At 39.7% G+C, this 288,358-nt stretch overlaps 2 protein-coding genes and 1 pseudogene across 13 annotated transcripts in view; 2 read left to right on the forward strand and 1 right to left on the reverse strand.

Annotated features, from left to right (window-relative positions):
• Window positions 1-94,946: 94,946 nt before the first annotated feature.
• On the reverse strand, window positions 94,947-204,773 carry Scn3a (sodium voltage-gated channel alpha subunit 3). Of its 11 annotated transcripts, none has more exons than XM_028894685.2 (28): window positions 204,518-204,773; window positions 184,738-184,931; window positions 174,510-174,823; window positions 169,227-169,345; window positions 167,872-167,961; window positions 165,438-165,566; window positions 164,634-164,725; window positions 163,542-163,814; window positions 163,119-163,182; window positions 160,753-160,894; window positions 159,813-160,019; window positions 154,894-155,184; window positions 148,735-148,935; window positions 147,462-147,594; window positions 146,048-146,286; window positions 139,245-139,418; window positions 137,848-138,204; window positions 136,204-136,674; window positions 125,477-125,597; window positions 124,165-124,319; window positions 122,929-123,102; window positions 109,637-109,759; window positions 105,724-105,996; window positions 104,830-104,883; window positions 103,870-104,007; window positions 102,698-102,802; window positions 100,374-100,644; window positions 94,947-98,359 (listed from the first exon to the last, which is right to left on the reverse strand). In XM_028894685.2, exons 3-28 carry the CDS (start codon window positions 174,771-174,773, stop codon window positions 97,164-97,166), a joined length of 5,856 nt encoding a protein of 1,951 aa, XP_028750518.1. In that variant the 5' UTR covers window positions 174,774-174,823; window positions 184,738-184,931; window positions 204,518-204,773; the 3' UTR covers window positions 94,947-97,163. The 11 variants fall into 11 exon arrangements, with proteins under 11 accessions (XP_028750518.1, XP_028749121.1, XP_028748376.1 ...); XM_028893288.2 differs by having other exon boundaries at window positions 148,726-148,935; XM_028892543.2 differs by having other exon boundaries at window positions 148,639-148,935.
• A 44,214-nt stretch (window positions 204,774-248,987) lies between these two features.
• The window catches only part of LOC114704757 (sodium channel protein type 2 subunit alpha), a 135,639-nt gene continuing 96,268 nt past the window's right edge, over window positions 248,988-288,358 (forward strand). The window contains exon 1 of one of the 2 annotated variants that reach the window (XM_028886564.2): window positions 248,988-249,229. The gene's annotated coding sequence lies outside the window, so the exon portion shown is untranslated. The remainder of the gene's footprint in view (window positions 249,230-288,358) is intronic. The other variant, XM_028888833.2, reaches the window with a different exon arrangement.
• On the forward strand, window positions 264,608-265,165 carry LOC114706986 (annotated as a pseudogene).

A 288,358-nucleotide genomic window follows, 5' to 3' on the forward strand; every position in this document is an offset into this window, starting at 1 on the left:
ATAGAACCTTTGAGAATGGGAAGCACTGATTTGATGAGTTAAAATTAATATTCTGTACTAAGTGGCTTTGTTGTCATGTGTGCCTAATTCATCCACACTGAAAGCCATATAAGAAAAGGAAGAAAAAGGGGGCCAACAAGATGACTCAGAAGTAAAGGTGCTTGCTGCCAAGCCCATTGACCTGAGTTCGATCCCCACATGGTGGAAGGAGAAAACAGTTTCCAGCAAGTTGTCCTCTGACATCCGCACATATATTGTGACAAGGTTGTGCATGTGTGCACACATACATTAAGAAAAATGAAGGGAAAAAGTGAAAGCTAGAAAAAAAAGCATTGCTTTTTTTCCATGATATTTTCTCTTTTTTGGTATTGATTTTCCATTTTACCTTATTTTTTTCCCCTTATCTGAGTTCCTGTATCACAGCTGCTGCAAACTATTTCCTGCTGGTCAGAGACTTCAAGGTGTTTCTAAGACAGAATCACAGGAATCACTTGACACATAGCTAGCCAGGAGCTCAACTGGACCCGAAGAAGAAGCAGCGTGGCCAGAAAACTGTATGGGCAGAAAAGACGACACTTAGATTTCTAATAAACGCTGCTACTTCCCTTAATTCCTATCCTGTTTTATAAGCAGCATTTGACTCCATTAAAAGGATTTGCAATTCCCTACGGGCTTGAGAAGGAACAGGCCAGATTTCAGCCACATTCCCATGACCTTCCTTCCCAGCGGCCTGTCCAGATGTGGTGGGAAGTACAGGGTGGAAAAATCTCTCTCCATGCTTGATGCTGGCCTGGCTTCAAATGACTGCACTACAAAGGAAGAAAACACCACATTTGATTATCATGAAATATGTAAAAACCTAATGAAACAAAATATAAATTTCTAGAGAAGTTATTGAAGTTAAAGATTGGACATCTTGAATACTAAGAGGAAAACAAAATAAAGCATAAGAAGACAAGTGTTTTAACATTTAATTATGAAATTCTGTTAGTTTTGGGGCATAAGAGGGGTTGTACTAAAGAGCCTATGTTGTGCCCAGATCGTGACCCCCAGAGAGACCACCAAAGATGAGCATGCCGGAATGCAAAAGCAAGGTTTAATTCTGGATATCCAAAAGCAATACAAGCCTAGGCAGGGACTTCGTCCAATACATCCAACGCAGTGGAGGCTGGAGGAAGCGCTCACCTGTCTGCAAGCTCAGTTTTTAAAGGGAAAAGTCACAAGGTTACATCATTTAGGGGTGCTAGTACAGGTACAATTCTGATTGGCTCGCTTCTAGGGACTTCTAGAAATTACTTCTAAGGGAGTGGTTGCCCGCCACCATTTTTCATTGGCTGCCCCCAGATGGGGGGCATCTGGTGATTACACAGTCACTATGGAAACTAGGGTTGGGACATTCTATGGTCAAGCAGTTGCCTAGGGGGCCAGGGAGAGGACATTCCATAGTCCGGCAGCCATTACCTCCTGACTACCTTGTGACTCTGTACTTTTACACTTCCTGGTTTCTGGAATCTGAACTGACTGGTCTCAGTAACTTCTGGCCTGTTCTCAAAAGGAGAAATCTTAGGCCTTAATTTTAGGGTGAAAGCATTTTGGTCTTATTTCTAAGATGCCTAATTTTGGTCTCACACCTATGCATTTTATCTTTGGGTAGCTTTGGGGATAATGCAAGAGCAATTTGATAAATTCAATGCTTACTTTTCCTTCTCCCTCACATAGCATTTTATATTTTGGTAGGCAGTGAAAACAAATTAGGTTTCTTTTCCCCTTTGAAATTTGATAGCCAGTGGCTATCAGGCATTTTAACTCCACATTGATACAGTCAGAGGGACAAACAATTACATGCCTTTCCCATTTGCCCTTTTTAGTTATTTTATCTGTAAGGACGTTTTGCCTGAATGCATGTTTGTACAGAGGAGGTCAGAAGAGGGTGGCAGATCCTCCGGAACTGGAACTATAGATAGTTGTGAGTCACCAAGGGGGTTCTGGGAACCCGAGTCTTTTGCAAAAGCAACAAGTGCTCTTGACCACTAAGCCATCTCTCCAGCCCCTCATCTGCCCTTTCTGATGCGCCCTACTCAGAAGTGTTTCCTTCCCTCTTAGACATTTCTTTTGCAATGATTTCCTATTTCACAACAAGCTCTAAAATTATTTTCCCACCATCCATTCATGACAGATTCTCTTCCCTCACTTGATCTGGGTTCACTTTTTCTTGTACACTGAGACAGACAGACTCTTCAGTGTCTAACATGTCACCTGACGTAACTTAAGCAAAGCCACTCACCTCCCTTGCCGAGTTCATGGTAAGAAAACTGCACACAGTCGGGAATCTGATCTTGATTAACCGTGAGGTTTCTAATACATTTTTGACTATTGGCGCTCTGGTCATCCAAACAGTGGGAGGTCCAGGCCCCGGGATTAATTTTGCAATGACATTGGACCACATGCCTGGGCCATTGACTACCCAGCATTCCTGGACAGTGGTGATCCGGGTATTTCTTTCTGTTCTTTTGTTTGTTACATTCTCAGCCAGCCCAAATACTGTTTATCTTAGACAAGAACCTAAGAACTCCATTTCCTGTTTTATTCTTCTTTTGCACCCTCCCCTGCACTAGTTTTCTTGGCCTGTTCTTCATTTCTCTTTCTTCTCAGAGGCTTGATGCCTGTTTTGGGTGGGGCAGTGTCCAATCCCTTTCCTCTCAGGAGAATTTTCACTATAAACAGTGGAAGAAAAGGCTGACACTTTTTTTGAGACAGGGTCTTGCTTTGTAGCCCTGCCTGGCCTAGGACTCACAGAGATTCCCCCTTCCTCTTCCCACTGAGTGCCACCATACTTGGCCCCTTCTTAACATTATTAACTCTCTCTCTCTCTCTCTCTCTCTCTCTCTCTCTCTCTCTCTCTCTCTCTCTCTCTCTCTCTCTCTCTCACACACACACACACACACACACACACCACTTTTTAATTGCCCTACTCAAGACTTTTCTCAAATTTGATCCTGTTCTAAACTACTCAATACTCTGTAAAAGGGTTGTTTTTCCAGGCTGTCCTGACCCAAGATCTCTTTTATAAGCAGCACTTGACCCCATTTAGAGTACAAACACACAAGCAGGAGGACTCTGCACCTTGTTGTGCACATAAATATCACCATCTGTCCAGTACAACCCAGGATGCACAGACTGGCAACTTAATTCTAAAAGTAGAATTTGTGCCATCCTATAAATTTATCAAAGTAAATTGGGACCAGACCATATGAACACATGAGTATATTAAAAATCATATAAAGAAAACTGGGCCTAAGAATTTATTGAACAATCTTGACCAAGGAAAGCATGTAGTACTCTCACTTGGATGCCTCACACTGGGGTGCCTGTAGTCCTCAAAAACCTTCCGTCTGACCACCTAGTGTATGTATTAAGGGACCCATAGACAGAGAAGCACCAATTGCCCTAGAAACTCAGTTTAGCTTGGCCCCCATTATTGGTGTGGCTACCCAGAATGCTATTCATCCATCTGAACCTGTGATTTGTCCATCTATATATTTGTCTGTTTGGGCCAGCTATTCATTCATCTGCCCATTTTCCTAGCTGGACCCAATGCTACTCTCTGTCTCTATGGTCTCTATGCTCCACTTCTGTAGCTTGGCACACTCTCAGGCTAGACTCAATTCTGAATCTGCAGCTTGACTCTGCCACTGTGTCTCAAGCAGACCTCTAACAGGGTGAACTATGCAATTCCCACGATCCCTTACATCATTAGTAGTTAGGTCTGTTTGGAACTTCTGGAGCTCTGCTGTGGCCTCCTTAGCCCTTTGACCTGTTTTTTGACCTATGAATACGCATATGCCTGTGCATATAGATGTTTTTCTGTGTGATGTGAAGGTTATTATTAGTGGTTAAGAGTCGAATGAAAGAGCTTGTGTTAGACTTAGCCAGGTATCAAAAGAAGTCAGGATTAATTGCAAAGTTCCAGCCAGCAAAACCTGCAGAGCTTATGAGTTTGTTGTTAGTGAATGAATTCTAATGTTAAAAGACACCAATTTGTCTATCTTCGTTTCTAACAAAGTATGCTTATGACACTATTTAAAATGTTCACAATTGTCTCTACCACACACATTCTTCACAGAACGGAGTATAGGCATGACTCTCTTTGTGAAATGACTCTGTCCCCAATCCTAATTGACTAAGGTGGTGGAAACTTTTGGATTTTCTTCTAGTCAAGCTGATCAGAAGTAGAGATGAGAAAGGTGAGTTGGATGGTCATGGCTCCTTATTAGTAGGGAAGATCCGTTGGCATACAAACATACTATAATTGAGACTCAATATTTCTGTGATCTCACCTCCTCCCTTAAGATGTACTCATGGGAAAACATTTTGAATGACAATTTTGACCGTCCCCAACACCTGGATAATAGGCTTGTAGGACCTCACATTAGTAATTACACCCCCCAGGGAGACAGGCTGAAGCTTGTGGACCAGGAAGACAATGGGGGATCAGTAGCTTTGTCTCTTCCTTGACCTCCCACCGAGTTCCATCAAACTTGGATTTTGGAAACCCTGGCATGTGAGAGTCTTCTTTTGGGTTCTCTTTCAGGTTCATACATGACTGATGCCATTGTAGACAGATGTCTTCAAAGACGAAAGTTTTCTCTTTTCCTTGTAAGTTGATTCTATGGATTCTGAAATACCATCAGCCCTCATTCATTGTCACTCAACTCAAATTCCAACTCAGATTCATTTTACCAAGATTGGTCAACCTCTTAGAAGAGCCTGGAAAACTCATCTCAACTGTATCTTCTATTGCTTTTAGAAATGGTACACCTACTCATCACCCCCCTGCCCATGAGGATACAGACTTTTCTATTGCTTTATAGGCAGTCTTTCTCCACCTCTGAGCACAAGCTACCACTAACTGGCCACCTGCCATGGGGAATTAGTTTCTCCTGTTACACATCTTCACGAACATGAAATCATATGGTAAATGATCATTTATGTTTTGCTTCATTAATTTAATTATTTTATGATTCACTCACGTGGATTATAATTTTATTATTTACTTTTGTTATTGAACAATTTACCATAATTAATATGTCCTAATCCTGTGGATTATAATTTTTATTATTTACTTTTGTTATTGAACAATATAGCATAATTAATATGTCCTAATTACTTATTAACTCACTCATATGTGTGAGTTTTCAGCCACGATATAAAAAGGTGCTGTGAACATTTATTTTTCTCCTGGTGAACACCTAATGGTGCTCTTGAGAAATTGGATAGATGCCTGTTTAACTCTACAAAGCACTACATCGCTTCCCCAACTCTCTAGCACTACACAAGGGGTTCTGTCTACTGTATGTCTTTCCCAGGATTGGTTGTTGACAGATGTAAAATATCAGAAACTCTGATATACAGTGATGTGGAATTCTGATTTTATTTTGTATTTTGCTAATGGGTTATGATAAGAACAGCCTAAATCCACACTTGGAAAGTGTCTTTTAGACACAGTACCTAACACACAGAAGACCCTCAACAAATGTTTATTGGACTGATACAAATTAACACAGAAGATGCAGTTCATTATAGAGTTGGGTTTAAATTATTCCCTGAGATCCACAACAAAGCACCAAGGTGAGCTCCGGGAGTCCAGTCTAAAAGAGGGAAGAGGGATTATATGAGTAAGGGGGGTAAAAACCATGATGGGGAAGTCTACAGAGAAAACTGAACCAAGCTCATAGAAACTCTCAAAATGTAGACCGACAGCTGTGGAACCTGCATGGGACTGGACTAGGCCCTCTGCATATGGGAGAGAGCTGTGTAGCTTGGTCTGTTTGAGGGGCTCCTGGCAGTGTGATCTGGATGTATCCCTGGTGCATGAGCTGGCTTTCTGGATCCCATTACCAATGGTGAGATGCCTTGCTCACCTTTGATGCAGAAGGGAGGGGTTTGGTCCTGCCTCAACTGAATGTACCAGGTTTTGCAGTCTCTCCCATGGGAGAACTTACTCACTTGGAGGAGGGGATGGGGTGAGTTGGAGCGGGGGGTAGGGGTGGGGAACGCGGGGGGTGCGGTGGGAGGAGGGATGGGAGGGTGATCTGCGGTTGGTATGTAAAATGAATAAAAATATTTTTAAAATAAATAAATATATTATTCCTTGGCACTTATAAAGTACTGAGCAAGTTATCAACGGGTAGAATTAAAGACAATTCTTAAAAATAAGAGAACTGTGTATGTTCACTTCTGTCTACCAAATGCACTTCAGACAATTTGCCTAAAGGAACACAGGAAGTAGAACACGATAAGAACCCACATATCCTCATTCCTAATTGAATTCTCCTTATACTTAACTCTAGGCAAATTTAAAACATTGATTTCTTGATGTCATTTTATTGAATTTGTGTTTTGTGTGATTGCATTTTGCCATGATTATCTCTTCCTATTCAGCAGAACAAACTTAGCTCTGTGAAAAAAAATCTAACCATTCTCTAAAACTTATGTCCCTTCATGAAAACAAGTTACAATTTCCAAATATCTGATTGACAAGTGAATCTTAGGCATTTCAGAAGTCTTACATATCAGGTAGCATCTTTTGCTGCCTACATTATTATTATTTGATAATCAATGAGAGGTTGACCAATTCAGAGATGATTTGCCTTCTTAAAAAGTGCAATTCGAATTGGCTCTGAGTCCTGTGGTTGCACTTCACTGTGACTCAATAAGTTGTGCACGTGTAACTAATTGATGGACTGGGGCACTCGATAGCTAAGACTGGGGCATCAGTGCCATTTAAAATTTTTTTTTTGAAACAAGGAGCTAGCAAAGCACAATTTTTGAAGGTTCCTGGTTTTGCAAAGTTCAGATAAAGTTTGCTTGCAGCAACATTCTATTTAGACAAAGAAATACAGGAACCAGGCATTTTATTGTGGCACAGATGTTTGAAAACAGGAAACCTCTGTAAACATCCTTCCATCTGGCCATTTTCATTAACTTTTTAATAAACCAAACTAAAACAAAACATAAACACCTTTTCCTGTTATTTAAATGGGATAAAAAGGAAAACAAATGTCCTTTTTAGCCCCTGAGGCACGTTTAGGTCATTATTCATTTCTAACACAGTAACAAAGTGCATTACATCAGCAGTGCATTTGAAAGTCTGGAGTCTTCTTTGTATAACCTGTTTTTCATTAAATTACAGCATGTGATGAGCTCTGGCCTCTTCAATCACTGGGTAGACTCTGTGAAAATCACTGTAGTTTGTAGTCAATGTTCATTATTCCTCCAAGATTCTTTATTTTGGTAGTTTAATCACAGTTCTTGACAACTGTCTTGAAATTTAGAGATAAAAGTAATGTCTAAATGGGGTATCCCTAGTCACAAAAACAGCCAAGGAATGAACTGTCATTGAAAAAGATGGGTGGGCGTGGCCAAAGAGACTATATTACTGTTGGGATAATCTTTTTGTACACTGTGTAAAGTTGTGTCTCTATTTAACCTCACCTGCCTAAGGCACCTTCTGATTAATTTAATAAAAAGCTGAATGGCCAATAGCTAGGCAGGATAGGATAACCAGGACTTCTAGGTAGAAATAGGAGGTCTGGGAAAGAATCTGGGGCAGGAGATTCACCAGCCAGATGCGGAGGATGAACTGAGTACTGAGGAGAGGTAACAAGTCACATGGCAGAACATAGACATAACATAAATGAGTTAATTTAAGTTTTAAGAGCTAGTTAGGAACAAGCCTAAGCTAAGTCCGCACTTTCATAATTAATAAAAGTCTCCATATAGTTATTTGGGAGCTGGCCGTCCAAAGAAACACCTGCTACATATTACTTGAAAGAAATGCCTTAAAATGTTCCTGTTTTTCTCATTTATGAGTAGTTTGGTTGAAGGAATCAGGAAGTAAGGATTAATTCACTGGATACTTGATACCTGGTTGGCCCTATATCTGACAGTGTGTGTAGTGAGCTGTATGTGGTTGACACAGTTTATACTAAGAGTTATTGAATAGCCTCATTTATCCTTTACTATGGTCCTACAAAGGTTACAGTTGCATGCCGAAGATGAAGCCCTTTAGTTTGAATAGTTATATAGTAGCATAGGCCTACTTGAGTCAGGGAACTCAGAGCTGGACTGTTCCCAATGCCATGCAAGAGTGACACTAACATTTGGACAATTGATATGAATTTATGATTAAATTTTTATGAAACTTCTCAAATTCAACAAGCAGAGTAGATTTTTAGTTATCCTATATTTTTCAAAAGACTTAAACAGTTTTCAAATATTTGTCCCATTTTTGAACAGTTCAGAATAGGCTACTAAAATCTATTTGGAAAAATTTATTTGACTTAAGTCAATGACCTTATACTAACATATGCTTATTATCAGTGATACTTTAACATTTTTGCTTGTATATAAACTGCTTGTATTCTGAGCTGATGCTTCCACATAAAAAGCCTCATCTATATTAAAGATGCCAAAGAGTGGCATCTTGGGCTATTGTTTCCTCCTTAATAGCTGTTCATTGTCTGTGTGTTTGGTCTAACAGCTTTGCTACTATCAGATAAATTCTTTTTTTTTAAGAATAAATTTGTTTCTTTATTTTATATCCTGGCTGCAGTTCCCCTACCCTTCTCTTCTTCTAGTCCCTCCCTCCCCCTCTCTGTTCTTGCCCTCCAAACCACTCCTCCCCCATTTCTGTTCAGGAAAGGGCAGGTCTCCCATGGATATCAATAAAACATGCATATCAAGTTGCAATAAGACTAAGTACCTTCCCTTGTATTAAGGCTGGGCAAGGTGACCTAGTATGGGGAGTAGGGCCCCAAAAGCCAGTAAAAGAGTCAGAGACAGCCCCTATTCCCACTGTTAGGAGTCCCATAAGAGAACCAAGCTACACAACTGTAACATATGCAGAGTGCCTAGGTCAGTCCCATGCAGGCTCCCTGGTTGTTGGTTCAGACCTCTGTGAGCCCCTGTGAGCCCAGGTTAGTTGATTTTGGAATTTTCTTGTGTTGTCCTTGACCCCTCTGGCTCCTACAATCCTTTCTCCCTGTCTTCTGCAGGATCCCCTGAACTCTGCCTAATGTTTGGCTGTGGATCTACATCTGTTTCCATCAGTTGCTAGATAAAGCCTCTCTGATAACAATTGGGCTAGGCACCAATCTGGGCACAGGAGACAGCGAGTTCAGGCTAAGTATCCTTTATTGCTAGGACTTGTAACTGGGGTTATCCTTGTAGATTCCTGGGAGATTCACTTGCACGAGGTTTTTACCTGATCCTCCCCCTTTCCAGTAGTCTCTTTCAGTATTCTTCCCCCTCTGTTCCCTACAACCTGATTGCTTATGTTCCCATCCACACCCTCCTTCAGTCCACTCACAAAATCTCTTCTGTTTCCCCTTCCCAGGGAGATCTAGGTGGTCCCCCATAAACCCTCCTTGTTACTTAGTTTTTCTATGGATTGTAGCATGGTTATCCTTTATTTTACAGCTAATATCCACTTATGAGTAAGTGCATGCCATATTTGTCTTTCTCAATATGCGTTACCTCACTCAGGATGATTTGTTCTAGTTCCATTATTTGCCTTCAGATTTCCTGGTGTCCTTGTTTTTAACATCTGAGTAATGCTCCATTGTATAAATGTACTACATTTCTTTATCCATTCCTCAGTTGAGGGACATATAGGTTGTTTCCAGGTTCTGGCTGTTACAAATAAAGCTGCTATGAACATAGTTGAGCAAGTGTCCTTGTGGTAGGATGGAGTGTCCTTTGGATATATGCCCAAGAGCAGTATAGCTGGGTTTTGAGGTAGGTCGATTCCCAGGTTTTTGAGAAACGACCACACTGGCTTCCAACGTTTGCATTCCCACCAGCAGTGGAGGAGTGTTCCCCTTGCTCCACATCCTCAACAGCATGAGCTTAGCCATTCTGACAAGGTTAAGGTGAAATATGAATCATTTCGATAGGCAAATCCTATTGTAATGTATTACTAAGCCACCAGTTTCCACCAATATTCAGACTGATATTGTCATTAGATAGCATCTGAGGCCTACATCATAGATTTTCCCACTGCATTGTAACCCTAATGTTTCTACCAATATATTTGAAAAGTGCTTTGATTTATGGTTTTCTTATTTTGTAACTGTAAAAACATCATGAAACTGTTACCACATTGAAACATGGTACTTGAGGTTATCTGATCCATGGACACTGATATTTGACTGCAGAAGAAACTTCTTCTCTTAGAGATGAATGTTGTGCTGTGATGATGGCAGCTCTTGGTGCTCATTTTGGGGCCCTTGTGACAATCCACTTTGACCAAAGTCATCCAGATGGGTACCAAGTACCAGCACCGGCACCTTGTCCTCACTTTTCTGATGCTTGTCTCCTGGGTAGATGTTGGTGAGTTCTTTCTGAAGGTTGGTTTTTTTTTCTACAGTCCACTGTTTCATTCTGAACTGGCTGTTTGGGTGTGATTTTTGTTATTTATCCTATTTTGCTTGTATTCTGAGCCTTTGGGTTCAGAGCCTTTGATTCATTTGTATTTTCAAAATTTTGTTTCTGACATTCAGTCCTTTATCCCAACACCCCTCCAGTATCTACTTCTGCATTTGTCTGTGACTGCTTCTGCTTTCTGCCGCGTTGCCACCTTAAGTTTGATTTCAAAGATGCTGAAAAGAAGGGTCCTTCTTCCCTTCATCCCAACATGGCTGAGGTTTCAAGGAGAACATTCCACAGACCCTCCTCCCCCATTATACTGTACTCCTAGGTTGGAAGGAACTTCATTGGCGCACCTGGGGACACACACGGAACAGTTGGTCACCCAGGGTTGTGAGCACCCCCAGGTTCTTGTAAATGTTTAGAATAAGCTGATGACACAGTTTGGAGGAACCAATGTCAGCATGAGCACTGAGGGAGCTACTTCCAGAGGCAACACACCAATGTGATCCAAAACTCATATATCCCTGTGCGTAGCGTGAAGAATCTTGCAAGTTTTAGGAGAAAATGGGAAACAGAGATACAAGAAAGGCTGGCATATTTGGAAATAAATCACAGTTTGGAACTCTGGCTGTTTTTAAGCTTGGTAACTATGCCAGTTCAACAAATATTTGGAAATCAAATGGGAAAATCTAACTGAAGATATTTTGGCATATGTCTGTCAGTGGGGGAACACTCTTTGAGAGCAAAGAATGACATTTTCTTCACACACTGTCTTAGGGTTTCTATTGTTGTGAAGAGACATGCAACATTTATGAAGAAAACATTTAATCGAGGGGGCTCATTTACAGTTTCAAAGGTTCAGCCCATTATTATCACGGCTGGGAGCATGGTAGCATGCAGGAAGATGTGGTGCTGGAGGAGTAGCTGAGAGTCCTACACCTTCCAGGCAACAAGAAATGAACTGAGACACTGAGCAGCATCCTGAGCATCGGAAGCCTCAAAGCCTGCCCTACAGTGACACACTTCCTCCAACAACGCCATACCCCACTCCAACAAAGCCACACCTCGTAATTGTGCCACTGCCTGTGAGATTATGGGAACCAATTACATTCAAACTACCACACACACCGTCAACATTTGCACTCATGAGAGGAGAGTTGTGCTGCCTCCCAGAGCCTCACCTTGTAGGGGAAGGCTTTGCCTATTTCCCATGGGCCTGAAGCATTCGAGTCCTTGGCATGCCCATGCCCATGTTGAACACATACTAAACTCAGGACTTCACTTACTCCCTATATCGCCACCTTTATTACTTATTTGATATTCAGGATGGATCCTCAGTTCACTGCAATGCTGAACACCAGTCTGTAAGGATGCTAAGAGGGAAGATCCCAGCAGCCTCTGTGCCCAACCAGAAACATCATTAACACGCCTTTAATCCCAGCACTTGGGAGGCAGAGCCTGGCGGATCTCTGTGAGTTCGAGGCCAGCCTGGTCTCCAAAGCAAGTTCCAGGAAAGGTGCAAAGCTACACAGAGAAACCCTGTCTCGAAAAACCAAAAAGAAAAAAAAAAAATTAACAAGTTTAAGCAGTTAAAGCCTTGAATACGGCAAGGATTGTCTCTGTTGTATTAGTAGGAGACCAGGCTGATGGCAAGCCTTTTGCTCTTCAAGGATATGCCAAAGTAAATGGGCCACATCCATGTCATCTTTACTGTGGGTCCAAGCACCCAGAAGGCGGGTCTCAAATATATCTGATGTCATAAGGCACTCAGATGTGTTGGTAGTCTGTGCGACATATTAATCCTGTCTAAATTGCAGGGCTCTAGTTTAACACTTTAATCGATCTCACCAGGACTCTAACCAATTTGAACAGTACCCCACCTTCACCCCTAACGGAGGGAGTCATTAGTATAAACAAGTATGGAAAGATGTGGCCAAGCCACTGTATGGAAAATCACAGAACCAGCAGGCCTCTTCCCTGACAGGGATTATCTGCATGAATACAATTATCAGACACACCAGAAATATAGCCTCTGGGTTATTTGGGTCGGGTTGTTAAAGTAAACCAGGTAGCATCTAATGCAGCTAAGATTTCTTTCCCTTCGGCTACATCCGCCTCTATCAGACTTATCCCGCTTCAAGTGCTGTTGGCCACCTTCTCCCCACTGGCCACTGGAGCCACCAAGGTGCAGCCAGCCCCAGTGGCGCCAAGACAGTGCGTGCTCCGGCAGGATTGGCTGGCTACCAGTGCACTCTGCTGGACACGGCCAGCTCACCAGGTGTCCGTACCCTGTCGGCAGGCCGGTCACTTGCCCATTCCACTCCATTGTCACCTGTGCCCCGCTCATTTTTAGTCAAATGTAACATGAAAGCAACGAAGCCGAGAGCAAAGCCGGGGATGCACCGGAGCCCCTCACCCCTTGATTTATCTATATTCAACTTATGATGTTCCCTGAAAATCAAGGGCATCCCTCCAGAACACAGCCCAAGAGCTCACGGGGCAAGGCCTCCATTGGTTTCCCAAATTCTCCCCAAAGCACTGACTGATGTAACCGCCCATCTCTAGACTCCACTTGTCCACGATTTACATCCGGTGCTTAGAATCTCGCTCCTTTCCTTTAACTGTACCATGTGTTCAACTTTGATTTGCGTGCTTCTCCCAGGAGCTCATCCTCCTCTGCTCAACGCAGGTTCCCTACCCACCGTCCGGGGCCACTTGGCTGCCTCCTGGTACTCCTCCTAGGATTATCCTAAGCGGGGCCCTCGAGAGGAAGAAGAAATGATAGACACACGACCCGGAAAATGTGGGGTCACATGGTCTGGACTCTGATGGGAAAAGCCAAATACAGGTGTCTTCCTCTGCTGGCTCGTTTTTAAACAGGGGAAGATCTCAACCACGGTCTACACACCGAGCTTGGCTGTGTGACTTCAATGGGCCTTTCTTACGTGTCACATACACAGGAAAACCGTTCTACTCTGTTTGTACTGGAAGCACACCCTGACTGACGGCAATCCGATTATATTTTCAAGTGGTCATTGTTTCCACTCAGCTGTTTTCTGTGTTTTAGTTTGAGTCTAAAACATGGGGGGAAACTCAACCTCCTCCTAAGATTCCTGCAGATAACAGAATTGTAAAATCTGTGGTCACTTCTTTCCTCATTTTTCATCGATGGAACTGGATTTGTTTTTCCAGTAACATCCAATTTAAGGTGTGTGTGCGTGCGTGCGTGAGTGCGCGTGTGTATTCACATTCTAGTGTGACCTCTAAACATACAGTTATGACGTTTGATATAGAAACTACTTCCTGGCTGCGTGTGCTCTTGTTAAGCTGCGCAGAACACATCACAAAACAGAGACCACCGCTCACAGACGCAAACAGCAAGAGTGTTGTTTATTCCAGCATGCTGGGGTCCGTGAGCCAGACAATGAAATGGCTGTGACCCGGAATGGAGTGTGCAGGCTCCTTTTATAGGCAGCCAGGAGGGGGAATGAGGTCATCCTGAACATGATTGGCTGGGGCGTCTCTTCCCGCTTTAAGTGGGTACAGAAAACAAAACAGAAACTGAGTCCTAACAGGCTGCAGAAACAGAAACTGAAACTAAGTTAAACTCAGGCCTAGCGGAGGCCGTGGTCTGGAGAAGCCTAGCTTGGTGCTGCTGGGGCCCCTCACTCTCTTCCTCTACCTCTGTATTGCTGTCTCTTTACAAAAACAGATTTTTCAAGGTCCTTGCCTTGGCCAAACGTTTGTAGACTAGAAATCTGAAAAACAGTCATTTTTTTAAAATATATATTTTATTTTACAATACCATTCAGTTCTACATATCAGCCATGGGTTCCCCTATCTCCCCCCTCCCACCCCCTCCCCTTAACCCCAGCCTACCCTCCATTCCCACCTCCTCCAGTCAGTCCAGGCAGGTCCAGTCTCTTCCTCCCAGACTGAGCCAAGTGTCCCTGCATAAGCTCCAGGTTTCAAACAGCCAACTCATGCAATGAGCACAGGACTTGGTCCCACTGCCTAGTTGCCTCCCAAACTGATCAAGCCAATCAACTGTCTCACCTTGTCCTTCAACCTCTGCTCCTGAATCTTCCAAACATGGTATTGATGGGCACAGATTGCTTGGCAGTTTCCAATCAAGTTTCTATCTCTCCTTCACATTGTTGGAAATTCTTTCAGTTTTACCGTCTGTCTGGTGCTCAGTCTCAAGACCACAGCCCCAAGTGTAATAGGCAGAAGGCAGTACCCACAATAGAAGAGAAAGATGGAAGAAAGACCACTACTCCCTGGCAATCATATTTTATCCCAACGCTAAGTTTATATGTTTCTTACTGAGTAAAAATTTTACTTGCCAAATATCTACCATCATAGCTGCCTTAGTTGGGGTTTTTTATTGCTGCAAAGACATACCATGAGCATGGAAACTCTTATAAAGAACTATTTAATTGGGGGGGGGGCTTGCTTACAGTTTCAGAGGTTCAGTCCATTGTCATCATGGCGGGGTGTGCAGGCAGATGCACTGCTGGAGCTGAGAGCCGTACATCTTGACTCAGAGGAAACAGGAAGTCGACTGACTGTCATACTGAGTGAAGCTTGAGAAAAGAGACCTCAAAGCCTGCCCTCCACAGTGGCACACTTCCTCCAACAAGGCCACGCCTCCTAATAGTGCCACTCCCATTGGGGGCCATTTTCTTTCAAACCACCAAAATAGCAATAGGAAAATTCCTATTCAAAAAGATTATTCTGGTTTGATGAGATGACTCATCAGGTCAAGGGCTATAACACAAGCCTGGCAACCTGAACTCAATCCCCCAAATCCACATCAAATTAGAAAGAGAGGGGCTGGTGAGATGGCTCAGCAATTAAGAGCATTTCTGGTCTTACAGAGGACCTGGGTGTAACCACATTGTGGCTCACAATCATCACACCTTCAGTTCTGGGAGATCCAAGGCCTCTTCTAGTTTTTGAAGGTACCAATCACACATTTGGTGCAGATACATACATGCAAACAAAAACACTCATACACATTAAAAATAACTTTTTTTCTTTGGTTTTTTGGAGACAAGATCTCTCTGTGTAGCTTTGTGCCTCTCCTGGAACTCTCACAAATATCCACCTGGCTCTGCCTCCCCAGTGCTGGGATTAAAGGCGTGTGCCACCACCGCCCAACAAAAACTTTTTTAAAATGTAGAAATAGAAAACACAGATCCTCTGATTCCTATTTGTGCATTAAAACATTCATGTACCCACCCACATCATTCACACACACAATAATTATAAATAAAAATTTTAAAAAGAATTATTCTTACTTGTGGCATTTCCACTAAATTACATAGTAATGGTGAAACTTACTTTAGTAGGCAAATCTTTAAATCCGTTGGTATAATTTAGCCTATTGTACTAAATTTTTGTTGTGACTGTGACCTTCAGTTCTCTAGATGGTTTATTAAATTAACAAATGACACCAATTGTCAAATTTGCTAGAGTGTTAGGATTTGTTAATGCAAGTCTTACCCACTAGTTCCTATAATTAAAGATCTTTACCTTTTGGAAAACATAATCTACTCATAAAATCAGTAATGAATACCCACTAAAAAACAGACTTTAGAAGCCATCTATAATAAAGGGAGACACCCTTATATTATTATAATGAATTTTTTAAAACTCATAGATAACTAAAAATAAGAATTAGATGCAGAGTTTTTCAACAATGAAAGGAGATGAATAACTAGAAAAACAGGAGTTCAAACCAGGTGACTTCATCACTTGGGCAAAAGACGCATATCAGACTCCTTCCAGCCTTGAGAGAAAGGACTGTGTGAGGTCTTTCAGGTTTCCCTCGCCTACAACTGCAGGGAAATAAGTTCCATTGTTCATGTTGCTCATTTCAACTTTGTGCCTACTTCTGAAAACCACATCGGACTTCACGCAAAGTTCCCTGTTGACTTCTGAAAAGCCGGGTGAAACTCATCTTCAGCTGTTTTGACGAGTGAGTGCCTCAAGTAACCCTCGGAACCCACTCAACAACATTTCTACCAATTCTCACTTTATTGCATTTCTTAATTCTTTTCAATTTAGATACTGCAAACACTGCCTGGGGTTATTTGAAGTTTCCTTTGGCATATTCATAAGTGATGGAAATAATACTAATTTCAGTTTTGGTAAAACTACAAATGAGTATGATTGTGTTCTAATGTTGATTTTATGCCGTTATGACTGTTTGCTCACACTCCGCCTACCCCACTTGAAACAGGATTTTATGTTTACAAGGGTCAAAATTTTTTATGGCTTCCATAAAAATGATCCTCATTATTCAATATTATTTGGTTCAAGAAAAAGTCCACTGTTTAAATTGGCAAAAAACTTAAAGTAAGTTTTTCAAAAGGAGCTCCATTTGGAACATATCCATCTTAAATACAAACTCTTAGAGCCAAAGCACAGAGACTTTTTCTTACTAAGACCAAGGGGAAGAATGTTGACTTGGGACAGCCGGTTGCACTCGGTTCTATTACTTACATTAAAAGTGCTAATAGGCAGCGAAGGCTGTGGAAAGCCCTTTGGCATGCTCAGGCTTCTGATTACTTTATAAAGTAACTTTAACTCCACTGGATCTTGTTAATGATACCTGATGATTTAGGCCAAAACTTTTTCTCCACATCGAGAGGCATGGATCTCCAACAACAGCATTCATGGTGTTTTGATTAAATGAGTCCTTAAGGTGTCCTATAATATGGTTAGGTGAGGCTTAAAGGATTCCTCAGTATTTATATTTTACCAATGAAAAGTTCATGAGTAATATTGCAAAGCTGCACCTGTTAAGGGTTCCATTTCCTCTTCTGGTTGTGGAATAATGTAGAAGTTAGCTGTGCTCTCCTCCATGCCAGACTTCCATCCCTGCCAACAGTACTCATACATGGGAAAGTAGTGTTTTAAAATGATAGTTGATTATTACCTGATTTCTGTAATACCAAAATAATAGGACAAATGGAATTATTAGTCACAAATAATGGCTATAATAATTCAGATATTAAAGACAACCTTTTGTAAAACTATGGTTCACCATTCCACATGAGATAACATCCATGATATCTACAATATCAAAGCAACCAAAAGGAAAGCTAGAATTAAAAGATAATAATTTATTTAAAATACTGCAAATATTTAACAAATGTTCTATAAAGTACAAACAGCTCTGAGCACAGGACAAAACAAGAGAGTCAACTTACTTCAAGTATGATTTTTGATAGGTTAAAATTTCTCGTTCCAGTCGGGAGGTGGTGGCGCATGCCTTTAATCCCAGCACTCGGGAGGCAGAGGCAGGCCAAAAAAAAAATTTTTTTTTTTCTCATTCCCTCAGACATAGTGGTGCACACCAATTCCAGGGAGGCAGAGGCAGGCAGATCTCTTTGAGTTCAGGCCATCGTAGTCTCTATAGTTAGTTCCAAGGACAGCCAGTGATATGTAGTGATACCTGAAAAAACAAACAAACAAACAAACAAAAAACAAAAACAAAAACAAAAAAAAACCCACCTTATTTGCTGTTTTCCCTTTTTTTTCCCCCCTGGTTTTTGAGACAAGGTTTGAGACAGGGTTTCTCTGTGTATCTTTGGAGCCTGTCCTGGAACTCGCTCTGTAGCCCAGGCTGGCCTCAAACTCACAGAGATCCACCTGCCTCTGCCTCCCAAGTGCTGGCATTAAAGGTGTGCGCCACCACCGCCTGGCTTTGTGTTTGCTTCTTTAGACCATACTGTGCTCTTGTTTAACTTGAGCCATACTCCTCTTGCATTTATATGTCACATGTAAATGCTATGTTGGATACGGAGTGCAGAAAAATAAGGAGAATAAATCATACCGGCGTGTCTGGATTGTAATGACTGGCGTGGTGGTTCGAATGGGAAAATGTCTCTCACAGGCTCACATATTCGAATACCGAGTACTAAGTCGGTGGCGCTGTTTGGGGAGGTTGTACCACCTTTAGAAGGTGGGGTGGAGCCTCCTGGAGGAAGTACGTCACGGGGTGGGGGGGAGGGCTTTAAGGCTTCATAACCTTGCTCTCCATCCAGGTGACTCTCCCTGCTTTTTGTGTGAGGATGGGCTTTCCCAGCTTTCTGCTTGAACGGTGACATTTTGGTATCTTAAGACACTTGTCTTTTAAAGTGTCACTAAAATTGGAGCTGGGAGGGCTGAGAATCACAAAGTTAAAAAAGGAATTGCTTAAAAGGGGTCAGGATCCATCCTCTAACAAGCAGGAATGGGGGCGGGGCAGGGGAGTCCTGTCTGGAAGGCAGCAAGTCATAAATACCTTGCGATACAATGATCTTTCTTAACAGTGATAATAAACCCACCCCATCCCGCTTCACCATCTTATCTCATTTACTTTCAAAACCTTATTAGATTTTTTTTTTTCCCCCGTAAAAGTCACTTTAGCCATGTGATGATACTGGGAATTTTTATTTTTTCCGTGAAAAAAGTTACCTTAAGTACTAATTCTTTCTTACTCCACCTTTTGATTTGGTAAAACTTCAAACTCAGGTAGACATGGTGGTTCATGCCTATCATGCTAGCACTTGAGAATCGGGAGTTCAAGGTCATCCTTGACTACACAATGATGACTGATGCCAGCTGAGGGTACATGAGACTCCCTCTCAAACACAAACGACCTTTCAAAAGTGCAGAAAGAGAGTAAGAATAGTGTGAGGAATACACAATTACCTCTCTACTTAGTGTCGTCGCTTGTTACATTTCTCTGTATTTCTCTCTCATTCTCTGTATACACATATATACTTACATACAATCATGTAGGCATACATGTTTACAAGCTGACATGTATGTGCAGGTATTTACATGAGCACAAGTACATCAATATTACCTTTGTGACTAAACTGTTTGTGAGAAAGTTTAGACCTCATCACACTTTTGACATAATTCTTCCATCAGTATTTTATAAAGCATGCGAACACTCTCTGTGTCAGGAAAACTATAACATTCAACATTTAACTGTGACGAAATTATACTCAGTGTATGGCTCATCTAAATATTTCCATTGTCCTGGCAATACCCTTTCTCTATGGCTTCCCCCCTCACATCCTTAATCCAATCAAACACGAAGCCTTGTATTCAGTTTGTGGAGACAACCCCTCCTTGGGAGCCCAGGTCTGCTCTACTCCACCAGGGAATGATGTCATCTGCCAGAGCCTGCTGGTCTGGTCGGATTCACAGACTGCAGGAAGTGTGGCATTGGCTGGAACTATTGTTCCCCAGCAACAGCTAATGGGATGACAAGGTCACCATTGGCCCTGGGGACTGAGGCAGAGCTCTGTGGCCGGCCCCATACAAGCCATAGCCTGGCTGACTTTTGCTCTTAGCCAGACCTGCTCATTTCCAGGCCTGCTTCTCCAGGGAATGCCTGGAAGACGTGGCTCGGTGCCACAGGGTTCACTTTTAGGAAAGCCAGGCTCAGAAACTGGCCCAGCCTCTTTGGTGCCTTTTTGGCTATTCCTTTTTATGAACTGTTTTTAGTTACAGTTTTTTGTTTTCATGATTAGAGTTCCTTAGGAAACTTGGCAAGAAGACTATAGTGTGAACTATGTATTTCTTTTATTTATTTGTTTATTTTATTTTTGAGAGAATCTTATTTTGTACCCGGGCTGGTCTAGAACTCATAATTCTCCTGCCTCAGCTTCCTGAGTTCTGGGATGAGAACTATGCACTAATGTTATGAGGTGCCCACCCGAGGAGACTACTTGGGCAGGGGTTTAAGCCAATAGAAAGTCTTTGTTAGCCCCCTGGTGACTACACTGGCTGTTCAGGGTCCCAGTACAGCCCCAAGGTGAGCTTGTAAATGCAAAGTCCACATCCTTGGCTGACACACCCCAGTTAGTAAGAACAGTTAGCCACAATCAGAACTACAGAGACTAAAGAGCAATGCTAGTACATTTTGGAGCTTTCCTAGAACTATGGTCTTTGATAGAATAGGTCCTTGTTCTCATCTTGGCCAGTGGGGCTGCCTGTGTGCGGGGGTTCCATGGCCTGAGAGGTACCTCCATCATAGTGCCAGTTGTGCCAGTGTGTCTGGGTGCCTGGTACACTAATGTTCTCTATTTCTGCCTCCTCTTTCCCCTCCTCCTTTTCTTCTTTGGAAGCCCTTTTAGAAAAGTTTACTAGATGCTCAAGACATAAAAATGATCTTCCAAAAGATATTGGTGGTGTCTGACCTCTTTTAGTTTACATAATATTTATAAGATTTGATTTAGGACAGAATTATCTAGGACATGTTCCCTGGAGTTTGCATTCTACAGAATAAAAAGATTTTTATAGTTAATTTAAAAATATTTGATAATTACATACACATAGACACACACAACACACACACACACACACACACACACACACACACACACACACCATTCATGGTTTTGTAGTTGAGGATACAAACTTTGAATTTGTATTCAAATTCAAATGACCACCATGCCTGCCACTTGCAGCGACACCTCCCATCCCACAATGGACTCTAATCCCTCTGGAACTGTAATCCCAAGTAAACTCTCCCTTCTGTAAATTGCCTTGGTGTTTTATCCCCGCAATAGAAAAGTGACTCGTATAAAGAGGGACTAGGCGTGAAGGGGAAAAAGCCAGCAGGAGAGAGAGAGCAAGGAGAGAGGAACCGGCATGGTTGTGATAACAGTGCATTGTACGGAATTACTACAGGTAGGTAACTTTGTACTTAAACCTTTAGCATAATGGGGCTGTAAGATGGCTCTGTGAGCAAAGACATTTCCTGTGATACAAGCCTGACTACCTGAGTTCTAACTTCTAGTCAAACATGAATTTGTGAGGAAGATGAACAAGGCATACTGAATAAAACTGTGCTTTTGGAATATTTTACCTCTTTTCATACTACACGGATTATTTGTGATTGACATTTTTAAACTGAACTTTTTACTTTTGCAGTTATATGAAAACAACTGGACCCCGCTTCCTGTGTTCTTCCAGCATGCGTGGTTCTTGGCTGACACTAACTCCTTAACTCTGTAACTGAAACTGCTTAAGATTTTTGTTTGGAATGTCTGCCAGTTTCCTTATATACATTTCTTGTAATGAGCAGTAGTGGAGTTTATCTTTTGATATAACCTAATTGTAGGAGTCTTGCTAGGGTAAGGCGTGTGCACTTACCATGCTGGGCGACACCTGCTCATGTGCTCCTGACCCCTGATGTTGCTCCAAGCCTTCATGTGTATGCTATGCTCTCCTGGGACAGTTACTGATCTTGAGCAGATTGCAGCAGAAAAGACGCTTCAAACAGTGTCACAGTAGCATCACTTATGGCAGCAAAAAGGTGGGAGCAACTGCCTGTGACAGATGAATGTGTAAGTGAGATACGCACTCAATGTGTTTACTACGCCAAACAGATTCAATATGAAGGAGGAGTGAGGAGCTAGAGAGATGGCTCAGCAGGTAAGAACACTGACTGCCTTTGCAGAGGACCCAGGTTTGATTCCCAGCACCCACATGGCAGCTCACAACTGTATGTAACTCCAGTTCCAAAGGATCTAATGCCCTCTTCTGGCTTCTCTGGGCTCCAGGCATGCAAATGGTGTACAGACAGACAGACAGGCAAAACGCTTATACACATAAAAATAAAATAACTTTAAAAGGAATGGAAGAAATTAATAACTGAGAGGGGATAGGATAAAATTATTCCCAAGAACGGAAATGCTTATCTTTCTAGTTCAAAGGGACGAGCCCCATGAGATCACTAAAATGTGCTTCATAGATTCTTCCAAAATGAGGTACCCAGAGGGAGAGTTAGGTGCCTAGTCTATAAATGACAAGCTTAGACATTCTACGGGCAACAACAAGAACAAAAGAATCCAGACTGAGGTGAGAGGGAAAACTTCGGAAATCAGTTGAGTAGTCACCGGTATAAAACTGATAATCAGAGAGGAGTTGGACTTTTGACATCCATTGTGTCTTCAATAGGATACAAATGACCATCGGGATAGACAGCAAAATCAACAGACCAAGGGGAAAGTAGTGGAGATACGGAGACTGCGGACAGACTTGCGAGTCTTGCAGCAGAAGGAGGTGTTTCCGGCAGAGGCCGACAGCATTGGTGAGGGACACAGCCAGGGATATTTGTCTGCTACAAGCACTAATCTTGCAAGCCGTGTGCTCCATGAAGTTCACAGCAACACAGTAGATGTTTTCTACATTATAAGATCATCTTCTTGGCAAAAGACAGTCTTCCTGATAGGAGTTGTTGTTTAGTGGAATCCATACATTCTGCCCAAAGTGTATGTTGTTTGGTTTCTTAATGACCAGAGTTTAGCTTTGGGAAGAAAGGTTCTTGTTTTAGAAATGGGGAGTGGAGGAGGTCAGAAATGTCAGATGTCGAAAGAGGCCAAAGAAAGTCAAAATGGAAAAATATAATATGCAGCAAAAAAGCTACTGGAACTCTGTAAGATGCAGGGATGAGTATTCTGATGTAGGACAAGGACATTAGTAGATGCTAAGAAAGGGGAATGAGCTCAAACATTTCTTCTACCTCTAGAGAAGTTTGGAAATTAGAACATTTTGTGTGTGTGTGTGTGTGTGTGTGTGTGTGTGTGTGTGTGTGTGTATGCATGAGTGTGTATGTGTGTGTGCATGTGTGTTTGTATGTGTGCTCACATTTGACTGGGTGTGTGTATATGTTTGTGCATGCATGAGTGTGCATGTGCATTTGTGCAGGCATGCCATTCTGTATTTTTTCCTCCTGTGTCCTACTTCTTCCAATGCCTAATGTTCTTTAGAGAAATGGAATTCTGCTGACAGTCTTGTCTTCCCGCTGTCACTGTGCCCAAGCAGACAGCAGGAGTCTCTTTTTATTTATGCCACGGTGCTGACAGTGAGAGGTAGATGCATGAGAATTCTCCTGCAGTCTGTCACACTATGATGAAACCAAGCTATCCATAAAAAGGCTGTTCAGAAAATAACATTGTCAGTGCAGAGCTTGGAAATGGGGCTGAGGAGCATGAAGCGCCAGTCAACCAGCAGTGAAAGAAACAAGTGGAAACTTGTCTGGAAAAGCTTAGAGCCCCGTAAAAACACCTGTTGCTGAAGGACATTCCCACCTTGCTGGGCTAGGGCAGACCAGAGTCGTTCCAAGGATGAAGCACCCAGCACTGTCATCACAGGGATGGAGAGATGTCTTAGAGGTGAAGAGCACTGGCTGTTGGTCCAGAGGATCCAGGATGGACTCCCAGCACATACATGATGACTCACAACTGTCTGGATTTCCACTTCCAGGGCAACTGATGCACTCTCTGGCTTCCCTGAGCATCAGGCACATAGATGTGGTGAACAGACAGACAGACAGACAAGATGTCCTTACACACAAAATAAAATAAACACTAATAACAATCTCATTATATCACAAATGCCAGTATCATTAGATCACAGGGAGAATTTTTGAAGTGCCTGACCCATGAACGGGGCCATGCACAGAAACAGAAGAGCCAGGGATCAGTTTAGTTCTGTGTTGCCATCTAAGGCCATTCTTTAGAGTCCATACTAAGATTCCAGGAGCAACCTGATATCAGTTTTGGATGTCAATCCATGGACAAGGATTTCAGCCACCCGCCTCAGTCTTCTCATATTTATTCTCTGTGCTTTCGTGTGTAAGTGCCAGTGAAGGCTTCCTGACGTTTCCTGTTTAAGTGTTAATTGGACCTTGGGGCCAATGCAACAAGCCTTGGAGGCATATGCGCTCAAGGTGGAGAGCAGTTTTTGTTTAAGTAAGAGAGAAAGGAACATTTCTTTCTACATGCACCTGTCCATTCTCTTCTTCCATCCCCACTCATTTATTTGCTCCTTCACACATGGACTGAGCATGGTCTATGGGCCATGCCCATCCCACAGAGCTGGAAAGGATTGCACAGATTATTTGTCAAAGGAAAAAGACGTGTATGGATGTCAAATCAAGCACAGGTGTAGAATCAAGTCTTGCCGGGGTTCAGAGCAAGAGGAGAGCACATCTGCTTGGAGACAGTGTAGCAATCACCCAGACTATCTGCAAGCCCCCAGACCTTAGCACAAGTGATAACATGACAGAAGCCCCTCCAGGCCTCGGAACCCAGAATGCGGGCAGCAACTCGGCCAAGACAGGAACAAAGGCTAAGTTCCAGGATGTGGCTGGGAAAACCCTCTGCTTCTTGCTAACTGAAATGTGCCAACCAGGCTATGGCTTTGGTGCAGAAAGGCCAAGATCTGTAAGGCTTGGGGCTGCATGGTTTGGGCACGTTCCCTCTGCAGCTCCCCCAGTCAGCAACACAGTCTTTTGATTCAGCTCTAAGAGTGTCCCTGTGTTCTCGGGTGAACTTACAACATTTTGGATTTACCAGTGAGATTCTCAGAGAATAAGATGCCTGGACACCCAGGGCCTTGGATCGCCTCTGGGCTGATAGCACTAGGAACAGAGTGTTCCTAGGGGATGCACATTTTGAGATGTTCCAGGGCCCCAGGAACTTCTCCTGCCTCCCAAAGCCTCTGGCCTAAATGGGAAACTACAGAAAGTTGCCTGGATCTGTCCCCTCTGAAGGTGTGTCGGTGTATGGTGCCCTCAGCATAGGATACTTAGATAAAGCTAGATGTGGCTCTAACTCCAGTGCCTGGATCCCCACGAGATGCCACCTCATCTCCCGATTTTAGTTCTTGCAGTGGCCACCCCTGGTTATCTTTACCGTGTGTCTCTCCATGTGTTTCAGTCAGTTCTGTCAGTTGGAGAAACTGCTCTAAAATGGAAAGGGGAGTGAGCAGTTCCAAGACCTCAGCTGGCCCAGCCGATCTGAGGTAGCAGAGGACATCCAGGGCTACACAGGGAAGCCTTGTTTTGAAAAACAAACAAACAAACAAACAAACAAACAAACAAGCAAGCAAACAAACAGAAACATCTTAACCTAGTGTGACTTAGAATTTACTTGCTTCGTGTAACTGTGTTCTGTTTGCAGACCCTGGAAAACTGCATTACCGCTCACGGCCGTGGCTTTGGTGACCTCTGGGTATTAAGATCTCACAGTGGTGTTTGCGTCAGTTTTGTACATCAGCCACTAGATGGCAGCATTTTCCTTCTTTTGAGATTGAATCTTGCAAGATGCTGGCCTATTGTCGACAGGCCTTTGTGGAATTGTGAAACCCACCATTCTTTGATCTTCAGTGAGGGGAAGGAAGTGTTCAATGTGATTAGCTTCCCATGTTCTGGGCAGAAAACCAGCTAGCGTTTCAAAGTTGTTAGTCTTTGAGGCTGGGAAGTTGTCAGAACAGTGAAAATCGAGAAGAAATTTTAGACTCCTGGAGCCACTGAAGTTCTGCTTTAGTACATTCTAGGCACACACCTTCTCTGGACTGTCTGGAGTCGCGACACGGCACTTTGCCTTGGGTCCTTCTCTGTTGCTGTGAAGAGACATCGTGACCAAAGCGGCTGTCACAAAGGAAAGCATTTGGAGGCTTGCTTAAAATCGTTAGTCCATGGTCATCATTATGGGGAGCAGACAGGCGTGTCCCTGGAGCAGTAGCTGGGAGCTTTCCTGATCTGCAGGCAGCAGGGAGAGAGAGAGAGAGAGAAAGAGAGAGAGAGAGAGAGAGAGAGAGAGAGAGAGAGAGAGAGAGAGAGAGAGAGAGAGACAGAGAGAGAGACAGAGAGACAGAGAGAGAAACAGAGACAGAGAATGAATTCAAACATATGAACCTGTGGGGACCATCCTCATTCAAACCACCATATTCCCCGTCTTAACAATATTACATACAAAAATGCAAACAGATCACAACGCTCTTGGTGAGGACACCAGTGAAGCCTCCCCCGCCCCGCCCCTCGTCGCTGCGATCAGCCTGCAGACCCTGCTCTACCAGCTGCTTCTATCTGCCCGGCCTGTTCCGCTATTTCCCTTTACTGTTTGTTTCTGTAGCTTTTCTCTTGACGTGGTTTTGCGTGTTTGCTGTCTATGTTTATCTCCTCAGTGTGCTCGTGAGCACATTGAGGGTGGGGGCAATGTTTTACATTTCTCCGTTTCCTATGGCATTCAAGAGAAGGGACAGGAAAATGCGCAATGAAAACTTCTAAATCCAATGAAGTCGGAAACAACACCACAGAGACAGGCCAGTTGCAACGTTAGTTGGTGAATTTCCTGAAGGCCTCCGTGGGCTATAATTTCGTATGCAGACATCCTGTTTCTCTCTCCAGGGTCCACCGCCACCCTGTCGCTAGTCCAGTTTTCCTGCTTTATGTCTTGGTTCATCAGGGCCTAAATTAGGGAATTAATGAAAACTAGTGTCCTGAAACAGATCCACTTGTCTCCCTATTTATGTCTAAGGCAGCGTCCACATAATCTATAGAACGAATGCTACTTATCCCAGTACCCAGTTTCACAGCATCTTCTTAGAAATTCATAATGCATGTACCGATTTAATACCCGCTTCCCTCATAGGTCTTGCCCCTGAACGCAAAAACCCGACCTGTTTTGGTTTACTTTTCTTTCTCTATTATGATAACATCTCTCTATGCAGCCCACACTGACCTAGAACTCACAGTCCTAAGTGCTGGGACTACAGGTGTGCGGCACCTTGTCTGGTTGAAATATCTACATTGTTCACTGTATTAAATAACCTGCTCATAATTGAGCCATGCTCCAGACTGCAACCTATGTAAGCATAAATGCATACTTAGGTTCCTTGCCTTAGTTTCCTTATTTAATTTGAATGGAACTTGGCCTTCTGTTCAGTTGAAAATTAATTGTCTTAGAACAATTCCAACTCTCCAGTCTAGGAAATGCTAACGCCATCCATATTTAGTTTCTTTGCTTTGGCCAATTACAGTTTCCAAATCCACTGAGACTTTTACATTATACAGTTATGAGCTGAGAGCATGGTCTCTTCTGGTGATGTGTATTTAACTGAAAAGTTTAGAACCAATTTGTGCAAGATTTCTAATCATCCCATAAAGATATTTTAGTTATAATATTTACATTTAAATTTAATGCTGAGTTCAGCTTTTTAAACCAACACTTTCTGTGTCATAAGAGCAAAAACTTTTGTTTAGTAAGATCACTGTAGTCCACAAAGCACCATATATTCTGGAAAAGTTGGCATAAAGTAGCTATTCTATGTGTGACAGAATTAGCTCTGAGTTAGCATGTCCCAAAGGAATGAGCACATTTACATCTTTAACAAGGACACATCAGCAATGGACGAAGAGCGAGCATTTCAGCTCAGCAGGGAGCAAAGGGCGTGTTTCCTGCTTTATCCAGACACACGATGAAACCAGTTGTGCAGGCCAATTGCAGAGACAGGAAGAGTTCCTCTGTGCTTCAGACACTTGTTGAGGTTTTAAAACTGAAAATATTGGAAATTCGTTAGTCCTTTAGATAGAAAAGATATACAGAGGTATGTTTTTGTAGATCACAAACGCAGAATAAAGAAAACCGTGGATGGGGAATTTGTGGTAAATTCAGAGGTGACAGATTAATTTCAGAGGGAAAAAACATTAGAAATTTTAATAGGGAAATAAACCAGATGAAAAGAATATGGAATTATTGGGCTGGGGATGTAGCTCGGTGGTGTGATGCTTGTCTATCACGCACAAGGCCCTGGGCTCAATAGTTAGTACAAAAAGAATGGGGAATTATTGAAATCTTAATTTAAGATCCATGAGGTTCTATTGTTTTCTGTTTTTGAAGGGGCATTAAAATTTTTCAGAGACATCTCAATCCCAATTACCTTTTACTATTCTGTTTCTAGTCAGATATTTAAATGTTTGGCATGTCTGCAACTCACTTATTTTGTTGTTGAGAGGGAACAGACTAGTTACTGACATTAAATGAACTCTGTCAGTTTTTACCATGTCATGTTGGCATATTTGTGTCACACATCGAAGCTCTCTTTTCATTCCACATATGGTATCTATACCTATTTTATTATTTCTGTTTTTATGTCCACATCATTAACAAAGGTGAAAGTACTCTGTGTGAGCAACTGCCAGCTTTCAAGGGGGTTGGAGTTTAAGGTGTTTTTACATTTATATAATTCTGACAATATAGTCTATATTAGTAAGATTCTGACTATGTTCAGTAAGAATATTATATAAACATGCTCTTAATTGTACAATGATGAGCTCAGATTTTTTTCTGAAGGCTTTCTATTTTAATTAAGACTCAGAGGTGCTTGTATTTAAAACAACAAAAACATGCTACACATAGCAAAAGGTTGAGACTCGCTGAGATGAAAACCAGATCTAGTTGCCTGGAAAAGAAAAACATGTAGGAAGAGTGTATAATTTCCCTACTATCTTGGGGCTTGGAGAAATGCCCAGGTTAGAGACAAAGGAAACTTTGGGGAAAGACTAAATCTACCACACTGTAAGAGAGAAAATGGGTACTGAGATGGGCAGCTTTATTTAAAAGCATCAGCCAGAGAGAGTCTTGGAGAGTTCAAGGCACAATAGCAGGATTTCTATTGATATTTTTTGTCTAATTGAAATATTACTATGATTTACCAGTTTAAATTATTCTGCAGTAAGTAAGCAGCAATGCAGCTGTGAGGCATTAGCTACAGTCAGTCACCACGAGCTGCTTTTTGGTCTGTTTTTCTCGTCCTGAAGTCATTCAGGCTTAAAACCTATCGCCCTCTTGGACATTTACCCATTTTATAAGATTTTATTTTTAATTATGCATATTATGTATATTTGTGTGTGTGTCTCTGTGTGTGTGTTGTAGAGAGGGGAGGGAGAGAGAGAGAGAGAGAGAGAGAGAGAGAGAGAGAGAGAGAGAGAGAGAGAAGAGAGAGAGAGAGAATTTGTAGGTATTCTAAAAGGCCAGAGGAGGGCGTCAGGTCGCCTCCAGCTGGAGCTACAGTCAACTGTGAGCTGCTAGATGTGGGAGTAAGGAACTGAACTTGTGTCCTCCCCAAGAAGAGCAAGAAGCATTTTCATCACCGACTGTCATCTCTCCATACCCTTTTATCCCCTTTTGAAACACAATTTCTCTCAGATTCCTCCTTTCCACTGTTCCCTTTTCAGATGCTATCTTGAATCTAGAGAACTGTTTCTCATTCTTGAATGTGCTCACCCGGGCTCTGGAGAATTGCGTGCTCAGGCTTGAGGTGGGGACTTCTCACGGGCTCCTAGCAGTGATGATGCTCTTGTCCTGTGGGTACCATCTGAAGCACAGGACAACAGCTTCTAAAGTCATGCACCAAGAGATTCCTATAACACTGCTCTCCTAAGAATTTTCCTTGGCAGGACACCATCTGGAAGCTCAGAGGCCTAGTTTAAAGCCCAAATCAAGTCATACACTATCCTTTATCTGAAATAATTTTCTCATATTCATTCTGAAATAACTTTCTGACCTTGTTTTTTATGACTCCCTTTTAATAATGCTGTATTTTAAAGTAAAAATCAGTCAGATTTCTTTTCTCTGTGGAAGGGTGTTTTCCCAGAGTGAGGGCAGCAGGCTGCTGGCTTCTCCCCTATTGCGTTTCACAGGCACTAGAGAAGAAAGGAGAGAAAATGGAAGAAATGCGGACACTTAGAGGGGGTGGCTGAGTGAGGAGGCGCTGCTGCTTCCAGTCTGTGTGAATAAGGTGGTGGCCGTGGTCTGGAGGAAAGGCAGCCAAGCTTCCTTGTTGGAATCGACATCGAAGCCTTGTCTCTCTGATCCCTGTGGACACTGTCGGTACCAGGCCTCATCACCACAACGCTGTGAATTGCCGAGCTCAAGCGTCCCTAGCACAGTGCGCCCTGCCTCCTGTTTGGAAACTGACCTTGGGTTTTCAGGCTGAAGTTCCTCCATGTTCCAGAAATGGGGTGTTCGGCCTCTTCCATTTCTGCGGGGAGCAGTAATGAATTGATTCTCTTATATCATCCTCATCAGATTTAGCTACCTGTGTCATACTTACTTTGTAAGAAAATCTAGAAGTCTTCCTTAGCCTCCATACTCTGAAATAATTCACACAGAACTGGGGTTTTCTGATATTGGAGGTCATGCGAAGTCAACCGGCTAGTGACTTACAGATGAGGTAACTTCCTTCTGTGGAAATTAGTTGACTTAAACTAATTACATTTAATGGATTAAATCTGACCAATTAAATTTACAAGGAAATTACTATCATTTCATCTCTACATTGTTTTACAAGGTTGTATAAAATTATCTCTTAAAATAGTCTCTAAAACATATTTTAGTAGTTATTTCTTATTGTGCGTGTTTAGGCAAGTTATCTCTAAGTAAATTAGTGATTCCCCCGAAACAAAGCATTTTAATTTATTTTTCTATTTCCTCTATGATTCCTTTCCTCCCTCCCATCCTCTTTCTCCCTCCTCCTCTCCCTTCCACCTTCCTTTCCTGTTGCTTACCTTGTTTCCTTTCCCTACGATTTTGGGTTGGCAAATAGTTCCTGAGTTTTTATAGCTATTGATATAAATGCTTATGGGTATGCATTTTCCTGTCAATCAAAGTAGGCTTTTATTCACTCAACCCTCTGTTATAGACAGTCATCTTTTGTGAGTCCACCTGCCTTCCCTGGAGCCACTTGTCTGAGAGTAGGCTGTGTCTTGTGCTGTGGAACAATCTTTTTGTGTGCTGTGAAGTGTCTTTGCCAAGGTGCCTTATGATTGGTTTAATAAAGAACTGAATGGCCAATAGCTGGGCAGGAAGAGGTTAAGAAGGCCTTCCAGGCAGAGAGACAAGAAGAGAAGCTGAATCTAGACATGGGAGAGATGCCAGAGGAGATGGAGAGGAAGCAGGATGGGCAGGAGGAGAGGTAACAGCCACGAGCTGTGTGTCAGCCTGTAGATTAATAGAAATGGGTTAATTTAAGTTGTAAGAGCTAGTTGGAAGCAGGCTTAAGCTAAGACTGAGTTTCATAATTAGTAATAAGTGTCTATGTCATGATAGACATGGGGCTGGCAGTCCAAGGAAGCCTGGTACAGTCTTGTTGGAAGCTTGAGACGTTGGAGAGCTGAGGTTCGTGATAGGTAGGGAAGCCTCTGTGGCAGTGGGTGGGTTGGAGTTCAGATCAAACTTGACCCAATTCCACTGCCTCAAGCAGTAGCTACTCAACCCTGTCTTAAAGTGATAAATCCACGGGAGTCTGTTTAAAAGTATTAGGGAAATTTATTAAGGGAGATTGAGGAAATACACTCACGAATACAGGATGGAGTAGAGAGCTGAAGTCATCCTCTGATCTGAACAGGAGCGAATCCACCTCACAGGCAGGAGCAGGAAGAAGGGGGATGTGACCCTTCTCCCTCTCCTTTTAAGAGGTCATGTACAACAGCAGGAAGCACCACCTGCTTCGGCCCTATAGCTCAAGGTCACAGGTGGAGCAAATACCACTACGTTTCCCCTTTTTGTCTAAATAGGAAGGTTCTAAACTTAATGCAAACTATATACAATAAGAATGATTATCAAGTATTGTCCAGGGAAAACAAAGGGTAATAACATAAAAAAAATGGAACTACAACCAATAAGAATAACAGCAAACAAGAAAGACATGCTAAATGTCCAGAACATAGGTAAATGGCAAATTATCGAGATTACTTCAATAGCTGCCCTATCCTGAAGATTGTAACTCTAGTACAATCTTCTAAGGTATGAGAAGATTGTAATTGTAACTATATCCCCCTTAGTATAGTGGTGAGTATCCGTGCCTTTCACATAGGAGACTGGGGTTCAATTCCCCAACGAGGAACCAGGTAAAGCAAAAAATCCACAGCAGTCTGTTTAAGAAGTATTAGGGAAATTTATTAAGGTAAATTTAGGAAATACACTCACAAATACAGAACGGAATAGATGGCTGAAGTCGTTCTGTGATCTGACCAGGAGTGAATCCACCTCCCTGCAGGCAGGAGCAGGGAGAAGGGGCATGTGATCCTATAGTCCAACACCACGGGCAGAGCAAATACCACCACACTGTCTCCATGGTGGAACTCAGCAAAGCCAGGCAGCAGTCTTTGCAAGGAGGATGCCCTTCATGTCCTAACCTGTCAGGATCTCTCTAGGTCAGGATGGCTAGCAAGGAAGACTCTAGACAAGTTTCAGAGTCTCACTCTCACAGCAGAGCAGCCTGTACACAGGGGTAACGGGTTCCTCTGGCGTTAGTCAGGCCACCTGGTTAGGTCCTCACAGGCTGCAAGCATCTGAAACCATTCTGCCCGGCTGAGAGTCCCATGAGGTCAAGGGTCTGAAATGTACATGGGTGTGATCCCTGAGAAATTCAGCACCAGGATGGCACGATGCTCCGGATAAGATGTACACACACCTCCAACTCAGTGAGGCCGACAACTCGGCCAGACTTGGGCAGGATCTCAGTCACCACCCTCTGAGATGCCAGCATCGCTTGAAGAGCTGGTCCTTCTGCAGCTGCAGTTGGGCACCTGTCAGGATGATGGATGTCACTGTGATCACAGCTTTGAGTCCATTGTATGCAAATTCTTACCCCTGGCAACAGCGCTGAGGGTCACTGGTCAGTGCAGAGGACCTTGAGCCACCATATCCTAATGATGAAGGCAGTAGCCATGCTTCCTAGAGACAAGCCTGCTCCTGTCGTTCATTTCCATTTCTATGTTGGCCATTTGTCTGTCTGGCGCTCGCTTGTGGCTTACAGTGTTCATTTCTGTATGGTTTGGGGTTGATATTGTAATTCCTTTGTTTTTGACCTTCCCTTTATATTGATGTAAATGCTCACAGCTTTGAGTTTCCCTGTGAACACAGCATTCTCACACGTGGAGAGAAATTTTCATAGAAATGTTGAACTTCCGTGTAGGGTTTCCCTTTTCATCAGGTGTTTAGCAGGGGTTTTTCACATTTTCAGCTGGAAAAGACACTTTTTAATCTTCCTTATTACTTTCTACTTATCCAGTCAGAGAATATCGTTTGCAATATTTCTACTTTACAGATACTATTGAGAATATCTATTTAATATAATGTGGAGTCAGTTTATGTAAATATACTCTATTCATTAAATATTTTTTATCACCTTTTATTTTTATCAATTTACTCTTTCTCTTTCTCTCTTTGTGGTGTGTGTGTGTGTGTGTGTGTGTGTGTGTGTGTGTGCACATCACAGTACATATGTGTGGGCGTTGGTTCTCTCCTTCTACCGTGCTGGACTTAGGAATCCAACTCAAGCTGTCAGACTTGGCAGCAAGTGCCTGTACCCGGTGAGCCATCTCGCCAGCCCGAGGATGTGTAAGCTTTGATAACACATTTCCAGCATGCTCGCAGGCCCTTCCTTATTCGCTACGGAGTATGTGTTTAATATCCTTCCTCAGTTTTCTTTGCTTGCCTTTCTCAGCCTGGGGCTGCTATTCCAGGGACCATATTATCAGTGACTTTCTGACCATCTCTTTTGGCATTTCCTGGAGTTTCTGTGGTAATTCTGTTCATGCTATTTAAAAACACCATTTCTATTATTTATTATATCCACCACCTTTTTTATTGTTTCACTAAATGCCTCTTGACTTGATTTACAGCTAGTCCAATTTCAAAAATGTCTACCCCGTCTCTTTATCCTGGGCAAGCATTGGCCATCTACTTCATTTTTATCACTCCCAAGTTTAAGTATACTTCCGTATGTCAACTAGGGTTGGATCTTTTTTTAAGCATGAAGCGTGTCTGTATATTGCCGAGCATCATGTGGGTGACTTCCCCGGTGACATGTTATTTTATATGTATTGGATATATTCTCATAGCTGCACTTTCTCGTCTTGTCTCTTTCCTTACTCTTTGAACTGAGGGGCTGCATTTTTTTTTGTGTGCATGTATGGATGTTTGTAATTTTTCCAGTGATCACCTTTGAAGCAATACCTCTACTCCTTACGTAGTCTACCATTTAGTCTGTCAATTTAAAGTCATGGCCTCTGTCACTGCCATATTCAGTGAGTGTATTTCATTGTTTTTTCTTTTTTCTTTTACATTCCAATTGGTTAGTTGTATATTTTTAATTTTGTCAGAATTATATCAGCTTCTTATTAGTTGTTCATCTTCTCCCCTTTAGTTTCAGATCTACAATTATGTATCTATATAATGAAATATATACATATATGTGTATAACTACATGTAATGAATTCATTGAAAAGATATGTATTTATTGTTCAGCACCTGGCCTGAAATGTCTCCATTCCTCTCTGACAGAAAAAGTTACTTCCTATACATCATTGAGGACTGTTGTGTAATATTTTGTTTGTGTTCTGACAAATAAAGCTTGCCTGGAGACCAGAGAAGCAGAGCAGCCAGCTACTAGAGACTTCTTGCTTCTACAAAGTCTCAGACTGAATGGAGGGGTGGATGGATTGGAGGAACTCCTAGCTACCAATCCTTAGACTGAATGGGCATCGAGACCCTGTCTTCACCCACCTTATATTCCTGTCTCCACCTCCCTAGTGCTAGGATTAAAGGCATGAGCCTTCCAAGTGCTGGGATTAAAGGGGTGTACTACCACTGCCCCGTCTGTTTCTCTTTTAGACTAATTCAATCTCTTGTAGCCAGAGTGACCTTGAACTCCTGATCTTCCTGCTTCTTCCTCCCAAATGCTGGGATCAAAGGTGTGTACTACTACTGCCTGGCCTCTATGGTTAAGTAGTGGCTAGCTCCACCCTCTGATCTCCAGGCAAGCTTTGTCAGAACACAAACAAAATACCATACAACAGAGAACAAGCCCGTTTGTCCCACACTTCAGGGCTGTTGTAGGTCTGAAGCAATCTTCCATGAGTCCATTTGCCCAGGTGGCATCTGGGTGGTTGTCAGGGTTATGGAATGTCTCATTGAAGTCCAGCTGTTAAAACGGATAGTGCTCTTGGAAGGGGGGCTGGTTTATTTTCTGGTTCTAATTTTTTTCTTTTCCTTTCTAAATTTCTAACCTGTCTTCTTTTCTGCTGATGTATGGCCTGGCTCCAGCTGCTGTTGCCCATCCCCTTTCCCCAGCCTGCTGCCCGTTCCCAGCACTGGCCCTCAGCTTCTCCAGGAGTGGGTGCTCTGAGTCACTAAGCCTCATCAATGCTCTCAGAACTGGTCCACTCCTGGTGGAGGTTTTCCTTTCTAGGAGTGATATACACTCCTCCATTCCCACGTTTATTCATTTTACTTTAAACTTATTTAGTTGTTGACTCAGTGGCATAACCTTCCTGCCATTGATAATATATTAGTGAACTTAAATACATAAATTGTTCTATTCCTTTGGGTAAAATTCTGAAAGATAAAATTATATGAATCCATGTTAATATAGAAAATAATGTGGTAAAGATTTTTTTTAGCCTAACAATGTATGAAGTTAGGTTGTTTTTATTATAGTTAAAGAAAAGAATAAGTTGCGTAATTATATTTTAATTGAAAAAAATCACCTAGGTTAAGCATTCTTCTTGAAGCCACTTGGAAGGATGTCTCATAAGAAGAAGAAAAAAACTTGAAAAACTCCAGAGGCTCATGCCAATGACTTGGAGCAGAGCTGGCAGAGTAAAGGGTGTAGCTGATCAAGGGAGACTTGCCAAATCATTTCGATGTTTACAGTAGATGCTTTACTTGTGCTTAACTGTGCAGCTATGCAGTAACACAAAACCAGAGTAACTCAGGAAAGATGAGTCAGCACCTCTTCTAGGAAGTGCGGCTTGCAGTGGCCACCATCTTTTCATAGAGCAATGCTTTCTGTGGGGATGGGCACATTCCATGTCTGCACTTTCTAGGGAAAGCCATCAGCCAAACATGGTGAATGGACTGAGGAACCACATTTAAACTTAATTAACTTAATAATTAATTTAAATTATATAGTCAGTGTGATTTATGGCTACTGTGTTAGACACAAGAGAAACATCTGTGCGGTCTAGTTTAGGAGAGAGAAAAGGGAGAGGTGAAAGAAGCTATCATCTATCATCTACCTCTCTATCATCTATCTATCTATCTGTCTGTCTATCCATCCATCCATCTATCTATCCATCCATCTATTCATCTATCTATCTATCTATCTATCTATCTATCTGTCATATGTCTATATCTATCTATCATCTCTCTATATCCATCTATCATCTATCTATCTATCTATCTATCTATCTATCATTCATCCATCCATCCATCTATTCATCTATCTATCCATCCATCAATCTATTCATCTATCTATATCTATCTATCTATCTATCCATCATCTATCTATTTATATATCTATCTATCATCTATCAATCTGTCTATCGTCTACCTGTTGATCTGCCTATCTATCTATCTATCTATCTATCTATCATCTATCTATCCATCCATCCATCTATCTATTCATCTATCTATCTATCTATCTATCTATCTATCTATCTATTCATCCATTTATCTATTCATCTATCTATCATCTATCATCTATCTATCTATCTATCTATCCATCTTCTATAAAAACAAAAAAGAAAGAAGTGACTACTCTACCACTGGGAAAAGGAATGAAGGACTTCTGACTCTTTGGCAAGCCCAGGGCTAGTTGTTACCAACTACAAATGACCTTCATTTGTTGCCTCTTACTTCATATGGAAATATGATATATAAATCTGCCTTCATCTCTCTTCCCTGATAAACACTTCACACTAGTTAAACTTATTCATGGAACATCCATCCCTTGGTGAAATCAATATTTTGAATACCTAGAAACACACATTGGCCTCATTGTCACAATAGTGCATCTTCATATTTGTCAAAGCTATGCATCACCCTCACCCCTGCCCCCTGTGGTTTGTGAGTGAGCTGCCCCTCTCACTTGCCAGCTGCAGCGCTGGGCAAAGTGGACCTTGCACCTAGCCTGGGCAGCACAGTAGAGCTGACTCTATCGATGCGGAACAGGTGAACCACCCTGAGAATGTGAACATGGGAGACCTGGCCCCACCCCTCATCTGCCTTATGGTAGTATGGGCAAGGAAGAGACACCCTCCCCCCATTAGTGTCTGAGGCAGGTGGTAGAGCTGTTCCCCACCAGCTGCAACACTTGGGATAGGCCCTGCATCTTGCCTGGGCACCACAATAGAGCCATCCCTGTTGGCAGAGATGTAGGTTAGCCAGTCCCGAAGCTGTGAGCATGGGAGAGCTGTCCCTGTTATTCATTTGTCATTTGGCATGGGTGGGGAAGAGATGACTCCCCCCCTACCCATCAATGCCTGAGGAAGGTGGGAGAGCTGGCCCTAAGGTCATAAGGGCATGAGAGAGTTGTTCCTGCCCCTCATCAGCTGCAGCACTTGGGAGAATGGCTCCTACTCCAAGCCTGGGCAACACAGTAGAGCCCTGAAGGTGTAGGTGTGGGAGAACCGACCCTGAGGATGTGAAAGCAGGAGAACGGGCCCCGCCCTTTGATCATTGTTGCAAGGGGTGAACTAGTCAGGGCAATGCAGGAGAGCTCCCCCTGGTGGTGAGGACAAGGGAGAGCTGGCGGGCTGACCAACTCTGGAACTACCCAGGATTATGTGTTGGTCCCCAAACACCCACCCCATGTATGATCTGCTTCATTATGTGAAGAGGATGGTCCTGCAGATCCAAAGGTGCAGGATCTCCATGACACAGGACAATAGTAAGATAACTAAAAGGAGTTGTAATGAGGGCTCAGCATCAATAGTGTAGCAGAAACCAGAAGACTTGAGCCAGACCAATGACTCTGCAATGAACACTTGCAAGTAAAGATATATGGATAATAGCTTTTACTGTGTGACTCACTGTGTCACACTACAGCTTCCATGACGAGATTGATTTTTCTTTTTTTCCTTTTCTCTCTCTTAAATTTTATTTTATTTAATTTTTGCGGGGAGGTTGCAAGGGCAGAGGGCGGATACAAAGGGACAGGGAAATGAATGGGCTGGATATGCATGGTGTGAAAGACACAAAGAATAAATAAAAAAGAAAGGTAAAATATATATATTAGGCTATTAAATGAAATAATGTGATCTGGAGGTGTAGCTCAGTGGTACACTTGCTTAGGATGGATAAGGCTCTGATTCTGGATTCAGTCATGCACACATACACACACACACAAGAAATATATATATATATATATATATATAATATATATTGTATATATATATATATATATATATATAGAGAGAGAGAGAGAGAGAGAGAGACAGACAGACAGACACACACACACATACACACACACACACACATGGCGTGGTGGGGGGGGCAGTGGAAGAAAGAGCCAGGGTTTTATTTGAAAACACAGATTGAAGATCCCTCTCCTAACAATCTTGAAATTTACAAAACTTTTAGAATGCTTGCATAATATCACAAGTAGAAAATTCCTTAATATGAAAATTTATTTCCTATGAAAATTATTTAAACTACAGTGTGAAATTGTCTCTAGACTATGGCAGCACATGTGTATGAAACATAAGAGAATCTTGCATTTAAGCTTGAGTCCCATTCCTGAAATAGCTCATTATGTACATTCAAATATTGTAACTTTAACTCCCACACCAAATCCAAAGTCTAAATATATTTCTGATCCCAGGTATTTCAGATAAGGGATGCTCAGCCTAGTAAAAAGTCATCAGCCATTTCAGGATAATAGAATTATTTGTCCAAATCAAATCAGAGAGGAGGAAAGCTTTCTTTGGTTCTGGTATATCAAAAATAGGGTTGAATTGAATGGTTTGCTCGCAACACATCAAAGACGTTCCCAATCTCTGTAAACAACAGTTGGAATATTTAGCCTTGTTTTCAGGCCTTCAGGAAAGTTTTTAGCAAAGGACAAGATCCTGCGTGGCAGTGGAAGTAGACGGTGAGATTCATTCATGCTAACAGCTGGTCCTCCGCTGCCCAGCAAGCCCAGCTTAGGCTGCCTTGGCCCAAGTCAAGAAGACAATGGAGGAAGCAATGTGTTCCCTTCAGAGCAACGGGATCCAGCAGGTTCCTATCTCCCCAGGCACTGCAAAGCCAACAGGAACTCCATCTTCACTGGCATTTATGGCACAGAGGAGGTTGTGAACCTGGAACACAGATCCACCAGTGCTAGCTACAGGAGCTGCTAACAGAACAAAGAAAAGATTCACAGTGCTGACCACTGGTGGGGAGTGGGAAGGGAAGAAATCACCATGGCTTCCTCTTGCCTGACGGTTCTACTCTAACCAAGAATATAGCAGTGATTTGAGACACTGCTGTGCTGCTACAGTGGAAATCCCAGTGCTTACATCTAGCGACAAACTCCTAAAAACTCCTAAAAGGGGAGACGAGCTACCTAAGTCTATACAATTATCAACTTTGTTGAGGTAGATGATGATGGTGATGATTATGATGATGATGGCATTTTCTTTGGGTATCTGGTCAGTTCACAATAAATCCTATTGTTCTCAGAAAACAAAACAAAATAAAAGCTGTGCATAGACTTGTTAGTTATATCTGTGGTTCACTGATTTGGTAGGTTGCCTAGAGGTAGGTTAAGATCTAAGACCCAGACTGCCAAGTTTGATTCCCACATTCTGTGATGATATTTTACTTGTACTCTAATAAATAAAACTTATCTGGGAATCAGAGGACAGAGCCAGCCACTTGATTAGACAAAGAGGCCAGACAGTGGTAGCACACACCCTTAATCCTATCACTAGGGAGGCAGAGATCTGTGTGGATCTACAGAGCCAGGTGTGGTGGCATACACCTTTAATCCCAGAACTTGAGATCTCATGTGTTTGCTTGGGAAGGACACACGCCTTTAATCCCAGGAAGTGATGCAGGAAGCAGAAAGGTATATAAGCTAGTGAGGACTAAGAACTAGAGGCTTTTAGACAGTTCAATTAAGACAATCCAGAGGCTGAGGATTCATGGAGTTGGTGAGGTAATAGCTGGTGGCTGGCTTGTTCTGTTTCTCTGATGTTTCAGCATTCACCCCAATATCTGGCTTCAGGTTTTTTTTTTTTTAATTTTTATTAAGACCATTTAGCAATTCTTGTTACAACATCCTCCACTTACCAGGTGTGGAGCTCTTGGGTAGATACTTGTAGATTAGTTTCCCATTAGTGTTGCTATAAAGTTTAAATGACCTCATGTTTTCCCAGTTCACACCACGGTGCTTTGTGCTGTCTGTTGATATGTTAGATGAAAATTAAGAGTTTAAAAGCTCCTTGTTAATACCAACATTAATGCCACTTTCTCACACAGAATGCATTTCAATACCTATCCAATGATGGACAGCAGAAAGGCACCAGGCAGGTGCTGGTCCGTTGGTCTCATACCTGAGGGTGTCTGTCTCAGGGGCCTTGATATGATTGGACAGATTTTTTTTTTTTTTTTTTTTTTTTTTTTTTTGCCTTCTGCCACCACTGAGGCTTTTAGTGAGACCTCTTTGAATAACTGCAAACAGGAGAACCATGTCTGGCTCCAGTTTCACAGTCTTGAGATGGATCTGTTTTCAGACTGTGAAGAGGTGCCCAGGTTAGGCTGGGGATATTCAATATTCTGTTGCTAAGGATCTAAGCCTATTCATGGCATCCTATTTTTAGAGTGCTCAAGAGTGAATCAGAGACCTATGATTAATTATTAATGATTATGAAATAACACTCTTGGATGGTAGAAAGTAGCAACTTCTAATACCAGCTGCTTTGAGGATTACTTTTAAGGAGCACATGAAAGCTTTTCTGAAGTTATATTTACCTCTTCGAACACTGCTTGTTTTGAAATACTTTTTCCGAAGTGTCTTTAGTACAATCCTGTGTCAGAGAGAAAAGACTAGAAATGACAAGCTTTGGAATGACACTTGCTGCCTTTTATTTATTACCCTGCAGACTAACTTTCCCAAATGAGGGTATGCTTGCTTGGCGGCCTGTCATACTAGAGGAAAACTTTAGACCATTTGCCTTCACAGTACTATAATGATCTGTAATATTGATCATTTTGTAAGTTCAGGTTCTGCTTTCTGAGTCAGGTGGCTAAGACAACTCAAGGGTAGGAAGATTAAATACCAAGCTGGCCCCGGCTGGAACATACTTGGAGGGAGCAGGGTCCTGAGTTTGAGGACAGCCTGGGCTACACAGTAAGGTCCAGCCTTAATAAACCACTTTGTGTTCAGTGTTATAAAGGGGACCCAAGGTGTGTGTGTGTGTGTGGGGGGTTAAATGAAACGTCCTTGTAGAATATTTTCCTCTTACTTCTATAGTAAATATAAGGAAAAGACTATGTATTCCAAGACCATAATACACTGGTAATCATTTCCACAAAATGCCTATCATCTACAATCATTCTTAAAGATGTTTGAAGTGTTTAAAGAGAATTCTGTGGGAACATCTTACAGAAAAGGGACTGTCTCAGCACAATGCCTTTGCTCAAGGAATGTCTTCAAGATTTTTTCCCCCCTTTTCTCTATCACTATTAGGACATAGTCTATATATTCTCACGTGTGTATTTTATAAAAGGTACCCAGCTATGACAGCATGTAAAAACGTGATGACTGTAATCTGAACTTTTGGCTAAAGCAATGGGAAGTTCAAGTATGAGCTGCTGTTTGGAAAGAGACAGGTGGGACTTCCAGGGCTACCCTCTGCACAAAGAGTCATAAGTGGAACTCAACGAGAAACTAAGACACTAACTGAATCTTGATTATACATTCTATGCCATGACATAGAGACAACAGTTTGGAGAACCCAGGGTGTGTGATAAAGTTTAGTGGGCAAGGAAGAAGGGTGAAGACATTTGGTTGAATGCACTGCCAGGGCCTCCATTTCTGCCTGTTTCTAGCTCATTTCCTTCCTTCCTCTCCTCCCTCCCTCCTCCCTCCCTCCCTCCCTCCTCCCTCCTTCCTTCCTTCCTTCCTTCCTTTCTTTTTTTGGATTTTTGAGAAAGGGTCCTGACCTGTAGTACAGGCTGACATGAAGCTCATATGTAGCCCAGCCTAGCCTCCTGTCTCAGACTGCTGCCAACCCGTCTGCCACAACCTCCTGAGTACTGGGATTACAGGCATAGGCAACCATGAGATTAGAGTTCGCACCTTCTAACTCTTATTTTTTATCTCCCCTTCCTTCTCCTCTTCTTGTTTGTGAGACAGACTTGCGTCCTATTCTGTAGCCAAGGATGGTCTTGAACGGAGGAAAGAAATTCTGTTCCAGTCTCTTCACGGTTCGTCTTCCGGCATAGGCCACCACGCCCGGCTTCTGACTCATGTCTTCCTTCTCTCCCTTCTTCGGTGTTCCTCTTTGTAGTGACTGCGGATGCTCACATAGAGCAGTAACGCATGTTTTTGAAGTCTTTCTGGAGGAGATCTAATTTAGCACCGTGTGCTAGATGTCACAGAGTAGGACAGTGGTCCAGAGGCAGAGACCAGACAGAAGGGAAGACAAGGGTCTAATCCCAGAACGCCGGAAGTCGCGAGAGTAAAGACTTAACGCACAGTCAGCACAGGCCATTTCACCAGGATGCTCTGAGCCCCAAAGGCTGGAACTCCCAGCTTCTGAGCCTCCCCCCTCTCACAACAGAAGCCCCCCATGAACACCAACCTCTCCTGTGTTCTCTCAATGGCAACATTTCTCCCTTTCTCAAGAACTTTACATATGCGCTGCCTTCTCTCATCCCTCCGTCTCTCCTTTGGGCCATGTCAAGCAACAAAATTTCCTCTGCCTAAGTGGCCAGTCCCCTTTTGCCTTTACTGATAGACATTTTGAAAGAGGAATCTAGGATTTCTGTTGACATTTCTTCAAGGATGCAAGGTTAGCTATTTAAACAAGGCGAGCAGTGGTTCTGGTGTGGGGTCTGCTTCTTCTTGTTCCTTATCGTTCATTTTTGCTGAGGTTCAGTGCTCCTCAGGTCTGTGAGTCATATGACTGTTTGTCCTGAATGGTTTGTGCTATAAACAGCCTCTGGCACAGCTTTGGTGTCCACATACCATATTCTCCTCACTCGTAAGTCCCAACCCCCTTTCTTCTTATTCCACTGTTTCCTTAGACTTCTAAGTTGGCTTCTCCTTGAACTCCCACTTCGCCATCTCTATAGGCAGAGGTTCCAGGAGTTGAACCTACAGCTAGTTCACTTTGCTTTAGCTCTGGGCAAGTCTATGCCAGTGTCTCATAGGCCTTCAAATGCTATACATTTAAACTAAACGTGTCCTTTTCCTCAAAAACTGCTTCCTCTCAGGCATTTCAACAAATTGAGGCATCAGATGGCCCTTGTTTCCCATTAAGCACCTGAGCAATCATAGGCGTTCTTTGGTGCTTTCCTGCTGTATTCCTGTCACCTCCTCAATCACTGGATGAAGCTGATTTTCTTCCTGCCTTAAATCTCCCCGCTCTCCTTCCTGTCTGCTGCTGTGACCTTATTCTCTTATTTGAGCGATTATTGCAGTAGCTCCTTCCTCCTGATCTAATATCTGAACAGCATCTTCCACCCACAGTCTATTTCCCACCTGACAGCTGGGGTGCCACCCTAACGGCACGAACGCCATCAGTCATTAGGAGATTCAGCTATAACATGATTTGGGATTGGTTGCTCTTCTCCAATTGGCCTCTGATCTCAAGTGAGGGTAAGCTAAAGTTCTTTTGTTAAAGGGACCCAAAATGGGCAAATAACTCCTTTCTCTGTTCAGATGGGAAAGATTAAGTTCTTTCACAGTGTTCTCCAGTCCTCAACGATAGCCAAAACACACCTCTTGAGATCTTACCGTGCTCAGAACCATCCCACTGTGCAAGAATGGCCTGTGGGTAACCCTGATCGGCAGTGCTGGACTGAAGCTACACCCTAGACCCCACTTACAGGAGTTGGATAGCTCTTCAAGGTAACACAACATAGCTCACAGCCTGCTGCCCCAGCAGGTTTATCCGGTGACTTCATTAACATCATTAGTTCAAAGTGCTACATAAGGACAATGAAACTTTTGGACCACACTGTGACATGAAAAAGTTTTACTGTGTGTTCTAAACACATACTGTGCGTGTGTGTCTCTCACTTCACTGGTTGAACCCTGCTACTCTTATCTTTGCTCTTCAGACACAATTTCTAATCAGGTTGGCTGTAAAATGCAGTTCCAATCTCAAAACCCTAGGAGAACAGGCAGTTGGCCTGAATGCATAACCAATCCACTTGCTCAAGGGTCTGCAGCGTTTTATTTCTTCTGAAAGTCAAAGAAGTGGCTCCAGGCTAAGCACAGGAGCTCCTTTTCCAGAGGACCTGAGTTCAGTTCCCAGCACCCAAACTGGGCAACTCAATAGTTACCTATAACCCCAATACCAGGTGATCCGATGCCCTCCCTTGACTTCCACAAGCACATGGCACACACACACACACACACACACACACACACACACACACACACACAAGCAAAATATTACAGCCTTTAAACAGATGAAACAGGGTATACTTCATAAATATGGAAACAGGAAGGAGGGATTGAGACTGCTCCACTTCTTCTCTTCGTGGTCCTGCACCCCGCTCTTCCCTGCCCATGCAATAGCTTCCTGAAAATGCGTAGCTTCTCCTACACAAGAGTTAGGAGCAGAGATTCCCCGTGTCTGACATGCTTTTGCTTCTTGACCTGATTGCCACCTGTTCCCGTGCCGTACGTAGGTTCTATTCCCTGCTAAAGCACACACATCCACTTAGCTTTTGTTCATCTTCTTGATTGTCGGGTATAGATCCTTTCCTCTCCATCAGCGTGCCCACCCTTTCTATCCACCCGTTCGTCACTTCTCCCATTCCATTAAATGTTCATCAAGCACCAGCTTTTCCCCAGGAAGCTCCAACAGCTCATAAGCCCCGAGTTTCTAAAATGAACTAGCTGGTGAATGGATGCAAGGACAGGAGCAAAGAGGTGAAAAATAATATTTGGGTACTAAGTTAGAGACAATGATGAGGCCATCCTCCATGACAGAAAGGTCGGGGTGGAGGAAAGTTTGCAGGCAGAGGGCAATCTTTCTTACTCTGAGATTATTCTGGGTTGTTCAAAGGCCAGTACCTCACGTGGGAGACAGCTGGCTAAGCATTGGCGGAAGTGTTATCTCAGAATGAGGAGAAGACCACTTAAAAGCCCAAGTCATAGGATAGAATGAAAAAAAAAAAAAATAGGAAAGTAAAGATTAGCATATTCGAAGGGCACACTGAGAAAACTGTCTCTGAACCAATTTTTTTTTCACGTTTTGTATGTAATACAACTTGGAGAGGAAAGGGACCTATTTCTTCAATTCATATGTTGTTCCCATGTAGGAGGAAGGGGTTCCTGATACCCACAATGCCACAGGTGAAGAAAGGTCGACACAGCTAACATGGAAAGACAAGTGCATACTGTACGGTTCTGTCCTTGCCTGAACAATTACTGCTCTCTAAACTATCCAACTTGGAACCTTAATTAGCCAATTAAATTATGCTTCCTTGTCTTTTTCATTTCTAAAAATATTCCTGAGCTGTCTTTGGAGGTTGAACAAGCTCTCCTCTATTTGTAACAAGACGTGAAAATGTTATTTTATGGAAACTCGTCTGCATGGTGATTGAGTCACAGCACAGCCGGTTTCAGAATCTGTAGGAAAGGCTAGAGCTCATCATCACCCCTCCATTTTCAATGGGTTAGCAGACAGGTTTTTCTGCCGTGTTATACTCCCTCTTTGCACAAGAGGGCAGCAGAGAGGCAGAGAAAGACCCGAGAAACACATCAGAGGAGCCTAAAGCTTTAATTTTGGGCGTAGTGTTTTCAAAAACATCCTTCGAACATCAAATCATATCGTATCCTTTTAAAATAAGCCCGGTCAGCTCATTTGCCTATTGTACTTCAAAAGAAAACCCAGACCTACACCTAAGAATAGGTAAATGCGTTTCAACACGGAGCCCGCCAGGGCTGTCTGCTTTGGGCTGATCATGTTTCCTGATTTTCCATGGGAGGTCACAGTTTGACAAATGATAACTTAGGAATCACTCTATCACGTTTCCTAGCGCCTTAAAAACAATTACTTCCGGCATAGTCCAAGTAGCCATGCTCGGATTTGATCCATAGGAAGAAATCAAGCTTTTATTCAATACAATTTGAATAAAAGATTGGTGAAATAACATTCAATTCTGCATTACATTTGTGAACAGTCTTTGTCTATATCTTAGGATGTAATCAAAATTACCGAGTTAATTTGAACACTGTGAACAAAATGAATTATGGGTCTGCAAAGGCTGGAGGCTATGTGATTCTCAGGCTGCAGGCTTTCCTGTCTCTGGAGGGGCCTTTTGTTCTGCCTCTCTCTCCAGTCTTTTCCCCATCAGGCTCCTGCTCACTTTGCAGCCACACCTACTGAAGAATATCTGAAGCCATTCTTGATCTCAGACAGGATGAAGCACCTCCACGCTGGCTTCCACAGTGCTTGTAGGTTTTTCCGGCCATTCCACGACTCTTTTATTTACTGTCATAGTTCTCTTTAGGCTTCTATGGACGTGATGCTCTTGGTTTTACCTGCAGTACCTCATTCTACCTACTCAGTGAAGATCCAAACAACACAAAAAGAATCGGTACTTAGAATCTTTATCAAAGTGAAAGAGTAGGGATTAGGGAAATAATTTATTATTTTTTTTATTTTTATTTGCTACTCTTTGACTGTTTTAGGGCGGGGTGGGAGTTAAATATTTGAGGTCAAAGCAAAGATGATCTCTTAGGATACATATCACATCTCAGAAACTTGGGAAAGATTGGTAGATCTTGGGTCTGCGGTTAGTAGGGGGGTCAGCAATGGGACTCAACACAGATTCGAGCCAGAGGCTTAAAACACAGAAAAAGCATGTTGAAACTGTTTTGTATAGTGCTAAGTGTACAGGGCACGAGCACAGCATTATCTGTTGCAAAACAAATAGAACCTAGACCTTGCCGGGATCTTAGCAGAACTCTTCAGTCGAGGCTTTCTGGTTGTTAAGGTGATTCTCTCAAGGGCATCTGTGCGTGCTGGAGGTCATTGCAGCACGGTGGGGAGAGGGGGAGCTGTTGCTAGAGAAGACTCAGCTTGCTGCTAGCCTTCTTAGCATCTTGTTGCTAGGCAACAGCTCCTCTGAAAAAGCTCATCTCTCTCTTTAAAGATGGAGTGAGGTCTTGCTGGGGGAAATATAGTTTGTATAAAATTGAACCATATGCAAACACCATTTAGTTCCAGTCCTCAAAGCTGCTTTCTCTTACAAGGAAGACAGAGAATTTCTGCTTAAAACCCATCACTTAGCAACCATGTACTATAACTAACCCCCCATTCTCTGTAAAGCAATATACTTCCTTTTTAATCTTATTGATTTATTTTTACCTCCCCGCCCATATGCCTTTCCAAATTGATTTAATGAGATTCAGGAGGGCATTGTTTGCGATAGTATTTCCCTAGACTGCTGAATTAATTTCCATTTGAAAAATTACATAGGATCTGCAGCTTCCAGCCAGCACCTAGTCTGTGGCTCTTAGATCACATTACATAATGGAAAAAAAAATGCAGTGTGATGTCAACGTGAAAGAGCAACATGTAAAGAATGCAAATTTAAAACACAAGTTGCAGGCAACTTTCACTCCTTGTATAGATTTGAAAAATCTAGACAGGACTTGCTAGACTTGAAAATTTCAAAAATCAATATAGACTAGTTATTGATTTCAGGACTGCCAATTATCCTTAGATTCTAAGTGTTTTTCACATCAGCATTCTACCATTTAAATTGTTGGTCAGTTCAGAGCCAAATTTGCAATTTTCCTTGATTTTCTTGTCTTCTCACAGACGTTTTGGAAGCCAATGGCCAAGTTAACACAGCCGCTTTCTTTTTTCTTTCAAGCTCTAAAAGACTAGAATTATTAGTAGTGTATCTTGAGATTATTTTTCTAAGAAGCCTTAAATTATCTACCAATTATTATTTTGTGTTTGACATTGCAAAACCTTGTGCTCATGACAAAGCATTTTTTTTTAATTGAATGTGATTCTGCAAGCCTGACACATGATTGACAGCTAACACCGATTGGATCATCTCATTAGAAATCTCTGAAGTTCTGAGTGCTTGCGTAAGTTTAGTGGTGTTAAAAGGGACTTCGGTTCAAAAAGAAAAAGAAAAAGAAAAAGGGTGTTCCTTCTGAAAAGAGTCTTAAGGGAGAAGGGAGAAGAGTGGGGCTGGAAACATTTTAGCTGGAAGGCAGGATGGAGGAGAGGAGGGGGCAAAGAGAGAGTCAACCCAAACTAACAACAAATGAAAAAAAAAAAAAGACAGTAGAAAATCTGATACTGGGTAAGCTAATAAAAAAGGCAGTTTCAGCCGAGGTACTCTATGTACTAGATAAATCTGCTCGCAGATGGTGCAGTTTATTATAATAATCCCAATGCCAGGAGTGGGCAATCACCTTATGAATTGAGATCCTAAGACCCTACAGGCAACTGGCACTGCTGTTGGCTGTCCACCGGAACAAGTTGGTAAGGTCCTCTGGTCTTAGGACACAGAGAAATCAAGATGGCACTGCAGCTTCCTGCCCGCTGGCTAGCCCTCATGGTGCCAGGAGGGGCTAGGCAGACTGAGAGAGAACATGTCATCAATAGCAATACTCAGTGCATGGATACTGACTGGTCAGGCAGGATGTGGTCACCGTTGCAACAATGGTTGGTATGTTAGGAGGGTAACCAAATGCTTTCAGGGTGGGTTTGGAGGCTGACTTTACAGGAAGGAATTCGCATCCTGTACTGTAAACCTGGCCAAAGGCCCATGGCTGGGGAGGTCTTGTAAGCCCTAGTGGGGGAGGCTATCTATATTGTTTTGCTAAAAGGATGTGATGTGCTGGTTAAATTATCTTCTAGGTAACTATGTTTGTAGCCATAGACGACTGCAGCTTTGGTCTGAGCAGCTTCTTTATACTGGCCTATTATACTTTATACTACAGTAACTGGAGAAACTCTGGCCCAAGTGCTGAGAAAAAGTGATTGAAATGCTCAACCATACTGATGACTTCAGGGCCTGCTGTGGCTGTTGCCCTCTTGGACTCAGAGAACAAACAAGGTTACCTGCACAAGAGTGTGCTCCACAGCATCTTGTCACTGTGTGGAAGGCACTCACAGAGCCCCACTACTCTTGGAGGATTTGTATGCAGCCATTGGCTGATGGAAGAAAGAGACATTTTCTTCCATGTTGCAGCCACTGGTAAGTTGCCCATGGTCTTGTAAACAAACCCTTGTCCATGTTCCTGCAATCAGCCCTAATGAAAATCATGGCTCATATAGGATGATGTCTATAGAAGAAGAGATCATTAGGAAAAGGAGATCAGGCGTGAGACGGGGGACAAGAAGAGTAATGATATAGGTATGGTAAATACACATTATATACGTGAACGTAAACATCACAAGGCAACTCACTGTGTATAATTGATATCTGCTAATAAAAATTTTAAATAAAGGATTTCCTGAGTTATTCAATGTTTTGAGTTTCCATTGTTTTTGTTTTCATAGGTTGCTTTCTTTCTCTATTAAGCTATTTGGGTAGTGACGGAACTCTAACTTGAGTTACCTTAAGCAAGAATGCGTTTGTCCGTAGCACTGGCCTAACCCAACCAGCATCTAGAGTGCCACTAGATGCTCCTCTTCTTTAGCCACGATGGTCCATCTTCTGAAACTGTCATGTTTATTGGTTATTGTTACTTAAACCCAGGGTCTTGTGAATGCCCATACAAGCTTCACCACTGACCTCTTTATCCCCATAAACTATCATTGCTGCAGTTTTACCCAGGACTTCCAGGAGCCTCCTGGATCATATCTTTCTAATTTAAGTAGAGGGAAAGCCTCCCATCTTCCATGTGGCTGTTCTAGGAAAGGAACGGGAAGGCAGTCTGGAGCCATTTACCTACAGGAATAGCAAATAGCAAGGGCAGGAGAGCAGGAGAATGAAAAGAAATGAGAGCTGTGAGTATTAGAGGGTGGAGAGTGCAGAAGAACAGTCATTTAATGAATGGAGGGAAGTAGGTGATAGATAGAATGAGAGAGCACCCGTTGCTTGCCAAGAACCTTGACAAAAACTAAAAGAAGGAAAAGAAAGAGTGAAGGACACCTGAGGGTCTCCTGGCTTCACAGAAACAGTCTGCCTTCCCTGGCAACCACAGACCCATCAACTGATTCTTTAGTACAGCTTGTGTCTGTACAGCTCTAGGGTCTTAGGAAAGGGTGAGATAACTTCCCTAGGATTATGAAGATGTGAGAAAATGTACAGAGTAGTACATAGGACTGGGTTTGCAAGAAAGTGTGTGCAGTGATACATGCTGGCACAGAATATTCAATAATATGCATCATCAACCAAAGGATCCAGACAAACAGATCCTTGACTGTGGTGCATCCTGGGATGAGGGAAGGTCGGAGTCAGTTAAGGGATAGATGCTGAGACCTGCTGATAGACACTGGAAAAGACACACAGGAGGGGTGTCATAAAAGACACTTTGGGCTGTGACAATCAGTTTCAATTTATGTTGAATGTGAAAAGGCATCTTGAGAAACTTCAAGTCAAATATGAAAATCTAGTGGAGCTTTTGTGTTGGTAAGTAACCACCATTGTAGGTCAAGAATTAAACTGAAAACACGAAATGTTCTAGAACTTTTGGGGTCCACTTACATGTCATATATTTCTGGGATCACTTGGGAGGAGTGGGCTTAGTCTAAACACATGAAGAATTATTGACATAGTGCTCTTGCTGTTTTCAAGACACTCAAAAGTACTTTGAGAAAGTAGTGTTTGTACAGGAAGAACAATGGGTCCAGGAAGTCCTTTACAGCACAGAGGTCCTGGCCAGAGCATCCCTTCTGTAGGGCATGAACTGGCAGAGGTGTCTATTGTGTGCTCAGACCACAGCCCATTTGTTGAAGTTAATTGTGGATTCCAGCCTACAGATCTGAATCAGCAGGGGCACACGAGTCTCTCTCTCTCTGCAGAGTCGTCCTCATTTGGACAGACAGTGAAGGCAGAGGTTTTGGGGTAACAGTGGAATAAGCAGGGAAATGCTTGATTCCTTAAAATTCTTTTACTAATTTCATGTTGTATACTTCTTAGCAACAAGGGAATTTTTGCAAACAACAATTTATTGTGCTTGGGTGAATTATGTTTTAAAATGATAATTTTATTACTACTCAAGTGTGACAAAGACCCCAGATTGGATGCTAGTTGGCATCAAAATGACTGTTTATCACTCACAGTTCCCACAAGAAGAGGGTGCCAGGGTTAGCAAGGAAGCTATCATGAGGGGAACATGAAGGAAGTAACTTCTTTTGTTCTCTGTTTGGGAAAGAACAGGTAAGGCAGAGCAAGCTGGCTTAGAAATGGCAATGTGCACACACACACACACACACACACACACACACACACACACACACACGGTCCCTGAGTTCCATAGCGTCAAGGATCGATTTAGTTACGGGTGTCTGGTGCCGTGACACATGGAAGAGTACCGACGGATGAAAGCCCACCTGAAGGAGGCAGCTGGGGGTAGGGCTGGTCTCTGAATCTATGCAAGGCTTGTGTCTGGTGAGGCGATTGCTCTCCTGGTGTCAGCACGACCTCAGATGTCCAACTACTGGGAACTCAGAAAATTAAAAAGCCATGATTAATCCAAAATTCATTACTCCTGTGCTCTTGCCAACATTTTTATACAATATGTATGAACAGTATAGAAGTTAGTTCACAACATAAAGGCGAAACATGAAATTCAGACAGATACATTCTCGATAACAGGTATTGAAAACATGCATGTCGTACTGGGAAAATGATGTTTGCAATGTTTTGATGAGACTTCGACAAACTGTAAAATATCTTCTCTTTTATTGTCTAGTAGGGGAAATACCCGTGATTTGCTGATAAAATGAACTACTTAAGCACAAAATATTATGCCTGACTCTTGATAATGCAACAGCTGTTTCATGATATGAATAATATATATTCTGCCTAAACCACAATGTATAATTCAAAATAGCAGTACACAATTCAAAAACGCGTTGAACGCACGTTGTGATTTTCCTGGCAGTTCTCTTCTCCCTAGGATTTTTTTCCAAGGTGAGTTTAAAGTGAGTTTTTATTCCTTAAGTACCCACCTGCTGGGCAGCAGCTAGTCATACAGGATGAGGTAGTTTGTCTGAAAGTTACAAATGTCTTCCATTTCATCTCCACAGACTTGAAAACATATTTTTTTTTTAACTTTCTTCATATTTATTCTTTGTGTCTTTCACACCATGCATCTTGATCCCACCCATCTCGCTCTTTCCCCAAATAAAACAAAATAAAATTTAAGAGAAAAAAGAAAAAAGGGAGAAAGGAAGAATCTCATCATGGAAGCTGCAGTGTGGCACAGTTAATCACGCAGTAAACCCCGTTATCCGTACATTTTTGCATGCAGGTGTTCATCAACAAGAATCATTGGTCTGGTTCAAGGCCCCTGGTCTTGCTACACCATCAAAGCTGGGTTCTCACTGGGACTCTCCCTGGACATACTGCTGCTGCCCTGTGTCACAGAGATCCTGCAGTCCTGAGTCCACAGGACCGACCCCATCATCCCCCACCTCTGTGCTCCAACAGATCACAGATGAGGTGGATGTTAGGGTGGGCCAACTCATAACCCTGGTTCTGGGCCTGGGTAATTGCAGGGTTGGTCAGCCTACCAAACTCTCCCCTGTCTTCACCCCCAGGGCGAGCTGTTCAGTACTGCCCTGACTAGTTCACTCCTTTCAGAAATGAGCAAGGGGCGGGGCCAGTTCTCCAGCTTTCACATCCTCAGGGTCGGTTCTCCCACACCTACACCTTCAGGGCCAGCTCTACTATGTCGTCCAGGAGAAGTGTACAGGCCACTCTCCCGAGTGGTGCAAACTAATGAGGGGCAGGGATAGCTCTCCTGCTTTTATGACCTCAGGGTCAGCTCTTCCACCTGCCTCAGACATTGATGGGGGCGCATCTCTCCCCTGCCTAGGCTCCCACATGACAGATGAGTCATGGGGACAGCTCTCCCATGCTCGCAACTTCAGGGCTGTCTTGCCCACACTTCCACCAACAAGGTCAGCTCTACTGTGCTGCCCAGGTGAGGTGCAGGGTCAACTTTCTTGAGTAGTGCAGCTGGTAAGGGGGAGAGTCAGCTTGCAGTAAGGGGGTGCGTCTCTCCCTCACTCACATCCTGGCATGACAAACAAGGAGTGGAGACAACTTCGGGTCTGGTTCACCCACGTCTTCGTCAATAGGTTCGGCTCTATTGTGCTGCTCAGGTGAGGTGCAGGACCTGCTTTCCCGTGTTAAAACATATTCTTTAAAAAGACAAGTGGAAGATGTAAATTTTTACACAGAGCCAACAGTACATATTCATAATTAAAGTAAAATGTGTGAATAAGAGAAATGGCGGCATTAATGTAACGAGAGCTGTTTTTATTGTCTTACTCTCCCTAATTAATTCCTAGTTTATATAAGCTCTCTCTTCAATGACTTTACTTTCCATTTTGACATTACTTGTGTCTTTCAGTTTTTCTAAATAAAACATCACGAGACTTATCAGCTAGAGATACAGTCAGAGAAGTGCTGGGAACAAATACGTTTTTGAACTAAACTCAAAGACAACCACCACATCTATGCTGCTTAAAATGCTGTTTAGTGTCGTACTGTACACATAAAACTCGTCAGTTTTCTAAAGTGTAGCTAGAAAAATCCAGAACTTATAATGTTCACAATAATTTCACTTACAAAAGACCTTCAGTAAATAAATACATTACAAAAGAAATTGGGCTTTTTACTCTGCTTGTTCATATGAAAGATCACTGCTCTGGCTGACCACAATGCATCAGTGCCTTTCTGGTACCCCTTTTCTTTTTTTCCTTTATACCAATCAGTGCAATTAAGAGAAAAAATAGTTAAGTTCTTTTTTTTCTTTCTTTCTTTCTTCCATGGATATATGTCATGATATTGGCAGGGGCACTGGCAAAGCATTTAATTGAAATTTAATGTTCACAAAAATGAGAGTGGGAGACAATGTCATGCCTTGTCCTTGTGTGGGGATCTCACATGTCAATGGATTTGGGAATTATAGGTCTTTAAATAGTGTGCCTTGCCATTCAAAGTCACATGTCTGAATGTGATTCTTAGGAGGAGTTTCTGTTAAAGAACCATTAGAAATACAGTCCTGCAGATGCAGGTAAGATTGTCAAGTAAATAACAGTAGTTTATAGTACTGAACCTCCAATTATGACAACCCAGGAGGAGATTTGTTTTTGAATCCAAATATGTAACATTGCTAATGCAAATGCTTGATTTGTCATGGTGGCGATGGAAATGTCACGACAATGCATCTCCTACTGATGCAAATAAAGTCTGCAGCAGTCTGCATAGGACGACTTTGTCGGTAGTGCTTTGATCTTGCTTGATCAAAGTTGATAGTGACGGGGGAAATGTGTTTTAATACAGAGGGTAGTTCGATTTGACTGTCCTATTAAAAACACCAGGGGAACCAAGTCCTGTTGCTAAGATTTTCAGATAACCCAATTTCATGCGAGGTGACTCAGCAGAGGTGCCAAAACCGAGCACAGATCTGAACTGGATGACAGCGTTCCTGTTCCTGCACAGCCCTCAAAGTGCTGTGTGAATATTTGGAGCTATTTAGGCTGATATGCAAATTTTCTCACCGAGCCTGTTCAGAGTCACTGTGCAGCAACATCAGAGATCAAAAGCAGTGCGAGCTGTTATTCTATTGAACTTCAAAGACCTCAGAAATCATGAAGTGAAGTGAAGTGAAAAGTATTTTACATTCAATTTCAGGAGCGCTTTAACCATGTCAGCCATGTAGCCTTGATTGATCTAGTGGATTCTTGCCTAAAAGGTCTCCAACCAGTGTTCACTGCAGCCTCTGCCGGCTTCTCTGTTCATACGAACAGACAAAGAAAGGGGAATTGTCACAATACAAGGCTGACATTTAACCTAGTGCTAAAATCTGAGAGGAATTATCCTTACCTCAAAGGACCATGGGAAGAGCTTCTAAGTATAGGGAATAGACTCTCTTAACCTTATGATATTTTATGTGCTTGAAAGGAACAGAGAAATGGTGTTCTTTCTATGTCATGCCTCCTTGTCACCCTTATTCTGCAGACATGCACAATCCAGAGAGATTTAACTAACAGACACGTGGGGCAAACTGGTGTGCTGTTTTGACATCTTTTCCTTAACACCTGCTGTGAAGTGGGCGTATGTACACACACACACACACACACACACACACACACACACACACAAACACAGGAGAGGGAGGGATAGAGAGAGGGAGGAGGAAAGAGGGGAGGAGGAGAGAGGGGGAGGGAGGAGAGAGAGAGGGAAGAGAGAGAGGGGGGAGAGAGAGAGAAGGAGAGAGGAGAGAGAGATAGAAGGAGAGAGAGAGTTGTAGCATTTGGGAGGATATCAGGTAGAAGGAGGGTGGTGGTCTATTTATTGGTAGTGGCACGATGAAATCTGGAAACTATGGCACTCACTTCAAGAGCATAGAGATTCCCATAGTTGAGGGTATCAGAATTTTCTGTGGCTTCCATTGTTCCCGACTCCAGCATAAAAAAATTGTACTGAAGAGCCAGAGAGAAGGTGATAGTAGAAGGTCTCTTTTGAGTGCAGAGGAAACTTGTGGGTTAAAAGCTACTAGTTATTTAGAGTGGAGCTAAGGGTGTATTTACTAGCTACAGCACTGTAGATTATTCACTGTAGAGATTGATTGAGGGCAAGAAGTAAAATAAATTTATTCATTTACTAAATGCCTATATCAACCAGAGTTCACAACCTGGACAAGAATTCATCATGGTGACTATGAAATATTGAGGAGAGGTAGTCCTAAGAACACTACTTTATGAAATAAATGATGGCATCTAATATAATGCCCAAGGACTGGATTTCAGAGAGGGGAGGGGGCAGGGAGATGTAGCTGCCAAATTGACAAGAGGGTAAAATAGAAAAGGAGATTCATAGACTAAAAGGGGATTGCAGGGACAAAAATTTCATTATCTGGATCAGAACTCACATGGGATACTGTAAAAGAAGACTTAATACTACCAAAGTGGAATGTGAATGTGAATAATGAGTAGCTTTCTTCGAATACAAAGCAAAGGGCACAGTTAAAAAAAAAAAAAAAACAGGAGCAGACAACGATCATAAATAGGAGATGTCAAAACAGAAAGTCAAAACCGCATACTCCGGGGAACAGACAAGGACATTGTCCAGAGCTCTAATCCCAGATGCGCTTGATGAAAACATTCTGGGCTACTGTTGGCCAGTGAGAGAGTTTTCTATGTTCAGACAAGACTTGCAAGGAAACTTCTCAGGCATGCCTGAGCAATTTTGTTTCAATTCTAGTAGAGTATCACTCCATTTCAGAAGCACTGAGGCCAACAGAAGCAGCCAATTAATAACAGGTTAAGAGCTATGATGACTACCTCATCACTAATGAATGTGTGCAGGATGACAATGAGTCAACCAATATTTAATAATCATAAACTTTCAAGAGAAAGATTGAAAGTAAAGGATTTTACATAAACCACAGTTTTATGTCACAAGTAAAGAGAGCACAAAGTAGTTTTTACACAAGCAAAATTTACACAAGACAAATATTGCTTATATATTGTTGAAAACTAACATGACAATGCACAACAGCAAACCAAATGCTAAATCAAATTCAAAACTGAGAGTATCGGACTAGAGGGTGACTCAGCAGGTAACAGCACTCGATACCAAGCCTGATGGAAGGTGAGCACTCGTGCCCAAAAGTTGTCCTTTGACCTCCACATGCAGAGTCTCTCTCTCTCTCTCTCTGCCTGTCTGTCTCTCTCTCACACACACACTCACACTCTTTCAAATGTACAAAAAAATAAGTGTGTAAAAAGGATGATATCTTATAAAATATGTTTACATATGAGTTTTACATATGGAAAACTATTTTGTGAGCTAATTTTAAACATAATTTTATTTTTTATTTTTTTAATTTGAAGGGAATTGCCCTGCATGGTTGGGTAACATTCTTCCCAGAAGATACAGGTTTCTCAAATAAAAATCCTAGTGTCAGGTGTGGGATACTTCCCAATTAGTTATTGGCCAGGGTAGCTTGAGAGACTCCTAAATAAATACAGGCCATTGCCATGCTACTATTTGCCCATCAGAAGAAGACAGCAAAACTCTTTTGCTAAAGAAACTGTACATGTTAGATGCAGGACATAGAGAAAACAAGCTCGAACAGAGCCAAAGGCTCTCATAGCATCTGAAGGTCCTATTCGGGCTGCTGGGGGAGAAACATCATCTTTGGCTTTCCCCAGCTGAGAACCCTGTGAGTCACTGTGTCAATCTGCCAGGCTGCTAGACAATGGATTTAAGGTCTGTTCCATGGGAGAAATCTATGTCTGGTCAGAGAGGCTAGGAAGGTCACAGAGCCTCCAGAGGAACCTAATACTGTCGCTTTGCTTTGTTAAAGGTACATGGTATCAAATTGCCTTCTAAATATGTCTGCTAATACCCGTGCGTTAGTACTGCTTTCAGCCTGGGTCAGAGAATGGCCTTTTTGCAGCTGGTGATGATTAATGCAGAGATCCATAACTGGTCCAAATACTTAGACTAAATGACTGTTCAGTGTTTAGCCCTAAGTGGGACATCTTCTATCTACCTCCTTCAAGGCTCAGGGAACATCATGGAAGAGTAGGTGGAAAGAATATTAAGAGCCAGCAGATGGAAGGAATGCTGTGAGATGTTGTCTTTTGGGCTGTGCTATGGTTATACTACCCATGCATTACTTGCAGTAATGGCTACCTGTACAAGTTGTAGGCAGTTGTTGCCTGTAGACTGAAAGTCATATTTCTAAAAATGGTGTAGCTACTGGTAAGTTGTCCTTGCCCGAAGAAATACCCCTCCACCCATGTAAATGCAGACAAACCCTAATTAAATGCAGTGGGCTAAGCTTATTTCTATGGAATTTGCAGCATTTGATGGCACCTTATTTAGAAGGGCTCCCTTAGCAACACAGGTTCTGAAGCAGTCTTTCTTTGTTAAATCTGTTTGAGAATTTGTTTCCATGAGAAAGATGCCTCATCTATCTGTGTTTTCATTTAGTGAGATATAAAGAGAGGGAAATGGTAGTACCTATTTCATAGGATAAGGATTCAAAAAGCAAATACACATAGGTCTCAGCTATTGTCCTTTCCAGACTCTAAAATGACACAGTATGTTATGTATCATTAGTGTGCATAAATCATAGAAAAGAATAAGACAACAGAAACTTCTCTCGTGGAAACAGAATATAGTAACTGTTGAACAACACAAACTAGATGGGGGGAATTCTATTTCTGTTCCCTTTCTTATGATATGAATTGGGAAAAGTTATGGAATCTCTTTACTTTATAAAATGAGAAAACATACCCTATTTAATATATAAGTAGAATGATCCCTTGTCCTGGTTTATCCTACACATTTAAAGTTTTCATGTTGAAACCCTATGCATCAACAACTCCTCAGAGACTTACAGATTTTCCTAGAACAGAGTTCAGAAGAGCTCACAAGTGCCTGACGCATGACCCAAAAATGTGTTCTAATAAACATGTTGTTTGTATTTTGGTGATAAGCCTTAAAAAAAAAAAAACAGTATGTAAACTAACGAGACATTTCAGTTTTGATAATCACATTTCAAGTTCCAAAGACCCGCTGATGGCTCTTGGGTGGGAGGTGGGGGCAGATCTAGAGTCATGCAGGCAGAAGTGGAAAACTGAAGATCTACTGATAGCTCTTGTCCACTTTCTTGGGCAGGGGGCAGATCAGATTCGTGTAGGCCGAAGTGGAAAGCAATTGAGAGTGGAGTCTCCTTCTAATTCTTGTTCTCACCCTAAACAGTGACTGATTTTCATCTTCCTTGTTACAGACTCATTCAATATTCCCAAATCCAGGAATTCTTGTGTGAGGTCAGATGATGGTGTAAAAATATGTTATTTTATTTCCTGTTTTAGATCAGTGGTTCACAACCTGAGGTTTGAAACTCTTTTGGGGATCTCCTAAGACCACCAGAGAACACACATATTTACATTAAGATTTATAACAGTAGCAAAACTACATTTATGAAGTGCCAATGAAAATAATTTTGTGGTTGAGGGTCACCACAGCATGAGGAACTGTACTAAAGGGTCACAGCATTAGGAAGATTGAGAACCACTGTTTTAGATTATCAACTACAATGATAAGAAACTTGATCTATGCAGTTTTGCTCAATTGCCTTCCTAAGAGAAATCAGGCAATAATGCACAGTGGTAGGAAACCTATAGTTTAAGTCATTTTATTACTCACTTATTTTTTTAAGTAGCTGAAAGTTAGACATGTTCACAAGTTATCCTGAGCTTGAGAGCTACCTTGAACTTCTGGTCATTCTTTATTAGACAATAATATTTACCCAAGTGGTTATTAAAAACAGCTTGAAATACAAAACCATGGCAACCAAAATTTAGTGCTTTTAGATGTTACAGTCAGTTATCTATACTCTACATGGCTCTGACTAGGTCATGAGAGATGTTTGTTGGGGAGTCTTAATGGCATCAGAAACTTGTCCACCTCCTCCTGAGTCGTTGCTAAATATTAGGCATCAGAATTTTAATTTATGGACTCATGATTGATTATGTAGTTAATAATAATTTAACTAAAGAAGGAAACTAATGAAGTCTTATCTTTTTTAAATGCTTAATCCAGGTTTGAATATGAAAAGAAAATAGATTTTTTACTTGAAAAAAAATTTTATTCCCTCTAATTACATCCATTTAATGAAAACAGGAAAACTACCTCAAGATAGATGGTATTTCCTACATATTTGTGCACTTATTGTATGTTCTATAGCAATATAAAATTTGGTTTCTGATTATTTTGGTTTATTTTAGATGAAAGGTACAGGAGGCAGACAATCTGGCTTAGCGTGGCAAGTTCCATCTGGAATGCCAATGCTAATTGATTATTAGTGTCTGTGGGGATGTGTTCTACCAAGGAGAACTGTGAGCTCTGGAGCAGTTCTCCGGGAAGAATCAACTGCAGATGTCAGTAGGAGCCACAGAAAGTGTGGGTGCCTCTGAGCATCCTAACCTCTCATTAGCAGCAGGCCCCACAAAAGTGAGCGAGGCACAGTCATTATTTCCACAGACTGTCTGGAGCTTCAGGCAGCACTTTAAAGAACAACAGCAACAACAACAACAACAACAAACAACAACAGCTCAATCGGGTCTCAGCCTAGAGGAACCAAATTCTGCAAAACATGGTGAAAGCCTGGTCTATAAGCTTACAGGTGCCATTCTTGGGGATGAACTTTGCCTGGACATACTGGAAACACCATGCTATTTAGGTGCTTGTTGAATGTGGAATGACGGTGTTAGGCAAGGTCAGTTTTGAAAATAAGAAATCGCATAAACTATCACAATTATGTATAAGAGAGTATGACAATATTAAAAGTTCAATTTTACCAGCATTTTAGGGGTAAGTTAGGTTTGAATCATCTCACAAATAGACAATATTTGAAACATACAACTATAGGCGAGAGGTGACATCCAACTCAATCTTTTTATTTATTAAGTAGATGGGGCTGGAGACACAGTTGGCCTAGGATGCACAAGGCAGGGTTCTACCCAAGTTCTGAGATGGGCAAGCCAATAAAAATAGCAACCGACAACAAAAAGCCAAGTAAACATGCTGTGGGATGGTCTGTATGTCAAATTGCTCTGATTGGTCAATAAATAAAACACTGATGGCCAGTGACCAGGTAGGAAGTAGGTTGCCAGGCAGGAAGTAGGTGGGACAAGGAGAGAGGAGAATTCTGGGAGGCAGAAGGCTGAGGAGGGAGACACTGAAGCCACCGCCAGGACAAGCAGCATGTAAAGACGCCGGTAAGCCACCAGCCATGTGGCAAGGTATAGATTTATAAAAATGGGTTAATTTAAGATAAAAGAACAGTTAGCAAGAAGCCTGCCACAGCCATACAGTTTATAAGTGATATAAGCGTCTGAGTGATTATTTTATAAGTGGATTGTGGGACTGCGGGGCTTGGGGAACCTGGAGAGAAGCCCTCCAGCAACATAAACAAGTCTAAAGAAGAGGAGTTAAGTTCAAGGTGTGAGTGTATGTGCATGGTGGGACTGTGTGCAGAATCAGGGTCTGCTATCCCCACCAGGCTGTTTAAGTTCTGTGATTGAGCAGGTTCAGCCTCTTAGAGGCCCGCTAAGAGAAAGTAGGGGGTATTTGTTTTCTTACACCTTTTGGTGGAGAGCTTTCCTAAAACTGTTTTGGATAGATAATTTCCTATTGACTTTAAAGAGCCCTACAACATCCCACCGGATGGTTGAGCTGGAACAGGGATAGAGTGAGAGAGCAATGAAAGAGCTATCTTGATAGAGGGAGACATCATGGGGATAGGGAGAAACATGGTGCTAGGGAAGTTCCTAGGAATCCACAAGGATGACCCCAGCTTAGACTACCAGCAATAGTGGAGAGGGTGCCTGAGCTGGCCTACCCCAGCAACCAGATCAATGAATACCCCAACTGTCATCATAGAGCCTTCATCCAGTAACTGATGGAAGCAGATGCAGAGATCCACATCCAAGCACCAGGCTGAGATCCAGGAGTCTGGTCAGAGAGAGGGAAGAGGGATTCTTTTTTTTTTGTTGTTGTTGTTTTGAGACAGGGTTTCTCTGTGTAGCTTTGCGCCTTTCCTGGAACTCACTTGGTAGCCCAGGCTGGCCTCGAACTCACAGAGATCCGCCTGCCTCTGCCTCTCAAGTGCTGGGATTAAAGGCATGCGCCACCACCCGGCCGGGAAGAGGGATTCTCTAAGCAAGGGGCATCAAGATCATGATGGGGAAATCTACAGATACAACTGAACCAAGCTAATGGGAACTCGTGAACTTTAGACCAACAGCTGTGGAGCCTGCATGGGACTAGACCAGGCCCTCTGCATAAGTGAGACAATTGTATAGCTTGGTCTGTTTAAGGAGCCCCTGGCAGTGGGATCAGAATCTATCACGGTTTCGTGAGCTGGCTTTTTGGAGCTCATTATCTATGGTGGGACACCTTGCACAGCCTTGATGCAGGGGGAGGGGCTTGGCCCAGCTGCTACTGAATGTGCTGGCCTTCGCTGACTCCCCATGGGAGGCCTTACCTTTTCAGAGGAGGGAATGGGTAGTGGTTTGGGAGAGGAAGGGTAAGGGGAAGCGGGAGGAGGGATAAGAGGGGGATCTGTGGTTGAAATGTAAAATGAATAAAAAAATTTCTTAATAAAAAAGGAGCCCTACAACATCCTGTTGTTGCTATTGCTTATATTTGAAAGAAATAATTATCTTCTTCTCTCACTTCTGTTTTATTGATTCCCTTTCTTGAAGTTCTGTATTTGTTTCTGAAATTGTGACATCATACCTGAGAAAAACAATGTAAGTCAGGGAAGCTTGTTTCGGTTCATGGTTAAGACCTTTCAGCTTCTTGGCAGGATCCATTGTCTACAAGCCTGTGGAAGGGCAAGAGCATCATGGGCGAAAAGTGTGGTGAGTTCATGGAAACCAGGAAACAGCCAGAGAGCAACTATAAATAAGGTAAATCTTTCAAGGGTAGATACCCATGACCCAATTCCTCTAACTAGACCCACTTCCTAAATTCAACCCCTAATAATGCCATTGATTTGTGAATTCATCAATTAATTTTGTCAGACAATCCATGATCCAAGAACTTCCTCAAAGCATCACATTTTAAAATTAAACATTACATTTGGGGACCAAAGCCTTAGCACATGAATTTGCTTTTTTAATTAGTTTTTTCAATAGGGAATGTTATTTTATATGCAAACTATAGCAATTTTATCTATAGAGTCAAACCATTATTATCTTTCATATATTACTTCATCTTTTTATATATAAACAATTTCAGCATAGTCATATTTTGGATAAAGAAGATCTTTAATCAGTTAAAATGACCTCTTTGTACTATGTAATTTAGTATTCATTTTGTTCTATTGTTTTTTACAGTCCTGTGATTGGACGACTCATTGGGGATGAGACTACACAAAATTACACACAAAATGTCGATCAGTTTTGAGAGTGTTGAAAATATAATTTTAGTCAGAAAGTGATAAGATTTTTTTCTTCATTAAGCATTTTAATTCTGGCAGTATGGATATGGACAGTGCAGAATGAACTGGAGAGTAAAAAATGAATGAATGCTGTAATAGTTATGCAAGTTATATAAGTAATACGGACAAAGTACTATCGGAATGTGAGACTACCTCATGAATAGAGTGAGTTTTGAGGTCCCCAAGAGAGTCAGGTTAGGACTGAGAAAGAGCACAAGGAAAGCCACAAGCTATAAGGCAAATACATGTAATGTTTGTCTTTCTAGGTCTAGATTACCTCACTGAGGATGATTTTTTATAGTTCCATCCATTTACCTGCAAATTTCATTTTTTAAATGGATGAGTACTATTCCATTGTGTAAACATACCACATTTCCTTTATTCATTCTTCTATCGAGAGGCATCTAGGTTGTTTCTAATTTCTGGCTATTATGAATAGAGAAGTAATAAATAGGTCGAGCAAGTGTCTCTGTGGTAGGATAAAGTGACCTTTGTGTATATGCCCAAGAGTGGTATAGTTGGATCTTGAGGTAGCTTGATTCTCAATTTTCTGAGGAACTTCCATATTGATTTCCATAGTGGCTGTACAAGTTTGCACTCCTACCAGCAATGGAAGCATGTTACCCTTGCTCCACATTCTCATCAGCATTAATTGTTCTTAGAGATCTTAGCCATTCTGGCAGGTGTTAGATGAAATCTCAAAGTTGTTTGATTTGTATTTTCCTGATGACTATGAATGTTGAATATTCTTTAAGTGTTTCTCAGCCATTTGAGTCCCCTCTTTTGAGAACTCTGTATTTAGATCTGTACCCCTTTTTAAATTGAGTTGTTTTGTTGATATCTAGTTTCTTGAATATATACGATACTGGCCCTTTATCATATGTGTGGTTGCTAAAAATATTTTCCCAACAATAGGCTGCCACTTTGTCCAAATCATGGTGTCCTTTGCCATATAGAAGCTTTTCAGTTCACGAGGTTCCATTTATTAATTGTTGATCTTAGTGTGTAGAGAGTTACGTGCAGCCGCACCTCAAAGATGGCACTGGCTTCCGCCTTCCACCCTCCCGACAGTGAGTGCTCTCTGTGATAAACAACTCCTTATTTGGCTAAGGCTGAGGATTTGGCTTGCTTCCGTGCACCTGGACCTATCCGCAGTACCCACGTGGCAGATTGGGGTTGGCTGCCCAGAAGCTATTTAGGTTGTGGGTTGGCTTTCCCCGGGGTCAGAAGTCAGAAGATTGTTTCAAGGTTCCTGAATAAACTGCTTGGAGAAGAGCCTGGTCTTGCGTCTTTCTTGCTGGTCGAGGCGGACGTGACATTAGTGTTCTGTTCAGAAAGTTGTCTCCTGTGCCAATGATTTCAAGGCTATTCCCCGTGTTCTCTTCTGTCAGATCCAGTGATTCTGGTTTTATGTTCAAGTCTTTGATCCACTTGGAGTTGAGATTTGTGCAAGGTGATAAGTATATGGATCTATTTGGATTCTTCTGCATGCAGATATCCAGTTTGACCAGCACCATTTGTTGAAGATGCTGTCTTTCTCAGTGTGTGTTTCTGAATTCCTTATAAAAAAAATCAGGTGTCTATAGGTGTGTGAACTTATGTCTGGGTCTTCATTTCAATTCTACTGATTAGTGTGACTGTTTTTGCACCATCATCATGATGCTTTTATTACTAAAGCTCTGTAATATGACTTCAAATTAGGATGGTGATATCTCTAACGGTTCTTTTATTAGTCAAGAATATTTTAGCATCCTGACTTTTTGTGTTTCCATATGAAGCTGAAGATTGTTCTGTCAAGATCTATAAAGAGTTGTGCTGGAATTTTGATGGGGAATGCATTGAATCTATAGACTGCTTTTGGTAGGATGGCCATTTTTACTATATTAACCCTGCCCAATCTGGGGGCATGGGAGACTTTTCCATTTTTTTAATATATTCTTCAATTTCTATCTTCAGTGTGTGAAAGTTTTTATAATAGAAGTCTTTCGTTTGCTTGGTTAGAGTTAGTGCAAGATATTTTAGATAATTTGAGGTTATTGTGAAAGCTGCTATTTTCCTGACTTTTTCCTCAGTTTTTGTCAGTTGTATATAGGAAGGCTACTAATTTTGTGAGTTAATTTTGTATCCAGTTACCTTGCTGAAAGTGTTTATCAGTTGTAGGAGTTCCCTAGTGGAATTTTTAGGGTCACTTATGTATCCTATCATATTGTCTGCAAATAAAGATACTTTGACTTCTTCCTTTCCAATTTATAGCCTCTTGATCTCTTTCAGTTGTCTTACTACTCTAGCTAAGACTTCAAAAACTATATTGAATAGTTATGGAGGTAGTAGACAACCTTGTCTTATTCCTGATTTTATTGTAATTGCTTTGGTTTTCTTCCCCCATTTAAGTTGATATTGGTATGGGCTTGCTATAAACTGCTTTTATTATGTCGAGGTATATCTCTTATATCCCCAACCTCTCCAGGACTTTTATCATTAAAGGGTGTTGAATTTTGTTAATAGACTTTTCTGCATTTAATGAGATGATCATGTGGCTTTTTTTTTCTATGAGTTTGTTTCTTTATTTACATATGTCGAAACATCCTTGCATCTCTGGGTTGAAGTCTACTTGATCATGGTGGGTTATCTTATTGAAGTGTTCTTGGATGCAGTTTGCATGTGTTTTGCTAATATTTTTGTATCTATGTTCATAAGGGAAATTGGCCCATAATTTACTTTCTTTGTTGGGTCTTTATATGGTTTGAGTATCAGGGTAACTGTGGTCTCATAAAATGAATTGAGCAATGTTCCTTCTGTTTCCATTTTGTGGAATAATTTGAGGAGGATTGATATTAACACTTCTTTGGAAAAATTCTGTGCTGGCCCTGGGGTTTTTGTTTTTTCTTTTGGTTGGAAGAATTTTAATGGCTGCTTCTATTTCATTATTGTGGTAAAGGGTATTTATTGAGAAAATTGCACATTTCTTCTAGACTTGTCAATTTGGTGGAGTGTGAGTTTTCAAAGTATGTCCTTGGGATTCTCTGGATTTCTGTGGTGTCACTTGTTATTGTCCCCCTTTTTCATTTTTAATTTTGTTAATTTGGACATTTTCTCTCTGCCTTTTAGTTAATTTGCATAATGGTTTGTCAATGTTACTGATTTTCTCAAATAACCAACTCTTTGTTTCATTGATTCTTTTTTCTTTGTGGTTTTGTTTGCTTGTTTACTTCTGTTGTATTGATTTCAGCTCTGAGTTTGATTATTTCTTCTTTGTTACTCCTTTTGGGTTTGATTTCTTTTTTTTTGTTCAAGGGCATTCAAGTAAGTTATTGGCATGAGGTCTCTAGCATTGTTTTATGTAGGCACTTATTGTTATGAACTTGCCTCTTAGAATAGCCTTCATTGAGTCCCACAAGTGTGGGTGTGTTGTGTATTTATTCTCATTCAATTCCTGAAAGTCTTTAATTTCTTTCTTGACTCATTTTTTTATTCAGTAGTGAGTTGTTCGGTTTTCATGAGTTAGTAAACTTCCTCTTGTTCTGTTCTTACAGATATCCAGCTTTAATCTGTGGTGGCCAGATAAGACACAGAATGTTATTTCAATTTTCTTGTATCTGTCAAGACTTGCTTTATATCTGAGTATGTTGGCAATTTTGAAGAAAGTTCCATGAGGTCTTAAGAAGAAGGTATATTCTTTTGTGTTTGGCTAAACTGTTCTATAAATATCTGTTTGATCTATTTGGTTTATAACATCAGTTAGCTCCAGTATTTCTGTTTAGTTTTTGTCTGGATGATCTGTCTTTTGAAGAGAGTTGGGTATTGACATCTCCCACTAACAGTGTATGAGGGTTGATATGTGGTTTAAGCTGTAGTAGTGGTTTTTTTATGAACTTGTGTGGTGATATATTGTGTCCCCCAAAATATTGTGCACCCTAATAAACTTATCTGGGGTCAGAGAACAGAACAGCCACTAGATAGACATAGAGGCCAGAAAATGGTGGCACACACACCTTTAATCCTATCACTTGGGAGGCAGAGATCCATCCAGATCTCTGTGAGTTCAAGGCCACACTGGAAACAGCCAGGCATGGTGACTCACGCATTTAATCCCAGGAAGTGATGGCAGAAAGCAGAAATGTATATAAGATGTGAAAACCAGGAACTAGAGCTGGTTAAGCTTTTAGGCTTTTGAGCAGCAGTTCAGCTGAGAATCATTCTGGATGAGGACTCAGAGGCTTCCAATCTGAGGAAACAGGATCAGCTGAGGAATTGGCAAGGTGAGGTGGCTGTGGCTTGTTCTGCTTCTCTGATCTTCCAGCATTCACTCCAATACCAGGCCCTGGGTTTGTTTTTATTAATAAGACCTTTTAAGATTTGTGCTATAAACTTGAGTGTCCTTGAATTCGGTGCATAGACGTTAATAATTGAAATTTTATCTTGGTGGATTTTTCCTTTGATGAATATGTGGTGCCCTTCTCTATCTCTTCTAATTAGTTTTAGTTTGAAATATATATTGTCAGGTATTAAAATGGCTACACCAGCTTACTTTTTAGGTCCATTTTCATGGAATATCTTTTTCTATCCGTTTACCCCGAGATAATGTGTATCCCTGAAGTTAAGGTGTGTTTCTTAGATGCAGCAGGATGGATCCTGTTTTCACACCCATTCTGTTAGTCTGTATCTTTTTACTGAGGAATTGCACCAATTGATATTGAGAGATATCAATGTCCAATGACTATTGGTTCTCTTATTTTCTCATTATTGTTGTTGTGGTGGTGGAGGTGGTAATGGTGTGTGTGTGTGTGTGTGTGTGTGTGTGTGTGTGTGTGTGTGTGTGTGTTTCCTCCTCTTTTGATTTCCTGATCTGGGATTATTTATTCCTTATGTTTTCTTGGGTGTGGTTAACTTCTTTAGGTTGAAGTTTTCCTTCTAGCACCTTCTGTAAGGCTGGATTTGTATATAGGTATTGCCTAAATTTGGTTTTATCATGTAATGAGTGCCTTATTTTCTACATCTATCGTGATTGAGAGTTTTGCAGGGTATAGTAGTCTGGATTGGCATTGCTGTCACCTAAATCTTCAGAACATGTGTCTAGGACCTCCTGGGTTTTAGTCTCCATTGAGAGGTCAAGTGTTATTGTACTAGATCTGCCTTTGTATGTTACTTGGTCATTTTCCTTTGCAGCTTGTTCTATTTGTTTGTTTGGTGTTTTAACTATTATGTGCCCAGGGGAATGAATATGTTTTCTGGTCCAGTCTATATGGTGTTCTGTATGCTTCTTGTACCTTGAAAGGCATCTCCTCTTTATGTTAGGGAAATTTTCTTTTAGGATTTTGTTGAAAATATCTTCTGTCCCTTTGATCTGAGTTTTTCTCCTTCCTCTATTCTTATTATTCTTAGATTTTATCATTTTATAGTGTCCCAGATTTTCTAGTTGCATCAGGAATTTTTGTTTTGTTTTAGATTTAACATTTTCTTTGATCAAAATATCCGTGTCTTCTATTGTGTCTTCAATGCTGGAGATTCTTTCTTCCACCTCCTGTACTCTTTTAGTGAGGATTGCCTCTGAGGCTCCTGTTTGGGTTCTTGAATTTTTCATTCCAGATTTCCCTCAGTTTGGTTTTTCTTTATTCATTCTGTTTCTACTTTCCAACAGGTCTTGAACTGTGTTATTCCTTTCCTTCCACTGTTCATTTGTGCTTTCATAGATTTCCTTAAGGGAATTAGTCAATTCCTCTTTAAGGACCTCTATCGTACTCAAAAGGCTATTTAAGGTCTTTTTCTTGGGCATCAGCTATGCTAGGTACCTCAGGGACTGCTGTGGCGGGGTTGCTGGGCTGGACTAGAGACACATTGTCCTGGCTGTTATGGACTGTGTATTTACACTGGCATCTAGGCTTCTGGGGGTGGGAACATTGCAATTCTAGGTACTGATATCTGGTTTTGTCTTGGTTTGGGTGGATATTTTGTTCCTTGGTTTCTGTTGCTTTCTATGGTTCTTAGGAGAGTGTGGTGGTTATGTGTTGCCTGGTAGGAAATTTGTCTGGGATGCTGAAAGGTGTGGCTGCTGGGGGTTCTGGGTAAAATACGTTTCCAGGTATTGAGAGCTGACACTTAGGAATGGTGATGGGCTAGGTAGGGGCAGGAATTAGGAAGTCTACAGGAGGGACAAAGGCAGAATGTTCCATCAGGACCTACTTAGTCCCCTGAGGATGGTAGCAGAGAGTGAGGGGAGGCTACAACAGGTATTCTGCTATAGAGCTGTGGAAGAGACTGGGGGTTTGGACACAGAGAAGAGGAGAGAGAGTGAATATCTGGAGCTCCCCAACCTGTACCAGTGGCCTCCTTGCTTCTTTGTCAGCCTTGACTGGCAAGTTCCTAGAGAAAGCTTGCTGGAGTAAGGGCTGGGACTACAGGATGAGTGAGGAGGAAGGCTGGGGAAGAAGATCTGTGTGATCCACTGGGGATGAGGACAGAGAGGAGGGGGAGGCCACAGCAGGTCATCTGCTACAGAGATGGAGGTGACACCGAGGAACTGGACTTGGAGGAGAGACAGGAGTGCAGTTATGTTGTCCTGCTTCCTTGGCTGGAGTGCCCTGTTGATCCCAGTTCTTCAGCACCGCACAAGGCTTTCACGATCTGGCCTCTTCCTGTTCTGGCCCTGAGACTCTAGGCTTAACCTCTCCTTTCATCTGTCTCAAGGCTATGGAATGCTGTTCTTCCTTCTATGATACTTATATCACATTTTTTTTTTTGGCCTGAGGAAATGAGCACATTTAGCATTTTCTACTTGAACTGTTCTTATCGTCCCTCTTTGCCTCACCAATGAGTAGTTGTTTGTTTGTTTTCCAGTTGAAATTAATAGTTACTTCCTTGTTGGATGATTCCTTGAGGGATTTTCTCGAAATACTAACGTGTAATTGGTAAGTCTTTTGATGCCTTTTCTACTTTACCAGCTTGCACAGAACGTTCTGACACTGTGAAAGGTAGCCAGCTCAGCTCAAGCTTGATTTCTCTATAACTTGCAACCAAGGTGTATGGCATCTTCCTCAATGGAATCTTAACATCTACTTCCAACAAAGAGGAATGGCAACTGTCTGTATTGTTTGGCAGGTCTTGGAGGCTTCCATGACTAATAACTTATAAGGATGTATTCCATGTCAGGCATTGGGATTTTTCTTTAATAACCTATAGATTTTAGGAATAGCATTAGTCAGACAACTCTGATGTGTCCACTGGTGCAATAATGGCAGGGCTATTATGTGTACAACCAACTTCTCTCTGATTGAATTTGAGAGAATTACCTGTGGGAGGGAATTTATGCCTTGAACTATAAAACCCACTCTAAAAAAAACAAAAACAAAAACAAAAACATGTCTAAAGAGAGGTCTGAGGCCCTGGGGTATAGACACACACTATTGCTATTCACTAAATTGGTACTGCATCAAATGTTTATAAGCATAGACAAATGTCACTCTCCTCCTTACTTAGAGAGCTTCTCCTTGCAAAAGGGTTGATAACGAATGCAGAAGCACATGGTTGTTCAAGATCTGAGAAGAAGGGATGGGTTGACTGCTCAGCCATAAACAAAACATTTGTACTACCACTTCTAAGGTGCAGAGAACATTATGGAAGAGAGGGCATAAAAATGTAAGAGCCAGAATATAGGAAGAAGTGCTGGGAAATGCTGTCTTCTGAGCAAGACACAGAAAGAGCAATTATGATTTTACAGCTGCAACCACCTGCACTGGGCCTGCACAAGACGGGGCCTCCAAATAGTTAATCACATAGCAGAGAGGGGTCTAGTTGAACTACCACTCTCGATTGAACTATTAGCTACCGATCGATTCTGGGGGAAAGAAAGCCATTGTCTTTAGTTACATATCCACTGATGAGCTCACCAGGTTCTCAATGACTGTTTCCAACCCATGGTCACTTAGAGGCCCTGCTTAAACTCAGCAGGTCACAAAACAAAAATATGTAAATGTGGGAAAGGGACTTATGGGAAGAAGAGGGTGATGGCGGGGTGGGAAGGAGAAAAGAAGAGGGTGGGTGGAGAGTAATCAAAATGCATTATATATGAGTGTAAAATTGCCAAGGGACAGATTTAATTAACCCATTGATACATATCCACAGCATCATAGTCTTCTTATATCTCTTTATAATACTCTCCTTTATTATGAGGTCATAAAAGAAGAAAATCCTTGATTAGACTTTTGAAACAATTATTTACACAGTTGTTTGCTTGCTGTAACTTTTCTTCAGCAGAAAATACATTGGGTGATACTGTGTTGTTCACTGGTTTAGGTATTTAGGAAATACCTTGAATAAATTAACATGGTTACCTGTGTATGAGAACGACTGACCAGGCAAAAACACGGTCTCAAGTTGCTGGAACTGTACTCAATGACTCCCTGAGAGTCTAGGCTAGAATGTTGTCATGTGACATTTCAATTGAGTTTGTTAATAGGAAGATAATCACTTATGTCCATGCCTAATAACTTGAGTTTGATCCTACAAGTCATACATAGAAGTAGGGAACCATTTTTGCAAGCTGTCCTCTGACTTCCACATGAGCCCCTCCTCCACAATGACAGAAAATGAAATAATGTACTAAAATGTGCATCAAAGGAAAAAGAAAATTACTATGTAATCAGGCCACATAACTGTCATTTCTTTAATTATCTATTCTAGACTCCTTTACCTTTAAATTGCAAAGGAGATACTGATGCGTGTGGAGGTGAATTTTGAACTCTGTGTGCTTCTATTTTTAATTTCTGCACAAACTATCTGTTTCTAGTGGCTGGACCACTCATCCTCCCATCAACAGTGTGCAGCTTTGCACATTTTTAATGGATTTTTCTACCTTGAACCCTTTCTAATGGCAAAGACTTTATTTACTCCTGTGTCTTTGTTACCTGATGCGTAGTTTGCATTTCTCCAAAATGTGTGATTCTGAAACTGCTAGAAGAATGGTTAAGTTCATAGATAATGGCCTAATAATAGAGATAATGACAGATAGAAGGTCAGGAAGGATTTCCAAGTCTGTGGCCTTACCTGGATTGCTCTGTCTAAAGTTCACAGTTTGCACTGAGGTAAGAGCTCAGACGGAATGATCAGGGGTGAAGTAGATACTAGAAGCAGCTGTGACTAGCCCCTGATGACTCTCTGATTACTCAGCAGCCCAGTATACTCTGGATCATTGTTCCCTGGCCTTTATTCCTCTGCTTCACAACCGAGAACTCATAGTTACAGTAGGCCAGCTGTGGAAGGCCAAGCTCAAAGGACCTGAAAAGATGACGTCATAAAGCAGTTAATGAGTTGAAGATAAGAAAGGATTCAAGGATTAGTATGTTAATAAAATGCCCTCAAACTTTAAAAAAATCGCATGAGCCTATCTCAATGCTGGTGATTCATAGTCTGTCATCCCTGGCAGATAGAGATTAGTTTCTCATAGGAGAACACTCCCCAAGCTTGGGAGAGTTAATTGTGTTTAGTTGTTTTAGATTGTGAGATGAATGCACACGGAATGGCAAGCTGTCCATACCACAGTCTTTTGTTGAAACTTCAAGGCAAAGAGCTTATTCCCACGTTTGTTTAAATTTTAATTGTATTGTTGAAGAAGCCCCAGAAGTTTCTAGCCAAGCTTCACAGATATGAGAATCTAGGTCATTCTACTAGCACATGAATTCCACCTGTAGGATCGCTCACCAGTAGTTTATAAGAAATGATTTAAATAACTCTCCTCTATGGCTTAGCAAGCCAGTTAAAATATTTAAGAGAATTATGCCAGGCAAGGACATGGATTAATCCAGCTCATTCTGTTCTGTGGATTCTTTATGGTGTGTACTGGGGTGCGGGCAGTTTAAAAAGCATGTGTCATCAATAACTGCTGTAGCTGTTATAGACTCTACTAAACTCATTTCTTCATATTACCCTGCAGAAGGCTGCCACCTCTAGCTTTATGTCAGACCAGCCCACTTTGTTGGTTGCCTCCTCCTCCTCCTCCTCCTCCTCCTCCTCCTCCTCCTCCTCCTCCTTCTTTCTCATACTTATCTAAAGAGTAAGGAATTAATAAAATAAAGTAAGTTGCTTTCTGTTTTAGATTGTGTTACACTGAATTTGACATGGCATATTATTGTAATCAATTTTTTTACTCTTATTTAATATCATCTGAGTGACAAATCAAATAGGGGTATCAGTTTTTCTCCAATTATTAGGGGACTCCATTTTTCAATTTGTTATTTGAGCTTTTCAGAGAGAATTTCAGTCAGTAGAGGCACAAGCGCCTCTCTGTCCATCCATCCATCCATCCATCCATCCATCCATCCATCCATCCATCCATCCATCCATCATCCACCTCTCTATCTCCCTTCCACTCTCTTTCTTCTGTGTCTGTGTATAAAATTTAACATTAAGACAATAACCCAGTGAAGTTTATAGAGCAAATACTCAGCATTAGCTAATGTTAATTTTGATGACTCTGTTGCTTAATCAAGAAATAGTGTGACAAGTCAGTGGTGCAATTTATTCCCCATGCTGTGAAACAGAAAGATCGTCAGTTCATCTGTAGTGTTGAGGAACAAGGCATCTCTCTGAACTCCCAGATGGAAAACTTTACATGTCCACAAGATAAATAAGAAATTGCTAAATCTTTTCTCCTGTATTAAAATAATGAATAGCCGAGGATAAAGTAGCAGGATCTAGGACAGGATGCATCAAAATATTTACAAAAGCTTAGTGATATTTAAGACCAAACTAAGAAAAGGAGACAACGAAGAACACAGACACATACATGCACACACACACACACACACACACACACACACACACACACACACACACTTGAGAATGCAAGTTCTTTTTTTCTTCCCTGAGATGCAGTCTCACTATGCAGGTCTAGCAGGCTTGGAACTCTTGTGCAGAGCAGGTTGGTCTTGAACTTCACCTACCTTTGCCTCCTTCATGCTGGGAATAAAGGTGTGTGCACCCATACCAGGCTAAAAATATATTTGGCGAGCTCTAGAAAGAAACTCTTTCTGATTTATGTTAGTAATTTAATATAAAAAAAAGTTAAGCTCACACTATGTGGTGGCCAAGTGTAGCATCAGGATCAGCATTGTGAGTAGCATATACACTGAAGAGAGGAAAGAGAGTCTTTAGTTCCAGTTTTAGAGGAGTGATGAACCAGTAACTCCATTTTAATTTCTTTGCTGTATGGATATGTATGTGTGAGTTTGTATATGTGTATGTATATGCTGTACATGTATATGTGTTTGTGTATTTATGTATATGCATGTGTATATATGATGTACATGTATATTTGTGTATTTATATATGTATATGTATATGATGTACATGTGTATGTATGTGTATATGTGTATGTATGTATGTGTTTGTATATGTGTATTTATGTATGTATAAATATGTGTCTGTATATCTGTTTACATATGATGTGTATGTTTTAAGAAGCTTATAGTAGTAATTACATATGGCATTTTTCTCTTAAAAATTTTGAGACTTATTTTTATTTTATATTTCTGGGTGTTTTGCCTGAATGTAAATTGGTGCACCATGTGCATCTATCTGATGCTCAAAGTGGCCAGAGAGGGCATCCGATCCTCTGGAACTGGAGTTACAGATGCTTGTGGGGCTGCCATGTGGCTGCTGGAAATCGAACTGAGTCCTCTGGAATAGCAGTTAGTGCTCTTAACTGCTAAGCCTTCTCCAGTTTCACGATATGGCATTTTCAAAAGGACTTTGGTGTTGGTTACCACTCTTGATATTTCCTTCTCACCCTGTTCTCCAGCCCCGCCGATTTAATTCTCCTTGGTTCGTTATTCTTTTTTTCCTCCTCTATATCACTATATTCTCTGTGCCCTCCATTGAAATAGTCTCTCTCTTCACCCATGGCCCCTAACCATTCTCCTGACTTCTAGGAGTATTCCAAATGAAGCACGCATATGTAATGATTCACAGCTAACATCCACATAAGTAACACGCAATGTTTATCCTTTTGGGTCTAAGCTCCCCAGGATGATTGTCTCCAGTTCCATTCATTTACCTGAGAACTTTTAAACTTCATTTTTAAACAGCTGAGTAATTGCATTGTGTAACTATACCTCGTTTTCATCTCCATTCTATCAGTTGACAGATATCTAGGTTTCTCCATTTCCTGGCTATTATGAATACAGCTGCAGTGAACACAAAAAACGCAAGCATCTCTGCAGGACCCCAGGAGCATAGGCGTTAAGGCCAGTGATTGACAAATGAGATCACATGAAACTAAAAAAGCTTCTGGAGAGCAAAGGACACCATCACTTGAGTGAAGAGGTAGTCTACAGAATGGGAACAAAATCTTCACCAGCTACACATCTGACAGAAGTTTTTGTGTCTAGAATATGAAAAGAACACGAAACATCAAGAAAATAAACAACCCAATTAAAAAACTGGGGCACAGAACTAAACAAAGAGTTCTCAAAAGATGAAAGACAAATGACCGAGAAATATTGTTCTAAATGCTCAGCATCAGGGAAATACAACTTAAAGTTACTTTGAGATTTTATCTTACCCCAGTTGGAATGGCTAAGATACAAAACCAAATGGCAACAGTTGCTGGTATGGCTGTCGGGTAAGGGGAACACAGCCCTTCATGCCTGGTGGGAGTGTGAACTGGTTCAGATACTGTAGAAATCAGTGTGGTGGTTCCTCAAAAAGTGGTAATAGATCTACCATATGACCCAGCTAGTCCACCACTGAGCATATTCTCCAAGGACTCTACATCTTACTACAGATATCTGTCGTGAGGGCTTGATCACAGTCTGGTTTCTCAGGGAGAATGGGAGTGCTAGACTTGAGCCACCTCTAAGTCCTCACACAGAGAAGGGAAGTACCAACTCTCTAGTCACCCTGTTCCCCCTAAGAGGGAAGACTAGAACCTGAGAAGTACTGATGATGTTTACAGTCCAAGGGAAAACTCTCACACAAAGGCTGTGACCTGATCCGATACCTGTATTGCTTCCCATCATCTCCTGCTATGACTCATTCTACATCACCGAAGGACTGGAGGGCATTTTCCACAGTCCAAATACCTCTCATCCCTTCTCCCCGTGCCTCATTATTTCGTTACTGATGGCCAGTTTACCAAGGCTCCTCATACTCAGCCAATCGTGTCTGCCCTTCAACCAAAAATTACAAGCTTTACTGAAATGTTAAAAAACCAATCCGATGTGAAGAGACTGAAGAAACAGCACAAGCAGACGGCAGGATGTAGGAATCATTCCGGGGACGTTAGTTAAGGACACCTAGATTAGCTATGCTGGTGGCTTTATGGGGAAAATAGACACACAAGAGAACAACAGGATAATGTAATCAGAGAAATGGACATTCTGAGATAGAATTTAAAAAAATACCAGAAAAAAAGCCACTGTATGAAAAATAAAAGCATTTGGTAAGCTGATTGGTGGACTGTGTATGGTTGCAGACTACACAAGCTTGAGGACATTACAATAAAAACTCCCAAAATTAAGAGAAGAAGACAGTAGAAGAAGAGAACCAAATGATACTCCCTTTATTGAGAAACTCAAGCTCAGAAATCTTAAGCACATCTCAGTGTCTCTCCCCTTTAACACAAATTCTTAAACCTATATTAAAACATTTTCTTAAGGAAGCCCAACTTCACTCCATTAAAAAAAGGAACAAATGGTCAGGGTATGTGAAAGAACTATGAAAAATGAAATATATGTGTACAATCAGAATATTATATAGGGATTGGAGAAATACAGAAGATATATCTGAAACAGTGCATGGCTGGGAAATTCCTTCATATTAAAAAATATGAAGCAAGAAACAAATGCAAATTACTAAACAAAACATGGTAATCTGAAGTGTGTCTGGCAAATACAAAACTGTAGAGATGCTAAAATGGTCAGTGTCAAGAGTAATAACTAAGCTGACCACAGAGAGCTGTCAGAGCTACGGAGTTACCATGGAAACATGGCATGTGCTTCTATCTAAAGCCATAGAATGTCCAGGAGCAAGAATGGACCTTAATGTTACCTGGGGAATCAGGGTGCAAGCTGGAGGTTAAGGACTTGCCATGGCCTCCTTCACTGGGACAAGTATACACTCCATTAGGAGTGCAATCTGTATTTTCTGTTCATTTTTCTTCTGAACTCTTAACTGTTCATATATTTCCCTTTAAATTCTCTGGGGGTAAAAATGGATACTGTTCCTACAGCCAGGAAAAAAAAAAAGTGATTTGCATCATTTCCTGTATCCTCTCAGACATGGAAGAAAGCCTTTTGTAATTAACAGCCCTGAGTTTGTATTGGTGGAGCCACATGTATATCCTCCAAGTGTGGCGTGTGTCCTGGGATTCACACAGAACTAGACATTGTATCCACTTGCCATGGCAACCTTGTCTTGATGAAATGTGGGGCCTTATCCAAGTGAGTCATGCTTCTGGTAACCACATGAGTCTCTTCCCTGACCTCTGCAGCATCTGATTTGTGTGTGAGGAAAAGAGGGAATGTTTCACGAGTGTGTGGGTTGTAGACAGAACAAAGGGGTTATCTGCAACTCGAGCTAAAAATAAATCGTAGTTAGCAACAGCATTCTCAGGAAGGCTTAGTTCCAGAGAGGCTTCAGAGAAAAATTGGTTAGAAATTTTTCTAAAGATGAATTCAAGCATAACAGAAAATTAATGCCTTTCCTAATGTCTTTGCTTATTTCATATTTTTTTTCCAGGCAGCCCATGAACTGTAGACTTCCTATACCCCCTCATGCAGTAATATGATTGTAACATTTCCTAAGATCTTGTTACAGAATATTAACTGCCCCTCAAGGAATTAAATCCACTTTCCAGCCAGGAACTAACAGTAACACTCAGTGCTGTCAGCCCAAGGTTATTGCTGTCCATCTGAAGCAGGGATTTATTATTTAGTTCTCTTGCTTATCTAATACAGAACACAGTGTAAAAGAAAAACAATTCTGTGTTAACATTTGGTAATAACTCCATGATGCAATATTGGGAATGTTTCTTTTGTCAATATACACGGAGAAGTCTTTGTATAGTTGGTGTAAAAATGCATAGAATTTTTAAATGGGAAAACAGAAGCATTATTACAATTATTTCTCTAACAGACAGCCAGTGGGCCACAGGATGCTGAGTACAGATGGAATTTCATGCATGATGTCTGTAAAAGGTTGTATGTGGATTTACTTCTGCCTCTGAGCACTCTCCTTTATACGTGTGTGTGTGTGTGTGTGTGTGTGTGTGTGTGTGTGTGTGTGTGTGTGTTGGTGGACTATATGATACCTTACCTCACAATGAAAGTATACACACCCACTCTGTGTGCATGGAGCATGTAGACTGATGTTTTGTTTCTCAGCAACCTTAAAGGTTTTTCAGGATTCCTCTATATTCTCAAAAAAAAAAAAAAAAAAATCAAAACTCCCATGTGTTTGTGCTTACATTTATTGCTGTTTGCTTAATTAGAAATTAAAACTCATAAAAAATAAAGTAAATGCATTTGTTAATTTAATTTAAAATAATAACACCTCTAAATAGTAATACAGGTGACAGTGTTTGTGTCTGAAAAAGAACTCCACTTCCCAAAACAAAGAAAATGTAGTAAGGAGAGCTGTTTGATATTTTCATAGCATCACTTAAATACATGATTTAATAGGAAAAAGCTGTATTCCTATATCTCCTTCTAGTCTACCAATATATTGATTTGATTAAACATTATGAAGAAGGGGGAGAAAAGGGAGGAATTTTTTTTGAGGGGGTAGGATTTGAGACAGGGTTTCTCTGTGTAACAGCCCTGGCGGTCCTGGGACTCCCTTTGTAAACCAGGTTGGCCTTGAACTCATAGAGATCCACCTGCCTCTGCCTCCCCAGAGCTGGTATTAAAGGTGTGCACCACCACCAAGCCTGGTGGGAGAAACAAATGTTAGTAATTTCCCAGATTCCTGTCAATACTGTTCTTTGAAGCTCCCCTAAGATGTGATAAGCAGGCCAGCTTTGAAAGCTGTTCTTATCAAACTTTGATGTCTCCATCACATATATAAACTATTGAAAATTTTTTTGCAAACTGTTTTTGAGGCAGTTTTGCTGGCTTTGAGCACCCACTAGCTCAGTCAAGCTCACACTAGCATTGACCTTGGATCTTCATGCTTCGGCTGCCCACGTGCAGGGATTATAGACGTGTACCGGTCCCCCAGCCTTTGCTTTGCAGTTCGAATGCTTCATAACCCACAATCTTGCGTTGGTCAACTGGAAGACAGTGTCACTTACTTCTGTAGATTTTCCAACAATAATGCGTTTTATTATGTAATACCAATTTCACCTTTGCCAGATTCATCACTAAATTCATCAGAAAAGTTGCCTGGGAAGCTGTCAAGCTCATGGCAGCAAATAGGAGTATCTACAATTTTTATTTTTGCTTGAGACTTTGAATTTTATCATCAGTTAAAAAAAAAGTGTCATCTGTTTCCCTTGAAGTGACACCTTATTTCATTCACTTAAAAAAAAGAGAAAAAAGCCTGTCAAGTTCCAGAGTCTGAATTAGCTGGGCTTACCTGTCAGTTCTTTCAAGTAAAATGGTGTTCCATGGCAAATGGAGCTGGCTTATTTTGCAGCTCAGACACTGTCTGCGTTTCTTGAGGTTACACAGACAGCAGAAGGCTTTTCCTGTACTAACCATTTTTTCCAATTTCAAATGGGGGTAGAACCTTGATCAAATCAGTGGTCGAATTCATGCAACAAATTTTTGTGGCTGCATCTGGCACGGTTTTTTTAAAAAAAATAGGAATTAAAAATGAAATGTTACGGTACACACAGGACTCACCGTGGAACTTGGTGTCTCTGGCTTGACAAACCGGGACCTCAGCAGTTCTGCACACCAACGTTTTATGCAAATACCAACAGCAGTGAAGGCGAATAGTTTTGACTCCAGAGGCCCCTTGGAAAAGTGTTAGGGATCTCTAGGGATCCAAGCTACAGCATCCGAGAGTGGCTGCTACTGGTGTATCCCCTGTGGTGGCTGTGATCAACAGACCGAAGGTTTCACGTTGTCTTATTCCTTCTCATACTTGTGTGAGGTGACAGTTCTCAGAAGGGAAGGGTGTGCAGCGAGAGGCTGGGGACACAGTCACTGACGGTCATCCTGACTCTTCCCTCTCATATCTACCTGCAGTGTGACAGGACAACAGCCCCTACGCAACTCTAGCACCCTTTGTCCCGTGCCCTGCCCACTTGGCTGGCTTGGACTTTCTTCACGCACAGTGGTCTTTGGATGGTTAATTTTCACATCAGGAGGCTGCTCTCCTCAGAGTGCTCTCACATTCAGAATTCCTCAAGATGTTCAGCTGTTGGAATCTCTTGATTAGAGGAGCCAGAGAACACAAATGCATCCCATGGGGACTGTGTTTTTACTCCTTATTGGGAGGAGTTGAAATAGCTTTTGACCATCTGACCCAACACAGATAATGTAACCTGGAGCAGGCCCCTTCTTAGATGTCCCTGAATTTTAGAGTTGTTTTCTTTGTCTGTAAGGTAGGAATCATAGTAGATTTTACTTTTATTATTTAAAATACCATTTTTTTGGTAGTCACATATTAACCAGTATCACCCATGTTTTCAATTCAGTATATACTTTCAAATTTTTAAAAATTTTTGTTCATTTTCTGTATATATTTACATACACACACACACACACACACACACACACACACACACACAAGCGCGCGCGTGTGCGCGCGTGTGTATGAGAGAGAGAGAGAGGTCATGATGTGTATGTGTGAGAAGGTGTGCCATGGTGTATGTGTGGAGATTGGAGGACGTTGTGGAGTTTGTCCTCTCCTCCCACCTTTATGTGAATTCTGGGAATCCGACTCAGGTTACCAGGATTGCAGGGCAAGGCCTGCTAAGTCAGCCCACAGGCCAGGGAATTCTTCTAGACTGTCAGCTTCAGAATCTTTGAATCCATCTTTTCTTCATTTGCTTGGCTTTCATTTTTCTCTTTCAGTTCCTTCGATGGAAAATTCAGAGGAAAGCGACTAGTGTGCCTCGTCCCATCAGTGCTGGTTTAATAGCACGTGCATCTCAACCCAGAAATCGCTGATGGGTCTGGATGTCATAGTCAGTCAGGACAAGCTCCATAGACTCTGTCAGGAAACAATTCAAGACTTACTATAGGGCAATAATAACCAACACAGTGTGATAACATAAAAATAGAAGATGATTATTAAAGTTAACCAGTTAACTATTTAGCAATCCTATTCTTCCAACTCTAGCCTTGATAGATGTGGTTTTGTGCTGGCTAGTTTTCAAGTTGACATATGTTAGAGTCATTTGAGCAGAGGGAACCTCAACTGAGAAAATGCCCTCACTAGATTGCTCTATGGGGAAGATTATGAGACATTTTCTTGATTCCTCTTTGAGGTAGGAAGGCCTAACTCACTGTAGGTGGTGCCACCCTTGGGATGGCAGTCCTGGATAGTATAAGAAGGCAAATTGAGCAAGCCATGAAGAACAAGCCAGGAATTAGTACTTCTCCATGGTCTCTGCATTGGTCCATGCTTTAAGTTCCTGGCCTAACTTCTCTGGAAGATGGACTATAAGCCATAAGATGAAATGAACTCTCTCCTCCCCAAGTTGCTTTTGGTCATGGTATTTTATCACAGCACCAGAGACATAACTAATGAGTGTGGTTTGAATGAGAATATCTCCTATAGGCTCATGTATTTGAACATTTGGTCCAAAGTGGGTGGCACTGTTTGGGAAGGTCTAGGAGGTGTGGCTTTGTTAGATGATGTGTGTCACCGGAGGTGGGATTTGAGAGTTTAAAGATTCATGCCATTTTCAGTTTGATCTCTGCTTCACACTTTTTGCTTACGGTTGAGATGGGAGCACTCAGCTTCCTGTTCCTGCCATGGTGCCTGCTGCCTGCTGCTGCAACCCTGCCATTATGGACTCTAATCCTTTGGAAGTGTGAGCCAAAATAAACCCTGCCTTTAAAATTAGCCTTGCTCATGATGTTCTAGCACAGCAACAGAAAATTAACTAACACAGCAGGATTCAAGATTATCTTCCCATTCATACTTTCAGCTGTCCGTTCGTTCATTCAGTTTATATGCTAAGTCACTAAATATTATTTGTAAACTAGCAGGGCTCTGTTCCAGGGCCCCTGGCCTTAGTTTGTTCCCGTAATTAGCTTCTTTTTCGCTACTCCAGCACCATGCACCTTCACAGCTTTACATAGCTCGATGTTGCTGTTTGCCTCCATGTGCTCCTCATAAGTCAGTAACTCGTGTGAGAGCAGAGGAGGCTGTTCTTGGTCAGTGTTTTCTCAGCATTAAGTGGTATCAGGCACTGAAGGCACCAAATGCCTGTGTCAGCTGTGACTGTGGACTAACTTGTTTGTATTTGGCCTTGGCCTCTCTCTCACTGTCTCAAATACTTCGTTTCCATTTTGACTGTGTGTTCAATTATTTTCTCTGTATGTGTCAATGACCTTTGACTCTAATCGGGTAAGACAATTACTCCACTGAATCCGTCTTTCCCCATGTCCAGAACAGAATAGCAAATGTAATCAGGTTTTATATATAGATTAAATTGTTCTGAAATTAAGTTATTTTAGGCTCAAGGGCAGGAACGGTAGGCATTTACTTTTCATTCCATCACATCTGCATAAAAAGATATCTGATGGGTATGGAATAACGTTAAATGTGAAGTCACAGAAAATAGTGACTAAAATGCTATTTTAATAGCTAATATGTCTGATAATTTTAGAGGCTATACCCAACATGGCTTGACTTTGGGTAGATTTTGGTAGAGTCTGGATTTGAATGTTGCCTTTCCCAGTGTCTTTGTGATACTGAAATTCCATTTTTGAATATTTAAAATAGGGTTGATAAGACTTATCTCAGTGAGACTATATGAGAGATAGATAAGATAAAATTTTATGAACATTGGGCATAGAGTATTGTGGTCTTTAATAGCTGTTTACAATTTTCCTATTTACAAATTTATCATCATTGGTAAACTAAATGAGAAATCTCTACATTTATATGTTACTTCTGCAGAGCCCTTGGGGTCTATTTTTTCTACAAAACCACACATGGGGAAACTTCTGATTTTCACAGTTCTGGAGCAAATAACAATGCATGCCATTAGCAAATGAACATGTTGCAGCATCCTGAAGTAGAAAAATCTGGAAACCTCTGCACAGAGTCTGTTTCCAGCTGGCAGGCCACAAAGAAACTCAATTCCATGATGAGTTCCAGAAAACAAGTTGAGCAGGATTGATCTTTTAAAACTGGCCTATGGTATCCATCATTTTATTTTATAGATTATTGTCCCTGTCATATACTGTCCAAAGCAGAGTACTTCCAGTTGAAAGTGAATTTCTTTCTTTCCTTCTTCTTTCTTTCTTTCTTTCTTTCTTTCTTTCTTTCTTTCTTTCTTTCTTTCTTTCTTTCTTTCTTTCTTTCTTTCTTTCTTTCTTTCTCTTTCTTTCTTTCTTCCTTCCTTCCTTCCTTCCTCCCTCCCTCCCTCCCTCCCTCCTTCTTCTCTCTCTCTCTCTCTCTCTCTCTCTCTCTCTCTCTCTCTCTCTCTCTCTCTCTCTCCCCTCCCTCTCTCCCTCTCTCTCTTAAAGAAGAATTGCAATCATACTACTTGGAATGAAGAATAAAGTAGAAGAATAGAACTCAATGGTTCCACAGCTATACTATATAAATGTAGAGAATAAATAAAGTTGGAAATGTGCTACCCTAAAATCTACTGCAATCTTGAAATCTATGGCAATCCATGCATGCAAATATGAATTATATCTGAAAATAATTTTGCATCTAGTATACACAAAAATGAATCCTAATTCCAGTGTTCAGATGTGTATGACATTCTCTGTTTTGGAATTACTTAAAAATAGTATCTGGGGAAGCTGAAAAAAATTCTGCTCTTTTATCTCTCATATGAAAACTACAAATTAAGAGATCATTGACTATTTAAAGTTAAACCAGAGTCCTGGAGTAAAATTTGAAAGTAGGAGAGGGGAAATGTAGGCAAACCTATTGTGATTAGGGGAAGTCAAACTTCCTGGAAGATGCTCAGACCAACTGAGTCACTTGGAAAGGACATTCTCCAAGTTGTTGGGCTGCCTGCAGGTTGTGTGGTGTGCTCGAGTTGCCCACTTTCATGGGCTACTAGACATGCTGGTGGGGAGATTTTTGAAGCTGTTTTCGAATCTTTCCTGCTCCTGAAAGTAACCCCCCATCAGTATTCTGTAAGTAGCCATAATAAAACTCACTGTTTCACCATGTTGGTCTTTGGTTGTACCTTTACTTTGGTCTGTCATTGGTTCCCTATCTGGGGTCAGCAGGTGGTTGTTCCCGTCTCCCCAGGAATATAAACATAACAAATATAGATGTTGCATTTAGAGCTGAGCACTCCACAGTCTCTTATTGTTTGCATGCTGACCAACTGTGAGTTCCAATTGCCATCCCGTGAAAAATCAAGCTTGTCTGAGGAGGGCTGAAAGATGTGCTAATCAATGGGCATAAAGATAAGAATTAGGAGACAGTTTATTACTATGCCCAATACTAGAATACTAATAGTATTAATTTATCTCAGGGTTTATGACCTAGTCAACCACTGACTCTTGCTCAGTTAACAGCTCCCGGTAGGAGTTCTGTCTTGAGGATCAGGCTTTAATTCCAATAAGAAAATAGTTGATATTTCCAAAACATCCATGCTGCTAAATCATCAGTCGGCACGTCTTGCCAAACCAGTCATTATTTATAGTTCACTGTATTCACTGACAGGTGGGGGTGTTATAAACTTTCTCTCCTGGGAGTGTGCATAGTACTTTGCAACATGATGAAAACTAGCCAATAGAAATAAAGCTTCCAGGTTGGTACCAGCTTTGATTTCTCTATGCAGTATGATCCAAGTATGTGATGTCTTTGGCAATAGCATCTTACCATCAAGTTCTGCAGGGTAGCAAAGTAGTGACAATAGCTTGTAGTGTGTGGGTAGGGGTGTCTATATAACTTCAGTAGCCAGCAACCCCCAAAGAGGTAACTGAAACCTAGCACTAGGATTTTTATCTGGTAGCCTTGGTGTCTGGGGGAGGCATTATTAACCTGTTATAAGATACACCCTTTACAATCCCTTGTAGCTGAGTATATGTATATATTTTAGGAAGCTTCTAGAGTGGTAGGTTTCTATATACCATTTGCGGAGGTCTTTAGTGTTAGTTATATCTGCCTACACTCCCACCTCTAACCTGCCCTACAATCCACCTTTCATTAAACTCTCCGGTTCCTACCCCTCCCCTTCATATCATCTGCCTTCTATCTTACTTTGAAATACCATTTGAGGACCCTGTTGATAGTTTCAATAAAATGGCCCCCATAACCTAATAAGGAGTGGCAGTATTAGGAGGTATGGCCTTGTTACAGTTGGTGTGGCCTTGTCAGAAGAAGTGAGTCACTGGAAGTGGGCCCATTCTCTGTCTGTCTGTCTGTCTGTCTCTCTCTCTCTCTCTCTCTCTCCCTCTTTTATCTCCTCCCTCTCCTGCCTGTCAATCCAGATATATAACTCTTGGCTCCTTCTCCAGCACCATGTCTGCCTGCACACCACCATGCTCCCCACCATAATAATAATAGACTAAACCTCTGAACCTGTAAGCCAGACCCAATGAAATGTTTTCCTTTGTAAGAGTTGCCATGGTCATAGTGTCTTTTCACACAATAGAAACCTTGACTAACACAGACCCCTACTAGTGTCCGAAACTCAGTGGCTACTCCAATTTAAACACACATATCAAATAATTAAAGCTAATAGCGATATGGGAGAGAACATGTGACATTTGTCTTCCTGGCTCCGAGTTACCTCATTCAGAAGGATTATTTCTATCTCCATCCATTTACTTATGAGTCTTAAAAGGGGCGTTAGTGTCCAGAGGGCCAGTCAGGCTGCCCTCCTGGTGCAGGAAGTTTCCATTCTTTGTAGGTGGACCTAATCAGGGGAAGACAGGTCTCCTACTTGCTGTGGGATACAGTTGATTGAATATTTTATAAACTAACACATTCACAATACTTTTATGTAAAGACTCCAAAAGATATCCAGAAAAAGGATTTTGTGTATTTTTTTTTTTTTTTTGTGGAATTAGTTTCAAGAGAAGCAGCTGTCCAATTAGCTTACAAGGAAATAATTGTTCAGTTGGAACCTCCAGCTCACCCCTGCATGATCTGGAAAGCCCCATTCCTCTCTCTCTCTCTCTCTCTGTCTCTCTGTCTCTGTCTCTCTGTGTCTCTGTCTCTGTCTCTCTCTGTCTCTCTGTCTCTCTCTGTCTCTCTCTGTCTCTGTCTCTGTCTCTCTGTCTCTCTGTCTCTCTCTCTCTCTCTCTCTCTCTCTCTCTCTCCCTCTCTCTCCCCCTCCCCCTCCCCCCTCTCTCCAAACCTTGCCCTCTCAGAATATCCCCGACAAATAAAAGGCAACAAAAAGCCAGTTCCACATTCCTGGTGGTTATTGCAACTTCTCCTGTTGTGACCAGCAGTCCACGTCCCTGCCTAAGCATTCCTGCATAAACCCAGAATGTGGTGGACACATCATCACCCCTCACCTACAGGATATATATATATATATATATATATATATATATATATATATATAACATCTCCCTGCTTTAGTTCATGCACGTATCTTCTCCATTTCTCCAGCCTCGATTTCTAGGACTGGAGAGCTTGCCCGGGAATTGCATTGCTCACATAAACCTGTTGTTATACTTATTCAGTTCAGCTTGATCTGGCTTACTGCATTGGTGGGAAAACCTGTTATCAGGGCACAGAAAACCTACTAATAATTTTGGCATTTTTATACTCTTTTTTCTATTTGTATTTTCTCTGAAGGATACAGGGCATCATAATAAACATTGAAGATGTCACAACAAACTTTCTAACTAAAGTGTGTTTAGAATTTAACAGGACTATAGGAAAAAAGGAGGACTAATATTTGTACTGATCTAAACAGTTATCAGACTATGGTCTTTATACCGGCTTGTATTTTTTGCTTTTAATTACTTTTTCAGCTCTAGTTGAATCAATTTGTTTTACTTAGTAGTATAAATAGGCATGTTGATGAAAAAGAAGAGGTTCTTCTTTTTTAAAAATGTTGGATTATGTATTTCTATTTATGTTTTGAGCATTCTCAAGTTTGGGCTTGTGCTTATCTTGCTCTGTGCATTACTGGATTTATCGACTGAAAAAAAGGTAACAATAAATACACCGATATGCAGCTTTCTTAAAGAATTTAAACAATCCTTTTATAACATGTTTTTAAAAATTACTGACAGCCTTGTTTTTTTAAAAGAGAAATTAAATTATTTCAGATAGGTAATATCTTTTCCCTTTATTGGAGCTTAGAAGAAATAAATGGCTTTCCTAAAGACAGTATTTGCTCTATTTTAGATTTATTTGCTCTTTATTTGATCTATAGATAGTATTTAATTTAAATTTTAGCTAAGTACATAGGTGGTTATAGAGTTTCCTTCATGTTCCTAATGCCATTGTATTTGTGTGTGTGTGTGTGTGTGTGTGTGTGTGTGTGTGTGTCTATGTGAGTGTGTCTGTGTGCATGTGTGTGTGTATGTATATATATATATATTATATATATATATATTATATGTGCGTATATATGCTTCTGTTGTGTTTGTGTGTGCATGTGTTGGGTGTGTTCGTGTGTTCTTTTTCTGTTCTCTTTCAGTGTACTAGATTACAGCTTGGTGTTCACCGCCAGCACCAGGAAGGCTGACTGTAGTGTTCCCACATTGCTCCCAAACCAGTTCTGCTGGTTTCACCTCTGAGGGTAGAGGAGGAGGGTCCTCCTTGTCGCCTTGACAACCATGTGTACTCTAGGGAAGCTGCTTGGAGTGACACATCTTTGAAGAGCTCAGGAAAGGCCATTTGGGGAAAGATATCACCTCAATTCCTTGCTCTTAAAGCAATTTGAAAAACTTTGTATGCTTTTACATAATGCTATGTGTTTTTACATAATTCTATTATCCCAAATCCATGCATGTATAACCCTTATTTCACCAACAAGAAAGCTACATCCCAAGACTCTTTTCCTAGCATCTGGTGTATATTTTTACACCCCTCCCCCTTCTGTGCTAAGTTTAACTGTGTTTCTGGTTCTCTAATGCACTGAGTTGATTCAAATATTAATGGCCCTTGGGAAGCCAAATACTCCCTTAGTCCAGTAAGATGGCTGTGATGCAGCATGAATATTTAAAAGGGAAAAAAAGTGCCCATATTTTCTGCTTAAACAAAATTTTGTGAACAATTTGAAATTACAGCATAAAAAAAGTCTGTTTCTGGGTGTTAACTCAGCAGTTGGGAGGTTGAAGTAGGGGGATTGTCGGGAGTCTGAGGCTAGTGTAAACTATCTACTAAGTTCCATCTGGGTTAGCCTGGGCTACAGAGTAAGACCCTGTGTCAACAAAGAAAACTAACAAGAAAATAAAATCAGATAAAGGTATGTTTTTTTGTGGCATCTGGTTCAATGTCGCTCACCAGCTGAGAGCCATGAATACCAGCATAAAGCTTCTTCCTTGCTGGCCAGCAGGTGCAGTGCAACCTGTTGGAAGAAATCATGGTCAACAGTCTTCTGGTGGATCCTGTGTGCAATACCAACTAGTCAGGCCGGAGGAGCTAGCCTACTGGTATAACGGTAGTGAGACTTCTTGGGGGTAACCAACTGCTTTCTGATTGGATGTGAAGCTTCATAGGAGTAAATTTGCTTCTGGTACCAAAAGTCAGTCAAAAGTTTGTAGATCTTAGGCCCTAGTAGGGAAGCTACTGATGTTGATCTGCTAAAGGGACATGATGTGCCTGTCTAGTTGCTTTCTAGATATTTATGTCCACTTTGCTAATACACACACACACACACACACACACACCCAAATTTCCTAAACGTACCAAGTTAATTTGTTAGGGGGCTAAGCAATTGACCTACATTTACCACGCATTCTGAACATCTTATACATCATATATATATATATATATATATATATATATATATATATATATATATAAGTTTTGTTACCAGAAAATAATTGTTTCTAGTTTTTGCCTGGTTGTGCCAGATAATGATAGTGGATTGACATGATGGCTTCCTGCCACTTGCCATGGCTTCTCGTTCTTTACAGTGGCCTCTGTGCTACTCTCAGGTAACTGTGTTTAGTTGGGACTTTCAGTTCTATGTTAGAGGCATTGTCTGACAGCTACTTCACAGTTTTCAGGAGAGGAAACTAGAAATGCAGTTTTAAGTCACCACATATATTCCAAAATATTTACTACCTGTGAAAGCCTCACTCACTTGTGTTTAGATAAGAGAACATGGTGTGGTCTGTATGATGCCAATTCTTGAAAAGTCTTTGACATTTGCAAGACATTTGACACTTGACCTAACATATAACACATTTAAAACGGGGACCTGTACATCTTCAAACTCACTAGGCTTTCGAAAATGTGGCTGTGTTCTTTAGGTGTCCCATACCTAAAGGTGTGCCATATCTCCTCTTGGGATAGCTCTAAAGGTGTTAATTGCAATGTTCAAGAGCTACGTACATTTTTAGTTTTTTCTGTCTACTTGAGTTATTAATTATTCAGGAAAATATTTGATTGTATAATATACTTGTCTGTTACTTCTTATGACTTATTAGATTTTTTTTCATATTGTCTTAGTTAGCTTTCATTGGCAATTTGACACAGTCTGGAGTTGTCTTAGAGAAAAATCATTGATTGAGGAGTGGTGTAGATAAGATTAGTCTGTGGAATATTGTTTTGAATATTGACTTAGGACGGCTCAGTCCAATGTAGGCAGTACCACTCCCTGTGCAGATATCTGTGTTGATTTAGAAAATTAGCTAAACATGAGCCAGTGACTGAGGCAGCAGGCAACATTCCTCCGTGATTCCTGCTTCAAGTTCCTGCTTGAGTTCCTACCCTGACTTCTCTCAATGATAGACTGTGACCTATAATGTAAAATAAACTCTTCCCTCTCCTAAGTTGCTTTTGGCTAGTGTTTTATCACAGCAACAGAGATAAAATTAGAGTAGAAATAGGTATTAGAGCCATGAGGTATTTCTATGATGTACTTGTGGTGATATCTGTGTACCCCAATAAAGTTTAACTGAGGATCAGAGGAAAAAGCCAGCCACTATAGTAAACATAGAGGTCAGGCAATGGTAGCACATGCCTTTAATCCCATCACTCAGAAAGCAGAGATCCGTCTGGATCTCTGTGATTTCAAGACCACACTGGGACAGAGCCAGAGATGGTGGTACATACCTTCAATCTCAACACTAACCTAAAGTCTGGAGGTCTGTACAGACACACAGGAAGAGGAAGCGGTGTAGCTGGGTGAAAAGGGGAAATGAGATGGCAGAACAGAAAGGCATAAAGGCATGGGTATGCAGGAAGTAGGTCTTTTTGCTGAAGATCTCCAAGTGATAAGAACATGGCTGGCTTCTTTCTGCTTTTCTGATCTCTCGGTTTTAACCCCAATATGTGGCTCTGGGTTTTAATAAGACCATTTAGCACTTTGTTCTACAATGTACCTGACCATGCAGTCCTTTATGTCTTTCACAAATTCTGTTGGAGGATTATAAAAAAACATTTAGAAATTTGGGCTGTAAAAGTCACTGAGTGTTCTAAGCTTCATGAGCTGTTCTTGTGGGAACTTGGAAGATAGAAATGCTGAGCGAAATATGGCCTCTGGAAGCCGGGCTTGTGAGATTTAAGAGGAAAGAAAACACTGTATTGGGGCTGGTTATGTGAAAATTTGTATTGTGAATCTGTGTGTGTTGATGATCTGGGGCTAAAGGATCAGCTGTGATTAACTAGAGACTAGCTTTGGGCTTCACTGTGCTGATAGACTACTGGTCAAGCTTGGACTGGAAAACCAACCGTCATAGGCGTTCAGCACCATTGAGCTGAATCCTGTGCTTCACCGGGGTAACAGAAAGTGTTTCCTTGGGAGTTAATTCCCAGAAGCTAAGAAGGAAGCCAGGACTACACCTTATGCTGGCAGCCAAACTTGCCAATCTAAGAGTCATCCACATGGTATTGGTTTTGGAAGCATAGAAGATACAAGAGTGGGGGAGCCATGTTAAGCATCTTAGGTTTGGCACCTTGTGACAGGTTTGGAATCCCTACAGAGAAGCCCTTCGCGGCCATTGAAGGTGAAGCCTCCGTTTCATTAGAGAACCCAGAGCTCTAGGGCATCTAAGAAGGACAGCAGCAGATGTGATTTCCAGCCTAACCCTGGAGGACAAGCTGTGTGGGCTACAGATGACAGAGCTGCCACGGTGAGGCTGCCCAAACCCCTGGGAGCTCAGTAGACTGCATGTGTCCATTTTACAGTTTAATAGGTAACATGTAGAACTCTCTGGAGTCTTGAAACTATTTTTATTTTAATAATACAAATACACCAGTTTTAATTTTGTTAGTATTTTCTGGTATTTTCCCATTATATTAATTGTCATTTCACGGCTTTGCCAAAATTACCCACGAGACAATTTAATTGAAGGAAGAAAAGACTTGTCTCGTGGTTTCAGATGGTTCATCTGCTAGGTTAAAACACCCAGGATCTAGCAGTCAGCTGAAATGCCATCACTCCTGGCATGCTTTAGTAATCCCTGAGGTATTTTAGCTCAATAAATTAGCTCAATAAAAATAATCACCACAGCAGGCAATACAAAGCAAGCTGGGTCTCTAGAACAAAGACCACAGAGCAAGTCAGACTTCAGAGGCCGCTCACTTTTTCCCTCAGTCTGAGAGAGTTTCTCTGGCTTGATTGTGAGTTCATCCATGCATTACAACAGTCTGTGTGAACGCTTTTCATCTCTCCTCTTAGACATTTGATGACCTGAAGGCTTTAGGGTAGTTGTCTCATTGCATGCTAAAAACATATGTTCACTATGCTCAATCCTGAAATTATGCTTGTGTTACCAGTGTACCTCTAGATTATTGAAATGGATCCACATGATTAAGTGTTGAAATGAAACATCAGTTGTCATTTTATTCACATAACATACTTCTAATTGAAGACAACTAAATGAAACTACTTTTTCACTAACAGAACTACTTTAACCAAGTTCTTTGGTGCCGTAGCTCCTCTTGGGGATAGCTCTAATTTCTAATCCATAGTCACAAAGTACACCGTATTTTCCTTTCTTTTTCTTTTTTCTTTCTATTTTTTCACCCAATTATAAAGATGGGTTGTGTGAATGTAGATAATCATTAATTGAAGAGTTGTTTTCATTAAATATTTAAAAACTACTGTTTTGATTTATATTCCTGAAATAATCATTTCTACTACTTGCGTATCTAACCAGTGACAGTAATATACTTTGCTAGCCATAATTTATGAAGGAGATAGAGGTGAGAAGATTAATGAGATGTATTCCATATCTGGTGTAAACTATAATTCTTAGAAAGTCAAGTGAACAAGGAAGGCATGATAACACAGTACCATAAATGGCAGCTCACATGCACAGTAGGGCCACCGGGGAGAACATAAAATTGAAGGCATGATTATGACATCCAGGAAAATAGAGCCTGGAAACTGAAATATAACAAAATCAACAACAATAACAACAATATAATGAGCTAGCTTGCAGAGAAGGCTGGAGTTCATCCCTACCTGGACTTCGTGTAATGAACAGAACAGGCTGAGAAAGTCCTATATGCAAACTTGGAAGAGGTAGATGCTCTGTAAATGTGCGATAAAGCGCCACACATCTTATGGCCCAATGTCTGGGCTTTGTCTCTGAGCAGTCCAGCCCACTTCTATTCTCAGGGGTATTTTCCATTTCTTAATAAACTGTCTCTATTTCAAATCACACGTTCCTGATGCAATCCTTTGTCCTGGGAAAGGGGACCTGGAGTGAGGTACCCTCTGACCTGTGGCATGTTTTTACTTTTTCTTTTCTTTATTTTTTTTCCTAAATAGTAGCCCAAAGCTAGGGCATGCTTTCTCTGACACGCTTGGCTCTTACTGTTTCTCTGATTTCCATACACATCTTTCTGTCTTTCCTGCTCTGTCTCCTTCCTCCAGCAGCCATTTAGAATTATGGATTGCCCAGTCCACTGTTTTTCTCTCAAACTTTACTAAAATTGTCCTCAACCTTCCTTCTGAACACACACACACACACACACACACACACACACACACACACACACACACACACCTGTGCCTTATGGGAAACTTGGTCTGTCTGGTAACAATGTATAGACACACCACCACCACCACCAAACCCCTAATTCAAGGTCACCATACTTTTTTAATAGAGGGAGAGTGTGAGGGGGGACTGGAATTTCACACATTTAATCTGATGCCAAAAATGAAACTGAACCTATGTGTCAGAATTGCTGGCCCAGTTCATTTTATGTTTTCTTAAAATGTCAATACTGACTTCCTGCACGAGTACTCTGAGTAGATGGAATGCACAGAATGGGTTTCATGGTATTTATTGTACCCTACATAATTGAAGTATCAATAAGATGTACCACTTTACATAGTTCAGTATCCTTGCCTACAACTTGAAAATGAGAATGTCCACTTCCCCCACACTTTTCAAAACCAAAAGAACATCCATTTACATCAATATTCTTTGCTATTAAAATTAAGTTTTCTTCATTTTGTGGTATTATTGCCTCTAGGAGGAGGAATTTTATTGAGTCATTGTTATTTCTCAAACAAAATTCCAATATAAAAGTTTTTGCCGAAAGGATTTTATTATGCACAGAAGCAATTATTTTAAAAGTTCACCAAATTATATCCATACTTCTATGCTTGCATAACAACCTTTAGCTAGAAAGGCATCTTCTAGAGGTGTTCTCTTTCCAGCTGAAGCCTGTATAAAATACTTTGGAAGGTAGTGGCATTGATATAATGCATATTAATTGGCTGCTACAGAGCCTTGCTTATTGATTACACATCAAGATGCTTTAAAAGACGTAGGATTTTGCAAATCAATATTTGAGTCCTCTGGTATTGGTCAAACCTATAAATTGACTTGAGTAGGAAGAAGCCAATGAATCCCATTAGTCACTTTATGTAATTTATTTTGGGGAAATTATGAAATATATATCCAGATCTGAGTAGTCTTAAAAATATTCATTAAACCTGAGTTTTCCATGGAGATAAAGGCTTGGTTAGAAATTGACAAAAAAGCAAGGGACCCTGGAAAAGTAACATCAATTCTTAATCCCTGTGTCATTAATACTTTATAAGTTATAGAGTGCATTTAGGAAATAAAGCACATGAGTGACATGTTAGTCACCAAGATATCAGGACATGACACCATTTACATTTAGAGGCATTGATATTAGAATCCTGTTCAGTCAATAAACTAACTGAAATTGATAACCATTGTTGAGGGCTGCTGCAAATAATGTCAAGCCTGAAGGTTGGGTCATATGGGCCGGCCCTTTGATGAAGGAACAGTTCACAAAACTGCTTTTAACTAGTCTTTATTTTGACAGTCTTCTGGGTAGATCATGTAACAGGGTGTTACAAAACTCAAGAGAACTCTTATGAATACAAATGTCAAATCAAATACAGGTTTTCATTAGTTGTGTAAATTTTTACCTGCCAATAATAATAAGAATAATAAAAAACTCAGTCCAACAAATGAGATACAGTAAAAAATGAAGAATTTATTCTTTTGGCTCAGTAATGAAGTAGCTCACCATTCTTTTAGTAATAGCAATTCCCTGCATGCAGTTCATCAATACACTACAGTAAATAGTTTTGTAAAAGGAATGAACATTAAACTTTTGGTTTGTGCAAAAAAAAAAATTATATCATGTTAGGTAATTGCACAACTTTGCCCCTTTGTTCCTGGCTAAAAAGGACAGAGCTCATGTTATATCCATGATCGATTAAGTGCAGCAGGATTTAAAAAAATAAGCCTAGTCTGCGTATGCAAATACTACAAAAGTTGAGTTAAAAAAAACAAACTTCCATGAGTGAAGGATTACCTGCAGGCAACCAGAGTCGGTAGAAAATGGTCAGGGTTTGTGATTTTGACCAACATATCTTTTATTAGAATGGTAGAAAATATATTATAACAAAGAAATCCACAAAACCCATTGTCTAACTTTTATTTTAGGAAATTATCTGCTGAAAAGTCTTTTGGATGCAAAAGTTTGGAATTTTGATTAAAAATAAAAAGCAAAAGGATAAGGTAAAATAAATTGCCATGTCATCAACCTGAAAATAATTTTCTTATGTACAAATGCTGACAAAGAAAACTGATTATATTTTACATTATTTATATTTAAACAAATTTTGGACATTTTTTTTAGCAAACTCTGAAGTCTAGGTTTTAGTGATAGGCCCTATACAGTGTGTCTCCTTTAAATTAATAAAGACACATTGTGATACTCAAGTTGATTTAACAATGCAAAAATAAAGGTGTTTTAAAATAATATCAGTGAGATTTTCTTGACAGGTGGACAGAGAGCAGGACTGAATTCATTCTACCACCAACAGTGTCTCTTCTTACCAAAACTTGTGATAAATGGATTGATTAAAATAGAGTAGCTTAGGCAATATTAACATGCATTAATGATAGCCTCCCAACTATTTCTGTGTGATGAATGGTACAGGCTACCTCTCTGTTGGAAGCTTGCAAAAGACACATACACTGTGGTACATATTTGATTTAATAGAAGTTGTGTATTAGGCTATATATACGTTTATATATATATTTGCCCAAACATGCACCACAGGATAAAATAACTATTTACATAACAGAGGGTATTTAATTGACATAAACTGTCAGTTTTGCTGAGAGCAGAAAATGGCAACAAAATACTGCCACAGAAAGTGGAACACTATTCTAAAGTGATACTTTGGATAGATTTTTCTAGAACAGAAATATTAGATAACTTTTTTTGGGGTGGGGGGCATTTAACCAAACTTAAATATAGAACTCTGAAACTTAGAATAAAATTTGCACTTATTGAAACAAAATATTTTGCATAAAAATAATCCTTTTAAATATTAGTGGAAACTTTCCAGGCACATAACTGCTCAGGTTATAAACAAACATAACAGACTAAAATACTTGTAGATAACACCATCCAGAAAGTAGAAGTATTTGAAACTGTAACATCAGAATTTTTTGTGTTTAGTTTTGAGCAATAATTTTTTTATCTCTCAGGCAAAATATTATTTTTCTTTTGATTACTGGAGAAACTTGTGGACTTCGGAACACAGGATTCTTATATATATATATATTTTTTCCCTTAACATAAAGCACACTTACAAAAATAGTGACTAGTATGAACAGACTATGAATCAGGGACCAGGAAGATCCACTGGGACAGATTTTTGTAAAAACATGGCAAACGTGAATGTTAAAAATCGAATGGATGGGAGTGTGGTCCGAATGGCGTTTGGTGGTGTTATCATGGTCACTTTCACAATGGAGTTCTCCTCAGCAGTGTCAGCTGGTAATGGAAGCAACAACCTCTTGTCAACGTTGATACCCTGTCTCACAGAGCGGCAGTGACAGAGAGGCCACTGTCTGGTATAGGCACTGACCTTCAGTATTTGTTGAAACAGTCAGTTTGGCATGGACCTCTCCTCGGAGTCTAGTTGACACATAAACTTTCCCTTCAGGGGCTGTAAACAATTGATCACAAAGATATTTCTTTGTTGCATTTTACTTTTGATTTTCTCTGACCTCCTTTCCTTTGCTTTCTTTTTCTGGTTTGTCTTTCTCAAACTTTTCTTTATCTGGTTTTGTCACGCTATCATAGGAAGGAGGAGAGGTGGTAGAGGAACTTCCATCTGTCTTTTCTGGGGTGGAATTCCCATTCAGTTTGTCAATAACCATATCTCCTTTTATAGGCAAGTCAATCCTCCCCTTGATTGCCTCTTTGTCATATTTACTTGATATGTTTTTTAACCTTTGCTTTAAAAGATAACATCTGTAGTTGCGCTGAATAATAGCAGCAGACACCTCCTCTTGTTTGCGTTTCAACGTGGTGGTAATCGGCTCATAGGAGACTTTGGAGGGGTTGGAAGCCATGAACCGATCTTCCATCTGGATTCGAAGGGCGTCCATCTCTCCGCTCTCACCCAAAACCCGCTTTGTAAAAGCAAATAAGATGTCCAGGCAGTGGATGCGGTCTCCGCTCACCATGGGCAGATCCATGGCAATGAGCTGGACTTTGTTGGGCTTCGCGATGAGAAGGGGAGGATCCAGGGCAGCCGCAAAGTCAGAGAGTTTGCAGAACTCAATGAACTGAGTGGCATCAGGGTCGAACTTCTCCCAGACCTCATAGAACATCTCAAAGTCGTCCTCACTCAGGGGCTCTGCACTTTCCTCAGTGGCGACACTGAAGTTCTCCAGGATGACGGCGATGTACATGTTCACCACAACCAGGAAGGATATGATGATGTAGCTGACAAAAAAGAAAATCCCCACCGATGGGTTCCCACAATCCCCCTTCACCGAGCTTCCGGGGTGAATTGCATCGGGGTCACAGTCGGGAGGTGCACTGTTGAGGATGGGAGCCAGCAGTCCGTCCCAGCCTGCAGAGGTGGTGATTTGAAACAGGCAGATCATGCTGTTGCCGAAAGTCTCAAAGTTGAACATGTCATCAATTCCAGCTTCCTTTTTAACGTAGGCAAAGTTGGACATCCCAAAGATGGCATAGATGAACATGACCAGGAAAAGCAGGAGGCCGATGTTAAACAGCGCAGGAAGGGACATCATCAGAGCAAAGAGCAGCGTGCGGATCCCCTTGGCGCCTTTGATCAAGCGTAGGATTCTGCCAATCCTGGCCAAGCGGATGACTCGGAACAGAGTAGGGGACACAAAATACTTCTCTATCAGTTCGGCCAGAAACATTCCTATGGAAAAGTATACAGAAGAGAGAGGTGAACAGTGAGTGTATCAATTTTTATAGGAAAGATGTATGTGTGTGCGTCCTTTTTTTTTTTTTTTTTTTTTGACACAGTTTCTCTGTATAGCCCGGGTTGTCCTGGAACTCACTCTGTAGGCTGGCCTCAAACTCCAAGATCTGTCTGCCTCTGCCTCCCAGTTGCTGGGATTAAAGGTGTGTGCCACCACCACCTGGGCTTTTTGCATATGTCTAACTAAAAAAATAATCTTACAAAAACTTACCTTAACTATACCTTTGAATCCACTCTAATATTAACATTTAAATGTTTTTGAGTTTTATTCAATGGTACTATAATACAACGTTATAAAGCAATACAGATTTTTCTAAAATCCAAAATAATCTAAAATACTACTATGCTAATTCATGGTTATAGTTTCCGGTTATTATGCTTCACTGCTATACATGAAATATAGCAATTAGAAATAAAGGTTATCTCTGAAATAACTCATTGTTCTCAGTGAGAGTGACATTCTTTAGTTTGAGAAAGTGGACCACATCTGACCTATAGTTTCTACATTTGGGGTTTATAATATCATTTCCTCCTTCTGCCTGTTCAAAGCCCACCATTCTGGCAAGAGTCATGTCAAATATCATTTCTCTTTCTTCTGAAAGACTGTTAAATGTTTTGGTGGCTATTTCTTCTTGATTTTTTTTTTTTTGAATTATATATAGTACTGTTTGAATGAAAATGCTTCCCATAGGCTCGTATGTTTGACTGTTTGGTCCCCAGTTAGTGGAAATGTTTGGGAAGAATTAGGAAGTGTGGTATTGTTGGAGTAGTATGGCCTGGTTGGAGTAGGTGTGGCTTTGTTGGAGTAGATATGGCCTTGTTGGAGTAAATGTGACCTTGTTGGAGTAGGTGTAGCCTTTTTTGGAGTAGGTGTGGCTTTTTTGGAGTGGGTGTGGCCTTGTAGGAGTGGATTGCAAACTTTCTAGAGTGGGTGTGTAAATTTGTTGGTGTGGGTGTGGCTTTGTTGGAGTGGGTGTGTCACTGGGAGTGGGCTTTGAGGTTTTTAAAGCCCATGCCAGATCCAATCTCTCTCTCTCTCTCTCTCTCTCTCTCTCTCTCTCTCTCTCTCTGCCTGCTGCCTGAGGATGAGGATGTAAAGCTCTCAGTTACTGCTCTAGTGCCATGCCTGTCTGCTTCCTGCCATGATGGTTACAGACTAATCCTTTAAAACTGTAAGCAAGCCCTTAATCAAATGCTGTCTCTTATAAGAGTTGGCATGGTGTCTTCACAGCAGTAAGACAGCGACCAAGTTGTACACTCACACTACAGTGTTATGAGGACAGATTTTTAAAGACGCGTGCCTTACCCTTAAGCCTGACTATTTACTGCCAGCAGACTGTTGTGCTTTGAGGGTCAGCCATTTGCCATAGGCTCAAGCATTTGGACCTTTGCCATGCTGCTGTTGGTGGTGTTTTGGAAAGTTGTGGAACCTTCAGGAAGTGAAACCTTATTAGGAGAAATGGATCACTAGGGGGGTGGGGGTGGGGGCAGGGCTTGAGGCTTTATAACACAGCTCAATTTCTTGTTCTCACTCTCTTTCCCAAATGTAGGTTCACTTGAATCAGCTGCACCTTGTGCCCCATGCCAGGCTTTCCACACCAGGATGGAGTGTATTCCTACAACTTCGAGCCACAGTATACCCTTCCTTTGTTAAATTGCTTGTTGGTTATTCTGTCCCAACAAGGAGAAAGGTAACTGATACAAAGCGGACATGCTAATATTGCTTCCTGTTTTCTTCACCTATTCCCAGACTCCAGTACTAATACTTTAATTTCTAACCAATTAACTTGTGAATAAACTCGTTTCAAAATGGTATTCAAATATGTTAGCATTGAAATCTTCACTCTGCACACTCCATTATTCTCCAACTGCATTTCCGTGGCAGCTGTTGGCAGGATTTGGGGAAAATGTTCTCTAGAAGTACATGTCTCTGGGATTGAACTGTCCTTACCTACAATTGAAAGAATCACTACCACAAAGTCAAAGATGTTCCAACCGATAGTGAAGTAGTAGTATCTGAGAGAGATGAGCTTTAGCACAAACTCCCCCGTGAACAGGACGATGAACACAAGGTTGATTCGGGACAAAACCAGGGTCATGTATTTGCTCTGGTCGTCAGTTTCCACCATCATGGTGACCATGTTGAGGCAGATGAGGATCATGATGCTGATGTCAAAGACTTGTCTGGTTACAAAGTCAAAGACCATTCCTTGAAATTTGTTCTAGCAAAAAAGGGGACATGAGGTTAGTGTATACATTGCGCAAATAGTGATCGGGAACATTGCAAATCCACACATGGCCCTCAGGTATGCACCCTCCTTACAGTATCCTAAATAATCTTTAAACTCCATTTTACTTTCTATCATTTTTTTTTAAATGAGAGGTACCATACCACATGCCAGTAGCAAACATACTTGTTTCATTTGGGTCTCATAGGAAGACAGAACTGAATAAACCAGAGAATAATATTGAATAATTTATTTATTATAAGAAATATGATTATTTTCAATCATTAATGAAGACTTCAGAAAAGGCAAATACAGACTTTTAGATGAATAATCTACTTCACTTATCAATAGTTTAAGAATTTCCTGTTATTCCTTATTTTCTTCCCTCAAATGATATTAGTTATATTTATTCAATTCTATTTGTTTATTTGTTCATTTATCGATTTTCTCCACCACAGTTTCCTATTTATGTTTCAACAAATGCATGAAAGGACTAGAAAGATGCCTCAGTAGCTAAGAGCCTTTTCCGGTCTTCCAGAGGTCCTCGCCCTCACATGGTGGCTGGTAACTCTTAACTTTAGCTAAAGGGTATCTGATTCTCTCTCCTGAATTCCATGGAGCAGAGAAGGCGCATGGTACACAGAGACATGCAGAAGCAAAATGCTCTCCACACATAGCTTTTTATAAATGCATGAGACATGATGGTCTAATTAATACCTATTCCAGGAAACATATGCTTTTAGAGTCCGGTGTAAATCCAAATGTAAATGTAGTTTTATTAGATAACTAAAAATATTTATAATAAATACACAAAATCCCATGGCTTATGGAAAAAAGAATCCAAGGTCACAAACCAAGCATGTTTCCATATATCAGTGACTTTTGGTGAAGCAGGTTGGTTTATTCCTTTCCGTGTGCAGTGTCTTTCCATCCTTCCTCCTCATCTTACAACTCCCAATTTCAATTGCTTTTAAATGCACAGTAAGAGGATGTCACTGATAAGGTTCACGAAACTTTTCAATTGTGAGTTTTGCTGATCACAGGCTTTGTGGTTAGGGGTACAGTTACTTTATGGGCCTCAGTTACCTTATTTCTTTTTAACCTATCTCAGAGAGTAGATGAGTTAGGGTACAGTTCTGTGAGCATGACCCAGCATCATTATGCCATCCCATGTTAGGAGGTGTTACAGAATATGCATTTCAATGATCTTTAGTCTCTTTCTGGTGAAACAAAAATTTTGAGACAGTTTTTCTTTCTAGGCAAATTGGGGATATTTTCTAGTCTCAAGAGTGAGGGAACCCCAAAAGACTAATGGTTTTCTCATGTGCAGAACTTAAGTTTAATATATATCAAGTTATAGATAATATGGAGAGAGATCATGAATCTAGGTAGATGGGGAGCATGAGAAAGGAATGGATGGGAGGGGTTGGGGAGAGAGCTTTGGAGTGAGGGTGATGTGAAAACAGAGTAGGTTACTATTTACAGGGGGGAAGGCAACCGGAATGAAAGGTGCAGAGGAAGTGAGGAGGGCAGGAGAGGGAGGCTATAATGAAGTCTAATGGTACGTATGAAAATGCTGTAAAAGTATCGTTTACTTTCTGTGCTGCCTTAAAAGCTAGTAACAGAAAGAAACGCTGAAGTGAGATTTATACTAGGGAGGGGAAAAAGAAGGGAGGAAAAAAGAGCACAGAGAAAGGGAATGGTGGATGAGTGGGCCATCTGGGAGCCTCCATCTACTTAAAAACACAGATGTCAGCAAGGTCAGAGGAGCAGCAGTCAGACATATTGGGAGCCCAAGAGTCAATCTTGGTTTGGGGCAAGTTCCTGGGAACTCTTGGTGATCTCAACTCACCAACTCTCAAGAACATCCCAGAATTTTAGGAACTTGACCCTTGCTATCGAGTTTGCATCTGTAGACTGTGCTGCACAACGTGAGATTTGTGATTAGTGCTATGGATTGGTGATACCACCCTAGATGTTCTGATGCAGACACTCCAATGAAAACCCCGCCTTAGAACCTTAATGAATACAAGATATTCTGTCTTACTGAAGGCCGAGGGATGGGCTTCTGGGGTTTTTTGGAGCCAAGTTTCTTCATTGCATTGTAGTATTTTTTCTGTTCTTCTGTCATAAAGATGTCTTGACCTCCAAAGTAAACACACAGAATAACCTGGTTACAATCCCAACCTGTGTTACAACAGTATTTTAACCAAAGTATTTCTGAGTCTTCCTTTAATCTCTTCTCAATTTTAAATGGATTTTTACCTTGCTAAATATAGATTCATTATTCTGCTTTTCCCATTTATGTGAAATACTGCAGACTTTAATATTATGCAAAGCCCATAAGCATATAAAATTCTGATTAGTACAGCATCCTAATTGGATCATGTTATGTTCACAATGAGTTTTAAGGTCCTCAAATATATTTTCATGAAGCGAGCCAAATATCTTTTTTTTTCCTCTTTTACTGTCGAGAGTTTTATTGCTTTATTCGACAATTTTTAGCATTGTTGTGTGTGTCAAACAATGTGATTGGTATGAGAATTGCATAGGTACATAACGCGACGTCATGTTCCTTAAGTGGGTAGGTCATTAAAAAGGAAGTATGAAAAGGGGGGAAAGGAAGGAAAAAAGAGCAATCAAATGAACAGGAAGAAGAAAGAAAAGTTATTGTAGACACAACAACAAATCGAGAGAGTCAGGCTTAAGCTTAAGGCTTTAAAGGATAATAAAGAGTTTGCTGGGTAACACATCTCAGGAAGAGAAAATATCACATATAAGGCCACGGAGATACCAGTGCATGTCTGAGTTCAGAAAAGGTCAGGAAGATTCATGCAGCTTCCCTCTAACAAGTTCTGTAGATGACGTGAGTGTACGAGGGAATGAGTAGGCAATAGGATAGTGGATAAAACGAGATGTGGGAGAAGATGAGGCTGAGATATTGGTGAGGGTAATTCCTGAAAGACTCCAGAAGCCATAGTAAGTGCTGGATAATCATTGGCTGTCCTGAAATAATGGTTATATTTCTGGGTCAGGGAGATAGCTGCCCAGTGGATGAAAGGAGAGAAGCTAAGTAGAGGCTATAGCTTCACTGGCCCCAGAGTAAGAGTGCAAATAATATCAACACGATCTAAGTATGTCATGACTTCAAATATCGGGTTGGCTGTGTAGCACAGAGGTGCTTTGAGCAGGGAAGGGTGGGGTGTGGGTGACACTCATCTTTTTCTTCTGCTGGTTGAAGTTGTCTATGATGACACCGATGAAGAGATTTAGAGTGAAGAACGAGCCAAAGATGATGAAGATGACAAAGTATAAATACATATACAGATTTTCTTCATATACAGGTTGAAGTTTGACCTAGACAATAGTGAAAATATTGAATACTATTAGCCACATAGACACTTGGACTAAATAATGCAGTGAGCGCTGTTACTTCATATGAACTTTTCTCATCATGTCTTCAGATACTATTTTAAAAAATAATTATTTTCTCAAACTAGTATGACATTTGAGAATTTTACATTTGAAATCCAACATGTTTTTCCATTGTAGCCTACCTGCCAACTATTCCTCAGCACAAATAACACTGTTATAAATGCAGCTAACAGTTTGGGCCTGGTATTTTGTTATTATCATCTCAACATTATTATTATTCCAACATCTTTTGCAATATCTTCAGTTTGTATTTGGAAAAGTTTTGATAGCAGAAAATCAACTGAGAGGAAAATATAGAGTAAGCAGATGTGTTTTAACCAATTTTTTATATTTGTACTTTTGAGACTGAGTTTCCTTGAAGTCTGCTCGCTTATCTGGCTATACTATCCTTGGAAGCTGTTTCACAGCCTGGCTGATCATGTTCTCCAAAGGAGTAGAAAAACGAGTGCTTCCTGCATTGAGCTACCTTCCGACTCGGAATAGTTCTCTTTGCAGGGCTAATCTCATCCTCCATGTAATCTGACAACTTTTCAGAGTAGACATATTATCTATTACATATCATACCTACAGTAACCAAATAACTATCCCCACAGAAGCATCCTGTCTTAAAACAATAATTTCTACTTGCATTGGTAAATACTTTGACTTTATGTAATATAGAATTCTGGGTCTCTCAGTTCAATTCTCCCCAGTGTTTGCCTTGGATAATCTAGTAGCTGCAAATAGTGTCTGAGAGCTACTTACATCCCGTGAATCAACAGCTGCATACATAATATCCATCCAGCCTTTGAATGTGGCCTGTACACAATACAATAAGAGTTATTTATGAATGTCTCACCTAAATGTATTGCATTTACCAGACATAAATACAACAACATTGTTCTAAGTATCTTTTCATATAGTACTATGACATTCTCTACTCAGGTTGAAATGGGTCAATTGAGGTGTTATTAAGTACCTCCCTACTACTGAATATCAAAATGTGTGTTCAGAGTTTAGAATTTGTTTTCTTTTCTTCTGTTGGGGGCAATTCTGTTTTTTTTTTTTTTTTTTCCTATAACAAAACTGAAAATCCCATCTTAATCTCATCTGAATTCCTTCCAACAAGAAGATAAAATCTGGGGTTAAAACCTAGAGTTGTATTTAAACACAACTTATTTTCACTAATAATTGATAAGCAACTGTGCTGTCATGAAGTTAAAAAAATAAGCATTACATATTTTGAAAAGTATCCCTTGAGATTTTACATTTCAGCATGTATAATAGTATCATATTATGTTAGACATTGCTATAGAAAGTATCTGGCTAAAAATTCATATATTTAATTCATAAACAGAATATGTAACCAATATTTCAATATACACAATTTTTACAGAAAATTAAACAAAACTGAAATAATGGTTAGCGATACAACAAGAAAAACACAGAAGAAGAAATAAGAAATCCTGTGAAAACATTGAAGACTGCACTCCCAGGGAAGATTAAAAACGACAGTGTCTCCTTCACAGCCAAATAACTGACTTGAGGTGTCTGTAACTACCTACCTACTTTTAAACAGGAATTGTTCAGAGAACCCCCCTGAGGGGTCTTAGGCGGCACCCTTCCCAGTGTTCTCAGGTTCTCACGGCGACCACTTACCACTTGTAGCAATGCCAGATAGCCTGCCCCCACGTTGTCAAAGTTCACTTTCACATTCTTCCACCGGGCTTGCTTGCCAAGAGCCTGGCAGTCACTGAAGTTGTTGACTTCATTCACGTCAAACATGTTGCCTGTTGTCATGTTAACACAGTGATAGAACTTTCCAGCAAACAGGTTCACACCCATGATACTAAAGATCAACCAGAAGATGAGACACACCAGGAGTACATTCATGATGGAGGGGATCGCGCCAACCAGAGCGTTCACGACCACCTGTTGGGGGACAGGAGAGCTGTGACTTGCTAACGTGGAAGCCATCACCGACGGAGATGCATTCGGCACTAAGACACCTTTGGAAGGGGTTAAATGGGTATCTAGGTAGATTTCTAGCCCTAGAAAGCTTCTTCTAGTGTTTTCTACTGCATATTGGCAAGGGGAGGCAAATGACAATACAGCTAAAAAGCTAAGCTAGGAAGGAGAACAAAATACCACAAAACTGAAAAGAAATGAACAAAACCTGAGATAGTAAGATAGAGTCGGAAATTCATGCTGAGGAAAAAATGGTGAGTGAGAAATATGCATTAAAAGCCAACGGCAGTATCATTGGCAGTGACATATTAACTTTTGTGAACATGAGCGAATTAATGATGATCTGAAAGAATAGTACACAACTCCTTCACAAATAAGGCATGTAAAGGGCATAAAATCTGTCTCCTCAGGTCAGGAACATTTATATGACCATGAAGGCAAGGATTAAGGGCTTAAAATCTTGTTTAATTTTTTTAACTTTTGTATTAGAAAATCTGTCTCTTAAACATAGAATAAATTATAGGCAGAGGTAAGATTTATCTTTAGATGTAAGACGATCAAATATATCCCATTATTATTACTTGCCAACGCCTACATGTTCCCCTTAAGTTTATGTTCATCTTTTTTTTTTTTGGCTAGGCTGATGTGTTTAGTGAAGAAAAGACTGACCCCCTTTGTTTCTCTGAATCCAGGAACAATTAAGATGCATTTTAAGGTCTCATGGATAGCAAAAGTAGTTTTTCTAACTTTGCTTATCTTACTCCGTAGTGGATGACTCTGTTAAGGATTCCTACCCAATAAAACTATTGTTTTATTTAAAAATATAGTAAACATTATTTTAAAAAATTGTAAACCAGCATTAAAAAATTGAAATCCAAAATTGTAGTGTTTTCCTATATTAATTGAATTTTATTTCCTTTAGAAACTAAATCATACAAATTGTACTTGTTAGTTTTTTTTTCAGATTAAAATTATGTACAGTGGCCTCATTCATACCTCTACAAATTTTCTTATCTTCAGACAGATGTTGCTACATTTAGCTGAAATCTTAGGTATTCCATATGAATCAAAATACTAACCATAGAATATTTTTCAGATAAGAGGAAAATTGTAAGTTTGCAGACTTGCTCAATTGCTATTTCCTCTCTGATATAAGCTATAACTATGGTTTTTGGCCAAAGGGGTCCCATGTACACCCTCAAACAATCCAGGCTATTGCCAGGACTATAGGTTTCTCTCTTTGCAACTGATGGCAAGGCCCAATGGCCGAAGACAACCCCCACACAACTCATTGAACATGGAGAAGTAAAGCACTGAGCCTTCACACCAATGTGGTAGCGTCGTTGACACAGGAAGGTACTGTGCAGGACACCAAAGCAGAAATGTACAAACCCAGCTACAAACCTTTTCATCCACAGTCATATCCTGCCTCCAAGGTATGCTAGTGCAAAAGTGACACAGATTGTGTGGGAGTAACCAATCAAAATCTGACTTGACTTAAGGCCCGCCCACTCCACTAGATGGAATCCGTATCTGGCACTGCATGGGTGACCAAGAACCTGAGAGACCTTGGGTAAAACCAAACAATCCTGTTCTAAACAGACAAACAAAAACAGCAATGAAATGACATTCTGCTACACTGATAGGTTAGTGCTATCATCAGAGAAGCTCCTTCCTTCAGCATACGGGAGCACAGATAGACTCTTAGCCAGACATCACCCAGACAGTCAGAGATACTGGAACACTCACTCAGCCCTAAATAATATGTCACCATCCAATCCCCCTCCCTAGGGTTCAGGGAACTCTGCATTAGAGGATGTAGCAAGACTGTAAGAGCTGGAGGGAATGGAGGACATCAAGTAAATAAGACCCTCTAAATCAACAGGATCGAACTCACAGAGACGGAGGCAGCGTGACAGGGCCTGTATTAGGTCTGCACTAGGTGGGGCCTTAGAGCTGAAGGAAGTGGACACATGCCCTACTTCCTAACCTAGAAGCAGTCTCCAACTGATAACCACCTGCGAATGAAAATCTACTTTTCTGCAAGGAGTCTCACTGGGAAACAAGCTACTCTTAAGGGTAGGCGGCATGCCCAGCAGTAGACGGCCAAGAGAAAACAAATTCAAGAGCATCTTTGGAGCTTCCTTGTCTTATAATGTTGTATCAGGACTTTTTTGTTTTATATATATATATATATTTTTTTATATATATATATATATTATATATATATTCTCTCTTTTTACTCTACAGGTCCTTTGTGACTATATCATGGTTTCCTGTTTAGAGTTTTTATGGATCCCTGAGTGGGTCGGTCTCTGCCTCTATATCTGTTTCTTCAACTCTTTTCCTTTTATTTGTTTTATCTTCTTCTGATGTTTTAGGTTCTTTTCTGTCTTATTTTATTATTGTCCTTTATTAGTCTATTTGTTTTCTAATGAGAGACAGAAAGGGGGTGTATTCAGGTAGAGGTAGGGAGGAGCTGGGTGGAGGAGAGGGAGGGGGAACTGTGATCAGGACGTATTATATGAGAAAAAAAAATCTATCTTCAATAAAAAATAAAATAAAATAAACCATCAGCAAGAAGCCACGAAGCATGATGAAGGCTGAGATGATGTCAGCAGTAGAAGAAGATTGTTATTTAGAACAGATTTTTATGAATTTGTTAACATAAGCAATGAGACAGAATTTGCGACAAGCAAGCCAAGCGTGTGTCTCGGCTCACAGTGCTGCAAGAGCAGCTGGAGGGTGGTTTCATTTTCCACAATGAGTAAATTTTGCAGTCAAGGCTGAAGGGGTTTATTGCCCCAAACAAACCACCTCCTAACATAAAAACCCCATGGCCTTGAAGAAATTCAATATCCGTGTGCATTTGCAAAGCAGATTAAACAAAGCTGGCCTTTGTGCAAAGCAGTTCTGAAGGCGTGGCAGCCATGCATTTTCTGTTGTGAGACAAGATATACTTGCTAAGGGGGAGAGCAGGGGAGGACAAGGCTGGTACTGTGGAAAAACTGAACCTCACCCAGAACGTGTGCTTAAAAGATCTGTGGAGCAAAGTCGGATTGTTAGAAATAGGCAGCTAATTATCCTAGCAACTCACTTTGGATGTGAGGGATGTACCAGGTTTGCTGGGTGCTGTGATTTACATGAATTCAAGAAATAAAGCATTGCCCTTTAAAAATTTTTTTATTACTGATATGGTTTGAGGACTCAAACTTATCTACTGAAGGCCCTGGCAGGATGAATGATGTCAGCCGTTGTTCGAAAGTGCTTGAACAATGAGAATAAGAGCACCACATGCAGGTTGTAGTGTGTGTGTGTGTGTGTGTGTGTGTGTGTGTGTGTGTGTGTGTGTGTGTGTGTGTGTTGGGGGCAGGGGAATGGGGCAGGCCTGAACTGTGAACTCAAGCCCCAGATGCTGGTATTTGCTCTGTCTCAATTCCTGAGTGTGTGTTTAAATAAACTGCAATTTCCAGAAGAAAAGCTTGCTGTTCTCTATGGCTTTAGCCCTGAATTATCTAATTCTGTGGAGACTACCGTGTCTCTGAGTCACTGGCTGCATGGAACTCTGCCTGGAGCTTAAGAGAGCATCATTGAGTTTTCTTACCCTCATGCCTTCAAAGCGGGATAAGGCTCGCAGAGGCCGCAGAGCCCTCAGTGTCCGGAGGGATTTGATGGCACCAAGTTCTGAGTAACCAAGAGCAGTGGCTACCAGGCTAACCAAAGAAACCTGTAGATGGAAAATAAGCTGTTAATCTACCACAAAACCAACTGTTAGATCAAGGCACAGCGTGTACTGTCCATTCTTTAGTGACAGCCAATTTAAGTGTGACTTGACTATAACCCTTCTGTCTTTATCTCCCACAGCATCCGACGCTGGCTGCCTCATCCCTCCCTGTCCTTTCCCTACCAATAAAATGTGATACTTGTTTATACTCATTAACACTTACAGGGATGTCGTGCCACAGGATTGTTTGCAAAGTATGCGTATTTTTATCACTGATAATTCAGGGCTTAGTTCAAAAGCCCAATCCCTTTGCTTAACGCTGCCAAATAAAACTTAAGACTTCTCTCCTGAATTGTATGGTATTAAGGTTGGGAATCCTAGAGATATTTGCCAGGTACCAGGGCTGGTCAGCTGGCTAGATGTTTAATCTCTCCTTCCATATCATATAAGCATTTGATTAGGTGGGCGTGAAACTCTGCTTTTAATGTACCTAATATGGTTTGGTTAGATATACATTAGTGGAGCCATTGTCTCCTCATTGGGTAATTTAGCATATAATTTATAAAACTTGAAACAACCATGCATTGGATTAGTAAAGGAGAAAATTTATCTGAAAACATTTTTATCAGAAGTAGATTTTCGATAATATGATGCTTCTTATTCATAGTGATCACACATCTTTCTGGTACTTGTGATTAAGCTGAATTTTCGTTAAGTATATGCAACATTAAATAACACACATCCTTTTGGGGGTAGGGGAAGTAATTTGGCTTGATATTCTTCCCATGTACTTTGAGGCCTATATTCACAAGTCTCCAGAAGTCAGTACCGCTCCTGACACCTAGGTATTGGTGAGGAAGCTGAGCATCACTCTGCACACATACATTCTGATAAAGAATAAAAAGCAAAAGAAAGAAAGGAAGGAAGGAAGGAAGGAAGGAAGGAAGGAAGGAAGAGAGAAAGAAAAAGAGAAAAAGAGGGGATGGGGACATGGTTTAGCAGTTAAGAACAAGGGCTGTTCTTCCAGAGGACCCAGGTTCAGTTCCCAGCACCTATACTGCAGCTCACAACTATCAGTAACTTCAGATCCAGGGGATCCAATGTCCTCTTCTAGTCTCCTGAGGGTACCAGGCACACATGTGGTATACAGACATACATGAAGGCAAACACCCCCCCCACACACACACACACAAATAATTTAAAAATTAAAAAGAAAATGGGCTAAAGAGATGGCTCAGAGGTTAAGAGTACTGGCTGTTCTTCCAGAGGTCATGATTTCAATTCCCAGCAACCATATGATGGCTCACAACCATCTATAGTGAGATCTGGTGCCCTCTTCTGGCTTATAGGCATTTGTGCAGGCAGAACACTGTATACATAATAAATAAATAAATCTTTAGAAAACTTAAGAGAGAGAAGGAAAAGCAGAACACACATCTAGTAAGAGGTGGAGTTGGAGGAGGCTGGAACCTAAATTATTTGACTTAAAAGCATATTTCAACTTTTATGTTCACTTAAAAAAATGTGGTCCTCCTCAGAATCCCAGAACACACACAATGACTTCAGTGACTATGTGCTCATTCCTTGTCTAGGTAACACATCACACTTCTTTGTTTGAGAAACATTGATTCATTATATTAATTCAACGACTTAAGTACACGAGAGCTTACTTTTCTGTGTAAAAAGCTGTTGGGAGACTAAGTGAATTCTCTCCGTGGTACTCCAAGGCAAGATGGAGTCAATGATCTGCTCAGGAGCACATGGCTTCGAGGGTGACAGGGGGACTTTAAAGGCATATGCAGCCGCTGTCCCTTCCTTGATTGACTTAGCATTAACTCACACATACAGTCTAAGAGAATAATAAATTACTTGAACGTTAAATTTGATCAGTGACAAGATTATTTATGAAGCTCTTTATTTGTGGCCTGAGCTTGCTGCTACGGAAGAGCAGGGAGATTGGGAAGGCTATTAGTGAACTCTTCTGCTTCTATTTTCTCTGCTCCTTTATCTCGGGAGACATTAACAATTCTTAATTTTTTTTTCCTGAAGTTAATATCTGAAGACTTCTTATCCTCCCAACCAAGCTCTTTATTTAAGACTAGAGCTTTAAATGGAAGTGGCTGCATGACCTCATGACCCTAAAGGACATCAGCTCATACTTTAAAAGGAAAGGAATAGCATTTCTTCTCATGCACAGAACCAGTGGGTTCTGGGAGCACAGGGAGTCTTGGCTTTAAAGGCTAGATGCATCCCTGGCATTTGTTCGCCCTGAACTGGAATGACAATGTTGCTTGAGAATCTGTTAGGAAATCTGAACTTCTAATGGAACTTAGGGGTTAGAGGACAAAATGTCAGATGCCAGATCTGCACCCAGGCACAATGAGAGCTGTGAAACTTATTAATTTGGCAATGAGTGCCTTCCTTAGTCACTCCCTGTTTTATTTATTGAGACAGAGCCTCACACTGAGTCTGAAGCTTACTGCTTCAGCAATATTTACTGTCCAGTGAGTTCCAGGATGCAACCACACTTGGCTTTTTGCATGGGTATGGAGTTCAGAACACAGGTCTTTCTGCTGTGGTAAGCAGCTCACTGTCTAGTGAGATAAACTTTTTGTACACTGTAAAGATGTGTGTCTGCCTAAGGCAATTTCTGATTGGTTTAATAAAAAGCTGAATGGCCAATAGCTAGACAGGAGAGGATAGGCGGGACTTCTGGGCAGAGAGATGAACTGGGAGGAGGAATCTAGGTGTGTGGATTTTGCCAGCAGACTCAGATCAAGTGGGATGTGCTGTACTCAGTAGAAGTAAAGAGCCACATGACAAAACATAGATTAAAAATATGAGTTAAATAAGTAAAAAGAGCTAGTTGAAAACAAGTCTAAGCTAAAGGCCAAGCTTTTATAATTAATAAGAAGCATCCATGTTGTTCTTTGTGAGCTGGTGGTCCCCAAAGAAGCCAAACAACACTCCCCAAACTATTTCTTTAGCCTGCTTTTACTTCAATATGGAAGTTTCTAGGCAGATAATCAAAAATTGACTGACCTTGTGGGGATTTGTAACAAATTTTATTTATTTGGGATAATAGAGAGGATTTAAAAAATGAGGGGTTGGTGAATGTTGACTGTAAGTTTGTTTAATCAAGTAATGTAAAATGATTGTTTTTTCATGTAAATCATTCTAATAAGATTATCACAATTTTAGTAGTCATACAAATATTTTTCTACTTTACATTTGATTGAAGTTAAAATGTTATTCTGTACAGGACAAAAATGCAGTTTAATGGATTAATTTATATGATCAAAAGTCTTTTTTTAAAATTGAAAATAGGTTGTTTTCATGCAATATATTCTGATTACAGTTTTCCCTTATACGTTAACATCAGTTTTGAGATACTTTGACTCTCTTATAAGCAGATGTAAATTCCTGAAGAATGTTAACGATCTTAGGATACTTAGTTTAGAGGTAATGTTCTATGCTGAGCCATGAGCAATTTATAACGATCACTTTTACTCATTATCTAATGTCTAACCTAAGAATAGGCATCAGAGAAGCTCCAAACTTGGATCTGGGCCCTGTGCTTACAAATCCATATATTGTTTACTTTTAGTTGGGCAAGCCTGTGTTCCAATCTTCTTTTAGCAGAAATCACAGGAAGCATTCCGTGCTAACATGAACAAAGAGGAAGATAACCAGCTCACATCAATTGAATTCTTAATATGAATTTACAGGAACATGAGCACATGCCACACCACACAGTAAACCTCCATGGTAGAGACTTTCTAGGGTTGTTCAGCTGTGATCACACTGTTTTACATTTGTGTGTCAGTTGAGCATGAGAAATAAAGTCCTCTGGAAGGAGGGAATGATTGTTCTGAAGGACACCCTGAAGTCTGTGACCTATTGATGAACAATGCAGAAGGAGTTGGTTTCCCTTCCAGATGGGTAAGGATAAATTCTTAAATTCAATATAAGCAATCGGTAGATTAAAACTGGGCACATCACCTCATACATTCTGATGATATACTTCAATCCAAAACACTTCATAATTAAAAAATATATACTAGATTTTTAGAATGCTGTACTATGTATTTTGCCTTTTTAATGGTAAAATCTAGGAACACTCCCATTGGAACTAGAATGACAGAATCTTCCCATCACTGATATTGCTTTTTAACACTTTCTGGAAAATGAAGTGAGTAATGGAAACAAGAAAGTGGGAGAAGTCATAGTAAGTATAGTGGCTAGACATAAAACACAAGAGAATCAAGATAAAAACCACTATAAAGAATAATATAATCACTTTAGGTGATTGATTTTTTTATTAACTTGCTAAAAAAATTATATAGGGGACTTGGGGACTTGGTGGCGGCAGAGGCGGTGCTTGTTTGGAATATTTTAACAGGGGATCCCAGTTCCTGGTGTACCCTTGACTGAAGACTGCTCCTCTTCTACTGGGGAAGGTCATTCTCTTCCACCCAGTGCACAGCTTTGAGAGGAAGCAGATACTTAAATAGACAGGCAGATTAGTCAAATCAAGCCTAGTGATCAAGGAGGTGACAGTTATCACGGCCAGATGGTCCTCACACCCTACAGGTGTGAGATTTTGAAATACATAATTTCAATTAGGTAATTAAAAAAAATAATCAAAGTCCTTTCCTGTTTCTGGCCACGCTCAAGAATTTGAGACAGGGTATGATGGCTAGATTGTCACCTTAACACAATCTAAAATCGCATGGGAAGAGAATCTCCATGTGGAATTGTTTGGTTGGGTTGCTTTTCTAGCACGATCGAGAGATTTTTTTTCTAACTGGGTTAGCTGAGGTTGGAAGACACACCTTGAATGTGGGCTGCACTAACTCAAGAGCTGGCCCCGTGGCTGAATAAAAAGGTGTTCCGGTGCTATGATCTCACAAAGCAGGTCTCCCAAATGGCAGCACTGCTGACAGTGTCCTAAAATGATGGTCTAGGCCCGAACCAGACCGAATTCTTTTTTTTTTTTTTTTTTTTTTTTTTTTTTTTTTTTTTTTTTTTTTTTTCCGAGACAGGGTTTCTCTGTGTAGCTTTGCGCCTTTCCTGGAACTCACTCTGTAGCCCAGACTGGCCTCGAACTTATAGAGATTCGCCTGCCTCTGCCTCCTGAGTGCTGGGATTAAAGGCGTGCGCCACCACCGCCCAGCCACACCGAATTATTCAGTTTCTTACTGAGTAAACAGAAGGACTACTCTGAGGTATACAGAAACCTAAATAAACTCAGTATTCCTTAGAAACCCTGCCACGGGGGAAGCAAGTCAATAAGTAGCAATCTTCCACAGCATCTGCATCAGCTCCTGCCTCCAGTCTCCTGCCTTAAGTTCCCACTATGACTTCCTTCGTTAGCCAAACAGTAACACATGCAGATTCTTCTTAAACTCCAATTCCAACCTATCACTTGAGTAAGTATTTACTTATGCTCCCTATTTGGATGAAACTCTCAAGAGAAAAGGATGGCAAAGGAACACAGGAATGCTAACAAAAGCAAGGACAGTAAACAGATTAAACTGAATCCGTGGATCACAGAAAGCCCAGAGACACGACTTTAAGGAAGCGGCAGAGACCCACTCGTCTACAGTAGTGAGAAAGCGGTTGATGACCGCTCTGGACCCGGAGCCACTGGGTTCCTTGAAAATAGGATGGAGCTACCCAGAGAAGTGATAGCCAGTCTGTGTACATGAAAGCTGAGTACTATTTCTTGCCTCAATCCACCCTGTCCAGCCGTGCAAGAGAGCAAAATGCAATGCTCTCTTCATAGCCGAGAGTGAAATCTAGCCTTGCTCAAGAGATCAGAGTGTAGGTCCTTAACTGCTTGAGTTGCTCTGTCACACAGCCAAAGCCTCTTCAATGCCTCATGCAATTGAGATTTTCCAGTGAAGCATGTGAAAGTGTTGGAGTAGCATGTGGGTTATCGAAATATTTCTCGGGGAAGTGGAACCTGGGAGGTCAGCATGCTGGGTACACAGGATGAGGACAGGTTAGATAGGTTTAGGGCAGGGACCCCAAAACTAATAGTTCCAATTCTTGAGCTTGGCCAGAAACAGGAAAGGACTTTGATTCTGTCCTAACTACAGGTGGTGAATGCCAGAGGGAGTTCTAATTTCTTCCCTCTCTAGATCCTAAATGAACACCCTGTTTGCAGGCTACCTGTGAAGTTTTCACTAAAACTCCATCACAGACAGACATGAATTCCTTATAGGGAACACTCTGGAATTAGATCTCTGAATTTTCATGGTAGAAATGAATACATATGTATATATACACACATGTATTTACATATATTTATATTTTACCATATACATCAAATTATATCTTTTATACTATATAAAACACACAAAATTATGTTTTATAATTTATTGTATATATGATAACATAATTTTGTTTATGTTTATATATACTAAATTATGTTTTATAATTTATTGTATATACTATATATTATATATAATTATTTTTATATATGTTTTTATATGCCCTCTCTATATATGTATATACTTGCTCAATTTCAGCCCATCTCCTAAATTATTTTACAGGCTAAACACCTTTTTTTTTAATGTTAAAAAGATTAATTTTAATTCTTGTTTTATCTTTCTTCATCGTCCCAGGATTTAATTGAAAACAAAGCTTTTTGTTTTTCTCATGGAATTTTTTTCTGTGCTACTTTGAGTAAAAAGGAAGACCTTCCCAACTTTCATATTTGGGTCAGAATAATGGCAAATATAGGCAGATATGTGTCCTGTTTGTAAACACTGAGACCCAGGTATCACCCCAGGGCGATTAGGGTCTCTACTCTCGAAGAGGAGAATGTCACAATAAACTTGCAGGACACTGAGGTTGATAGCAGGACTCTGCTGAGGCCCATTAAGAGAAAGCTATTTGATCCTCGTCGGAGGAATGTACTGTTCCTCTGGCCCTGGGTGAAGACCCAACGTTGTGTTCTGCTCCAGAGACTGGAACATTACATACTAGGAGTTAATCCATGTGGGCCTGTCAATCACCTGGCCAGGAGGTCAGCTCTTAAGAAGGCTGATTCACCTAAAGCCGTGCCAAGAAGATGAGAAGAATAATATTTCTGTAATGAGATAATGTATTTATCTCCCGCAGAAGCCTTTGCCCCACTCAGTCACTTGAAGAAATTCCACCAGGCTGGTGTGTGGCTCCTCTGTCCAGTGGCCTGTCTGCTTTTCTGAGTATCAGTTAAAACAACAAAGTGTAACTTCCATCTTTTCCTCTTCCCCTTTTCATATACAAAGGCTGGGCATGCTTCCCCTGGCATTCCGGGCCTTCTCGCTCTTCTTTGAAAGCCTCTCCATCCCCCTCCCCGACTTTCTATCACGTAGTCCAAGATTTACAGTTGCCCACCCTATTGTAGTTCTCTGAGACAGTAATAAATTTGTCCTGGAGCTTTATTTTCGGTTTCTTTTCTTTTCTTTTCTTTCTTATTATTATTAATGAGACTAAGAAAGGATCCACAATTTGCCCTGTGACAATAGGGAGAAATTCTTTAAAACGCCAGCTGCATCCCTACCAAAGGCTGGTGACGGAATTCCAGAGTTTCAGATCTGAATTAGAGCAAGAGCGCACTAAACCACCCGGGGCCGTCTGGAAGCCTAGAAGATCACTCACGGGCCTTTGCTTCATTGTAATAAGATCTCCGTATTGTTAGCATTGCAACACTATCTGCTCCCTTCATTCACAGGATGTCATCAGAAAACATAAGGGCAGAAAAGATGATGTTGTATGGTGTTTTTCCTCTGGGTCTGACGGGGTACTATGGACTTTGCCCCTGCTAACCATGGCAAGAGTTGACAGTCCTGTGGTAATGACACTCCTTCCCTATTAAGGAGAAAGGGAGGGTCCAAAGCCTCTCACCCAAGATTCCAGCTATCGTTTCTCTGCTTTCTTCCCTCAGCTGTAAGGGATTTGGGGATATATAAAAAGCAAAAGGTTAGTTGGAAGTAAACTGCCATGCAGTTCCGTGAGGTCACCATCCACGATGGAGTGGGACCTGGCTGTGGGTCTATGCTCCTTTTTAAAACTCCTCACCTGTGCTCTCTAAGAAAAGCAAATAAACTCACTGTATCAAGCTGAACTTTGGTGAAATCATAATTTGGTCTGCCTTTAGTGCCCCTATAAGTGAGCTGATGTTTGTCTGTGTCACCCCAGAAAAAATTAAGACAACAAAGGAGTAACCTTAGTGTAGGAAAACCCCAACACATTCCTCAAATCCCGTGTCTTCTTGCCTTAGCTGATAATTCTTTCCCATTCAAGTTTGCCAAAAGGAGCTATCCAAATCTCTGCAACCTATAGCTCCCTCCTTCCTCTACCCTCTCCCTCCCTCCCTCCCTCCTCCCTCTCTCCTCCCTCTTCCCTCCCTCTCTGATTGAATGAAGAACCTCACTCATGCTAGATAAGTATTCTATAAGCCCCAGCTCCAGCCTCGCTCCTTTCTCTTCAGATACCCACAATCCCTTAAGTGTGTGCTTTGTCCTATAGTAAAATTTCTCCCTGTTTATTATTCTGTTTCATATTTGATGTTTGCTTATTTCATTACTGGTGACATGAAGGGGAAACCCTGGGTGGAAGCCTCAGTTTGTTTTCTGAACATGAGAACCACCCCCTCAACACACACACACACACACACACACACACACACACACACACACACACACGCTGTTCACCACCAGTAAAAATGGGAGTTTATACTGCAGGACATTTAGTGTAAGACTTTTATAGCATATATGTGGGTCTTTGTGTACTTGATTAGAGAAATCACAAGGCTCTCAAGTTATGAAAATACATGTATCCTGATGATTGCAGTTTTGTCTGTGATAGTGAAAAGATGACCTGAGTGCTCCTCTCTGGACAAAGGAAAAGTCCAGCGAAAAGATGACCTGAGTCCTCTCTGGACAAAGGAAAAGTCCAGCGTGGCAGAAGCATCACTGGGGAGTGCTATGTGGTACTTTAAGCCATGGCTTCCACAACTAATTCCATAAACATCTGAAACACTATTTTTGTTGGTTTAAAAATGAGCAATCTGAATCATGTGATCTCTTCATATTTACTTCTTTGATCCTCTAAGGTGATTACAACAAAAATCACGCTGCGTGCTATTTATGCTAAAAAAAAAAAAAAAAAAAAACAAAATCACAGTGTCTTTGTTAATGGGTACATCATCTTTAATTAAGTGCAACCTTGGATTTGAAGCATTGATTTGACTGTGAAAATGATTATGTCTGTTTATGATGTCTATAATTACAAGTGACGAAGATGAGTTTGCTGATGGATAATGTTATGCTTGCATAAAAACCCGCAAGGACCATACAGATGCTGGTTGTTTTCAATATATTTCAAGTAAATATTAATTAAGTTATGCATCTAGTCTAGCAGCATTGGTAAAGAGAGTTTATATAGTTCTGGAATATTACAATATATTATGCATTTTATGAGGATGAGATCATTTTGATAATAAACAGTTACCCAAATGAAAAAGTGACTGTCTAGTACAATCTTGTGGTAGACAGAAGCATGGGTTAAGACGGCCTTCTTCATTCTAAGTTGAACCATCATGCTGGCTGGGGGCATCTTCCTCTCCATTCTTTACTCATTCTTTTTTTTAGAACTTTATCCCATCTCTTCCACATGACATCTTTTATTCACAACACCATTGACCTCTCCTTTCTATATCCTAGCTTCTATTTTCTGTACTCACACCTCTAAACCCTCCTGAAGCCTTGGGGGGAAATGTCTTCCTTTAAAAGAGCCCCATGTATAATCGGTTTTCCTGTAAATTATCACTACTTACTCCAATTTATGGTTTGTTTTGTTTGGTCTTTTGCCCAGCTTCTTCATGGTAAAGTGCAGATTTTACTTCTGCATGTCCTTTGTTAATTTTCACTCTGCCTAGGTGAGGGAAAGCATGTCTGTAGCTTCAAAAAGCATCTCTCGCTGGCTAACCCCTATATTCATACATGAATCTGGCTTTGCTCTTGAGCTCAAGACTTGTATAAAATTCACCATCTCCTCCTGACTGTCTAATAAACATTCCTCTCCTAAACCAGTATCCACTCCCTGTGCCAAACCTGTTTTCTGATAGCCTGCCCCACCCCCAGCTGCTGGTTCTGTCTGGTACATATGTGTTTAAGGTAGAAGAAAACCTGTGTACGAAACCTACTCTGTTTCTTCACTCTGTATATCATGCTCATCAGTAAATCATGACCTTGGTCGGAAACAAAGTCTCCTCTTTACTGAAAGACTAAAATGACTTCCTCATCCATCTCCCTACTTCCATTATTTACCTTCCTTCCTCCAAATGCCATCTAAAAATGTTGATTACATCTCTATGACATGATTCCCCAAGTCTCCCTCTTGTAGTAAACCGTCAGCATGTACTGCATACATAATTACAATACCTAGTGAGGTCTTTAGTACCCTTCAGACTCAGTTTCTGTCTTTCCCCTTGTGTTTCATCCCCGGCAAGCACAGCAGTTTTCTTCTCTGTCTAGTGCATTTCCACTCTCATCCTCACATTAGAGCCAAATGACTCTTTTTCTCTCTTCTCTCGGGTCTTTGAATGGAGGCTTCCTCTCTCTCTGACCACCTCTCAGGGACACCTAATTGGACAGTGTCGTCCTGACAATGACTTCCTGCTCCCAACACAGAGGCACATCCTGTCTCGTGGTAAGCAGTAATCTTCCATTTAGACTTGGTTGTTTCCATAATCGGAGCTTATTTACACTACTTCCCAACCTATGGAATACAGTTTCTGCTAGAACTTGGCCCGTTTCCACCTGTCTCCTTTGTCTACACGACCTTAAGTTTCCTATCAGGTTTTCAAATAGATTTCCTGAGTAAGTGGATTGATTTTAGGAGATTAAAAAGACCATAGTGGCCTCATTTCACATATAGGTAGGATTTGGAAGAGGTTACATTTTTTTTTAAAAAAAAAACAGGTACATGCCTCAAGTATATGAATACATTTTTCAAAGATATTAAGTATTCCTTGTTGCAAGTCCTACCTTACTGTGGCTGTTTGGTATAGGTTCAGCAGTTTACTTTTAAGATATTTTATTTGGGGGCTGGAGAGATGGCTCAGAGGTTAAGAGTAGCCATTGCTCTTCCAGAGGAGCCATGTTAGATTCCCGGCACCCACATGGTGGCTCACAACCATCTCTAACTAGTTCCAGAGGATCTGATTTCCTCTTCTGGTTTTTGTGGACTCCAGGCATACATGTGGTACACAGACATGTATGCACCAAAGTACCTATACTCATAAAAAGGAAAATAGGCCAGGTGGTGGTGGTGTATGGCTTTAATCCCAGCACTTGGAAGGCAGAGGCAGGTGGATCTCTGTGAGTTTGAGGCCAGCCTGGGCTACAAAGCGAGTTCCAGAAAAGGTGCAAAGCAACACAGAGAAACCCTGTCTCAAAAAAAAAAAAAAAAAAAACAGAAAAAACAAAAAAGGAAAATAGTAATAAAAAGATATTTATTTGTATTTTGAAAAATAATATTAACCTAATATATACTGTAACTCAGTTGATCTAGTTCTTTGAAGATAAGTTATCAACAATTAACATTAATTTATATATTTCAGATCTTGTTTGGGGTTAGTAGATAAAAATCTAATATAAAACGACTGGTGTAGAAGGAGAAGGGTTTCTCTAATCAGTGATTTTTTTTACTCACTAAAAGACAAATGATTTTGGCATAATTGTCTTGCCCGTTTAAATATTACTCAATAGAAGATACCAAAGTGCCTATATTACATAATTTTTAAATATGATATAAAATCTTAGCCTTGAGAAGTTTTTGCATTATACTTTTGTTTTCTAAGTAAAGTAAATCTACGAGGTTACCTCATTAATAAACGATTGTCATACATGACAAAAGTAATATATGGACCGTTAGACAGGAAATATAGAAGGAAAAGGAGATCTGAATTGAGAATCAAGAAATTTGGACACAAGTGTCGGCTTTGTGACTAGTAGTTATTTCAGGAAAATCATTTAAACTTTGGTTTACTAATGTGTAGATTACAATAAAGGCCAGCTTTAAAGATCCATTCCAGCTACATAACAAAGGACATTAAACTTTCCTTTGTGCAGAGATTTTTAGGACAACCTAAGATACATCTCTATTATTCATGAAAGACCAGCCATGGCGATTGAAAGTCATTTATGGTGTATTAAAAGAAACTTAATGGAAGATTTCTGATGAGCTCAGATGCTTGACCACATTTTGGCTGTAGAATAAAGACAGTAGTAGTTGGGCAGGCCCAGGCTTGCTAAAATTGCTACACTGAATGAATGCTCATATACAGCAATCCCTGATTCATACTGCAAGTGTGAAGCTAAAAACTGAGAGCTTTTAATTGCTAGGACACCTCCAGAAGATAGGGCGTGAGTGCCTTGTTCCACTGGGAGACTGTACGGCTTTAAACAGTGAGATATCACAGACTACCGGGTACCAGCTGACTGTTTTCCATACTGTGTCTCTGTTATTAGACTGAAAAGATAAAATAGTCTCCAGGCCAGACGGATCCCATGCTGAGATGTTGCTCTAACCACTCACCCCAGGTCAGTCAGAGCAGACCTTTGTCTCACTCATTGCACGCTAAATAGCTCACTGGCTACTGGGATGCCCAGCTACTGATTTAAAAATATAGAGCATTTCATTGTCTCTACAGATACATGGCCTAAGGAATATAGTAAATGAGTCAATTTATCATTACTTAGTAACAAGAACTTTAGTTGGGATTTAAAGTGCAAATCTCACAATTCCTGCCACCAGACCCCAGCCTACCATGACTGAGTTCCCTGGAGATTTTTAAATGCTCTATTAATAAGCTAATTGCTCAGATCCAGTCAATCAGCTAACAGACTTACTTGCCTAACAAAACCACTGCTGTCTACCTATGGCAGAGAGCAGGCTCCCTGGGTGTATTTTTTCTTACCACTTCTACATTTGGAGCACTTCCTCTACTCTTCCATGTGAACCACTTCTCACTGTGGAATTTACTGTTTTTTTTTTTTTTTTTTTTAATCTCTACAGTTACATGGTGAAATAAGGTCTCAATCACAGAAATACATGAACTATGGAACCCCGTTCCTTTAAAGTGATTCCTAGAAATCATCTCTGATACTCACATCAACAATCAAGAAGTCCAGCCAGCACCAGGCATTGGTGAAATAGGTTTGAAACCCATAGGCCACCCATTTGAGAAGCATCTCCAAGATGAAGATGTAAGTGAAGACTTTGTCAGCATACTCCAGCATGGTCTTGATCGTCTTTCGCTGCTCAATGTATATATCTTCAAAGGCCTGTGAATCAAGAAAACTTTATTTACCTTAATGACCTGCCTACCCAAAATGCTTTAAAAATTTTTTTAGTCTAATTTGGAGAACCAACCAACAGTTGAAGGTGTACTGGCTAGGATCACACAAATATTTTCTATCAGACAGAGTTAAAGGCCAAAGCTAGCTGGGGAAGATGGCCAGGGAAATGTCAGCATCTTCACTGATTGTATATGTGCTTTTAGCTCTGCTTCTCACCCAAAAGTGTCTACCTCAATCACAGCAAAAAGACATGCTTCGGTTCACGGAAGATGAACTAAAGACGTTCAGTTCATAAGGGATAGAATTGACTTCTTCCAACAATACTTTCTGTGATTCCGTTGCTTATTTTCAATGAATAAGTTTACTGAACTTAAAAAAAGCAAGGTACATAGCTAGTCCGTAAATACAGTCATTAGAGCAGACTGGGTGACATCTTTCTGGTGAGCTAGCACAGCCAGGGAAATATCTCAGCGAATGCTGTATCAGTGAGGAAAATATCTGGTGAGAAAACACAAGATGTGAGGTTCCTTCTGAGTGTTGCATGGTTGTTGTGGAATATTCCTTTACTCTGTGTGAAAATGTGTCACTGTGACTGGTTTAATAAAAAGCTAAATGGCCAATAGCTAGGCAGGAGTTATAGCAAGGACTTCTGGACAAAGAGCTCTGGGAAGAAGAAAAGCAGGTTACCAGGCAGATGGGGAGGAATCAGGATGGACAGTACAGAGTAAAGGTAACCAAGCCACATGTAAGAATGTAGATGAAAAGAAAAGGGTTAATTTGAGTTATAAGAGCTAGTGGGACAAGCCTAAGCTAATATAGGCCGAGCTTTTATAGTTAAGTATAAGTCTTTGTGTCACTTTTTGTGAGCTGGCAGAGAAAAACATGGTTCTGACTTGTTTTGAATAAAATTTTGTGGAGAGTTCCCATCTCTACATGGCACAGACGCACCTATTCTCTTGATTCCTCAACTGAATGGATACTTTTAATATTTCCAGAGAGTCAGCTAATTCACTAGAACCTGGTTCTTTCTAGTACACATTCACTTACCAAAGCACCACTACTGAGAAGAATCATGAAGACAATGAATGTCTCAAACCAATTGTGTTCCACAATGCTGTAGCAGGTCTTCCTAAGATTCCACCAGATTTTCCCTTTGCCTTCTTCTGTACTGACTTGGCAGAAGGGAAATTTTTTAATACACCCTAAAAGGCAACATTAATTTAATAAATTAAGAAAAATATGCTTTGATCATTAATATGAAAAAAATAACATTTTTTACTTCTTCCTCACCCCAATTCTAGTTCATCATTTTATAGGTAACTGGCTGCTGCATTGTCTAGTTTTGTTTCAATACTCTTCTATATAATGAGTCATACTTAACTTATAGGCTTAGAATTTATGGTATTTCTCTACATTCGTTCGAATAAAAATGTTATTGTTTCAATACAAATTGGAATCTCTTTGCCTTGAGGCCACTAAGGAAAATAGAGTCATTTTTCATTGCACTGGTTTGGAAGCAAAGCTAGATATGTAAGTTGTTTATTCATATTTCCACATGACCCTGGGGTTTCACTCCCTTCTTTTCAAGGACAGAAAATCCCACTGTCTCTCCAGGTGACATCCACTGTCAGTTTTCTCAAGCTAATTTACATTCGGCCTCGGTGCTTTTCTTAGTCACACCTATGACTCACTTTGCACTCATGTCTCTTACCCCGCTCTATTCTTCTGTGCCTCCTAGACTTCATATGATTTCCAATTTCTATCTAATCTGTTGCTCTCTCTTAGCTCCTACTTGTCATATTGAATCCAACCACAACGAATCAATAAATCTTTATTGAATTCTACGCAAGATGAGTTTATCACTATGAGAATGACATGCTCGCATGCCAACATCCTACAGCTCAGCACCTTCTCCAAACAGCTCTCGTCAGAGCATGAGTTAACCAAATTTGAAACTGGGAGGAATGAGATGTAATTTTTGCAGTATCTGTAAGTCCAGTGACCTCACTCCTCAAACATTTTGAAGGGACTGATTGCCTTGTGGATCATATGACAGTGCAGAATGCCACACATCTCAAATGTTATTATGTTCTGGAGGATAAGGACAACAATGCAAAGCAGAGCAAACAACAAAACAACATATGCACTTAGCACACTTTCACATTTATCCAGACACAGTCTCTGCTGTAGTCCCGTCTGGAAATTTAAGATCTGAGGCAATTTAAGACAGAGTTGTTGGAGGAAACAGGGAAAACAAAAATAAACATACCCTCACCATTTCTTTTACATGTTTCTTTTAAAGGAGGTATATCCAGATTCTGTAAGGATGGGACATTTCAACATGTTAGAGTTTCTTTACCTTCAGTAAAGCAAGCTTCTGGTTTAAGGTCTTCCTCAGGTTCAATTTCAGCTTGTTCGCCTTCTCGGGGAGGAGCAACATCAACTGTGCTTCCTTCAGAAGAGCTGGTTGCATTTAATTTCTGGAAACAAAGCCCATGTCAAAGATGTGAATCTCTTCCTTTTTTAATCAGGTGATTGGGAAACACTCTGTCACATATGGGAAAATGGCAGTGACTAAAGGTGACGCCATAATGCTACTGATGATGACACATTAGTAACATGAGCAACATCTACTCTTCAGACAAAAAGGACAGTGGTTAGTGAAGATGACGTGGAAAGAAGGATAGACTTGCTTTAGAATCTCCACTTGTGCAGTAGTCAAACAACTACGAATACTCCAGCCACATCAAGAAGAGTCTCATAAAGTTGAGTATGCTCACATCCACTAATGATTATTTTAATTAAATGCATCAAATCAGATCACAACTCCCACCTCTTTAGATGGAAAGTTTCAGAGGGCAAAGAACACTGTCAGTTGCTTCTAAGTACTGTCCATGTTTCTGTAATTTTAGCAAGGCAGGGCTACAGGTTAACATCAATCACATTCATTACGGCTCAGCTTTGAGCTATATTTTCTCTAGCTTACATAATTTTCTCCTTACTTTACTAGCAGAATATGATGGATCTCCCCCTCTCATTCTTTTTTGAACTGCATAAATGAATTCAACACTTGCCAAAGAATTCTAAATGAAATGGAAATTTCTCCATAAATGACATTGTCTGGAATCTTTATTAGGAGCTCATTCTGAATGCAATGTATGATCAGGCTGCAAATTTTCCCTTTGAATAAATCATTGTGACATGACCCATGGCAAGAATAGCCACCTTAATGTTGCCAGAATAAATATCTAATACATTTTCTGAGATCATGTGGGAAGACATCACGAATGTGCAATGTTTTATGAAAACTGAGGCAAAGACATGACGTACAAGGCTTAGGGGATGTCAAGCTTTTAGGGCGGAAAAGCTGCTCATGGACATGCTAATGGTTTCCAAGTCCCATTAATTTCAGCACCTAAATGTCTGAGTCACAGTGCTCTAGCCTTTGGAAGCAGTTAATGTGCTGTTCTAAAAAGGCCTCAATGGCTCCTTAAACACAAGTTCTAGTGGGAGAAATATGGCTCCTAATTCCTGGCTTATGTTAAATCCCAATGTCAATATGGTTTTAATATTTTGTGATGTGAACTCAAGTTGAAGAATAACATTAGGGTAGTGCTCTCTGTGCAGTTATTTTGAAGCTTACAGGAACCATGCCCAACTAAGTCTATACAGAAAATGGCTTTAAGTCAAAATATAATTCAATATATAGTCCCTCCAAGTGGTAGCGTGCTGAAGAGAGAAGCTATCTCATAATTTGGGGCTGATGGCTCTTAGGATTGTTACAGACTATGAATTCGTACCATCACATTCCTTTACTTTTGGAAATGTGGGAAAGCTGAGATAGCCCTTCTCCTCCTGAGAGTTTCCACTTCTTTCAGCCAGAATATATTTATTTTTTAAAAAGAGAAAAGCCTAGGAAATCTGCCACTGGGGATAGTTGTGGCAGCTTCTGTTGTAACTAAGGACATACTGGGTAATTGATCTAGCAACTCAGCTTCAGCAGCGGCTGATAGAGTGAATGCTACAGTTTTGATGAGTGAGTGCAATTATACCACTGCATAATCAGCACTGGTAAGAGACCAAAGTATTCCTGGTCTCAGAGATTGGTCATCAAAAGGCTCATTTTCATCTTCTTCCTCTTGGCCAACCAGGCTCAATAATTTCCTCCAAGCATGATCATGGTCTACCTCCTCCATGAATTCTTTCTTCCACGATTGTCTCAGTCAAATTTCACAGTCCATTTAGCTCATTACACTTACTGCCTTTGGCCAAATACGCTCATTTATACAGGTGCATGCGTGTTAATATATATAGAATGAACACCCACATACATGTATATGTACACAAACATATACTTACACATATATACCAAATACACATACTTATTATGTATTAAAGATCAAATATATAACCAAATATGGAATAGATATTAAATCTTTATGTTGCTTTTCATGAAGAGTGAATAAAAGAATGCATTTTTATGTTACTCTTATAGAGAGAATTATGATGTTTAGATAAATTCATATGTGCTTTCTGATAAATTATGTGAATGAATTGATTTGAATGAAGTCTAACTATATTAGAAAATGCTTTTTATTAAATATAAATGCTTTAAAACTAGAAACATAAATTTTCAAAATGTTTTTTATATAATATCAGCAGACTTTCAATAAAGAAGTTTGAGGGGAGAATATTATAAGCATTAGATATAAAAAAATGTACATATGCTCTCTTATGTAAAATTTTTAGAAAATATACTTACCCTTCACTTCCCGTTTTACCGATGGCACTATGTTCAATTTTCAATCAAAATTTCTCACCTATGCTATACTTACATCTTACATTTAAATACAAACATTTAAAATAATTCTTCATAGCACACATAATACTAGCTACTAACCTGAATGATCCAGTTTGCCCAGTGTGAGCCTCTGGATGTAATTTTGCTATTGTGTTCCCTTAAGATGAAAAATGTGTGGCTCTACCTAGAAAGCTTGGATATCATGATATCTATATCCAATTGGCCCTGGAGATTATGCGCTTGAATCTTAAAGTAGGGAGAAAAGTGTCCTATTGTTCCCTTCTATCTCCTAGTGCTCTGGGGTTCAACATGTCTTCAAAATGGTGGGGAAGACTTTGTCCCCTTTCCATTCTTGTCTAAGGGGCATGGAAAATTGCTTTGTGGCCATCCAGGATGTGTTCCAGTTGTTAAGCTTTTTAAGCTTTGGCCTGGGAAGCTTCCCAAGGAATGTTCAGAGGGATTCTTACAAGTCCTGAGGGCTGTTGTGAACCAATGGTAGAAAAAAATGGTGTCGTTTACTAGAGTCTATCTCATAAGTGTGTGGGTTTTTTTTTTTTTTTTTTTTTTGTTTTTGTTTTTTTTGTTTTTTTACAGGAGGCTTCTTCTCTATGGAGGCTGGCAAAGAGTCGGCTTTTGCAAGTCAGAGCTCTAGTCCTGCTGAGATCTCATTGGTGAGCAAGGCCACAACACTGTTTGAACCCCTTAGGCCAGATTTCGGTTGTAGGAAAGTGTGAATACTTTATTACATGAAACTATGAAAATCCTGTATAAACTATGTGAAAACTTCAAAGGTAGCAATTTTGCTTACATTAGTAAATGAAACCATGAATTGAGTTCAGATTAAGTGACATCAACTGCCCAGTATACTACCTGGTATTCTTGAGTCACTGGATACATGAAGAAATCACATTTGTACTTTAAAATCACTAATTTACATTCTAGAAAATTAAGTACTTTATACGTTGGTATAAGAGCAATCTATACTAATCCAACACATCATGACAATATAAATAATCTACATACCAAACACTATAGAAATCATACTCTAGTAGAGGGCAAAATTCTTATTGCTATGCCAAAGTGACTACCAGATTAACTGAAAAATATATGATTCATTTAAAAGCAGTGACTGATGATAAATACAAAGAAAAACTTACTTTCATTTATATTGCCAGAGATGTGATACTACAATGATATCAAAAAAGCAAAGAAACCAGAAATGAAATTTACCATATTAAAAATTACATAAATACACTAAAAAGCCACAGTTAATAGTTGTTCTGAGGGAGTTAAAGCAAATAAGCATATCTGGGAATATAGGCATAACAACAGAAAGCTTCCATATAAAACCACATAGTACAAGTTCAATCTTGTTTTCTTGTACTATTGTCTCCTTAACTCATCCAAAATTACATGGCCCTTAAAAGTTAGAGTCTTCCATCCCTTGTAGAGACTGCTCAGTCTACAGAGGGATGATGGCTTATGCTCTATGAATGCACGCTGGGAAGCAGGTTTTAAGATGCAACATTCTCCAGGCCGAACTCAGCCACAGAAAACATGCCTGGCTATAGCAGAAGCCTGGCGCAATGCTGTGGAAGCTGCTCGCTGATCCAAGAACCATGTCTCAGTCATGGTACCTGATTATGACACTTTTAAGGTTAACTACCACTACCACACCCTGAGAGGAATGGGTTATCTCAACAGAAGAAGGACAGAGTTAGCAACCAAACAGGCCATGAGAACATTCCCCCCAGATCATGTGATCTTATCTAGAAATTCCTTCTTGTGAAGAATAGCGCTCTTGAGATTTCATCCAATTAGATAATAAAATTTAACTTTCCGAGATAGAAGAGAATGTTAGCAACTGGCCTACTTCCACTGAAATGCGCTCACATTTCTTTTCATTTTCAATCAGCGCTCAAATTTTTGACTCTTACAAACTGCTGTATGGTTCAAGAGACAAAATAAAAGATTCAGCCATTACAGATTGCCTCAAAAATTGAGCTATTACTCTCAATAATCTTGATTTTTATCAGAAGGTAGACAAAGAAAGTCTTTTGAGAGCCTTGGTCTGATAATTTGGATATAAAAATCCATATCCTGATTTAAAACATTTTACACAAAGAACAAGCAGCCATACACTGGGGCTGTTTATTGCTTGACCAAGGCAAGAAGAAGTGCCTAAAACTAATAACTCTCTTCAACCACTTGCTGAGTGGTTAAAAAAATATAAACTGCCACCATCTGGTTTCTCCTTGACATATGTTAAATGAACAATACCCTGAGTGCTCCTTTTATGTAAAAATAGCCATCATAAAAGCATTGTATGTAAAATGGAAAGCAATTACTTGGTAGGTGAAGAGTAAGTCAAGGGCATCGAGAAAGCAGGAGAGAACGAACCACTTATCTCAAGAAGCGACACAAACATTTCCATCCGAACCAGACTTAATGGAGGTTTCCTCTGCAGAACACCAAGACAGTTCCCTAAAGGTCAGATGGGTTAAAGTGGCTATTCACACATCCGTCTCCACCTCTGGAGAGGTTGTTTGAAGGACAAAGGCAAGAAATCAAAAGTTCGAGTCATTTTCCCATTGTCCAACAATGTCTGAAAACAACATAGTGCTTTTTTCCAATAGGTCCAATGCTCAGGACCTCAGTAAAAACACTTATTCTTTAAAGTCTCCACAAAAGCTTCAGAAACGAGTGTCCCTGCCATGAACATGAGACACACAACTTCCCAACATCCTTTCATTCTGTTCTGCTAAATCACCAGCAACTGTATTTTTCTACTTTTCATGAAAAATTTTATTTCTGAATTGGTTGTACTCAGCAACTAGGGATCGATGTCCCTACAGAAGAATGCATGTATAAATTAAACTTACAGACAACTCTCAGTTTGAAGTAGAAGTTGGCTTTGCCGAAAGCCAGCGCTTAGCAGTATTTGGCTTCTGGGTAGTTTTCCTGCCAGAGCCTCCCTTTGGCTGAGATCCAGTAAGCAATAGAACCAACAGGAAAACACTGAGTCACGAGAGTAAAAAGTTGACAAACCCAAAGAGCCACAGTAATCTCAGGAGACGACCCTGGTCCTCATAAAACTACAACCAACCATCAGAAGCAGGAAATTCTCCAAGTACTATTATTTTTGCACACTCAGTCTAGGGTAGGACATTTAGGAAGACATTAATACACACAGGGAAATATCAAGTGAAAGAGAACAAGTCCATTAGAGGAAGGACTTAGTGGCCAAGGTGCCATGTGTGTTTCCTGCTCACAGCACAGACTCTTCCTTTCGACTACTTTACGGTGGTTGCTGTGTGTTTTCAAAATTACCCCAACTATTCGAAGTCCAAGATACATGGTGCCCAAACGCATGTTCAGACTAATACCTGTCTTCACCAAGATCTCGCCGCTGTCCTGTTGTTTTTACAGAGCCCTTCCAAAAGTATGAAAGCAAACTTCCACCTGGAGCACAGGAATGGGTTCAGTTCAAAGTGCTACTCGTTGATCTGAACAGAATGACTTGAAAATGGCAGTACTATCACACACACAAAAAAAGCCCCTGGAGGCTTCTTTTGGTGGCACAGTTTACATATAAGGGCTGAATCATCAGTAACAAAAAAAGTTGTGGTCTTATTTTAATGACATAAAAAACAGAAATGAAAAATATGCATGCTCTCTTAAGTCCATGATTATATCGAACTGTAAGCATTTCTAGTATGTTTAAAATCGATATCGTGATACATCTTATCGGGCATGCAATCATTGCCTTTTAAATTCTAAAAGACTAAAGTGGAAAGCCCATTGGCAGACTTGACTATGACGTTGGGACTGCCCGTCTCGCCTGACCATGCTGTGATGTGTCACACGCTTCAGCAGAGAGCAGCTGGGCCAGCCTCACACTTCCTTGCCACGGCAGGGGAAGGAATGGAGCTGTGGAGCATGCAGGCCAGTCAAAATTCGTTTAGGAAGTGACCGAATGAGCACAACTTGCTTTGGTAACCTGGGTAAAAGTGGTGGCTTGAGCCTCTGGATGCTTAAAAAACACCAGAGCGGCATTCTTGACGGCTCCAGCTTGGTCTCACGCCTGTGAGAAGTAAGAATGGTCAGAAGTGAAGGTCACAATAAGATATTGCTAGACTGAATTTGGAATTCAGCTGAGAATATGATCATTAAGAGCATTTATTCTAAATCTTTCCTTTGGGAAGATAAGCCAGTAATCTTTTAAGCACTAAATTAGATCATGATTATGAGAACATTAAAACCATAAAAAAACCCAAGACTGTACATTAGAGATTGCCACACTATTTGTAGAATTAAGAGTTTCCTTAAGATAAAAAAATAAGTATTTTGAAATCCATGCCTTCATTTTTTCATGCAAAGCCTTGGATTTGTTTCTATTCCAGCCTGTTTACCTAAGTGGCATGTACATACACACATAATGAACACATTTATGAAGTACACATTCAGTAATAAATAAAAGACTAGAGTTTACACCTATATCTTTGAACCTTTTCAAGATTATTTATCTCTGGCTGAAGTTCCCAGTCATATTTTATTACAGAAATGAGTGGAAATACTTGAGTAGCAAGGGTTTTCAAACCATCTAAGCTGACTGGTTTACTACCTGATGTAAAAGAAGGAAATGCATGCAATTGTGAAATAATTTATTTTTTAAGGATAAATGTAATAAAACTCTGTTGTGTTCAGCGTAATGATTGCTTAGTCTGTGAGCAAAGCCAAAGGATATTATATTCTCTCCAAGGTGTAACTAAATGTTTTACTTCTGGTGTGGTCAAGAAACTAGCAAAAACAAGTCAAAATCTCTCTCTCTCTCTCTCTCTCTCTCTCTCTCTCTCTCTCTCTCTCTCTCTCTCTCTCTCGTGTGTGTGTGTGTGTGTGTGTGTGTTCAGGGTGTGTGTGGGTGTGTTCATGTGTGATGTAGATCAAAGATATACTTAGGTGAAATTTATCTAAATCTGTCCTGCAATGTTAGAATATACCAATTTTTGTTTTATTTTTAAAGTTCTACCTCATGTGTTGTGTGTTAGCATATATGAGAATTTTCCTATTGCTTTTGGGTAAGTTTTGGGGTTATTAATTTAAATGTTTCATCCACATAAAATTTATTGCTAAATTAGCATAAAATTTATTGTTTGTTGAACAGAACTTGAGTTCAAGTAACACATATAATAACATTTTTACTTATTCGTTGAGAATTTAGAACAATGAATTTTGAGCCTACTCCTTCCCCTCCCCCAATTCCTTCCAGATCCTCCCTCACCTCCCTACCCACCCATCGTCACAACAGTATATTTTCTTTAATTTGTGGTCTGTATGTGAGTGGTTCTCCTGCATTTATGGATGGGTACCATGTATATGCAGTGCCTTTGGAGTACTGGAGATTGTCAGATCCCCTGGAACTGGAGTTCCAGACAGGCGCGGCCTGTCACATGGGTGCTGGGAAACGACCCGAGTGCTCTTAATCTCTACGCCATCTCATCTTCCCCACAGTGCAAGCAGTATTTAATATCACTTTGTAGGGTCATTTCAAAATTTAACCAAGCACAAAAACATATATGTAAGCTTATGTTTACTTTGATGATTTCCCACTAACATTTATAGATTAAAACAATTTCATTAACTTCTGTAATTAGATTTCATGCATTCAAAATTAGGTTGAAAGAGTATAGAATTTTAAAAATTATCCAATAATAAATTCTTGTTTAGGAAACAAATGTTTTCCAGGAATTGATGATGAAGAATTATGTCTTAATATTCCAAGTTTATGATGTTTAAGCCATTAAAAAAGAAATGTCTGTGTATCTTATGGAGGTTCTGAAATATATTGAAACCAGCTTTTTAGCAGAAGCAAATGGAGATATTTATTCTTCATAACCCCACTGTCATCGGTCTATGCTATTAATGCAAAAGAAGCTGTCTTTTCTTGACCTTAGGCTAGTCAGGCAATTGTATTCTTAGCTTTATTCTATTTGGGGCTTGTAATTATTTCTTTGGCCTCTTCTATTTTCAGGGAATCAAATAATAATTTAAAGTCTTTCCTTATCTGATGCATTTACTTTTCGCTCTGACCTCTCACCCTGACCCACACTGTTACCTTCAACCCAACTATCCCTTGATCCACAGGGGATCAGTTCCAGAACTACAAAAATCCCAACCAATGGTATGTACACATCCTGCATTTAAACTGGCTTAGCATTTGAAGAACATGCAGTGCTCTCATATCTAGATTATCTGTAGTACAAAATACAATATAAATAATGATTCTACTGTATTCGCTCAGGGAAGAATGGCCAAATATTACGTATCTATTTAGTAGACACATTTTTCTCTGATGTTTTTGATCAGATATTGACTGAACACCAGTATGCAGACTCCATGAGTGTGAAGTACAAAACTGAAATCCCTAATTGAACTCTTTCCACACAAACCTGCTAACCTTTCTCAAAAGACCATTTCAGACAGTATAATTGCCACTTTTCAGATTCCTCAGATTCCTTAGGTCTGTCAAATCGCCAGTTACTCTTGGTTCCCTATTATTTTAGCCCAGAATTTCATCATCTCACTGTGATAACAGTGCATAAGATAATCTCCATTGTCTCTTAGTCTGACCTGCTTTACACTTTAATATCAAATGTTCCTGAGATAACCCTTTCTAATTGCTTCTCTGTTTCATAATACTCCTCCTGACCATGCAGCCAATTCCAACCTCTGACTTCCTTTGAAGTTCTGCATCTGAAGCTTCCAGACACACCACCACACCCTTCCACTGTTCCCTACTCTCTACCTACCTTGGTAGTAGGAGCTCATTATCAGTCCTGGCTCTTCCTTTGTAGAGTATTATCTTGTTACTTTTTATGATGTGACCCAAATAGGAGGCCTATTTCAATCTTCTCTCATTTAACAGCCCTTCCCATTCTAAAATATCTAAGAATTTATCACAGTCCTGTAAGATCAAACTTCAAAATAGAGTTTTAATGACTTTGTGAGTTTGTTGGGAACTGTGTGATAGAGCTTGTCTTTGACCAAATTGGACAAAGTGGTCAATGAATACCTGCTAGATATTTGGTGTTTTTTCTTAAATCAATCTATGCCATGTAAGGGAAAATAAAGCTAGAATTGATTCGTAGTTTACCAGGATGAGCAATGTAAATTAGATTGCTACACATACTCTGAGTGCAACTCTGAAAATGAACATTGCTACCTCATTTTGTTCGTATTTCTAAGTTTTTAAGAAATATTCTAAAATAGGATAAAAATGGGGACACTAAGAGTTGGAATGCTATAAACTTCCTATAAAGATTTTAGACCAAATTATCTTGGTATCCTTGGTTTTCAAAAGTTCCAAGAGAAATCACACAATCAAACCTCATTGGTCTGATTCCTGTGGTGTGGCTATTATGCCCTCAAGCTAAAGCATATCTTTTATAACTCCATCTGTGCTGATTAACTTCCAGCTGTTGAGTCCAAAGGCCGTAAATAAACAACAGTGAAACATTTTAATTGAACTAATGCCACTAACTAAGCTATTGTCATTAGAGTTCAAATCATAAAGCATAAGAAAGATTTCCTTTTTTCATTCTAACAACTACTAACATGAGAGTAAATCTTCCCTCTGTAGTTCCACTGCAACCTCACCTGTGAATCCTCAGGACTATCATGTCAACACAGAGCATGCCATAGGTTTGCTCATCTTCAACGGGGAAACCATCGGCTCTGCTCATACCTTCCTTGTAAATAAAGTACTCTCATAGATAATGAACTCCATTGTGGTGAATGAAACACTCAAAGGTGAGTAAAGACCACATGACATTTTCACAATGATGGCACAACCACCATTAAAATACAGTTCATTGATTTTTCTAAAAAGAATAACTAATGAAGGGCAAAATGTGTTAAGTAGTATCTTTTTTTAGGGTTACATTTTAAATCAGGCTTTCAAGCCATCAAGAAAATGAACCTTTTAAATGCTCAAATAGTGATTTTTTCCCCCTGTGGAAAGCTATAACTAAACACATTTACCAATTTCTCATGATGTTCCAACATTACCATAGAATATCCCATTGTTTTTGCACGTGGTGTTGTGTACTACAGGATCTCAAGCTTGTTAAGCATTCTACACACCCAGCCCTTTAATACCTTTTGATTAAGCACCTAAAAACAATTTGGAGAAACCATACTGCATGGATACACACACACACACACACACACACACACACACACACACACACACACACACTGCAGCCTGAACTGAAAAGTACACTTACCTCTTTGCTTTCTTCTAGTTCTGACTCACTGCTGAACTCTTCAGTATTTAAATTTTCAAAGTCAGACTCTCCCACAGCGATCGGCACAGTCACAGTGAGGCTGGGGTTGTTTATGAACGACATGTAGTCATTTTCATCGATTACATATTTTTCCACACTGCTTCCAGTACCCACACCACTGGTGGTTCCATTGCCATCTTTAAGATAATTAAGCTCTTTGCTTATTTCAATGCCCGTGTTATTGGACATGCAGCTGTCTATTTTGTTGCCTTCGTGGATTTCTATAACTTTTGGCTTTCTAAAAAAGGCTTTTCGGAAGCACTCCCGGATCTTATTTTTCACATAATCGATTCCCTTTTGCATCCTTCCCACTGCGATCTGGAGGTTGTTCATTTCATTGTCATCGTCAGTAGCAGCAAGGTTGTCTGAGCTAAAGGAACTCAGCAGTAAGGCCAGAAAGAGGTTCAGAACCTAAACGAAAAAAGAGGAAAAGTTCCACGTTAATACTGAATCGCGCTGAAGAATGGTGAGTGGACAGGGAGCTCAGATCTTTGCTACGGTGTGGTTAGCAAATTCCTTTGAATGCTTTGTGCACATCCGGCTCCGCATTAAAGTCACACACCGTTTGAAGGGCATGATAATTTCTACCTGTGGTAACTGACAGGAGAATGGTAGCGTGGACACCCTTCTCCGCTGAGAATAGCAGGAAAAAGCAAAGATTTAAATCACATCTACCCAGCCTCGCCAGGGAAAAGACAAAAATCCCACCTACAGCAGCTCTTGTCACAAGAAAAAAGATAATTTTCATTTTTCATTATTTCCTTTTACCAGTTTGTCTATGGAATGTCTACTTTCACGTGTTCATACAATACGTTTATTTAACAATGTGCCGATTTGTACAAAAGCAATATGTAGCATAAACAGATTTCTTTAGTTCAGCGGCTGCAAACTGTAATAGCTGACACAGCAATTTACATAAGGGTCAACCTATTTCTCATCAAGTATACTTTAAAAGTTAGGTGTTCAAATAGTGTAGATGGTGGAGAAAACCCTAAAATAGTCTAAGGCTTAGCCAGACTCATATAATGGAAATCCTTTCTCTCCTCCATTTTACAGAGTCTGTGTGACTCACAGCTGAGGATACCTGGTGATCTGTGGATAACACGGGATGTCTGATATAAAAGGAGATTTATGTACAGGGATATTTTTAGTTTAAAATGTAATTACTGGGTTCCTTCATATGGCAAGAGGATAGATAATGCAAAGCAGGATCCCTGGGTTGTTTTTTATCTATACATCATACAGCTAGTCTTGGAAAGAAAACACATTTTTTGACAAGAAAAAAAGTAAAGATAGTTTGTTGAGAATCTAGGGCTCTCTAATTTATTATTAACAACCCTCAACCATGCATGAAATGCACCTCCCGTCTTCATACCCTCCACAGCCCATCAGTTTTATTCTACTGTCACAGACAGAGGCTCCAGTCCCAGAGAACTTTAAGATGGTCCTTCAATGGCTGCTTGTAGGGGGATTGGATTCTTAGCTGCTGGCAGTCAAATTAGAGATACATTTACTGCTGAAGTCACCGTATTACCTACAGCCCAAACTCATTCTGATTTATGAACATCTGCAGTACATACGTACCACGAGGTTCCCAATCACCATGACCAACATGAACACAATAAGGCACATGGTCTGGCCGGCGACCTCCATGCAGTCCCACATGGTCTCTATCCACTCTCCACACAGCACACGGAACACGATCAGGAAGGAGTGGAAGAAGTCATGCATGTGCCAACGTGGCAGCGTGCAATCCTCGTTGATCTTGCAGACACACTCCTTGTAGCTCTTTCCAAACAGCTGCATGCCAACCACGGCAAAAATGAAGACAATGATGGCCAACACCAAGGTCAGGTTGCCCAGCGCGCCCACCGAGTTACCGATGATCTTAATGAGCATATTCAGTGTGGGCCAGGATTTTGCCAACTTGAAGACTCGCAGCTGTAATCAAATAAAATGAAATTTTGTACATGTGGAAGCCAGGCTATTATTTTATGAGTTGATCATAACACAGATCAAAAACCAAAAGTATTAATAATATTAGAATTATAAATCAAGTCATATCATTTAAGTGCAATTTTTTCATTATAATTTTCATTTCAGATTTATTGAAAGATATACCCATGAAAAATATTACTACTTTAATTACAGACACTGCTAATGAATCAACTATCACCTCAGATTCCACTCTAGAAATCGAAAAGGATGTGAAAGTATGAATTACATTTTCTTTATTTTAAAATAGATGTGAAATAAGCTCATATGACTTTTAAAAGCTGTGTTCAATTTGAAATGTGTATATATTAATTTCTAACAAAAACATAAGTACCCTAGTAAATATTTTTGCTATAAATCAAAATGATTTATGATATCATTGTTTAAAATACCAAACACATCAAACATTCTTGTATGTTTTGAATTTGTTTTGTTTGTCTTGGTTTTGGAGATAGTCTCATGTAGCCCAGGCTGGCCTCAAACTTAAGTATAGTTGAGGGTAACTCTGAACTCGTCCTTCCACCTCCACCTCCCAAGTGCTGGGCTTAGAGACAGCACCACTATTCCTGGCTTTCTACATGCTTTAGAGTCGTTCCTCTAATAAGAGTGGGCCTGATTAAAAACCCGGCATTAACTGGGGCTTAACATTTTACTTGTCTTTCTTTCCTTCTTTTTCTGTTTTCTTTCTTCACCTTACAGATATAAAGTGAAAACCATTTCAGGATATAAAATCAATTTAGAAAGAACATATGTGTTTGTAACATATATGTCTCCTACATATTGAATTGTGGAATCTTTCAGTTGCGTTTATTATTCTTAGAAAATAAATTGTACTTATCTTCAAAGGTCATGGTTGTACATTTTCTGAGGATATCGACTTAGTGTAATTAAAAATGCTATTTTCAAACTACATTCATTATATAAGCATACATTTAAAACTAAGTGCTATGCTAATGAGAGACAGGGAATGAAAAGCAAGGAGGTACCAGTCTGAAGGAACGAAGCACAGACAGCCCCTCCACATTTGCCAGGCCAAGCTCCATTAAACTCAGGCTAACAATAATGCCATCAAAAATATTCCAGCCCTCTTGGAAATAGTAATAGGGATCCATGGCAATGATTTTTAGGACCATTTCGGCTGTGAAGATCCCAGTGAATACCTGGAGGGAAACAGAGAGCAGCACTTCATCAGTGCTGAGCATGCATGCTGCAAGAAACCACAAAGAGCATTTAACTGTAACAAGACAAACATATGACTTTTATATTAAACAAGTCAATACTGGCTTAGCATTTTTTCCCACATGCTAGCATGGTGCTAAATACATTTATCATATTTAATGAATCAGCTGGATTTTTAGGGAAAACAAACTTTAAGACCTTTCACTGTGCACATTTCAATCTCATTCTGGATAATAGCTGTGGCATTATTGTCATTGTGGCCCATTATGCTTCTACAAAGCAGCACATTTACTTTTTACAATGTTACAAAAAAAGGTTGCAAACCACATTATTGGAAATAAATCCACAGATTATTGGAAGTTACTGAAAATTACTTAAAACTGATAAACACATACATTTTACTTCTCAATTTTGTAGTTTTCTTGAAGGGGTAGCATTTTGTTTCTGCATTTTATAAACACTCTTGAAACTAAAGAGTGTCTGCCACAAATGTTTTGTAATAATGGTCTCTGGCTGTCTGCCTCAGAATTAAAGTTAATGGATTAATAGATTTAATTAGGACAAGCAGGAGAATATCCTCAGTATTACACATCAATAATTAAGAGTAGTATGATGAGTGGCTAGAAGGAATGTGTATTTGATGATAGAAACAAATAAAACAGAACACATTAAATATTGATTTCAAACTTGAAGCCACAGGAAATAAGAACATAAATGCATGAAGGACTATGAAATTATTCTTGCCCAAATCTTTTAAAATAGTTATCCTAATTCTGTATAGGTAAAAGCTCTATTTTATGCTGGTAATCCAAATTTATCTTTATCTTGGAGAATCTCTGTCAAAATAAATTTACTAGAATCATTTAGTATCTTAAACTATCATACATTTTAAAAAGAATCCAGACCCACCCACTCTTATAAAAGCATAAAGATAGCTAATATCTCATTTTTTTAATTGTACAAATATTTTAAAAGGAAATATCAATTTCAAAAACATACCTTAACTGCTGTTAGTCATGTGTTCACTTACGTAGAAGTAAAATGTATTGTAAGCAATGTGGAATGTATTTTGAAAAATGATGTTTTCATTTTATACAATAGCCCACCATGGGAATTTTTTTTTTTTCAAATAATGCTCCCTGGTGAATTTAAAATCAGTTCTAACTCATGAAAATTTGATTCATGTAAAACTTTCAAAAGCAGATATTATTTAAAATAGGCCCCCTGAGGATAGAAATGCATTAAAACAAGCTAGAAACTCTTTAGCTAAATGATCCTCAATATCTCTTCTTACAGAAAATCAAAATGAATCCTTTCAGGTCTGCTGAGATGACTAGCTTTCCTGCAGCTAGCAAATGGATATCCCAAAGTCAAATGTTCACCCCAAATGCAATGCCACCATGAAGAGTCTCCTTAAGAATAGTTGAATGAACATTTTCATTTCCAAATTATGGGCATCTCCCCTCAATCTTTTCCAGCATAGGGCCCCAGAGCACTGCTAACGCTGTTGTATTTTTCCTGTAGTTTTAGTCAGGTAAGTTGGTAAGGAAGAGATTCTCTAACCTAATATAATGTGTAGACTCTCTCTGGTTTCTAAAATACCTATACTAGCTTGAATTTTAAAGTGACTGGGGAAAAAACAAAAAAAAAAAAAACAACCCCCTGTGAAAATATGGAGTACCAGAGGAGAGACTCAACAGAGGTTTTTAGGTCTTCCAGATACTCAAATTGAATCAATCAAATCATCAGGGAAGTGATGTAATGTTCATGTACTGTAGAAACAGACTGCAAAAAAAGCAGACTCCTGGGTCAAAGTCAAAACAGAAGTCCCATAAACCTGCTTCTATTCTTTTGTTCTTAATTCAGCCTACACTTTTATGGGTTTATATATAAGTCACTACATAATTATTTGAGCAACAATAGACTAATAAGTTGAAATTGTCATTTATTTTAATGAGTGAGTTTTAATAAACTCCCAACAAAATATAACCATCTGTCATCTATGATGTATAATTTAGGGCAAATGACCTCTTGTATTAAGACCCAGACTTGAAGCTCTTGTGCTTTTCCCCTTGAGTTACCTATTACCCAAGTTGTGTCATCCTATGCTCACATATGCAACAGCTTCAACATTGGAGGCCCATAAAACGTCCATTTCCCTCTATATTCCGGAAAGTTTTCCCAAATGTTCCTCACTTGTTCAGCTTCCCCAACTTCCCAATATCCTGGGAAAAACATAAGGCTAGGAGCAGAAATATTTTCCATCAATACTTCAATGACAGGCTCAAGAGGTTAATGGCATCCGTGTAGGAGGAAGGAAGCCATTCATTGAGTCCATGCTAGATGCTAGGCACAATGCTAGATTCTTTCACATTACCTCATTTGACCTGCCCAACAACCTCAGAGATAGGTATCATTACACCCACTTCAATAATAAAAAACAAGGCTCAGAGCATTGTACTTTTCCAGAGACTGTATTATTCATCTCTATTGAGAGCTATAGTCAGGTCATGCTGTCTGTTGATTCTAAAGTGTGTGCAATTTTTACAAAAGCCTGCCTCCTGAGGCAGCTTCTTTGGGAGTGGGAACAACCAGTCATTTTTTTTTTTTTTTAATTTTGAGGAACTCCAACATAGACACAGCGGACGACACAAAACAAAATGGGATCCAGGGTTTGCCACTGAAAACTCACAACAGATGGAAAAACCACAGCTTAGAGTGTACGAAAGTCTATTAGGGATTAAGGCAAAGTTGCTTAATGTGGGCTGAATGCCATGTTAGAAGAGAGGCGGAGAGGGAGTGGAACTTGGAAGAATATGAACTGAGAAGTGAGAATGCTCTAGATGCAGATGAAGAAAACAATGAACAGAGAAATATTTAAATATATAGGCCACTGTGTGGCATGTGTGCATGTGGCATGTTGTAACAAGGCTTTTCTGATGTGGCTGAGGGTGATTATACAGGAAACAACAGACATTAGTACTAGAAATATTTTAAAGTTTCTAAGAGTAATAGATAAATAACCTGAAAGAAAAAAAATAACCAATTTTCGTATCAAGTAGATATGGCAAATAAAGGAGAAGTTACATCCTAGTGCCTCTGCCTCTGGGGCTGGAAGGGACTGTTAAAGATAGTGCAAGACTTAAGTGGGGCTGAGAGCACTTCCAGCAACCCTTGGCAAAGGTGGCCATTCAGCTGTGCCCGCACAGTGCTTAAAGCAAGCCTTGGCCAATGATCTATGTATGACACACAGAATGGAATAAAGCTCATACTGCAGAATGTATCATCCCTCAAGTTGCTGGTATGTAAAAATATTGACTGAAAAACATCATAAATGATGTAAGGAGTTCAACAACCAGTAATAGAGATCATATAGAGTGTCAGGGATGGAGTGATCGGCATTATCAAGAAGATAATCAGGGAAAAGGCATCATCACCTCATTGTAGGTGTCAAAGTGAAAGAAAGAGGTGGATATTCTCCTGAATCAAATGGTACAGAGAGGATGAGGTGATGTATTAATATGCATATTTATGCCATTGTCTTCCAAGCATTCCTTTCCCTCTTTCTGGTGGGACTAATTTCTCCATCTGTATGACTAATCAGGACTGCCATGTTTTCAAATGGCCACACCGACTCCTTCCCAAGCTGAATATACCAGACGTGACTGTCTATGAAATACGCCCAACATAGTTCTGTTGTGAAAACTTTGAACTGGAATCAAATGAAATGTATCTTTTTCTTGATTAAATGATGTGAGGTGTAATACCTGTGAGCTGCTCTAGAGCTGAGAGATGCAGAAAATATTTGAACTGCATCCAAGACCAGTTCCTGCATCCGAGTTGCACCGTTACCCTTCACAAGGTTTGGTCCTTCATCTTTTCTGTTTGAGGAGGCAACTCCCTCCCCATCCTTTACATGCACTTGAGATGGTAAAGGGAAGGTGTTAATTAATTGTATATGCAAACTCAACTCTCAAACTGAAAACTCCAGGGAAGAGAAAGCAGGAGTGAAGTAGAATTAGACAGGTAGGGTAAAGCCTAATATTTTGTGGATTAGGTATTTCACTTACAATGAGATAGCCTTTTCACTGATGAGACAGACTCATATGGTTCAAGGGTTCTCTTCCACACTTCCCAATTATCAATAATCTTAGGACTTTTCCTTTTCATACCCCTCCTTCTTCCCTTCTCCCCATCTCTATCTTTCTTTTCTTTTGAATCAGGATCTTACTATGCAGACCATGCTGACACAGGATTTTCAGTGTGTGCTACCATGTCTACTTCTGATCATGCTATTTTGAAGGTGCAATACTCACTGAGGAATTTGTATCCCTACAGATGGGGGTTTTCTAATGCAAAACTGATAGGAATAATAAGCTGTCTGCCTTAATGCAAGAAAGATTGTTTCATAGAGTACACTTGATGGTCACAATTGGATATCCCTACAATTTAAAGCTCTGATTAGTGGCCTTGATCAGAAAGAGTCATGTGATCAGCTTCAGGCCTTCACAAGCCAAGCACATCCACTTCCATTTTTGACTCCTCAAAACAGATCTATATGCTCTGGTTATAAAGTACTTCCAAGAACCTACAGAAAGGAGTCACTTATCCCACACAGCTTTGGGGAGACATGTCTGGACATTAGGCAGTAAGGATTCATTGGAGGAAGAAGAAGGTACTCATTACCATCCTCTTCCTGTCTTTTCTATAATATAGTTACTAATTAGTACTGAATTTGATGCATTCAATTATAAGAGCAAATGTATGTCTCAATGCAAACTGTTATATAAAAAACAACTCATGTAGCACAGAGGTTACAGAAGGCGCAATTATCATTCATGTCCATATTTTATAGATTCAGGGGGAAATGTATATCTGTACACAGAAACAAAGGCAGATTCAACTCAACTGAATGAAAAGGATGGCTAAAACATAAATGCATTTTAATTCAATTCTGTATTAGAATAGAGGCTTTGTTGTGATATTGCAAAGTGCACTGCAGGTGGACCATGATGGAGTAGTCAGTGACTCAGAGGGAAGCAAAACATATGAACTCAGGTTCTCTGACGGAACATAGAACTGGTACTTCTAGTTTTCCTTCTTGAAATGGGCTTGGGGCATCCTGAGCTGCACAGGGTTTGCTATAGTATATGTCGCTAAGATGTGTTCAAGATCATGATTTGTAGGTCTTCCAAAAGGCACTGAAAACAGTACTAAATAATATCATCTTGATACAGACGCCAAGTATTGGCTCTTAATGAACCAGATTGAAAACCATTTCCATTTAGATGGATGCAAAAGATGTCCAGTGAAAACTATCATCTTTAAATAACTCAAGTCTCTTTCAGTGCAGTTTTCCAAATTTTGACCACTACTGAATGTTCCATAGAGGAAGTTAACCAAAATCAAATAGGTAAAAATATTTTAAGTCTTTGGATGGTTTTAGCTCATAGCCTTCTGTGGGAAGCAAAGGGAGCCCTGAGTGTACGAGGTCCTGATTGAATGTGTGTTGTTGACATGAGCTACCCTATCCTTAGACCCATGGAGAAAAATGACAAATCCCTCTTCCTGGAAATGAGGCTCAAAAGAATGACAGAGCCTTCATCTGGTCCATGCGTGGATGTTGATAGTGTGTGCAGAAAACATCTACTAAATCTGCCTCCTTGATTCAGCTATATATAATAACCCTGCCTCCTTGTTTATCTGTATGTAATAACCCTGCCTCCTTGTCCCATTCCCAGGCAATCTGTGTCTGTGTGTCTGTTTCTCTTTTCTTTATCCCCTCACTGTCCCAGTCAGGACCATCCTGGGAGCCTTGCAAGGCCGCAGCAGCCTTCACAGAAACACAAAGTAGCCAGGTATTTGTCTACTGATGATTAAATATAAAAATATTTATCAGCACTTTATAATTGGCAATGAACTCTGTATTGAGTTACTTGTGGGGCACAGGCCTAAAGATGATGTTAGAGATATGTTACAGGTTGCCAGAATGATTTTGAATACTATGAATCATCTTGAAATAGATGAGTCAATGTTGTCACAACCAAATTCTAGACATATTCTAGGAAGAACAAGTTAACTAATGTCAGTTTTAAAGGCTTAAAAAACAGGGAAGGTTATTTGTTTGAAACTATATCTAAGTACAATCTTCCCTATGATTAGTTACCTTCACATAATAAAAGTCCTACAAATGCATTTTACCAAACATTTTTTTCTATTGGATGATTACCACTGAAGCTATTTATTATTAAGTGATTCATTAAACAATTGGGCCTTTTAAAAATAGAAATGGATATTTTGGCCATCCTTTCAATGTATATGGTTTCTGTAAAGACCTTGTAAGTTCACACCTTGGGGATCTCGTGTTTCCTCTGGCCCTTCCTTTCCCATGTGCAAGCCTCTAAAGAGGCCTTTACCACTCTAAGACACCATGCTTGTTGTCCTACATATTCAGCCTCAACACAAGTTGCAATTCAGTTCCTATCTGAAGTGTGCTGTAAGAGTCCTGTAAATGTCTCTTCTTGTGAAGAAAGAAGATAAAATTTTCAATTTGGTGCAGCACAGGTGGTATTTCTCTCTGTTCCATGACTCTCTCCCCTACTGCACTTACCAGGTTTCCCACAGTCAACACACTGCTGAACTGGTCAGTCATGGGATAGTGCTCCATGGCCATAAACAGGGTATTTAATACAATGCAAATTGTTATGGCAAGATCAACAAATGGATCCATCACAATTAAATTCACAAGATGCTTCACTTTCAACCACGCATCGCAGCAGTCCCAGATCAAAAACACATTGGCAAATCTATACCAGCATGGTGGACACTTCTGTCTAGATTCTTCAAGTTCTGGTGGGTAATAAAGAAGAAAAGTAGTAAACAACAGTAAGAATTAATTATTGTTCATAGTAAATGACATAGTAAAACTGATGCTTATTCTGGGCCATACAAGTTCATGTTACTAGGATTCACAGACTGTATAGAAAACAATCTTATTATATATTTCCATAAAATTTCTAGTAAATAGCATACTGATATTGACCTGCTTTCTCTTTTTAAATACAAAAAAGTACTTTGAATTTAATATTCTACTTCAAAATAAGTAATAATTGAACAAAAATGCAATAATATCACTATCAAAAAGAACTTTTAAAAGAACTTTTATGGGGATGTTAAGTAGTTAATAAAATCACCAAATGTTTGTGTCAAAGTGTACTTTAAGGGAATTTTATAATTGCAAATACAGATGACAGAGGAAGCATGCTTTTAGGAACCTTGTTTGAATGGAAAACATGCCTTGGGATGATCTGTATGTCAAATTGCTCTGATTGGTCAACAAATAAAACACTGATTGGCCAGTGGCCAGGCAGGAAATAGGTGGGACAATGAGAGAGGAGAATTCTGGGAAGCAGAAGGCTGAGGTGGAGAGACACTGCCAGACGCCGCCATGACAAGCAGCATGTGAAGACTCCGGTAAGCCACAGGCCAAGTGGCAAGGTATAGATTTATAGAAATGGATTAATTTAAGATATAAGAACAGTTAGCAAGAAGCCTGCCACGGCTATACAGTTTGTAAGCAGTATAAGTCTCTGTGTTTACTTGGTTGGGTCTGAGCAGCTGTGGGACTGGCAGGTGACAAAGATTTGTCCTGACTGTGCGCAAAGCAGGAAAACTCTAGCTACAAAAACAGGCTTGGATTTGTCCAACTTATTGCTATCTATCTCTAACCCTAACATTGACATATCCAGGGTGAAAGGAGAAGGATCTATTCTGCTGGGTAATGTAACATTAGAATAAGTCTTCAATGATATGACTTCAAGTTGGGACAGGCAAGGTAAGGATCCAAGGGAAAGAGAAATAGGTCAATATTCATTTTTATAACCAGTAGAAAAGATGGATTCTTTCACATAAGTATATCTGTAATACAATTCTAGACACGGGAAGCCATTAAGGGATCTGTAGAAAGAAGAGGTGTTTAGAGCAGACAGTCACTGTAAATCAGACTTTCGAAGCCTGCATCTCACCCTCCATGGTGTTGGTCAGGATGCTGGCTATGCTCATGGCTCTCTGTCTTCCAGAGGAGTCCTCCAGCATTTCCATTGAAATCTGGTAAGAACTGAGCCTTCTCTTCCTGACTTCCGCTTCAGTGGTGGTGCCCTGCAAACCAAATACCGATGGCTCAAACCACCCTTCTCCAAGGATAACATGAAAATATATAGCACCTCTCTGCAAAATCATGCTTCATGCAAGTTTTTGAGGTAACAATCTCAGATAATAATAAGACATTGAATAGATTATTATATTCGATAATACATTTTCTTAAAGACCACAGATCTTTTGACAAGAGTTCACTGGCTGGATGCAACTGTATAAAGCAATTGTTTTACACAAGCATTTTAACATGACAAAGTTTGGGGGGACACTTTTTATAAGCATGCTGTAATTAGTTTTCATTCAAGTGCAAATTATTTTTCAACTTATAGCAACAAAGATCAGGTCAACTTTCCACAAAACTAAATATTATTATACAGTCTCAAGGCTGAGTTATTTTCTATTAGGCTATATTGACAAACTGACATTTATGGGCCATTTTTTTCCATGCACAAACACAGATGTACAATGAAATGTGTGTGCTTTCCTGAGATTTCTTTATTGCCATATGCCATCCTACAATCAACAATTTTATTTAAGAATAATTTTTGAAATAGCACTATAATATTAACAGTTGTCTAAAATTGTCCATTGTCAATACATCCATCATTACAATATTTAATTTTGAGAATACAAACATTTCAGGACATGAGCTGATGGATGATTCTATAATTTAAGGGAAACATTGAAAATGAAGATATGATTGTGAAAGTGCTAATTATTTTGTGTTTGTGGTAAATCTATTGAAATTGCCGATTCGTGTTTATCTCAGACTCTAAATTTTGAGTATTTTTAACCTAAAAACAAAAGCTAATAGTTCCACCCAAGTCAAGTGAATTTTTTTGTTTTGTTTTTTTCATTTACTTAAATCATGTGCTACTTTTAAGCACCTTCCTTTGGGGGAAGTAGGATCACAGAAAAGGCTCAACTGCCCAAGCCTAGATTTTTTTTTTCAAATTGAAGTAAAGTATCAGTAGTAGCTGGTTTATGTATTATCACCTCTGGCGGAAGTTGTCCAGTAGGTGATGTAAGAGCTGATGGTCCACCCACCAAGGAAACCACACCATTGCAATCCACAGTGCTGTGCATCTTCCCATTTGCTGGAAGCCCTGGCATCATCCTGGATGACATACTGGCCTGACTAACGTTACTGTTGCGTCGCTCTCCCGGTCTGTGTGGCACAAACAGTGAGTCTCTCCTGCTCTCGCTATCTTCAAAGGTGCTGTGCTCATCGTCCGCAAAGTCATTCTCAGACCCCACATCCTTCGCCCGACCTCTGAAGCTGAAAATGCTTGTTTTGCTATTGCGTCTTGGGGAAAACAGGGAGCCACGGATACTCAAGAGAGACTGAGGAGAAAGCAAGGAAGGAAGAGATCGGGGACAGGGGCAGGGTGGGACATAATTGTTTAATAGAAATCTTAAGATTGCAGAAACCACTTTGCTTTTAGGCTGATGTCACCTTGTTCTTAAATGCATGTAATAGGATTCATAGGAAACACATAGCTTTCCTTTTTTTGTGTTGAAGACCATAGCGCAAATGCCAGTGTACATTTAATTATTAAGCATGCTACTCTAAGACTTCTGATTCACAACTGACTAAACTCATGAATATTTTCATCTAAGCTTCATTCTAGCACTGTGAGATGGAATGTCCTATCACAGTACATCGAGTGAAGTGGGGAGATACAAGTAGGAGGCAGCTTCCACTTCTCAGTGCTGTGATCTCAAAGGCATGCAACTTGAAGGGGAAAAAAAATTGACTCAGGTGAGACTGTTAGTTCAGATTCTAAATCTTTATACCAAATTCTAAAAGTACTTATATTGAATCACCTTGATAACTACAGTATTAAAAAAGATATCATGTGGCATTTTCCTCTTCTGGATTCTACCAGGAAGGTCTCTAGATTTGTCTCTATCCACATGAGTCATGTTCAGCCCTTGCCATCCACATTTTTTAACATTTGCCAACAGGGTGACCAGTTATTCACTTGATCTGAGGGTCTATATGTCACAGCAAATATAAGAGGATTTTAATGCTCTCTATGGTGTTCTGCCTACTAAAGATTTAATACCAGCTCAAAGAACCAAGGCATATCATACGACTGGAGCAAAGAAGATGATTCTTGGGACATCACGTTAATTACATAATGACAGCTACATAAACAAAAATGAAGATATTATAGGCTTTCTTGATTTTTTTCTTGTGCTGGGCAATGCACCCTCTGCCTTGCTCAATATTGGCTAGGCAAGCACATACTGTTAGGCTATGTCCCCAGCCCGCAACTACGTTTATCATATACATTTACAAATAAACTGATATGTTGTTCTCTAGTAGCAGAAAATGGGATGTACCTTAGATCCTTCTTTGACACTTTGAATGGATTTTAAACTGCATTGAATAGTTCAGGATTGATTTTACCCTGGTGATAGTTTTTTGAAAAATACAATGGTTAAGAGCACTAGCTGCTCTTCCAGAGAACCCAGGTTCAATTCCCAGCACCCACATGGCAGCTCACAACTGTCTATAACTCCAGTTCCAAGGGGACCTAACACCTTCATACACACATAAAATAAAGTTAAATAAGTTATTTAAAAAATACACCTTGTCAGGCAATGGAATATTGTTTGCTCTCCCCATCATTAATGTTATTTTTTTTACTTCTTTTCTTACTTTTATTCCATGACTTACCTCTCTTCATAACCACTGTAATTGTACACATACACATACACACACACACACACACACACACACACACACACACACACACACACTGCACATGTATGCACCATGTAGCCAGGTGTGGAGGATGGAGGCACATGAATATTGTATTAGCTCTTGGGAAGCAGAAGCAGGAGGATGAAAAATTTTAGGTCAATTTGTGTTACATAGCAAGATTCTGTCTCAAAAACAAATCAAATCAAGACAGAATAGACTAATACATGCATGTGTTAATATGTTAAACACACATTGGCAGCAACTAATTTGCACTTCCCTCTTCTCCATGTTTATATAAAACATACATAAAAACAAATATAATCTTAGTGGAAAGAACACGAGAAAAACAGATTCACATTTTGTTTAAATTTCTTTGCCTAATTAGCTAAGACTGATTCTCTTGGATCCCATTTTTAGCTTTACTTTTTAGGAATTTCTCCTGACAACTGTCTTTGTACTTTGGAATTTCTGTAAAGGTACTTTTCATTCTGAAATGTTTCTTTTCTTGTGTAAATTCACTACAGGATCCAGTAGATGTAGGGTGTGCCTAGACTGTATTGTGTCTATGCAGTACTCAGTTCAAAGAAGGGTGTGGAACCAGTGCCAGGTATAGGTTAGACTGATTCCTCTTCTAAGAACTCAGAAGCTGTGTCCTTCATTTTAATAAATAATGCTGACATGTATCAACTCACACTCAACACACATAATAAATATAGGCTATAGGAGAATGAGTGTTTTGAAACTTCACATACGAATCACTTTGTATATTGAAAATATATATTTTCAGGAAATTAAATTTGGAATTCTGACTCAGTACTTTTAAACATTGGTGCCAAATATTTATTTTTTGAAAACATAATTCCGTAGTGGGGCAATGTTCAGAGATGGAGCCTTCATGAATGAGTTAATGCTTTTCTGAGTTAGTGATCACATAGTGTGGCCCCTTTGATCTCTTCTGTATCAAGCCATTTGCGCTTCCACTCACAAGGCTCTCTCAGAAACCAGGATGAAGCCATTATCACACTCTAGCCTCCAGATAATACGTCAAAATACAGATCCGTATAAACCACACCCAGTCACAGGTGTTTCTCTACAGCCACACACACACACACACACACACACACACACACACACACACACACACACACACACACTGAAGACATAGTAGGTGTGATTCAGTAACTTGGATTTTTCACCCACGTTCCATTATTTTTTTACAAACCCAGGTGGATCTCTATACTCAGAGAAGTATAAACTTACATTTTATTCTAGTATGTCTTATATTAATTTCTAGGATGGTTAAGTGTAATCATCTTAATCTACCTGTGTTCTTAAACTGTCTCTGGAAAGTAAAAAATCTGCTTATATTACATTACTTGAGAGTATGTGGCATGTTTTTATGTCTGTAACATATTTGAACATGCTTTTCATTGGCATGCTTTTATGTCAGGGTATTTTTCAGAGGCGTTCCAGATCTTTGAGTTTATTTGAAACTTCTTTTCACTCTTTGGAAAGTATAATAATGGGTGTGGGCACAGCTTTCAAGGCACCAGAGCCCAAAAAAGAAGATAACAAAAATAGTATTCAGAGAAAATAAACCAAAAATAACACCCTTGAAGATGCGGCAGAGTTAAGGGAATACCCACAGCTGTGGCAAGCTATTCTCAAGAGAAAGAGCTTTTATGCTGAACTAAAGGACCATTTCGCCTTGCCTCATGCCTATCAGAACATAAATTACAGGTGTTTGGTTTCATTTTGTTTCCCTCTGTTCTAAGAAGATAACTGTGGGCATTTTCTTAATTTTCAATAATAAAAGGGAAAGTGTAAGTATTGATTCTTGGTGACACAACCCTGCCAATAGGGTCTAAACCCAATGTGGGCTGAGAACAAAAAAGAAGATGCAGGGAATTAACAGGTGTTTTAGTAGACAATAAAGAATGAGTATTTGTTGGAAATACTCATCTGTGCCACATTGCAGCTTAAATATATCTGCAACTATATTTGGTTATAGCCATAAGCCTTTAGTTTAAAAATAAATGGTCCCAGTGTGTCCAAACACCAGGGTCAAAATCCCGAGGGAGAGGAGTTTCCATTATATACCTTGAACTAATTTTAAATGTTGTACAATGACTATGCATTATGTCTATAAAATAAATAATGCAATAAATGTAAAATAGCATTTAAATTTATATCAGCAGAGGAGGACAGGGTGCCCATAATTTATGGTCCCTCTGCTTTGACATTTTCAGGAGCAATGTCGTTTTAAAAATTATGCACAGTCCATTTATGCTTGCTGTCTCTGCTGCCTTTATTCTCATTTCTATAAGAAAAAAAAAACACTTTGATGCCTACAGAGCTAACACTCTAAAGAGTTTCTGACACAGTTCTGCTTGAGTCCTGCATTGATGTCTTCTTTTTGAGTTGGATTTTCAGATTCAACACTCATCAGTATTTCTTTTACTCTTGAAGAGGCCTATCACAATCTAGCTGTCTACTCATCTATCCCATCATCATCATCTATGATCTTTCACCCATCTATCTACAAATAAAAAATGAATGTTCAAAAGCACATAATGCTTTTGCTTTTAGTGTTAAAATGTCAACTACCAGCTACCTTCCTTCTGCCATTGCCTTTCTGTGGTTCCCTCAGCACCAGCCACCCAAGCCTCATTGCTCTGTGAGGGTTGTGGGCATATTGTCACATAAAGGATTTGTGTCCTCCCTTCCATTGAAGCTGGAAGGAAGTCCCATGCTACAGTTTCTTCCTGTGACCCCTCTAAATCTGAGGATGTCACCTTCAAACCCTCCAATTAACATTTTATTTCCTACAGTATTTATCACCATCCAACATAGTACATGACATGTCTAACATGATTACTGCGTCAACCTTCAGAATAAAGTTCTGTTCTATCAGTGAATGGAATCTAATTGTTCATTAAGGCATTTTCAGCATCTATAGCTCTTTCTGTTACATCAATGGTAATTGTGATGATTAGTGCTAATTCTCAAATTAATAGAATCTCCATCACCTTGGGAAATGGGCCTCTGAATATGTGTGTAGAGGATTATCTTAATTGGGTTAATTGAGGTGAGAATACCAACAGTAAGTGTGAGTGGCATCATTCATGGTTCAGGTCCTAGATTGAAGGAGAAAATTGGCTATAGAGCCATGAACCAGCTCTCTCAAGCTCCAACCCATTTAACTTCTTTGCAGTGATGGACTATTGACCTGGAACCATAAGCCATAATAAACCCATTCTCACTTACATCACTTTCCTTAGAGCATTTTACAACATCTACTGGAAAAGAAACCAAGACAGTGCTTAATAAATACTTCCTGCTTGAAGGAACTAATAGATAAATTTTTAGACAAGAAGGGAAATAATCTCATTTTCAAAAGACATGTAATTGTCATGCAAATATCAATAATATGCATGTGCATTCATAAATAATTGAAACCATTCAACATTTTTTAGTTTCTTTCATTAGAAGTTATCAATTTTAACTTTTCCTTAATTACCTAGGTTTCTTATATAATGCTTACATTGCTCTTTAAGACAGTGAATTCAAAGCTAAAGTTGTGAGTTCAAGGGTAGTCTGGGCTATATAGTGAAACCATGTCTAAAAGTAAACAAAATCAAAATGAGAAAATAACCAAATGCTGTATATATTGAACTCAAATTTGTGGTTACCACTATTTCTGTTAAAATTTTATGATTGCCACACTTAATTTCATTAAAGTAATCCTTTATTAAAGGATGTCATACTCTTTGGTTGATTCACAGTTTTTTGTCTTTTGTTTTTTGTTTTTTTGCTTTAAATTGATAGTTTAGCATTGACGTTAGGGTATAATTTTTGAGTAAATTTAATATAATTTGAAGAGTTTGTAATTTATAAGATACCAAGTTCAAAGAGATAAACTAGGCCTCAAAGCACAATGATGTTTATTCCAGTTTTCAGTAATATTTACTGTTTCTATTAAACAGACCCTGTTTAAGTTAGAAAAGTAGAAACTATTTTTCTGTCTTTTACCTAAAATAATGATGCTAACACAGATACTGTGAACTGGATAGTTGGCCTCAATTCAGGGCCTAATTAACTGACTTCAATGTTCTCTCTTCAAGAGAGGTTATATTGAAATTCTTTTCTCATGTGTATCATGCCATGATAGTGGAGACCTCTAAGTAGAGTTTTCAGTCTAAAGAAAACAGGCAAATCAAGAGACATTCCTTTCCAGAATTCATATATATGTTATAATAGAACTTCCTGTAAACAAGGCTGTGGCTTCATAAAGCAGTCAGGTTTATCAGTGCTAAAATGAGAGAACTAAACAGAAGCTTCCAATATAACCCCAGTGAAACATCCAAGAAAGAGGCTGTATCAAAAAAAAGCTGTCGAAATTGTGAAATGTTTAAAGACAGTTATCTTAAAGTTTTACCTGACTTAACTTCAAAATCCCTTTCTTAAGGCAACCAATGACATAAATTTACATAACTGGATGGGGCCAGCACCCTGTCACTCAAAGGAAACCCCGTAAAGATCTACCAAAAGAGGCAGTGATTTGCAGACTGCTTCTCAGACCTCGGTACCTGGTGGGGAGAGCACAGCTTCTTGTCGCCAGTCAGCCGGTTCCCCTCCAAGGAGAACAGGAAGCTTCTCCGCTTGACACTGTCTTCAGATTCCGACTTGGGGAACCTGTCGCCCTCGGTTCTGTGGTTTCCCTCCAAATGCTCCCTCTGCCTCCTCTTCTTCCTCCGGTTCCTCCACTCCTTGGCGCTCTTGGAGCTTAACTTGGAAGCTTCGGAAGAACTCTCCAGAAGTTCCCCTAACCCTCCTATCCCACTGAAGTCTCTGGATGCCGCTGAGGCTGCAGCCACTGCCTGTGAAGGAAGGAGGCCAGGAGATGCTTACAGTGAACGCCTAGAAGCGGGAGTGAGGGCAGACGTCTGCCACCTATGATCATCAACTAGGAGGGACAATTCTGCACTCTGGTTTACTTAACAATAGCTTCTACCTTTAACTGGCATAATACAGTGCATCTTACAGCAAGAACATCTCAGTGTTGCATATGGTCTGCACTGGCCTGTAATGCTAAACTCCCAAGGTTGACTTCAGTTCAGGAGACATTCGCTGACCTGAAAGAACTCTGTCTCCACTAAGGACACATGTTTCCTTGGAGCTGGGTCCTCTCTGACCACTGTCCCGTTTTCCCCCAGGGATTGTTCCTCTCCGGTGTGACTGTGAATAGGCGTGTGGTCCTGCTTCCTTTGTATGCTTCTCTTTTATTTTTGTGACATTTCGAGCTCAGGGTGTGGTGGTGTACATTTGTAACACCAGCACTTGGGAGGCAGAGGAAGGAGGACTGGGAATTTGAAGCCAGCCCGGGCTACATAGTATAGCCCCATCCCAAATCCAGCCCAAAGCAAACCTCCAGTGTGTGACTGTTTCACCTTAGATGTAAGAGCTGGTAGTGGACGGGCCAGTTCCTTCTCATCTTTGGCTTGGATTACACCTAGTCCTATGGTTCACACTTCTGAGAGGTTTTCATTCTAGAGAGTGATTTTTGGTTTTTGTTTTTTGGTTGTTGTTGTTTTTTTCAAGACAGGGTTTCAACGTGTAGTTTTGGTGCCTGTCCTGGATCTCACTCTATAGACCAGGCTGGCCTCAAACTCACAGAGATCCGCCTGGCTCTGCCTCCGGAGTGCTGGGATTAAAGGCATGCGTCACCACCGCCTGGCCAGACAGTGTTTTCAGTTGTAAAATTTTAAATGTTTACAAATTTTGTACACTTGTTATAAATGATAAGCATATCAATAAATAAATTACTCATTTTTTCTTAAGAGTATGAGACCTCATATGTTTTATTTGTGTATCTCTGCATGATGTATTCTTATAAATTTCTAGGTTCTGGATTCATCAATGAACCAAAGCCAGCTCTGTGGTAAAAACATAGTGAATGTTTTGCATTTTGATGACAGGAATAATATTTTTAGGCTGGAAATGATTTAAGCATGACTTAGTGAGGATATGGAACAACACAATATGTATCAAGCCAAGTGCTCATTAAGTATGTTCCTGTTTTTAAACATAAGCTCAAGGTAGAAAAGGTTAAATTAGGAAAATATTGGTCACATTTTTTTTTTGCATATGTCATTGTCAACTATAAATATCCTCTACTGCACCTACCATTTTGTCCATCTCCCTCTTGGAGTATAAATCACGCCAGTGTTTTATTTTTTCCTTTACAGTGGCAGGTATGACACCTGCCATAGAAAGTCCTCAGTAAACCTTTGGTGAGCAAAGATTTCAAAGGCATCCATCTGTCAACTGCCCGGCACTAGCGTGGCATGGGGGAAAACTTAGCTTTGATTTTCAAGATCTCACAGAAAGCTATGTGAGGATGGCGTGTGCAAGGGCAATGTCCTTTAGGAAGGGATAAAAGTAAAACCCATTTAATGAATTTTGTCAGCACTGTGTGCTCTGTTCCTTCCTGAGAAGAAGCAAGCCCTCTTCAGTGATTTTGTTTTTCAACCTCATGTTAACTAAAACAAAATGCCTGAAAATGAAGCACACTATGCTGCAGCGTTTCTTGGGTTGGTCTCAGTGGGCAGTTGGGATGCTGAGTCCAGTCTTGAATGGGTGTGTTGGACTCAGCAATACAGAACATGTAACATAGATATATGTTTATATCGAGCACTGGACCCATGCAGGGTTCATGCTTTAAACACTGTTATGAGACAATGCCGACATGTAACTGAAACTGTAACTCAGCATTTAGCTGTCTGTAAAATTGTGTAAGACGGTCATTTTTTTAAAAAAAAATTTTTGACTGTCCGTCACTTCTTAAATCATCCATGAGGACAGCTATGGAATAGTGAAGACGCACAACTACGTATGTGCAATAGAGTAAATCAACAAAGGAGTTGTCAATAGCAAATTAAATACAATGCCCCCTGCGTTGTGCATAAGAGGTACAGAATATGTATTGGTGAACATATGAATACATGTGTATCTTTGCTCTACCCAAATAAAGTCCTAGTTTTCCTTTCCTCCTTCTACAGACACAAACACAAGGCTGCCAGGAGTACTTATCATTTATAGACTTGTTTGTCCCTGGGAATGTAGGAAGTAGTGGTAACACTCTCTGGCCACGGTCCTGAAACGATCATTCAATTTAAATCACTTCTGGAGTTTGTTTTGCATATGACATGATTTCCCTGCCTATTCTGAGCAGCACTTCAGACAATTCAAAACCCAAACAGATTTTTTTAAGGCAACAAAAGCAACCCACGACACAACACATTTTCCATGTCACTCATCAACTCAAATCTGTCACCTGTTTCAGAGACTTGCCGGCTCCCTCAAAGGCAGATGTTTCCTGCCGTCCCTCATGTCCACGCACCTGTTTACACACAACTCTGTGATGCTGCCAACGTCCTGCTTGCTCAGACTCATAGCCAGTTATCCACGGCTAACATCCTGAACTCCTCTCATAACAAATGGCAAGTTAGTACCTAATGTTTATGTAGGTAACATTTTCTTAGGACATTTCTCTATGACTCAAAATAAACTCTATAACTTATACTGTCTATGAGCCCTTAAAAATAAAATCACATAACTAAGACCAAGAATTTTTTCAGGAATGCAAAAGTATCCAGTGACATCCAAAATAAATTCTCTAGGATTTAATTGAGGAATTTCAGAACTTTAAAAAGAAAAAAAAAATGTAACCCAAAATACAAAAAAAATTAATTAAAACATACAAAAACTGAAACAGACACTAGAGAAAACATTAAAATGGTGCTACAACTGTGCTATCTATGTTCAAAATATTAATTAGAGACAGCCACAATGTCTGATAAGAAAAGTACACTAGATGGAATTAACACCAAACTAGTCAATATAGCAAGAGATGATCAATTTGAACATATTGATAGAAAAACTATCCAATATGGTGTAGACAAGCTTATTTTAAAAGTTTTTTGGAACTACAAAGACTCAAAATATCCTTGAAAAGAAAACCAAGGCTACAGTGATGACAGGTCATCTATAAAACTTATATAAAACTACAGGAGTTTAGAGTTTCTCTGTGTAACAGTTCTGGCTGTACTGGAACTTGCTTTGTAGAATGGGCTGGCCTCAAATGCATAGAGATCAACCTGTCTCTGCCTCCATAGTGCAGGAATTAAAGGTGTGTGCCACCACTGCTCAGCTGGGCAATGATTTTTGACAAAAGTGTCAAGTCAACTCAGCAGAGAAATGATATTTTGTACCAAAACAGTTTTGAAATGATTACCTTTCTATGTATACAAAACAGAATTCACACAGCTAACATTCTAGGCACACATTTATTTATAATGGGCATTGAGCACAAGGTAATCCAGAAAGGTATATAACTTTGGGAGCCAATATAGGGGGAAATCTGAGGCATTTATTTAATAAGTAGTTTAGCTGCCACACCAAAAGCATTAAAAAAGAAAAAAAAGTAATGAATTCTGCTTCAGCAGAATAAAAACATTTGCTTTAAACCCATTATCAGGTGGAAAAACAGCTCCAGCAAATGCAAAAGACTTGTAACCGTAGTGTATAAAACCACTTTAGACTCTGTAAAAAAAACAAACAACCTAAAAAATGAAAACAAAGCAATATATATATAAAGGAAGAGGATTTCAGTAACCACTTCATAAAGAAAGGCATGGAAGAAAAGTAAAAACTTAAAAAGTTGTTCTGCTTCATTAGTTGTTAGAAAACTACAAATTATAACAGCAAAAATCCTCATCAGCAAGGCCTACACAAAGACTAACCATGCCAAGTGTCATCAGTGGCAGGAGGAAAGGAACTGGGAACCACAACAGTAAGAGATAGCAGCCAGGCTCCCAGTGCATCGACTCACAACCTTCTTCTTGCAGAAACTAGAGTGGCCACCCCACAGCTTTCAGTCCAGTCCTGTGTTCCCATCTCTTCAACTTGTGACTGCCTTAGTCACTTTGTACTACATTACACAGTCACTACATAAACTTCAACACTGAAAGTCTTGTTACTTGATTTCAGATGCCTCTCTGGTACCTTAATTTAAACAACAACAAACTCTCTTGGTAATACAGAAACTCCAAGGAAGTCTGAAATGTAGCCATTCACAGAGGTTTCTTAAAAACTTTAGAGATGAATTAACTTCAGGATCCAACTTCGGCTATTGGAATGCAATGTTATTAGTTGGAAATCTCAATTATATTTCTCAAATCCCACCCTCAGTTTCCATGAGAATATTGCATAATCAGCCTTAACCTTAATGTAATTTTGCCTACTAGCTAATTTCTCTATGGTATATGATGTGTAAAAAGTTTATTTGACTCCAGTTTTATGAACGATAAAACTTGCAGTAGCTTGCAGTTTTCCAATGCCAATAGCTACATACAGTACAAAATGGTAGCCCTGGCTTAGTTATGATGGCCAAAGACTCCTAGTACGAAACTGAAATAGCAACAAAGAGCTGACAGCCACTCCATACCTGAGCCTCCTCCTGCTGCTTCTTCAACTGCTCCAACATCTGCTGAAACTCTGCCTCTTTCTGTTCAGCCTCCTCCAAGGTTGCCTGATTCTGTTCCTCATAGGCCATGGCCACCACGGCCAGGATCAAGTTCACCAAATAAAAAGAGCCCAAGAAAATCACCAGGACAAAAAATATCATGTAGGTTTTCCCAGCTGCACGTAATGTCTAGTGTAGAGAAAGGATAATTTCATTGATGCTTTAATATAATATAATATCCCCAAATAAAAATCAGACTACCATAGTTAGAAATCAGGAAATCAATGTTTTTTTTTTATATACAACTATTTTCACCAAATAATTTCTGGTGTTAAATGAGTAAATACATACACATAAACATAACAATCAGATAATCAGCAGTATGATTGCCATGTCATTTGATATAAAAACATTTCAAAACAGTACTTGTTTGATTTATATTAAATTATCGCTATTAGGCTTTCTAATGTAGGACCATAATATAAATGTCATACTTCTACAGATTCAGCTAAATTAATTTCATATAATAAATTCTATACATGTACTTTCATAGTGCGTGTATGTTTGAGTACATATATGAATGTATATGCTTCATGTGAGAAACTCTCCATGTTTTTAGGTATCTATTCCTATATATACTTCCAGAATGAAGCCCATAGCAGAGGGCCTTTTATCTAATAAACTTACTATATTGTGTGTATGTGTGTGTTTGTATATAAAAGAGATGGGGTGGGGGCAAGACAGGAAGGAGAGGGAAGAGGAGGGAAGAGGAGGGCAGGGGAGGAGAGAAGACTGAGGAGGATTCTAGGCACATCCACTCTCTAGTATGACCTCCTTAATATCCCTGAGTGTTACAAATCAGTACTAAGAATTTTATATGAGTTCACCAACACAAATCCTACTCATGCCATTTAGTTCATACCAACTGGTAAAGATTCTCCCAGTAGTCTTGAGTCATGAGTCGAAACAGAGACAAGAAGGCCCAGCTAAATGTGTCGAAGCTCGTGTAGCCGTAGTTGGGGTTTCGCCCAGCCTTCACACAGATGTACCCTTCAGGACATTGTCTGTGAAAGAAAGAAAAAAACAATGGCGGGGTGTCAGCGAAAGCGCAGCTATTTCCACCAATCACTCTTTATTTATAGGAATTGTCGAAAGCCAAAGTTATTATCGATGACGACGAGGCTTTCGTTTCCACAGCACTTTAGCTGGTTGCTCACAGGTGAAATTTGTTAAGAGACAGCAGCAGAATACGGAAGAACAAGGGAGTCCAATTTATGGCCATTTGGAAAGACCAGAGTGTAGCGGCCAGACAGTCCTGTTCTGATGTCATTGTGATGCATGCTTCACAAAGTGGTAAGAATCAATAATTTAAAATTAAGGAGAAAGTGTCAGCAGATGAGGGGCATAAGTCAGCAAGATGGCCTGCTAGCCAGTTCTGTAGAGTTGTCTGAAATAACCTCACATTTCAAAACACTTAGTTTTATGGAAACTGTGACGACAGTAGAATTTCCTGCATCCTGATGCTCAGGTCTTAACGTCAATACATCATCATCAACTCGGATCTTTACTCACTTTTTCCTTAGCATCCTTTTATCCCAGATAGGTTTCTCCACTCGAGTTTACATTTTCCTCCCTGTCTAGACTCGACTCTTTGGAACAAAGTGAGAATGCCATGCACACTTAAAAACTAAGAGACAATCTCTTTAAAGGCAAGGCATGTTCAAAAATCTACGTGGTACTTTACTGCATGGGGTATTTGTCTGCAGTCTCTAAGTTTTTTTCTTTAGTATATAGGCATAGGTATTTATTTTATAATTTGAATGATATTTTATTTCTTGCTAAAAATTCCCATCTTTGACCTCTGGGAGCTGTTTGAGCTGGTGCTTGTAACAGACAACCTCCATGATTTCATACCTTTTACCCTGCAGCACTTTTTAACCTTCTCGTATATTTCAGACTAATCTTTTTCTATTTCTTGAGAGAGCATTAGAATTGAGCACTCCTCTAAGCAACCCTGATTCCTCTTAATGAGAGCAGTATCAGAAACCAAAGTCTGGGTGGCACTTGGTGTCTATTGTTACTGAGCTATCAGTACTTCTGGACCTCTCAGCTGATAGAATAATAAAGTACTTGTGTGCATTCTCACTCATGATGCGCACACACATAAACACATAAATATTTGCCCATGTAGCCATTTGTGTTTATATTCAGCCGCACTTGGAGTACATCTCCTATCTCAAACTCTAACCCTTCAGCACAAGGATCATTCTAGACCTCATCCGTTGCTTGTAACTTGTCACTCTCACAGTGAACAGCCTGGCTCCTACCATCTCTTTCCATTTTCTCAGTTGTTCAATACCAGTGTACATGTACAGGGGCTTCAGGATTGGCCATCCATGCTATTGTGGGAAACACTTTATTGCTAGGCAACTGCTCCTTTCTCTTTAGTGTCACAGACTCTGCTCATATCCTAAGAGAAAGGTAGCACATTCACTCATTTTCTGTTTACCTCACATTTTTTAGGTTATTTCACATATCTGTTCTATCTTTAAATTCTCTTGTCATATGTGTATATATATATTAATTTCATCTTGGAATCCCCAAGCCTCCCAATGAGTTTTAAAGTTTGCATCAATTACTTAATTACTTTCCCCTCTGTGTTCCATGGCTTGACAAGTGCTTAATATATTTACCATTAAAGACTCATACAGAGTACTGTTCCCACCTTAACTATACTGTGTTCTTCACCTAGCTCACTCTCCATCAAAAGTCCCTTTAAACTCTGACCTTTTGTTCATCTTTGCTGTTTTGTCCTTTTCAGACACGGTATGATTGTAATCTTGAGAGTATGTAGCTTTTTCAGGTTGAATTTATTTTCCTTTCTCTCATATGGACGTGAGTTTCAGATTCATTTATCACTTAACAACATTGGATTCTGTGTGCATACAACAGTGTATGTGTTTATTTAGATAGGCAATGACATCATGGCTACTTCCAGTTTGGATTGCTTCATGTATACAGCTGAGGAAAATAGTAGCTTGCAGATTTCTGTGTAAATGTGTTTCCTAAATAACTGGCTCTCTATCTAGCCTTGTTGTGGCATGGCTATTTATTTTCTAAGTATTTTCCAAACTCTCTTACCAACGATCATCTATGATTTAGAAATTGCACTTCCTAGAGAGGCAGTCATTCTTATTATTTACACATAAGGCATTTCTCCCACCTTTATAAAATAAAATTTCTACATCTTTATTATTCCTGTTGTTGTTATTATTACGTCCTTCTTACCCTGCATCGGAGCCATTTCCACAGAGCAAAGGGTCTTTTTGTCCATCCAAAACATAAAAATGGCCTGTTAATATAAAGAATGACCAATTTGATTTCATATTAAATTCTATTTACATTAAAAAACAGAGCAAAGTTGGGGGGTGGTGAGATGAGAGGACTCAGTGGGTAGATAAAGGTGCTTGCCTCTGACCTTGATAACCTGAACCTGATCCCCAGGACACATATGCTGAAGGAGAGAACTGACCCCCACAATCCCTCTCACCTCTTTGTGTGTGCCGTTGTGCACAGGTGTACCCCCCCCCCCCCCGCCACACAAACACACTACACCAATAAGAGGCTTCACTCATGGAGTCTGAATTGTTTGTAGTTGAAAACTCCCTCAGCAACACACTAAGGCTAACGGATAGCGGCTGTGTGTCTTACTGTCATCCGCAATGTAGTCCTTCCAGTTAAAGGTGCTCATTGTTACATTAACAAATGTCCCATTTGAATCTGCTGTGCCATTGAAGTAGGAAGTAGTGTTGGTTTCAAAAGCAGAATCGCTCGGGGGCCACTGCAAGCATTTATTCCTCAGGTTGCCCATGAAGAGCTGCAGGCCGATTAGGGCAAAGACACTGAGACAGAACACAGTGAGGATCATGACGTCAGACAGCTTCTTCACCGACTGGATCAGGGCCCCCACGATGGTCTTTAAACCTTTGGAGAGAGAACTCTCTGTCAGCTGAGGGGCAGTGTGACATATGACAAGATTTCCTCTTCCTAGGTACACACATTCTCCACCTCCCATGAAGGGCAGCTCAGCTACATGAACATAGAAGCTTTATGGACAGCCTCATGACTTGGAAACAGATGAAAGGCTGACTTTCTATATGAATACCATGCTGCCACAAGGTTCTGAACCACTGTCCCCTAGTCTTCGGGAAGTTCTTTCTGTGTGATATCATGTATTGCCACAAACATGTAGGAAACTAAATTGCAGTTGCTTTTTCTTTCAATTACTGTGTTTGGTGAAGCTGTTTCTCCCAACCCATCCTTTATGCCAGCCTAAAGGAAGCGGTGATTAAAAGGCAAAATGAATTTTAAGACTGTAAAGATCCCATGCCACACACATGCTGCTCCATAACCTTTTCTCTTTTATTAATTATGATCTATTTTTGAAATAGATCTGGAGCAAATGGTAAAATACAAGGCAGTCAGTAAAGCCATTGATAGCAAAGCTTTATTAGAGTGCGGAAGAAAAGACACACATCTTAAATGCAAGAGAGGGTTTACAAAAACACTCATTGATGAGATGTGGATGTCTCATGCAACTTTCTGTTAAACTCAGAGGCTGACTTTATGAATAAGGTTGAAATTGCCAACACTTTAAGGAAATGAACCAACACAGAAACACTCTTTGGCATTCTTGAATGTGATGGACCCAAATAACAAGCAACAAGGCCAATGGTGGGTTTGCAACTCCAATATTATTATGGTATGCTTAAAGTCAGCCTCGGTGTTTAACCTAGCTCTCACCTGGAATGACTGAAATTGTTTTCAATGCTCGGAGAACTCTGAACGTTCTCAACGCTGAGACATTGCCCAGGTCCACAAACTCTGTCACATATCTGTAATAGGGAGTTCACACACAAACACAATAACACACAAGAAAAGTTGGAGATATAAGGGCCTACCACCTTACACCAGTTTCTTCTTACCTGGAATTACAGAAATAGTTTTCAGAGCTCTCAAGACTCTGAAAGTTCGAAGGGCTGAAACATTGCCTAGGTTTACAAATTCTGTTACATACCTGTAGGATTAAATCAGAGTTACAGATAGTTTTGGCAAAGTTCATTTTAAGTAACTAATGCTGGGTTGGCATCTAGAGCCCCTTGAGATACACAAACAAAATTGATATAAAGCTCAGGGTGCCAAAGGCTGAAAGCTGCCTTTAAGGGAAAAAATATTGCTTTATTTCATTTACATAAAGATGATTGTTTGCAAAATTTATTGCAGCACGGTAGTTTCTATTAAATTGTAGTTAATGAGTAACTTGATTTTGATGAAGATAAAGATGGCAGGATATGAAGAAACTCCAGTTATTGCTCAAAGATTATGGGACAATAAAATAATTCCATGTGTTGCTAATTTGCTAGACATATCTACCTTCTAATATTTAGTCTGATGTGTATTATTATAATGTATATGGCATTGAGTTAAGTTGACTAACAAGAAAGCTCTGTATTCAAAACATATCTTAACTTGATTTATAAGGTTAATTCCTTAATTTATAAGGTTAGTTCATTCCTTAGAATTTATCAGATAAAAATAATTACTCACGCCATCACGATGACACTGAAATCCAGCCAGTTCCATGGGTCACGAAGGAATGTGAAATCTTCTAAGCAAAACCCTCTTGCCAAAATCTTTATAAGAGACTCAAAGGTATAGATCCCAGTGAATGTATACCTAGGAAAAGCACCCAAGGCACAGTTAGCAACTGTAGAGCGGAAATAGAAGAGATAGTTTTAGCATGGCAAACCCGAGCATTTTCTTTTTAAATTTTCCAAAACTTTATTTTTTTTGTACTTACCCAAGAATCTTAATTATTCTTATTAGACTGAGTAAAGGATTAAACTAAAGAGAAAATAATGTATTTGTCATAAATATATTCTTCAAAACTTGTTGCTAAACTACTTATGTTTTAGAACAATAGTTTCTTAGAGGGGTTAGGGAGGGTGAATATGATCAAAACACCCTATACAAAATTCTCAAAGAATTAATAAAGATATTCATAAAAGGGATAATGGTTTCCCCTATTTTGTGGATTACCGTTAATCTTGAGCTCTTAGGAGTATCTACAGAAGTAGAATGTAAGCCTAAAGGGTAGTGTTCTAACTGCTAGGGGACAAGTAAAAATAACTAGTCAAATGTAATTTTCAGTAGTCACATAGTAGATGTCTCCTTTGAGAGGCATCCTAGTGTGGACTCATGCACCTTTATTGAAATATTCCTCTTCAAGTTTTCTAATGGTTAAATTCTTTTAAGGCTACTGATAGATTTTATTTTTCATTCTTGAGTCAGGTACAGATCTATAAAACTGCCCTGACCGGTCCCTGTGTCTCCTTCATGTATGCATTTATGATCCCGTAACATGCATTAGTTTTCTAGGATCTCATGTCTGTATTTGCCTAACATCTTCAGATCACATATACTAAATTCTTCAATATAATTTCATATTCAAGCTTGTTTGAATCCTAATCTCAGCCTTCAAAGGGCAAACAGCTTTTGAGTGTATGGTCTATCATTGTGTATTCTAGCCCATTTCTCTGAGTGATGGCAATTTAAGTTATTTCTGTTTCTTCCAAAAATAGTGGAGAGTACTTGTTTTTAAACACCACGTTCTTTAAAAGTACAATTTGAGCTTATTTTTTAGAATATTTCATCTAAGTCATGGAAACATTTGATTTTCTTATGGCAACTCATTGTGTTTTCCAGCCTACAAATCGCTTATATGAGCGGAGTGTTAGGATTGGTGTTTATGAAAGGCTTTTCGTGAGATGTTCCCTCGTAGGGAGGAACGAAGAAACAGATGCAGAAATCATCACATTCAGTTTCCCAAGTACTTTTTCTCTCCATCCCTCACCCTCACCAAGCTCAGGTGGTTACAGGAGAAGTAAGTATAATGGCCGCCGCTTACGAAGTAGCTGACTATTAAGAGGAGATGCATTTTACCACACCACGCTTGTGTGGAGCTGTGCCTTAATTTAGATGTTTGTGTACTGCATGACTTAACCTCTACCTTCACCTCAGAACTGAGGTTTCTTATTGTCTTATTTTTTTCCCCCTTCGACTCCATGTAGATTTATTTCTGTTTGGTTTCACTTGTTAAATTTTTAAAATTTTTTTTTCAGTGACAACCACAATTTTGCTTGTTTCCCTACTGTGATGCAAAAACTACCATATGTAGTGGATTAGAAAAGTTGTACAGTTACTTAACAGAAATGTTCAAACCCGAAACTCTTGTAATGCTAAGACTGTTTTGATAGTATGTATAGCATCTTTAAGTTACTATTTTCCCTTAAAACGAGACACTTGAGTCTAGACAGATGACTGCCTTCCAAAGGACCCAGGTTGCATTCTATACTCCAGTCCCAGGGCATTCAATATCCTCTTTTGTCCTCCTTGGGCACCACACACACATGGTATGCAGACATACATTCAGACAAAACAGTCATACACATAAAAAAATAAAAAGATTCATATCTAAATATTCCCCTGACTTAGCTTTTAGTGTTATATTATTAAAATTAAATGAAATTTATCTGTGACTAAATGCTTCAATTAGTCTTATTAGAAAAAGTTTATGTACAAATGTTTTTACAGTTGTTTCTATTTTGTTAGCTGTAAGTCTTAAATGGCACCTGGTATTGTGGCTGAAAGGGCTGCTTCAATCTACAGACAGGATCCACTACGACAATAACATATAGAAAATATTTTCAAATATTCTAAATGATCCTTTGCTAAAATATAAATCATTAATGAATGGTGGCTTAGAATGGCATAGTAAATTTTCATAGTAATCTCTGAAAGTGCTAATAATAAAAATTGAAGTCATTTGCTTGGGCATCATTCTCAAAACTATAGACTCAAAAGACAGAAGTGTTTAGCCTGACTTACGATAATAAAAGCCACAAGTCAGACCATTACCACAAAGAGATTGTGAGAGAATCTGAATGTATTTTCTTCATTTCAAGAAGTTGTTCCTACTTACTCTACATTCTTTGTCCAGTCTGGAGGGTTGCTCAATGTCATAAACACACAGTTGGTCAAAATAGTGCACATGATAAGCATGCTGAATAAAGTAGACTGTAGTTAAGGAATAAAATGTCGATTCATTATAGACATGTAAAACTTACCCAACACAAAAGATTCAAAAACATGAGTTAACTGTGAAATTAATCTTACTTAGCTGGGTTAAGACAACGGTTAATGAGAGAAGTCAAAGCCTTTCATATGGCCTGATATTCTTTCTAAAAAGTTTACACTGATTAGGAATTCTCTTCTAAACAGCTCCTGCAGCAGGCTCATGGTGATGACAGTGATGGAACTCATTTCTTTATACTTTACAGCAGGTATAGGGGTGTTATTTTGTGCTAACAAGGTGGTATCATTTGCTGTTCTGCCAGGAGCATTGTTCTTGCTATTTCAATACAGACTTCACTACAAGGAAGTTCATGTGACAAATCATTTTATTTTAAAATATAAACCTTTCTAATATAAAACTTCAGAATGAGAGAATCCTTACGTACTTCAAAAGGTTACCGCCTATTTGCGGTGACCATATGATAATATGTTTTGCGTTCTAAATGCCTGTTTTGAATTTGTCTATAGAAAATGCCCACTATTAAATACCACCCTAAACCTATTTTGTCATTGCTTCAAAATCTATTATAATCTATGCTTAGTCTTCCCATCACATGTATTTTTTTTTTTGCTGTTATAATTTGCACATGTGTATGTCATACTGGGAATCCATTACAGCACCTTTAACATGCTGAGTTAGTATTTTACTACTGAACCATATCCTAGGCCCAAAAGGAGTTGGAAGGTTGATGACTTTTTGATATATTATTATCCAGGTACATAGATATGTAGCAGTTTCATAATATTTACAGAATGAAGAAATTAAGGGAGAAAGCAAGAAAGGAGTGTAAGTAAGGCTGATGAGGGGAAATGGAGGCAAATTTGCTGATGGTAGACAGCCAATTAAGACATGAATTTTGGAGCATTTGTTAATATGTATAGTGACACTAACTCTATATGCTATATAGTGTATACACTATAACAACTGTAATAGGCTAGGGTTTGCTTTTGTTTCTGCTGCACAATATGGTCCGTTGACATGCTTTCTAGCATGGCTTCATATTTGCTTCTAGAACCATGGTAATAATTTTATGATAAACTTGTTATATAAATAACAGAAGACCAATGGAAATCAATCTCTTAAACTAACAATGTTATCATTCGCTGCAAAGAAATTTTATAAATATTAAAATATGAGAAAGGTGTTTTATTGAAAATCAACCATTAGAAATAGCATTTGAACAATTCACATGAAAAGGATATGAATGTACCAAAATCTTAATAGCAATTTTCCTAACGGGGTTTAGCGGAGTTAGGATGTACAGGGCAGAGGTGGCACTGAATCGAAAGATTGCCTTCCCTTTATTCAACACCACGAAAGTCTGAAAGAGAAAATATGAGGGAGATTACTAAATCAGACATTTGGGTTTATTCAAAGCATTTCCAACTCACACCAAGAACTCTTACCTGATTCGTTTGTTTAAACATGTTCCTTTAGATCGGCTGGAACATAACACATATCTTGTTTACTAGACACAGGCTCCGTGTTTCTCCTCTAAACATCCAGCCACAGTAAAGGTCCAGCTGACCAGTACCTGGCCAGTCTCTAAGCCTCCAAACTTGTTGATACAAACTGATAGCCCTACACATTCTTTTAAGTCAAACTCTACAGCCTTACAGAGTTCACTTCTATTTGAAGCTTGCCATCTGTCTCCAGCTTTGGTGACTTTTCAGGTTATTCTGTATGCAGAGCTGTTAAAATAATCTTTTCTAAATATTTCTGTCATATCAAAGTTCTAACCCCAATTTTGTGGTGGCCTCCCTTCATCTCTGTAGCTGCTCCCCTGATTTAAAATATTTAGGTAAGTCACGGAACCTGATTTTGTGGGTGGAGAAGGACCCACTTTGGAGCTTATGCTGAGAAAGACAGCTGCATTGGAAATTAATTTTAAATGCATGACTTCAAAGGCCACGTCATAGTTAAAAGTCTACGATCTGAAGCATACAATCATCACCTTAGCATTTAAGCTATGCAGACCCGTGACTACCGATCAAGGCCCCCGGGATGGATCACGCTTTATTTTTTACCACTGGAGTTGTCTCTGTTCCAACCATGTGATCCCCTTGTCAGTCTCAGTCAGAGCCTGTCAACCCCTCCCTCTGGCTCTGATGGACATGCTCATAGAATCAGAGGCAAAGGCTAGACATCCAAGTTGACCCACCTATCATGACCCTCTATTCAAAAAGAAGTTTTTAAAACACCCTCATGCTAGAATGTCCTGGGAATACTTCAGAATTGTCCATACTTAAATTTTGGAGACAGGCAGGTATTTAGATATTTTAAACATTCCATTCTCCTCACGTAATTCTAATATGCAGGCAGTCATATTATTTAATCTCTTTTTTTCCATTCTCAATAGCCAAATCGCCCTCCCTCACATTTTCCTAGATAAATCACACTACCTTCTAATAATTCCCTAGCTGTTTCTCTTGCCAATAAGTCTTTGTATATTACTTTGCACTCTTTCACATGTTGCTTGTAATCACCATCAAGTAGCAATTTCCTCAGAGGGTTCATTCCTGGGAGAACCTGGTTAGATGTTTTTATAAGTGGCTGAGCACAAAGAACCTGCAGTCTATGGTTGCACATGTCCCCCAGTATTTAATAGTGTGGTTTGCAAATAAATGCTTGTTCTAATTAACTATGGGTTTACCTTTAAGGCACTGTTCACCTTTATGACATATGTTGTATGTACTGCTTTACTTAATAACTTGTTTGTACCCTTTAACTAAGGCTATATCCATACATTCACAGTGACTAGCTACACGCTCTGTTTGAAGAGGCAGGCAGGAATGTTTATACTGTGAGCAGAAAGGGCAGGGACAACAAACAATCCTCTCACAGCCCTGCTAGATTTATGACCATGGAGCCAACCATTACTTAACTAACCACTTTCAATGAACTGAGCTTCATAAATTCTAAGAGGAGGCCAAGTAAACTATCCCTTACTGGCATCAGGATTATCTGCAAGTGACCATGAACCTTGCCAAGCCTGCCCTTGAACTGCAGGAGCATTAGTGGGTTGTCACGAATTCACAGTCAAGCAATCAAGATCCATTTAGGCATCAACATCAGCAACAGTGTGTAAAAGTTCACAATAATTTGAAGTGCATTAGCTCATGCTCTTTGAAACAGTTTCTCTGAAAAGGCAATTTTTACTTGCAGCATTAGAAGGGGGTTTTATTTGAAAATATCTCTAAACATAGATGAAGCAGGAATGAACTGTCCTTTTACACATGAAGCCCTCTGCGTTTCCAGAGGTTAGCCTGTGGGTGTTAGTGGGTCCTAGCTGGTGAGCACACTGCATCTGACCTGAATTTACAACTCAGGTACAGGGCAGAGCTTAAGAACACATGCCCAAATGGCTTGGAAACAAGGCGTAAAATTCTGTTGTTCTCCACAGTGAAAGAGTTCCACGGAAATGTTTGAAATCTAGAGTTCTGATACTATCGAATGATGTACCTACACCAAAAATTACATGAGAACACACCAGATGGCTGGGTGGGAGATAAATAACACCAGCTCTGAAGTCAGGTTTCTAAGTAATGATAAGTGAGTGGTGAGGTACCTTGAAAAGATTGGGTGCCTATTGCCACAATCGTTATAAACACTATGGCCGGTGTGTTGCAAAAATTACTTTCTACTCTGGAATGCGGGTTACTTTTTTCTTCTGGGTGAATACTCATGAGCTCACTGAAATTTTTGGTACTGTGAAAGGAGCAGCATTACACCTCAATGGAGCAGGATGATATCAAGTACTGAATTAAAAAAAAAAAGTAGTGCAACCAACTTTTGACAATCTTACTTTACTTGCACCGCTCCTGCAGAGAGTTTGATCAGCAATCAAAAGCTCGAAAGCTGGGCAGACTAGGCTCATATTCTTGGTCTGTCCCTGATAGAGTGTGACTCTGGTAAGTTAAGGCATTGCCCATGGCTTTTCTTTCCCATCTGTAAACTGCATCTAACAATAGTAACTGCATCCCTGACTCGTTGGTATGAAATGCATTGGAGTATTCAAGTGGCTCCTCACATAGGGTGAGCCCAGCAAATGTTAGCTATTATTATCCTGCCACTATTTTTAAGCTGTTAACCTGGCCAACTTAAATGCTATTAAAATATGTTGTGGCATTACTCATCTAGTTATATTAGGCACTAAGATACATCACTAATTAGCGACAGCAAGTCTACAGCTCCCATGTTGTCTTTTACATACATTATCATGTAGTAACACGGCTTCAAGCTATGGTAAAATTCTGACTTCATACATTAGCTCCTCCCTTTGTCTCCTAAGAGTCACACATCACTCTTTGGAAAGCAGTGTCCAAATCCTCACTCTCATAGATATGCCGTAAATGAAGCCAGGGCCACCAACAGGAGAAGGGTGATATAGCAGTCTCCCATGATGGTTCAGAGTTACTGCAAGTGAATTGTGATCCAAGTCTGGTTCCGCATTTCAGAGTGAGAAATGCTTGTCCTTTCCAGCACACAGAGAACAATTCTGTTTTCTAGTGGCAGATTCAAATCAACCAAGCTTGAAACCCTGATCTGTAAAATCATAAGCTAATCAATTTGCAAAAAAATGTGTATGTTATTTTCTCATGTGGAAGAAGAACTACAGCGATGCTTTTCCCTCAGGAAATCTTTGAGAAAACAAATTATGGACAGAAGAGTCCTTTGAACATGGAGTCCAAACAGTGTACTTAACCTAATGGTGGTGGTGGGGGGGGGGTTATTTAATATCATCTTTTAGGCAGCCAAGAGTAGCGCTTTCACAGAGGTTATGTTGTCCTTGGGAAGGAAATTCTTTCAATGCAAATAAACATAGCCCTCCATTGGTTAATATCTCTTATTTTCTCCTCCACCCCCGTCCCCTGTAAGCAAAACAAACTGATTGGCTCCTTAAAAAATAAGTAATACCTTTATCATATCAAAATAAAACAAACTCTGTGTCCTTAAAATAACTTTAAAAACATAAACTTTGGGCTTTGTAGCCCAGGCTGTACTTTTAGCTCAGGCTAGCCCTGAGCTTATGATCCTTCTGCCTGTCTCCGAAGTGCTGGACTTATAAGTATGTAACAACACTTATGGCTGCAAATGTATATTTTAGGTTTATATTCCCAGTTTCTGAGAGGAGTCCCTTTTTGTTAATAATAATTTATTAAAAACAGAGTTTCTAAATTTCAAATATTTCTTGATTATCTCTGCAGTAGAGTACTGAAACTTATTTTAGAAGCACAAGAATGTATATTTAATGCCTTCCTTCCCAAGGGACATAACTTTTTAAGAGGTTGATTTTATTTATATGTGTACATGTGTGTACATGTGTGTGAGAGTGCTCACAGAGAGGGTCAGATCTGGAGGTGTCATTGCAGATGGTCCTGAGCCACCTGACGTGGGTTCTGGGAACCAAACTCCGGCCCTCTGTAAGAACAGCAAGTGCTCTTAACCACAGAGCCATCTCTCCATCACCAGGACTAATAACCCTAAACTGTATTCTACTTAAAGGATGCAGCATCTTCAACCATTGCTTTTAAAAAAGTTCTATTTTGACAAGTAAAGGTGTTCTATTTCCTTTCTCAAACCACAAATCATCAACTCAAGATGATGTTATTCTTTACAATGAACTGTTTTATTTGGGTAAAGGTAAGCTATAAATTATGGTTAAAAGGTGCCAAAATATCCATTTAGGAATTAAAATAGTATCCTTTATTTAGATTCTCTACAAGTTTCACAAAGTTGACTTAACTATAGAAATTGTCTAATTCTGGAAGAATTATGTAGTTATTTTGAATATCAGGAAACATAGTCATAACTGTTCCTTTAAATTATGGGAGGATTATTGTCACTGTTGTTATTATTATCATCACTATTATTTTCTCTTCTAATCTTGATATTTCTTTCTTTGTGGTAATGTTTTAATTATTTGTAGATGGTTCTAGAGTTTAGCCTGACACAATCTCAACAAAGCCTATAGAAGTTCCTAATCATACACCAAGTTAGAGGATAAAGACTAAAAATGTATGCCTGGGTAAACATGCTTCTCCATGAATTATCTGTCTACAGGGAGAGACAAGTAGATCACTGTCTTCTAGAACACAGATGATTGTAAGAAACATCCAGCCAAGAATGAACTAAAAAATAAGTATAACACCCACTCTCTTTCACCCTCATCACTACAATTTTGCTGTCTATCAAGCAGTTAAATGGGTTAGCAATAGCAGATATTCATCTTTGCTGTCAACTGTAAGTTTTCCCATTATCTTGATACTGTGAAATGGTAGAAATGGTTTATGCTTATTCCTCTGTAGCAAAAACATAACATCTTATGAATTTTCTGTGTTTGCTTTACTGTGCTTTCAGATATGTGGCAGCAAAGAGCACCTTACAATCTTTCACAGATGAAAATTACAATTCTCTAATGTACACACGCCCCCGCTTTGCACATCTAATTGAGAACATCTTGGCCATGTAAAATCAGCACTCACTTTCTTACTGACATAGTAGGGGTCCAGGTCCTCCAGAGGCTCCGACACCATCTCTGGAGGAATGTCTCCATAGATGAATGGAAGGTTCTTCCCAGCTTCCAAGTCACTGTTTGGCTTTGGTTTGTTCTCATCATCAATGTCTTGTTCTTTCTTGGGCTTCCTGGCTTTCTCTTCTGCAGCACGCTTTTCGATAGCAGCAAGAGATTCTCGCGTGAAAAGGCGGAAGCTCTCAGGTCCTGGGGGTACCAGCAGTGTCTGGGCCATCTTTTCATCCTGCACATTTAATTACGTTTAGCTTCTTGCATAAGAATTGCCTAAGTGGATGGAAACCATGCATGAGTGTTAGGAAAGGCAGAGAAGGAATAAGAAAGAAAAGCCTGTGGCCATTGGCTTTGGGGAAAAAATACTGTCCTGTTTTGGTGACTAGCTACCAATTTTAACTGAGAAATAGCATTCAGAATGATTTTCTGTTATTCCCAATATGTTTTAGTAATTTAAAATAATAAATATCATAAACAGAGCAAAAACCCGTCTTGAACACTAATTAGCTTAATTTAGCCATTTTGCAATGTGTGCGTATTTCAAATTGTACACAATATATAGGGTGCATTGGCGAATTAAGATAATCAAACATTAAAAGTAGTCTTCTCTGAGAACTTGAGTCCAAATGTATTATAGTACACTTTTGTTTAAAAAGTAATGACAGGAGCTCGGCAAAAAAAAAAAAAAAAAGTAATGACGGTAATGCTTGTCAATCATTTCTTTAAGGGGACATTTTCCTCCGCACTTCCGGCATCACAATATATTAACTTCCCAAATAAGTGTTTATCACAATGCAGTTATTGTGATACATGCCTGATTCATTGCATTACAGGATAGAGAAAAAATTGTCTAACCCAACCACATTCTACTTGTCAGCATCATTAACTGAATCACTGAAAAACAGCTCAGCAGCAGCAGCATGATGGAAGCCAGTGCTTCTGGAAAGAGAGATCCATCTTTTAAAGATACACCTTTATCTTCCTTTATGTGTGTGCATATGGACTCCTGTTCATTTGTGTGTCGGTGTACATGTGTGCGGATGCACGTGTACATGCAAATATGCATGCACTTGTACATCTGTGTGTGGATGCCAGAGGACAATCTGGGTGTCACCCTCAGGAACACTATGCACCGTTGAGGCTGTCTCTCATTGGCTGAGAGTTCACTGATGAGGGTAGACTGGCCCAAGGACCCACCCCTTTCTGCCTCCCCAGTGTTGGTATTACAAGAGTGTGTCCCAAGCTTGACATTTTTTATGTGGGTTCTGGGAATTGAACTCACATCAACATGCTTGTAGGAGTAGCACTTTAACAACTGAGGCATCCTCCCGCCCCCCCCCCCCACAGTCTATTTCCTTTTTTAAATTAAGCCAAATCTTTTTGCCTTTTAGTTTTTTTCTTTGGACCCTTTGGAAGCATTTTGTATTAGCAGAGCAAACTATATTTAGCTCCTCTTCAGGCTTACTGCTATTCAACTACTTGAGACAACTTTTGATGTTGTACTGGACTTTGCAGGTGCAGTAATGCTCTGAAGAGTGAACCCCGAGGCCACTTCTCTAGGTTGTGCACTGTAACTCTGTCACTTATGGGTTGCGTAATATTGACTAATATGGTCCCTTATTGCTTCAGTCCTCATCTATGGAAAAGGAAATAATAGAAAATTTGGTCTCCCAAGATTGCTAGGAATAAATGAGTTCATTTATATTGTCTCTAAAAACAGCTCTTTGGAGTAGAAATCACTTTATTAATGGTATGCATCATCAGTTCTGCCAATCATTTTCCGTGTTATGTTGTCAGGAGTCATCCCAAGTTAACCATTCTCCTTTAAGTAAGCTCTTGATGTACTGGGACCACCACTGACCTGGAGCTTCAGAAAAGCATGGAGAATTACAGAGTCCAGGGACACAAGCCTATCACCTATCTGGAGAGGAGCGGAGAGAAGGCAAGAGGTTAGAGGGACCTGGCTCAATTTCTCAAGGGAGGTAAAATAAATACTTCTTCAGGAATTGTGACAATCTGTCAAAAATCCAGGAATCCAGTCATATGAATGTTTAAACAAAAGTAACAGGGTTGTTGTTTTTTTTTTTTTTAAACTGTCCACAAAATCGCATTTTTAAATTCCAAGAGGGAAAGTAGAAACTTTGACAACAACCAACTATGATGTATCCATCAGTCATCTTGTAGAAGGATCTGCAGCTATGGGATGAAATTAATCATCAGAGTCATCATGACATTGACTCCATTCCCAGCCCCCTCCAGCCCCTCATTCATTCTAGTCTTGGGGCAGTTCACTCCTAAAACTCCTTCTGACGCTTGGCACATTGCTGTGTGGAAATACTAAGCACACAGGTAATGAGAAAACCTGGACTGCTTAGTAAAGAGAACAGGTGATATTACTTTGTTTTTATTGAATTTGCACTGGAATTACTAGTTCCCTGATGCATTCCAGTGGCAAGAAATGTTTTCCACCTGAGAGGTCTTTAAGTCAGTATTTATAATACTGTCCCATCATACTGAGCCCTGTCAAAAATGTCAAATCATTCTTTCACTAATTTTGTAAACCACCTGTGTTGTGACTCTGAGTTTTTGGTTTGTTTTGATTTATTTATTTTTTCCAGATCAAGTTGCACATGGATTAGAAGGGGAGATAACAGTTCCATTTTACTTAGAGATGAAGTAACCATTTGTTGTGTGCTGTTTACTTATAGCAAGCTGCACAAAACCAAACTAACACTTTAAGTAGGTCCATTTAAACCTATTCTAGATTGTGGGTTTCTTGATTATTCAAGCCTGGGTCTCACTGTATAGAACTGGCTATTTTGGAATGAACTCTGTAGACCAGTCTGGCCTCGAAATCACAGAGATGCACCTGCTTTCTGCCTCCCAAGTGCTGGGATAAAAGGCATGCACCACTACCACCTGGTCGTTGTGTGTTTCTAACTACAGAAGAAGTCCCTGTTTCCTGTTCATCTTTAATACCAGGTAGAGAATCAGATTCTACCTGCTGCACATCTCTGGTCATGAACTCGGTGCCTATGGATCATCCCAGTTGCTAAAATGGGAAGGCCACGGAAGAGCAAACATGCGTGCTTCCTCGTGAGGTGAAGTTGCTTTTCTATTTGAGCATCATGCAGAACTGACAGAGAGAAAATAATGCTGAATCTGGGGTGGGCATTTAAGGATTCTGTAGAGTCACCCTCAGAGAGCCTGTCTGTGGCATTTAGCCTTGCTAAAGTCATAGCATTATGGAAGAACCGTAAGAATGTTCAGAGGATAGTGCTCCTTGTTGCAGAGCCCGACAACCTGAACTCATTTCCCAGAACCCACATGGTGAAGGGAGAGAACCCACTAACCTAAGTTGTTCCCTGTTTTCACATGTGTTCAGTGTTGTATATGCCTGATACACACACACACACACACACACACACACACACACACACACACTGAATAAATTTAAAAATATTTTTAAAAGAACAGTATTGTATATGTGCCAATACATTGTCATAAAAATTACTAGCTATACACTGATTTCATTTCATCTCATTGAAAGCTTCTAAGTCTTCAGTTTTCAAAATGAAGTTATGTTTTAAATTTCCAGTGTGGAAATCTCTCAATAATCTCCATGGTTCATTCTGATTTGTATAAAATGATATGGAGCAAGATGCTACTACAAAAATCATAAATATTTACTTACAAAGATAAGTTATGTTCTTATTGGCTTACAAGGGGCCACAGTGAAGAATTTGATTGCTGGTCAAAATGAAGTACAAATATCTATGAAATTCTCAGACAGATGTCTGAGCCCTGAGACATATCGGTCCCTGTTCTCAGCTTTTCCCTGACTTGGGGAAATAGAGCGTGGCCAATACTGGAACTGGCTTCCATATTCAGTGATCCCAGGATCCTCTATCTTCTCTTACCACTTTGCTGTATAGTAAAGTCCCGCTGACCTTCAGTTCTCATTAAAATTTTTTCCACTTCTTTTTAGTTCATTGAGAGCTTATTATACAGAATTCTTACATACATTTATATCCACATGAGAACAGATATTTAAATTTTAATTCTTATTGAAGCACTGATGTGAAGTATATATTATTAATGAATATATGTGCATTATTATTTATGAAAATAATCCAGTTCAATGTACCTTGTTGTCTCCAGAACTGTCTTTTCAGGGGCACAAAAGATACAATAAATCTAAGGAGATGAGCCTCTTGATTAAAAAGCAAAGAACCTGTGTGTGGGTACATATGAGCAAAGCAAATATACACCTCTGCCAGTTAATACAAAGATTGTCATTCATTGTTTCTTATTGTAGAACTGGATCACAGAATTTGATACCTATAAGGAACCCTTGGACTACATATTTAAGAAATATTTATCTCAGGAATAATGTGTACCAGAAACTTTCCATGGACTGGCCCTTTCTTAGAGGAGATAGCAAACGAGTGCATGATACAGATGCTAACAGATGTTAATACCGATAATTAAAATACAATCACATACAACTGGTTATCTGACGTTCATAAATTGGATCAATTTATTCTGACTGACTAGGCAAGGGAGGGAGAGATATGGTTCATAAAATTTTCCTGAGGAAGTGATAGGTTTTGTAGGCTAAACAGGATTTGACAGGTGATTGATTGTAGTGTGGTGGCAGTTTGGAAAGAGTTGGCTGGAAGATGCATCACAAGAGACACCGAGCATGGGTGTATGTGTGCATGCATGTGGACAAAGACAAAAATAGCATGGAGAGTTTGGTAAGAACTCTCAGCACCTCATTAAGGCTAACACTGACCTGCATAAAAAAAAAACAAAAAACAAAAAACAAAAAAACTGATATGCGATCAACCGGTAAGGTTTAGGCAGGATATAGTGCACCAAGGGTCTTGAACAGCATACTCAGATAAGCGTTGAGGTTGAGGGACACAATCAACTTGAAGATTAGCAAGTCAGAGGCAGTATTATGGGTGGACAGGCAGGGAGAGATCTCAGAGCAATGGTCTCTACATGATTGAGTTTCAGGAGCCCTTCATATCCCTTTACTGGCATATCTACAACCAGACAATTCTAGGGAACTATCTATTCCTTTCTAGGGAACTATGATTATTTTTCTCTGGTATCATATCAAGGTTCTACGAATGGTAATTCATTACACTGGAATCAGAAATGGTATCCACAAACTTCTGATCAATCTTGTCTTTGGAATGTAACTTTTACAGAATTATGCATGTCTCTATGCCTTCATAAATGAATCTCTTGGAGGATATCAGCACACTGTTAGACATATCTCCCAAATTTTGATGAATTTCATCATATGACATCCCCAAAGCACAATCCTTAATGTTGCCAATGATTACATGAGAAAAGCCACAATGTACTCGGGGTTGTCATGCTCCCAGTGGCAGGTGAGAACTTTCCAAAATTCCAATTCCCCTTGAGAGCTCCAGTTCAACACTAACAACAAATGCTGTCATTTGCTTTCCCTGAGTGACAGGCTTTCTCCTTTTGTTCGTTTTTGAGAAGATATGTGCCTAATACCCAAGTCTGAATATCATTGTTGGCCAGTTATCCTTTCAAATGAAAATGGCATTCCATGACACATACACATGAGAGAGACAGAGACAGAGACAGACAGACAGACAGACAGACAGACAGGCAGGCAGGCAGGCAGGCAGGCAGGCACAGACATGGAGAGACATTAAGAGTAGAGCAGATGAGTTTGGCTCCTGACTCCTATAATTGCCCTGGTCTCTTTCTAGAAACAACCAGGCAGCTTTAGTGTCCAGCAGAAACACTTTGGGTATTTCTTCCATTTCATCATATAGAACATTAAAAATGTGGCTTCTTTGGGGTTGAGATTTACTGCGTCACCAGGAGCTTCTTACATGATCTGACGTTTTCTTTTCTTACTGACAGTATGTGGCAGTGAAGCACCATGGGCAGCACAGGTCAGTGTCGTTTCCTCCATGCCTGCTGAGGCAGCCACCGAATCCCTGCAACTATGGGATCATCAGTGCAAATGATAGACCATGACGGAGGCAAATGGGATCGTGATATCATGACGGAAATGGCATAGACTTCACAGTCTTCCCCACAAAGGGTCTGAAAGACCTCCTGCCATGTCTTTGGCAGCAGTACTCCAGCAGGAAGCAGTTTAGTGAAGCGGGAGGAAGAGGGTCCGACCGCAGCCCTATGCGAGCAGGCAAGGGTTTAGTGATAGTAAATGGACTCCAGCTACTCTGCTGTATTAGAACAGATTGTCATCCTTTCTAGTCTCTACACCCCTCCACTCTATAATAAAGAGAATTACAGCCAGGACAGCGTATACTTCCTAAGCTTAATGTGACATCTACATATGAAAATCCACCTACAGGGTGAGCACAGAGGCCTACAGAAGAGAGAGAGTAAGCCACTCAGGTGGCAAGAAAACCCATAGCCAAAGTGTCTATTTCAGGCACAATTATAGGACACTGAAAACCAGTGAGCTTTTATGGCTGATTTGAGGCAAAGAACAAAGCTTGTGAGCTGCATCTCGCGCCCAGGTCTCTGGAGTAAGCCCCAGCTGACAGCAAGCCGGTAGAGCAGCACAAGATGTTTGTAAGGCAAGATAATAAATTCTGTTCAGCACCTATTGAGTTTGAGGTGCCTGGGGGACATCTGGTATGTAATTAAAATACGTGTCTGAGATGCAGAAAAGATGCTGAGCTGAGAAAATGTTGATTCAGGGGCAGAGAACTCTTATGACATCATTTAGGAGCAATGTGAAAAGATGAAAAAGCAGATTTCATATGACTGCCAGTCTTGAAGGAGGGGACATAGAGGGTATCAGGCAATGAGGTCAGAGTGGTTATCTAAACACCAGAAGAGAAACTTCCAAGATGTTAATTAGAGGCCATGTGTTGGATCCAGCTGAAATATTAGCTGAAATAATTGCCTCAAGAAAAAGTAAGAAATGGACCCAATATTACCTCTTGAAATGGCCACAGGCAAACACACATATTGATTGCTTTGAGACAAAAAAATCTACATATTCTATTTTTTTGTTGAATTAGTTTTTTTCATTATTGTTGCCATATTAAATCTAGCTATTTTACAACTGGGTTTTAAAGACCTAAGTTGTATATAAATAACTACAGAAAAATTAATTTGAACAATTCAATTTTGTTTCCCATATCACTAAGCTGTGATTTTATCATAAGCTTATGAATGTCTGCAAGATCAACCAATACCATGGGCCTAAACTCTACTAGTTGATAATGAATCAGAATCTGAGAAAAATAACACAGTGAACGTTAGGGACATGCTGTGGGACTATCAAGGCAAAACACACATCTCCCTGAATCTCCGTGAGTGTCTCTCTTTGCCTTTTTTTTTTTTTTGTGATGATGCATGCTACAGACAAAATCGATTAGTTCTGGTCTGTTATGTCAGAAGGCTGTAATTTACCATCTTCAAGGATGGAAAATTGCTCTATGTCCCATAACTCAAAATATTTCCCCCCCCCCTCAAAAAAATTCACAATGTATTTTTATGTACTTGATGATGAATGAGTTACTAGGAAAGTCTGGGCCTGTTGCCAAAGAAAACGTGTGCTATGTTCTTGGTATCAACAAAAGGGATTATTATAGGAAAGGCAGAGTCTAAAAGATAAGATGAACCAATTAAATATTCACTGATAAAGAAAACTTTGTTTTTGTGGTACTGAGGATTTATCCCAACCTTATACAACCTAGGCAACACTCTACCCAAACTATATCCTCCTCAACCTGAAGAAGAGGTTTTGCTTCTATGTGCGTGTGTGCCTGCATGTGTACTTGTGTGTGTATGTGAGTGCATGTGTGTATGTGAGTATGCACTTGTGTGTGTGATTGTGTGTGCTGCACGTGCCTGCCTGTCTGCTGGGGATTGATTGAATCTGGACTCATAGGTAATAGACAAGTTAAGCAAATGTTTGATCACTGGATAATACCTACACCTCCTCTTTCCAACAGAACTTTCACTTAGAACTAATGGCTGTCCTATACTTACTGAAGTAAGTTAGTTAGCACTATGTCTGTTATTATTATAAAAAAAAAACCAGCATAATGTTTTATTGAGTATATACTTTGAGCATTTGACACTGTATCAATAACTACTAGATATCCACAAGGTGGGGTTACATACTGCATTCCATATTTCAAAAGAGCTTTGAAATAATATCTGGCTGTTATGACTTCCTAGCCAGATGGCTTTGAGATTAAATGATAATAACAGAACTCTGTTAAGTGATTTCTATATTTGATACTCCCAAGTAATTTATGCCTGTGAACTTATTTACTCATATTGCAAATTTATCATGCTGATTACAGTCTTGCCCTATTGATATTATTTTTATTCTTATTTTACAGATCAATAAATGTAGGTTCATGTCAGCCATATAACTTGTCTAAATTCCAAAGTTAGTAAGCTGAACAACCAATATTCAAAATCTAGACAGTTCAGACAAAAAGCCATATTTCTAAGACTATGGAATGACCAGATTCCTAATTTATATTTGCACCATGAAAGTAGGATGCCAGTCATCTCACTAGGGGATTGCTATGTGTGAAATCTGCATTGGAAATAGATCGGCTTCACCTAAGAGACTGAGAACTTTAACCCCAACTGGGTAAGTAGGAAACATACAAGCATCAGTGATAAACATTAGACACATGTGTAATAGATACATGATAAAAAATAGCCACATATGTAAACAACATGTTCACATATATTCAGGGGACTTCTAAGCTGTCTGAAATCAAATTATAGCCCTAGGATTACTCCTCTAGGTCATGTGTCTTTCAGTGTCTAATCGAGGATGCTGGCACCTCTATCAGCCTGAATAAATTCATCAAGAAAGTAATTCCATGGCAAGGGTACCACGCCATTGTCGAGTACAAAAGCAATCCTGACTTTCTTTTACTAATGCTCATCACTATCTAATGAAAAATGTGTGGTTGTCAACATGTGATGCTATTTATTTATTTCCCGTTTAACAAGTGGATTTATTATTGTCTTTTTCTCCCATGGACTCATATCATGGGGGAAAAACTTGTCAGAGGAAGAAAGCCCAGGTTCAACTCTGTCTTTGGAACAATCATCTAGGACATAATAATTAGCTCACAGAGGCTGATGTTTGCTGTGACTTTGTCCTCATCTGATCACTTATAAGCTGAGGAGACAAGAGCCAACTAATGACAACAATTAAGCCAACCTTGTTATACAGGAATCACCATTACTGGCTTTAATAGCTCTTGACATGTCTTGCTGAATGTTTGCAAACTGAAGTGGGTTTTCTGTGAGTCCCAGTGTGCCCTCCACCCTGGAAACCTCCTCCAAGCTCTTTTGCAATCAGTGCTTAAGGAAGTGATATGTGACCCCATTCTGGTCAATGCCATGCCAGGAAGGTTTGTCAGAGCTTATGCTGGTTAGGAAAGGAGTGAGGGAAAGGCAGAGTCTCTGTCTTGCACCTTTTTTTTTTTTTTTTTTTTTACATCAGAGGAGTATCCATAACACTCGCTCAGGCAACTTCCAACCACAGTGGCTGCCACTCTGAGGGCAGAGCTGACACAGTGAGTGTGGCCAATCCCAGAGACATGTTTCCCCTTGGGCTCTTGACGGACAGCTCAGCTCTTGGACCCGAAGAACCTCTGCACTGCTTGTTATGTCCAATAAACATCCCTCCTGACTCCAATCGGTTCAGACAGTTTTCCTAGTTAGTTGCTGCTGATACACCAAATAAACAAGTACTCGCTGGTCAGTTCAAAACCTTAGCCAGTCCAGAAGCCAGCTCACGTCTGAATGTCCTCTATCCGGTAGAAGCAGGTGAGCTATGGGTCTAATTACCAAATAAACATAATAAAATTTAAAGTAAACACAATCCCAGGCAATTTATAAAATGCACAAAACGAATGTCCCTCTTAAAAGAAAAAGAAATAGAGCTGGATTAATTTCCCTTTCTGGCTTTTGGCATCATTCCATGCCCCAAGGCCATCCCTGCCAGGCCTCATCCATTTGTTTATCTTTTTGGAGAAACGCACTAATGGGGGGAGGGAGGGCACCTTTCTGCCTTCTTTATGTCTGAGTACAGCTGTCCTGGTTAGCAACAGAAATTTCAGTTTGCTTTTCACAAACACGAAGTTACTCTAAAGGAGTAGGTTAGGTACCTTTGAGAATCACAGCATCTCTGTTTGGAAAAGCTCCAGGCCCCTTCTGGGAATTAGCTCATTTGTTCTTACAATATCCCTAGAAGGGATTCTGTGTTTTTTCCACGGTAAGTCACTCCTCCACGAATCCTTGACAGATAGGTCATCGCTGACTAACTCCGGTGTGCTTGACTTCAGCTTTCTTGCTCCATAATCTGTGTGAGAAGAGAACACAGTGAGGTTAGCTGGCTGTGCTGGCCACTCACCCACTCACCGTGTGCTGGTGCTCTGGCTCTGGGGCCTGGTTCCCCGGCTTGGTTTACCTGGGGCTTTTGATCAGAAAAGCACCTTGATGCAAAGCAGGCCCTTTGATCCTGTTAGACAACATGCCCTGGCGATGCTCTAGTGAGCAGGGCCAGGAACCGCTGCCAGGAACCCAGGGCGAGGGTGGGACTCTCTTCTCCAGCTGCTCTGGTTCATTCAGTCTTTCTAGGGACATGCTGGCACATGGAGGCATCTGTCAGACCTGCTACTTCCTTGTCCCTTCGCCCCTTCTGTGTCTTCCCCTTTGCTAAGAGGTTCTGATTCCTGTTCTAGCTGATCTCACTTTTCCTCCCCGTCTGAGGAGTTGTTTAACTGACTCATTAAGATAAGACAGACCTCATTCAATGGCTTCTCAAAGTAACCGTTAGATGAACATGTTACACTGGAGCACTATAGTAACCTAAACTATCTGATGTCACTCTCTACTGTGGACGGCTTATCTCAGGCTAACTCAATAAACACGATGTCACAGGACAAGGGAAGCTAGTCTAACATCAGAAGCTGATATTTAAAACAATACGTACTTCAATTCGCACGCACAGTGTTCACAAAATCAAGAAATCCTCATTTCCCATTTTCTGGCAAAAATTAAACCCTTGTTTTAAAATTTCATAACATCTATTAAAATTTCTGTCTCTAGATGAACTCTCTCCAAAGTCACCAATCTTCTGTCCTGTCCTGTCACCAGACACAGAACATTATTAAGCCCTGTCAGTGTCTTTCAGTGATTGAAAGTCACTATAGCCAGAACTGAAAATGCCTTTGTGGCCTGGCCTGTGCCTTCCTCTCCAGCCTCCTACAGTGTAGCTTTCCAGTCTCAGGGTGTGTAACGTCATGTGTTCACCTCACCAATCCAGCTGTTCGTTTCTTACATGTAAATGAAGATTGTATCCAGAAGTGTTTTTTTAGAATGGGATTTTAAATTAGCATCTCTGTGTATGTTCTTACATAAGTATACACATACCCACATCTATGAATTTATGTAAAGTAGGTTTTCAAAAAAGCTGGATGTTTTTAATAGTATTGATTGCATTAATAGTATCACAGATATTATTTTTTTCAATAATACCCACGTGCGGTAGACCAGATCTGGAGTATCCACCAAAGATGGACTGATGGAAAGCTTGGTCCCTAGCCCACAGGGCCATTGGACAGGGTCTACTAGGAGGAACTTCTGTTACCAGGGTCATAGCTTTGAAGAAGATATTGGGACCCTGATTTTTCCTCTTCTTGTCTCTATTTCTGGCCATCATGAGGTGAAGAAGCCTTTGTTCCAGAATTTGGACATGGTGAACATGTTACGCAAACATGGACTCCAGAAACAAGAGCCAAAATTAAAGATGTGATCTTTTAAATCAATTTTCTCAGGTATCATGTCCAAATGTCAGAAGCATGATGTGTCCTATCATATGGCAGCATGCGTACTCGGACTTAAGCATTACACTAAAATCACAGTCATCCAATAATTGCCAATGTTTTCTACTTCCCAGACACACTCCTGCTGAACATGGCTCCCCTTGCCTGCACAGCTCACAAGTTAATTCGATTTTAAATACCCTGGCCTTCAGCTTGACATAGAATGAGAATGACTTCAAATGACTTCAAAACATCAATGGAGTCATATTTCTTAAACATTCGAGAGGTTGTCACCAGGGAAGTGGTGGAGGTGGGGTGTGAGTTGAAGAGAAGAGATGAGTCTCAGCAGCCCCCCAGCCTAGAAGGCTCTAATTCACCTGCAGCCTCTCTTTCCCCTACCCTCAGGAAACTGTATTTACAAACAGGAGAAAATACAGCTGATAGTTTAGGCTTCGAGTAGGAGGACCATTTTTCCAATTGCATGTACCCACTGGAAAGAGTAGCGATTTCTGCATGTGCCTCCCACTCCAATCTGCATTGTCTCTTTTTTCTTTCTTTCTTTTTTTTTAAAAAAATATTTTAAGCCAGGGTCTCATGTAACCCAGACTGTTTCGAACTCACTTTGTAGCTAAATCTGACTCAGAACTCCAGATCCCCCACTTCTTGACTTCTTCAATTCTGTGACAATAACACCTGTGACCATGCTTGTCTCTTTTTACTTCTTGAGACAAAATATCACTCAATTACCACATCAGCCTAGCTTTAAAGTCATTGTGTAGCCCAGGCTGCCCTTGGACCAGTGATCTGGTCTCAGCCTCCCATGTGTTTGGATTACAGGCCTGTACCACCAACCTGATTACATTGTCTCTCAATGTGACTTCTATCTCACTTATCTTTAAAAGTGAGCTGTGCTTTACAGGTTGATGGTGACACCACATTCGACACCTTAAAGCAGTTCTGAACGGCAGCATAAGAATTACTTAGGCCGATTTTTATTTCTTTAAAACATGTGCACGTGTGCACATGTGCACATACAAGAGGATGCTAGCCACAAAGACACACGTGGAAGTGAGGCCAACACGCAGGAGCCAGTGCTCTTCTGCCGTGTGGATCTTGGTTCAAATGCAGGCAGTCAGGCTCCGTGCCTTTTACCTGCTGACTCATATCACCAGCTCCATTGAGCTACTTCCCAACCACTGATTTCATTTATTATTTTGTGATTTGGAGTGGTTTGCCTGCATGTATGTCTGTATACTATGAGCATGCTATGCCCCCTGAAGGGAGAAAGGGTGTCTGATCCACAGTGAACAGAGGTACCGCCGGTTGAGAGCTGCCATGTGTGTTCTGGGGATTGAACCTGGGTCCTCTGGAAGAGCAGCCAATGCTCTTTGTCATTGAGCCATTGTTCCAGCCTCTAGGCTACTTTAAAAAAAAATTAATTCCTGTTTAAATTAGAAAATAATTTTCATACCATATATTTTGATCATATTCTTACCCCTCCCACCTCCTCCCAGATCCTCTCCATTTCTCTACCCACACAACTTCATGCTCTCTCTCTCTTCCTCCCTCCCTCCTCCCTCCCTCCCTCCTTCCTCCCTCCTCCGTCCCTCCTCCCTCCTCCATCCCTCCTCTCTTTCTCTCTCCTACCCTCTGATACAGATGTCCAGAGGTAAGCTGGGGTCAGGCAGGATCCAAGTTTCTGCAGTTTTAAACAAATGCTCTAGGTACATTTGGAATAGAAACACAGGCATCAATTTGAGAAAGGAAAGTAGGAAGGAAGTGGTAGTGACTATGAGGGATGTGATACATATTCTGTATGTAATAAAGGCTGGAATCCAGCTCCAATTCACCTAGCAGCCAAGGAAACAGGGATGTACCACGGATCTCAAGGTTTATTTATTTATCTATTTATTTATTATTTATTTATTAGCGGAAACAAAACAAACAATTCCCAAAAGTTGTGTGTAAGAAGACAAACTTGTTCTAAGAACTAAGCTGGAGAGATGAAAGTTTGCTTAGCACTCACCCTAAGAAACAACAAGCAATGGACCCAATAGGTACCCAAAGTTAATTTAGCAGAGGCTCCTCTAAGACTTAATCACGTCTATTGGATGAAATGAGTTCAGTACAGCGGACTTCATTTAGAAATTGATGCAGCGGTTCTGAAGTATTGCTCTCGTGTGAGCGAGGCTGTGCGGTGAACCGAGAGAGCCTTCCTAAATGGTGAGCCTACCTTTGAGGCAGTCTTATTAGAATTTCAGCACTCTAGACTCTCTAGGGAGAGACCTCATGGCATAAAATGAAGAAATAGTTGCTCAAAGAACATGATAGGGATTTTACCCTGAAACTGGCCAATAATACCGGCTGTAGAGCCTGGGACCTATTTACTATAAATTTATTTTTCTTAACCAATTCTTATTTTTACATTTGGTCACTAACATCAAGAATTAAATTTTCTGGAAAGTTGAGTTTTTTTATTCCCTTCCGTGTAATTTGGTGGCTTATTAAACTTTTAATATGTGCTAATTCCCAGAGTTTTGTGGTTTCGGGTGCACATGTCTGTGTTCTTACTCATATATGTGAGCAGGTACGTGTAGAGAGTGAGTGAAGTCCTGTGGGATCATGGATGGTTTGATGTGGGCATGGCCACGTCAAGGACCTCAGTGCCTCAGACCCATGAGAAATGGCAAAGTCCTCCCTGGGTGAGGCTCAGTGAGATGGCAAAGTCTCCCTCTCATCCATGTGCAGACGGTGGCAGGGTGTGCAGCATTGGCCACCTTCACTTTCTTACCCCGCTCTTTACTGCCTGAAGACTGCTCACCTATGGAAGGCTCCTCCTGAGCTTAGCTAAGGCTGCCTCCTTGTTCAACTGTATGTAACAACTGTGCGTCCCTGTATATCTGCATGTAATGGTCCCCTCCTTATTCAGCTGTATGTAACAACCCTGCATCCCTGTTTATCTGTATGGAATTGCCCTTCCTCCTTGTTCAGCTGTATGAAATAAACACATGGAGCTTTGGGGGTACGGCAGCTTCTCCATGAGAGAGCCCAGCTTACCTGATCCAGCTTTTCTATGTGTCCATGCATTTTTCCCCCTTTTCTCACCCCCTCACCTCCCCAGTGAGGTCTATTCCTGAAGTCATGCAGAGTGCAGCAGCTCACCATATAATTTTTAAAGACAGGATCTCCTAGTGAACCTAGAGCTCAAAGCAAATTGGCGAGACTGGCTGGCCACCTGCTTCTGGGAATCCGTCCGTCTCTCTTCCTACTCCAGGTCTTGAACACTGGACTTACACACAAGCCCTGCTCTGCCCAGCTTCTTAGGTGGGTGCTGGGATCCAAACTCAGGCCCTCATGCTTGCACAGCAAGAACTTTACCCGCTAAGCTGTCTCCCCAGACTCCCTCCTGTGTTTTAATATTTTTATTTTACCGGAGGTTCGTTGATTTTACTATACTTCTACCTCCTTGCTTTGTCCTTTAGTTTGGGCCATTTATGCTATTTTCTTTACTTTCAACACACTGTATCTTCCTTTGTATTTACAACGTAATACTGCTTCGAGCTTTCCAGTTCAAAATCAGTCCTGCAACTCAGTGGCCCGGAAAACCTTGCCTCCTCTGTACTTTGTGCAGGGACTGAGACGGCTCAAAGCTGCTCACAATGGACTCCAGGACAGTGTTTGAGTGAGGAAGGGATAATCCTGTTCTACTTCTGTAGCTAGGTAACAGCCCCACCTACACCTGCTCCGTTGATTTTGAAACTTAAGGTCTTTATCAAGATGGAGGCTTTAAATGGCCAAATGACTGAGATGACAGGAAGTGAAATACTGAGCAGTTGCCGAGGAAACCAGCCACGCATCCAGCCTCAGTGTCCCCACCATTCACCTTGGAGCAAATTTGACTCCCTTCAAGGTGGTCCGTGGTCACTTAAAAGCTGAAGTTTCTTTTAGTTCTATAGAATTCCATTTATTGCTTTGCTCTCAGCATGCTATAGTCAGGAGATTCACAACTAAATGTACATTTTAGAAGAGCAGCTCATTAACCCATGAGTCCTAACTTGTGGTACATCATGTACATATTTAAAATATTATCCCTGTCCTAAACTTTCTATTGAATGTGATCTAGAAAACAACATCAACAACAAAACACCAAACAAACAAAAATCTCATTAACATCAACAATAAAAACCATCAGTTTATATCATGATTCAAAGAAGTGAGATATAATAATTAAAAAAACAAACACATCTAAGTATTTCCTTTAAAAGTTTTATTCATTTTTGCTGGACGGTGGTGGCATACGCCTTTAACCCCAGCACTTGGGAGGAAGAAGCAGGTAAATGTCTGAGTTCAAGGCCAGCCTGGTCTACAAGAGAAAGTTCCAGAAAAAAAAAAAAGTTTACTCATTCTTAAGCATGAATCTACACTTCTTGTGAATAGCTCATGTTTTTTCTAGAGCATTATCCTTAATTTTAAATCCAAAAATAAATATCAAATACTGAATTTATCAATAAAACAACTTCGGATTGAAAAGGATCTTTTAGGCCATCTAGCTTATAACAGAGCCCTTGAGACACAGCATCAGAATCACTTAGAGGCTTCTTGTTAAAACGTGGCTTTCCCAGCCCCACCCCAAAGCTGCTGCAGCAACTGCGCTGGGTGAGGCCTGCTTTGCATTTCTGACAAGCACAGAAATGCTGATGACACTGTTGGTCAGAAGCCACGAGCATCATGACAGTGTCCAGTTTATTGAATCAGTATAAGAGAGGAAACAGAGCAGAGCACGGGAACCACGGTGGGGAAGCAGGGAAAAGAGAGAAACGAAGCCCCCACACGTAAGGAATCCAAATCTGGGCAGGGGCCACTGTGTTGTTTTGAGAAATGATCTCATATAGCCCAGGCTTGTTTCTAGTTTACCTTGTACACTTGATTCTCCTGCCTCCTCTCTGCAAGTATTGTGGTTACAGACAGGCATCAACAAAGCCAGCAATATTTTGTTTTTATTGTTTAAAGATAGAAGCACACCCACCACACACACACACACACACACACACACACACACACACACACACACATACACACACACTATGTTCTATGCATATATGTAATATGTCTCTCATTTAAATGACTTCTCAGAAATGACAATCAGAGCTTCCTCTGGCTCATTTATCTACTTAATGTCCCGCAGTGTGATTCCACTGAACCTGGAGCCTTGAACTGATTGATGGCAGTGCTTCACGGAAGCCACCGATGGCTTTCTGTCTCCCTGCCTCCAGCCTGATTGCCATACAGCCTATTTTAGTCCCACCAGCCAGAGTGATCTTGGGAGAAGGGAAATTTAATCACATCATTCTTCTGCACAGAACCCTACAGCAGCTGTGTAGAAAATGTTTGAAGCCCTCGCGTTGCCTGCAAACGGGCTTCTGGCTGTCCTTCATACCTGGAAGCATACAGGCTGTATTTCCCTGAATCCTTGCTTCTCCCTTAGGAAGCTGAAAAACCTAGAACTTACTTCACATGCTGTTCAGGGTTTGCCTTGTTAAAGAGACCTGCTCATCCCTCAGTTCCCACCCTCTCCACAGGCCCTGTCCTCTGAGCATGTGCTACATCCTTTATTTGCAGTGCCAATTGCTCCTTTTCTCCCTCTTGAGATGGCATGTAGTTCTCACAAGAGCTGGACTATTTGCCCAGTTTGGGGAACCACTCCATTCACCATCCAGCCAATGGTTTTGGAACAGTGCATGGCACACGTTAAGTGCTCAATACATTTTTATTTGAATTGCTGAATATTTTAAGTTCTTTCCTCAAAACATTTCATGGCGCTGCATTTAGAGTTAGTATTAGGAAATTCACCCAACACTTTTGAAAGTCCTTTTTCCTATGTTTCAGACACTGTATGACAACCACACCAGAAAAAAGGAAATGCGTATTGAGGTAGAGTAAGTTAAATAAATAAAGTAGTTCATGCACCCATTAGGATGAAAAACAGGAAGAGGACTCATGACAATAACAAGGCCCTGCCTTCCAAGTACAGTATGTTCTCATCATGGAGTCCTCTTCAATCCAGATCAAACATGCATTGTAATCCTGTGGACCCCAAAGAAAACCCTGAAACTCTGCCACGTTTACTAGATTCTCTTCACAATAAAGCAACCTGAGGAGTGAACGCTTCCCTGTAAGTTCAGTGAACTTTTCTTGGGAAAAATGACCAGCTACTCTGAAAACATTAACCCATCTACTTCACCAGTAAAAGTGGTCTACTTCCCCCCCCCAAAAGCTTCTGGAGTCTGGTTGGGGGTTCTAATACACTCATTCTGCTTGGTTCGAGTCCTGCCTTGGGGGACATTGCACACCGATTCCAAATCAGAAGTCACCCCTGCCTTCTTCAGACCTCTCAAAGTACACTCATGTTGTGTTTGAATTACACAATAATTAAAGCACCATCTCCCATTTTCTTGGGGGGTGCCTTTTTTCATTTGCTGGGAGATTCCTTGAGGAGAATGCTCAGTGATTGCTCGCTATAACCAGAAAACTGTTCAATGAATATCCACAGAATACCATTGCTTAATTTGAATTCTAAAAATGTCTGTTTAACATAAATCCACTGATCCCATAAAAGGACTCAGCACTGGAATTGTGGTGCCAAATTTTGAAATAATAATAATATATTGAGTATGTGACCTTAAATAAAACATATCATCCGTAAAAATTATTTTGACTTCTGTAGCTGAAGTTTTCTCTGGTCCTGCCCAGCCCCACAGACCCTGCAGCCACTTATAAAATAATAACTCAGAAGCTTATATTAATTAAAATTGTTCAGCCATTAGCTCAGGCTTATTATTGACTAGCTCTTACACTTAAATTAACCCATAATTCTTTTTATGTTTAGCCTAACATTGCTTGGTACCTTTTCTCAATTTTGCCTTGACATCTTGCTTCCTCTTTGTCAACCTTCCTCTTCCCAGAACTCTCCTCTTTGTTTATCCCGCCTATACTTCCTGCCTGGCTACTGCCAATTAGCATTTTATTTATCAACCAATGGGAACAACACATTCACAGCATGCAGAACACCATCACCCATCAGACTCTTCTTTCTTTTTCAATGTTTATGTTAGCATCTAGAAAACTTAAAGGCAGATGTGTGGGCCTTGTTCTAGTTCTACTGGATAAATGCCTGCCTTGTGAGGAGATTTCTCTTGCTCCATCAGCCTCCTGCAAACTTCTGTCCATCCCATGTTCCTGAGCTAAGTGCTCATGAAACACAAAATGCATTACTTCAGAACGGGCTCCTTCCTGTTCTAAGGAGTTTGAGGAGGGAGGGCATTTCTCTCTGGATTGACAGTTTTCTCGTTCCTTCAGTCAGCTTGTTGTTTTTGTCCTGAGGGCATAAGATTTTCGTCCGAAAAAATACCGGAGTGCACAAAATGACTTTGCCCTGAGCAAGCACGCTGGGTGCGAGTGCACTGGAGCAAAACCCACATTTAAATCTGAGTCCAACAGAATTATGGGAAGCTTTCTGTTTTCAAACACATTGGCAACACCGCGAATGAAAAGTAAACAACAGGCTCAGAAAAATGGCCAGTCCTCGATCCCTCCACATCAGCCATCTTGACAGCCCTGTGGGTCGCCCTTAGCTGCGTTTCTTCTACTCCTCGCTGGTACTGTGTGCTTTAGGCAGTTTCTTTCCAGGCAAACACAGACTGTTTACTGACTGTAATCAAAATGACAGCACACTGTTTTCACAACCGAGTGCTGGGAGTCGATTGCCTTTTCCACTTGGCAACCTGAGGACACTTTGGATCTGGGATCTCAGGGTACAACTTGCTTGTGTCCCTTCAAGATGGCGATGCTGACCACCCCACAGTCGCTCAGCCCCCACTTTGAGGTTTAAAATGTAGAAGATGCGGGGGGCGGGGGAGTTATCTACTCCCAAGTGGCGAGGCTTTGACCATTTCCTTCAGATCAGTGCAAGTGGCAAACCCTGCTGGGGGATGGGATGATTTGAGAAGTTCTGAATTGTGTACTGTGTGATCCTCCATCAGCCCATGGCCAAGCACATAGGGAGGCATTCTCTGACAAGAATGTCCTGAGAATAGATGGCTCTCACATCCCAGGGCCAGGTCACCTAGTGATGGTACACAGAAGGCCATGCAGCATGACAGAGTGGGTAACTTAACTCATGGCCTTCAGAAACGAGACTTAAGAAGGAGAGCATGGGGGCGGGGCATATATAGGTTGTAAGTCAAGCAACCTGTGTTCTAGACTGACTATTCTCTGCTCCCACTTGCTAGGGTATATACTGAGGACTCAAAATTTCAGATCTTTAGTGTCTATACCCCAAGAAGAAGGAAGAGAGAGAAAACTGGTTTTAATTTGGACAGCCCCTTTTCCCTGTGAAAATTCTAGGTCTGTGTTCATCACTTCTGAAATTAGAGATGGTGAATATAGCATTACCTGGTGTTCTCAACAAAGGTCACTGGATCCTGCTGCAAAAAATTTTCCTGAGACAAGAGTGTTATAGACGGTGTGTGTGTGTGTGTGTGTGTGTGTGTGTGTGTGTGTGTGTCCTGGTTTTGAGATAATTTTAGTGAACTGGGCACTTGCCAAGGTCCTTTCTATTGTTACTTACATCTGCTCGTTGGTGAATAAATACTATGAAAGCCTTTTAGAAAACATAATTTTGAATCCTTTCTAGATGTAAACATTGAATATCTGCCTATTCAATTCTGTACACATGGTTTTTCATGAAATTATGTTCTCAAATCCTCTTCTCAGGAATTCTATACAAATGATAGTTTTAAAAAAACCTACAAAACATTAAATCTGCTTTTCGGTGAAATATTGCTAGTCACTTGGTTAAATCCCCTTAAAAGATAACCCTTTGAACTAAAGAAAATGTAAAAATGCAATATCTTTGTAAGGATCAGAATTCAGGACCAAGAGAGTCTGCAACTTTTTTTCTTGTCATTGGGCATAACAGTGGCACTAAAATAGAGCAAAGAGACTGTGCGCATTGGCCTGATTTAGGTGTGGATGATGCCACTTACTGCAGTGGGAAGCCAGAGAGGAAGGGCTCTGCATGTAAAGACCAAAGAGATGCTGGGCATCTTTTGCAGACAAAGAAGAGCCATTATGCCACAGGTAAGTGAAATTTTGTCTTAGATAGAATTACAATGGCAAAGTGCTCCAAGGACATTAGATGGTCTCTCTATCTTCACCCTTCTCAAAACAAAGAACCCAGTAAGTAAGAAGTTGGTTGGAGCAGGCAGGAAGCATAGGGGGAACTTAAGAAGAGCAGAAATGTAAGTAGATATTTTACCATGTGCCAGGTATCCCATCAAGGATGTGGGTGATTCAGAATTCTGATTGAATTCTGAATGGGACACTGTGGTCACTCACTCTCCAAGTGCCCACCCTACTCCACATTTTAAAAATTCATAGGTTCTTTCTTAGAGCTATTTCAGGTTTTAATTGATTGGAAAGTGTGGAAAGTTCCCACATCAAGTGTCCCTTCCTGCATCTTAAATATTTAGTGTTCAGGGTTTTTAATCAGAAAGAAAATGAGAAAATAATCAGTAATAATTTCTTTGTGCATAAAACTTCCCAGATAGCTTTCTTGTGTGAAGTTGACTTTTTTCTTTGTCATTAGATTGATATTGTCTAACACCAGTATCACTACTGTGTATGTAAGAAAATGCACATTACAATGACTTAAAATTGCTTTGGCATGTCAAGTAAAAACCTTATCTAACAGATGCATAGGAGGTAGCCCTAGTTTTCCTGGTGATATGTCTTGACTTTTCTGTGTTAATTTGCATGAATAGCCACATCATGATTTGTATATGCTCTACTACTTTCCATTGACTCCTGAACTTTCTTTTTCAAAATGTACAAATGATATTGAATAGAAAGTTGAAACGCTCCCCTCATCCAAATCAAATGCATTCTTATAGCTGACACCATGTTGGGAATGGGCACATCAAAAATAAGTGAGTTTTCTACACTGTCAACTAACTAGTTTAAGGTGGCCCTTCTTTGGTCTTTCATTATTATTAATACCTCACTGATTTAATATTTGTAGTTTCACTGTGGGTTACCCCACTATTTTGTGTGTAACAGAAAGATACATCTTTTAAGGTGAGTAATCTAGTCCCATTGTGCGAATCCAAGTACTGTGCCAGAGACTTCCATCATAAATCGGACTTTGAACATGGTAATGGGTTCCCTGCGCTTCTCATAGAAACACTGCATTGAAGGATAGATAGTCTCAACCTAAGATTCAGTGACTTTCTCTCTATGCTGGTCAGTAACTTGATGAACAGAAGGTTGGGGGATGGATATGTAGCCCCATTAAGGAGTAGTGTTGAATGATGAGGACCCAAATATGAGAAAGGGCAGCATATAAACTGCTCTAAAGAGCAGAGCGTGCTCTCCCCTCGGAGCAGACTGTGACAACCAACACAGAGAAGCACCTAAGGTGTTAACCAGGAAGTGTCTCTTTAAGGAGCTGAAAAGCTGACTCACCTGAAGAATGGAATACCTTTTTAGAAATACAGTTAATTATTAACCTACTTAGCGATTATATCAATTCCCTTCCTTCTCAGAAACACCACTTTCTGGAGGAAAAAAAAAAAACATTTTACCAAGTGTTTTGGCTTCAGCTTTTTTTTATTGTTCTACAGAACCTTTCTTCTAAACCTTCCAAGAATTACAGTTTCAAAACATTGAAAATCAATGCATCTCATTGTAAGCTGGATGACTTGGGTATTTAAAAGTGGTCAACAGAGCCACTCCTTTCTGATTATTTCAGACTTAATTCTCAAGACAGGGATTCATAAAGAACAGAATAACAAGGCTGGGGAGTCTGTGGTCGAGTGAGTTGAAGTTCACTGATGGCTACTGTCCAGTGTGTGCAACGGTCTATGCAGCTGTTTCGTAAAACTTTTAATAACCAGAACTTAGGTGAGGTCAACTTCCAGAGGTAAGGGTAAGAACTTACCTGTCTGAACTAAATATCAACTCACTTAGTTCCTTTATTCCCTTTATAGGGATGGATATAAGTGCATTGTTTGCTATCCTCTTAGTTATCTCTAGTGTCTTTACATACCCAGTCATCTAAGCATTGGAAAGCCATGGCTTTCAGCTCTTTAAGTTCTCCCAAGCCACACTTTTTTTTTTTTGCTTTACTTTACTTTCCCTGCCTTCTTTTAGTTAACTGATGTTAAAAATGTGGCTGTGTATTTCAAACATGTTTCTAGGGCTTTTAAACATACCTTGAAACCTAGACTTGACCCAGGAAAATCCAATCAAATTGGCCAAAGGAGCAGGCAAGCATTGCCCTTGCAGTTACCCATCTGGCGTGTTCACAGCTGTGGGCCGGGCTGAGCCAGCCCCTGGCATTCAGCATGTTTCTGTATCTTTTTCCTTTTAGTTACTTTTTGTTGACTTTTCAACTAATGAGGTTTCACAAATCTGTATTTATTGCTTTCTTTCTTACTTTTCATTTACTGGCTAGGTTCTCATTCTAAAGACATGTATTGTAATCCAATATTACTCAGGCTGTGTGAGAGTATACATAATGATTGTAAATTCTACTTTTGCTTCTTCCTCCAATACTGATTTGATTTATGTCAATTTTTGTGTACATATATGTAAAGATGGTGGTAGAGCCTGTTGGGAGCTGATGGTACAGAAGGACTGAAGGATTTCTTGGGCTGGAATGGAGTTAAGTGGTAGAGCACATGCCTAGTATGTGGGAGACATTAGATTCAAGCTCTAGTAGTACACACAGACACACACACACACACACACAGAGAGAGAGAGAGAGAGAGGGAGGGGGGGATTTACCTTAACTAAATAGTTACTAACATATTAATTAACTAATTGGTAACATTAAAGTTACTTTTAGGACTTTGAGACTATATATGATTTAGGACGTGTATACACACAATCAGTGACATTGCAAAATTCGCAGCTAAAAGGTGTGTACATTCCCTATACATAAAGCTTTAGAAGATACATCTCAATAGCTTTAGCACAGAGTGGAAATGGGTGTATTATAGGGAACCAACTAGCCCACCAGGAGCAAGATGTAAACAGCATGGGAAGCATTAGCAGCAACAGCAAAAGCAAAGGTGGTCACGACTCTAATTAAAGTGATAAGGCACTAGAAATGTCAGTGGGAAAAGCAGAGACCCAGGAGGGATTTGAAATGAAAGAGCTGGTGCAATAGTGGGCAGCAGGCCAGGGCTGCAGCTGCCCAGGAGGAGTCTGAGTGCCAACATGGCAGTGCTTCCACATAGGGTCAGTCGGCTCCTTCTCTATCAGGCTTGCTTGGTCTCTGGCAACAACACTGGTTGGACTGGGGAAAGGGATGACACATAGAATGACCAGATTCTTCCTGAAGTTGTTTTCTGCTGACTGGGTCCTTTATCATAAGTAAATTGAAGTTGATACCCATATGGAGAGAGGAATTCTCTTAAAAACTCTGGCATTTTTTTTTATTTTATTTTTTTTTTTAATTTTTTTTTTTTTTTTTTTTTTTTTTTTTTTTTTTTTTTTGGTTTTCAGAGAAACCACTCAATCCAACAGTCCCCTAGCTAGGACATGGCACTCTCTCCTAGAATGGCTTGACAGAAACTTCCTGGATCCTTAGTCTCATCGTCAACAGCCTCACTAATTCCTCAAACCCACTTTGTCTGTACATAAGTCTGTGTCCCTTTCCTTGGGCTTCATCTGCTAAGGTCATTCCCACCATGGTCTCCTAGAATACCTGGGAACATCTTAAGTTAGACAGAAGACATTTCATAGAAGTAATTGTCACACACAAACATCAAGAAGTCAAATAATAAATAAACAAATAAATAAATAAATAAACAACAAGTGACCAGTTCTCAGACAGAGGCTTAAGCCCACAACATGTGTACTGTTGAACCTTTTGAAGAACATGCCAGTCACAATGCCACTTAGTAACAAGAATTGTGATTTAATTAATTACTCCAACCCAAACTCTTGGGAAAGTAAAAGTACAAAATGTTCTGCATAACTCAAGAATAAAGTATATTCTGACTACCAGGAGATTAAAATTCCCCAAAGGGAACTTCTTGGCAGAAAAATGGCCCAAGTTATTTAAAGAGTGACTTCCCATCCTTGAATTCACCCACTGACTAAAACAATATTAAATCACTCTTTAATTATGTAGGGACCATCATTTCTCTTACTTTGCTCCAGCGTGGAACTTGATCACATGGAGGGCTTCCTGCATGGAATCTCAAAAAGGGCAAAAGTCTAACTCAATTATTATAAAAATAAGAGAGACTTTTAAAGGGATTTTTGAACTTTGGCAATCCCTGAAGATACCCAAATACAGTCACATACATGTTTATCTGTACTCACTTTAATATTTCCTTTTAATTGTTCTTTATTCATACATTTTGGTTAAAATTTTCTTTCTATAATTTTCTTTAACTTCAAATCCAGAGTGAAAGAGATGGGGACCTAAAAAAATAATCTATCAATAGTTGGCACATTGAAACTTATGTGTCCGGTTGAGTAGGTATTCACATTAAATTTTGGAGAATTCTACTGAGGTTATAATATATAATGACATATTCAGATAAAAACTCAAACTTCAGAGACCCAGAGAGCCAAAGCAGATGTGGCAGTGAGGAAGAGAACTTTTATTATTGTTGCACAGTTAACAAGGTGGAAATCAGTATTTTTTGCCCTGAACTTGGTGGCTACCATTTGTTACATTCCATTAAAGTGAAAAACTGAGGAATGTGCTAACTCCACCCCAAAGTGAAACATATTGTCAGGTAAAGGTGACCTGTGAAAGTTGCTGATCAAATTGAGGTGCCAGATTCAGTAACAGCAGTTCTAACTCTTTTCCTTTCCCAAGTTTCTGAATACACACACACGGGTAGGAATTCGGATGCCTTGTTGCATACTGGCCGCCTGTGAAAAGTGTCCATGGGACAACATTCAAATAAGGGTAAAAGCAAATTTGAATTAAAGTTAATAAAAATAGAACCTAAAATTAGTGGAATTAACTGTTTCTGATTTAAATTGTATTTCAGGAGCAGGTGGGCAACTGACCCTCATTGTTTTGTAGAACGAATAAAACAACCAAGTATACCAGTGCAGAAATGGAAGAATATATTTTTAGATGACAAGTGAGCCATTGTCACCGAGTAAGTTCACAAAGTTTCTATGCATGAAAGATAACAAGAAATAGTCATGTGTACAGACACTCAGCCAATATCTCATCATATGCTCATTTCGTTGGAAGAAAAAAAATACATCATTACTTACTTGCATTTACAGATGGTTTCAGATAAACTTCACCCTGCAATTAAGGACTCACAGGAGCTAGGAAGGAGCTGGAGCCAAGAGAAATGACTAGCTACAGCAAGCTCAGTGCGTGTCCTGCTGAGAAATCTTACCCTCCAGTTGCTAAGCCTCCCCGCTCTCGGCCATCGGCTCTGTGCTATCCTGAGTCCATTAAGTCATCCTGGCTGCCATGAAGATGGAGCTGACAGCCCAGTTACTGGAGTCAGTTTAAAGAGGCCCAGGGTGGTTGAAGGAAAGGATTAGGAGGCCTGGGGTGCTGAAAGGTCACCCTAGCTCTAGCTCCCAGAGATCCCCGTAGCACACAGCTGTCAGGAGTACGACGCTGCACTTAGAGAGTCTTTGGGGAGAAGCAGGCCTTCATAGCCTGTCAACAATTTCATCAGGCACATTTTTCCTCCCCACCTTTCACTGTATCCCTAACAGGATTTAAGCCCAGAGAGTTTGTGACTCAGTTATGAGCCAGGACGTTTCTGAGGTTTAGATGCTGTAATCTGATTATCATAGGATTATAGAAATTACTTGTTTTTAAAATGTGATTTCTCACAAAACATAGATTGCCTGTGTGGGTCCTCCCAGAGGCCTCTTGTCTGAAAGGCAAGTCCTATTAAGGTAAAATGAAATAAAGTCCTTGGATTTGATTTTGCCAAAAACATGAAAGAAAACAAACAAATAAACACAATGCAGTCCATAATGACACCCAGGGACAGGAAGAAGCATCCTCTAGAAGCTCCAGGAACTCTCCAGAAAGTGCCTTGGATGTCACTACTAACTCACAATGTCATAGTTAACACATCTGTCCTGCTGATGTTCAGCCAAGGCCCTCTTCCAACTTGACAGTTACCCACTGCTAAGCTACAGAATTCCTTGTGGTTTCATCCCACTTCCTGTGGCAGTAGAAGGTATTTCATCACTGGCACTAATAATAGCAATGATACCTGTTCCTCTCTGTGGGTGTTGGGGTGGCAGATTCGAGAGGAAGGTGGAGAAGAGGCAATCACATCCTAACATCCGCACTAAGCCCTGAACAGAACCTATTTCATTTCCTCAGTTTTCTAAGTAGGCTCATTGTGGTTGACATATTGTGCACCCCAATAAATTTATCTGGGGGTCAGAGAACAGAACAGCCACTATATTAAACACAGAGATTAGGCAGTAGTAGCACACACCTTTAATCCTAACATTCTAGAGGCAGAGATCCATCTGGATCTCTGGGAGTTCAAGGCCACACTGGAAATAGCCAGGCATGGTGGCACACATCTTTAATCCCAGGACTTGAGATCTCATGTCTTTGCTTGGGAAAGACACATGCCTTTTAATCCCAGAAAGTAATGGCAGGAAACAGAAAGGTATATAAAGTGTGAAGACCTGAAACTATAGGTTTTTTAAGCTTTTAGACTTTTGAGCAGCAGTTCAGCTGAGATCCATTCGGGTGAGGACTCAAAGGCCTTCCGTCTGAGGAAACACAATCAGCTGTCGAGTTGGCGAGGTGAGGTTGGCTGTGGCTTCTTTCTGCTTCTCTGATCTTTCAGAATTTACCCCAATACCTGGCTCTGTGTATTTCATTTATAAGATCGTTTAGCATTCATGTTACAGCTTATCCTTGTTTTCCTGACAATGCAATAGAGTCTCCAGAAGTTAAATTACTTTTTTAGGAAACAGTGGAGCTGTTTCTGCCTGCCGGGCTCTTCACCACTTCTCCATTCACTACTCCTTGGTGTTTCTACCAAAGTAGGAACTGGCCAATGACCACGAAAATGTCTCCACCTCTCTGTTTTTCTCCCCTCATTCTTAGAGAATCATTGTCACACATGAGTTGGGGGAGCCAGGGAGAAGTCTGAATGAATTAGAATTGGTCTTTGACTCCACTTCCCAACTATGACAGGCAGGAGAAATGCGCTTCTGCAGTAGCTGGTGTCCTTTTGGAATCTATAGAGCTCTTAAGTGGTAGAACCTAAACCATGCCCCCCTTTCCAGCAGAGAGCTGAACCTACTTGAATCTACTACATGAAAAAAAAATTAATATGTGTCTGGATCTTGTAAATGAAATCACCATTACATTTTTGTAAAGAAGGAAATACTCTAATTTGCTTTAGATGGCATGTAATCAAAACGTTTCATTTCTGAAGACTTCCAAGAGCATATTTTGCAAGGTGAAGAGATGTGTGCACATGGGCTTTTCACATTATGACCATATGTATAGAAGAGTAACTAAGGGAGATGAGCAACTAGAGAAATGAGCAACTAAGGAACCATTGAAACTTTCCAAACAAAACAAAAAGGTAATATTCAGGGTCCAAATATAAACATCCATTCATAAATATAAACCAGTTCAATCAAGCAGCTCTGGCATTTACAAAGAACAAAGTTACTCACACATCCAGTCACCTGCAGAAAGCATGGTGTGTACTGTACAATACATCTGAGCCAATTAACATTTATTTCTGGAAACCCTCTCCAAGAGAACACTTTTCTTTATGTCCTATAGTTGGAGTTCTTCTGAAATACACAAGACCAGGGCTTTCCTCTGAGGCAGACACTATTTTGAAATGTTTTAAGGGGGAGTATTATTGCCACTCAACATAAATTACTAAGCGAGATCCCTTGGTTTGTTCACCACATGATGAGGAAATATACTTCAGGTACCTCCACGTCTGTTTTTAAGGCCCTTTGTTTGGTACAGACCAAAGCCTGGGTTGAAATCACAGGTCTTTTTTTCTCACAGGGCACATGCTATTCAGAACGGATTGGATGAAATATTTCCATGCAGATTCTCACAAACACTAATGCCTTCATCTTTGTCCTCATAAGGGACATTGCACTCCCCATTGTGTGTGTATACATACATACACAATATGCACATGTAAAGCTGTCTAATCTTAAAAACTTGTCTTTCAACTATTGCCTGTGGGTTTTCTGGTAATGTGGTCATGGTGTGATCACTAACTAAATGAAACATTATGAGCATGGTGTGAAATATTTTAGTGACAACCACAGACTACACAATGGAAATTATTCTCATTTAGTCTCAAATGGTTTTTCCAGGTAACTGGTAGTAATAGGACTAATAGCAAAAGCCAATCATAAAATGTTCCAGGAAAAAAAAAATAAACCTACCCATCTATCCAGCTTATGGGACACAAAAAGGTACCAAAACAGGGCGTTGTGGAATATGCAGGAATCTTTGGATCATTTCATCTTTAAGAAATCCTATGTATTTTAACGTTGCTCTTGGCAATCCCCCTCCCTCTAGGCTGCCAGATTTCGAAGAAAAATGATAATGTCTAAATAGCCAAACACCTCTGTATTGTAACTGCCTGCATACATGGCCTCTCCAAAGCTGCTGAATAAAAAAACTAAGACACAGGAAAGATAGTTCAGATTTCACTACACATTCATGATTTAAAGGTGCCGGACATGCTGAACACTTAAATAGGTGGTGTATAGTCGTGAAATCCAGTAGCTTGGCATTAAGTCTAACCAAACAGATGTTCTCTCAATACAATGAACCCCAAACATCTGCTTGTTTCACACACACACTCCTTAATCCCTAGTATGTATTGTAAGTCACCATTTCCAGACAGAATCTCTGTTTCCTTTGAAAAAAATAAAGGAATAGTAAGCAGTTTACAAATCAAATGATGCCTTTAGTTCTAATAATTTACATTTAAACATTGGGCTAAAATATGGCAGCATGAAGAAGGATTTTAAAATGAAAAGAAGATCTGGCGGCTAGATTCTGCGGTGCAAATAATGAAATGTTTTGTCAGCTTACCTGATGGAGAGCCTTAGGAATCACAGCTCAACAAAGGCCAGCATCCAAGATGGTTAGAAGGGAGCGTGCCACCCCCTGCAGCTCTTCAGATTTGGACCACAGGGATTTGCAAATTCAATTTTTTTTCTTGCTTTCTCTGTGGACATGAAAACAAAGGGACCTTTCCAGAATTCTCTGCTTATGCCTCCGCTTCCTGTTCTGAGATTCACTCTATGGTACCCAACATATATCAGAAAACGGCCCTGGAAGGCGGAAAAAAAAAAAAAAAAAAAAAAAAGCTGGCAGCACCCAACGTGTTACCGCCATCTACTGGCAGACACACGCAATTGCGCAAACGACAAAACATTCCTATTATTCCCCATCTCTTTGGAAGGCAGGAGGTAAACCTGTGTGGAAACATTATGAATCACGAAAGGTCCCCACGGTGACAGCAGTGAGGTGGTGGAAGCGCGGGTAACCTAGCTACCATGCGAGTGTGGCGACGCTTTATTTTTTCTAAATTTCTAGTTGTTTGATTAGAAATCCTAAGTGTTTTAAAACCTAGAAAGTTTTGTTCAAAATTAGCTTCTTAGGTTATCTAATATGTTATACACAGGTTTTCAGAAAGCCTTCTCTAAGTCCGCTCTTTTGAGATTTTTTTTTTCCCAAGGTGGAGTATCTGGCGTCTTAGAGAACAGTGTAATATATATCCAGGCATAATCTTTTTGTGTTGTTGTTTTTTGTTTTGTTTTTATTTTGGTAAAATGCCAAAAGTAACATACGAATGTAGGAAGATTCTATATCTCAATGAAGCTAGCTAGTTTTGACCATTAGATAGTTTGGGTGTGTGACTGACCCCGTCTTTTGAGGGTTGGGGGTTGGGGGGTGAAGATCTTGGAAGACATCTAACATTACCTCCCCACAACACACACCCCACCCCTTCATGAATACATGCACACTTACTACACTGACACATATATACACTAAACACACACAAGAAATAAATAGAAATAAAGAAGACATTCAAGCCAATTGTCTATTTGAATGGTTGTGTATTTGAATCCACAAGTCTTCAAAAACACTTAACAAAGCAAATGCTTGCCAGGGTATTGAAACACAGGATTACATAATCGACGTGGAAATAACTTTTGTTAAGATAAGCAGATAAACTGCTCTTTTTCATTTGACTTTTCACATTTAGAGAATATTTATCTCACTGAACCTGGCATGTGATAGGCCAGTGAGCTCCCAGGGTCTCTCAGCCCCTGCACGCACTGCTGGATTATAGCATTGCCTCTGAGGCAGGCTTTCTCTTGGGCACTTTCTTGGGTACTAGGGACCTTAACTGGGGTCCTCATGTTTGCCAGGCAGGTCCACTACCAACCACCTACCTCAAACACCCTTGACATACTTTTTAGAGATGGATTTCAGCTATTCCCGGTGTCATCCACACACCCAGGCAAAATAAGCTAGCTTCACTGAGGGTAGATATTGATAGGACAATTGTGCATCTATATACAACTATGTGGATGCCATCTCAGCATTGAAGACAAGCTAGACCATGATTGTCTATCAGGAAGGAGTTTACTCATAGCAAACAGCAGAAAATACATCGAACACCATATTTTCAGCTGCATGTTCAAGAAATGTTTACTTTTAAAAAAAATTACAGTCTCTGCTTTGCCTGATGGCACAAAAGGGATACACTTGAGTCAATTAACATTTTTCTCTGAGAACTTCCTCAAAGAGCTGTTTCTTTACGTCTTGTAGTCAGAGGCCTTCTGAAATGCACAAGACCAGGGCTTTCCTCTGAGGCAGATCCTAAAGATGTTTTAAAGGGGAGCTCAGATCCAGGTAAACTGAGTCATTCAAGGCTTCTCTATGTGATTTCAGGTTTATGTCAAACCAGTGTATGGTTCCCTTAGCTACTTCCCCTTCTCACTGGGGGATAAGCTCATGAAAACCTATGCATGTGGAGAAAGCAGAATATGACCTAGGCATCCTTTTCCTATATAAGCAGACTGCCAAACCTGTCTGCTGAAGTCTAAAATTGTCCCTGACCCAAGGATATTGTTACCTCTCCACACCTCCTAATAGACCCATACGCCCAGTCACTCCATTTCTACTTATCAGGGTAGCAGCCCATGCTTATGGCTATTTTTTTTTTACCAGTGTTTTGTAGCTCTACCTACCAAGTTGCATTTGTTTCCCTGTCCTTGGGAAAGAAGACAAGAAATAAGTAAAGTCTCTTGAGCCTCAGTCTGGGCTGTGATGGACTGACGTAAGTGCCTCTCTACCCCGAGCAGCCATCTGTGCCCTGGAGTTCCCAGGCACCGGAGGTCAGGCACTCTGAGTCTCAGCCCAGCAAGACACAATGTCTGACACACAAGAATGCTCCAACGAAGGTCGCTTGTGGAGGCTTCCTTTCTTCTCCACAAACTTCCCTTCTAGCCTCAAAGAATCTGTTTGGATCTCTCTTTCTATACTACGCCAACTGGATCTGTGTATTTTCCTCTGAGATTGTTCCTTCTGACATCTAAGGGATCAGGTATTAAGGACACAATAACAAAGCATTGAGCTGGGTGGCTCAGACTCCAGCTTCTAACCTGTGGATACCATGACTGAATATCAGGGCTGTGAAAAATCTGGCAATTGTAACAGGTTTATGAACACACAGTGACAAACGTATTAATTCAAACCCAATATAGAACAGATTCCAGGTGTTTCCGACAATGTTCCCCCATGTTGCATCCTGAAACTTCGCTGCAATCTTGGTTCTTAGTACCCAGCAGGCACACTCCCCATGCCAACATGCCACAGTGCTAACACATTGCCTGAGTCACCTGACATGAGACTGATCTGGAGGAATGGCAGTGGTTTTGCTGGATATACAAAGGGTTCTGCTCTTAGAGAAGCATAATAACTTTATTATGGAAAACAAAGACTTTTAATATATTCCTACTGTCATTCCTCAGCAGGAATTAATTTTATATACCTGTGGATTTTGTTGTACTCAAATGTTTAATTTTTAAAATTGCTATATGAGTTGCTGACTTGAGCTTTATATTAGGTGAATAGTATCTTGGGATCAGGACAGAATTCCCAACAATATCTGAGATGTTCATAAAAACCCATCTGCCATTATGATTACAATGTGGCAGTCCCAACATTGATAGGTATAAAGGCAAATCATGGACCAACTCAAGAAAACATTGAAGACTCTTGGTGCTCCACAGTGTCAAATCTCAGCCACCAAATGAAAGCATTGATTTGTGGAAGGGAGGGGATCCTAGGACATATTTTAGTGAGGAATGGGTTGAACAATACAAGAAAGTAGTAATCATTGTTTCAGTATATCTCACAACAAAAAGAGAAAAAGAGTCTGCAAGGAGATCGTCCCTCTATATTGCTGATGAAACTCACTTTTAAAAAGTTTTATTAAATTTTCTATTCGTTTTACATACCAAGCACAGAGCCCCCTCTCCTCCCTCTCCCTTCCTCCCAGCCTTACCCCCCAACCCACTCCCATTCCCACCTCCTCCAAGGCAAGGTCTCCCAGGAAGAGTCAGCTGAGCCTGGTATGTTCAGTTGAGGCAAGTCTAAGCTCCTCCTCCCTGCACCAAGGCTGTGCAAGATGTCCCACCATAGGCACTGGGCTCCAAAAAGCTGGCTCATGCACCAGCAATGGATCCTGATCCAACTGGCTGGGGATCCCCTAAACAGTCAAGCTAAACAACTGTCTCGCCTATCCAGAGGGCCTAGTCCAGTACCATGTGGGCTCCACTGCTATTGGTCCACAGTTCATGAGTTTCCACTAGTTTGGCTGGTCATCTCGGTACATTTTCCCCATCGTGATCTCGATGTCCCTTGTTCATAGTATCCCTCCTCTCTCTCTCATCGGTTGGACTCCTGGAGCTCAGCCTGGCACCCAACCATGGACCTCTGCATGTGCTTCCATCAGTTACTGGATGAAGGCTCTATGATGACAGTTAGTGTATTCACCCATCTGATCACCAGAGTAGGCCAGTTCAGGCACCCTCTCAACTATTGCTAGTAGTCTAAGGTGGGGTCATCCTTGTGGATTCCTGGGAACTTCCCTAGCATTCTGTTTCTCCCTATTCTCATGGTGTCTTCATTTATCATGGTATTTTTTCCTTGCTCTCCCACTCTGTTCCTATTCCAGCTCAAAACTCCCATTCCCCTATGTTCTTCCTTGCCCTCCATTACCTCCCCTCACCCCAAGTTTGCTCAAGTAGATCTCATCTATTTCTCCTTTGGTGGGCAATCCATACATCCCTCCTAGGGTCCTCCTGAAACTCACTTTATGTGGGCAGAAGTTGTCATTTTAATAGTAGAAAGGAAAAATGATGGTGAGGGTGACATGATTTGCCATGAAGTTAGCTTCATGGTGGCTTTTGTACTCTCTACAGACAGAATGCCAGGTAACATTTAGATTATCAGTCAGTGGCTCCTGAGACATTCTAGAGGATACTGATGACAAGCAGAAGGTTCTGTAACATCAGTGGTATCTGATAATGCTTGGTGTAGTAGTCAGTGGTCTCCAGAGGAAGAGAACGAATAAAATGGGGATATGTTAGAGAGAGATTTATTGGGTTGGATTGCATGATATGGTCTAGGTAGTCCAACTATCTCACAATGGAGAAGCCAAGAATCTGGGAGCTGCTCAAGTCATGAAGCTAGATGTCTCAGCATTCCTCACCTGATGTTGAAGGCCTGGAGGATTCCTAGAGAGCTGCCAATCATTAGTCTGCATTGGAACCCTGAAGGAGATAGTTCTAATACAGAGGTTCTCAGCCTGTGGGTCTCAACCCCTTATGAGGTCTAACAACCTTTTCACAGGGGTCACCTAAGGCCATCTGAAAGCACAGATATTTATATTATAATTCATAATGGTAGCAAAATTATAGTTATGAAGTAGCAATGAAAATATTTTATTGTTGGAGGGGGTCACCACAATATGAGGAACTGTATCAAAGGGTTGCAGCCTTAGGAAGGCTGAGAACCACTGCTCTGATATCTGTGAATAAATGTCCAGCAATAGGATAGATGAACTTGCCAGCAAGAGTGAAGGCAAGCAGGCAAAAGTGTCTTTCTTCCAACTCCTTTTTTTCTGGGCAGTCTCCCAGATTCTGGGCTGCTCACATTTAGGATGGGTCTTCAAATAATCTGATGAAGAAAATTCCTCACAGGTCTCCTAGAAGCATATCTTTTAGTTGATTCCAGATCCAGAAAAGTATACAACCAAGGTTAACCTTCACACTTGGTAAATAAGTCGTGGACAAAGTAGAGAGATTCTGGGCAGAGCAGACCGACAGCCTCTAGGCATGTCCTTGGGATTCATCCATTCTTAAGCTTCTGTGTCTGTAAGGTCTGCAAGAACAACGTGGAAGAGCTTTAATTCTGCTAGACTCTGATTTTCAGAGCATCATAACCACATAATATTTTGTTGTAGTGCCTATAAACTGAAAAGATTCCAGGTGTCTGACCCCATTTCATATGTTCTAGAGCATTATGTCCCCAAAGTGGTGCTGAGAAGGAGGCCGCTGTTGTGCTGAACAATGAAACCCTATTAAATACACACTGGAATGGCTAAAGTTCAAAAGGCTGATAGTTTTATTTGTAAGGATTCACAGAGACACTAGTGAGAATGGAAATTAGTGCAACCTTTTTTTTAAAAAAAAAAAATAGTATAGTATTAGCTACAGCTGAACACATGTGTACCTTCAGAGCAAGTGATACTACTGGCAAGTACATGGTAGAAATGCGTGTGTGGACAAGAATGCTTGTGACCACGTGACTGAAAACAGCACAAATGGGAAGCCACCTAAGGGTTCACCAGCAAAAGAACGGTTCAAAGAGTGGGGGCACGTCCTTGATCCATCATAGCAACATAGATGAAGTAAAGCCGTTTCAGGTACCCAGAGAAACAAGCTGTCTTTCACAGCTGAGGAGAAAGAAGGCTGGCACACATAAACAAAACACTGTGGTTTTGTTATTAAATTTAAAAGCAGGCTAAATGAATTCTAATACCAGAAGTAAAGAGCACTGGTTTGAGATAAGACAGTCAAGCATGGTGGAGAGAGGTCATTCTGTGGGTTGCATTTCCAATTCCGTATACACACGTTAACGGTTTGGTGCTTGCCACTTCTAGAGATGGGAAGGGAGATGAAGGAGAGATGGATGGGACTTTCAGGGCTTCCTGTTTATATTTCTCTTCTACTTACATTTGCGTTCCACACTTGTGTTTTATTCATGTAAAATTTTCTAGAGCTGAGTGTTGCGATGTCCAAACTAGGTTGACACTCATGACCCTCTTACTTTGGCCTCCTGAAGCATGTAACAGCACACCTCGCTTATACCAGTGTCCTTAAAAAAAAAAAAAGAAGTGTAAAATGCCAAGGTACATTAAATACACACCTTCATATCCATTATATGTGTATACCCCTTGCTCATTCCCTTTTTGAGTATAGAATGATTCTGTCTGCTGCTTTGAGTGTGTTCTGGAACTCCTTGTCATTCAGCTCCTTTGCTTCTGTCTTGTTACCTTGAAAACAAAGTTGTTGTCTGTGTGTTTTCATTTGTGGGAAATAAACACAGGTTAACTGGTCTCTTTCCACCCGTGGCTTTCCAGCTCCGGAATCAACTTTACATTGCAGTCTTCTGATGATAAATCAGAATATAAACCCGAGAGTAGCACAGTTTATCTCAATGCCTGGTGTGTAATATGTCATAATTAAAGGAACAAATGGTCCTCTTCTGGGAAGACAGTGAAAGACTTTCTTGGTTAGTACCCCCTCTTTTCTATGAAGTGTCTTTAAAAATTGGGAAGTATAGATAATTTTCACCTTTTTCTATTAGAAAAACTGAATGCACTAAGCAAATGTTCCATGATGGTAGAATTGTTTTAAAGTCATGGTAATTGTCAGTTTAAAGTGTACTCACTAGAAGGACTGAGGAAATGATTCATACAGTGAATTACCTGGCAATTACAAGCATAAGGAGGTCTTGAGTTCATATCCTCAGAACCCACGTAAGAAGCTAGGTATGATGCACAGACCTCCAACCCCACTCTGTGGTGTGGACATGTGTGGATGCCTGAAGCTCACTAGCCAGCCAGCCAACCTAGTTGGGTTCAGGAAGAGAGTCTGTCTCAAAATAAGAAAGTAGGGAGCAATCAAGGAAAAACACCCAACATTGACCTTTGGCCTCCACATGTATATATGCCCACATGTATATGTGTACGTGTACGCGCGCGCGCGTGCACACACACACACACACACACACACATTCTAGTGCTGAGTAAGTACACAACACCCACACTGTATCCCACAAACAAAAAACAAATAAAAAATATACCTATTCCATAAAATGAGCATATATCAAGGACTCGAATATTCCAGGTTTAATGACTAACTAGGTATAGTATAGTAATTAGATGTATTTTAATTCAGCAACATTAATTTATTTTGACTTTTATTATAAAGGAGGAATACAGTAAAACATACTCAGTTTCCACGTGGCTTCTAATGTAGACACCTCCTGCACCATGGCTGTCCAGCTACAGGATCGCAGTGCTATCTTGAAGGACTATGCCTCTGCTGTTCTGTTCCTTCCCTAGCAAATTGCTTTCTTTACTGCCATTATTATCATGATTTCCCTCTAACACCTGGGCAACTGCTAATTACTCCAGAATACTCAGCTAGGGTAATGAACTTGATATCCTGTTGCTCTTCCCATAAATGACTTAGAAAACCTTCCCTTTATTCCCCAGAGACCACTTTAGTGGCATTTTTTTTTTCATTTGGACTGCACTGTAAATGCTGAGATCTTTCCAGCTGTCATCAGCAACAATTTCATTCACAAGACTATGGGTTCCTTGAGAACAAATACTGCAGCTTCCCATGTCCTTTTTTAATTGCTTCATATGGTGCCTAGAACACAACATACAGACACTATGGTAGGATCATACCATGATGCCACCTACATGTTATTGCATTATATGTCTCTCCCATTTAGAGAAACAGTAGCAAAGCCTTGCTACCCAAGGACTGGTTAGAACAAGAGTAAGATTACTCCACCACCACTCATGCATGGCAACCTGTACATCAGTGTAAAACATCAACTCAACCGTTGCATTTCACCAATCTACATACGTTAGATGTAGAAACGATTCATTTGTTCAGGTGACTGAATATTTTCAGGTGTCTATAAATGCCCATGACTTATGGTAGAGTTTCCTTAGGGAGAGACAGGTGTGATAAGGGCAGGTACGTGCAGCCAGAGCTGTACACCTCTGTGGCTTTCGGGAAGGACTGCTGGATAATCTGTTTACCCATATGCACATACTCTCCACTCTAGGGCTTTGTGACTAAGCAACAGGCCTTTTCATTTTTCCTACACAAACTTTTTGAGTATGACACTGTCAGACTGTCGGATCATCCAAGCTAAAGGAAAAAAAAACACTGCTGTTTTTCCCATGAGGCCTTGCATCTATTGCTAATAATAACAAGAAAGCACATAACACCTTCCAAGTAGACAATCTCTCATTCCATCATTTAATATTTAGTGCATATAAGTAACTATGCTCAATCTACATATGATTAAGTTACTAAGAGAAACATTACGATTTTAATTCTGTATGTTCTGTGTTTTGTTTTTGAATATTGACTTGCCTTATGATTTTGAGCTTCCCTTATACATTTACTGCTTGTTTTATGTTCATTCTTTATAAAGTAGGCTATTTGGATAAAGGTTCATTTTATGGAAGTTTTTTTTTTTGTTTGATTTTTTCATTTTATTTCAGAGATAAACTTAGCAACTGCAATACCAGAAAGTTCCTCAGAGTCTCTAACTCACTCTATTAGTGAAGAGTGTAATTTGGAAAGACTTGGGGTTGGACTTCTTTGAATGATGCATATTGCCTGAGGTTTTTTTTAGCATCCTTTGTTTTGCCCTTATTTTCTCTTGGTTAGTGAATCACCTGGACCAGGTATTTTTCTTGGGGATTTGAAGCAAACAGTATAATTCAAGATAAGGACTTCCTTTCTTTAGTGGCTAGAAGATGCAGCCCAGAACCTGGAGAGTTTGCTCTCTTGGCATTAATCTTGACTGTGGACATGAGCCTAAGGTTCAGTCTGTAACTTACCCATGCAAGAAGTAAATATTTGTTTTCATTATACATATACATTTTACTTCAATTTTGCTACCCCATCCAGTAGCAAAACACTCAAAATATTGTTTTCAGGGCTTATCTCTCCTCCTCCTTGACTGCCAAAAGCATAAATAATTAATTTGTCAGTTTTCCTCTAAACTATCTTTTCAACCCAATTCTTTCTTCAGTAATGAAGTCTCAGTAGACACCAGCGTTCTTGTCCTAAGTTTACTTGTGTGTGATCACGAACAAGCTGTTTGACATCCTGATGATGTAATTCTAGTATCGTTAAAATAAAGACAACACTGACACCTAGCTCATACACTTGTGTGCATTTAATAATAATAAAAAAAAGGATGTGACCCACTTAACACAGGACAGCCATTGTCCCAATAAATATTAGCATTATATTTTCAGTCATATATTTTAATTATGGCACCATAATTGTGCAGCAGTGTGAAACAGGGAGGCATTTTTATTTTCCTGTTTCCTTGTATTTGACCAGTTTCTCATCACAGAAACCTTCCATTCATCAGCTTGTCACTGCTTCCACATCAGTGAGGTCCTCCTGACCAGCCCTTACAGATTCTGAAATCATTTTCTAGTTGGTGGCCCAGCTCAGATGAAGCCCACCGTTGCTGAGGATGCTAACCAGAACACCACTATCAGCATGCTATTTCGCTCATCAAAATCTTTAAGGGGCTTTTGTCCTCTGCTTCCATAAGTCAAGTCAACCTCAGAGCCCTGAACCAAGTGCCTGTGCCCAGTAGTCACAACTCAAGTCTAATCAACCAAATAGGGAAAGCTATTTTCAGGGGGAAAGGGGGAATTTTTAAATGGCATGAGCAAGGTTTTAAGTAAATACAAGATATTTTATTTTACTGTGAATAATTATAACATTGGATCTTATGAAAAATAACTGCATATTTGAGACATTCTTACTGATACAGGGAAATAACATCATAAAATTGGAAATTTGTTCTAAAATGACAGAAATAAAATGATTGATTAAACAACTTTGATAAAAACCTAAGTGATGACTGTATGCGATGATAAATGCACTAGACTTCTTTCTCTGTTTTTGAGTTTTTAGTTTTTATAATAAAACAGGCAATAAAAGATAATGAATTGGAAAATGCATTGCCTATGCTACATTTGACATTTTCTTAAGAACACTCTTCCCCACAATTCTTAAATACATCCTCCCTTTTATCATTTGCTGTGTGCACACAGGTAAAATGATTATTAAATATGTTAGATCATTTTGATAGCTTGTAAATGTAGTTTAAGTATCTTAGTGATCATTGTAATCACTAGGTTTTCTGAGGTGTCACTTGTGTTCATGGCACATGGTAAATAATTATGGAAATAAACATTGCAATCCAATGTAATCCAGGACAATTACCCAGGAAAGGGTTGTTTCTTTCCTCACATGAAAAAAGAATGCTCGTTGTAATCCTGCAGCATGGTAAAATATAAGACCTAGTTAAGAAAGTGGCAGCGGTGGGTGGGATGAAATTATGAGCCACTGTCAGCAGACTTCTAATTCAGGAAGCTTTAATGGCTGGAAATAGAGACAATTGCTTTTGAAATGGAAAATAAAGAGTTTACCGATAATGGTTCTCACAATGTGGCCCCAATGAAAGGGGCAGCAGTCATACAACTGCTCTTACAGCTTTAAGCTGGTATATTTATTTTTCTTGTAGTCAGTGATATCTAGCAACATAAGTGATTTTTTTTTTAAATATATCTATTTAGCTTCCAGGTCACATCTAGCTTAATCCCTCCAAGTCCTGGTTGAAATATATAGCGTCTTCAGCAACAGGGACTACCTTACGATTCTGGGAGGCCACCAAGGGCAGTGGCAATAGTCTATAGTTTTGGGGGGTTTTGTTGTTGTTGGCTTGTCTGGTTTTGAAGGATGGCATGTCTCTTGGACTCCCTGAATAAAATCTCAAAAGAAGGAGGTTACTTATGCCTGAAACTAGGGTTTTGATAAAAATCTATGGCTCTTGGGTAGCATTGTCAATATAAGTGATATACTTGTAGTGTGTGTGTGTGTGTGTGTGTGTGTGTGTGTGTGTGTGTGTGTGCATGTGTGTGTGTGTGTGCGTGTGTGTGTGTGTGCATGTGTGTGTGTGATTTTAGGTTAACAATAATATGCTTTCTATGGCTTTTTCAAACATCTTTGATGGCATTTATCTGCCCTCCTTCCCTCTCTGTATTTGGCATCCCTTTTCCCTTCCCAACTTACTGCCTCTCCTCCATTTCCCACTTAGAGCACCTGTATTTGTATGGTAACTCCCCATTCCCCTCTCTAGAGCCTCCCTTCCACATGCCACAATCCCTTTTCACTTTTCTAGCGTCTGTGGTCACTCCATGTTATATACTCACATCTGAGAATTTGGAGCTAGGAACTGCAAGAACATACAGTGTTTTTTTTTCCCCCTGGGTCTGGGTTAGCTCACTCACTAGTTCCATCCATTCACCTGGAAATACCATGATTTTATTTCCTTCTAGCTGAGTAGACCTCCACTGTGTATGTAGCATATTTTTCATTATCCATTCACCACTTGAAGGACATGAAGTTGCTTCCATTTCCTAGATATTGTGAATAGGGCAGCAACAAACACAACTGCATAAGTATCTGTGTGGTAGGATGTCAAGACCTTTAGTCATATGCCAAGGAGAGCTATTAGTCTATAAAGTAAATCTCTGTTTTACCTTTTTGATTCCCCATACTGATTTCCAGAGCATCTGCAGCATTTTACAACTCCATCAACAGTGAATAAGGTTATGCTTTCCATACATCCTCACAAATATGTATTGTTGGTTGTTTTCTTATCTTAGACATTCTGACCAAATGGGACTTAAGTTTACTTTGCACAGCTATGGTCCATGGCCTATTTTTAATTGGGTCATTTTTATTTTGTAGGTTTTTTTTTAACTCTTTCTTTTTGGGTTCTTTGCATTTTCTGGATACCAATTCTCTATCAGATGTTGAGCTGATAAATATTCTCTGCTACCTTGCTGAGGACTAGCTCTCATAGTACTGGAAGGTGCTGTGCAAACTGCCAAGGGAGAAAAGCCATAGTCTTGCCCAGCTGTAATGCCTATGAACCACAACAAGGACCATACATGCAGGATGACCTTGATGTTGTAGTAGTGACACATCTTGAGGGTAAGCAAGAGCCATGTAATTGGACTTAAGGCCTACTTGATAGGAGGAAATTTGTGCCGAGGATTGTAAACATAGCCAACTCTTTCTGCCTGGAAAGGCCAGGGGATCTAGAGGAAAATCCACTACTGCCAATTATCTTAAAGCAGTATAATTTCTAACTGCATTCTAAATATGTATTCTTATACCCACAGATAAGTTTAGATCTTATTCCTCATCCAAGAAGCTCCTGTTTTGCAGCAGAAACCATTATAGAAATCTAGACCTGGTCAAAACATAGAGAACAACTGACCCCAGTGTGTCCAATTACAATTGATACATTTACAGCCTCTGTACCCTAGGCTCAGGGAACATCCAGAGTAGAAAAATCGTAATATCAGAGGACCAAGACATCTGCTGCAAGTTTGTCTTTTATATATGACAGGAAAGCTGTACCCGTGAAATCTCAACAGTCTAGCTGCCTAAACAAGACCGGAATAATGACAACACCAGCTGACATGCCATTGTAGGTGAGGGGAATCTCAGAAGGCCCTAGCCTACATGAAGCACTCTATGCAATTAATGACTGTAGTCAGAAGGAGAACCAGCTTTCCCTGCGGACGAACCCCCTAAATAGGTATCCAATATCAAATGGTCAGCCTTAAAAACATATATATGTAGAAGCAACATGAAACAAAATCATGGTTGTATTTATTAGTATGTGCAGATACATATATGCCATAATAACCAAGAAAAAGAGGCCATGAACTTGAGAGGACAGGTCAGATGCAGGACTCTGGCACTGGAGTAGTTGGAGGCAGGAAATGGAGGAAGGACAAGATGTAAGCACAAGACCCATATATGAAATTCTCAAAGGCAACTTTTTAAATCTATCTGAGAAAAAAAAAGTAGTACCTTCACCTTTCCTTAAAACATTCCCAAGCTACGGGCAGAATTCATGCCAAATTGGCAATGTTTAGCCTTCTAGAAAAATCCTTTCCTCGGTCACCTTAGAAGACAGGTGGTCTGGCTTTGGTCCTTGTTGGTTTGTGTCTCTGCACACCTGGCCTCAATTGTTCAGCCTCAGGTGGAATAAGTGGGATGACACTGAGCTGTCACACGGCAAAGAAACGGACTTAGAGCTGTGGTGTGCTCCTGCCCCCAGCAGCCTGACTGAGTGGATGGGCGGGCAAGGACTAAGGGAAGCTCAGGAGGGAGCCAAACAGAAGCACAGATAATGCAAACACAGACTTTAGAGTCTAGAATAATTCCTGGAATTAAGACCCAGTAGTTAAATGCTGGTTAACACCAAGGCAGGTGCTCCATCTTGGCCGGACGATTGTAAGCACTTGGATAAACATTGGTTGTTGATTTGTTCTCACTGTTTTAAGAGTGTCAGCTTCCAGCCTTCATGTAGAGTTTGCTAATTTACTCTGCCCAGCCCCTTATTTATTTATTTATTTATTTATTTATTTATTTGTTTGTTTGTAAGATTGCAGCTGAGAATGTAGCAGCCAAGTTTAAAGGAAGATTTATGGTTCACATTATCTGTGTAGGTTTGGAAACACCAGCAAAAGGAGATAGCCTGATCAGCTCTATAGCTTACATACGGAAAATGGGTAGAATTGTCTCTCATCTCTGAGGTTTGATTATTAGGAGAAATCAAAGAGATATTTTCAGTTTGTTTTGTGTGTAAGCATAATCACATATAAAATGACTAGGAAAGGATACACTAAGTCAAGAAAATTCTGAAATGTCAGGGAATAGTTTCAGACAGTGATGTGGATGCTTTGAAAATAATTTTGAGGTGTTCATTTACTCAAAGAACTCTTGGATAAGTTGCTCCAGGCATTGTACAAGATGGTGGCAGGCTAGAAAGAGAGGAATGTTCCCTGGTCACAGGGCGCTTGCTGCACTTGGGAGATGATTGTCAACAAAGCCAGCCTGCCTTTCAACATACTGTGTGTGGGAAGGTGATGGTATGCACAGGTGTTATGGGACCCCAGATTGGGACTGCTCCTATTTGTGTGCTACAGAAACAGTTTCAAAAATGGGATACAGACTTAGAAAATGTAAATGTCCTGAAGTCAGAGACACTGCAAAGAATAGTGTCTGCAAAACATAATAATGTGCACTTCTTAAAAAACAGTTTAAAGACATTTTATATCTCTATTTTTGTATCAGTTGTATTTGGTGGCCTTGTGGATTGTAACTGGCTGAACTTGATTAAAAAGGAATAAAGAGGGCTGGAGAGATGGCTCAGCCGTTAAGAGCACTGACTGCTCTTCCGGAGGTTCTGAGTTCAATTCCCAGCAACCACATAGTGGCTCACAACCATCTGTAATGAGATCTGGTGCCCTCTTCTGATCTGCAGTCATACATGCTGTATACTTAATAAATAAATAAATCTTTTTAAAAAAGGAATAAAGAGAAAGAGGTTATAAAAGCCTCGTGGAATTAAAAAGGGCAGGGACTAGATGTACTTATGGCACGTTTGTGTCCAAGTCTTCAAATGCTGGCATCAAGAGTTCATGGTGGCACATGCCTTTAACCCCAGCTTTTGGAAGGTACAAGAAGGAGAATCTTTATAAGTTCAAGGTCAGCCTGGTCTACTTGTCTACAAAGTGAGTTCCAGATCCTGTTACAAAAGTAAATATCCATTTCTCCCCATGTCTGATTCCATTTTCTCAAGTGCTTCCTTACCTTTCTGTACATAGAATACTCCAAAAATTGTGACTGACATCCAGCAAGATTGAAAAACAGTGAAAAGTAATGCAACTTATTACCATATGCCTACTAAAGTCCCAAGAAACATTCCAACTGACTCAGTCTCAGAGGCTGAGATAATGTGAGGCTGGCTTCAGATGGCCAAACCTGGGTCCTGTGGCCATTTCAGAGAAGAGAACAGAATCGGCTCACCCAACCAGGTGTCCTACATGCACATAGACAGTTAGTTACCTGTAGGAACTGGGGCACTCTTATGTGAGAATAATTATTGAATCGTGCTTCATGGGTTTATCTTAAATAATACTTTTGATTTGAGATCATTGTACACCCATATGACTATTTTAAATGTCAAATCTTTTTCTCTTATTAAAAAAAAATTACCAACTTGCTCAAACTTCCTCAGCTACTCTTGAAAACTACTGATTTAGTGATTTGTTAAAAGAGATTTTCAATTCATAGTTGAAATCAACATCTCTGCTTGGGAGACAGAGAGAGCTTATATGAATCTAGGATCTCCAGAAAACAGAACCTACAGCATGACAGACAGACAGGAAGAAAGACTAACAGATATAAGGCTAGATGGATAGACAAAGAGATAGATAGGTAAATGATGATGATGATGGTGAAAGATGGATAGATAGATAGATAGATAGATAGATAGATAGATAGATAGATAGATATAGAAGAAAATAAACCAAGGTTGAAAATAGGTAGATGGAAGACAGATGATATACTTACTATCAGAAACTCACTTGTGCAATTATGGAGGCTGAGGCTCCAGAGGGACAGCAGACAGCTGGAGACCTAGGAATGCCATACATTCTAGTCCAGAAGCAGGAAAGGAGCCCCATCCCTTAGATATTTAGGCAGAGATAAAAATCTTTCTTATTCAGTTTCTCCTCTATGCAGTCCTTAATGACTAAGGGGGTGCCTACCCACATACAACAGGACAACCTGCTGTACTCTTCCAGTTCAAATATTAATGTCATTCAGAGCCATCCTCACAGACACTCACAAATAAAGTTTAACCCAACACCTGGGCACCCTGTGGTCCAATCAGGTAGACATGGGTGCTCAGCCTCACAGAGACCAGGTTCAATCCTAGAGTTGCTATTAAATCTTAAATATGAAGGAAAAACATGGGGTCAAAAGTAGAGATCTCTATGGTGTCTCTTTCACACATTAATGGCATTGGCATTTGGTAGCACATTATACCTGCAGAATGCCTTCATGATGTTGTAAATAATAGAAACAATTACAAATAAGATTGAAGTCATTTCCCTAAAAGCCCAGTTCACCTAGTATGGTGTGTCCTATGCATTAGCAGAGGCAAAGCCCTGCGCAGATGAGAAAAAAAGAGAGACATGATTAATAAGCCTTATTTATAGTTGAAAAAGAATCTCAAGTGCTAAAATTGAAACTACTTTCTGATTGTCATCACTTATCTGCTAGTGTTTCCCTGAGCACTTGGCAAATAAAAGGTTGTGTGTGTGTGTGTGTGTGTGTGTGTGTGTGTGTATTTAATATTGTGCTGTTTCATTTATGTGGTTTCCTCAAAGTCTGATCAATTACATTAATAATCCACATCACTTGGAATGAAAAGACATTTGTTAAGCCAACCTCAACTTATGATTTATTTATTCATACACAGGGCTGCAGCTGCCTACCAAAAAGAATGCTCACTCTTTTTCTCATTGCCAAGAATCATACATCTTAGGAGCAATGATGTAGAATTAAAATGCCATCCAGATCTTGACACTTGGCTCCTGACCTTGACAAGCCTGGGCTTTGCTGTCTGGTCTGTTTCCTTCCCTTACTACTGAAAGCATTCCTAGACATACTCTTCTCTCTGATTCAAGGTGGCCTCCAGGAGCTCCAAGTTCAAGTCCAACTGAAAGGAAAGCACACCTCATATGACCTGTGCCAGTGGTTTGCTTTTCCAATTCTTTGGCTTGGATTGGAGTTTATGTCCAATCTTGAACCAGTCTTGGTGACCAAAGGAAAATAGATTCTGACCAATTGTAAGTTACTCATTAGTAAACTGAAGGCGGTGCAAACATCACTCATGCTGTAGGAACTGAGAACTTGACAAAGTTCTCTGAAGAAATACTATGGGATGGAGATTAGAAGGTGAAGGGATGACCATAGGGCTTCAAGTTTGTCCAATGCCACTAGACAATCCCAGTAGGAGACAGTGATGAATGAAGACAGGATGTCTTATGATAACATCTGCAGTCCTCAGGAAATACCCTTCCTAGAAATGGCTTCCTTAAAGGATTATGCCCATAATGAAAATGTCTGTGGAAGTTAAACATCCAGGGGAAGTGGAAATGCCTTCCACTGTCCCAAGGTCAGACAATGTTAGTGAAGATGTTGCAGCACGAGTCTTCCTATGTCTTACAATACTTGTGTTTAAAATTTCAATACAAACTTACAGAACCCATCGTTTTCAATTTTGTATATATATTTAGTGTGTGTGTGTGTGTGTGTGTGTGTGTGTACTTATACACACTATGCTATGCATATGGAAGGCAGAGGACAACTGGTGGAGTCTACTCTCTTCTTCCCTTGAAGTGGACTTTGTCTGTCAAGTTCAGATCATCAGGCTCGGGAACAAGCACTTTTACCCGCTCAGCCATCTTGCCAGAATTTGTAGTTTTTGTGACGTTTTCCCATTTATTCTTTCATCTGGAATATTCCCTAAGAACTTCCATCCCATCAACTAAGGAAAGTTCACTTTGCATGAATAGTGAATGAATAGGGGGTAGTCTGTAAAAGTGTTAGTTGTTTGATCTAATTATCCATAACTCTATATTTTATATAATTTTATTAAACCATATATTTTAAATAATTTTATTAAACCTAATTCACCCCATTTTTTGTCATTGTTGTTTTTTGAGACAGGGTTTTCCTGTGTAACAGCCCTAACTGTCCTGGAACTTGCTCTGTAGACCAGGCTGGCCTCAAACTCACAGATCTGCCTGCCTCTGCCTCCTGAGTGCTGGGATTAAAGGTCTGAGCCACCACTGCCTGTCTAATTCACCTAATTTAAAATAGAATATTTCATTTTATATTCCCAACTCAGTGGCCTGTATTTAAACCATTGTGTTTTTGTCTCTTCATTTTTTTTAACAGTTGACTCCTTTTCCCCAGCAACTGAAATATTTTGAAGTCTATTCTGTTGTGAAATTACCTCATTTTTCCTCTCTTTTCACTGCATATTGCATGGTCTGGGGTTAAAACAAAGCTTCAATGATTTTCTTATCCTTTGCCGTATTCTTCCCCACCCAAAGACCTCGGAAACAAAATATCTATCCATCACCAGGGCCAGACTTGAGGGAATGAATCCTATAGCCTTCCCATGTGTTGCTCTCTTTTAATGGTTTCTATGAACAAGAGGAAGTAGGTAATAATTATAGCACACCTCTTTCCTTGAAGCCCTCAAGTCACGGGGAAGATGGATGTGCAGTAGTTCCTTTGTTGATTGCATGAAGAGGTGTCCCTCCCAGACCATCTACCTGGATGATCTGCCTCCCGTGAATCTCAAAAAGCTATCAGGAAGAAAACTTAATGTGTTTTTTTTGTTGTTGTTATTGTTGTTTCAGTTCAAAATTCTTCAAAAGGCGAAGGTTCAAAAATGTTCCTAAAGATTGGTGAGATGGCTCACTATGTAAAGCATTGCTGTGCAAGTCTGACAGTATCACTTCAATCCCCCAAAACTACTTAAAGATGGGGAAAAGACCCATTCTATAAAGTTGCCCTCTGATCTACACACACACACACACACACACACACACACACACACACACACACACTGTGGCAGGCATAGGTGCACACACATCATACACTTGAAAAAACAATTAAATGAAAAAGTCTTGTTGGCTTCTTTTATAAAATATAAATTTTAATTAGAGGATTCGCTCTTCCTGTTTTCAGCATCTATCGGTAAGCTATAGTAATCAAGACAGAATGGCAGCTGCCAGGAGGAAAGATGAATGTGTCAATAAAATAGAAACAACCACCCAGATGCAGAACTAGAGTATGAGTTGACCCATCCCATCATACATCCCATCTGTGATCTGCTGGAGCATGTGAAGGGGTTGGGCCTGCAGACCCAAAGTTACAGATCTCCATTGTGGCAGCCCACAAAGGTTCCTAGTTAGAGCTGAGCTTGCTTTACACAGCAGGGCTGCATTAGGGGATGGCTTGACCATGTGTGTGGTTACAGGTGTTTGGAATGTTCTGTCCTTGGCTGTGCTAAGGGGAGGTCTTTTGTTCCACCCCTTGGCATTCCTTTAAAAGCCCTTTAGTGGAGACAGAAGGAGCTGATGGGTTTTGACCCAGGCTCTCTTGAGGCTATCCTGTGTTTCTATCTATCTCTCTCCTCTATATTTCTATCTAAATCTCTTATTCCTTACTCCTCAAGAGTACCCTGGGGGAGAAAAAGTGGGAGCAGGTCTCCCACACTCCATGACACAGGACAACAACAGGATATCCAAGAGGAGCCCCAGTGAGGGCCCAGTATTGACGATGTAGCAAAAGCCAGAGACCTCAAGCCAGACCAGCAACTCAATGCAATGAACACTTGCAAGTAAAATATATGGACTAAAGGCCTGTGTGACTCACTGTGTCACACTACAGCTTCCATAACAATATTTTTCTTTTCTTTTCTTTTTTATCTTTTTTTTATTCTGGGGTAGGGTTTTAAGGGTAGAGGGCAAATGGGAAGGGACAGGGAGATGAGTGGGATCGAGATACATGATGTGAAATAAAAAAATCAATAAAAAGTTAAATTTGAAAGAAACATAGAATTTGGAGTTCAGAAATATATTCAGATGCTTTTGGTTAAATGATTGTTCTTAACACAACACCCTGTTTTCCTTTATTTCAAGTAAAACAAAAAAGTAAACCGTAATTATGGGATGTTTGATAGTCCATTGACAAATCAGTAGGTTCATTTCCCATTAAAAGTATATATAATGGAGATAGACAAAATTTGTGTATTTTACTTACCAGAATTTGGAAGTATTCAGTATAATAACTTTCGTAGGTATAATGTTCAAAATGTGCAACATGGGCCCATTTTAGATCCAAGATTTAAGATTAGTTCCAGTTTGGGGATGTTGACTAGGAACGGGGAGCTAACACAGTGAGAGGCCTTCAAATCCTTGCCATTTGGGGACCATGTTGTAGAGGAAGAGGACAATATATGCTTAGGTAAAACAGGAAGGAGATTAAAGGTTGGTCAGACTTGCAGGCCAGTCAATCTGCAACACAAGAGTTGCACGTACTCCAAGGTAGCTAAAAACATGGTCCAACACAAAAATCAACTTTTAAAAACCATCATGAGACATTTTTTGCTTTGTTTTGTAACTTTGAATGGATCTGGAACATGACCTTTGTATATGACAAGGTCATTTCCCAATGTTGGACACATAAGACAAAGGTTGTCCATGGCCTGGGTATGTGCCTCCACAAATTGGCAGGGAAAGCAAGCAAAAGGAGTCATTGATACATCTCTTGCTGAATCCTTGATTTTTGCAGTTTATTCCATCTCTTCTGTCTCCAGAAACCAGTTTCTCTCAGGTTACCAATGTGCTACAATTACCAAGCACAAGGTCATATTTTTGCCTTTATGTTAGATGACGTTCCTGAATTATTTTGTGTCCTTTCTCTTGACTCATCTTTCTACATAATTCTACTCCCCATTGGCTTTGTGGCTCCATTCATTTTAATGACTGTGATGGCTAGTTTTATGTCAACTTGACAAAATATAGAGTTATCTGATAGGAAGAGAACCTAAATTGATAAAATGCTTCCATAAGATTGGGCTGGAGGTAAGCCTCTAAGACATTTTCTCAGTTATTGATGTGGGAGAGCCCAGCCTATTATGGGTGATGCCACCTCTCAGCTGGTGATCTTGAGTGCTGTAAGAAAGCAGGTGAACCAGCCATGGGGGATAACCCTGTGTACAGCTTCATTGCTTCTGTTTCAGTTCCTGATTCCAGGTACCTCCCATGAGATCCTGCCATGGCTTCCAACAGTGATGAACTTATAAACTGTAATGTGAAATAAACCATTTCTTCTCCAAGTTATTTTTATTCATGGTATTTATCACAGCAATAGAAATTCTAAGACAATGATTTTTCTCCTGTTTCTGTGTTCTTTCATTTTCAGTATCTTATTGCCCACTCCAGAAGCTAAAATTTAGCACTTACATGTTTTACTTTCTAAACATGCTTAATTTTTTTTTCCAGGCAGGGTTTCTCTGTGTAACCTTGTCTGTCCTGGAACTCACCCTGTAGACTAGGCTGGCCTTGAATTCATAGAAATTCAGCTGCCTTTGCCTCCCGAGTGCTGGAACTAAAGGCAATAGCCACCACCACCTGGCTGCTTAATTTTATTTTTGATAACTTCATTTTTGAAATAATTATGATAGCATAAAATTAACTCACTTAAAAATATACACCGAAATTCTTTGTCTATTCACAGAATTTTGCAATGATCAACACAATCAACTTTTAATCACTGGAGTGACTAGAAAGAGAAAACCCTTGTTAATTGTGGGTTCTTTTCCATTTCCCCACCTTTCCTCACTAGCCCAGCCCTAGCCACCATCAATCTACTTGTATCTCAGTTAGTTTATCTCTTCTGCATGTTTCAAATAAATTGAAACAATTGTACATGGTGTTGAATTTTGTGAATAGCTTCTTTCACTTAGCAAAATAATTTCAAGTTCATTCATAATGTGGTATGTATCAGTAATTCATCCATTTTGTGTGTGTGTAGTGTATGTACATGTGGGTGTGCATGTTCACATGTGTGAGTGAGCTCACACATGTGTACATGCACAGTAGATGTCAAAAGTTGATGTTGGGTATCTTTTTCTGTATTTGTCCACTTTATTTACTAAGGCAGAATCTCTGACTGAACCTCACTGGTTCAGCTACTCTAGCAAGCTTGGTTAATCTAGTTAGCTAGTTTGCTCCAAGGATTCCTTGTCTCTGCTTCCTGAGATCTAGGATTGTACTCAGACTGCCATGAGAGTCTGTTTTTTGTTTTTGATTGTTTGTTTGTTTATGTGGATGTCGATGACCTGAACTCAGGTCCTCAAGCTTATGCAGCAAGTACTTTACCTACTGGACCATCTCCTCAGGTCTCCTTTTAAAATCATTGAATGATATTCCATTGTATAGACATACCAGATTTCATTTTCCCATTTATCAGTTGATAAACATTTAGACTACTTCTTCTTGTCTATTCTGAATACTACTACCAGTATTTGTTTTCAAGTTTACATGTGGATGAATGCTTCTAGTCCTCTTGGGTGTACAACTAGGAGTAGAATTGCTGTTGTTGTCGTTGTTATTATTATTATTATTATTATTATTATTAACTCTATGCTTCACCTTTTGAGAAAACTGCCAGATTTTTTTCCAACAAGGTCACACTGCTTTATTCTAATTTCTCTACATCATTACTAATACTTATTTTTTATATATTGTTTAAGTTTGATAATTATAAACATCTTAGTGTCAGGGGTAGTTTAACATTTTAGTTTGGCATTTTTAATGTGTTAGTTACATTTCTAGTGGTGTAATAAAACACCATGGCCAGGGCAACTTCTAGAAGAACAGGTTTATTTGGGCTTCCGGTTCTAGAGGGAGAAGAGTCCACAGCTGTCATGATGGAGACGCATGGCGATAGGAAGATATGGGGACTAGAGCTGGACATTGAAAACTGGGAGCTCATATCTGGAACCATAAACATGAAGTAGATAGATCAGACTGGGGATGGTGGGAAGCCTTGAATCCTCCAGCCTGCTCCAGTGACACACTTCCTCCAACAAGGTAACACCACCTAAGCCTCCCTAGACAGCACCACCAACTAGAGCCTAAGTAGTCAAATGCCCTAGAATACAGAGGACGCCTCTTTCAAACCCCAACATCTAATGATTAATATTGTCCTTTTCCTTACATTTAATAATCACTTTTATATTTTCTTCAGAGAAATATTGACTGAAATACTTCAATTTGCCCATTTTAATTAGGTAATTCTTTTTATTATACATAGTAAAAATTATTTGTTCTATACACAAATCTCTCATCAGTTCTTTAATGTGTGAAGGCTGTCCTCCTCTGGAGGCCCTATTTGTTTTCTTGGTGGTTCCCTTTGAAGGATATAGGGTTTCCGTTTTCACAAAATCTAATCCATCTACTTTTCCTTTGTCACTTGTGTGCTCATCAGAAAAGTAATTAGTTAGCAGAAGTTTCCTGTGCTTCCTTCTGTACGTTGTACGACTTTAGTGTTACAATCTAGGTCTGGGGTTTCACTTCAGTGTTCCTGTATGGTGTCAGGAGACGTCTGACTTTGTTCTTTTAAGTCAGTATCTCATATACACAGCAGTCTTCGTGAAAAAGAATTCTGAAATTTTCTGGAATCATTTTCTCCAACCGTGCTTTGAGTGTACGTAACAGAAATTTGTTCCCAGTGCCAGGGCACTGGAAGCCCAAGATCAAGGGGTGGAAGCATCTGCCTAGGGAGGGTCCACCTTCTGGTTCTCAGATGGCTGTCCTCTTGTCTAAGTTTACATGGCACACGTGGTCTGTGAGCTCTCCGGGTTCTCTTTGATAAGGGTATCAGTGAGAGCTCCATCTTCAAAGAGCCCATGTCCAGGATTAGATTTTCATAATATAAACTGAGGCAGGTGGGTAGAAACAGCACATCTATGGTATATCTACCCCAAAGATTTTCTTGTCTCTGATTTAGTTAAAGACCTTATTGTTTTGAACTGGTGTGTGTGTGTGTGTGTGTGTGTGTGTGTGTGTGTGTGTGTGTGTAAAGACAGACTATGTTTATTTCTGTATCCATATGCTGGTATGAGTGTGTATAGAGTACCTCCATGTGCTTCCTGTGTGGCACCTGAAACAGCTTTTCATTAAAAAGATTACTTTTTCCATACATAGAAGTTTCAGAGGAATTCAGTCCTACTTCATAACCTAAAGGACTAAATTCCTAGAAGCCACCTCCTTGCCCCGTTCTGTAGGATCTGATGCTGAGGAGAGGACAGAGTGACTGAAATGTGGAAAGCTAGCGAGTGTGGAGGTGCATGCCCTGAGTCCCTGCACTGGGTGGCAGAGGCAGGAAGATCAGGAGTTCAAGATTGGTCTGGGATGCATGACATCTTGTCCAAAGACACTTCAAAATAAATAAATATAGATTGAGGCCAGAGAGGTGGTTCAGTGGTTAAACATGCTGGCTGCTCTTCCAGAGAGATCAAGTTTGACTCCCAGCACTCACATGGTGGTTCACAGCCACTTGTAACTCCAGTTCCAGGACAGCCAATGCTCTTTTTTTGGCCTCCACAGGTACTGCATATACATGGTGCACAGACATACATGTGGTGAAAATACTCCTACAAATAAAAAATAATAAATATTTTAATTAGAAAATATATGTAAGTAAAATAAATAAGTTGTAAGTGGAAAGTGTTCCTGTGAAAGTGTAGGAAAGAATAAGACATAGATGAGGCAAATGATAAAAAGAATACTGAGAATACAGCAAATTTTGATTTGTTTGTATTTTGGAGGAATTCAAGCATTAGCTAGTTCTTTAAGAGACAGAAGCATAAATGTGTTAATATTTCAGAAGGGGCTTTAAGGGTCCTATTGGAAAAATATCTAATATGAATTGATTCTGAACTCCATTTATTTCTAAACATTCATTTGTTCCTCCATCCAAAAGATACAGAGGAGAATGAACCTTTTTTATAGTCTAGGGTATCATCTATAGAGATTCCATACCACACTTAGTCAATGTCCATCTGCTCTGGGCACTATACTACATCCTTCACTTCTTCTTCACGAGTGAGGAGCATCTATCACATGTGTCCCTACCACATCACCTGACACTAACAATATTAATCAAAGCTTTCAGACAGCACAGAACTGGCAAATATGTGGGCCAAGATTTCTTCTGCTCCTATTCAATACTCTCCTAGTCTACACACACATCAAAGAATCAGTCTATTCTGCATGTCTCAGAATCAAAGCAAAATGTATTGTTCAGCTAAGAAAAGCAATATGCCTTAAGATAGTAAGGAATAAGACCAGAAAGAGGAGAACAGGTTAGTGGGAATAGGGTGTCTTAACACAAAGACTAATGTGGCGTAAGGATATAGTTGCTAAGAATATTCAGCTGGGCCTAAAAAGAAATTGCCTTTTTGCTTCATCTCTTTGGGACAAATGTTCCTGCCTGATTTGACAGAAATGGTATTTTCTCTGCAGATACCTCTGAGCCATAGTCTGAGACACAGAGATATTGCTTGCTGGAACCAGCTCTGTCAGTATGCTTGAATAAGCAGAATTATTCCTTCAAGCCATCTGAAATGGAGCTGGCTTCCCAATAAGCAAATCATAACACAGAAGAATGGAAAAGACAAACATTCATTCCTTCCAACTAGTGCTTGCATTAATCTGATTAATTAAAGCATGAATGAGAACCATTTACTTGTGCCTGTTGTAAAAGAGCAACACTGAATTACTTCTTCACCCTGGGAGACACACTGTGATTGTTGGCTCCCTTTCTGTTTTTAGCCTCACTGTTTTCTCGTGTTTCCCACTAGTTGAAGCTGGGCCAGTGCATGCCCACTGAAAAGGGTTGTGCAGTTTTGTTGGTGACTGAATTTAAAGAAAATCAGTGTTTTTTTTTTTTTAATGTCAAAATGGATCAGAATACTTTCACCAGAGGAGCTCATGTGGGTGTCTCCAAAGACAATCTAAAAGAAAGCAAGAAGATAGAAGTCATTTTTACCTTTCTGAGGATATTTCCATGTTTTTAGTTCTCCACACAGGCTTGTCTAATTTAGTCAAATTTTCTCTAAAAATTGTTGAAAAGCAGCATGTTTAGTCCCAGTATCCTACCTGCTCCTTCTCTATTAGGCTTGCTAATATGAGATAAACTGTTTCTGTTGAATCTGTTTCAAAGAAGGATGCTTCAGTGGCCAGTTGTGGTATCATGTGCTTATAATCCAAGCACTGGAGAGATTAGGCTTGCTACATAACAAGACCTTGTCTCATAAAAAGAAAAAAGAAAGAGGAAGAGAAGAAGGAATGGAGGGAAAGAGAAGAGAAAGGGGCTTCTTAAAGATTCTTTAAAATATAGGTACCTCCAAACGAAAAGGAAACACATGAACTATGAACCAATAGCTGAGGAGCCCCCAACTGGATCAGGCCCTCTGGATAAGTGAGACAGTTGATTACCTTGATCTGCTTGGGAGGCATCCAGACAGTGGGATCAGGTCCTGTGCTCAGTGCATGAACTGGCTGTTTGGAACCTGGGGCTTATACAGGGACACTACTTGGCTCAGCCTGGGAGGAGGGGACTGGACCTGCCTGGACTGAATCTACCAGGTTGAACTCAATCCTCGGGGGAGTCTTTGCCTTGGAGGAGATGGGAATGGGGGGGTGGGTTGGGGGGAAGGTGGGGATGGGGGGAGGAGGGAGGGGAGAGAACAAGGGAATCCGTGACTGATATGTAAAATTAAATTTAATAAATAAATAAAAAAAGATAGGTACCTTATGAAATCTGGCCAAAATTGTTGAAAAAAAGTTTCTTTTATCAGGGTTCCTTGCTATCTTCAGAGTCTATTTGTAACCTGGCAATGTGTGTCTATCATAGCCATACTAAATATAAGAATGAGACTTAAAGTCATCTCTTGTCTTCATTTTTTAAAAAATCTTTATTTTCCTAAGACCATAAAGAATTAGTAGTTTTCTAATACAGTAATAAAAATAATGGCATAGGAAGCAAATTACAATTAGAATACATTTAACTCATAATTAATTTTGACACTGAATGCCATAGAATTGAAACAATTAGACTGTCAAAATTTCTTGGCAAGAAAAGCAATATGCAAAGTCATACTTAAAAATACTGTCAAGGCTTATTTTCCTGAACATCAAGTTTATTTAAGATTTATACAAGGGCTGGAGAGATGGTTCAGCCGCTAAAGACTCACAACCAAAACATCAAGGTTTAGACAAGATAGAAGGCAAGAGAGGAAAGGGAAAAGTTCATTTAGTAACCCACAATATGCTGTAGCATTTCCCCCCAAAATTGCAAGCTAATTAGTCAAGTGGCAAATTCATCAAACATATGTGGTAAAGGGATCTGCAGCACAAGAAGTTTGCATTGGACATTTCCAGAGGTGCACTAAACTATAGGTTGTTGTTTTCCTTTGTAGGGAAGATGGGTTTTGGTCTCTTCCTCACTGGTAACCCTGGAAGCTTACGAGTTATGTCATTTATCGTGTTCACTCATGCTATGAAATATGTCCTATTTGGCCATTTGGTTGGTTTGCCTTCTCATCCTCTCCAAGCTTCCTTGCTTCCCCTCTGGGAGCCTGCAGAGAACACATTGATGTGGATGAGCTCAGGCACGTGATGAGACAGGACCAGTTGCAAAGGGTTTGCTCCCATGTCTTTGGGTTCACACAACACACTCCTGGAGGGGCAAAGGAAGAGAAGGAGAGCCGAGGAGCTATTTCTAGTGTCGCTCTGATCCCTTGCTTCTGCCCACAGTGTTAATAATACTTTGTTCAGCACCCACACTCTCACTTTCATCCCAGCTGGGACTCTTCTGATTTGCAGTTTGCCTTTTGCTTTCACAGAGATTGAGTAAATGGAGGAGGTGCTGCAATGGCAAAGTTAAATAAATAGTGATAACACAGTGTGACAGTGCCTTACATCCATGCCAGCAGCAGAAAAGGCAAGCCAGTTGAGTCCTGTGGACAATGTTATCAGGCTCTTCCTGGCAATACTTTCAACACAATCTCACAGCAGTTGATGATTTCAGAAATATCCCTGCAAGTATACTCTCATGTGATGAATTCTCATAGCAACCTTGTGTGTTTAGGTGAGGGAGGATAATACTGTGTGCTAAGGGACTTGGCTTATAGGTAGTTGGGGGAAATCTTCAGAGCCTGAGTGTTCAGCATCAGTGGCTTGCCAGATGGATGATGTTGGAAAAAAAGAAATGGAAGAAAAGAAAAGATTTTTTTTTCAGAGAGAAAGAGAAGGGGGGGTGAAAATTCTTGTGAGTATTCATCAATCTGTAAGCTAAGGGAACATCATGGAGATGAGGTAAAGGTCTCTCAGTAAAGATCAAAAAAACAAGAATGTTGTCGCCAAGTACATTGCTAAGCCCATAGCCTTGGACAAAAATGAGTCACGGAATGGATTTCAGAAGGGACAGTTATGATTAGTTCTTTGCTTGGTAAAAATTATTCTGAAGACTGGAGGGATAGCTCAGCAATTATAAGCACTGGCTGCTCTTCCTAGGACACAGGTTTGATTCCCAGCACCCAAACGGTGGCTCTCAGACCCAGGGTATCTAACACCCTCTTCTGACCTCCACAGGCACATGGCATGCACCTAGTGCACAGACACACATGCAAGCAAAACACCCACACATATTAAATAAGATAAAATAAAACATTCTGATTATAGTTACTAGTGATTAGAACACAGCGTAGATTTTTTTTTTCAAAATTTGCTACTCCAAGTTGAGAACAAATTCCATCATCCTACCCAAAGTGCAGTTTCCAAGTTGCCAATTGTAAATATCTTTTCCTCTCTCAGAAAAAAAAGCAAGCCACTCTGGAGGAAAGTGAGTGGGATTTGTGCTAGTATGGGGGAATCTTTAAAATATTCTTGAAGCTATATTAAAAAAAAAGTGTCTATACCTATTAGCCCATTAGATATGAAGCCTCAATTCAATATTGGCTTGAATGAAACACGGTGCTCTTTACACTCAAAAGACCCTTGTTGGATAGAAACAGTGGGGGAGGAAAGGCAGAGAAGCATCCAGAGCAGAGGAGCAGGCAGCCTGGGCACTGGCACGCTGGGGAAACCTGGGCTGTGCTGCTTTGAGCAGCACAACTGCCATTCTGTTTGTCCCAAAGGCAGAACTCCCACTCATGTATTTTAAGCATTCTGTGCTGGTACTCTGTTCTAAACTTACGAGGCTGGATGACTCCTAACTAACAAGTGTTAAAAATAATGATTGTAGCTTGGGGAATTTTTTTTTTTAATATGTGGGTGGAGAATTTTCCTTCTTTCCAAAGTTCAATTGAAGAAGGCTTTTTAATGCTTATTTTCAAACACACAAATGTGGGAGCTATGAGATCAGTTCTCTGAAGTCACATGGATTCACTATTTTTCCTCTTTGGGACCCATGGCTGTACATGCATGCCAGGTTCCACTTCACTAAGTATTAGGACCACACTTGAGGTGATGGTGACAGCTAGAGATCTCACTATCCTTTTCAGGGCAGACAAGCTACGTGGGCTGCTCCCTTTATAACTAGAACAACTTGATAGACCAATGTTTCCAATAGTGTGTGCTATAGAACATTAGTCTCAGAGATGGTTCAAAGCAGAAAAATTGTTTCTTATAGAAGGGTCTCCGCTAAAGAATCATGCTGTGGAATGTCATTCTGTATGTTGTGAATGTATGTTGCTCTGGTTAGTTGATAAATAAAATGTTGATTGGTCAGTAGCCAGGCAGGAACTATAGGCAGGATAAGCAGACAAGGAGAATTCTGGGAAGAGGAAGAGCTGAGTCAGGAGTCACCAGCCAGATACAGAGGAAGCAAGATGACAAGGCAGAACTAAGAAAAGGTACCAAGCCATGTGGCTAAACATAGATAATAATTATGGATTAATTTAAGTGTAAGACCTAGTCAGTAATAAGCCTAAGCCAATGGCTAAGCAGTTATAATTAATATAAGCCTCTGTGTGTTTACTTGGGGGACATGAGTGGGAGAGATTTGTTCTGACCACTGGCCGGCCAGAACACAGGAAGACTTCTAACTACAGAATCATCACAATTCATGCTAGTTCTTTGAAGACCTAAAATATCTTCCAGGGAAAAATAAGTTTTCAGTTTATTATTTGCTCTCCAAGTCTCTCATTTTCCCATTGGACAGGATGTGGGCTTGAATGCCAGGTAACCCCAAATATAAGGTGGAGGACAACATCCAAGAAGGAAAACGAACTCAAAACAGGCCCCAGATAACCTCATGGAGCTGAGCCCTTCTCAGCAATCTTCTCTCCAGGGAAAGATAATATTTTATCTTTTTTGAGCTCAGATGTTCTCCAGTTTCTGCTGTTTAACTGTGCAGCTTACACATCATTTGTTATACTCAACATTCTTAAATTACTTTTATTATTTTTCTCATTTTGTTTAGTATTTAATACTTACACTAGTAGATATATCATGTTATATCAACACATGCATTTTGCCATCTGGGGACTCCAGCAGCACAGGGCTCAAAGGGGATCCACGGAGTTGATGTACTGTGACATTTTTTTTTTTTCTGAAGGGGTAAGGGAAGACACTCACACACTCTCTTGATGGTTTTCTTCAGACCTTTTCTTTATTTTTCCTTTGTATTCTGATTATGTATTCTGTATTCTCTTTTCTTATCTCTATTTAGAGATGTCCCTTGTGTCTCTCTTGGTGTTTTCCTTCTAACTCTATCTTTATTCTTCCTTGTTCTTTCATTCTTGATGTTTTCCTTCTAACTCTATCTTTATTCCTTCCCTTACAGCTTATATACCCCAACAAAATCTTTCAGGCAATATAAAAATTACAATGTGGTTATATTCTGTTTTTCAAGTGAATAATTACAATGAATACAAGTAAAAAAAACTGTATTTTCCATACAATTTACATGATTAAACATTTTATGTATTTAAAGGTAAAAAACAAATTACCCCCAATAACCCACTTACATTCATACCCAAGCAACTTGCTATTAATAGAATGTAAGCAAGCAAAGTAGTCTTCTCAATGAGTTCTTTCACTGGCAGGCTGAATTTTGTGGTTACAAAGCAAGGAACAGTCACATTATTTCTTATCTTAAAAGGGAATCTTATAAGGAATCTTAAAGGAATCACAAACCTAAACTTTTATACATGAAAAACAATCCGTCAGCTCTACTTTAAATCTTTAGGATACTTACCCACTCATCAATAGATTTTTATATCAAGAGATTGAAGGCAGAAATTGGTATAGGAAATTAATCATCACCTTTGGACATCAAACAATACTAGTAAGAAATGCATGCCAGCTAATGATAATAGGGCTGTTTTGTTCTTGTTCCCTGACCTTAAAGAGTTCCTCACATAACTATGTGCCTTTCTAAGACTTTATATCTTCTTCTTGGGTTTTTCACCTCAAAGCTATGTAACAAAAACATCTTAGTCTAACTTTAAGTTATTTTCAAAGCTTTGTTTCAGCTATGATGCATACCAAAACCTGTGAACATATCTCCTAACATTATGATGAAAAGAATTTGAGCCAACCTAGCTCCTGGGACTCACATGTTTTTCTTAATCATTAACCTAAGCCACAGTCTATATGGCTCCTCAACAGAAACTCAGAAACTCATGTGTTCTAGCTATATGACATTTCCTTGTTTTTGTTTGTTTGTTTGTTTTACCATCAAAACTCCATTTAGCTTAACATTAGTATTATCAATTAGACAGTACAGCTTAAGAAGAAATCATCTTCATAATCATCCACAGGTAAAAAATGCCCAGTAAAATGGGATATTTCTATGAGATAAACACACTATATTACAGGCAGTGGGGGATTTCTTCACATGATTCACACCATGCCAGATACCAGAGAAAGTTGACAGTGGCAAACATGTAAAGGCACAGCAGAAGTCCTTGCCTATCTGAGATTCATCCATCAGGGATTCACCTCCTGTTGCACTGACACCTCAAACTTCAATTACTACCTGCTGCTCCTCTGACATGGCCACCAACACATGCATACAATGCACCTATACATAATGATTAGGTGAGATATTCTATCCATCACCTCATATTTATCATTTCCTTGTGCTAGGAGCATTCAACATGTCTCTTAGTTATTTTGAAATATAAAGGTAAAGACTCTATTGATCATCATTATCTTATTGTGACTTGAGTATTAGAAATAGACCCTCCTACTCAAATATACCCATATCTTTTGTACCACATAACTTTAGACACTTTTACCTGGGGAGCTGTAAAAATCCATTAGTAATCAACAGAAGAATGGATGGTACATATACACAATGTGGTACATATACACAATGGAGTACTACTCAGCAGAGAAAAACAATGAAAGCATGAAATTTGCAGGCAAATGGATGGAACTAGAAAAAAAATCATCCTGAGTGAGGTAACCCAAACCCAGAAAGACAGTCATGGTATGTACTCACTCGTAAGTGGATTCTAGATATAAAATAAAGAACAATCAGACCACAACCCATAGAACCATAGAGGCTATATATATAACATGAAAAAAATAGCCAAATGAATGGAAACACATGAACTATGAACCAAAGGCTGAGGGGCCCCCAGCTGGATCAGGCCCTCTGAATAGGTGAGACAGTTGATTGACTTGATCAGTTTGGGAGGCAACTAGGCAGTGGGACCAAGTCCTATGCTCATTGCATGAGCTGGCTGTTTGAAACCTGGAGCTTATGCAGGGACACTTGGCTCAGTCTGGGAAGAAGGGACTGGACCTGCCTGGACTGAGTCTACCAGGTTGATCGCAGTCCTCGGAGGAGGATTTGCCCTGGAGGAGGTGGGAATGGGGGGTAAGCTGGGGGTAAGGGGAGGGTGTGGAAGGGGGGAGAATAGGGGAACCCGTGGCTGATATGTAGAACTGAATGGTATTGTAAAATAAAATAAAATAAGATAAAATAAAATAAAAAATCCATTAGTATCTTGCAAATAAAATTTCTAAGAAATATATGTTGGACAACTCTAAGTCTGCCAAGGGAATCTTTGATTCTGGTTTATTGACTATAACCCAGGCACTGTAATGTCTTAATCCACAACTTTCTTCACCATCCCCTGTTTCCTTGTTGATGCTACTTTCTACTTTCTATAAGTCTAGGACCTAGATTCTGTCTATCTAATGTCTTTTCACAAGCCTGTCCCTGGTCTTCTAGACTTCACTTGGATACAAGGAACAAAAGAGAATGTTGAAGATGACATCAACACTTTGGGAAGGGACACCTGCACTGGAAGTGAACTCTACTTTTTTTCTAACGTTGGCTATCATTAAGTCACATGTCCCTGTAGTTGGCCAGGGAACTGTCAACTGTAGTCTCATTATTTGTTGGAAAGCACAATGACTGGTTTTGTGGCGGCTGGAGAGATGGCTCAATGGTTAAGAGCACTGACTGCTCTTGCAGAGGACCTGGGTTCAATTCACAGTATCCACATGGTAACTCACAATTGCCTGTAACTCCAGTTCCAGAGGATCTGGCATCCTCACACATACTATATGCAGGTAAAACACCAATGCACATAAAATAAAAATAAAAGTAAAAAAAGAAGAAGAAAGAAAGGCTTGTGAACACAGAACATCATCTCTACTGCTCAAGAGCTTGGAAAATGTTAGAAATTCACATTGTCAACTGGTATGCCCCTTAGCTGTACTCTGTTTTGAAAATGACACTAGACACTTCCTTGTGGGATAGGTAAAAAAGTTAAGACCCCATGGAGAACTGCTTATTCTTTCCAGCCAGGCATTAGCTAGTTTGATGGAAATACCTTTGCTTGGAAATCCAATGAGCAGGTTGCTAGTTCCCTGTCTGGAAGTAGTGCTAATGTTAAATCACAGTTTCAGTGAAAGTTCTCCAGAAAGACATAATCAGTGGGAGACAAAAAGGGAGAGAGGAAGAGAGGTCCTCTATGGTGAAAGGGGGTGGTAGATGATAGACAACAGATAGCTATAGATGATAAATAGAGGATGGGTACATTTTTAACAGATGGTAAGGAAGATAGATAATAAGTAGCCTGGCTTATTATGAGAAGTGATGTGAAATTATGGAAGCAGAGGAGCTCCTCAGAAAGACATCTTTAAGTAGGAGAACGAAGGGAGGTGGTAGCATGGCTCAGGCAGAACTAAAGTTAAAGTTTATGGACTAGAGAAGCTAATGGTATAAGATCTTTGTATGAGGTCAAAGGTTTGATAGTATGGTAGACCACTGAACCAAGTCTCAGAGTCCAAAAGCTGTGGAATCTAGGAAAACATGTTAATAGGCAGAAGAGAAAGGGTACTTCAGGTCTTGAAAGAAACAGAAACATTTCCCTTCTGTGTTTTGGTTCTATCTGAGCATCAACCATTTGGATGGTACCTTTCCATACTGGGTGAATTCAGATTTTCTTTACCTAGTCCATTGATTCAAAAATGCCAGTTTCCTCCAGAGACAGCCTCATAAATATACTCATAAATAATTTTGTACTGTTTTCTGTGTAACCCTTAATGTCGTTACATTGATACTAAAACAATAACCACAAACTTTGCTGAGGAGTAGTTTCCTTATTTGTGGAAAAAAAATATTTATATCTTCATCTGATCACAGTTTCTTGTCATGAAAAAGCTAAAGTAGATATAGGAGCCACCTAGCTCTCTTTTAAAAATTATTTTAGCACCCCTCTTACTGTTATTCAAATTCTTGCAAATCCTGGGAGATTTCTGACTTCTAAGGCAATTATCCACTCACAGTAACAATAATTAGACCTTCAACAATTAGACCTTCATATTTGAATCTTTCTTCTTTCCCTAGAACCATTGTGAACCAGGAACTACCTTTCTGAATCTTCTACCTTTCTACTGTCTTAATATATATCTTAACAAGTGTTCAGATATTTTCTTTCATTGTTCAGTATTTCCATATATACAAGTGTTGTTTTGGGGTATGTGCTCCACTCCTTCAGCACACAGCCTCATCATTAGAACGACACTTTCAGTGTGAGTTCAATTTGAATTTAAAAATTAGTATCTTTTATTATTGGCTCACCATCATCATATACTTCATTTATGTTTGGTAGGGTAGCTTTGGACTTAGCTGTAAATATGGTTTAGGACATTTCTGGTCATTAACCTTTTATCTTTAGTATGCACATATATGTGTTTGGGATATGTGGACACATACACGTGAATATGCAAGTGTACTACCCTGTTAGTGAACATGTACATGCCAGGGGTTGAAGTTGGGAATCACCCTCTTTCATAGTCACCTTATTTTCCTAAGACATGGTCTCTCACTGAACCTTGGGTTCAAGATTGTTTTTTTCAGTTTGACTAGCCACTGAGCCAGAGGATCCACCTGTTTCTCCCACCCAGTTTTTGGATTATAGGTGTCCAGCACCATATCTGGCTTTTATGTGGGGGCTTGGGATCCAAAGTCAAAACCTCTTGCATGAGAAACTGAAGCCTCAGTCCTAGCAGTACAAGGGATGCTTGTCTACATGTGTCCACAGGTGTGTAGACAATTCTAAATGAGGAATCAACTCTGGCTTAAGCAAACATGCCTTGCCATTTCTACCACTTTCTGCTCATTAATGAGCGACTACTGATTTTATCATCCTGCTTGTCACATTTACTGATTTCAAAAAGGCAAAATGTTTTATATGTTCCCAAATAGATTTGAAGCCTTTGCTCACCCGGAAGGTCTGTTGCCTTCCACTCTGCAGAGTGGCCTGGATGGTCTGATGACTAGAGTATGCTGGGAGAACATTGCTGTCTCAGGAGAACTCTGTCCCATTTCTGTTTATTCAGGATACTGGTCTTGCTGAGTAGAAGGTTCCACTAGAAATAAAGTCTCCTTTGAGTCCTGGGTTATTCTTCGATCTGTGTCACTGGTTATGACTGGTCACAGACTGAAGGTATCACTGGTTGTCCAAGGCCCTTCTACATCCTTTCCCTGTACCAATGTTTATCTTTGGCAATACATAGTGTATCTCTGGCTATATATCTTGATAATGGCATTCTATTCCAGCAACAGACCCTTTTAAGCTATTTCTTTTATTTCAATCACTATTTCTACTTTAGCATCATAGTGACTGGCTGCTCTTACATGGGGATTCTGCTAATTGGGAGATATTTTCAGATCAAGAAGATGTCCACTTAGTCAAATCAAAGGGACAACATTTGTTCTAAATAGACATGTCTTGGTAAGCTTTCTGTCCCTGTAACAAAATACCTTCAATAACTAACTTATAAGGAGATAAGTTGAAGACCCACTTAAGAAAACTGGATCAGCCGGGCGATGGTAGCACACGCCTTTAATCCTAGCACTCGGGAGGCAGAGCCAGGTGGATGGATCTCTGTGAGTTTGAGGCCAGCCTGGGCTACCAAGTGAGCTCCATGAAAGGTGCAAAGCTACACAGAGAAACCCTGTCTTGAAAAAAAAAAAAAAAAGAAAGAAAAAGAAAACTGGATCAAACCACCCAGTTCAGGCCTTGGAGAAATAAGCACCTGTGATTTCATCTACTCATCCCACAGAGACAGTTCCAAAAGCTTTTGCTGAGATCAATTAGGAACAAGATTACTTTTCCGTACCTCGTGTTCTCTAGGCCACTGAGAGCTGCAATTGCAAGAAAGCAAAAGCAGAGATTTACCTAAGGCACATGAATCAAGCAAGTCTTTTTTTTTTTTAAGCTGACAATGACTATTGTCAGTAATAACAGAGATGATGTTCTTAGAAACACACTATAAAATGTGGCCTCAAGAACTGTCGAAAAGGATGGACTTGATATTCAGTCCTCTGCCGGCCAGGGGGTTTTTGTGAACCTTGCTGAGTATATTGTGGTGTAGGGGTCGGAGAAGGTAAGTTTGTATAAGTGGCTCTTTACCATGCCAGATTTAGTTGTTTGCTCTAGGAAGAAAAAACACACACACACACCTCCCAATTAGCAGTGTCAGGACAACCTAAACGTACTCACTTACACACAGCAGGGAGCTGCCAGCCAGCAGAACTGTATTTCTGGAGTTACTCACGGGGGTTTGTGAGTCTTACAGCAACTGTAAGAACTTCTCATTGTCCCTGGGTCTTGGCATGCTGCTCTCATAGGAAAGAGAAGGAAGCAGGGGTCCCTATGGGTCTTGTGCTTCTCCTCTTCCTTCACTGTCCCCCAACCACCACTTATTAGTATCTTGTGAATCTATAGTCTCTGTTCACCCTCATTCCTTCTGCTTCCTTTTCTGTTCTTCCTTCCATCCTTGGAGAACCTGTTCTCAAGCGCCACAGTGAAGAGAGACGTTCCCAAGGAGAACCCTCCATTCCCATCTCACCCTACTGACTCACAAAACCGATGAACAACTTAGGTGGAGAAGACAATTCTAAAGGTCAGTCGAATCATCTCCTCTGTTTGTATCTTCCTCCCAAGCAGTGCCCTGAAGGTACACGAGCGACAAGGACCAGGATCTGAGTTGAGTTTTGCATGTGTCGTTTTCCAGCTTTGTTTTTCAGTCTGTAAAAGAGAAAATAATGGCAATAAAAACTACTCCACAGGCCTGTTTGAAACTTAACGAGATAATTTGTGCAAAGTGCTTACTTAGTACACTGCCGCATCAAAAATATACGCTAAATATTGTTTTGGTTTGGTTTGGTTTTTAACATTCTCTCTTTCAAAGACTGGAAAATCTGCTTGTCACATTTTGTTTATGGCAGTTAGAAGGTCTTGTCAGTCTAGTTTCTGGCCCACTTTTGTTTCTTCATCTCTCCATGTATAACATGCTGTGGTGGTCAGGTTTTTTTTTTTTCCATTTAAGACAAACTGGAGTCACTTGGAAGGAAAGACTCTCACTTGGGGAATGGCCTCTATCAGATTGGCCTGTAGGACATGTCTGTGGGTCATTTTCTTAACTGATAATTAATGCGAAAGGGGCCAGTACATTGTGGGCCATGCCATCCCTAGGCAGGTGGTCCTAGATTGTATAAGAAAGAAGGCTGAGCAACTCATCAGAGCAAGCCAGTAAGCAGTGTTCCTCTGTGACCTCTGCTTCAGTTCCTGCCTCCAGGTTCCTGCCTTGGGTTCCTACCATGACTTCCCTTCATGGTGAACTGTAAGCTGGAAGGGGAAATGAATTCTACCTCCCCAAGTTGCTTTTGGACATGCCATCTTTGACAGAGATAAAGAACAAACTAGGACATACACCATGAAATGTCAATAGCTTATGCTAACTGGAACTAGTGTGATACGATTCTTATCTCATCAGTATTAGCAGACTTTGAACATAGCATGCAATAGCTACTCCCTAGGGCCTGAAAAGACACTTCAGAAGTTAAGAACATTCGATGCTCTTACAGAAGACCTAAGTTTGGTTCCCAGTAGCTACTTCAGGAAGTTTCCAACCTCCTGTAACACAGCTCTGTGAGATCGGATGCCCTCTTCTGACCTCTCTGGGCACCTGCATTCATGTGTCTATATCTACACATAGACACAAAAGCAGATACATAATTAAAAATAAAATAAATCTTTAAAAAAATCTTCTCCTAGTATTGTGAATGTCTGTGATATTCTAATGAGTGATAAAATATTGGAGAAGCATTCGACATGGAATTAGAGTTTTCAAACTTTCCTGAGTTGGCAATGAAATATTTAGAAGACATTAGCAGATTTTAATGTGACTAAAACTATATAAATTAAACCATGGCTTGGAATTTTGCATTCACTTTTATTTCCTTGATGCGTGTATTTTACATACAAAAGGCAAGAAAAAAACAAACAATGTGAGGTATAAACAAGACTTGGAGTTCCATTGCTTCCTGTATCAGATGACTGATGTGAATAGGTGAGTGAGAAATGGCGAAAAGAAAACATAAGAAAGCGTGTCTTCATCAAGGATCAAAATTGATTTGAAGTAAAATAAGACTAGTCCTTCTGCTAAACTTAAAATGATTTTGGAAGTAAAGATATCAAACTAAGTATTTGACATTTATGGATAAAACAAAGCAACACAAAAGGAAAGTGTCGCTGGAAAATGACATCATGGGTTTGCTGCTGCTAGCAAAGTCAGTATCTAACTCAATCTGATTTCAGAAAAAAGTGTGCTGTGTATGTGAACACACACACACACACACACACACACACACACACACACACTTTCCTGTGCATAAACATACAAATAACTAGCACAGAAAATAAAGTTGATATTTTGCATATTTTCTTAAAACAGATAAAATGTTCCAGATGACAGTAAAGGTCCAACAGTCACCCCAAAGCCTGCTTACTCTGGGAAAGTGCTGACAGGAAGTAAGAGCTGCTTGATGCTAATTTACCCAGATTTGGCCAAAATGCCACTGAAAACAGCCCAAGAAGGTAGCACTCTAGTTTCAAGACGGAATTAACAAATAAATAATTTAACAGATACTGTAATGTATGTCCACATTTTTGTGTGTGTGATCTAAACATATTTTAGATAGCTTAATAAAAGTGCATGCTATTTACTCCATTGATGTCATACTTTATGCATGCCTATTAAGGAGAACATAGGAATTAAAAGACAAAAATCAAAGCATTTGTACAATAAAATTTTAAAAATGATGCATAAATTCTATTTGTGAACACTCATTCATTCATTCATTCATTATTCGGGCATAATTCATGTTTCAGGTATGCATTAAAGACCCAGGCTTGTAGAAGTGGCCAAATAGAAGTTACTATAAAGAAATCAGAATAGAGAGTGAGGATATGTCCAAACTAAGATAAGAGATAAGGGTGTGAACAATACATGGCTAGACTTTGGTTTTAATGTGAAAGATGTGAGTAGCCACTGCAATGTTTTGAAGAGCATGTGGCATAACCCACAGTTTAGAGGAATTATCCTAGCCATTGCAACACATAACACCATGGTGACTGAATATTGGTATGGGATAATCCTTTTGTATACTGTAAAGGTTTGTCACTTGAACTGGTTTAATAAAACTATGATGGGCCAGTAGCCAGGCAGGAAGTATAGGTGTGGTGACCAAACTAAAGATGATGGGAGGAGAAGACTAGAATCAGAAGTCACCAGTCAGACACAGCAGGTGCAGGAGCTGAACATGCCATGCTAATAAAGGTACCACCATGTGGCAAAGCATAAATAGAAATATGGAGTTAATTTAAATGTAAGAGTTAGCTAATAACAAGCCTGAGCTATTGGCCAAGCATTTATAATTCATATAAGCCTCTGTGTGTTTATTTGTGACTGGGCAGTTGGGACAGGAAACATCTGTTTACATAGGGCACTCCAAAATGTGGCCAAAATTTCCACATAAAACCTGACAAAACTTAAAAAAGAAGATTCTAGACACACAGGAATGGAGTCAAGCATGGCCTCTTGGTATCTGGCTTCTTGGTAGCTGCCTTTTCTCCAGTGGACTCTGTTTGCTGGCAGCTACTTTAAGACATGAGATGGCTTCCTGCATCAGTGCTAGCAGCAAAAATGGGCAGCTCTTTTAAGAGGCCCTGCTACCAAACATTTAAATGGTGTTCATGGGCAGCCAATGGCATGCTACTCAGTGGTGGCATGGACCTAGAAACTTCCCAGAGTTGGGGTAGTAAACATGTCTCCATCATGACACTAAGACTCTCAGGGAACCAAAGGGGAGGAGCCAGCACCAACATGCCATGATTTAAGTTATATAGCAGGTTTTGTTTTTGTTTTTGTTTTTTTGCTCAGCAGACAGAAAAAGGTTACAGATGGGCAGTAAGGACAGATTCAGACAAAAAAATCCTCTAAATGGGTGACAGTGTGTTTAAAAAATAAATGTAGGCTTTGGAGAGAAAAGAAAAAGGAAAGAGAAAGTCCTTAAAAAGGAATAGAGTAATAAAAAAGATAATAAGCCACATAAAGAAGGAGAATACACAAAGAGTCTGGATAGTGTATGTTATTGTGTTGTCTTTAAATTTTTTGACTGCTAATGAACAAGTGATAACTGCTGAGAGATTTGATTACAAAACTGCTAGATTAAACTAACCTATAAATTTTAAAAATATGTTGACTTCAAAATTTAAGTCAGAAGGTACGTTACTTTGGGGAAAGGGTTCTGCTTTTATTTCCACAGGTAATAAAAGGCTGCAGATTCATTCTAGGTAAAGAAAAATAAGGTTTACCAAGGAAGACCCCCTGAAAATTTTCCAGTGGGAACAGATAGCCCAGATGATCCAATGTTTCCGATCACCTCTGTTGCAGTTTTCTCTGAGTTCTGCATCCAGAACAGCTTCAAGGATGCTGGCTGAGATGATCTAGCCTCATAGAACACTCCAGTCAGGACTTGACCATAATTCTAAATTTTCTCAGGTTCCCCCAAAGATTATAAGTGTTCCTTAATCAGCAGGAAGTAGTCTAGAGAACTACTACCACATTCTCAAAAATAAATTATGTATATTTGTCATTGTTTAGGGGGTTGGTTACAAGTTGTCATTGTTAATGGTCAGGAAAAAAAGCTGAACAAAGGAGATTAGATTCAGTGATCTTGTTGCAAAAAGGTAAGTGGAATATAGAAATGATAGGATAAAAGGGTAGATTATTGAATCTACTTTAATTAAAAACAACTATTAATCTTACATATTTTACATTAGTATGGATTTTGGTTTATTGATACAAATTTAAAGTTAATTTTGTTATAGTATATATATTTCTACTTTTGTTTAGGATATTATGTTTATGAAGCTCATTTAAAATGTAATATATAATTAAGAAATATAAATTAATAGCCACCTATACTAACAAACTTATAGTCATGTTAGTTAGGTTTTTAAGGTCATACAGAGATATTTTTCAGATAGATAATCAATCTTCAAGCACTTCAAAGAATATGGCATTTAAAATATTTTAATAACTTAAACTTTTCTTGACAGTGAGACATGTCTGCTCCTGGCAGTATCAATTACTTCAAAGACAATGATGGGCATCAAAGAAACTCCATATGGAGTTTGCTTCCTTTATGGCAAAAGGTAGTCATTTGGGGGAAAAAAACTGCCCTTGCCTCAATTGCTCACAGTTATTGTTCAAAGTGGACCAGCAGGACACAAAAAAGGTGACTGCCAAATTTTGCCAAGACAAGGTAGGACAGTCCTTCAAAATCCCCTGTTTTACAGGGATATGCTGTCAGATATGCTAAGCCTATAGGCCAGAGTTGGATGCCCCAACATTACAAAGGAACTTTGGGTGACTGTCCAGGCAGCAAGATGTCCCTGTCATTATGTAACATTTCACCCTTCTGGGGTGTTTGATGAAGTTGAAGACTAGATAGTTATGATTATAGTTATCCTTAGTTATTATTAAAAGGTAAATTAAATATAAAACTTTAGACTCACCAAGACAAGATGGATAATTGTTTTCTCTGATTTTGTCAAACACAAATAGACTAGATATTGTAAGTATAATTCCTGCTTGATAACTGTTTTCTTATATGTAATTTTAATATGTTAAAGTTAAAAACCTCCCTTTTTGATTAGACAGGAAGGGGGAATGCTGTGGGATAATCCTCTTGTACACTGTAAAAATTTGTCACTCAAATTGGTTTAATAAAATGCTGATGGGCCAGTAGCCAGGCAGGAAGTATATGTTCCAAGAGAGCCGTAGTTGAGTTTCAGCACCACGGACAGCAGCATTCTACTCCGTGACTTGGTTCCTGCCCACTTGATGGAGCTGGTATTGACAAAAAGACAGACCTACCTTTTTTTTTTAATTTCAAGTGGGTTATTACCCAGGATTTCATAAACAATTGTAGAAAGTTAAGTAAGCAAACTAATATATATTGACCCAAACTAAGGATGATAGGAAGGAGAAGGGTGGAGTCAGGAGTTACCAGCCAAATGCAGAGGGAACAGATGAGTGTGCCATGCTAATAAAGGTACCACCATGTGGCAAAGCATAAATAGAAATATGGGTTAATTTAACTAAAAACAAACCTAAGCTATTGGTTGAGCATTTACAATTCATTGGTTGAGCCTTTGTGTGTTTATTTGAGACTGGGGCAGTCAGGACAGGAAATGTCCATTTACAGAATATTGCATTTTTAGGAGCTTATGATGCTGTCTAAAGATACACAGAATTCTAGGACAGGTTAGGCATGTACCCCTAAAGAGTAAAATTTGCTGTAAAAAAAAAATGCAGAAACGCTTGTTAAGAAAATATTTAAATATTACATAGGTTATTGTAAAAATCCTCCTTCAATTAAATCGAGACAATGGAACTCACAAGTAAGTGCTTCAATTAAAATATTTTAATGGTATTTCATGTTTGTGACAGCTTAGTATTTGATCATATCAGATAAAAGAAAATTTAAAAAAAAACAGAAAACCTAGTTGATGATGGCACAATCTATGTAACAGAACTTCAGCACACAGATAATAAAATATAAAGTCATTCTTATTAGATTCATCAACATTATGCCTTCTGAATTACGTGCATGCATATTTTATGAATAAAATATAATACAACTAATTGTGTGTTTGATAATATTATTTATTGGTCCAATTTAGAATCTTTTACCTTTAAACTTCTGAGACTGTGTCTATGTGTGTATGCGTGTGGGTTTATGTCCATGACTGAAGTGGCTCTAGAGTCTAGAAGAGAGTGTCAGATCCTCTGGATCTGGAATTACAGGCAGTTGTGAGGCAACTGATGTAGATGCTGGGAATCAAACTTAGGTCCTCTGAAAGAGAAGTGAATGCTCTGAATTACCGAGCCATCATTCCAGCCCCTGACTTAGAACTTGTGAAACTAAAATTTCTGTCACATTTTACCCAAATTTGATGTCAGCTAACCTAAAACCTAGCATGTTCCAAGAAAGCCCGTAGTTGAGTTTCAGCACCATGGACAGCATTATACTCTGCGACTTGGTTCCAGCCCCTGCTTGATGGAGCTGGCATTGACAAAAGACAGACGCACCTTTTTTATTTCAAGTGGGTTATTACCCAGGATTTCATAAACAATTGTAGAAAACTAAGTAAGCAAACTAATATATATTGAACAGATCATATACACAGTAAAACTAGTTTTCTGACTTATTTAACAAGTGGGAAAATTTTAATTCTGCTCCTACCCTCCCAATGAGACCGAGCTTCACACTATAGTATAGCACAATTATCACATCTCAGATTGCCTGGACATTTTGAAATGTTTCAGAAAGCTTGAATTGACTGAAGGTTTTTCTTCTCATCCTTTATTATTCTGTTAGTCACAAACATATCTGTTAAGAAAACATACTTCCCTACAGAGATCACCAATAACGGTAATTGTTACAATTATTTTCATATAGCAATTTTTAGCAATGTTATGATAACTTAGATTTTATTTAAACATAATGAAAACAAATCAAACAACCCCCAAAAGTTGAACTATAATTTTTAAAAATCAGAGTATAATAACTTTCCAATGTTTAATTTGTGACTAATTCGAGTAGTTGAATTCAAATACATTAGAATTCTGAACTATATACATTACGCCACTTAACATTATTTGTTGAATGCTATTCTGCCAAATGAGCTTGCATTACAGTGATTCCATTTGTGACCAGGAGATGGAGCTGTCACGCAAGCTGCTCCCTTACATTTATTTATTTATTTATTTTAATTTAGCATGCTGTTTTCTAACAGACAGTGGGTACCATCGAGTGAGTGAGTGTCAGAACAGAAAGCTAAGGCAGAAGCAGAGAGGATGCAGTGATCGCCCTGTCTTGGCTTTTCTTCTTTAGTAAGGATATTGCACATGTGAGATTTTACTTTCTGCTGTAGGCTGAATTCTGGAGACCTGCATTGGAGACTGTTATATTCATCACGCACATGGATTCTGTGCTATGATTACCATTCCCTTTATTTCAGGTAAGCAAGCATGATTCTATTTTTGTCGCATCGGTGAATCACTATTCTGCCAAATGATGGCATTTAAATTAAGATGTGCTTTGTAATCTTGTATTCAAACCCAAAAGGTTCAAATGCTCTAATTCTGGTTGTTCTGCCTTTAAAAAATCTTCCTATGCTAAAATGATCAGTGGCCATGCCATGTTGTATTTTAATGTTTCGTCGGCTTCTCAGCCTGTCATGTCAGGGGCTATATTTGTTTAACTTCAAAAGATAAAGCTTTCAGAGTGAGGGATGGGCCTTCTTCTCACAAGGGAAATACTGATGCCTAATGCGTTGAACAAATCATAGAGATGTAATGAAGCAGATTAACATGGCAGTGGCTCCGCCAGAGCCCACGGCTGAGCCCCCTGATCACAGCCTCAGAGGCACTCCAGAATCCTGAGCCCAAGGCCTTTTGAACAATTGCTGCTGCTGGGATGTTGGGATTCTGTAGGCTTTTGTTTTAACCTTTCAGAATGGTATACAAGTCACTTCTCTCCCACGAGTGAAGATTGATGTAATGTGTTTGATAGACTCCGAGTGACAAGATTGGACTCCCCCTCCCCCCATATGAGAAGAACAGTGAAAACTAATTAATTGCTGAAGGAAATGGATTTTCCTTATTTATAAAAAAAAAAAAAAGGACAGTGACCATTTAGAATAGTTCATATTGTGGAAGGTGTTCACATTTTAAATGATTTTAGGTCATGTGATGTTAGCTGTGCTACAGAGTGGAATGACTCAGGAGGTGGAAATGGCAAGCAACAACCTTTTTTTCCTCCTGCTTCTTATGATTTCTCATAAAGGTTCTTTTATGGTTATCAGTATAATCAGAGAAGGAAATATAGAAATGTCACATTCAAAAGATGTGGTTAAAATTTGGCTGGACATTTGGCTTGATGTTAATGAATTTTTAAAATATATAAAAAATATTTCTGTAAGATTGTTAACTGCTTCACTCCCTGTTTTGGAGGTATGTGTGTATGTGTGTGTGTGTGTGTGTGTGTGTGTGTGTGTGTGTGTGTGTGTGTGTGTGTGTGTGTGTGTGTGTGTGTGTGGTGTGTGTGTGTGTGTGGTGTGTCTGTTGTGTGGTGTGTGTGTGTAGGTGGCAGGCAGTGGGATACATGCATTCAGGATGTTTCTAGCTCAGTCATCATTTTCCTATAAAAAAGGTAGTTTGCTGTATCTGAGATTGTGAAAGCTGTGGGTTTTCTGCAATGTTTAGGAATACTGAAGAAATGTAATTTGACTATGCAGAATTCATGAAGAGTTTTCAGTTATATGTAGTTCAATACATAGGATGATTTTAGAATCACAGATTTCTATTTAGCATACATCTATCTTCCATTTAGAGAAGAGTACCAGTGGCTGACAGATTACATGGATTTTACATTAGGTGGATTATCACACTTAGAGTCCAGGCTCAGTTAAAAGCAGCAAGTATGACTAGTACCCTGATTGGCAGTTTTCAGTGTCTTCTACAGCAATTATCTCTACTGTGAACATACCCAAATGACATATTCCAGGTGTGCTGATATTGACTCTGGTTGATGTTGACTTGGCAAATTCTGTAAAATGGTTTCTTTTAGTGTACATTGCTCAATGGATTATCATATACAGAATTAAATTTACTTAAGGTTCTTTCCAAAAGCCACAAGAAAACAGCTTAATTAAACACTTACAGAGATTGCATTCCTTAATATTGTGTTTTCACTTTAGATTAGGGATACTGTCTACCTTGTGCTCATGAATGACATAGGCAGAGGCTTATAGAAGCCCATTATTTTATTTCTTCTGTCCTATAGAATACTCTGTATATAGAGGGAGTAATTTGTAGATACTTAGATAGTACTTTGTATAGATTATATACTATTTCTTCAATATCTGGAGAAAAGAAGGGGATTAACATATGTCATTTCTACACAAATATTTGTGAAATACCATATCTTTATCCAAGAATGGTTCATGGTAGGGACTAAAAAGTAATTACAGGAACTGAAGAGATGGTTCAATGGCTAACAGTGAGTACCACCTTTGCAGAGGGACCTGCATTCAGTTCCTAGCACTCACTCTGGGTAGCTAACAATCTTTGATAACTCCAGCTCCAGGGAATCCACACCCTCTTCTGCCCTCATTGAATATTGTATTCACATGGCATGCCCATTCACAGACATACACACAACTTAAAAATAAAACAAAGCTTGAAAAAAGAAAAGAAATTTGCTTTTGAGCATATCACACTTCATCCTGGATTCTGTGGGACACCTACCTATTTATCTATACACCATTACCCCCACACATACCCTTTTACACACACTGACACACACATACATATAAATAAAAAAACTAAATAAAGTGGCCATGGTTTCACATGTCTTTAATCCCAGCACTTGGGAGGCAGAGGCAGGCAAATCTCTGAGAGTTCGAGGCCAGCCTGGTCTACAAAGCAAGTTCCAGGATAGCCAGGGTTATACAGAGAAACTGCCTCAAACAAACCAAATAAAAAAACTAAATAAATGTTAAATGGAAATATACATGTGTAGATACTGTCATTGCTTAAAATATTATAAACACCAAAATATGGGATGGAGAAAAGGGGAGAGTGAGTGAGACCAGGGTATGAGGGCCTCTTTTATGCTCAGTACTGTGCAACAACTTGGATTCAGAGCTTTTGATTATATAAATCTTAGGAAAAATGAATTTGAAGAAGATTAGACATAATTAGATCTTTAAGAAAAAGTTGACTATAAGTTAACAATATAGATTTGCTCAAATATAGATTTAGAGGTGAAGTAGGCATATAGGAGGAAATTGAACAGGAAAATTATAGAGAATAAACAATGATCCAGCATGTTTGTAGCTTTTGGTTTGCTTGTTGTATTTTTGATACTATTTGGAGGGGGGCTAGCTACTAAAAGTGAAGGGAGAAATTTGGTTTTCAGTGTTAAGTATTCAACACATTCAAGCAAACTCTCGTGGGAGAGATTTGATGTCTAGATATCAGAGTATTTGTTAAGGCTGAACTTACAAACCGGTATGAAGTCATAGGGATTTAGTATGACTATGTATGAGACATAGTCATAAGTCTCACATAACTGCAAATCCACAGGAAGTAGAAGTACAGCTAAATAACTATGGTGTAATCTTCAGGTTTGGAGAGTAAAGGAAATCTAGAAAGGACATCAGTTCATTACAGGAAGTGATGGGAGAGGCTGGATGGTCATCAATATGATAGGAGTCACAGTAGATGAACTGTATTTCTGAACAAAAATCAGAAACAGTGGAAAACCCCTAAAGCGGTTGGTTGGCAAGGTAGCAGGATGAAAGCAATGGACTGAGTTCTGATTTGTAAGTCTTAAGCAGACTTTAAGACATTAGAAAACTTACCATGACCAGGGCCTCTGAGGGCTAACTGAGAATGAGACAGTTAAGAAGTCTGTTTAAATATTAGGGAACTGACAATTCAGAGCTAAAGTGATGTTCTATAGCATGTAGAGGAAAGTACCCTTGAGGAAAATTTCATTTCAATTAGGATCAGAGAAAACTAAGTCTAGAAGTCATTGGAGAAGAATTGAGGAGAGAAGTAACAATCATAATGTAGTAGAGGCAGGAAAAAAGTTTCAATGTCTGTTTAAAACCTGAGACCAGGAGGTTAGGGGCACTGGCTGTTTTTCCAGAGGACATAAGCTGGATTCCCAGCACCCATGTGGCAACTCACAACTGTTTAAAACTCCAGTTCTATGAGATCAACCACCCTCTTCTGGCCTCTGTGGGCCCTGAACACACATGATGCACAGATATACGTGCAAGACCCATATACACAAAATAAAAATAAACAAATCTTAAGGAAAAAAAACAACTCACAAGACCAGAAGAAGTGGGTGATGCTTCAAAACACTGCCATTGAAGTAATTTTGAGTGATTTGCCCTTGTCTGTATGATAGAACATGAGATTTCTTAAATTTATTGATTTCTCAGAAAGGGCCATTTGTGGCATATGGACTTGCTTGAAGGAATAATTAATCCTCAGTAGCAAAACACTTCCCTGCAGAACACAGTTTGGTCACATTAATCCTTGAATGAGCAGTTAATAACAGTGCTTCACAGCAAGCACATCATGTATATTTCCATCATCTTGCTCTTATAAGTACCACTTAAAACTTGCTCTTGGTGGCTCCAATGCACACCTATTCCACACATAGTGGTTTGAGTGGGATATCCTCCATAGGCTTAGATATTAGAATGTTTCAGCACTTGGTTCTGTTCTTTCTGGAGGCTCAGGAGGGACAGCCTTGTTGGAGGAAGTATGTCCCTGGAGGCAGGCTTTGAGAATTTAAAGATTCTCACCATTTCCAGTTCACTCTCTTGTTTCATGCTTGCAGTTCAATAGGTGAGCTCTCAGCTTCTGTTACTGCTGCCATGCCTGCCCTTTCTGCCATGATGGACTCTTATCCCTTTGGAATCATAAACCCAAAGAAAATCTTTCCTTCTATAAGTTGTCTTGGCCATGATGTTTTATCTTAGCAACAGAAAAGTGACGAAGACAATGTATGAGCACTCTGGGCTAGTTTATCCACTTCTGAATGAATTGTTCAAGCTCTTCCCTTAAGTCTCATTTCATTTCATTGGTAACCAGATGTGTGTAGAGAGAAAACGGTCTGCACACTCACAAACTTCCTTTGCTAACGTCTGTGGAGCTTCCTATCAGAGCTCCTCTTCTTTCTGTTGGCAAGCCCAGAATTCTGTGTGCTCTTTCTTAGAGTTGATCTCTAGTCAGTCACAGAATGGCAAGGTGATACCTTGAAGATGTTAATGAAGAATTTCATCCTTCATGTTGGAGCTGTTCTCCCAGTTCAGCCAAACTTGGTTCAGTTCAGAACTGGCTGAATAAAGTGTGGCGTCTGAATTCCAGAGCTCCCTGTATTCTGTGTGGTCAGAGTGAGGAGGTCAAAAGATGACATGTGAGATGCAGGATGTCTACTGATGGCTTTCTTTCCCTCATTGTTGACACTGAGCAACCTGGTAAAGGCAGAGGTTCTAGAGCTTCCCAGTATCCTCTGCCTCCCTCTTGTCTTCTGAGGACAGCTGAGATCTCTTGACAAATACCTCAGTTAATTCCTAACTGTTCTAAGTGAGAGTATCTTTAGCTCAATACCTTGTTAACAAAATAAGATACAATTCAAATTGCATATGTGGTTTCTAAATTATTTCTTAATATATTTTGGTTTCACAGCCATCTACAGAATTTATATCCTTGTAACTTTATCTGAATTTTGATATGACTGTCTTCTTAGAAGACTTAGCATGCATGGGGATGATGGGGGATGGGAACATGAGGCTCTTGATAGAGGGGGCCATTTGTGGGTCAGGGAGAAATGTGGTGCCAGGGAAAATCCCAGGAATCCACAAGGATGACCCCAGTTAAGACTCCTAGTAAAAGTGGAGAGGGTGACCCAACTGGCTATCTACTATAATCAGATTGGTGGCTGCCCCAATTGTCATCAGGGAGCCTTTAACCAGTAAATAATGGAAGCAGATGCAGACATCCACAACCAAACACTGGGCCGAGCTCCAGGAGTCCTGCTGAAGAGAAGAACGGATTTTATGAGCCAGGGGGCATCAAGGTTATGACAGGGGAACCCACAGAGGCAGCTGTCCTGAGCTGTGGGAGCTCATGGACTCTGGACCAACAGTTAGGGAGCCTGCATGGGACTGACCTAGACCCTCTGCATATGAATGACAGTTGTGTAGCTTGATCTGTTTGTGAGGCTCCTAGAAGTGAGATCAGGACCTGTTCCTAGCACTTAGCTGAACCTGTTCCCTGTGCTGGATTACCTAGCCCTGCCTTGATGCATGGGGAGGAATTTGGTCCTGCCTCAATTTGATGTTTCATGATTTGTTCAGCCCATGAGAGGCCTACCCCTTTCTGAATGGAGAAGGAGAGGAGTGATGGGGAGGAGGGTAGATGGAAGGGGGAGGGGGAGGGGGAAGAAGATGAGGGAGGAGAAACTGTAGTTGGTAAGTAAAATAAATGAAAACATTTTTAATTTAAAAATACATAGATGAAAACTTGCAGACATCTCACTAAGCTTTTCTGGTCCTCTCACATATGATTGTGTTTTGGTCAATGCTCATGATTCAGCAACTTTTGGGGGGAAGTTGCCTTTTCTATCTAGAAGAAGGGACAGTCTAATCTTTAGAAATTACACCTTTCCAACTTGGCTAAATAAAGTTGAGTCTATCAAAGCAGCTTAAAAAAAAAAAAAAAGACTAGCATGGGCCATTTGAATGTGTGATGGGTTAGGAATGGAAAGACTAACTTCATCTCATCCCACTAACATCTGCTGAACACAGGCAGTTGACTCTTGAAAGATGCCTCCATCTGGAGGTTCTGAAATAAGCATTAACCAGGAAGTAAACCTAAGTGATCATTTCACGGCTTGCAGCGCTTCCGAAGGGTTTAATTGTTTGGTTTTGTTGTTACTTACCTTTGTAAACATCTATTTTATGAAACTGTGACTTTAAGATAGGTCATAGAAAACACAAAATAAATCTCACAGTCATAGTCTTCAGTTTGCTGCTTCAGGCAAGTCTACTGCAAGTCATCTATGGGTAATCTAAAATTTCCGTTGAAAACCTTTGTAATAATATCATACCACCCCTGGACACTTTCAGATTCTACCAGCTGAAAAAGAAAAGGCCTGTTCCTTTTCTTGATGTCATTGCTTTGGGTATAAATTATTAACATTTTTTATTTGATGTGCTTTAAATACCAACAACAGTTGCAGATGAGTTTACTGCAAAGGAAAAGCAATTTTGTTAAAAACAAAAACCAAAGATTCAGACACAGACTCTACATATTAAGATGCTGTCAATGTAGAATTTGCAGATGGCTCCTTCACATGCCTGCTATCTCTAGAATACATGCTTGTGTTTTCTTCTCCAAATTTTAATAGAATAAAAGTAGAATTTATAAAAAAAATAGGCTGATTTTTGTCTAATGATGAATTCTAGTGTTTAGAATTCATAAATGAAAATCATTCATAATTTCCTTCAAAATAAGAAAAATGAGGACCTTAATAATGTAACTGCATATTATATTGATTTCAAAGTATCAAAGTTTTACTTACATCTTGAGGATAAAAGTGATTATCATTGACAATAGAGTGGTACCTACTGAAATATTGTTTTAATGTAGGAAAATACCACTTGAACCAGGAGCGTGGGATAAAATCTTATTAAAACTGAAAAGTAAATTCATTTTCTTTGCTCTCTTTAATAGTCACACAACAATGTCATCTTCCCTTACAATTCAAAGCTGGAAAATACCTCAGTATGATATTTTACATTAACTTTCAGTTAAGACCTTTAATTGAAAATTAAAGACTTTTGTTAGGAAGATAATATCATTATTGATGGCTAATACGGACAGTTTTCAAATTTAAATTCTGGAACTTTCTGAGTTTAAGAGGCAAGCATATCCTAATTTGTTAAATGTTTTGGATTATTTTTGAAACAGGGCCTTACTATATAGTCCTGGTTGGCCTGGAACTTACTTTGGAGACCAGGCTGGCCTGGAACTCACAGAGATTCACCTGTCTCTGATTCCCACTTGCTTGGATTTAAGGTAGATGCCATCATACCTGACCTTGAGGAAAGCATATTTCAATTCATTTTCTGTATCAGATTGTGGTAAAAAAAAGTTTTTGACTGTTAAAAATACTATCATTTTAGTATGTTATTTAAAGTTGCTAGAAGATAAAATTGTAATAGAATAAAGTGACCCGAGGGGAAAAAATCACCTTCAAGAAGTGTATTAACCATTTCAATTACTATTACACTTTTGAAATGCTATCTGTTGTTGCTATCTAGAATTGGCTGGGATTCTGTGTTCTCCATGTGAGCATGCCAAGATGGTATCAGCAGATAAGTGTGCAACTGTGTGAGTGTGTAACTACCCTACCTGCCTCTTGGGTTGGGAGTTACATATGATAGTGAAAGAGCAGAATTCTTATGAAGCTTGTGTGAATTGGTCGGACGGTCATAACAAAGGAGAGACTTTATCGTTAGATTTATAAAGTTAGCATGAACAGTATATCCTTTCTGTGGATAATTGATGTCAAATGGGAAATACCTAAGACCCAAAGCTGGCCATCCAGGGAAGGTGCTAGTGATGTTCTTTACCATCCAACATTTATTACTGGCTTGAATGTATTTCTTTTTTTTTTTCCATGTCTCTTGTGGACTTGAGAGGGTCTAGTGTTAAAAAAACTCCTGAAAAGAAGCTGTGTCTGCAGAAGCTGATTGGCTGACAAAAGTCTCAGTTCTGAGCAGACATTGAAATGTTGCAGGCCCAGAAGCTAATTACTTATATTGGGCTAGTTCTGGCCCTCTGGAACAGCCATTCTTGGCCAACCTGTATGGAAACTAACCTCTTGTGAGTAAGAGATGAAAACCTTTTGGAATCTATTAACTTAACTGACCAGTAGCTTCCACCAACCCCAGCAGTTAGAATCTCATCAGATGGCATCTTGGGCCTGTAGAAAAGCTCCCCACATCTTGCTGTAGCCACCCTTTCTGCTGTACCCACCAATGTATTTCAAACTTGTCTTGATTTATGACTTTCTCTGTTCTGTGAGAATATAAAACTTGATGAAACTGCTTCTATTTTAGAACATGGAATTTAAGGTAACCTAAGTTGTGTTCCTGGGCCATGGTCACTCAAAATGACTCCAGAATAAACTGCCTGTGACTTCCTTTAAGATGAAAGCTGTGATTTTTGCATTGACACTATCAACTTCCAGACTGCTAAGATCTTCTAGGCAAGCGCTCAGACCTATGTGAACATTCTTACTTAAGAAGACTTGTTTTATAGACAGGTGATATGCAATGTAGCATATATCCAAGAATGTGGTTTATTAACAAGTTCTCAAGAAGAAAGTGTGCACTGCTCATGACACACTGGTGATGTTCGATAGTCTTGTTTATATGGGCTGAGAGAAGAAAGGCAGAAGAAGGTTCTACCATGGCTTAAATTGAATGGGTGCACCCAGATCAATTATTCACGATTTTAGTCCCTAGGAGTCAGAAAGTTCAAATGTAAAGTGGCTCATCATTTAGATAAAGAACATTCAGACAAGCCACTGGCTGTGAAAGACCAGCAGTCAATCCTGAGTGGCACCCGAGTCCTTAGTTATGTCACAAGGAGTGATATAATTCTGCAGATTCTGAGACTGACTTCCTATGGAAGTCAATTCTGTATAGAACAATGGTTAGTAAATCATACTGACTACTGATCTGGACTCATAACAATCAAACTATAGGAAGTCATTCTCCACTTGGTATACATTGTTCACAGGCCTTTAGGAAGGAGTCTGTGATGATGGCTTCTGGAACCAGCTCTAGGGCCTGTGGCCCAAAGCTCCCTAGATACCCAGTAATTTTCCCCCAGCAAGCTTTAGATAAAATAAATCCACTAAAGTAAAGATAACAACTCACAGAAATCCTGCCACAATTTAAATTTTCCTCTAGATTTATTTATTTTGTGTGTATGAGTGTTTGTATGCAAGTTTTCCTGTGTACCATATGCACGAAATGCCCGCAGAGGCCCGAAGAAGACGTCAAATCCCATTGAACTGGAGTTACTGACAGTTATAAGCCACCATGCCAGTGCTGGGAACTGAACCCTGGTCCTCTACAAAAGCAGAAAATGCTGTTAACTGCTAAGCTAGCTCTCCAACCCACATAGTTTTTAGATGGGGCAACTTGGTGAACTAAATTAACAGGAAATGCCTTTGTCAACCTCAAAATAATTTAAATGGAAAGTTTTTAAATACAAATTTGAGCTTGTAACTGTTATGAAAGCCTCCATATACAGAAATAATATGAGAGTTAAAAACTTAGATGACAAACCTGAATTCTGATTCAAGGATACAGGCAGCCAAAAGAAGTATAATTGCTATTTAATTTAATGAATTTAAGTGGGAAAGTTGACCTTATGTTTTTTGTGTGCTTCAATTTCTTAGTTCTGGTAAATTTATTTACTGCTTTAGTTTTTAGAAACTAATATTATTTCATCAAAATTACTCAACTGATTCTCTTAGAAAGTAAAAATTTGTATATTATTCTAAATCTCAGCTTATATACTTTTTTCTTGTTGACTTTTGTTCGTTTGGTTTGGTTTACTTGTTTTTGTTTTTGGTTTTTTTCTCTCTGTAGACCAGGCTGGTCTCAAACTCACGGAGATCTGCCTTGCCTGCCTCTGCCTCCCAAATTCTGGGATTAAAGGGTTGCGCCATCACCACCTGCCCACTAGATTTTGTTTGTTTGTTTGTTTGTTTTTAATGAATAGAAATTAAATTTTCCTTGAGCAGGCAAGATGGCTCCATCAGTAGAGACATTTACCAATTAGCCTGACCACCTGAATCCAATCCTGGGGACCCCATGGAGGGAGGAGAGAACCGATTCCTGACCTGCACACCCACACTGTGGTACACACTCACCCGCCCACACACACACACACACACACACACACACACACACACACCCGACACAAAAATAAACTTTTTAAAAAATTAGGAAGCATAGTGTGTGTGTGTGTGTGTGTGTGTGTGTGTGTGTGTGTGTGTAGAGATCAGAGGTCAATAAAAAGTCTCTCCCTGAATCTTTCTTTCCCTTATTCTTGGAGATAGTATTTCTCATTCAGTCTGGAGTTCAGCACCTCCAGCCAGTGTGGCTGAGGTGTGTCTCAGGCGTTTTGTTTTTGAGCCTTTGCCTTCCAAGCATTGTATGGGCACACACTGCCATGCCCAGCTTTTTCATATGGATGTTAGGGTTCAAACTCAAGTATTCTTGCTTGTGCATTTTATGGTCCAGCCCCAGAACATTTAACACTTCCCATATGAGCATTTACTGAAAAGTGTCCATTGAATGTATTTTTATACCTTATAAACATCAGTGTCAGTGAGAAATACCTTGTGACATAAAATATGAACAAAATTATCTAATTTTATGTAACTGAAATATTACTTTCTTTATAGGATTCTCTGTTCTCATGTGTAAGATGAACGTCCATTACCCTTACTTATCTCTATACTTGTTATAATATAGATTAGACATCTGTGGACCCAGGTTATCATATCTCAAATGAAACTTTGAACATTGGTGAGACAGATAATATGTCTTTGTTTCCACGAAGCTACCCAGAACCAACACACACTTCTGTGTTAAGTCACCTTCCAATGGCTATGAAGTAAAAAGAGGAGAGACTTCATCTAACTTAGAGTATCAGAGACTCCTATCTATGGTGGCTGGGGTGGTGGTGGAGGAGGAGGTAGAGTAGAATCCAATCCGTAGCAGTCAGGGCAGGTCAGTGTAGCAGCAGGATGGGGGTGGGAAAAGCCAGAACTGCCAGAGGCAGGCCCCAGAGACCTGCTTCTTCGAGCTAGGCCTTACCTCTGAAAAGAATAGTCCTTTCCCATCTTTAATTCATCAGTGGATTAAATAACTCATTAGGTCAGAGCCCCCATTATCCGATTGTCTCTGGAAGCACTTTCACAGAAACAACGAGGTATTGCTCAGTTCAATCAAGATGACAATCAAGATTAATAATCACAGCTGACTTCCACCTTAGGCCATCAGTGCATCTGCAAGCTGAGTTATTAGAAGCTTCAATCCAGACACTGTTTGAAATGCCTTGTGTATATAATGTAAATGTGCCCTGCTTCATGTAGGTTACTGAAATTTCATAGCAGTTCTTTTCATAGCTATGCCTTTAATAGTTTAATAGCCTCTTAATTTGGTTTTAGTTTTGGTTTACTCCTGTTGATTTGCACAGTGAAACAAACATGCTATGCAGAAAATTGTCAGAAGAAGATAATAATTACTTTTCTCACATCATCTGTCTCCTGTGTGTGCACATTCTCTCTGGAACTTCATAATAGAGTAATTTTTATACTCAGTGTCTTAGCTCAGTTTCTATTGCTATGAATGATAAAGACCATGATCAAAAGCAACTTGGGGGGAAAGGGGGTTTATTTGGTTTACATATGCTGGGTTGCAGTCCGTTGAGGGAAGCCTACACAGGAACTCAAAGCAGGAACCTGGAGGCAAGAACTGAAGCAGAAGCCATGAAGTGATGCTGTGCACTGACTTACTCCCCATGGCTTACACAGCCTGCTTTTCTATACAACCCAGGACTACCTGTCCAAAGGCATTACAGCTCACAGTGAGCTCTGCCCTCCCACATCACCCACATCAATCATTAATCAAGAAAATGCTTAACAGATTTCCCTACCTGCAATATGATGGAGCATTTTCTCAACTGGGATTCCTTCTTCCTAAATGACTTCAACTTTTGTCAATTTTTAAAAAACAACCCCCCCGCCAAAAAAAAAAAATAAAACCCAGCCAGTATATTCAGTAATAGAATTAACCAATAACACACACACACACACACACACACACACACACACACACACACACACACCATGTACATATGCAGCCCATATCTCCTTCCATCAGAACTGCAATCTAAACAATATAAAGACTTAACTTCCAGAGGGAGAATGAAATGCAAAGTGCAACACTCTTCTGGCATCTTGACGGCAAAGATGGTGGATTTGGCAACAATTTCAAATCTTTAACTGCAGAATTTAGTCAGTGACCTCATGTTCTTCTTCACTTCCTCCCATCATTCTGCTTTTTTGATTTTTTACATTTGCTGACTCTGTCAAAGATTCCCTCTCCTAAAGGGCAATGAATAAAGCATGGTACACCCCAGGCTAGCAGCATAGGAAACAAGAGCAAAGAAGAGTTTGCCAAATCCAGAAATCCCTTTGTGCTAGTATACTGTAGGTGAGAATCTTTATTATTATTGGTTGAGTCCCTCAGATTAAATGCTACCTTTTGGATATGTCATATATTTTCTGCCAGTAATTATATTGGCCAAATAGCTAACATTTATGAAACATTTACTGCTATATAATCTTGTCTTTAAAAATTTGCAATTATTTCATCCTCATGATGATCCTGGGAGTTAGGTATTTTCACAACCACATTTAACATCAGAGGATATAAGGAAATTAGAAGTTGCATGACTCAGTAGTTGTTCAGTTGAGATACTTTCTTAGGTAAAGCAAAGTGCACAGTGATAGACATCAGATCTAGGCTTTGATTTTTGTAGTAAATGAATTAACATGTTTTTAAAGATAAACACAAAGAACTAACAGAAGTATGATAGATCCAGCTACACTACTCCCAGGTATATACCTGGAGGGCCTAAGGCAATACACCAAACATTCAATAATTCTTGCACACCATGTTTATTGCAACACTGTTCACAGTAACCAAGATGTGCTGGGGCTGGAGAGATGGCTCAGCGGTTACAATCACTGACTATTCTTTCAGGATCTGGGTTCAATTCCCAGCACCCTTATGGTAGCTTACAACTATCCAGGGAATCTTATATCCTCACACAGGGTATGTCAACAAAACACCAATCAATGCACATAAAATAAAAAATAAATAAAAGTAAAAAACAATATCGAAGATACACAATAACCTAGAAGCCATCAATAGATAATTAGTTAAAGAAAATGTGGCCTCTGTCTATCCTAGAAGTAACTAAGAGCACAAAATTTCTTCTGCAATCATGACATTTGGAATCCAGCAGCAACAATGAACAACAAACAAAATCCAAAATGAACAACGCATGGGGAAAGATCATTTACTATGTTGGAGTTATATTTATCTTAGGGATAACACATTTACTTTCTTACATTGTTCTCTCTGAAAATGTGCAGGGCAGGTCTGTAGTATGAAACTTAGACAGTCTTATTAATAAAATCAAACCTGGGAGCCAGGTATTGGGGTGAACGCTGAAAGATCAGAGAAGTAGAACAAGCCACAGCTACCTCACCTTGCCAGTTCCTCAGCTGATCCTGTTTCCTCAGACTGGAAGGCTTTGAGTCCTTATCCAAATGAATCACAGATGAACTGTTGCTAAAAGCCTAAAAGCTTAACCAGCATCTAGTTCCTCATCCTCATGCTTAAATACCTTTCTGCTTTCTGCCATCAGTTCCTGGGATTAAAGGCATGAGTCACCATGCCTAACTGTTTCCAGTGTGGTCTTGAACTCACAGAGATCCAGGTGGATCTCTGCCTCTGTAATGCTAGGATTAAAGGCATGTGTGCCACTATTTTCTGGCCTCTATATCTAGTGGCTGTTCTGTTCTCTGACCCCAGATAAGTTTATTAGGGTGCACAATATTTTGGGGAACACAATATCACCACACAGTTCCTCCAAAATAAAATTTTTACCCTTCAAGGAAAAGTTAAAGAAAACAGTTTAAAAAATGATGAAACTATGATGTTTACTGGAAAATTGGTGGAACTGGGGTCATTGTGGTCGGTGAAATGAGCCAGAGTCAGGGAGACAAACAATGCCTGTTTTATCTCTTATATTATGCTTTATGATATGAGAGAAGAAAAATTGTGAGTGTGGAGGAGAGAGTCTAAAAAGGGAGAGAAAGAGGAAGAAGATGAAGAGGGGAGAAAGGAGGAAAAGGCAAAAGCAGAGTGTCACAATGATACCCAGGATTTTGTATGCTAACAGAAATTAATTTAAAAAAAAAACTATACAAGGAAGAATCATGCTTTGATGCCTGTATAAATTCAGCAAACAAAATCTATGGGAAAATAGTAAGTGATAAATAAAAGCAAGCCAGAACCACTGAACTCACAAAAAATAAAACACAAAGATCTGTGATTAGAAATAGCCTATGCACAAATTCTGCATTTCCTGGATACTTCAAGATTTTAAGTATTGTTAATCTTGTGATAAATGGAAAGAGGAGATACAGCATTTTCTTTAAAATGTAACATTTAATGATTCAAGTATAGCTGAAAAAATTCATCTACTCTTTGTGATCATTTCCATTGGTCAAAATCCATGACATGTAGAAGACTAAACACTGTATACTGTTTAAATGTTTATAGATTTTTAAGACAATAAATAAATAAATAAATATTTACAGATTGGTTAAAGCTAATAAATTCATTTTATTCATAAATTATTATTCTGAAAATACATATTGTTCTTGTAGAATTATATTTATATTTTTATTTTTAAAAATCCATTAATTATGGAATTAAGACAAAAAGATTGACAGGCTTTTTTGTGTTGGAATGTTTTATTTTAGAATTTTTTTAATTGAAAACAGATTTTTTTCATACAATAGATTCTGGTAACAGTTTCCCCTCCCCCAATTCCTCCCAGATTCTCCCCAAATCCCCATTCATCCAAATCCTTTCTTCCTTTTTCTCATTACAAAACAAACATGCATTTAAAAACTAATAATAAGATAAAATAAAACAAACCAATATAGGACAAAACAAACAAACAAACAGGAAAAAAGAACCAACAAGGAAGCATGAGGAGCATGTGCAGAAGCAGAGGCACACAGGCTCACACACACAGACAATTCATAAAATCTCCTCTTCTCCTTTCCTCCTCCATCGTGCGGTGGACTCCTGACTGGGCTACTCACCATGTCTTCTCACAAGACTTTCAGAATCAAGTGATGCCTGGCCAAGAAAGAAAAGCAAAATTGTCCTATTCCTCAGTGGATTCAGATGAAAAGTGGTAACAAAATAAGGTACAACTCCAAGAGAAGACACTGGAGGAGAACAAAGCTGGGTCTGTAAGAATTCACACAATGGCAAGACAGAGTTTATACTGAATTGTGGGTCATCAAGCATCAAGCAATCCTACCACATGGAGTTCAACATTTTAACCTGAAGATTTCGTTGTGTTTCAAGTTGAGGGAGTAGTTTGTCCATTAATAAAATGTAAAAGCTTCCAAACTGAAAAAAAAAAAAGAAAATTCATAAAATCAAAATGAAAAACCATGATATATAAGCAAAAGACATGTAAGGGTAAAAAAAAAAAGTCCAGATAAAGCTATATGAGACAAATATTTTCAAAAATACTATTGAGTCCGTTTTGTGTTGGCCATCTACTGCTGGGTATGGGGTCTGCATGTCTGAGTTGGGGAAAACTAATTTTCCCTTTGAGAGTGGCTATCAGTTAGAGAGAAATTCTTGCTGTATTTCACAGAGAACTGGCACAGAAATTAAAGGAGGAGCTATTGCTATTCCATCTACAGAAAGGGGCAGAGGGGATATCACTACTTCATGACCCATCACTTTTTCTGCTTGCCCTTCCTGCCAGACACTCAGATGTTACCTCCTGGTAGTAAGTTACCATCTGGTAGTAAGCACTCTTCTGAGAAACGTGTGACATTCTTCACATCATGATGTAGGCTTTGTCTGTACCATCCTCGATCTGGACTAACACGGAGCAGATTGCCTTACCACCCTCTTAAGCCATGTAGAGCCTAGGACAGCATCTAGCAAGTCATGGTCATTCTCTGACTCTTCTGTTCAAAAAGTTTGGGGAATCATGATGTGTAAAAATTACATTAAATTTGAAGTTGAGTGTCCATTAGAACACAGCCATTTCATTAGAAAACAGTCATGCTTAAGGGGTGTGTGTGTGTGTGTGTGTGTGTGTGTGTGTGTGTTTACAGCTGTTTCTATCTGAGGACAGACTTATGTATTTGCACTATGGACCACACATATCCCTAAGCATTTGCTAAATAGTCCTTACAAAAGGTGAACTTCAGACTCCAGTCTGTATTTTTCCTTCACTATAAAGGCAAGATGCAGGTGATGGACAGCATTCAGATGACCACATCTAGTGGGAGGTATGGGTATACTTACATTACAATATTGCTATTAATTTTGCCACTTCTCAGCTTATTCTCCTCGCTTGGTTCTAATTATAGGGTGTATCTCTAAATTATTTTTGATTTTTTTTTTTTTTTGATTTTCGAGACAGGGTTTCTCTGCGTAGCTTTGCGCCTTTCCTGGAGCTCACTTGGTAGCCCAGGCTGGCCTCGAACTCACAGAGATCCGCCTGGCTCTGCCTCCCAAGTGCTGGGATTAAAGGCGTGTGCCACCACCGCCCGGCTATTTTTGATTATTATTTTTATGCTCTTCTTCAGTACTCACAATTAGACTTCAATATTATTACATTTACATCAATACCCTCTCCTAGACTGGCAGAATTTGGAAAATATTAGTTCTTTAAGGCCATTTTTGTAAAGCTTCATCATTATCTTTCACTGTCATTAATGATATAATGTATGGAGAAAATTTTACTTTGAGACAGACAACGTAGCCATGTAAGGGGATTCCTTTCATTCCTCAAATGAGTTGAGATACTTTCTAAATACCTTTCAAGAATCTGGATATAGCGCATAATCAATTAGACATGCCAAATAAAGCATTTTATTAGCATATTTCTAATATTATTTTATTTTGCTTTCTTGTTTTTGATGAGATTTTAGTATAGTATTTTATTAAGTATATGGTGAATTTTATTTATTGTATATATATGTTTTGTGCCTGTATTTAATAACAAATTTGATTGTAGATCTTGTTTTTGAGAGTACATTTGGTAACTTTTGATTATCAAATTTGTATTTGCATTTGAATCTATTATGAGTAATTTTCTATGTGTTTGTAAAATGTGAAAATGAATATTTCCAATCCCACTATTTCCAACCAAATTTCAATAACTTATTTATATAAAAACCTTGTCTTGTTTATTTTATTTTATTGAGGCAGGGTTTCCCTATGTAGCCCTAGAACTCAAAGATCCCCCTGTCTCTGCCTCCCACATGCTGGGATTAATGGCATGTTCCCCATACTGGCTAAAATCTTGTGGTTTTAAAGTAAATTTGTGTATTCTTAAGCTCCTTGTGACTCGTGACATTTGCACTTTCTTGCATCATTTCAGCAGTTTTGTTTTCATAGACACACTCTTCCTATGCAATTTCAAAGAATTTAACAGAGTTTTTCAAAGCGAGTTCCAATATGGGATTTGGCTATCGTCAGCTTTCCCATTTGCTGGTAGTGTAGTTCTCTTGATTTTTAAGATAAAACTGACAGTTTTTTCCATTTTATTGGAAGTTTCATGGACTCAGTCTTAAGATACATTCCGGAGTTATTCTGTTTACTGATTTATAGATTTCTTGTGCTCTTAAGTTTATTGCTCCTTAGTTAAAGTGATTGTTTCTTTGGTTTTGAAACAAATGGTTGATGGCTTTTCTGATTTAATACTGAATAATTAAAGAGTGATATAAGGTCCATGAATTTTTTTTTGAAAACCACTATGACCATATCCCTAAAAGACTACATCTGTACTATAATTCTGAGATTTCTTTTTCTGAGCAAAGATTTTTTTTTTGAAAGATTATTTTGTTTGCTTGCTTCTAGGTTTCAGATTTCAATGGTTAACATTTTAGAGAATGTTGTAAGTTTGATTAATGTATTGTGGATAAAATCCCCAAAATATTTCCTTTGAAAGCTATTCACGGTATGAAGATGTAATGTTGTTGGTAGAACGCTTGCCTGGCATGCACAAAGCCTTGAGTTTGGTCCTCTGCACTGCACACTCAGCATCATGACGCATGGCACACACCTGTCCCCTCAGCCCTGGACAGGCTGGGCCTCGAAGGTCAGAAGATCAAAGTCTTCTTCGGTCACATAACAAGTTTGTGGCCAGCCTGTCATGCACTGTCTCAAGAACCAAAAATTGTTTTAAGGAGAGAGGAGGAGGTTATTCTACATGATTTGGGCTTTTATTATTTTTCTCTTTTGTAACTGTTCAGATTGATAAATTATAAAAAGCATTTTGTGTAGTACTCTTTGGTTCATTGTTGTTTTAAAAAAAAAATCAGTCAAATCTCTAATGCCTACACGCTGCTTGCAGAATTTTCTCTCAAAAACTGAGAAGGAAGAATTTATGTGTCTCAAAATTGTGTAGAATTTCTACCAGTTTTGTATAATGAGCTGCTGCTCCTGATTTTGTGACTTTGTGGATACTTTTATTCGAAATTTACCATTTTGATATGAAATTATATCATCTATACATGAAGCTTTTTTGTTCCTTGATACATATTTTGTCTCAAATAACTTTGCACAACCTACATTTCTGTTTCTATTTGACTGATATATTTTTGCTCTCATCTTATTTTTAACTTTTGCAACTTGTTCCTTGCTTCTTTTGAATAAACAGCATCTGCTCCTCTCTTGCATTATGATCTAATTTGGTGCCTTTTATTAGTTAATGTGAATCAAACAATTCACAATTCATTATAACTGGTTGGTATCTTTGGTTTCTTGTCTGGTAAATTTTTTTATTGTTTCTACTTTTACTCCTGATTTTTCTCTCATTTTTTTTTATTAATCTTATGGCTTTTACCAACCAGTCTTTTTCTTCCCTCTGTTTTTTTTTCTAGTTATTTATAATGCATTTGCATATATTATTTTGTGCCTGTTAATTTATCTTAAAAAGAAACTATGAGGGTCACAAATGAAACAATAGCTATTAGCTGCCACTCTGTAAGACAAAATAATAATTATTTACTTACTTACCCAACAATTTTCTCATAGACATGTGACTAGGGATGTAGTTCAGGGCTTACTTGGTGTGCTTGAAGCCCTGGGTATTTCCCCCTGCACTGCCAATTCTAATCAGTCAGTCCATCAACATACTTTGTCATTTTATACAAAGTTCTGAGAAACATTTTTCCTATTGTGATGTAAAGCCAGTGACAACGATATGCATTTCGCTCTGTGGTTTAACTGGACTACGCACTTCCCTGAAGTTCTTTTTGTTATAATTTCCCCCTTTCCTTTATCTTACGTGTGTGCTCAGAATCACTTTCCCACACCACACAGCTCAGTGGTATTTCCTCAGCTGTGGCTGTGTATGTTTTTCTAATGCCCTTATCTAAGTACTTACAATTTTAGTGAAGAAATGAAAATACAAGCCAATTCCAGCAGGGGCTGTGTAGTTTGATGTCCAGGACTAATCCTGAGAAGTGATACGTTGTTTCCTGAATTCCATGCCTTCATGCGAGCAGGGTTCCTGTCGGTGAGATATGCAGAACTTGCTCTTCCTTTAGACCTTGTCATGGCATCCAGTTGGGACTGTTGCATGCCTTAGCCGCTCTTTTCTAGCTGATCTCGGTTCTATCACCTGGGATTGTGCTCCGCTTTCCCTCACACGGCTAGAGGAAGGGTTGTGTGCTCTGTGTAAACCTCGCCTCCCCAGTTCTCTTAAAGGAAATGTTTGAATTCAGCATGTGAAACACTGGTTTCACATGCATTTTCATACATACTTCATTGACAAGACTTGCCTGTCTTCCTCACTGCCTTTCCCCCTCCTTCCGTCCCTGCTGCTGCTCCTTGCCAATATCCCCCCTTCAGCTCTGACATCATATAGTCCATTACCCTCCCTTTTGTTCCCCCGACTCCCATAAGATATTTCAGACTCATGGCCTGCTCTCCAGTTTCATGACCTATACACATGGGCGCGCACGCACGCACACACGCGCACACACACGAGCGCGCGCGCGCGCGCGCACACACACACACACACACACACACACATTCTTGCATGTTTTCGAACATCCACATACGTTTTGTCTTCTCAATTCTTCCCTGGATGGTCAAGAATCTTTTGTTTTGCATCTAACAACAGAGTAGGCAAAAGGTATCTGTGATTTGTGATGATTTAGTCCAAATGTAAGTCTCTTCAAGTCCTAAAATTATTCATAAATAAAGAACAGTTAGAATATAAATGTTCACAGACTCCTAAGTATGTTTTTATTTACTTAATAAAAAATTATTTGTACCACCTTATCTTCAAATAATTTCTCATTCCCTTCTTTAAAAAAAAAAAATCCCAGGCTCTCCCTCCCTTCCTCCCTTCCTTCTCCCCTCTTGTTTTCTTTTTCTCCTCCCTCTCCCCCACCTCTTCTTTGGGGATGAGACCTTACTGCAGTGGACTGAAGTGCTGGAGTAGGAATCAGAAGAATGGTTCTCAAATGTATTCTCCATAATGGTTAATTTTGTGAGCTCTGATTTTGTTACCCGTAACTTGGAAGGAAGAGGCTGTGTTGTCTCTAAAATGTCTTAGAGTTCTATGCTCTACACTGCTTCCAGCAAATCTACAAGGAAAGGCAATGCTCTCTCATCTCATGAGAAGGGGCAGTCAGCCCTGTACTCTTAGTTTATGAGGGAATCAGAAGTCTGTGCTGAGCAGTTAGTGTACACTATACATTTTGACCTTGGTTTGTGCTATTAACTTCCTAGTCTTTTATCACTTAGGAGAACAAGGTTTGCTAAGCCATCTCAGTTGGTTACACCTGTGAGGTGAGACTGAGTTTGATGTGGCTCTCATCATACCTTGTCCAAGCTGCCCATAAATTTGGTCATGTGTGGTCACATAAACCTTTGTGTTTATGATGCTGAGTGTTTTTCAAAAAGGAAACGAATATGATATTTCATTCACACTGAAGTGTTGCTTTATCATCAGTGCAATTATCTGCCATTGTTCCGGGAACTGGTTAATCTGGAAATGGGAAGGGTCTTTGAGTGCTTTGGTTATCTCTCAGGTGAAATGACCTCTGCTTTTGTTTTTCAAGTGGTAATTACTGAAAAAATGTCCCAAGTGAAACCATAATGAAAAATGATGTTTTACGCAAATGCTAATCCTGTCTGGAAATAATAGGAGGAGGCTTTTTTCATGAGTGTTCTGTGTCCATCTGTAACATCTAACAGTCTTCCACTCTATCCCTTAATTAAAACATTTTGTTAAATTTTAAAATGTTGATTTTTAAATTAGTTTAAAACTTTTAAAATTATTGGTCTCTTTGGTGAATCTATAATTGGTCTTTTCCTTAAATGAAAACTATTTGAATTATGACTTAACTATTGAAAATAATACTTTTAAAATATAATGCTTTTATTCTTTAAAACTTTAACTCATATTTGTGATTATTTTGATCATATTCACCCCCATCTCCTTGTCCAATGCCTCCCAGAGCCTCCCCCTTCCACCCCCACCCCAACTTCACACCTGCTCTAATTAATGTGTGTGAGAGTGTGGGGGGGGAGGGAGGGAGAGAGGGAGAGAGGGAGGGAGGGAGAGAGAGAGAGAGAGAGAGAGAGAGAGAGAGAGAGAGAGAGAGAGAGAGAGAGAGAGAGAGACCATCTATTGAAATATTGCCCTCCTACTAGAGACTACACCTCCAAGGAAAATTGACTCTCCCCTAGCAACTAGCAACCATCCATAGTTCCCAGCAAGGGGTGCGACCTGGTGAACTCTTTCTCTCCTGTGCTAGAATGTTGATGGCTTGATCTTGTGCAGATCTTGTGGAGTCAACCACAGTTCCTGTGAAGTCATGAATGTAATGGTCTTGTCATGTCCAGAAGATGGTGTTTTAGCCCAATCTTCCCCAACTCTGGCTCTTATAATTTTCCACCCCTTCTTCCATAATGTTCTTTGAACCTTGATGGGGAGGTATGAAACATTGTTTCTTGATACTATTTTTGTTTTGGGATGTGTGTGTGTGTGTGTGTGTGTGTGTGTGTGTGTTCAAAGAGACTTACACATTTTAAATGAAGAAAGACATAATGAGGATTTGGAAAGCCAGAGAAAGGTTTTATTTTATCCACATCCAGTCCCCAAAACAAGAATCTTGGAGTCATCTTCAGTTTCTTCAGCAACTTCTCAAAAAAAAAAAAAACCCACTTCAGTTTTTATTCGAGAACCCTAGGAATCATCTCTCCTCAATCTCTAGTGTGTCTGCCTAGATTTAGACCCTTGTTGTTTTTTCCTGGGTTTTTATTTTACCTCTTTTATAATATGTGAAATATCATGTGCACACGCAAGCACACACACACACACACACACACACACACACACACACACCATTGTATTCAAGTAATATCTAAAAGTAACTTGATAATGCTGCTGGCTTGAATTATGTTCTTTGAAAAGCCCCAGTGTCTAGCACAATATCTGTTTTATTAAACTTCCACATGAGGCAACCTACCCTAAGGACACAATATATCAGCTTAAAGGTTACCTGGATAGAAACTCTAGGGAAATGACAATGGTTCTACGTGTAAAATAAAAATCATCATTAGTAAAGAGAAGACAGGTTGCTCGTGATCATAATTCCTACTCAGTAGAGTACTGAAAGGCCTAGCCAAAGTCACGAAACAAGAAAAAGAAATAAAAGCCCTTGAAATGAAAGTGGAAGTTGTCAAATGTCTCTGTTTGTGGATGACACAATTTCATATGTAGAAAAGTCTTGAGATGACATCTACATAGCAACCATAGAACTAATAATGAACTAATTTAATGAAGTTACAGGATACAAAATTAGAATATGAAAATCAGCAATTATTATATACTAGCAATGGTTTATCTGCCAAAGAAATCAATAAAACAATCCTACTTAAAATAGCTTAAAACATTTAGGAACAAAGATGAGGAGAGTGATGAATGATATCTACCATGAAAACTATCAACATCAATAAAATATATTGAGGACATAAATATATAGAAAGATATACCTTGTTCACAGATTTGAAGAATTAACATTCTTAAATGTCCAGTCTTCAGAAAGCAATATAAAGATTCAGTGTAATTCACATTACTAGTACAATGATGTTTCATATGGAAAATGTTTTTAGGTCCTAAAATTATAAGAAATCACTAAACACAAATAAACAAAGCAATTATGTACAGAAATAGCAAAGCTAGAAATATTATACTAACTTATTTTAAAATATATTGTATGAAAAAACCTATTTTCAGTAAAAGAAAAATAAAATACAATAAAAAAAACTATAGTAATCAAAGCATCATTCTTCTGACATAAACCCTGACACATTGACTAATAGAACAGAGTAATAGAGTGCGGATGTATGTCCATATGTTTATTCTAACTAATTTTAGTAAAAGTGTCACAAAATAGGAAAAGGACAATCCATTCAATAAATGACAGTTGGAAAACTGGCTATCCACATGCTGTGGGATGAAATGGAACCCTAATTTCATGCCATATAAAAAATCAAACTTAAAACAGATTTACTTGAACAGTAAAACTACTAAAATAGAGCACAGAGGAGAGGTTTCCTGGGACTGACCTGAGCAAGGATCCTGTTGGCTATGCTGGGGAAACACATCAGAAAAGAAGCTAAAAATGGGAGAGCAAGATTACAAGAGGCCAGAAAGCTTCTGTATCCTAATGCCAGCCGTCCACAGAGTATAAGACAACCTGAAGAATGGAAGAAAGCCTCTGCAAACCAGGCATCCTATAAGAGGTTAATCCCCCAAATATATAAAGGATTCAAGAAGTTCAACAGCAAGAAAACCAATAACCTGAGGAAGCGATTAATAAAATAGACCAACATGTATATGAATGGCTATCTAAACTGATATTTATTAAAATAATGTCTCTAATTTTTTGAATTAACATTATTGTTGTTGTTGTTGTTGCTAGTAAATTCTACTGTAAGCAATAAACAAAACTCATTTCTGACTGATGGTAATTCAGATGGCCTTATGGAGCTAGAGAGCTAGCTCAACCATTAAAGGTACCCTCTTGTCTTTTAAAGGACCCAATTTCAGTTCCCAAATGGCCTTCTTATTCTTTCAAGCATTTCTAATTCTGTGTTGTTTCTTTTATCCTGTTTATTCAGGATCCTGCACGTCATGTTATTGAAAAGGCCGAGGTGCATGTGGATGCCATCTTCACATTCATCTTCATCCAGCCTTGTATCCAATCTCCTTTGACTTCCCCCACATGCTTAAAGTCATTCTTCTTGGTTTCAACACTTAAGGATCGTCTTTGCTCTTGAACTCATCCAAGCCCCCTTTGAGAGAAATTCCTCTTAAACACTTCTCTTTTCCATGTGGATTTCTTATTCTCACTCAGTCCTTTATCCCTGTCTTCAGTAAAGCGTGGCTCTTTCACACTGAGAAATGTGTGCTTTGGTTGAGTTTTACTTTCCATCCTGAGCAGAAAACTTCCTGAACAAGTTTGGCTCATCTTATTACTTTACCTCTTTATAGCCCACTCACCACTTACCCACTTTTCATCATAATCATAAATACACTGTAATATTAATATCTGTAATATTTTATGTGTTCTGTGGTATATGTGTCTTATTATTTCACTTCTTCCTTAAAAGCTTCAGCAAATTGCCAGTGACCTTTTGTATCCTATTTGTCATTTTTTCCACTACACATACTCTTTCTTAACTAAATCTGCAACTTGAACCTCTAGCCCCATGTAACTAACCTGGTATTGTCCCCATATGCCTCCTTTTCTATAGATCCAGAGCCAGATCCTGCTGAGAGCTGGGCTTGCTTATCATTTTTCTTTCAACCACAATATTCTCTTAGCTAGGCCATCTTTGGCAGCCCAGTATAAGTGCCACCTCAGCCAAGAAGCCATAGGAATCCCTTTGTATTAATTTCCGTTCTTTTTGCTAGGAGAAATAATCTGACTAATGCAACTTAAAGAAAGAACAGTTTGTTTTGGCTCATGGTCCACCAATGATGGGTAGGTATGGCTGCAGGAGCTTAAGGCAGCTGGTCTCATTGGATCCATAATCAGAAAGCAGACAGATAAATGAGGATGTTTAGTCCCCTTTTGTGTTTTTGCTAGATTTAGGACCTCAGCCTACAGGATGGTATACCCTAACTCATTATGACTCTTCCCACTCAATTAACCCAATAGAAACTCCCTCACAGCCATACTCAGAGGTTTGTTGGCTAGGTCAGTCTAGAGCATATCAAGTTGATGATCACTGTTAACTATCACAGCCATCAATGCCTGTAACCTTTTTCAAACAGAAAACAATCTCACTCCAAGTTCTTTTAGTTCCTCTTGAGAGGGACAAAATATAAGAACTAGTCTTGCTGTGGTCAATTATATATTTGACTAAAGTATCAAGTTCTTCATCCAAAATAATGATGCTCTTTATCCCTCATTGATCTCCCTCTCAGGACTAAAGTAAACGATAAGTAAAATAATGTACATAAAATCATGCTGATATATTAAATAGTTTATATAATACAGATATCAATTTTGGCAATATTTTTTAGAAATTATTCTAATATTTTAAATATTTTTAGAAAATATTGAGCCTTAATGATTTTGTCACTAACAAATTGTAGGTGGCTTTGTTTTGAACTTTGTGTGTGTGTGTGTGTGTGTGTGTGTGTGTGTGTGTGTATGTGTATGTGTGTGTGTGTGTGTTCCTTTATGTCATTACTGAACATAGTGTTACTGTCCTTTTTGTAGAATTATTGTGACTACCTAGTTCACTAGATGGATTACTAGCTAGTTCTTTTTAAACTTCTACTTTTGGATATCAAATTTAGTATCTTGCACATGTAAGGCAAGAATTCTGCTATTGAGACACCCCAATCCTAATTATCTAAGTTTTTGATTTCTTTGAAGGCAGATGGTATGTTGGAGTCAATTCCTGTTTGTTTGGAAGCTAATTATCTTCAAGACATGATTGTGTGATACTTCCTGTTAAAGTGTAAATCCATATCAGAGAAGCTTAGTGTGTTCCTACTGGTCATATGGAGACAGCAAAATGAAGGTGACCGAGAGGTGCACTCTGCCATTAGAAAGGGAGAGCAGAAGCTGGAGAGTGAAAGCAGATGGATGGCTGCCTCAACCTCCTTTGCCTGGCTTAGTGTAGCCAGAGTCCAGAAAACAGGAAGTAGACAAAGGTAATGGAGCTAGGGTTCATGTTTCCTTTCACTGGAATCCAATTTCAATAAAATTAAACAAATATTTTTAAATATATGCTAACTTGAATTTGACCATTGTATTCCTCACCTGACCACAATCTCAATTAAAACAAATTATCTTTGTGTCACCCAGTGAATCCCTTCTGCTCCCTGGCACATCACTGTACTTGGGCTCTGTCACGGAAGCATATTTTACCTGCTTAAGAACTTCCCATGAATGGTACTATGGCACAATCCTTTTTTTTTCTTGGTTTCTTTGCACTCATCATAATACTGTTTAAAGCTGAACATTTCTTGTATGTATAAGTAGTTCATAACTTTTTATTATCAAGGAGTATCTTTCCTTTTTCATTTCCCAGTTGATAATATTTGAACTGTTTGGGGGTTAGCTATTATTTAAAAAATTAAAAATAAATTTAAAAGGTTGGTATGATCATTCTTGCCTGGTCTTTTGGGAAGTACAGACTTCATTATTCTTGTGACTGTCAGACTTGAAGGAGCAAGTTTTAGGGACAAGATTTTTCAAAAGATGTATTTTAAATGTAATAACACGAGCAGTTTGAAAGTTAAACAGCAAAAGATGCAGAGTGTAAATATTAAGCAAAAAGATGATAGGATTCTATTATTAACAAATAATGAATTATTTTTTGTCAAAAGATACTTATACAAAATAATCATTGAATAGGGAAGAAGTAATTCATTTGTTTATGTGCCCATTTGTATGTATGATGGTATGTATCTGATGATGCGGTTCATGCCTACACTTGTAAGTATGGATGTGTTCATGTGCGCATGGGTGCACATACACAACAGTGCACATGTGGATGTCAGAGGACAGCCTCTAATGGCAGCCTTTATCGTCCATCTTGGTTGAGATAGTGCTTCTCTTTTGCTGTTATCTGCTGTTGAAGCCCAGGTTGTGGATCCTTGAGTTTCTAGGAATTCTCCTGCCTCCATCTTCATTCTCACCACAGGAGCAAAAGGACTGCTAATGCATGCTACTGTGCCCAGCTCTATCTGAGTTCTGGGGATTCAGACTCACACTGACATGGTGGGCGCTTTTTTCCTGGAGGCATGTTCCCAACCAACCCCCAAGTAGGCAATTTTAAACAAGGAATAATAATTATTCAATTGTTTGTAAAAACAACAGTCTAAAAAACTACAGCATAGTAAAAATTAGACAAATTTCTTTTTGTTAAAATTATTTTTGGGACAGGACCTCACTATGTTGCCCTAGCTGGCTTAGAACTCACTATGTAGACTGTGCTGACCTTGAACTTGAAATGATCTGCCTCACAAGTGCTGGGATTACTTCAACAATCTTCTTCTAGGAACTGATAAGACAAAAAGACAAAAAGAAGTTAAAAACAGAAGAAATGAATAATACTGTCAATTATCAAACATAAATGCAATTAATATTTATTTATACCTCAAAACTTCAAGATATTAATTATTTTCATTTTGCTGTACTGGTTTTAATTTTTTAAAATGTATTTTTTATTAGTTCCTTAAGAATTTTGTATATGTTTTGATCATTTTTACTTCCCAACTCCTCCCAGATCCTTCTTCACTACCCACCAAACTTCATGTCTTTCAAAAAAATAAATAAATAAAGATCAATTTGTGCCACCAAATTTTTTTTATGCGTTCCCTTACACCGAAGTCTGGTTGGCTTGGAAGAACCTACCCTCTTAGAGAAAAATCAATCCTCCCAATCCCAACAGCTATCAGCTATCAACAGAGGTAGGACTTCATGTCCACCTCCCCTTCCCATGCTGGGATTTGGTCTGGATTAAGCATGTACAGGTTGTGTATGCTGTCGTAACTGTTTTGAATTCGTAGATGCAGCTGCCCTGGTGTGTCCAAAAAAAACGTTTCCTTATACATTACACATGGCTTTTATAGTCTTTCCATCTCTCTTTAACAAAGGTCCCTGGGCTTTGGGAGGAGAAGTTTCAGTATAAATGTTTCATTTAGGAATAAACATTCGTCAGTCTCTTATTCTCTGCATTTTGTCCAGTTGTGAGTTTCTGTGCCAATCACCATCTGCTGCAAATAGCAGTTTCTCTATTGAGGACTGAGAAATACATCAATCTACATGTATAATAATAAGACCTTAGGAGTCAGGTTAATGCTATGTCCACTTAAAAATAATTTTTAGTAGGTTCTTTCCAAAAAGGATCCTATGATCTGTCTAGTCATAGGTTCTAAGCCTGAAAGTGATGCTAGGTATGGATTCTACATGGTAGACTATGATTTAAATCCAATAAGAAAATGGTTGGTTATTCCCATGATATTATGCCATTTTAATTTTTTTACTTTTAGATAATTTCATTCATGAGTACCATATTTACATTATGTCCACTCTTCTCCCCTACTCCAGTGCCTCCTAAGTCCTCCATGACCTCTTTTTGCTTAATTACTATTGCTAATACTTGGTTTATATATATAAATATGTATATTATGTGTTATGTATATATTAATATATATAAATATAGCCTACTGAGTATATTAGTGCTGCTCACATGTATATGTATTTGAGCTTACTACTTTAAGTTGGATAAACAAATAGGGGGCTTATTCCTAGAGAACACCAATTCTCCTTCTCTCAGCAACCATCAATTGTCTATAGCTCTTTATCTAGGAGTTGGGCCTTGTGAGATTTTCCCTATCAACACTGGCAAGTCAATGATGTTGTCATTGACTATGTATTGTTTAGAAAACATTTGGTAGAGATTAATTCGGCACAGCTTTCCCTTCTTATATGGAAAGCACGAGAGCAGAGATCATGGTTCTCTGGTTCTGACAATATTTCCACCCTCTCTTCCTAAATGTTCCTGAGCCTTAGCTGTTAGGGGTTGCATTGGAAATGATCTATTGGGCTGGGCATCCAATGCTCAACTGTTCTCTCCATTTTGACCAGTTGTGGGTTTCTGTGATGGTCTCCTGTTGCTGTAAAAAGAAGTTTCTTTTATGAGGGATCAGAGCTACATTTGAGGTGAATAAAAGGATGAATATATAAAATGCATTTAGGCAGTCCACTGGTTTAGGGAAATGGCAGTAGTAGGTTCTCTTCTAGGTTTGGTGACCTCACCAGCCATGGAAAGTGAACTTAGTACCTGGCATGGATTCCTTCCTGTTGAGTGGACATTATGTGTCCAATTATGTGGTTATGGTTACCCCTAACAGATAAGGACCACTATTGTACCCATGGAGACATCATGTCATGCTGGTCATTGTGTTTCATAGGTTGGGTAGGATGAGTTTTTTGCTTTTTTCCCCCTCGGTAGTTTGAATATCACCAGATACCATGAGAGTTAGTCCTTAGGTAGGAGGCTTTGGGGGCATTTCCAGCTTGATTCCTCCAAAGCATGTGGTCTCTTTAGCAATAGACTCTTACCTTTAAATTCTGGAATGCAAGAAAGGGCAAACACAATAGTCTAAATTGTTTTGAGAGTCTGTTGGACTGCCTTGGCCAACAGCTCAAAGGGAGGCTTCCAATGGCTGATGCTGGAGATTGTTAGTCTCTAGCTCTTGCAGGAATCACTGTTACCCTAAATATCATGACTTCTGTGTGATGCACATTTGTGTGTGTGTGTGTGTGTGTGTGTGTGTGAATATAAAACAGTATGTTTCCTATGGTTTTTTCAAACATCCCTTATGTTATTTATCACTCCTTCTTCACCCTCTGTATTGCCCTCCCTACCCATTTCTTCTTTCCCTTCTCAATTAAACTCCTCCCATCATTTTTCCTATTCCCTCCTTCACAGCACCTGTATCCTACTATTCCCTCTGCAGAACTCTTTCTCTCTGCCTCACAATGGTACCTTTTTACTTTCCTAGTTTCTGTGCTTGCTCCATGTAACATACTCACATCTAAAGATTTGGAGCTAGGTAATTCACAAATAAGAGGGGACATGCCACATTTACTTTTCTAAGTCTAGGTTACTTTATTGACTATAATATTTTCTACTTTCATCCATTTACCTGCAAATATCATTTTTTTCTTTACAGAGCTGAATATAATTCCATTTTGTATATGTACCACATTTTCATTATTCATTTAAATTCTTTTCAATAGAACTTTTACCACAGATCAAAACCTACCTATAATGTAAGTCTTGATCCATTTCAAAGATTATTTGATTACAGTGGATTAAATTGGAGGCCAAGAACAATAATATACATAGAAAAGTCTGCATTTTGAAGCTAAAAAGAACATGTTAAAAATAAGCAATCCATAGATTAAATGAAACATAGCAAGACTTCAAAACATCTCTACTGAATAGTAATTAAAACAGTTTGTTAAAAAATCTATATTGAAGCCTTGAGTCAGCATTGTGTTAGAAACTGCTCGAACAAATTATCACTTAATTCTCTTCAGAAGGCGTGAGGAAAAGATAGGCAGAGAAGCAGACAGGAGGCTGAGAAATTCAGGAATGATACCCATACCATCTCTGTCGCCATCTTACAGCACATGTAATGAAGTCAGGGGGTCTTGACTAAATCGCTAAGTAAATACAAACAAACAGAATGAAAAACAAATCTTTGGACAGCATTTCCCTAGAAATCCCCATAGTGTGGTGTACAATGATGCCAGAAATATTTGTAATCATAATCTACAATGTATTAACATTGAAGGGATCATGATGAAAGAAAAAGAGACGGTGATCACAGAGTTGAGTAGGAAGCCTAGATGAGCTCTGAGATCTGCTATGAGAGATGAGACAAACCCATCTGCTTCTCCTTCCAGTTTAATCCATAATGACTATATGAAATTTGACTAAATGATCTGGTGGGGGTACCATCCAAACAAAATCCATTCTTTTCATTAGCATTGACTCTGGTGCCAACTGAAGAAAAACTGTGCAAGATCATAAAGTAAGGGATGGCTCTAATTCCAAATCTGCTGTGTGTTCTAACTGACAAAGTCTTCTATTTGGAAAAATATTTTCTTTATAGAACACAAATCATTTCCCTCCCTGGCTCTCTTTTATGAGAAGCCGAAAGGAAATTGGTTTGCAGTTTGTGATCATGATTTGAACTTTTCGAAAAAGGTGTGAGTCATCCCCTGCCCTTTGATGATTTCCAAATGACAAGGCTTTGCTTTTATGGATCAGTTCTAGCTTTTAGTTCTTTCAGTATATTTTTGCTTGGCTGGGGGTGAGAAAAATAAATGAGAAATGTCATTTATGACTATGAGCCTGTTAATAAATTTGGAGAAAGCCAAGGGTCACTTTTTTGGGTTTTCAGAAGCTTTTGCCCTTTTCTTCTCTCCAGCAGACTTTTTTCTTTCTTCCTTTTTAAGGCATCTGCTAAAGTCCTAGGATGAGAATCACGTAAATCTAACAAGGGGTCGCTGCATCTGTGAACCTAGGTGAAAGTGCTATTTAAAAACTGGTCATATTATGAATTCTAGCTATGCTTTTAAAATTAGTATATGTGGAATTGCTTCCAAAATATTTAAATATGGAATGCAAGAGATAACTTGTGTTTTAGATACCCTTCCTCCACTCACTGCTGTGGGCAAAACATGAAATTTAGTAACATTACGGGAAAAAATAAAAAAAATGAATTCTCAAATGCTTTGCTCTTCAAAGAATGTTCTAATAATCTGGATTTTTTCCAGGAGCAGCCCTATGGAGCTAGCCAAAACCAAAGTTAATTCTTAATCTGGAGAAAAACAGAAGAAACAAAATGCAACCATGCAAGCCTGATAGCCTGTGTCTGTCATTCTAGCCCTTGAAGAGCTGAGGCAGGAGAATCACAATGAGTTTTAGGTCAACCTATACTACATTGTTGAATTCCAGGCCATCTTATGTTGTAGAGTATTGAAGCTAGGTGCATGCGAGGGTACCTGCCAATATGTGGAATTGGTTGCACACTCCCAACATGGCCAACATCCTTTTCACTCCAGAGAGCAAGCAAACAAGTTATGTGTCAGTATCTGTTTTGTAGCTAGAGGTTTTGTTGTTGCTGTCATCTATTCTGAAAACTGCATCATGGTTAAAAATAGTATCCCTTCTCCCCTCGAAGATGTTGACAGTGTTAAGGAAAGGCAACACTTTGTCTGTGTTTCCAATGTGCAGCTATTTCTGTGCTAAATGTGGCTACTGTGTTCCCGTGTCTGTAAAGCTGGTCCTGGATGCTGGCCCAGGCAGCCATACAGGTTTGGATTTTTCCCTGTAGTCCTGGACAAGCCTGTCCTGCATCAGCATCTCCTGTGCTTGCTTAAGTGGAAGCCGAGGCAGCTGAATAACAGTGATCTTTCTTTCATGTGTGGGTTGATGGCTGGTTCTCAGGGTCTGGCTTGGGCTCTGGTCTTGACATTTATGTCACAGGTGTCGCTGGCGAAAGTGCTGTGCAACCAGATGGCAGGCCTTCCCGGGGTTGGCAGCATCTGCTATTGTCATTGCTACCTGTTCTACTTTCTGCTTCCTGTTCACTTGTCACTGCCTTGTGCTGTCAGCCCATGTGTCCGGTGCTATTTACCTTCCTCCAGGCCTTTCCAACTGTGAACACCTTTCCAAAAGTCCTCTCTGCCTGGAACTGTCACATCCAGGAAGACCCACAACAAGGCTGGCAGCTTCCTCACCTTCTTGCTTAAGCCACAGTTCTTCAGAGAGAAGCTCCCTCGTCGCCCTACTTAAAATTGCAGCCTCCCCCTCCCTCTTCACTGTACGATTGCTCTGTGGTCCTACATTACTTTTTCAAAAGCAGTCACCATCAACTTCTGTGTTCTATGTTTAATTTACATATACATTACATATGCCTCTTAATTAAATTGTATAAAATACAAGCCCACGAGGGCAGGATTTTGAGTGCCTAGCTCAATATTCAATGTTGAGCCAAAGTAGTTGGGAGAACGATGGTCCTCTGTAGATGCTTAAAATTTTTGTTGCTTGGCTCACATGAAGCCTGGGTTGGATCCTCGGCAACAACAAATAAAATATTTAAGTGTAATACAATAGAAACTGTTCAATGATTAACTGGATTATTAATACTGAAAATGTAGAAGACGATTGTTTTACATTTAATTTTATTCAAATGGTCAACATAATGTTACATGCATAAAACCTTGAAAGGTACAGGGGCAAATGAATAATCATAGCGTTCAATATTTTATGGGCACCGTCCAGCTCTTTTAACCCTGTAAATAACTCAAGTACTTTCATCAAAGAATGGCAACCAGAAAGCAGCAGAAGAACGACGAAAACAGGTGCATCGGCATTGAAGTGACTGTCTTTCCGAAGGCGTGGTTCTACCAAGTAGCAGAAAGGAAGCCCAGATCTTCGGGATGGAAGATGTTGCTTAGACACAGCTGGAAGCTGAGTGGCAAAAGAACCCGTGAGCCTTCCGCAGACAAAGGCAACTGCAAAGGGAGGCACGCCCAAGTCTGGAGAGCCGTAGCACTCTGAATTAGGAGGCTGAGTTTCCAAAATCATTAATTTTGACATATTCACTGAAAATACATTTTATATACTAGTCAACAGAGTAAAAGAAAATTATTCCAGATGCTGAAAAAGTTGTAAGAGGATCTCATGACATCGCTCTTGAATGCCTTTCGCACTCTAGTCCAAAACACTCATAATTAATTGTATTTTCTAAATTTATTCTTCTCTCATATATTACATCCCAACCACAGTTTCCCCTCTCTCCTCTCCTCTCAGACTCTCCCCACCACCACCCCTTTCCTCCATATCCACTTCTCCTCCATCCCTTTAGAAAAAGGCAGGCTTCCCCACTAAACATGGCATATAATATTGCAATAAGACTAGGCACATCCCCTCATATTAAGGCTGGATGAGGCAACCCAGTAGGAGGAAAAGGATCCCAAAGGCATGCAAATGAATTAGAGATAGCTCCAGCTCCCACTGTTAGGTGTCACACAAGAATACCAAGCTGTACAATCATAGCATAGGCAAAGAACATAGGTCGGACCCATAGGCTCCCTGGTTGTCAGTCTCTTTGAGTCCCTCTGAGCCCTAGTTAGTTGTTTAGCAAACCATGTTTACTGATAAAATAGTTCCTTTTTATCATTTTATACTTTATCTTCTCCTCTGACACATTTAGATCTAGCTACACAAATGCAAATTTGAGTTCATTATTAATTCAACACCATATATTTATGAAGACCTCACATGATGCTCAAGTCATTAGAGACCAGAATTTCCTCACCAAGCCTGGACTAGCCATCTGCTCTGGAGGTGGGAGTAGGCGTGTGGGGCTCTCCACTGATGAGGAGGATGACATGTTCTGTGGTCACCTCCAGAATTTGACAGAGGTCTTATCCAGACTTTACATAAACAATCTTAATAACTATAAAATTGTATTTTCATTTTTTATTTAGTAAGAGACAAAATACTGATAAATTATAGAATCTAAAAGTAAAAGAGGCCGGGCGGTAGTGGCACACGCCTTTAATCTCAGCACTCAGGAGGCAGAGCCAGGCAGATCACTGTGAATTCGAGGCCAGCCTGGTCTACAGAGTGAGATCCAGGACAGGCACCAAAACTACACAGAGAAACCCTGTCTAGAAAAACAAACGAATGAATGAATGAATGAATGAATGAATGAATGAATAAATAAATAAATAAATAAATAAATAAATAACAGTAAAAGAGCTTGTAAAACTACACACATATGTATATCCTAGGTAAGAACACATAGCCAAGTATCCTGATGGTAGCATCTGCTTTGTCTCAGGCAGTGGAGAATTGTTAAGTGTTTTTAAACATTCATTTTGTTTTGTGCAAGTCTCAGTATTTACCCATTGTTGCCTGTATTTATTTTTTCTTTCATTGAAAACAGATCTTTTTCATACAAAATATTCTGATTAGTTTCTCCTTCCCATACTCCTCCCAGTTCTTCTTCACCTGCCCCCCAATCCGGATCCACACCCTTTCTGTCTCTTGTTAGAAAACGAACAGGCTTCTACGGAATAAAATAAAATAAATCAGAAAATGATAACCAAACAAGAAAAGGAGCCAAGAAAAAGCACATAGTTGCAGAGACACACAAGTTCTCACACACAGGAATCCCATAAAAACCCCAAACTGGAAGCTATAATATGTATGGAAAGGATCTGTAATGTTAAAAAGAAATATGACCTGACTTGACATTATGAAACAAAGAAACTCCAAAGATGCCATTAAGTTCCTATTGTGTTGGCTATCTACTGCTCGGAATGGGGCCTGCCCTTAAGAGTGGCTTGTTGTATTTATAAAAAAGTAAAGCTAAATAATAGCACAATTTTAGGGTTTGTGCAAACATCAATTCTTCATTCAGACACCTCCAAACTAGAGGTGATCTGGGGCTTTTGCAAGAGAGCTCGCAAGTAGATCAAAGGAAATCTGCATTCAAATACACTGTTGGGACCTAATAGAAAACCCCTCCTTATATAACATCAATGCTTGGTGCTTCTGATTGGTTCACACTGGGTTGCATTTTCCACCTATAGAGGCAATTAAAAAGGAGGGTTCCAGTTGTGCTTTGTGTTTTCAAATCAAGGTGGAGATTATCATATGTAAGGCCCAAGACTTACTTTAGGATACAAAGAGAGATTTTTATTTAGTCAATATTAGTCTTAGATCTGCCCATGGAATCACAATAGCTTGTTGTACATAAAATCCCCTCCAAGGTGTTCAGAGCAGAATCTCTGAAATCTCCTGCTATCCAACTGTTTCTCTGAGAGACTGTGTGCAAGTCATTCATTCCTTTATGTACTAGAAGAATTACAAGGCAGAATATGGAAGAGCCTCCCCTCTTGGTAACACAGGTGATTGCCTCTATTTATACAAATAGTGCTTGGTTAACAAGTTTCCTGGAGCTTGAAGAAGTGAAGGAGCATGTTCAGTTGGAAAGCAGTGAAAATGTTCTTGGAAAATGAGATACTTGAGGCTTTAAAGCTGCTAATGTTAGGTTGAACTGGTATGTGTTGAATTTTAGGTGATGGAAACCACATCAACTGACTCTTAGAAGCAGAAATACTTCAGGAAGCAGGTTTAGAAAAGCTTAGCTAACATGTCTGAGCAAGATAAAGGTAGATAGAAAAGAAAAACCAAACAATTGGCTCTTTAATCCATAGCACAATTTGTGCGTCTTACAGATAGTAGTGGAGAAGGGTTGGATTCTTTGGTGGAGGTGACAGATGTGAGGTGACATGTTTATTATTTTTGGCCAAGAGTAGTGTGGGAGATGAATTAAAGCCAAGAAGATTGTTTTCAAATGGGAGAATTAAAAGACTAATACCAAACAATTTTTTTGCTTTAGATGAGACATAAATTTAGATAATGAAGATCTAGTTTAACAAAACTTTCCAGAGCAATTGGATATTGATAAGCTTTTTAAAACATCAAAGAGTATGGACTTTGTGTGCCAGTGAAATAAGACACAGTCAAAAAGAAATGCCCAGCAAGTGTGTGTGGAGAACTGTGTGGAGGAGGGGTGGGTTGGGGGAAGGGGTGAAGTACAGATGAGAGGGGAAGAGTGAGGAAGAGGAATGAAAATCTAGTTGATTGTAGGTTGGGACCATGCAGGAAATGCAGCAGAGTTAAAACTAGAGAGGAATCCTACGTGTACCCAGTTGCTCACACAGAACTTGTAAGTGAAACTCCAGAACCTCAGACACCTAGAAGATCCTTTTACCCTAACGAGGGATAGAACTGGAGAGATGCCTCCGTGGTTAAGAACACTTGCTTCTTTCCCAGAGGACTTGAGTTTGGTCCCCAACATCTATGTCTGGCAGCTCACAGCTGCCTGTAACTCCAGCTCCTGGGGATCTGGCATTCCCTTCTGGCCTCAGTGGGCACTGTGTTAGTTTTCTGGCTGCGTTGTGTTCTTACCCTGCAAGGAACGTCACGAAACACGACAGAATCCGCTTATAGAGTTTATTAGAAACAGAGGATAGAAAGTGCGCAGGCCTGTGGGAGAGACACGTGCGTGGAGAAGGGGAAGGGGAATATGGCGCCGTGCTTTTAAAACCGGCTGGGGGCGTGGCCAGGTCACGTCACTACTCTACGTGTGTACGTAGGGCACATAGTGGTGCGCGCGCTTGCATCACATGCAACGTCACGGACTCTGATCACGCGAGACCCTTGGCCCGGACATCCGGCCCACCAGTATCCTAGCTACGGGACGCTCTTGATACAGAAGTGGCTGGACGGAATGGAACCGCGTTGTGAACCCTTCACACTGAAACATACATGACCGTACACATACAGATTACAGATACACACACATAAGTACAAATAAAATATATGTTTTTTAAACTAAGAAGGAAGAAAGGAGTACGGTCAATGAAAAGGGAAGGGAGGCCTGCTCTTTTGTGAAGGAAATGGAGGAGGAGGGGATCTGAGGGAGAGCAGAGGTGGGGGTGGGGAACGGAACAGGGAGGGATGGCAGGAGGGAAAACTGCTATACGGATACAATGTTTGAGAGAAGAGTAAAAAAAAATTAAGAAAAAAACTGCTAAGTAAAATATAGGTTTAATGAAATTGATTTATCACTTGGTTGTGGTACAGTTGATCTCAGGTGTGATGCTGGGTTCAGTGAAATCACAGAGAAAATGAGATAAGATAAGGAAGATGAACTAAAAAGAGGAATATAAAAATTAAGTGTCCACATATGACAGCCGCAATATAATATATAAATTAATATGGAAAAAATCAAAGTGTGCCTTCATGTCTCACTGATGTAAAACCGAATCACATCAGTAACTTATATAAGGCCAAATCAACGAATTAGCAAATGACAGGAGCAGGTTTTTATTCAGACCATTGGCTTCAAAGCCTCTGATCATTCCACTGCTCCATGTCTTGAAAAGACAGACACTGCTAACAGAGCATGCTGAGACTCCGCTTTAAGGAGTTGATTTTGAGTTATTTGGTGGAAGTGGGAGTATGTTGCATCCTAAATGAAACAAAAATAAAAAGAGGAGAAGAATTAAGGAATTGGAGCAAAAAAATAATTCATCTTAACTGGAATATGATCAGAGAGATATAAGGGATGGAAAAAAGAGCTAAGAGCAAATGAAAAAAGAGAGAATAAAATTGAGGATTTAACTATACTTAAACATCTAACTTTCAAAACAGCTTAGTGTAATTACACATCCTTTGTTTGCTTGCCTTCTTTTGAGATAACATCTGACTCTGTAGCCCACACTGGCCTGACCCATTGTGTAGCCCAAGCCAGCCTTGAGCTTGTGACAATCTTCCTACCTGAGCCATCCAAGTGCTGGGATGAAAGGTGTGAGCCTCCTCCCCCTGTCTGTAGTCACCACGGTTTAAAATGGGTTCCACTAGAGCTGTATGTAGAGTGGACAGAGGAGGAACAGACTGAAGGTGACCAATGCCTACTCCCTAGTCCTGTTAACTGAGCATGTGGTTCGAAGTTGATGTTCTGAAGAA

This window comes from Peromyscus leucopus, chromosome 4, assembly GCF_004664715.2.
Source record: "Peromyscus leucopus breed LL Stock chromosome 4, UCI_PerLeu_2.1, whole genome shotgun sequence".
Classification (NCBI taxonomy): domain Eukaryota; kingdom Metazoa; phylum Chordata; class Mammalia; order Rodentia; family Cricetidae; genus Peromyscus; species Peromyscus leucopus.

Excerpts from the sequence above, each read along its gene's own strand:
- Scn3a (XM_028891005.2), bottom strand. The coding sequence starts at position 174,773 with ATGGCCCAGACACTGCTGGTACCCCCAGGACCTGAGAGCTTCCGCCTT. Across the intron at positions 146,287-147,461 it reads CCTGACCAACACCATGGAGG|AACTTGAAGAATCTAGACAG; the intron begins GTGAGATGCAGG and ends ATTACCCACCAG. Across the intron at positions 98,360-100,373 it reads AGTGATTCTTTCAATTGTAG|GAATGTTTCTGGCCGAACTG; the intron begins GTAAGGACAGTT and ends ACTTTTCCATAG.